This window comes from Thermobia domestica, chromosome 9, assembly GCF_964235325.1.
Source record: "Thermobia domestica chromosome 9, izTheDome1.hap1.1, whole genome shotgun sequence".
NCBI classification, from domain to species: Eukaryota; Metazoa; Arthropoda; class Insecta; order Zygentoma; family Lepismatidae; genus Thermobia; species Thermobia domestica.
In genome coordinates, this window is record NC_137462.1 from 65,979,891 (window position 1) to 66,268,248 (window position 288,358).

The following is a 288,358-nucleotide window of genomic DNA, read 5'->3' on the forward strand; positions in this document are numbered from 1 at the left end:
AAATTAGAATAAAATATTGTCTCTGTTTAAAGAAAATGTTTGTTACTGTTAAGTCATTTCAACTCTTTTTCTCTGTAATAAGAACATTATCTTTCGCAATATTTTTTTATCTTCGTGCTATTACGTTTGAATGAAGTAAAATTCTATACGAAGCACTATTATTTCAGACATGCATTAATAACTAATGTATTGTTCTGTATGTAAGACAATGTGTATACTGAACATGTCTAGCAAAGGTGTTGTTTTAATACAGAATCTGTAACTCAGCTTTTCAGTAGTCAACTTTATTGGGAATCCGAAGAAAGAAGTAAAAAAAAAAAAAAAAAAAGTTCGACTTACCAACGTATATGTGTTCGAATTCTGGACTAATCCAAATTATCCAGAGAAATCATATATTTTTTGTTGCAATTTCAGATGTATCCTTTATCCAAGTCGTATGAAACGGAGACTTCATACATCGCTATACTTTGTATGAACTATGTTCCGTATTTACTTAATCACTTTGTAACTTTCTCTAGTGTTGACAAGGCCGCAGGTGTCAATCGAATAGTTTAGTGTTTCACTCATGTCACCTTGTGACTAAGGTACGTCCTGTCGGTATATATATATGGTACTGGGTTCAAGTAGCGATAAAATACATTTTTAGCATTAAACAAATGCAAAAGTCTACACGAAATGAGATACCATGATCTCTGACTTACGGATAACAACATGAACTAATGGTACTGAGTGTGATTGAGTTTACTAGTTACTATCTGGCTAAAATCAGTGTTCCTTTAGCTATAGTTCTTTTCGTGCTCTGAATTGCAAAGTTTGAAATAACAGTTTTAAATTATTGTATATATATATATAATATCTTCCGAGTAATTCTGAGAATCATTGCTCTTTCTTTAAGCAATGTATGAGACTGTTAATCCGCTCGTTGCTTAAAATGTTGCACTAAGAAGGATGCACCCACGAAAATCCAAATTTGCAGAATGTCTAGAGCAGGGAAGGATAAATATGTTTAGTCGATGGCTGCACAACGCCTCCGCTGTCACCACGTTGTCGCACAGCGAATACGGCGGACGTTTAAGAGTATTCTGCACTTACTATTAGGTATCAGCCTGGGAACTTTGGCGCAGCTACCCAGCCTCCTTCTTGGTGTTGCATTTTTATGGCGAGTACTGAGTAGAAATCATCTTGTGAGCGAACACGTTTTCAGCTGACACCATACTTTTAATTGTTGCGACATTAAAAAAAAAAACATACCTGTTAATTAAAATGTACAGAGAAGTTGTTTGAGTTTGAATATAGGATTGTATATGGCTGTGCATTTTGCATTATTATTAAAGTGCTGGAACTAACTAACAACAAAGCATATGATATAATTCTTACAGTAATATATCACATATTGATTTACTCTGTATGAAAACGAAAATAGTTTAACATATGGTTAACCTCCTTTGTGCCCATAATTTTAAAATTAACGCTTGTGTCACTTTTCAACACTTGGCTTTGCAGTAGCTTCCCAACGAATTAGCAGGAAATCCAAACTTATAGGACACCCTGCAGGTAAATACATTTCTTTGGACACTTTCACTGCTCCAAACTAAGATTGTTAATTTTATTATTATTGGCACAAAGGAGATCAAACATATTTTAAGCTATTTAGTTTTCATACAGAGTAAAACAATATTTGACAACATTACAGTAAGAATGTATCATGCATTTTGCAGTATGTTGCAGCACTTTAATAATGGTGCACTATACGTACAATCTAGATCCTAAATATGTCCAATCCATATATTACAAGAAGGCAATACGTATGCGATACAGGTAAAATCCGTATATTTCATATGGACAACCTATTAGCTATATACATCCAATCCATACATTACATATGGCCAACCTGTACGCGACATACGTATAATCTATATGCTGCATGCATACAGTCTGTAAGCTACATATGTGCACTCTGTATTGTGCATATGGATATTCTGTATGCTGTATCTGGACAAGCTGTGTGCGACATAAGGAAAATCTGTATAATACATACGTACAATACGTATACTGTATCTAGTCGTACGTACGGGGCACAAGTACAATATAGATGCTGTCTTGGGGTTGAACGAAAGAAACATACGTAAAGAACGTATATTGCATACTTCTTGAAATTATGCTCCGTCCTGATAGTCAGTGTGTGTCGTCATTATTAACCCACATGCTACATACGATCCTGACGTCACAAAGCTAGATATCACCTCCGTATATATTTGTTACTGCAGATGACGTCACACGAATGACGTCATTGCACTTATGCAGACAGTGCGTATAATACATACTTTTTCAGCTATACGTTTGCTGCAGGATGTTATATACGGTTGTACGTTAAGTCCAGAAACTACAGGAATTACGAATGTAACCTACGTTTTTAAGTATGCCACCTACATTTTTTTTCTCAGTGCACGTAAAAAAGACGTATGACGTGTAAAAGACGTCATAAAAATCACGTCATATTCCCGGACATTTCCACGTGGGAAAAGACGTGTAAATCACGTCATGTTCGGTGTATTTTACGGTGTTTTACACCAAAAAAACCACGTCTTTTCGACGTCGGTGTGCCGCTTGGGTGGCTACAGCGAGATTAAAAGGAGATACTATATGCATGTTAAATAGTGCGTCTTTCTTCCTATGTAGAATCTCAAAAGTTTCTTGGAATTTGATGACTAGGATTTCGATAGTCTTCATACTTTCATGACTGATATTTGTAGAATTGGGAGTAGAAGTGGTGAGTACAACTGGACATGCTTCTAGATCCAATAATTAACTCCTTTGTGGCTATATGATTCGCGTAATCGGGCGGGAGACTCACGTTCGATTACCGGAGGGAGTCCATGTAGTTCGGATCTCTCGTTAGGCTGTAGGTCCACATCTCATAGAGCCTTGCTGTTGAAGGGGATAATAAACTTTAATCCATCCATCCAACCATAGATCTGCTAGTATTGCCACTAAGTCATCATATTAGTGCCTCTGAATCCTAACGCAGCTAAAAGAAAACATTAGAAGTGGGGATAGTAAGTTTTAGTTGTAATTTGCACTGGAAGAAGAAATTTAACGTCCTGCCCTTCTTCCTCCTGGTGCGTGTCTACGTTTACATAGTAGCTCGAAGATTCAGGAGAGCAGTGCGTACTCAAGGAGGTTCGGGTTTTTAACTATTCGTGAGTAAAGATATTATGCAGAAATAAACAATTGAGATATTGAGATACTTACACACTTGAAATTAAAAGAAATGCAAAGGTTAAACCCCTTTCTCTTCAGAACTTCTGCGTACGCCACTGCAAACAAGAGAAAATGGTTCCTGATTTCCCTATCATAAGCCTATGCCATTCATTTTTAATCTCATTGTTCCCCCTCTTCAGTTTGTTTATTCATTTCTTGGCACAAAATTACATATAACATTTTTTGTTTAATTAGTTGGCAACATTTCTGCACTGCAGTCTGCATTGTTTACAAAGGGTGCAAATCTTCGTGAAAATCAGAATAGTAACATGAAAAACGCAGTATATTATATCCTCTCTTGTATGGATACTCAGAACCGCTGACCCGTCTGCTCCGCAGGCACTTGCTTTTCTCTATCCTTACATGGATTAGATACAACTTGTGTTTTTAGTGGTTACCTGGCACAGATTGCTTTGTGTTTTTTTGTGCTACTGTGATATGGCAAAATCCGTATGCTGTATTTATACCTACTACGGTTAAACCCTCCTAAGGTGAATCTGCACCCATCAGTGCAACTCCTTCCACAATAATTAATTCATAAGGTATTAGGAGTGTATTTCCTGATGAAAAAAACTACACCAAGTATGAATTCATGTATTGTTGTCTAAACTGGGACAGCGCCCTGTGTCTAATGAACACTATTTTGTGCAAGTTAATATTTAATACAAAGTGTTATTTTTTGGCTTAAGGTTCTAACTCATTCTTATAATTCACTATGATAGTAGAGGAAGAAGAAGAAAAATACTTGCGTGAAGTTTTGAATATAGTATAGTTTACGATTTATTATTTCTGATAGTGGGTAGATAAGTTTATGAAGTAACACTTTTAAGATAATAATTTTAATTCTTAATTTTATTATTACTTGTCTTTTGATTTAATTTACATACTTACTATCGGTTTTACTTATAGATTAAGAAAATTCAGCTTATCATATAATGGCTACAAATATAATATATTGTTGCAAAATTAGGCTCTTATGCCCCAAAAGCTTTTATTTTATTAGAGGCTTTACACTATTTTCACTGTTAACCGTTAATAATAATAATAGACATACACGTAGATGCTATAGGTATGCGTACAATTGAAATCACGGCTAACATATATGTTTATAAAAAGTTTGTTCATGAAAGTGGCAACTAGTACATTCAAAACTTTAAGAAACAAAATGTGACTAAAGCAAATACTTATTCTTAATCATTTGTGGTTATATTTTACTTTCTAAACATTAAAAAATTGTTCCAAAGCAGTATGGTCCGAAAGTCTTGTCACTCCTCGTGTTCCAGATGTTCAGTGACCTAGAACATCAGTATGGGCATCATCATTGTCGCGGTACAATATGATACGTCGCCTAATCCTGTGGGAAATTTTCCGCACCATGGACTGAATAATTTCCTTGAATGCTGTCCTTACAGCTTGCTTTAAATCTTCAGTTATATAATATCGCTATTTCAAGACATACTGGGGCAAGTCTTTACTTTGGGCAAGGCAGTGACAATAAGCAATGAATCTGAACCGGTTCCCGCAATTATATTTACAGTTCCCAAGAAGGAAAGACATAAAACAACGTGCCCTGCGGGGCTGTAACCCGCCTTCACTCGCTAACGCTCGCTTGGCAATAATATTTACTGACAGTATATCACTGCCTTGCCCAAAGTAAAGAGTTACCCATACTGGTAAACTATTTCCCAGAAGGAATTGTCACTGATCTGGTTCCTCAGAAAATCCGCCACTGCTACACAGTGTGTAGTGTTGATGATCGACCTCCTCTTCTTATCCAAAATAGATCCAGTTCGGAAGACTCTTTCTTGTCATCCCAGTATCACTCGCTTCAGCATTTTCTTTATTGAATCGTGCTGCAAACTCCCGTCACACATCTTTCTTGATTTTCCCGGTATATGGACGTTCATGATCGCAGGTACTTACCAAAACGCTTTCTTCCAAACTGTAAGTAATTGTGTCAACTATTTGAAAAGTAAATAGAAAATAAATGCACAGGCATACAAAAAAGGGAGGTGTCAGCCATCTGATAAGGGAATGGAGTATAAATATATATCATACAACAAGAACAAGAATTTTAGGAATGATAAAAAATGGATCAAAAAGATTTCGATCTTGGCCAAGGATTAGTTTTTGGATCGAGATCCACAAAATTTTTGAACGTCCCCTGAATGGAGTTTTCATATTTTCTACGGTATAAGCACATCATACTGAGTTAAGTAATAATTAGGGTTTGGCTACACTATATGCATTCTCCAGAATGCATACAAGAAAATTTTTGATTAAAATATATTGGATCTTTTGATCGAAAAAGGATGGCAAGTATTTCGGACCGTACTGTACATATAAGCTAAGTTGCCGTACATACATATAGTTCCAAATACAATATTTCTTTTTTTAAAAGAATTAGATAAAATTTGAAGTGTCGTGTCTTTAGTCCTTATGTAACGCCAAGGTTATGAAAGTCGCGGCCTACTATTAACATGGGCCGGTACACTTACAATCAGGCAAGATCGACTCTTACAGTACATGGTGTTCCCCACCACAACTTCTCGCCTTTAAGAGAATTGGATTACAGGATCATTTTAGAATCCATCTTCTATTGACTTTAAAGCTTCTCTTTTATTAGAGAATATATACTTTTACTACAATAATTTTTTGTGTAAGCGGGATACTTTCTCAACTAACCGGGTAGTGTTGCAGCCAATTAGGGTGATAGCGAACGAAGGCAGGAGTATAATTAAAAGGAATTCAGCAGAGAAAGCACAGGGGAAGGCTCTTGATCGAATTTGGGTTCTCGGGTATTCGGGTGTAGTAGTAATGTAATGTTTCCTTAGTGCTATATTCGAGATATGATCATGTTTTCTTCTTTTCAAAATATCAAAAAACACTGAAATGAACATTTTTACTTTCCACGGTTATGACCTTTAGGCTAAAGCAGAGAGATGAGTAATGAAAGGGAACGTTCTGAAATTGATTTTTTTGAGTCACACCTGGAATCGAACCGGAGACCCATGCATCAAAAGCACACGTACTAGCAACAAGAAAAGTGGAGAGATCTGTAAAAATAATTTTCAGTACAGGCTATAGCCCTTTGAGTCCTTTTGAGTATAGCCTTAATATTAATGGCAGGCAGAATAATGAAATAAATAGCATGTGCGTTTTTCATTTATTTAAAGAAATGATTGAATAAGTATATAGATAACTCTAGTAGTAAAAGTTGGTTGGTTGTTTAGAATTTTAACGCCTCTTTTAGCATCAAGGCAATATTAGATGTGATTCTACAGCTTAACACGGAATAACAAACACATACAATCGACCGGAAATCAAATCCGGCTCTTCACGCTAAAGACAAAGTTCGAACGGTGTTATGGGGGGAAAGACATTCCACTGTCCCTCAAGAAACAAGACATATCATAAATATGACCATAACATCATTTGGAGATGAACTATGGCTAATAGCTAATAATAAAAATATTTCAACATTCCAATAAAATATAATTATCCGGAAAGTGGCCATTGTTTCTGGAGAATTGCAAATCTAGGGAAAAAAAATCTAAAAACTAGTACATAGTAGGAAGTTTTCTGCTTTTTGAAATTGGTCAATTTTCTTTTTCAAGTTAGTTGTTCTTTAGAAGTTAGTCACAAAACTAAATGAAGCTGCCTCTTTGCCCATTAACTTTTCAAGATGGTAACCTTAGCAAATGTCAGATCAGTATATACTTTTAATATGTTAATGAGAGAGACGAAAACAAAAATGACGTGAAGAAAAAATAATTACTAATTAAGTTCACGTTTGATACCTAATTCAATCGATCAATAACCTATTTTTAACATATTGTCTTCCATTTACTCTAAAATAGTGCCACATGAATCTATGAAAATGGAATTGACCTTGTTCGGAATCGAACACGGTAAAAGAGCTGAAGCATTTGGAAATAAAAAATGAAATGACATCTTTCAGTTTTTTCTCCCATGGTTATGCCCGCTAAACTAAAGCAGACAGTGATTATGAGAAATGAGTGAAATGGTGGAATGAAGACACGGGAGAATCCCGAGAAAACCCACGCACACGGCGTTTCTCCACCACAAAGTTCACTTGGTGCGAGCTGAGATCGATCCCGGAACCCCATGCACAAGAGGTGAATTCTCTACCACTGAGCTACCGCGGCCCCTTAATTTGGAATTAAGTTTGGAGTGTAGTTATCACTGGATTTTTATCACCTCTAACTGGATTTTTATCATATCACTGTAATCAAAATGCTTATTCTAAGGAGGTGTGTGTGTGTGTGTTCCAAAAAACGTAAGCGAAAAATTGAATATTTCACAAGCTGGACCAAGATTATTCACCAAGTTAAGAAATTGGTGATGAAACTTGATATACAATATAACTTGATATACATTAAAACTAATCAGAGTCAGAATTTGAGAAAATTTCCGTTTTTAATTAGAGGGGAAGGGAGCAATTTTTACATTTTTTCCCACCCCATTGAAAATGACGTATTGTTTTGTTTGAGATCGCATCAGGGAAATCGACTGAACAGTGTTAAGTTAATTTTGGAATAGATGATAGGTAGAAATACATGAAACTGGATTATTATAATGTCACCTTTAATTAAAGGCGAGTAGAGAATTCAAAATATATGCCAAAAATAAAATATTATATGGAAAAATGAAATGAAATCTTTGAGTTTTACGTCCCACGATTATACCGGTTAGGCTAAAGGAGACGGTGATGATGAGTAATGGATGAAATGGTGGAATGAAGAAAGTGGGAGGAAACGGGAGAATCCCGAGAAAACTCACGCACACGGTGTTTGTCCACCACAAAGTTCACTTGGCGGGGGCTGGGATCGAACCCGGGACCCCAAGCAACAGAGGTGAACGCTCTACCACTGAGCCACCGCGGCCCCAAAATATTATATGGGTTTTTATCGTTAGATTATCTTTTAAATGCATATGAAGAGGGAATAGGTTAAAATATTTTCTATAAAACAATTCAACCCGAGGGAAGATCGGGAATTAAACTACAGAAGCGCAAACGAAACTAACAAGAAAAGGACATAAATATGTCATCCGGACATTCGAATCAAACGTAGTCCATTCCATAAACATAACAAATATATTAGAAATAATATAAGTAAAAGCCTTATAGTCACCGCAAGAAACAAACCACTCACTAGGAAGTACTTTCCAAGAACATCGTTTTCATCTTCAGCATAGGCACAGCTCGAAAAAGATTTAAACCATAGGAAAGAAATTAGGGATAGGTAAAAGTACTTAAAAAGAATTTTAAAAATATGCGAAGTAAAAATCTTCTTGTCACTAGAAATAGGCATATGTTAATTAAGAAATAAAATAATTAACGTATGTCTATTTCTACACAGTAAAAAATGGTTGTGTTAATTCAACTCAATTTTAACACAAGGCAGTGGTTCCAGCGTGACTACCACTATGCGGTGTTAGTTCAACACAGGCCCCTCAAAATAATGAACCACAAAATTACTCCCTCAAAATATGTTAAATCGCCTATATGCGTAATGTGTTTACATTATTCTGAGTCTAAAAAAACACTTGAAACAAGTAAAAAAAACTCCAGTGGCGTGGGGGAGGACACGCGCACGAACCACCAATCTTTCGCTTACTAGCCGCGTGCTCTTCCGACTTGGCCACGGAGGCGAAGAAGAAAACGTCGCTTGTAGAGGGATAAATTGTTGACGTCTTTTGAATTTGGCTAATCAGAGTGCTCCTTTAAGCCGCGTATATTCGACGATAACCGTTCGGGATAAGATTAAATCTGCTCGCCATGTAGACCTAATTTTATAACAAAATGACGACTGTCTATTTACTTTATTTTATAGTTCTTCCATATTCACTTTCAAATGATTGGCGCCAGTTGCCATCTAATAAAGTTGATGCGTTTGTTGCTTCTAATACACAATCGCTTAGAAAAAGAAGCAATAAATGCATCAAATGTGGGAGATAAAATTTTGCGTATACCTGGATTTGTTTAAGTATTTCTTTCTACTGAGTTTTTCTGTAGCTTCAATTCATTAGCCTTTATAATTAGATGCCCAACATATTTGGCAATCACGCAGAAAACCACACCGAAGATTCTACACTTGTGTTAATTTAACACACAGGTTGTGTCATTTCAACTACCGATATTTGACACACAACTCCGAATGGAAAGTGAGTTGTTCTAACTACTTGTTTGTGTTATATTTTAACACAATCACGTTAACACATAGGCATGTCGTTAAAATAACACAACGATTTTTTTACAGTGTAGGGACAAGATTTTTACTTCGCATATTTTTAAAATTCTTTTTCAGCATTTTTACCTATCCATAATTTCTTTCGTATGGTTTAAATCCTTTTCGAAGTGTGCCTAGGCTGAAGATGAAGACGATATTCTTGGAAAGTACTTCCTAGTGAGTGGTTTCTTTCTTGCGGTGACTATTAGCCTTTGTTTTACTTACATTATTTCTAATTATTATCACCGCTCGCAATACAGTGATAATAACGAAGATATGTTCATGCACAAAAAGGTACGTGCCATGGACAACGGAGTAAGTCCCTGAACCCTGTTAGTATAAAGCAAATCGTAGACTCCCTGTGAAATAGCTATTGCTTCAACCTGTTCATCGGAAAGTCATGTAATTCATTCTCTTCAGCATAAAAGAGCTCCTTCGTGGCTAAGCGGTTAACGTACGCGCCTTTGGCGCGGGAGACCCTGTTTCAATTCCCGGCGGGAGCTCAACTGGTTCGGATTCCACGTTAATCAGTAGGTCTACGTCTCATATAGCCTCGCTGCTGAACGGGACGTTAAGCTCAAAATCAAGTCAACTCTTTAGCATAATCCTAGTGGCCTTTTGCTTTTTGCTGACGATTGCAAATTATATAGAGAAATATCATGTTTCCATGACACAATTGCCCTACAGGAAGACATAAATTACTTTGTAGACTGGTGTGAAATGTGGCAATTGAAACTTAGTAAGAAATGTGACAATTTTACAATTACTCTGAAAAAGTCTCTTGTTCCCTCGAAATATCATATTAACGATTCCCCTATAACACATTCTGCCAGTCATAATGATCTTGATGTCATCTTCGATTCGAAACTCTCGTTCTCTGACCACATCTCCTTAATACTTAAGAAATCAATGCGTATGCTGGGCTTCTTTATCGATTCACTGAACTACGTACTGTGGCATCATTAACAACATTCTATAAATCTCTAATAGCACCCAAGATCGAATACTGCTCTCCCATACGGGCCATGGATGCACCTACACATCTCTATAGACTTGAGTCTGTTCTCAATTTCTTCATTGCAATAGTACGTTTTCGTGTTCTCGCACTTCGAATATTACCTAAGGAGGAACTTTTGCGATATCTTAATATCCAGACGCCGGAAGTACGCAGAAATAACTCTGATTTGAGGTTTCTTCATAAGGTTGTTAATGGGAACCTAAGATCAGAAACCCTAATTCAACAACTATTCTTACATGTCCCTTCCCGCAAAACCTGGAATACCCACCTATTCCATCTTGCACGCCCTAGGTTGACAATTATACAGAGGTCTTTTTTCACCGAGTACCGACCTATTATAATAATCTAACTAGTGAGGTGGACATTTTTTCGAGCTACCCGGTGTTTGAAAGAGCAATAAAACGCGTGCTCGCCAAATAATATTACTTGTGGACTCTTTGTTAATACTATTGATGTTACTATTGTTATTTTTTTTATTATTTTTCTTTTTTCTTTTTTTTCCCGCTTGTTGACATTTCCCTGTGTAAAATGGCACAATTATGCTGTATCTGGGAATTTGTTCAATATATAAATAAATAAATAAATAAAACAAGCTTTCCAGAGATGCTATGTATAGAGGCCATAATGTACTTGAACAGGGAAAATTGGGAGAATGTCGGGAAAATTCCCTCCATAAATCCCTCCCATCAACTTTGGACCCATCTGGAGTGGCCCTGATTCGGATGTCCGGATGACGTGTTCATGTCCTTTCAAGTATTTGGTGTACAGACATTACAAACATAAATCTGTTAATGCAGTTCATCTGTTCATTTTTAAAGAGTATGGTTTTCCAATTCTCCATTATACGTGTACATTTACTATGTCTTTCAATGTGTCCGACCAGCAGACATAAAACTTCAAGAATTACTTGATGGATCCACTATCCATTTCGGCAAGGATGTAGAGAGCTTAGGGGAAGGTCGTCTGGTATCGGACACCTTAGCTTTATTTAGTCTGTCAGGCTGAAAAATAGCTATATCAAATTACTTAATGCACAAAATGATACCTTGGTATCTTAAACACGACATGTTAAAGGTGATTTGACAGGTAAAAGCTAATAACATATATTTTTGTAAAGAAATCAAGGGTAACACAAATTAGCGTTCCTATAAAGTGGAGGGTGGTATCGGACAAACATAAAACTGTAGGGAATTGCTCTTTTGAGATACTTTAATAACACAACACATTGCAAATATTAGCTGTTTACTTACAGGAGTTCTTACACACAAAATACAGTTTTATTACGTTTTGAAATACAGTCTAAAATAAAAGTAAAAAATAGATCTTAAAATTCTTAATCTCATCAAGAGTTGTTATTTTTTATTCTGACACAAATCACAATGATAAAACAGTCTGCCTTCAAAATTTGCATTGCTCATGGACCAAGTCTTTACACATATTGCGGTGTATCCAATCATCAAAAGACCCCTCGCAGATTAAAATGTTTAGTTTTTCAGCTAGTTTGTAATATAGTTGTAAAAATCCTGGTATTCTTAGTGGCATTAGACTAGTTAACTATACAAAACCTTTACATGATTGTATAATATTTCTTCTTGGTCACGTTCTACTAAATGTGCCTTTGTTATCCGTGCAGGGAGCCTTAGCTGTTGCCTTTTTCCTTTTCGACAGTTTTTCGACACGATCTCCTAATGTACTCTAAGGAACACCATATCTATCACTGGCCGCACGTGCTTCTTTGGAAATAACTTTGTCCATGGCCAACTTCATATTTTCTTCATCCTAATTGCCATGTATTTTTCCCATGGTTTCCTGAGAAAGCCAGAAACCATTAAAAACGCCAGGTTTACTTACCAGTGTTTTGTCCGATACCATCCGATTCCATTCTGTCCGATACCAGCCGAAAGACTTGCAACTTATGAATGTCTATCTACTGGCATGTAATAACACGAATGCAACTATATGCCCAAATTATAGTATATATACACTCTAATAAATGCTGTGATAGCAATAATATATCAATGCACTTACTTTGTAATAAGTTGGAGCCACACAAATCTATCTCCGTGCACCTGATCACTAGTAAAAATACAAAAACCTTGAAGCACGAGATACACCGTTCATCGGACACATCCACTATGGCGTGAGCTTGGCTAGTTCATTCCGATCAACTCACTGTATGCTTGACAGGCGCCGCCTTAAGCAGGAAATAACGAAAACTGCTTTTGTCCGATACCACCCGCTGTCCGATACCAGCCGACTTTCCCCTAAACTTAGGAAGCAGATCTTTGATAGAGATGATCCATGTGGCAGGAGTTGCGGAGAACAACAACCATTTCTGGTTTTAACGTTGATCCCTGTAGAGCACAAACGTTAAAAGATAGGAAATAAAAGGTACGGATCACCACACTAAACTTTCTCTCTACAATTCCATAAACTAAATTATGTAGTGCTGCAGTTATTAATGAAACATTTTCTTGTAAACTACAAACAAAATTCTAAAGCGTTTTTGGAACACTTCACCAAAAGAAAACTTATTCCCAAAAGTAAACTAACCGTTGTAAATTTTTCCAAAACAAGAAACGTATTCCATTTGTTAGGATTATTAATGAAAATGTTTGATTATTAAATAATATGACATGAGTTGTATTTTACAAAACTTTAAAAGAAAAACGCTCCAAGAGTAAATTGTTTCTTGTGGATAGTCTCATAGAAGTGATTTATGTAATCTTCTAAGAATAATAATGAAATATGACCAAAATCGCCTGTATGGCTGTCACGAGCTGTTTGACGCTAAGCCCGCCCCACGTTTTGAGCTTCCGTACGTCCCTGCAAGTTCCGTGGAGGCCCTGTAGTTCTTGCAGACCGTTACCTCACTTTCTTGCCACTCCTTGTTCACCTTCACTATACAGGAACGGGGGCATCCAACAAGTATTGCAGGTTATTGACGCACCTAATGATCGGGTAGGCCTACCCACAATCATGCCCTATCGGAATGCGGATAAATTCTGCCCGCCTTGCACTATAACAGTTAGCCTCGAATGTGTTCTTTCTCTGCAATATTACTAGTCGCGGTACTCAGGGACGTACGGAAGGGGGGGGACACGGGGGTCCGGACCCCCCCCCGAAATTTCGACTTTTTAAAAATTTTGCCTAATTTTAGGGGCAATTTTAGCAATTTTAATATAAAATAGCTTCATATTTAGTTTGAACCCCCCCCCGAAATAAATTCCTGGGTACGCTACTGGCGGTACTGATGTAATCAGCTCGACTGCTGGCCACACTTTCTTGTGTGGAGGGGTGGTTGCAATTCAGTGAGCACTTAGTGTATATTGTCAGATGAATACTGAAAATTTATTTACGAAATATGAATACGAGAAAACTGAGTCGTTTTCGAGAAAATCGTCCGAAAAAAAACACTCCCAAGAATAAACTATCGTAGTTTTTTTTAATGGCAACTAAATTATACCATATTATGAGATTACTTATTTATGAACTACAAACAAAATTGCCCAAGTTGTTTTTGAGAAAATTATCCGAAAGAAAACTCACCCCAAAAATAAATTTCCCATTCTCGATTGTTCCCAGAGAAATGACTTATAATACCATGATAGTGTTGTTTTCGGAAAATTGATTTATGAAATATAAACAAAATCATTAGAGCCGTTTTTGAGAAAGTCGTACTTTTTAAAATTTACCCTTAACCCCTTCCACTACGATTTATTTTCTGAATTTCCTGTCCCTCCTTCCGTTGCATCAAATTTCTTGAAGTATAAGGTATAAAAGTGTATTATAGTTGGTTTATCATTATATCACTTTCGAAACATCAATATAGTTACCCCATGTGATGCTACAATAGTTTAAATTTTATGACGAGTGTAGCTCGTCATTGTGCGATTTGGCACCGGGAGGCCATGACAAGTTAGACTCGTCATTTTAGTGTAAGGGGTTAAGTTAGCTACCCTTATTTTTAGGGGTAGGAAGAAAATTTGAAACAAAAATGACCCGGATAATCACATAAAAACCTTAAGTTTAAAATTTGGTTTCGATACTCTGAACGGTATCGCCTCTAGATGAGTACACATCAGGACGAACAGACGGAAAGATGTTGAAAAATTAGATTTATAGTTATGTATGGGACATAAAACGTATATATCCGTTGAAAACTCTAATTCGTTCTTTTTTCATGATCACTGACATGTCTTCTCTTCTTACGGCACCCGAAAGTAAAAAAATGTTAATTGCAATCGATTAAGTGCCCCAAGAATATATTTCACCTTCATTCTTAACAATTTACTGAAACCACAAAAGACAGAAATACTGCCAGATTAACGTATACGTTAACCAAGGGTCCTACTCTCTTCGTGGCCCCAAAAATGTACAGAAAAAGTGTATGTATATTTCCAAACTATGGGATAAAGAAATAGTTATAATACTAACATACATCAATATTATCTTGTGTTGTGTAAACTCCTATAATGAAAGTAATGATTCTCCTTCCTAATAGCCTGCTCCCAAAAATAATATCACTAGTTTACTCATTTCTGCACATAGTGTATCTATCCTTATTTATGGACTGGTTACATGACATGTAGCATCCAGCTGCAGACTGCAGTGTATTCATTGACAAAAGATTGCTGGAAGTATCATGGGCACCTTTACTTTCAATAGTTTAGGATTTCATCAAATCTAAATCCATTTCTGGATAGAAACTCACTACAACTTTTAGTTAAAATGGTGATCTACATCGAACAAAACTAATAAGAAATGCGAGAGTCTGAGACTCTTTCGAAAATAGATTTGGTATTCTAAGAGTAAGTGTCATCTTCTGTCTTAAAGCGTTATTGAAACTCGAAATGAAAGAAATAGATCATTTTCAGTTTTAATGTTGATTGCTATAGAGTAAAAACGGTAATAGATTGCGGTTTCCTGCAACTAGCTAAGTGTCCCAAGAATAAATTTGATCCTCATTCTAATCTCTCTACTAAAAACCGGAAGTAGTAGGAATCTACTACTTCAATTGTAATATTAATTCAGAAACTATCACACCCCAAGTAAATTTTAAATATAATAAACATTGCTCATGTAAATGAATGAAACCTGTAGTGTATATATGACCAGTTTCAAGAGCAGGTTCGTAAGAGTTGTTTTAGTACTGCCAAATTTTAAATATGTTATAGTTTTTGTGTTGGGAGTGAGAGGCAGAAAGTTGCAGGAAGATGGCTGCAGACACTCTAACACGACAGGAGAGACTATGCTTTGAGTTCTAATCTGCTTTAATTGTACTCTAATAAATACAGGTATGTTGTCTACTAGATGACTCAGCCTTGTGTATCTGATTGAAAGTGTGAAATCATGTATTTTCTTTGCTAAATGAAAGCAACGTTTGTTCACCGTTATACAATTGATAATAACTTGAACTTCAGTCGTTTCATAAATAATGTTAGCGTTAAACTTGTACTTTTTTCAGGCTTTATGTCTTTAATGTTATTGGAGAACATGCAATAATGCCAATGAAGCCCCGGCTTTATTTTCTGTTAATAATCATAGCACTAATTGGTACCTGCCATTCCACATGTTGTGGCTTCGATGTAAGTACATAATAACTCTTGATTAATTCATTAAAACAAATATCAAATAATTTATAAAAGACTACTGGAAAATTCTGAAACTATAAACAGTGGACATTTTAAATGTCGGTATTGTTTAATATTGTAATTTTATTATAATCGATAGGTATTTTATTACAGTCGTTAAGGTGGAAATTCCATACTTCTACACATCATCAATCCATTTTGTACAATTCATAGTTCATTATCTTAGCTTTTGGGGATAGCTTAAGCTTCTCAAGTAATTTTTAACGGTCTCCACCATTTCCTAGCTTCTCAAGGACGAATGTAAGTTGATTTTCTGCGCTTTCCAAATTACAGTCTAAGCCTTGTTAAACAGAAGCATGAAAACTGGACATCATATCTGCTTTTAGTACACTCACAAGCTTTGAGATATGTGGTGTACTCTTAGATATGCTGCAGTTTAAGTTAGTCAACTCTCCACTGAGTTGTTTGTTTAGTGCCTTTGACCATTGTAGTTCCATATTTCTCTTGGAATGTCTGGATTATCCATCTATTTTTCAATGATATAATCCTTGAACTCTGTGATTTTGTGGTCAGATTGACAGCCTCCATGACGATGAGCCAACCTTCATCGATCCTGCTTGATGGTATTATGCTAATGCACTACGCATACGAACATGGTAGAGTACATCTTCATTATGGAGGTATTTTTCGATGAGACCTATATTCTGAACGTTCCACCAGATGCTCTGGTTGAAATGATAATGGCAGCCGAAAACCTGTGAAATAGGAAGCACCGCACGCAAATAATTAATTGCAGCAAGTTCAGAATTCACTTTCAGCACTCGAGATTCATTCTGGCCCGACAACATTTTAAGGAAAGTAAACAGTTGGTTGTATGTTCGCTTTGTTTTATCTGGCATTGTATATAAGACTGGTAAAACCAACGTTTCATCATATATACTTAATATATATATCTGCATTTATGGTGTACAATTAGGAAAAATACTTAGAGTAACTCTTAGATTATCCGTCTAAAAATATTGCTCCCTGTCCCTTAGTACTGGGTTCAAACCGTTGTATCCAAGACACAGAATTCTTTCCAAGCACCTGCAGAATGAACTAAACAAGAACAGGAAAAGAACAATCACAAATTTAAAGTGTATTTAATTAATCTTCCTATTTTTTAAGCAATAGAAAATTTGATTAACAAAGTGCTTATTTTATTCTTTATTATTGAGAATGACTCAATTGTCGACATACATTAATTTACGAAAATGCAGTTTTTGGTCAAGTTAGAAGCAGAATGCCTTGAAGTCGACCTGTAGAAACGACAGTAATTCCCGAAAACACTGGGGTGGAAACGTAACTCTTCTCGTACGTACGTACACAAATGCATATAACAAAATACGGTTTGAGCTCAGGGGTATCTTTTATAGTCTAAACGGCAAATTTACTGATTGATTAAACTTTGACAATCCTCATAAGAGAAAGAGAGAATAATGTTGGTGAGAATTGTATTAGTAGCCTCACATATACTCCCAATGTGCTATAATGTCGTTCGTTTGCACCGAGTCATGGGTCTGACCGCCTCCGGGTCACGGGTCAAGATGTTATTTAGTAGTAAGAGAACATAGTAAATAAAGTTTAAACAAATTTCTGATGTAATGAATTTTCATTGAACTTAATTACATTACAATGTCGCGTAAAAGCACATTGAACTTATGTTCTTGAAAATTAAGGGAGAAAACAGGTATAAAAGAATCAAGAAACGGGACTGATATAGAAGGCATGTGAAACACCACAAATCTAAAGGTAAAAGAGAGAACTAAAGAATTTGAAGGGATGGCAATGAGGCAAGAATGAGTAATAATATAAGGACAAAAATGTTTATAACAACATCTTCTATAATGTTCTTGCAACTCTCAGAAGTAAGTGGTCATTTTTCTCCCCCCAAGCAAGATCCTAGATACCCCAATGCCAACAAGGTGTCAACGTTTAGGCCTATATTTATATCCCCACTTCGGTCTAGCATCATGCGCTATGGTTTTGCGTTACATGCTCACCCACGTCTAATACAAATTGATAGGTCTTGAAACAGCCAATAGTGCATAGATTGGTGTTCGATTCGGGTTTGTTCTCTTTACTACAAATTCATCACGGAGCCACTTTTCGTGCGATGGGAAGATGCCTTTTTCTTTCAACCGTTAGCTGTACAGTTATTAATTGCGTCATATGGAGGGAAGATCTCTGATATAGGGAATGCAAATACCTAATTCAGTTACATGATTTTGAAAATTCCGTCTTAGTTGGGAGAGGATTTTTTTAACTTGAGGTTTTAACCGTTGGATACAGAGAAAAAATATATGATATATAGGAACATCTATAACTTGTAATTGGTAAAATGTGTGACTTTGTAACACTGAAGATACTTTTACATGGATCTCCTTCTATTTTGAAAGACAAATGATTTCAATCCATTATGGTAGATTTGAAAATATTGACGATAAACCAGAAGTATCGTCAAATATAGTATACATATCGTGACGTACAATGATGAATTCGTAGTGTCCAATACGTCCTTCCTTTCGGAGAAGGTGTTGGCCACTACGAATTCATCATTCGGAGAAAGGTGTCCAGGAAATATCGACTCATCTTGAACATCTACCCCATTTACTATTTGACGTCTAACAAGAGGATTATCAAACGGTGTAGTTTAAACACAATGTGGGTTTCATGTTTTGAATAAAACGCTGTATTGCAGGGAGAGAATGGTAGAAATTTGCGTTGTCTTGATTTTGTTATTATTTCCAACAAACTTCACTAGTTACTCCACTAGTATATCCAGTGCCGTGCCATGGACAATCAGCGCCCGGGACGAGAATATACGACAGCGCTCCTACATAAGAGTGTGGTCGACTGACCAGGCACGAAGCGTCACCGTCGCAATATGATTTTCAAAAATAAACCCTGCTTTTCCTTGATTTTGATCACTTTTATTACGTTTTCCCTTCCATTTTATATATGTGCCCATATACTTTCCCTCCCTAGTGATTCAGGTGTAAATAGACGGGTGGAGCTGGTCAAATTAATTATTAGATTGAAAAATACTGTTGTTCATCTAAAATATTGCAAGTAATTTTTCCTCTCTTTTTTTCCTTCCTTCTTTTCGTTTTTCCTCCCGAATTTTGTGCCCTCTTACTACACCGTCGCTCCGTTCGCCCCTTTCACGACACGGCACTGAGCATATCATTAGTACATTAAGATAGTGGAATTTAATGTGCTTTTTTCTGCTGAAAAGATATCCTATGAGAATCTAGTATCTTGACGATTGTAGAAAAAGCCAGACGAGAGTATAATACATTGATACTTTTAAGAATACTAGTCGAGCAACTGTCGAAACTATCGTACAATGCTTCACAGAGTTTGTGTTGTAGAACATCGTAGTTGTGGATTTCCTCAAGGTTCTTCTATTTCATCCTATATTTAATCCCAATCAAGTATCTAATCATAATTCAGTTTCATTAATCATTCATTTTCGTTATCCTAAAGAGAGTACCTGTGGTACGCAAAACTTATCGTAAAACACCGATATGCTTAAATATGATGTAAATTCTTAGAACAAAGTTCTTGTGTTAAAAAATGAATTGACAGAACTAAGTCATCACGACATTGCGTCGATTCCTATTGATGATAGAAACTTTTATTCTTTTCAGGCATGTCCTAGATGGAAACCAAATGTGCTCAATGTCCATTTAATTGCTGGAACACATCTCGATGCCGGATGGCAAAACACTTTCCTTGGATATTACAATAATGGTAAGAAATATCTACAAATCTATGCCTGTTCCATTGAGATAATATATAGACCTAGAGGTGTCCTTTCCTATGTCGCAGTATTGATTCGAGTGTACTCTCGATTGTAGCGTTCGATTCGAGTTTTCCATACGTAAGATGGCGTATTCCGCAAGTTTCAGTCAGCTGATATATGTAAAGAAACAAAACGCACATACCAGAATTCCATTTGTATACGATGTACAAGCATCAGATAACCAAAATGGTGTTAGTGTATCCAATTCGATTATCGATTTTTTTATCCATTCGTGTGTGAATGGATACAAAAGTAGAATAAAATTAAACTATGTTTGTTATAAAATATGGACATGCACTTTAGCAGACGGTTTTTACCAAATTGAACATAATCATTTGCTACCGGAGCAATGGAAACTAGGTAGAATCACAAAGGTTCATATGGGTATTGATGGATTGGTACGTGTGGCAACTGTACGTAGAGCACAAGGAAAATGTAAGACACCCTATTGTAAAAGTCTTGGTCTTGCCTTTTGAATAAACAATTGAATGAATCGTGAATTGTAATTATAATATGTGAATGTATATATTGAAGTGAAGACTTAAAGGACGGGGGCATGTTGGGTTTTATGTAAATTTTAGCAATGTTTTGTTTAAGTTTGTTATATTAGAACATAATATTTGGTAACACTGAAAAGAAAGTAGTTAGTACCGTAAGACGGGGTTACTTTGCACATCGGGGTTTCTTTGCTCAAAAATATGAAAAGAGTTTCACAGTCCTCTGTCGGTAAAACCATGAACAACAAAGAGGAGGTTTCAGCTGCCACCGTAAGATTTGGCTATAATGTTGGCGGTTAACATCAGTTCTAATTACTGGGAGGGTTCGTTGTTATAGAGGTATGGAAAGCAGTCACTGTAAAAATTTGAAAGATATCACGTACAAGAATATCCGTCAAAGTTAAGTCAGTTTCGTAGAATATTACTGTGTATAATGGGACTTTGATATAATAGTTGAAATTGAAATGTGAAACGTTTTAAAGTCATAAAAAAAGTAAAACTGAGAGAAGGTTTCAGCTTCTACTCACGGTTATTTTGCACCAGTCCAAATACCGCTTAGATAGGAAATTATTATTACTGATACTTCCTTATTCTAAATTTAGGTAAATTTTCAATTTAGGTAGATGCCGGGATGAATTTCTTGTTGGAAAATAAATTATAAACAAAGGCGGATCCAGAAAAGTAGTTTGAGAGCAGCTTAACTCACAAAGGCTTCGTTTGTTTTTTTTTTTTTTTTTTTTTTTTTTTTTTTTTTTTTTTTTTTTTTTTTTTTTTTAGAAATCACTAGACTTTTGGAGGTTCTTGCACCTTATACGCATAGGAATGACGACTAACATTAGATATTTAAAAAAGAAATCATGCAATTTTTATGGGCTTCAGCCTGAAAGTCTCAAACCCCGTAAATCTTACACTGATTATGGCTGGGATGATATTCTTGGACATAAGGAATAACTAAGGCAAATCAGTTCACGGGGATTTTTTTCTGTTCCTGAGTTGGCATTTTTGTGCGACATATACTGAACTATTAGAATGTGGTTCCTGTGCCGGGGGTTACTATGGGGTTACTTTGCACCAAAGTTTATATTGCAATAAGTATGGTCATACTGAATGTTTACTAATGAACTTGCACGAATCTTTTCCACATATATCTAGCTATTATATATTTGAAATACAGTGCTCTAAACCATTACGTTTGTAAGTTAAATGCGATTTTCTTTAAAATTGCTTAAATCTTGTGCAAAGTAACCCCGTATTACGGCAAGTGTTACTGTGAGAGGGTTCGATGGCGGTGTGCAACGCGGACTTCTGGTTGGCACTGAATTGTTTTTGTGTAAAATTGAAGCTAAAGTGTAACATCATTTCAAATATTTACAGTCCACTTTTTATATAATGACCAAAAATCAAAACGAAACACATTCGGAGAAGTATTCAGTTGCACTGCAGAAACCATTTACCAACAACTCTACCAGCTTGAGAAATAATACAATTCGGACGCTTGGTTGCACATGAGTAAACTGTGGCTTAGGAAAGACACGAGAAAACGTTGCGTGCTTCTTGATATCCTATGAAGAAAGGAATCTGTTTCTGGCGCGGTAGAGTTCTGAGATGTTGTTTCTTTACGCTATTCCAAAGAATCATCCTCATAGTTGGTATTATCCACTCCCAAACAACCAAAACAACATGTCCCGATTAGAAAACTATGCTCTTTTTTTCGGTTGTCGGTATCGAGATAATTCGTGGCGAATATAATACAACAAAGTTCTTCGGCTTTGTGGTTACGATGGACTTCCGCAATGAAAAGGGTTCTTGATCTAATACACTGAAGTATGAGAGGAAAAGTTTTCAATCTGAATCTGGAAGTCCAGCTGTTAACACGCAATGCTTACAACTCTGCGTTTCTTTAGTGTGAACCCATGAAAGTAGGTATTCAGGAGGTATAATAGATAAATACTTTATCCTCTATCTACATCCCGCTCAAAATAAGATAATTAAAAATTCAATTAAGAGTGAGAAATTTGAAATACAGGCAATGTTTTAAACAATATATTTGTCCGATCTAAAACTCCTTCAAAATTTATTTTTCCATTAAATTTCCTTTTAATTTTATAGTATTGTCTATAAATTAACTTCTTTAGATGTTATTTATAATATTATAATTCATAAGTATGTACTATTGTTCTTTTAGATTTATATGGAGTTAAAGCAATTTTCTCTTCAGTGCTTCAGGAACTTCAAAAAAATTCATCTCGTAGGTAAGCTATTAAACTTGATATTTCAATTTCGTTAATTTCTAGTATATCAAGGGGGCACGGTGGCTCAGTGGTACCCTCTCCGCTGGTCTAGTGGCTAGCATCTGTGTCTTTGGTGTATGAGTCCCGGGTTCGATTCCCAGTGGAGAGCCATTGTGATTTTAACTGCCCTCGATGTTTCTGTGTTCGCGTCCCTGTCCCTATGGGTTATTGGAAAAAGCAAGTTAACAGAGTAAAGCAAGTAAAATTGGTAATAAGTAGTTCAAGTAAGTTACTGAGACACATTCGGTGAGTCAGTTAACTTGTTCTTTAAAAAAAAAAAGTGGTAGAACACCTACTACAGGTGTGGGGTTCCTTGGATCGATTCCCGACCAGATAAATTTTGTGGTGTACAACATCGTGTCCCTGCATTTTCTTGGGGTATTCCCGCTTCCTCCCTATTCTTTTTCCACATATTCTTTCATCATGATTCAGTTTCCTTAATCATTCGTTTCTTTTAGCATAAAGGACATAAGCGTGGAACGTTAAACTGAAAGATTTATGAATTTAAAAGTCAGTTGCATGATCAAATATTTACAAGATAATTGTGGGTATAAAAGGCGTCTATACGAGGTGCATTCAAATTAAAACACCTCATTTTTTTTTCTTAGGACTGGTAACAGATCAGAAACATGCAGCTTGTTTTAATACACAAGCATACGTTGTCAATGCGTGACAGAGATGGCAGCACCGTACGGCACACAGAACTGTATCGGCAACGGTGAGAGTGATGACTGTTTTTGATACTTACGATACTCGAAAATGGCGACGTTTTCATTACAAGAACAAGGTGTAATCGTTCTCCATTTGCGTGGTGTCACACTGCTTGAAATTAATCGCCAGTAAATTAAGACATGTGTTATGAATGTATGTAATGTGCGTTCGTGGGTGCGAAAGTTCAAAGAAGAGAGAAAGTCTTGTGACAGTAAACCAAAATTATATGGACCTCGCACAAGCCGGTCAACAAGCAGCTGTATAGCGACAAGCAGTTTTCTGCAATCGAGTAAGGGTCTCAACAGACCATATTACCTCAACCGTAACACTCTACAAAAAATTGTAACCGATTGAAATTTGCTGCTACTTTCGATTTCAATACTGATTTCTGGAAAGCGAAAACAGTGAGACATTCAGATTAAGTGTTTTGCAATCGATTCAACTTCTCAAGAGTAGGTTGTATTTCCTCCTTTAACCTTCCATTCTATCCTGAAGTGGTTCTAATTTACCATTTCTTCTTTTAACATTTATAACCGTAGAGCAAAACTTATAATATATAGCGACAAGCAGTCTTTCTGCTATCGATTTAGGATGTCAAAAAACGTACCATCACAACCCACAGCACTCTAACACAACCGGAAATGGATGACATTTGCTACTTCCTTTTTAAATACCGTATAAATTTTCGTAGACTAAAAATGATGAGATATAGAAATGCAGTGGTTTACAATCTGTTAAGCTTCCTAGAAGTGGGTTCTACCTCCTCCCTTAACTCTCTATTCAATTCGGAAGTGATTGAATTTAACGATTTTCTTTTTCAGCCTTTATCGCAATAAAACAAAAATAGTAAGTGATAGCGAGCAATGACTTTTGATATGGATTCAGCATCCGAGGAACAGGTTTTATCTTTGTTCTTATTTCCTCTATTGCAACCAGTAGCCTAGTTATAGATGTACTGCTTCGTTTGAGTATTGAATTCATGTAATGATGAAGCCTACCGTAGTTGCACACTGTGAAACAAACTCACTCGTTTAGTTTAAATTCCCATGAGTATTCTCAGTAGGTTGTTGTATAATTCTGCTCACTCATGAATATTCATGAGTGTATAACTTCTCCACAGTGATTAATAGCTTTGAATTACATATTCCGTGGAGATTTTCACATTTGACAGTTTTTTTTAAATGATATGTTGTAGCTACATTCACGGGCGGTCTTTTTATAGTATGACAGTTTGAATAATTGATACACCTTCCTCCGCATATTAATGATCTAGTAAATGACACAGAAGAAGTACGATAATATATGCAGCTGCGTACGGATGTTGTATATGGGAAGAAAATGTCACGTATAATAAATGCTTTCCGCCTGAAGAAATGTTGACAAGCAGAATATAAAAAGACTTTTAGAATTGAAATATACAGATCACACACGTATCCAAAGGTAATATATTGTTTGTTTCATTTATATCCATAACATGTAACAGCGCATGACATGTAACGGATGTTAGTCGTTGGAGAATATTCAGGAATTTTGGTCGTTGAAATGGGTGAAAGAATACTCTGGAAGATTCTGGTTTGTTCTCAAGGTTATTAGACTTATATAAATACCGATTCATTTGCATGATTCGTACAACGTATAAGTGATACGAAGCGCAAGTATAGTGTTGGAAGAAGAAAACTGACACGTAGAAGACACTGGAAGAGAAGATTATTGGTAGGTACTAACTTTGTAGTATTTCCATTTTTGTTTTATACTTGTTTATTTTTATATAGGAAGTGACATTGGAAATAAAATACATGTAAAACATATTGTAATTGTCGGGAGTATAAGGGAAAAGAAGTGTTTGTTTTAACCGAAAATTGATTGCAGTTTCCGGCATTGAATACCATATTACTCGGTATACTTTTATGGAACTATAACTTGACTAAGATATAGTATAATATAATATTTAGGGTAGAGGGAATCTAAATTATTCATTACACCGGGAATCGAACTAGGATGGTCCCACGTGGAGAACCGTACGCTAAATGTTTACTTGCAGTGCGAACTTGTGACTTATATATGGGTAAGTATTATTATTATTGTAAACTTTTGTGGTCCGTTTCATAACCGCTAGTGTAACAATGAGGTTATACGGGGACAGAACGTTTAACGTTACCGCAGATCAAAGTTAAGGGATTTTCATGCCGAAAGCTAATGCAATAAAAATAGACCCGAGATTCTTTGAACATATTACCAAGAATGAAATGTAGTAGTGATTAAAACAAAAAGTTGAAAGGGAAACTTTATTCTTATATTTTGTAATTGGAAATCGTAATACAGCAAATAACAAATTCTCAATTCGTTTTATTGTTCTTTCTAGGTGGTGAAGGAAATAAAAAATAGTAGAGACACTGGAGAATAAAGCTTATTTTCGTGAATTGTTTGCTGTTGAAATATAGCAGTGTTTTAGGGTAAAGGAGTTATAGATTGGTTTTAAAGCATGGATTCACTGAAACCTTTGGATTTTAGTTCAAGAGGTGAAAGTGATTTTACAGAGTCGATATTTATGCAGGGGACAGAGTTTTTAACATTGCTGGACGTGACTCCGCAATCACCCGCATTGGAAATAGAAGGTACCCCGGCCAACGCGGATGTAGTAACGTCTTTATCGGGAACATTGCAACCGATGGTGAGCCTGCAATCTCCGCCACTGGAAACAGAAGTTTTCCCGTCACTTGATGTTGATACGAAATAGAAGAATAACCCCCTACACCTTCACCAACAGTGAGTAATTCCTGGGAGTTGGAAGACTTTTTGAAGTTACCATGTGAGTGTACTGCAGAACGTACATCATTGGATTGTATAAAAGAGTGTATAATATATTGGAAACCAGACGATATTTGTATTTGTATTGCATGCGGTTTTTTGGAAGGTGGACAGTTAAAGCAAGATTGTTTGCTGTTGGATATGGAATCGCTTGAACGGAAAGATATATATATTGTAACAAAAATTGAGGTTCGTAAAGAATTATTACCCATTTATAGAAAAAACCATGGACATTTGTTTTTGATTAAATGAAACATTACTGAACGTTTCCGAGATCTTGTGTGTGACTGAATATAGGCCGACTTTAGTTAAAATTTTTCTAGAGAAAGATTTTAGGGAAATATACTGATATGGTGTAAAAATGTACAAGAAGAATATACGAAAGTACGTTAAAAGTAACCTTAGTGTGAGTAAAAGATTTTTTAGCTTGAATTAGAGTTTGCACATTATGTGTAGAAGATATTGCCAATAACAATAATAAGACAAATATATAATTTGATGATTTACTATTATACATTTATGTATTATATTAAAATGGAATATAAGTTCATCGAGTATATTTTTGGAAAATAAAAGAACATACGTGGTGATATCATATTAACGAATTTATTCTTGGATAAGATTTATTTTGTATAGCCTTGAAACATATTATTAAACAGGAAATTCGAATAAAATATTATTTGATTTGTAATATAAGGCGGAGAATGCATAGAATACTATTAAATGTAAGGAAAAATGTGTTTTACACATGCGCAAAAGCTTTTATAGTAGGTATATAAATAGATGTATCACATTTGAAAAATTAATGTATTTGATTTGTTTTTGTTGAAGAGCAGAAAAATGACTAGCTGGGAGATTGCTTATGTTTCACCTAGAGAAAAAGAAATTCAATGCGAGAACGTAAAACCTAATGTGTTAGTTCACCCGTCTGAGCCCGATTTACTAGATGAATTATGTGATAAAGTGAGAATCATATATCCATCACAAGAAATAGAAGAAGTGTATTGTTTCAGACGCTATAATAGATATAATGGTGAAATAATCCCGGAAAGTGATGATGACAGTGTTTCAAATATTAACTGTTTTGAAGTGGAAGCTAATGAGTACGAGTGTACTAGTGAAAGTATTAGTAATACATGTATTATACAATTATTTAATGAGTACATACCAAATTCAGTATTATTATGTGAAAGCATGTTCTGAACATAATGAAAATTAAAACAAAAGCACACGTATTTGCTGCAGTACGATTATGAATTATTACAGAAGGTGTGGATGATTGTAATTAAACGTGAAATGAGGAAGAAAATTTACAAATTTTATTTAAAGAAGCATTTTAAAGCTTGTAATATTAAAAACACTTATACTCTGGAGAAAAAAATTAATCTGGTATATGAGCATATTACAGAGTGTGATTGTTATATTAAAGAATTAGTTGAAATGTTTTTGAAGAAAGATAAACAATTATTTAATCCTGTAAATGAACAGTGAGGCACTGTAGCATATGCATTGAGTTGTGTATGAATAGAAGAACATATTTTGCCCTCATATATTAGGGCTAAATACTTTGATGTAAGTTGTGAAATTACAAAGGATTACAGGCAATTGAACTATCAACTGTAAATATTATTTTATAAACGGATTAATTCGTAGTATTGTAACATTGAGAATTTAATAGGTTACAAACATTGAACAAAGATATGTAAATAATAGTTAGAGCTAAAATACTGGATTACTGGCAAGTGAATTGTCAGTGAGAGTAATGTATTGTTTTCTTTAAAAGAAATAAACAAACTGATATTAGAAAAAATAATCTTAGTTCTTTGTATGCTATATGAAGGAACTAGTGTTTAAGAAGCAGTGCATTAGAAGAAAAATAATCGTTTTCGAAGAATATGGTAGGAAACTGAAAGTATTTAATACTTTATTTTAGATTTCTACAGACATTACCAACGTAAGGGAATGATGAACTGTTGTTCATTGAACGGGAATCACTGAGGTTGATACATTGTGTTTAGTTTATGATATAAAGACTTTAAAACTTTTCTTTAATCAATTACTTTAAATGAAAAACAACATATAACCTTGTATGGAAAATGCACTGATTCAAGGGCGCACCCATGCGAGGGATCCTTTGGACCCGGACCACATTTAAAACTTTATAACCTAACAAACATTACAACACGTTTTTAAGAATATTATGGTTGCAGTAGGAGAGAAATGCGTGATATACTGTAGAAAAGTTGATATTATACTACCCTTGTACTCTTTCTTTTCTTACAAAAAGAAGTTAGTGTAAAATTTTGCTGAGAATATAGGTGACAATATTCTAAAATTACGTATCATTTTACTGAAAGTAGAATAATGCTTAAACACAGTGACTGTTAGTGCTGGATCCACCCTTAAAAATTTCAGGGTAGAACACGCTTCACATAATAATACTAAATAACTGTATAATACACGTATTACTAATACTTTCACTAGTACACTCGTACTCATTAGCTTCCACTTCAAAACAGTTAATATTTGAAACACTGTCATCATCATTTTCCGGGATTATTTCACCATTATATCTATTATAGCGTCTGAAATAATACATTTCTTCTATTTCTTGTGATGGATATATGATTCTCATTTTATCACATAATTCATCTGGTAAATCGGGTTCAGACGGGTGAACTAACACTATAGGTTTTACGTTCTCGTATTGAATTTCTTTTTCGGTCATACACGTGCATGAAGTTACCTTTTTCTTCTTCTTTACCCCACCATCGAAACTATCCTTAACAGCACAAGATGTGTTAGGCATGTGCCATTTAGGTGCCTCAGCTACTTTTTAGGTACCCGACACTTGGCACATATGATGTTCATGTACTGAGTATGTACTTCAGCTACTTACAATTTTAGGAACTTGTTACACCTAATTGATATTTGCAACTATTTACCACAAATATAGCATTTATATACCTGGCTGAGTTTCACACTCTAACAGTTATTTATTTTCATGTCGTCATATGGGACATATATCTGTCATGTTCTAGATACGTCCTTTATATACATACTTGTTCAGATTCCCTAACAGCACAAGATGTGCTAGACATGCGCCATTTAGGTGTTCTAATTTTATCTTCCACATTTGATGCATTTTTTGCATCTTTCTCTAAGCCATTGTGTACTAGAAGCAACAAACGCATCAACTTTATTAGATGACAACTGTCACCGATCATTTGAAAATGAATATGGAAGAACCATGAAATAAAGTAAATAGACACTCGCCATTTTGTTATAAAATTACATGGCGAGCAGATTTTGTCTAATTACAAACTGTTATCGTCAAATATATGCGGTTAAAGGAACACTCTGATTAGCCAAATTCATAAGACATCAACAGTCTGTTCTCTACAAGCGACGTTATCTTCATCGCCTCCATGGCCAAGTGGAAGAGCACATGGATAGTAATCCAAACGTTGGTGGTGCGTCCACCCTAGGGTACATTTTTTACGTATTTAAGTGTTTTTCAGACTCACCTTAATGTAAACACATAACGCATATAGGTGATTTAACATATTTTGGGAGAGTAATTTTGTGGTTTACTGACGCTTACGGTATGGGGAACATACCAAGAACATACTAGGCACGTTCCCGAGGTACATGCCAGGCACGTGACTAGGAGCGGACATGGACTGTGACTATCGCTTACCATCCATGTGATTTCTCTCTCAGAGATACATAAGGCACATACTAGACACATTCTCATGTACCTGAGGGAACATGACAGGCATATACCTGCTATGTAGTTGTACTGTTAGGGACGTATAACGCTCTTTGCACTTCCTACTCAGCACTGAACTGTAGGAAGGAACGATGCTTCAAACGGGCTTCACAACAAGTCTACACATTACACATATGAAGAACAGTAAAACCGCAAACTTAAGATGTCCAGATTCAGCAACTATCCGGAATCACCCAAACTTACTCTATGGCCTATGGAATGCCGCGTTCACAAAAGCTCTCCCATTGACTTTTACACTGAGCCAACTGGATACAGTTTCCACTTTGGATTCCTACTTCTGCGAGATCCGTCTTAATATTTACCTCCCATGTACGCCTTGCTCTTTATAATGGTCGTTTTCCGATTGGTTTTCCAATTAAGACTTTAAAAGCGTTCCTACCTTCTTCCATCCTGGGTACATGGCCTGCCCACCTGAGCCTCCTAGACTTGATAACAATGTTTGGTAAATCGTATAAATTATGTAGTTCCTCGTTATGAAGTTTCCACCATACCTGATTCCCGTTCCTCTTGGATCCGAATATTCGTCTCAATATCTTATTGTCAAATACTTTCAGTCTATGTTCTTCCCTCAGAGTAAGCGACCATAGTTCGCAACCATACAGAACAACAGTTGTGATTATCGTTTTAACTATTTTAAGCTTGAAATTCCTGGCTGAATTCGCGAGGACAAGAGATTTTGTACCGAATAATAACACGACTTCCCTGTTTTAGTCGATATTTAATTTCATCGTGAATATGGTTTTCCCTGAATATTGTTAGCCTGGCTTACTAAAATTCTAACTCTATACAGGGATTGTAGCTATTGAGTAATAATCAGACTAAACAAGAGAAATATCTTAGATTTCTCGCTGAAATACGCACCTAAAATTTGAGCTTAATTGTATAAGATGTAAGCTGAATTCAATTAAAGTAACGATTATTAGAGTTGACATGGGAGATAGTAAAGTCTTTGTGTTCATGTTAATTTAATTTTATTAGGAACAGGTTTTCGTTCACAAGTAAGGTTCCAAGAACGTTAGATTGGTTATGTTTAGTTATCTGGAATCTGTGGGAAAGTAATAAAGAATTAGACCAATAAATAATAATAAGTAATAAATAATAAGTAATAAAGAATTAGAATAGATGTCATACCTGTTGTGTTGCTGTTTCCTTGCTGTCAAGAAGTTCTAAATCCACACCTCTGTCTTCGCTCATATAAAATGTCCTTCAGAAATTACAATGTTTGATGACTAATACACATAATGATAAAAGTCCTTCTTAAATCCTTTAAACACTGCTCGTTCTCGACGAATATCTCATGTTAATTCACAAGTCGTATATTGCGATTACGTAAAGCTTCTCATTTCTGACTGGTCGATCAGTCTATCTATACTCTGAAGTTATTCCGAGGTTTTTACTTCCGCGTCTCTCCTTCTTCTTCTTCTAGATTTTGAAGCAATCCTTTTATATGACCGAAAAAACGTGAGATTGCATATTTCAAAGAAGTTTCCAGACAACAATGGTGTCAGCAGACACATGGGACCTCAGTTGAGGAAAACATTCTGCTGACCGAAAAAGCTTAAAATTCTAGGGCACAAAATTCCAGATATTTTAAATTCTGCCAATCTATGAAATTACTAGAAAGAATGAGTACAAAGATTTTACAACATTTCAAACATTTGTTGCGATACACTTTTAAAATTAAAATGTTGATTAAGTGACAGTTATTTAACAGAGTCTTATTATGTAAGCTCTTCTGATGTAATGTATTAGCTTGCAGCAGTTTGTTTCATAACAAAAAACAGATATCATAATTAATGTGAATAAACTTTGACACAATTTCTTTTTAAACCTTTTGCAAGATAAAATTTAACAAACACAAAAGATGAGGTAAATAAAATTAAATTGAATTACTTTTATAATATTATATATCGTAGTATTTCTTCGTTTCGAACCTAAATACCTTAACCATGGGCGGCGATTAGGGGGGGCAAAGGGGGGCAGTTGACCCCCCACTTTTTTGAAGTAACAAATTAGTGTATATAGTTTCATTTGGAAATGTAAAGTTTTTGTATGTATTACTGGTTCATAGAAAAAATGGTGTCAGGAAACTAACTCAGAGAACTTTCGCAAAAAAAAAAAAAAGGTCTTTCACAAGTAATTCTTTAATTGCATAAAAATTGCAAGTTCAATCTGGTCAAACGCCCCTACAGAGGTTGGAAGATATACCAGGTCTTTGGTGAGGGTGTCTTGACTACGCGGACCTGCAGCGGTGATTTAACACGTTTAATGACGGACTCGAAACACTCGAAGATACACCATGTGCCAGAATACCAACACATGTACAAAATGAAGATCTTCAGGGAGCAATTGAGACGAACAGTGACCAGACATGTGATGAACTGGGACTAGAATACAGTGAGAGTAGAGAAACCGTTCGGTAGCTCCTCCATGAACTTGGGGAGCACTACAAGTTGGGTCGAGGGGTCCCACATGATTCCGGGCCAGAAGGCAACGCGAGCAGACACCTGTGTTTTTTCGCTGTCTCGTCTGAGGAAGGAGCCATTTCTGGACAGTGTTGACATATAATGAGAAGAGGGTCCTGAATGAATCTCCGCGGTACCGTCATCATTGGTAAGCATCGAATGGGCCAGTTCCAAAACAGGCGAAATAAGCATTGTACCTGAAGAAGGTCCTCCTGTATGTTTGGTGGTCTGCTCGCGGCATCGTACATCGGGAATTGCTACCAGCTGGTCAGAGCATCAATACAACAGTGTACTGTCAACAGTTGAGCCGTGTTCAAGAAAAACTCAAAACTCTGAAGCCAGCACTTCTTAATCGCAAAGTTGTCCTGTTACAGGTCAACGCTAAGCCCCGGATGAGCCAGGACACTATTCTACACCTTGGATGGGAATCACTATTGCTTTCACCATACTCTCCGGACATTGCACCGTCCGATTATCAGCTGTTCCATTCCTTGGACAATCACCGTAGAGGACGCCAGTTCAAATCCCTATTAGAGGTGTAAAATGCACCTTTTTCGCTTCACGGCCCACCAAATTCTACCGCGACGGAATGCATGGCCTTCCAGAACTTTGGCAGAATGTCGTCGATGCTGATGAGGACTATTTTTTATTTTCCAGGTACGTCTTAGGTTACATATCAATGTTTGAAGATGTGGGGTGAAAAAGTGACAGAACTTTCTTTGTTACTTTTATAACATTAAGGAATATCAATAAAAAGAGAGTAATAAGGAACAACTTTTGCTTTTCCATTGTGTTGCAATGTAATATACGAGTGATATGGTGTGTTTAATCGTGTACGAGTGTATATACAATTAAATTTAGCGAATCCAACATAATTGTAGGCTTTACGATTATTTTGTATAACTGGAGTGTCTAGTGAGTGTAGGTGTTGTGTTTTGATGTGTTCCAAGAAAGTGAAAACCACCTAATGGCAACGAACATGTTGCTGAAAGCTGCAAAAGCAAGTATTTCTTTAAATGTCGTAGCATATGTTTGTATTTACTGTCTTTTATTTTCTAAGAGAAATAATATATATTTAATAGTATGTGTAGGATTAAAAATTAAGTTCTTCATCAATACCCAGTTTCAATATAACTTCTATAACACAAACCTCATTATTCATTGCTATAATTAATATTACTCTTTCTATTTATTTGTTTTTCAAATTTGTTATTAAATAGTCTGATTACACAGTTTTCTGAGACAGGTTTTTAAAATGTTCATGTGCAATGAATCAAATCTCATCTTACAGCTTAGTTGTTTAAGAGTACAAAAGGCTATTGCATCTACATCTAATACAAAGGACTAGAGATTACTTCCTTTGTTCTTGTCCATTTACTTAGTAAAATATGAGGTACGATACGGTATTTTAACCGAAAAAGATAGTATCCTATTAGTTATACAACATTTTGTCAAACAAAGTGTTAGAAATAACCAGGGAAACTAAGATTGATATACAAATATTCAGGTCATGTCTTGCCCCCCCCCCCCCAGTTTCAACGTCCAATCGCCGCCACTGACCTTAACAATATATCTGGGACTGGGTTGCCAGAGTTTGAAAACTCTTTCAAAATCCTTGTCTTTTCATTGTAATATACACCTTTTTAAAGTCAAATTAATATATACCAATATCACTAATATATACCAATATCAATAGATAAATATCACTGAGCTGAACAAAATGATATAGCTGAGAATAAATGCTCATGCGTAGTTCACGAGAAAATCGAGGAAAACAATATATTCTGTAAACATTACTATTTCATCTCTACGATTATCACGCCACCTATTAATATCAAACTAATTCTTTTGTATACTCTCGTAAAGCTTTTCATTTTTAACGAACTTGGAACGTTCGTCAGTGAATTCTCTATGTCTTCCTGTGTGTGTATGTGTATTATTTGCGATCTTTTAATTTGAGCCCTCCCCCCCCCCCATTCGATAGAGTATCAAAACTATCTGAGAAAATGATGGAATTTTTCGCACCACTTCTACTGTTACCGAGATATTGGCCTAGAAATTTCCGCTTTCGGAAGATTTAAGAAGCCATATCTCGGGAACCGTAAGTCACAGAGAGATGATATTAGTGTCGATCAATACCTAAGAGGATGGTAAACATTTTGGTTTCAAATAGTAACCGGTGAAAACTGACCAACTGGCCACCGTTCCCTAGATATTGGCCAAAAATTTTCGGATTTCGGAAGAATTAAGGAACCATATCTCGGGAACCGTAAGTCATAGAGAGATGGTATTTTACGAATGTTTTAATTTTGAGCCCTCCATTTTGAGCATGAGTCTTCGGAAAGTAATGTATTGTAGAATGTTTTAAAAGAACTCTTAAACAAAACATGTTGAGAAATTTAGCACTCAAGGAAATTATAAATGGATAGATATATTAGAAGAGTTCTTTAATGAGTATAATAATAAAGTACCAGTACATACAGGGTTTTCATAAAGTATGAACGGATTTAATTCGCTTATAATTTACATAAAAATGCTCATATTGAAATCAAATAAAGTGCAAACGGTAGCGGAAGGATTAACTTTTTACCTGTAATCTGTACCAGCTCAGTTCATTCACCGCCACACCTCCAACTGGGCGCCATTTACGCCCACACATTCGCGTAGGCGGCGCTGGAATCCACCCACAGCGTTCCGTCGTGTTTGATCCGAAATGCCAGCCACAGACGCCCGGATTTTGTCCTTTAAGTTCTCCAAACCACTTGGCTTCTTTGCTATCGTTGATCGTCTTCTTGGCTATCTTAAACACGGTTGTCTGTGGAATTCTGAGTTCTATGGACCGTCTAGGAATCGACTTCTGTGGGCTGTTGATGATGCTTTCCCTTACCCTGCTCACTGTTGCAGGCGATGTTGGCGGCCTCCCACTTCGAGGACGGCCCAGGACGCTTCCTGTCTCCAAGAACTTAGCATGCCACTTTCGGATTGCACTCTCAGTCGGTGCCGGCTTTTTGAACTCTTTGGTGAACTTTCGACACACCAGAATTGGTGATTTTAGCTCTGCGTACCACAGAACACATTGCGCTTTCTCTTTCACCGACGCCATCTTTGATACGGTAAAAAAAATAGTCTTCTCAGAGGAGGTTTTCATTTATTTATTTCTTTAAAAGACACACACACCAATACAGCTTACAACTTACTTTTAACAGTCAACATTGAAACAACAATGAAAACAACAATGGATGGAATTTGGTAAGAAACTGACCCTTGCCCTCCCTCTCCCTCTCTCAACGTGTTCAGAGTTGTCGCTTATCTAACAGTGTTGCCAACTAAACATTTAATCCTTCCGCTACCGTTTGCACTTTATTTGATTTCATTATGAGCATTTTTATGAAAATTATAACCAAATTAAATCCGTCCAGACTTTATGAAAACCCTGTATAACAATTAGTATAAAGTTAGTAGAAGTTAATTTAAAAAATTAATTCTTTTTAACGTCGTTCTGTCAATGTTCTTGGAGAATTCTCAACTTGGTTTTATGATACTAGCGAGATAACAGTATACAGTATGACTAACGAAATATAGTCCAAGACCTTTCCAACATTAATTTGTTGGCAAAGATGTGATTGACAGTTCAGAAAGACACATTAAATGATTCACTATGTCTTTGGGACAGCATTCTTTTATATGGCCATTATGCGAAATTTCGCCGGCATTCTGCTGGTGGCTTGTGTGCTCTATATGTTTTCATCCAATTTGTTGAAGAACCGGATGCGGTGGACACAGAATCCCTACGCTTGCCGATTATTTTCTTGATTAATGTCAAACAAATATTACAACATTTGCTCTTATACAGCGTCCTGATCATTGAAACACTAAACTTTGCGTCGTAAAGTGCTTAAACATAAGCGACTCTTTTATGATGGCGTTTTAGTCGTAGCGAAAATTAAAACACTTCTAAAACTGATATAACCTACTTCTCTGAAAAGCAACTGATGTGATGATTTGTGTCAGATTGCCACAAAGGAAAATGAGATGAAATTTATATTTTTCCAGAACAAGCCTTAAATCTGCCCGCCTCCCAATGTTGAAGACAACTCTGTTCCCTTCATCCTCCACAGTACTGTTTTACAACTTCATAAACATTTTGAATATCGCTTTAAAAATATATGGAAACGCTCTTACCCGTCCTCCCCCCAATGTTGGAGGCAGATTTTCGCCGCTTATAAAAGGGGAATAAAGGGAAATCTCCTTTGGTTCTAGTAACATCCGGTATTACCAAAGGGGATTTCCTTCTCATCCTCCTTGTAATTCTCACACTGTCAACAGATGTAGACACGAAGCGTCAAGACCATTTTACACAACGACTGTGGTAACCATAATATAACTTGTGATATCAACATATTTACGAAATAGTTTACATTTCGTTGCTAGTTAACATGGAAGATTCAAAGATTTTACAACTGATTTGAATATTTCTATTGTTTTAATTCATTATAAACATATGATGAATTAACATTTACTGGTAGCTACAAGTGGCTAGTTTATTGGTTGAAATACAAAATGTTGGCTCTGACGGGACTTGAACCCGAGACCCTTCGCACATGAGTGACAGATGCTACTGATTCTGCCAAGCCCCATTTGTTAAATTTGCGCAACGTACGATATATGCGTTGAGTCGAAAACTTTAAGACGCTTTTTCTCTGCTATATTAGGACATTGCGCTCTCCCAGTTTGTGATATGAACACTTTAAATGTACACTATCACCTTGCAAAAATGGCGTCGAAGTTCATTTACCAAGCTCTGCTTTCTCCTTGTCAGCGAGGAAACACAAACAGTCTCTCACTGCTCACACGCTCCTGATCAGGATCAAGCGTGTTTTCTCTGTGCAGAAAAATTCGAGTTCGATCAATGATACGCCAAACAGCATTGAGCGAAAGGTATTGAAAGAGTGAGAAATTAAATAATATTTTGTTCATCTAAGTATTAGGACTGTAAAACTTTAACTATGAAAGATAGCTTTCAGTTACTATGTAAAAGGCAATTTAGCAAGATTTCAACTTTCGGAACAGGGACTTTGTGCCTGTCTTTCGTGGAGGAGTTTCACCAGCTTCAAGCCAGATGATTATATATGTTGCTAATAATTTCAATAATCTTATGTGTTATTTCTCTAGTAACTATTACAACGTGTTCTCAAAAAAGTGAACAAATAAATAATTTTTACATTTTTATAATCTTTCAGATTCAATATTGCCGAAATGTCATATTTTTCTATGTGGTTCGAATCTCAACCAGACCATGTAAAGAATTTGGTGAAACAATTAGTAGATGAGAAAAGACTGGAATTTATTGGAGGAGGTTGGGTTCAAAGTGATGAAGCTACTACACATTACTCAATGTTAATAGATCAAATGACTCTTGGATTAAAGTAAGTCTCAATCAATTGTCTCCAATGAGCATAATCTCTGCCATTAAATTTAAAACTACAAATAAAATTAAGTGGTGAGTATATAAAATGATTTTCTTAAAGAGACCAATGGACAGCCGATTATGTTTTATCGAAGATATACAGAAGCTTATCAAATTATAGAAAACAGCTTAAGAAAGTGCAACAGATTCATGTGGGGTTAGACCACCTTTGGCCCTCAGAACATCTTTGATACGAACTGAACTGAAATCATTCAGCTCGTGAATGGTAGCAAGTGAAATATTACTGCGATCTCCGTGTAATTTTATCATCTAGGTCCGTGAGAAGCAAAGGAGAATGTAGGCTGAAATCGGCGACGGGTTTATTCTTCAAATCTGACGACAAGTTCAACTAGGTTTAGATCCGTGGATTATTCCGGCCAGGGAAGGTGTTCTACTTACGCTGCAACACTTTCAGTTGTATTAGTGTGCGCATTATCGTCATCATGCATCATTGCTCCTAAACATCCGGAACATAGGATTATATGGTCTCTTAAAATAGAGGTATTACGACGGACAGTGACGCGACCGATAACGTAACTACAGAACGCTCTAAAAACAAAGATATTGCGTCCCATAGCATCACAAAGCTGTCGCCATGTTTGTCGATTGGGCCGAGACTCAGCCGATTATACGCTCCTTAGGTCTCAATATTCTGGTCCATGGTTTCAAATAAAGTTACAATAACACATAGGAACATATCTCCTGTTTCCAGTCACCAGCAGTGCATGTTATATGTTCGCAGCATCATTACCGTAGTTCTCAAATGTTATGCTCTCTTATCAGCATTTTCGCCCGTGCTACCCGATTTCGTATGTACATATCATGTAATTCACGGCAAAGTGTCATTGTCGACAAAGGCTCACAGAGATGATGCTTAAATTCCTCCGTCACTTGCACCGAAGTTGCACGACGCTTCTGAGTGATAATCCACATTGACGCTGGAGGAGCCACTGACTGAGAATTCTCCTTCAACCACTGTTACCTTTCACGATGTGGTTTTGCATTCAGTTTTGTAGTTCATTATTATCTTAAACACTGTCCATCAAAACGCTCCTAACACACTTATCACTTTCGTCACGCTCGCATCACCTCATCAACAATTTGTTTTCTGCGAATGAGAAAGATTACCCATTTTATATTATTATCGTCTTCTTCATTCGCTACACATTGCCACTCCCATAGCATGGAGTTAATCTTAACATAGTGCCAAGAAGAGCCCGACACTATGGTCGCCACCTGACCGTTGCTCACCTAGATATCTTATGTAATTCCAATTCCAGGTGTTGTACCAAAATATTGATAGGCCTCTGTAGTTTGCAAGTATTCATATATATATAATTCTTTAAATAGATTACTTTCACCTTTACCAGTTTTGGTGATAAATCCTTCTGACGTATCAGAATGTTATCTCGAAAAATGTGATTGCAGTGGAAGTATCTTCACCACAATATTGATAAAAACGGAAGTAAATAGCAGTGCGCTACCCTATTGACTCGATTGACTCATAGGAGTCCTTGCCCTGGACCATTGTTATCTAATTACCAAAATGAATTTTGGAAGGAGTACCTTGCTCCATCGCCTTGATAGACATTTTTTTATATTTATCAGCCGTAAGTTAAGTTGCTTCCCATGTAGCCTTTGCAGGTATGTAGTGCGTAGAGGGTTTTAAGCCAGCTTGTACCAACTAGCTCTTTAAGGAGATTAAGTCTGTTTGAGTCTAGGTAACAACCTTTTTAAAATGTGGGGTACAAGATATCTTACTGTAAAATACGAAGCGAAGCTAAGTAAGAGTCGAATAAACAATTGATATGTGTTCGACATGGAGGCGTAGTAAAGTCTGGTTTCGATACACTCTGCAGCGTTGTCGTGGTGGTGCCGTCTGTAAGGAAATTAAACGTACATGTTTTTTGAGTCTGGCATTCCTGCGCTCTAGCCGTGGAGAATATGAGAATTAAAACAATCAAAAGTGTAATGAAGGGTAAGGAGAAAAGAATAATCTGAATAAGAAACTGAAGAGGGGCACAAACTGTGAATACGAATAGTGCATGGTGTAAATAAAGGACGACACCGAAAGAGAAGGCCAGAAACAGATGGTAAACGGAAAAAATAGAGTAAAAATTTTCAAACTGGGAACGTAAAATACAAATGTGAACAAATATATCAATAAATAAGTACTTATCAAGGCACGATCTTGGTGTAGTGGTTAAGGCGCTAAATCCAAGGAATGTCAGTTTGAATCTTCTTCAAGGAATATGCTTCTCTTTTATTTTTTCTACATAATGAATACAGCACATGAGATTACCCGTTTAATATGTTAATTGAAACGAGTTAAAAATTCCAGTGAAATTTATTAGAGAAGTGAAACAATGTAAACGAGAAAGCAGGTATATTTAATCAGGGCATATATCAGAAGGGGGTGATCGGAAAAAACTGGAAATTTTCCCAAATTTCGCACATGTCTCTACGATTGGCAAGTTTCTTCAGAAATGTGCCTATTGCAGAGACCATCATGTCAGAAATGCCGTAAAATTTCTATGTACTTTTGTTATCATCACTCTCTGAACCACCTTCAGTTCGAAAGTTTCTCTCTCCTTCTTCTTTTATATATATGCATAGAGAGAGAGAGAGAGAGAGAGAGAGAGAGAGAGAGACGGAGAGAGATGCTTGCGGAACTGAGAGTGGGATGCTTCCCTTCAAATCAACGATGACAAAAAGACGCTTCCATAATAAGAATGCCCAATACAAACAGCTATAAAACATCAAAGTGATAACTGCAAATATTATCTCCTAAGGTTCCGAAATCATGACTGTCAATGAAAAGAAGATGATCCGACGTTGGACTCCCAGAAATAATATGGTAATGACATGAAAGCAGAACTTTATAAAAGAAATGATTATGATGCACTAGATCCAACATGATTGCCTGTTTCGTCTCGTCAGTGGATTTGTCTCATTTTAGAGAGACGAAACAAACTCCGCGTTTAGTCTCGTGACCATTCCTGTGTCATCTCGTGTTTCCGAAACGAGACAACTTGTTATCTCGTCTCCTTTCGTCTAATTTTCTTTCGTAAACCTCATAATAATAGAAGAAAAATTGGAAGCCATGCACCTTCGAAATGTAACGAAGTTTACAAGTTAAAATTGATAATCGGACAATAAAGGGCTATGGAATGCTTTCGAGATATTTAAAGTAGTCTAGGCGCCTAACTTTGATGGGGAAATGGACTTAGAATTACAGCATGAAGTGTATGAAAGAGGAATCTTTTCTTTTTTTTTATTTTGTAACGCAATGTTGTAATAACTTCGTTTTGTCGTTAACAAATATAGTGCTTTTGCTGTCTTGAATATGAATAAAACTGATTGTGGGAAAAATAACTGAATACAAATCTGCTAATAGTCTATTTATATAGACTATTTATTTGTGGTCTCAATATGGTCTCTCATCCCAAAACTTGTGATTGTTTTCACAGAACAGTTTTGGAGAGAGGGGGAGTTGTGTAAATTACAATGTTTTGGCATTGGGGATATTAGTCGAAATCGGAACCATAGGTGATAATCCTTTGATGTTTTATAGCTGTTTGTATTAGGCATTGTAATTATGCAATTGTATATTTGTCATTTTCGGGAGCATTTTCTCTTTCTTTCTTTCTTTCTCTCTCTCTCTGTCTCTCTCTCTCTATGCATATATATATATATATATATATATATATATATATATATATATATATATATATATATATATATATATATATATATATATATATATATATATATATATATACAATACACAGAGAGAAAAACTTTCGAACTGATGATGGTTCAGAGCGTGATGATCGATAAAAGTGCATAGAAATGTTACGGCATTTTTGACATGATGGTCTCTGCAATAGACACATTTCTGAAGAAATTTGCCTATCGTAGAGACATGTGCGAAATTTGGGAAAATTTCCAGTTTTTCCGATCATCGCCCTCTGATACATACCCCTGCTTAAATATGCCTGCTTCCTCGTTTACATTGTTTCACTTCTCTAATATAATTCACCGGATTTTAAACTCGTTTTCACTTAACATATTAAACGGGTAATACGCTCTTTTTTACCACCTATCATGTGTTGTATGCATTATTTTAAAAAATAAAAAATAGATTCGAACTGACGTTCCTTGAATTTGTACGAGGGTCACTACGAAAGTTTTGAGATACGCTTTGTTGTGGCACAGTATTTGAATTCCAAGAATTGCGTTCGGTAATGGTATCCAGAGCGAAGAAGCGAAGCAAGTTTCAACTCGCCTCCCTTATCGGCGTGGTCGTATCGCCTTCACTTGTTTGTTGATGTGAGCAGTATTCGGCTGTCTAGAATGGAGCTCGAAAGGGAACATTTTCGGGCAATGATCCTTTACGATTTCAAAAGTGGTTTGAACGAGACACAAAGCCTTGACCGTTTGCAGGGGGCATTTGGGGACCTTGCTCCTTCCCGTGCTACAATTTTTCGGTGGTTTGGTGAATTCAGAAGAGGTCGGACATCGCTTAAAGATGAAGAGGGAGCTGAGCGTCCGGCAACAGTTGTGCCAGATGAAAACATTGCCGCTGTGGAACAAATGATTCGAGAAAATCCTTGAACAACTTTCAAGGACATTGAATCTACAGTGAACATTGGATCGCCAGCAGTAACAAAAATTCTTCATGATCATCTTCGGCTCAGGAAGGTTTCATCTCGTTGGGTGCCACACACTTTAACTGAACGGCAGAAGCGCATGCGTGTGGAATGTTGTGAAGAAATGCTTGCAACATTTGATGGAGGCAATACTAAACGCGTCTCTGACATTGTTACTGGTGATGAGACTTGGATCGATCAATTTGACCCTGAAAATAAACGCCAGTCTACAGTTTGGATCTTTCCGGAGGAAAATCCACCCACGAAAGTGAATATAATTTTATGCGAGAATGATAATCAACTAATTGTATTGTTTATGGGATAACAGAAATTGATTTCATAAAAAAAACCTTTGATAATAAAAATATATGTACCGGGTCATGCGAAAACGAACTAAGCACCACTTCATACTTTTAAGAAAATTACGTATAAAGGTTGATGTCCAAAATAAATGTAGCCGTAATCAAAAGTGAAATTATGTTTCTTTTTTTTAGAAAGGTGTTGGTTTTCCTCTCTTTTCGATTGTGCAAAACGTTCTAATGCGTATCAGGAACCAATCGTCGCATTTTTCGTGAATTTTCAAAGTTTGGCGCTTAGTTCATTTTTGCATAACACGGTACATATATAACTTTAAGAATAAACAGAAATATGGTAATAAGAAATGGTTTTATATAAACGCATCATAATTTTATTTGTGATTTTATTTTAATAATAATAATAAATCACAAAATGTCAACATTTAGAAATGTGTTGAAAATAAATCCTGTATAAAGTCATAAACAGCTATAGAAACGATTTTATTGTAAGTGAGCGCCGCGCTCACCTGTCGACCACTCGCGTTACAAATCAACAGTCGACCGTTCCCGGGTTAATTATTCGAATGTTGAATTTGCGCTATTATTCAAAGACCTCATTCATTTTAGAAACAATAATAGCCGAACCGCAAATCCAAGATATTTATGATATAATCAGAAGCTTCCATAAGGAGAATCCAGAACTTCTCTGGAAAAATCTTTTGTTGCTTTTTCTGGACACATCTACCGGGACCTCAGTTCTTGGTACCTGCAAAACAGATACTTCAAAAACTACCTTTTCAAGTATGTATTATTGCGAAGCTTGATTGACGTAAGATTAGCAGTTATAAAATAGGAAAGGATCATGACATAAAGTATATTGTGATAGTTTGAAATTTCAAAAATATCACGTAAGTAAATCCTGCTCGTAACTTAATTATAAAAATCGTAGGTTCATGATTCATACGGCATTGTCTTCAGAATGTTAAGTGATATCACACGCGTCTATCATAATCCATAAATTCGGGAAAAAAATTGAGAAAGATTCCACAAAAGCTATTTTTTTTTATTTTAGATCCTCATATATGATCACGAAAGGAATAAGCACATCATACTGAGTTAACTGATAGTGTGTGTGGGTTTGGCTATACTATATGTAGTTCTCCAGATATATGGCCTACAGGAAAATTTTTCATTGAAATATATTTTATCTATTGATCCAAAAAGTAAAACAAAAATATTGAAAAATTCTTGTTCCTATTCTAATTAACTGAGGTCTATACGTGATTGCCTTTACAATGGAGCAGGATGTCGAACTATGACATACGAACATGTCACGATCTTTAAAATCGGGTAACGTCGACATTTTTCTGGTAATTTGGCTCCCTGTAATGGAGATCCAGGGTCAGGTACATCTACGAAAGGTACAGAATGTCATGGGATATAGATTTGTCAATTTTCATTAAATTAGTAACATGGTGAAGTTATTGGATTCAGATACATCATTTTTTGTAGCAAATATGATTTAAAAGAGATAGAAAGTTTGAAGGATAGAGAGAGAAAAGATCTCTTCATATATAAACGGTAGACCATAAAATAAACGGTAGAAGGTCGGAACATGAACCTAGGATAAAATTATGTACATATATTAGGTAAATACTAGTTAAATGGCAACATTTGACCTGTATTAAGTTCTACTTCATTATTATAGACAGATAAATTATAGAAAGTTAAGTACTAATGTAAGAAAATAATTCTCGAAGTCATTTCTCACAGAAGTTGAGAGTGTAATTACTCCTCTTATAGTTTTCTTAACAGCACTTTCGGGGAATGTGGTCGTCCAAGAGTTGCCTGGCAAATTGATCCCTTTGGACATTCGAGTGAAGTTGCTAGTGAATTTGCTCAAATGGGCTTCGATGGGCTTGTTATAACTCGTCTAAATTACACGGAGAAAAAACGAATGCGCCGAGAAAAACAGATGGAATTTGTCTGGAGAGGAAGTAAAAGTCAAGGTTAGTTCATAATATAAAGTGATACTGGATACCAACGATATACTGAAGGGAGACATTCGAAACCAAAACTTTCTTCCCAAAAATTATCCATTTTACACGGAATAACGTAACATTTCACGAATCTTCAGTGCAAGTATTTGTTTTATTTAAGACAAAAATATTTTTTCTGTTGTGACTTTATTATTACAGATGATCATTTCTCGCTATCAATTTAGTGTTGTAGCCAAGAATAGGTTCCTATTAACCGGATTCCCTCTAAATTTAATGTTCATAATAACTCGAGAAATATTCTAGTCCATCTGCATTTCGGCAACAATTCTACTTCGTAAAACTTTTTAATCTCATTTTAAGAACCAATCCTAGAATCATAATATGCAAGTAATAGTAGGACGAAAAGTACCTTCTTTCATCTAACATGTGTGGTAATGAAACTCCGTTTTAAATATAAATATGGTAATTTGATTTAGTGCAAGATTCACATTGTCAAGTTTGATTCAGATGGGTAGATTGTACTAATCACGAATAATATTACTCTCATGATATTTGTGAAAAACGTTAGAGCTTTTTTTTCCCGTTTCTACAGGGGGTTATGGATTCCGTAAGGACGAAATTCAAAAGGTAAGGTGCAGAGCAGGCACAGCGCAAAAATTTAAAATTTGCACTAATGAGTCAAAAATATTCTTCTGTCTGCTAGCAAAGTAGATGAGTTATGCAAATTTAATGACACCTAAAGGCAGTAAATCCTACGAATGCTGCCTTGTAGCACTTTTCGATGTACGACTCAGCTAATGCAGCATAGTCCAGAGTAACATGTAAGCACGTATTTGCTGTTTGACTGTTTACTGTGAATGACATAGTGCGATTATATGTAGCACTATCAACCCTGACTGTATCACCGATCTTAGTAAAGCTGATAACCACCGGCGGGGCTCTGTAGAAACCACTGACACACTGTTCTATGCCACTGGGGACAAACAAGCTACCCACCATACCATTATTTTTCTTTAGAGAGGAATATGCTCTTTATAGACAGTGTGAGACCTCTTCAACCCCTCGAGTATTCGCTCACTGTATAAGAGACTCTTTCGCATGTTATTGATCCGACTCAAGCCTTGCTATTCAATGCGAAACCAATAATGATGTTAAGAATATTATTAAACACACAAATATCTATCATAATCGACGCCGACAGGAGTGACATCTGGCTAATATAATGAGGTATTATAGTCCATCAAAATGTACACAGCTTCCCATTCAAAGGTAGTCACTGTTAACAAACGGATTCACTAAATCGAGTATCCATCCGCGTGCCATGACGTGTTATGACAGTTCTCTAGAAGAGGTAGAATAATCCACTGACGAGGAAGGTCCATAAACCGTGAGAGTTGAATTTTGATGAAAATTTGTGACAAGATTCAGTTCAAGTTGCTAAGTAACGTAGTAATAGTCACTCGATGCGCAAATGCTTCGTTGAGCTGCTACACCGACGCCATCTTAAAATCCAGTAGGCAATGTACAAGAATACTTTTTTGGCACAAAAATGAAAAAGCTTTTGATAGATCTGATTTCAGTATTGTAACCCAAGGTAGAACATCTATATGTGGGAGTACTTCTTCTGCATGTTTGCCATTTTGAAAGGCGCCATATTGAATCGCCTTCAAATATGATAAATGGGAAGGGGGACATGTGGGGTATCAGATAGTACTGGAATTTTCTCCTGAATCCATTTCCGCAACCAAAGTTTGCTTATCTGTTTTCACTACAGAGTTAAGTAGTGTTACACTGTTTTCTCTTACCCACAGGAATATATAAAAACTGTGCGAGTTGGACTTGTGTTATGAAACACTGTCGTGCGAACACTTGCAGGATTTTAACTAATGCAGTAGTTAATGCAGTACAATAGCCACTATACCAATCAGATCTTCAGACTAGTAAGAGAAATCGTTAACTAAACTGAAATATCTGTAGGAAAAAAAGGAATAGCAGCATGCTATTAGTTATACCTATTTTAAAGTGTGATGGAATAGACTGCTGGTCGATGAAACACATGCCTAATAGTGCTGACGAGCAGAGAATACCAAAAGGATTGTTCGGATATATATAAGAAAAATGATATAAACTAGTGCATATTAGTTGAAGGATCAAAATGGTTCGAATTCCACTGTAATCAGTAGGTCCACGTCTCCTTTAGCGTAGCAGGCATAAGTGTGGGACGTTGAACTGTATCAAACCAAAAATCTATTTTAGGCAATTTTACATGGTCCATTGTAGTGTATTAAGTATTCTTCTCCAATTTTGAAACTTTACGCAAAGACCATCATTGTTGCAGAATATTGAATTCTTTTCCAATACTCATACTTGATAACCTATAATTCACCGTGTATATTACGAAGTTAAAATACTTTAATGTATTTATTTCCAGTTTGTCTAAATACAATCGATTTATTGCTGCCACATTGAACAATGAAGTGGATTTAAATTATCAGTTCTCAGCTAATTCTTAGAAGAAGATACACCTGGAAACTTAGAATTCACTTTTCTTGTGTCTGTTCTGTTATTAGTGATAAGAGAATGCATACACACCTGCTAAGAATAGATGGCAATAAATATTATTACAAGATTCAATACCAAGTTGCAATCCATAAAAGAAGCCTCTTTTTTGCTTTGTCCTACAATGTTAAATAACTAAATATCTGCATCTTTCCATCTTTAACGATAAAACACTTGCTTATAATAAGGGCAAGACTAGTTTTCATATCAAAACTGTGATAAATAACTAATTGTAGCAGATGTTCACTTGTTTGGTGTACAAGTTATATGGCAGAATGTTCATACATAAAGAAAATGCATTCTATTGTGTATCATCAATTTTGTGCGCCAGTCATAAAGGACATACTTGCATATTCATGGCAGAAATGTGGGTACGTAACAGGAGTAATAGTTGGTTCATTTACAAACGTTCTGGAGACTTGTAGAAAATAGTGTCTGTGGTCATGAAGATTGTAACGAAAGTGAATTTGTTAAGTGTTTGCACTGCTCCATAATACTGTGTGCTAATCACTTCGTTTTGGATCTCCATCATCACAACTGAAGAGCAAAAGGTTAGTAGGTTAATATTTGCTTATATGCACCAGTTTATATTATTTTTCTAATAATTTTTCTATTATTATTCTAATAACTTCAAGGCATATTTTGTAAAGTCATATGTGCAGTTGCACCTAACTTATATTACAACATTTTAATGCTATGCATAATCGCAACACACACAGACTAATATATATAGCGCACTTTGAAATAGGTATAATTTGTTACAGTGCTGCTATTCCATTTTTCACTACAAGCATTTCAATTTAATTAACGATTTCTCTCACTAGTCTCAAGGTCTGATTGGTATAGTGGCTATTGTAGATCAAGTGACTACTACTGCATTAGTTAAAATCCTGCAGGTGCTTGCACGACTGTATTTCATAACACAAATTTTACTTGCTCAGTTTTTATATGTTCCTGTGAGCTAGAGAGCTCTTAACTCTGAAGTGAAAACAGATATGTAAACTTTGGTTACGAAAATGGATTCAGGAGTAAATTCCAGTTCTATTTGATACCCCACATGTCCCCCTTCCCATTTATCATATTTGACGGCGATTCAATATGGCGCCTTTCAAGATGACGATCATGCACTAGAAGTACTCCTGCATATAGATGCTCTACCTTGGGTTATAATACTGAAGTCAGATCTATCAAAAGCTTTTTTCATTTTTGTGCCGAAAGGGTATTCTTACACATTGCCTACTGGATTTCAAGATGGCATCGGTGTAGGAGCTCAACGAAGCGTTTGCGCATCGAGTGACTATAACTACGTTACTTAGCAACTCGAACTGAATCTTGTCACAAATTTTCATCAAAATTCAACTCTCACGGTTTATAGACCTTCCTCGTGAGTCGCATTTGACTGGTCTTCCGGATAGTGAGAACCCTCCATCTTTCTTCTCTTATAGTATAGTGCAGTATCTATATTTTTAGCCCCTACCTCTACTTCCGGGACATGAAATGTCGCTTAGTGCTCACCAGTGGTGTCTTCATCCCTTCCTCTTTCGGCGGTATCTCTTTCTTTGAAAATTGTGATGGCCGAAAGTCGTTCCCACAATCACACCAGACGCTGATTTTTTTTCTCCTGCTGCTCCAGACACAGCCATGCCAACCAATGATAGTAAGATCTGTGCGCCACTTTTTGTTTCTGTAAATGCTTCGCTGGTTCCACCATCTTTACGGCAGTCACATGCCTGGTTGGATTTCGTAACGTTGCCCACTACTCAAATGATTTGCCTCGTTCTACAGTTTCGTCCGTCTCTCCCTTCCCCTGTGTTCTGTGAAGCATTGTGTGTCGTATTGAACTTTCCACTCGCACTACTTCTGATGCCGATGAACGGACCGGTAATGAGCGTTCGAAGCGACAAGATTTAAATAACAAACTCTTCAAGAAAAATAAAGAAGCGATTGACAATGTTCCTCCTGGTCTTGATATTCAAACAGATGGCCTAAAATGAGTCAGCAGTAATATAAAAATACCTTTTGTACTAGCTCCTCAGTTCAAGAAATATCCATTAGGAGCAGAGAAATCTACATTTTTGGTTTTGACCTTCGGCTATGCCTTAGTGAATGCCTCTTCTAGATCTAAATGAAACTGCTAAGGTCGACGGAAGCAGATTAATGTTGTAGATCACAATGCGAAAACATGTTCAGATTTGTTCTTTTGAATACACTTATAGCGATACATTTCAGCCCGGAAAATGCCTATAGAAGTATAAAAGCAGCATTTCCACTAAAGCTGTACGAGTAAATAAAGCGCAAATGCAATTTTTACAAAAGATGAAAATAATGAAAATAACTTTGTATCCTTATTATGTCTGTTTGATCAAAATATTTGAATCTGTCTGTTGAATATGTGTTGTTCGCATTAATGAAGACAAGCATCTGCTCGTTGAACATCAAGCCCATATAATTAAGTCTGTGTAATATACTATTCGATTTGTTAGAATTTTCAAATTACTCTGTATTCACCCCCCCCCCCAAACGAAATATAAGTTCGTTATTTCGGTATTTATCTTTGCACACATTTTATCAATCTGTACACAACTGTTTGGACATAGTCCACAAAATGTGTTAGGAAAATATTCAAAGCAAGACAAGTTAAGTAAAATAATTGTTTTTCATTTGTTTACCTATTCTATACCTGCAGGGAAAATGAATTCTTTCTAGCAAAGTGACAACTGTTAATATTTTGTTATTGCTGTACCAAAAGTTGAAAATACACGCTTTCAACTACAGGGTGATTTAAAGAAAACACTGAAATCAGTTGGCTGTAGAATTTCTAACTGAATTCCAGTTTTCATGCGGTTTGTTACAAACGATCAAGGAAGGATGGGAGATTTATGGGACTACGTTTTACTGGTTTAAATTCATCCGTAGTAATATTGGCCACGCCTGAAGAAATACAACATATATTTGCCAGTGTACCTTACAATTGAATGAGGTTTTGGATTTTTGAAGCGAAATTGCAGTATTCAAATTAAGTGTTAGTGAGAATACAAAATATGTGTTAGTGGTAACATCCATAAATCACATGATGAATAGCTTTAGTCGGTTTTTTTTTTTTTTTTTTTTGCGACAAACGACGGAGAGATTTCTTGGGCGACTTAAGGAGTCGGTAACTGACATCTTCCACAACACCCATCTGTGGAGTCCGATGCTTCCCTGTCTCACTCAAAAACGATCCTGTTTCTTCCAATTTTTTTACTAGCGACCATATTATGTACCTGTCTTGGGCCGAAGGTGAGGCAAATTTGTTTCTAAATGCCCTTTGCGTAGCAACAACAAAATCTCTTAAACTCATGTTGCTCCAAAATGTACACTATTCTCACTGTATCCTGATTATACTCACACAGTTGAGCAGAACTGTACAGAACAATTCCCAATACAACGGTCCAGTTTCCTATTTCTTAATGATGTTGGCAAAGTTGCCATCCAACGAAACAAACTCAAATCTCCACACCACACCGCACAGTAGCGTAGCCAGGATGTGTGTTTGGGGGGGCCCAAGTGCTGTTATAGGTACATATAGAAAAATTACAAACAAAAAAATATATAAACATAAAAATATATAAAAAATTACAAACATCAAAGTACTAAAATACATTGTCGGACCTCTTTGGGGGGTTCCCGGCCCCGCCGGCCCCCCCCCCTTCCCTTTGCCACTGACACCGCATCTCATTCCATTGTAAAGTACACTGGCGAATATTTGCTGGTTTTCTTACCCGAATGAATTTAAACCAGTAAACATAGTTCTGTAAATCTCCCATCATTTCTTGATCATTTGTCACAAACAGCATGAAAATTGGAATTTAGTTAGAAATTCTCGGCCCAAAAAAATCAGTAAGTTTTAAAAAATCACCCTGTATAAGTATATACTTTAAATCTTTTAGAGATACACCTTGAAATAATTCATATACGCAAATTTTCTGATCCAGTGGAAACAACTGACTACGCAGTTGGTATTTGAGATCGCAATTGCATTCGATTTCATTTGATGTACTGCTGTGAAAATTCCGGCATGGATTAGCACACACATATCTGGACCAAACACTGCTCGACTCGGCACGATCGGTCACATTCAACACGGCTAAGGACGAGTGATTTTATACTGACTAATGCGTCCTGATTCGGGACAACTGGAACTGAAGTTCCAGTCTGGAAAGGCTACATATTATTTTCATGGTCGAGAACATCGAAATATGTTTCTGCTGCAGTTGCGACATTTCAGTTCGTTTTGACAATACCTGGATTAAGTCCGACACTTAAGTTTATTATTACCAACCTAAGTTATGTTTATTCCACTAATTAGGGCTACCAATTCACCCAGTTTGTGGCTAGACCTGGTCATTTTGAGAATCTGGCTAGCTACAAATTTTCGAAGAAACTACTAGTAGCTTTTCTAGTCATATGCTTTTTAGCCATTTCTAGTCATTTCCTGAGTTTATACACTTTTGGATGTATTCTGTGCGTCATTTGTTCTTTTCTGAAGTTTGATTCGTTCTCTAAGTGTCTAGCTTTCTAAAACCTACTGCTTTGAATTGATCTCCCCAAAAAGATAACATTGGTGGTCATATCGATCCCTCCCCATATCTTGGTTACACAATAGAGAATGAGTTCAAAACCTGTAAGTTACCAGTAGACGTTGAGAAAAATCTACGGAAATCAAGTGTAACTTTGAGTTAGAAAAAACTTGTTGAAGAAATTCAGATTCTTCCTGATAGACATCCTTCATAAAGTGTCAATTTTCTCTGTCAATAATGATTTGAAACCAGTCAAACTGTATTTTATTGACTTGGCCTTAGCTTTCACTTTGGAATTTAAAGATACTATCGACAAAATTGAAAACGAGTGGCGAACATAAATTTCAAAAAATAAGGAAATAAGTTTTTAACTGAAGAATTTTTGCAAGAAGTAAATCGCTATTCAGATGCTGGAGAGGAGAGTCCATTTTCAGAATTAGTTTCGTTGGCATTTTCCCAAACTAATGCTTCCACATTCGAAGGAAGAAATGAATCATTCATTCAACCAAGTGAATAAAGGAAAAAGAGACTCAGGTACAGGTTAAAAACGAAAACGCTTTCTTTAATTTTCATAGTGAGATTTGGGTTGCGCTGTATGTAAAAGCGGTATTCTCGATACGAAATTTCAGCCACAGTTTTGTAATTAGTTGAAACAAAAGCAACCTGGAACAAACAACCGTGGCAAAAAGAAGTTTCGCCTCAATCTGAAGAAGATGACGATATTTATTTCTGTGAGGGGAGTTTTTCGTTAATTGTATGTTATAGTGTTTGAATTTATTTATCTTTGTCTCACGTGTCGGAACGGAAGCTTGCTTTTTCTAGCAATTTCTGGTCATTTTTAACCATTGATTTCAGCCACTCTTTCAAGTTGAGTGTTAACAAAACTACCACAAGCTTACATCATACTCAATATTGAAACAAATTTTAGTAAAATTATTTATATTATTTCAATTAATATTAATTAAATTATTTTCTTTCAGGGCAGTCGTCTCAAATATTCACATCTGCTACTTTTGGCCACTACAGTAATGGAGACATCTTCTATGATACCCTAAAAGTAAGTAATATTTTTATGTGTATTTCATGTACCTATTTCCGCCAAAGATTTCTTCAGTGATCGACATGGATTATATTCATTGCTTGGATGGAATTAGGTTCCGTCAACAAATAGTGTGAACATTGTGCATTAGGATAACAATCCAGGTTGCAATCAATATTAATAACTCATCCCTAAGCATAAACATAACTAGGGCAATTTCCGTTGCATCACTTTTCTTTATTGCTATCATCAGGTATCATTAATGCTTTCAGGTGCCTCCCTATATCTATTAACATTTATGAATCTCTAGCCTATTTACTAGGTATCTACATCAACTCGATTATGATAATTAGCAATTGAAAGGGTGGATTCCAAAAGAGCCTAAGTCAATTTTTGTCAATTTTGAGATATTGGTTCTATTAAGTTCCATTTCAGCATCTTCGTATATTGAACAGGGTTTCATGCCAAAACTACATAAATCAAATTAGTTGTAGCCAAAGAAAACTGCTTTGTTTTCCAAAATGTCCTTAGTCAACTGTACTCTCTGAAGTTATTTTCTGACTCATGCTTGTAAACAGTTATAAAACTCTTGCTGTAGATAATTTCACCGTTATCTTACGAAAAGTAGCCAATTACAATTTTCTTTTATGTAGATTACTTTTCTTTTACGAAAATAGAAAGATGGAAACGCACACAAAATATCGTCTCCTGAAAAAAAACTTCCTTTTTGATTTAGGCTCTTTTCGAATTGAGCTCTTCAATTCATCATATAAACTATTTATCCCAATCGTTAGGGCATCAGTATTACCAACAAATTTCTATTCAATTTCTATTTATATCAACTAAACAAAATATTTAATTCTTTTTCTTCCACATATCCCTTTGGGAACAGTGGCGGATCTAGAAGGTAAAAACTGGTGGGGCTGGCAGAACCCAGACTATGATAGTACACCATAATTTTACTATAAACTTTCAAAAATATATAAATAATAGGCAAAATTATTTTCGCCACTTCAAAATCTGAGGGCGTAGGCCCTCCCGACGCTGGAGATTTATGGTACGAATCTGTACCATGGAGTAGTGTTGTGCTTAAACGCTTATTAAGCTCATATAACACGTATTCAATCCGTTTTTTATTGGTGAAGTGAAGCATGGGCCAAAGAATCCCCAGATGCGTTTTGGAATCGGATGTTTAACTTGGCGGCGCCAAGTGTGAGCGAAGGGGCGTGGTTTTTTTCTTAAGGCAAATTTCAAAAAATTTCCCGTCCTTAGTTTCCTTTGAGTATTTCTCAATTTTTTGAGATCCCTACTTGAACCCGGGCCCGAGGCCGTAAATGTTCCGACAGGATGATTTTTTTCTGAAAAAAATCCGTTTTTCCCGAATTTCCGAGTTCAAGTGAATGATACGGACACGTGAGTGGTACCGTTAGAAAGGGAGCGTAATACTTAAAAAAATGACGTTTGAACCATAATCCTAGGCCAAATAGTAATGTTGTAGGAATTTTTAGTATTATATATATATATATATTAAAGATGGCCAAAATTTTCCGGAATTCGGATAATTTGTTTTCCGGAATCGGAAATTTTACCTTCCGGATTTCGGAAAAAATCCAGAATTCGGAAAAATTTCGGATTTAGAAATAAATTCCGGAATTCGGAAATATTCCGGATTTCGGAAAAAATCCGGAATTTTTCCGAATTCCGGATTTTTCAATTCCAGAATTTTTCCAAAATCCGGAATTTTCCGATTTAACTTTCCGGATTCCGGAAAGTGAAAATTCTGGAAAAAGTAGCTGTTAAAGAAAAAAATAAATATATACTGTAACTTGTATTAGTTTATTGTAGTTAGATGTCTTATCACTTAGGCAGAGAACTGCTATTGCAGTTATTTACTTCTTTAAAGGGACTCATAGACGATCCACGCTTTGTGCAAACATTATGTTTGTGCAAACACTCGGCCATATACGTTCAACTGTTTGCACAAACTTCAGTTCCATTTTTAGTTTGATCGCGTAAACATATCCACTGAAGAAGCTTGTTTAGCGATAGTAATTGCTCGTACTTTGGAAGAGGAAAGACCCGTGAAACCAAAAAGGACAAAGAGAGTGTGGATGAAAGAGTGGTTCAAGAAACGGTCTAGTTTAGTCACCAAGAACCGAGCTTGAGATAAGTTCGACTGTGGACTTGTGGCCCCGCGTAGCTTAGTCGCTAACGCTCTCGCCTTCAGTGCGAGCTGTCCCGGGTTCGATTCTCGGTGGGGGCACACGTTCGAAAAAGTGTCAAACGCTTTCTCAGGCCAGCCACCCTGAATGAGGTTTTCTTGGGTTTTCCTCATTCACACCAGGCAAATGTCGGGTGGTACCTAACTTATAGGTCCCAAGCCGCTTCCTTCCTTCCCCAATCCTTTCTTCCTTCCCTTTCACCGGATTGTGTGCTAGCCGAGGGACGTCATCTCTCAAATCGTGAAGGGCTAAATGGCATTAGATGCCGAAAGCCCAGAAATCTAAATCTTAAATCCTAAATCGACTGTTGATTTAATTACGAATGGATTCAACTATATTTGATGAAATATTGGAAACGTTACACCTCTTATTGGAAAACAGGATACAAATATGAGAGATGCGATATCTCCCAAGCAGAGGCTGTTTGCCACTTTGCGTTATCTTTGTGCGGAAACACGTACGAGGACTTAAATTTGAAACAGCCGTTGCACCCTAGACGCTTGGACAAATTATTATAGAAACATATGAGGCCCCATTTTTCAGATTCCTGTTTTTATAATCTTCACTCTTTTCCTTTCACAGTTCAGGTAATTTTCGATTAAGTTCAGTAAATTCTCGCCAGAATTATGAAATCCTATTCATTGACGCCACAGCGCAAGAAATATGCGTTTGTACACTAGGCTCCTACTGGGAAATAAACCTCGTGTTTGCACAAACATGCCCTTATGATTGTGCAAACATCATGTTCGTGTAAACAATTTTCGAACGAGTTCGATGTGGAAAATATTTGCACAAACGTTTGCGCAAACAGTTCATACAGCACCATACACGATCAAACTGTTTGCACAAACAGCCTTGTTTGCACAAACCGTGGACCGTCTATGGGTCCTATAATAGGAAGATGTTATTTTCACACACAGAAAGGGCGCCAACATGGCTCAAACATTATCGCTTTCCCAGCTGCACCTGTTCCAAAGCACTGCAAACTACTTTCTAATCAGACAAAAAGAAAAAAAATCTTCAAGTAAACCTTCAACAACCATTCTTGTAACATTCGCATATTGTCAACATACCTACGTACAGTAAATACAAATTTATAATTTTTGACTTTACAAAATATACAATGTAATTGCTCAACAATTAACATAAGCAGGCATTCATTAATTTATATTAACATAATAATTAATAAAACTAATAAGCAGATGATTGATGACTCAGTGGTAGAGTTTTCATCTATGCTAACTAACCCAGGTCATGTGGGTTTTCGATGGCTAATATTGTGTTTGCAAATTTTCGCATGGTTCTCTTGGTTCCCTTTTCTTGTATTTCTTCCATCATCACTCATTGACGAATTTAGTTTACTAAAACTCTATAGCCCTATATTCATTCTCTCCGTCAGGAAAACAAACAGTCACAAGAAATATCTGATGGATTACCATCAATTTTGGTCACGATGTACGGAATCAATAGTTAAGAATCGAGTTCCCTGATGAATGTAATATTCAAACTGGAAGCAGTACAAATCAACCATTTCCGGTTTTAACGTTAATCATTTTACACTAAATATGGTAATATATAACGAGAAGCAATTTCCTGTAATCGACATATATAATATTCATGTAGATAGAATGGTACCCAATTTGTGCATATGCTGAAAATAGTGAGCTTAGGTATTTAGGGAGCATTTTGCGCTTTAGAAAATGTGTGCTTGGTAAAGAATGTAGAGAATTAACTGTGTCAAACGGGAAACAAATGAAAAAGTGTTAGAAATAGTAGGAAAGAAAACAATTTTAGTTGTAATAGAGACGAGGAAGAGAAACTGGTTGGAACATTACCTTAAAAGGAATTGCGTCATGAAGAACGTGCTAGTGCATATGGTGGCAGGAGAAACAGGGAGCGAAGGAAGAGGCTACAGTTGATGGATTGTATTAAAACACGAGTCAAGTAGTATACGTTTGATTACTTGACGTGTTATGAGTCAAGTAGTGTAGGTTTGATGCGTATGCATTATTTAAGCCTAGCTGTGACTTATTATATCTATTGATATATGCTGAATTTTAACAACACCGAGGTGAAGGTTGACTAGTCACATAACTTAAAACATGGATAGGAAATGAAATATCAATAATAATCAGAACATAACATAATAATTGATTTCTTATTAAGATCATAAATGTACGAATTGTTCCATTTGTTAATTCATTGAATCTTTATAGAATTCAAATGAAATACAAATAACAAACAAAATCATAACGATATTTAAAGCGGAATAAAGCAAAATCAATTGAATACGGTTTCCTCAGTTTCCGTAACTTTAGCTTAAGTTATATGACCAATGACTTCTTTTAGGTTACATTGAAAGTCGTAAATTAAAATATAACATTATGTGTTATATATCTCCACAACTCTTAGTTTTCTCCCTTTTGAAACTGATTGCCATCTATTATACATCATTTACATTAACTTTCTTTATAATCTCAGATGGTACGAAAGTTTTAACTAATTCCATCCATCGATTCCTAGTATACTTTGAAGGACGTCAAAGTTTAATTTCATCACCATTACGTAATCCTAATATTTTTCCTGTTTTTACATCCATTAGCTCGAAAACTTTAGGATTGACTTGTTTTATAGACAAGTAAGGTCCAGCAAATATATCACAAAACTTGTAAATCCTTTTTAATGATGCATTACTTTGTGAGTAAAGTATTACAAAAACTAAATCATTAGGTCTGATTTTAATTTTACCCACTTGCCGCTCTTCTATCTTTTGATTACGAGTATTAAATTTTTGTATCCTGCGAAGTTGCACCACACTCACTAGATGTGAATAATTGACTTCATCATTTTCACTAAGTTGGACGCCAAAATGTTGTTCAATCGGTTTTATAAAATCAGTTCCATTATGTATGTTGGCTGGTGCTACACCCAATGTATCAGATACTGAATAATTTGAAAAGTAGGTGATTCCAGTAACGTACTTGACCCAATCCAAATGCTTATTACGACAGCAATGTCTAAATAGCATACCAAGATTCCTATGTTTATTTTCCACAGCTGAACTACTGGGATGATAAGGAGTAACAAAATGAACCTTGATATTAGCGTTATTCATAGCACGAAAGAACAGATTACTTCGAAATTGTTCACCATTATCACAAAGTATGTGTTCAACGGGTCCACAATGGGGTATATACACATTTAAGATCCGATTAATAATTGCTAACGAAGTCGCTTTACGCAAAGGATATGTAACTAAGTATCTCGTAAAAATGTCCATAACTGTGGAAAGGAAAGTCTCACCTGTGGACGCTCTTAGAAGAGGTCCATTCAAGTCTATTGAAATGAAAGAATGTGGTCGTTCTGGCATTATTGACATCATGGGTTTATATAATGATTGATAATTATGTTTGATCTTCATGCATTTTTCGCAATCCCTGATATCATTTTTAATTTGCGATCTAAGTGATTTCCAATAAAAGGATTTGTTGATTAAAGAATACACCTTTAAATAACCGAAATGTATGAAATCATCGTGATATTCCTTCAATATGAGGGGCACCAACTTAGGCACAACACAAATTTTAGTTCTTTGTTCAAATTTGAAATCTTTAATTACCAATACGCCATTAGGAATTCGGTACATTGAGCTCCAGGTACGAGGACAGTCACAACTTCCTGAACAAGATGTCAAATGATATATAATTTTCGCATATTCTTCATGACCTCTTTGGGACTCTCGCAATTCCTCCAAGATAATATTGGATATCTCTTCTTGCAAAATTCTAAAACATTTATAGATAATGCGTAATGATTTTCATTAGGAAACAACCTGGACAAAGTATCTACTGGAATGTTATCACTTCCTTTTATATGCTGCACATCAAAATCAAAAGATTGTAATTCCAAGGACCATCTTAATAAACGACTATTATATCCCTGTACTTTCTTTAAATGACATAAGGAACTATGATCCGTGATAGCTGTAATATGGCATCCATTAAGATAAGAAGCGAATTTTCGCAATGAAAATAATACACGAAGTAGTTCAATTTCAGTAATTGTATACCCTTTTTCGACATTCTTTAACGTTCGGCTGACACAATGAATAACAGCCGGTTCATTGGTAGAATCACTCGGTTGCAATAGTATCCCAGAAATTCCCGATAACGCACCATCACATTGTACAAAAAATTGACGATCATAATTAGGATGATTCAGGCGAATATTTTTCATAATACACATCTTCAATTGTTGAAAATTTTGTTCCTGTGAGCTACCCCAATGCCATGGTACTCCCTTCTTAGTGATTGAAAATAAAGGTTCAGCAATTTCAACAAACCGAGGGACAGACCTTCTAAACCAATTAAATAACTCGAGTATTTGCCGTGTTTCTTTAATATTAGTGGGAGTAGGTAAGTCTCTAATAGCTTGAACTTTCGAATCGCGATAACATATCCCACTTGCGTCAACAGAATATCCTAGACATTCAAGACTTCCTGAAAAACTTTGTTTTTCAATATTTATGGTTAGACCAGAATTTTCTAAACGTTCAATTACAATATCCATTTTTAAAAAATAGTCTTTTGGTGTTTTCCCCATAATCAAAATATTATCTGCATAATAAACCACATTATTGCGTAAGTCTTGTCCTAGTACTTGATTTAGACAGGAGGCCAAAGCCGCACTACCATTTATTAATCCAAAGACTACACGGTTATATTCATATAACTGTCCTTCAAACAAAAAGGCAGTGAAAGGCTTCGAACTTACCTCCAACATGATTTGATTATAGGCCATGACGAGATCAGGATTTCCAAACACCGTATTACCCTGTAATGAACTAAGAATTTCGTCTACTGGGGGTATCTCAGTTGCTGTAATTTGATATGGGAATTCAGTTTTCGAAGGTCCATAACTATTCCCAGCTTACCGTCCTTTTTCGGTACTACATGTAAAGGATTTAAATGAATACTTTGAGATAGTTGTATTATGCCCTGCGCCAACATATCCAATATTTGCTTACGTACGTTCTCCCTGAAACGATACGGTATGATGTAGGGTTTTGTTACTATGGGATCTTTAGTATATACTTCAATATTATACATAAAATTCTTACAACATGCTGGTTTAAGTGAGAAGGCAGTTTTATGTTTATAAGGTATATCTTTAAATTGTGACACCAAATTCTTATCAACTAAATTTAAAGAGTTTATAATATTATCTATACATTTGTAAAACGAACGATCCTCGTCTTCATCCTGGTTCCTTTTCACTTTCAGTAAAATCGGCTTTCTTTAAATTATCTGATTTAATGTCAAAAATATTATTTACAAAAGGTTGACATTGACAAGCAATGTTATCTTTAGCAGGAATTAATTTTTGAACTATTAAGTCATCTAACGTAGGGATAGAAAATATTTTGTTTTCGAAATCTAAAACATCACGTAATTTTGTCAGAAAGTCCAATCCAATTAACACTCTTTCATTTAATTCGTTGATAACCAAAATAGGAATAGTAATATCATAATCCTGTATGGTAATTACAATTTGCGTTTTTCCATCACCCTTTTGTTATGTTTAACTGTATAATCTATTAGTATCAAATTATCCATCTTTTGCAGTCTAGGGTTGGAATAATTTTGTGTAAGTTCACGCCAAAATGAATAAGATAAAATGGAAACTGTAGTACCTGTATCAACCAAAGGTTGAAGAGGAACTCCATTAATTTTAATAAGTATTGTCGCAGTTGTAAAGGTTTTCAAGAAAACAAAATCTTTTTTAGAAGTATATACCTCCTCCATTTCATCATCAAACATCCAAAAGCAATTATCAATAGGGATATATTGATATATAGCATTTGTATCTATAATTTTAAGACTAGTTTCCCAGTCCGAAGATGATTCAGGTACATTTAGCGCTGACGTGGTTTTGACCTCCTCCACGTCAGCCAAATCTAGTTTAAATTACTATGGTCGGTGGATTCTATTATATTACACTGTATTCCACAGTCCGGGGTACTTTCTTGTCTACAATATGTTGTCACCCTACTTTGATTTCTATTGACGTAATTCCTGCTATCTATGAATGTACCTTGTGGGTAAGAGCCACGATTATTACTTCTATTGAAGTTTCTATTATATTATTTCTGAAATTTCTGTTACTATTTCTACCATTAGATTCAGTTCGATTACCGGTGACATTATGTCCATTAGTTCTATTGTTAAAATACCGGTTATTGTTATTTCGTAAACTGGAAATATTCTCTTGCTGTAAGTTTAGGTTACGAACTGAAGCATAATTGACATTGTTACGATTGAAATTGCTCTGCCCTCTATTATTACTGTGCATCAAAGATTGACTCTCAAAACTCTGTACGATCATGACAAGATGATTAAAATTAATACATTGGGCAGACATCAGCATTTGCTGCAATTTGAAAGGCTGTAGTATACGAATAGAAGCTATAATTCGGGACTCAGGATGAAATGGATTAATAGACTTTAGTTCGTTGTAAGTAGATACTACAAAATCAGTGATACTTTTGTGTCATTTAGGATTTAATACCTCGAACGGATTAAAGCGCCCCTATTAGCCAACATGAAGTCGTTTTCGTAATTAGACAACAACGCACTCTTGAACTCAGAGTATTTTCGTAGACAGGAAGGCAATAATACATGAGGAAGGATTTTTAGGAACTTCGATTCCTCTACACCCATTAACTCACACTCATCTTCATTTTTAAAAAAAAAATACTCTGGCAGGCATATCCTAGGGTACCCCGCTAAATTTGGTAAGAGATCGAATTTCACTAAAACGTAAATGTATACCTGTACTGGTATGCTTCCCATTCCTAGAATCCATACGCACAGCTTTACGGTGACGATGTGAACGATTTGTTCTTCTTTCCTTATCAGAACAAGCTTCTCTATACCCCGAAGAGTCACTGTTTTCCACTGTACCGGTACCGGTTCCGTTGATGGATACTCATACTGTACTGGTTCCGTTGCTAGATATTATACCGGTTCCGTGTTGGTAGAAGGGAAACGAACACCATCCCCATGATCAAGGTTGCGATTTTCAACCACAGGCAAACGCTTTTCCTTAAGGGACTTCATATCCTCTTGTAGCTCCCTAATTTGGTTCGAATGCTCATTGATAACAGTTTCAATGACGTCCACCGTATCCTGTACTTCCGTAAACCTACTCAATATTTGTTCTACCTTACGTTCACTCTGTTCGAATTTTGCGCTGATTTGCTGGTTCAAATGTTGTTGCAGCTGATCAAACTTGTTATCATTTCGCTGTTGGAGCTGATCGAAGTTATTATCCAATTTGTTGTCGATTTGTTGTTAGAACTGGTTGAATTGCTGTTTTATTTCTTCGTTTTGTTGTGGGAACTCTTTGAATTGCTGTTTTATTTCCTGGTTACTCATGTGCATTAGCTGATTGAACTTGTTTTGTTGTTTGAACTCTTTGAATTGCTGTTCGTTTTGTTGTTGGAACTCTTTGAATTGCTGTTTTATAAGTTCCACTATACTTCCAGATGCATTCATTCTAGCTTCCCTATCTCCATCATTTACATTAACTTCATTTCCTGGAACACTCATCTTAATGTTTCTATTTATTTTAGCCCCACTTCGCAATACGGTATAATTCACATTGGGCTCAATGGTGAAATCGTTATACTATACTTCTAATCGAAATCACAATTCCTGGCGTTTCGGCACCATTTTTTATATAACATAAGATACCACCTCCTGATCCTTAAGAATATTATTGAGCCAATATGAATAAACCAAAATAATTAACTCACTATCGCACAATATGTCGTTTATTAGAAAGTTCAGATCTTTAACGTGGGAGAATTTAAAACATTATAACTTACGTTTTCTATAATGAACAAGCAATCCGTCGTCAAGGTTAACAAAACATTCCATGATATACATTAAAAGATGTCTATGGCAACATTCAAAACACAAAATCATAATTTAATGTCTTCTTCTTCTTCTTCTATCGAAGCGAGACTTTTACAAAAAAAATGAGATAAGACAATATTTTTCTCGTCTCGTCTCGTTTCGTGGGTAACACAAATATGACATTTTAAGAACGTAATTGCCATCCCTCTTCTGCTACTGTCCCGTCGAATCTCCAAAAATCCTTTCCTAGTTTTATCTACTGTATGTCTTGTTTAAATTTCAAGTTTCTAGTTTAAGCTGTTTGGTCTGAACGTTGATCAGTCAATCAGACACTCACTCACTCAGGACTTTTTTCAGATATGGAGATACATGATTACAGGCCGCTACTAAGGGGGAAGGAACGTGCCCCGGGCGTGTGGTTGGAGGGGCGCCTAAAAGGACAATAAATAGATATATGTACACAGGAATAAAAGTGGATTTGAAAAGGTGGGGAAATGGTAGGTAGCGGTATGAAGACACGCCGTCACCCTGCCTATCTTTGTCCATTGTAATTTTTTTAGGAACTGGGGGGACGCTATACATATTTTCTGAAGGTGAGGGAATGGCGTGTCCCTGCGTTCCCACGCACTTTTACCGCTGGATGTACATATAAATTAGGGGGCGCCGACTTTCATGTTTGCCTCGGGTGACATAAACCCTGTATGAATAAGGAAAATATAATGTCCATGAAGTTGACAAGCCACTTACGTCAGACCCCAATTTCGGCTTTGCACGTCGCTAGTGCTACGTTAGTGTTCGATAGTGAAGCAAATCGTTAGTACTCCACAGATAACGTGTGCTTTTTAAATAATGAGTATGGGTCTTCTAACTGCATGCCAACAGGCCCACGCCTAAGAATCATCTCAAAAATGAGGTTAACCGTTAGAGGAATGTTAGTGCTCATTAGTGCCATTAATATTAACGTTAATGCCTCCATCGTACAGCTCTTGGAGTAATAATATGACTTTAACAACTTTATACATCAGGCTCACCTTATTGAAATTAGCCAACAAACATGGTAGCACCACGGTCTGTTTTAGTCTCAATGCGTCCCTATATTCTCGCGAACATAATACACAATGTGCATGTAGTGCCTGACGTGCCCAAGTTAGTTACTTTTTTTTGCAACTATTATTTATCTGTTATTTATTGCTAGTCTGCGGAGTATTCCTTACATTAATATACCTTTGTCTTTGAAAGTCATTGCGTATTTACAAGTAGCATGTGCATTACTTTTAGAAGATATCAAAAAACAAAATCTACTACTTAACGGTACATTTTTTTATTTTACAGTACATAAACTACTACTACTACTACTACTACTACTACTACTACTACTACTAATAATAATAATAATAATAATAATAATAATAATGATAACTTTATTTTAAGTGCTATGAACAGCTCATAAGCAAAAATACAGCACTATGTTAAAATCATTATATAATCATTTTAAACAAACCAGAAATTATATAACATAAAATTACTATTAGAGCAGGATAAAGCCTTTGTCAGAAGAGTAATATATTAAAATTATAAGGTTCAAACTGATATATAAAACAAAAAATAAAAGAAAGCTGTCAGTCTCAAAATATACGATTAAAAGAACTATGCAAATTATAGTCTCATTTAACTACCATTTAAAATAATGAAAAGACCTTACTTAAAATTTGACCTTGACATGCAGAAATCTCTTTCACTTATTGTCATATTTTAACGTAAAAGACTGGTTCTTTGAGTAAAAGATTATAACATAAAAATACACTGAATATACACAATAACAATAAAATAAAGATAAGCAGCTAGAACCCTTGTCATAAAGTTAAAACTGTTTAATTTTGTAAGAAATGCTCTGATATGTCTCCTAACATTTGTTCATTTTAAATTGTAGGACATTTACATCCTTCTTAGTATTTCACGTTTTAAGTTTAATGCAACCAATGTCGATTGATTCCTAACACTATAAGTCGGCACTCTTATTCCTATATTTTCTAAGCAATATTCGCTACTATATTTATTTTCCAACACCATTTGAATAAATAATTTATCAGTAACTTTCCTCCTTTCCGATAGTTCTTGAAGCCCCCAAAATGTTAACCAATATCCATATTCATGTGCATAGTAATTTTTTTTCATTTTATAACACAGTAGCCTTACGAAACATTTCTGTACAGCTTCGATTTTGTTAACAAGTGTGTTGGATAGACTATTCCAGACAACTGAACCAAATTCCAATTTAGATCTAACAAGTGTCTTATATAAGTATACATACGAACTACCATTTATAAAATCAGGCCATTGATAAAATATAAAACCTATTTTTTTCCTTGCTGATTGCACAACGTCATTTATGTGATTAGCAAATTTTAATTGTCTGTCATACAAAATACCGAGATCTTTAATTTGCTGAACTTTGTCTATTGTTACTCCATTGATTTTATACTTGCTAACAAAATATTGAGTTTTATTAGTGAATTCATATGTTTAGTTTTCTCAGAGTTGATCTTTAATAAATTATTTTCACACCAATGATTTACTGTATCTAAATCTTTCTGCAGCAGATAATTATCATACTCGTTATTAACTACTCTAAAAAGCTTTATGTCATCTGCGTATAAAAGTATTTTTGAGTATTCGACTTTTGCTGGTAAATCATTGATAAATAGAGAAAAAAGAAGTGGCCCCAGGGGAGATCCCTGAGGTATCCCCTTCCCTATTTGACCTTGACTAGATTTTATATTCCCTATCTTTACTTTAAAAGTTCTATTTGATAAGTAACTTTCAAACCAATTAATATATGACAATGATAGGCCAATGTTTGATAACTTACTTAGAAGTAATTTGTGATCAATGGAATCAAAAGCCTTTAACATATCGATATATATAACATCTACCTGTAGATTACTATTCAGTGCAAAGTATGTATTATCAGTAAAATGGATAAGATTTGTTGCAATTGATCTACCTTTATAGAAACCATGTTGCATATCACTTAATATATTCTTTACATTAAAATATAAATGTTTGTGCACAATTATTTCAAAAATCTTAGAGAAAACACTTACTAAACTTATAGGCCTATAATTTTTAACGTCATTTTGATCACCATGTTTGTATATTGGCACTACGTATGACTGCTTCCATTTTGAAGGAAATATTCCAGTCTTTAACGACGCGTTATATATGTTTACTAAATTTGACGCTACTTCATTGAGTTACAAATTATAATTTAAAATAAAGTTTTAAGCTTTGGTCAGTGTCTCTTTTGTTAAAACAATTAATCCAAAGCCATGAATAGTCTTACTATGACAATTGTATTGGACAAAATAAAAATAGGCATTTAGCATCCATGTTTCTGTTCGCTGTTGATACACTTGATATTCCTTCAACCACTCACAAATTCCTCACTACAGGCCACACAGAATGAAGGGGATAGCATGCATTCTAGTATAGAAAAACAGAAGAAGAGAGTTCTTAGAAGTGGTCCAATATACGTTCCTAGTCAATGGGTTTCTGTAATCAAGTTAAGTAAGAAGAGTGGAACCCCCTACTTGGTCAAAGAAATGGATATAGAAGACTTTTATGACCTTAAAGACCTATCGTCTCAAATTGGTAACAATTTCTCTGTGAATGAAGATGGTGAGAAAGTACATTGGCAAGACATTAAAATTCTGAGAGTCGAGAAGGCAGCAAAAAGTTGTATCATGTACAAAACTGAATATGATGATCAAAAATACAAACTCATTCGAGTTAGACGTGATCGGCGCCACACAACAAAGTTTCAAACTCAATTACGACTTGCTTACAAAGATGGAGATCTTGCTATATCCCACAGCAAGAAGACAGACTTGTTAACATTGTGTAAAAACAACCTAATACCTAAATAATACCACAGCTTCTATGAGGGGTTGAAATCTACAGAATGAAAACTAAATCAGTGAAATCCTACAACGATTAGTGAATCACTTTGAAGATTGTGTCATTTAATTAGAAAGAAAAATATGTTTCTCAGTACGAATAAAACTGTCGCAACTCACAAGGCAAGTAAATATCATCCTGAATATGTAATTTGTAATACACAAATACGCATTTATTTTCTCAAGCTATTTTCAACAAAGTATGTAGTAATACATGTGTTTAAATAAAGTTATGGTTTTAAATAGAAACAAAAATATTAAGGATTATTTCAATGTAAAAACTGTTTTTTTGCCTCTCCTGTAAAATCAACTTTTTTGAGTTACAACACTAATATTCTGGGGGTGCGATACATACATATATATATATATATATATATAGAGAGAGAGAGAGAGATAAATGCGTCACCTTTAGATTTTCAATCTTTTTCTGCCCTTGGTTTCCAAGATATCAGATTGAAATTCTGTACTCGCATGGCGTACATAACAGTGTATTTTTCTAGAGGTTTCAGATCTCTATATGAACCCAGGCCGGGCCAGAGGGTCGAATTGTTTCGAGGGGCTGATTTTTTAAAAAATCTGGTTTTCCTGAATTTCCCAGTTTAGGTTTGTAAGATACGGACATTTTTAATAGAAACACATATTATATATATATATATATATATATATATATATATATATATATATATATATATATAGATAGATAGATAGATAGATAGATATTAATAATGGATTACCTTTAGACTTTCAAAAAAATTTCCGCCCTTATGTTTTCAAGATGCAAGACTGAAGTTTTGCACACGCATTGTGCACAAAACTGTATATTTTTCAAGAGATTTTCAGATCCCTACGTGAACCCAGGCCCGGGCCACAGGGGCGCAAATATTTGAATATTTTTCGGAAAAACTCCCGGTTTTCCCCGATTTTCCCTTTTCTGTTGTATAATAGGACAAGCAGGTGATACCATTGGAAAGGATGCTTTATTCTAAAATAAACGAAGTATAAACCATGATTCTATGATATACAGGGTTATTATAAATGATGGACCCATTTTAAAGATGTGTATTTATTAAAGTATAAATCCAAAATGAACAATCTTTATACCAATGGAAAGTGGAAGTTTCAAAGTTTTTTTTTGCAATACATTATAAATGTTCAATGTGTCCACCGTCTGCTGCACGGCAAACATCTATGCGGTAGCTGAACTCGTTCCACACACGAGCAAGTGTATCTACTGTTACTGAGTGCACGGCAGCTGTGATACAGTGCCGCAGATCGTCCAGAGTTATTGGTAGAGGTGGGACGTAAACAGGTTCATTATCATAACCCCATAAGAAGTAGTCACATAGTGTGAGATCAGGAGATCTCGGTGGCCAGAAGTGTAGAGCCAGGTCTTCATTTCCCCTGCGACCTATCCAGCGCCGAGGAAGGAATACATTCAAAAAGAGGGAAACGAATGACGGCCTATTGCCGCGCGAACTCTACCGGCCGCTTCGGGAACCATCTTTGCCCACCGAAACTATCAACCTTCCTCTTTCCACTGGTATAAGATTGTTCATTTTGGATTTGTTCTTTAATTACTACGATTTTTTTTTAAAAAAATAGGTCCATCATTTATAATAACCCTGTATAATAAGGAAGGAATAGCTGTTTGAGTGAAAGTCTAAAATTTACATCAAAAAGTGGAAATCCCAAAAGGGTAGTGGAAATCCCTATCTATTCCAGATGGGGCCAAAGTTGGTGGAAGGGATTTATAGAAGGAATTTTCTCGTCATTCTCCCAATTTTCCCTGTTCAAGTACGTTGTAGGTACCAATCCATAGCACCTCTGGAAAGCTTGATTTTTGCTGAAGAGAATGAACTATAAACCATCACTTTCCAATGAATAGTATTGATGCAATAACTGTTTCACTGAGAGTCCGATTTTCTTTATACTAACAGGGTTAATGGGCCGGCTTCTAAATTTTGTGCATGAACATATTTTGGTTATGTTTATCGATGGGACTAAGTTTGATTCGGAAGTGCTGATGACATGTCCATGTCTGTTCCTAGTCAGAACTGTGTATTTTTTTTATTTCCTTATAAAGTTTTGGGAACGGTATAAAACTATTAGGAGCTTTATATATATGAAACGAAACACATATATATGATTTACGATGCACCTGTGAACCTGTAAAAAACGACGCAGCGTAAACAACAAAGCTATTCAGTCACCGCGGTGTCACAGACACCGGAACATTTATCTTCATTACTAATTTTAGTGTACGAGTATGTTTGTACACCTACGAGTGCAGGTACATCTACGGGTATAGTGTCAAAATTTCCGGTTGATGGAATGAACATGCTAAGATGAGATTTTGTAGTAGGTTTTAGCCTTATTGAGTCAGTTTTGAGCTTATTTTGAGATATTTGGCATCGTTCTTGAGATATAAGAAGCACATATTTGTAGTGAGAAGATCTCTTCCGGGTGATATCGTAAACCCAGCATTTCTGATATTAGTTTTGTTTAACCATTATAATTAAACTTGTGGATAAGACGACTTCAAAGGGGGACCAAGTAACCAGATTGTATCTACGTGAGTAAGTATGAATATGCGTGAGTAATCTAACATTCTAATAACCCAGTTTCATAAATAATGGAAAAACTAGTTGTGTTATTTTTATTATCACATTTATTAATTATCACAGAAATATTGCCAATATTTAATACACAGGTATACCTAAGATATATTTGAAAATATTGACCGTACATCTCTCTAAAGATCATATCCTCGTGACGTAAGATATGTTAGTACTTTGGCCTTAAATAATCTCAAGATCAAGAAGACATTATGTTGATTGGTTTAATTAATATTTGTAAATAAAAGAATTTGTGGTTATGTAGCTTGTAACCAAATCGAAAAAAATCAAGCACTTCTTAATCGGAGGAGAAACTGCTCTTTCGTACGACAGACCAACTCGAGACCAAGAAATTCCGAAAATACCTGTAAATTTCTTTAAGTCAATATCGGTGTTGTTTCAGACCTTACAGGATACGAAGATGCAGTTATCCTGATAAAATACACTTTAGAATGGAAAAGGATACCCATCCTCCAGAGCGATGGCGTAATAGACACTAAATTCTCCTTCGATGTCCTATAGGAAATCAGTGTGTATTTTAATGTTTTCGCAATAGTTCTTACATTCAATGACTTATCGTCAAGGTGTTGTTCTTGAATAAGTTTAATACACTTTTTATGCAAAAATTCATTTGCTATCTAATTTTTCAGCATTCCCCTACAATTTTATTAGCGTACTTTGAAATATCATTACTCTATAGTTGGAAATTTGAAACAGAGTATTTTATATCGTATTGCAAATACAGTAGAGCGTTGATTATCCGAAGTAATTGGGGGACATGGGTGTTCGGAAAACTGGTTTGTTCGGATAATCGAACTGCCATGCGCGGAGCGGCACGCCTCAACTCTAAGCTGGCGCAGCTGTTGCTGTGAACAGCTTTGATACTGCCGCTACTTCTACAGCCAGTGCCAAACCGACAGAAGTGTGCTGATTGTTGAAACACAGCGACTGGCGGCTTGGCGGTCAGCAGCGCCTTATGAAGGCCCCATTAGAAGCAATGTTCCGCCAGCGGTGGCTCAGTGCGGCGACTACTGTGGTAAACTTGATTTGGGAGTGAGGAGGATGATGGACGGTAGGGTGGGAGAGTAACAGGTGCGAGCGAGTACACAGTTCGGTCAAGCGGTCGTTCGGTTGACCGACGTTCGGATAATCGACGCTCTACTGTACTTGGTAAAATTACTACAAAGTAACATCTTCTAACTATCAAAACGCCCTTCTTAAACTCTAAAATTGTAGGCCTAAATTCGATATTCAATTCCAAAAATTCGTTGAAATCGAAGTGTGCAATATATGTAGGAAAAATTGTTAACTAGGAACCTATTCTTGTTCCATGGACCCATGGTTAAACAGCACGGTTTGTGTGTAAAATTTGTACGTATTTAAGTTGACAAAGAGACTAACAGTAAATGAAACTGTTGTTTTCGAGCTTGTAATTTTATATATCTATGTTTTATGATTGTTACTCACACTTTCAGAATGGTAATGTAAGCACATATGTGAGATATATGTCAAAAAGCTACAAGACCAGCCATATACTTTTGCTTAACAGTAATGACTTCTCTTTTTACAACGCTGGATATGATTTTGATCAGATGCAGAGAGTAATAAAGTAAGTATAGAAATTAATATTAATGTTTTCTTCGTATTTTAGTAAAAGATCCATTCATTCAGAACTTGAGAAAACGTTGATAAAAATCAGCCACTTTAATACTTGGCCGTGGTTACTTCATTAGAGTTTGGCTTTAGCGTCCTTCAGCGAAGCTACAACACAGCTGAACCAACACAGTGTAACTGAATTGCGTTAAAATTTAACACAGGCTATTTTAACTCCATCGGATAATGTGTTAAAAAAAGTAGTCGTTAAATCAACCACCTAATAGAATAAAGACAATGAAATGAAATTTAACCATTAAGTTTTACGTCCCGCGGTTATGCCGGTTAGGCTAAAGGAGACGGTGATGCTGACAAATGAATTAAATGGTGGAATGAAGAAAGTGGGAGGAAACGGCAGAGCCTCGAGAAAACCCACGAGCACAGTGTTTGTCCACCACAAAGTCCACACGGCTCGAGATGGGATCGAACCCGGGACCCCAAGCACCAGAGGTGAACGCTCTACCACTGAGTCACCGCGCCTCCCTAATAGAATAAAGAGTCATTTTAGTAGCACACCATTGACGTTTTATACAAAGTTGCCATACAGCTAGTATTACAAATATATCTTCTTTCTTATTTAAGGGAGTTGATTTTTATGAAAGCTTGTAAATTGTGTCACAAATTATTGATAAGTGTTTACGAGGAAGGAGTTCTAGCCGGCGACGAAGACGAATAGAGTGAATGTATGAACAACAGATGGCAGCACTTCTACCTATGTAAATGTTCGCAGAAAATTTATACACTCAAAAACAATTTTTACAAAAAATTACAGTGAATTTAATATGTTGTTTACAACTTGGTATAAATGTCAAATATATTGTATAAAGTTTTGATCATAACAAAAAGTGAAAATGAATACAAACTCTCAATGCCAGTTTCTTAGATATTTATGATATCTAGCCAAAACAGTGTGCATGCCAAACATTGCAGTATTGCTGTGTTTATTCGATACACAGCACTCGGAAGTAGCTATAATATATATGCTAACTCACTGTTCTTAGCAAATTAAAATTTTCACTGGCTGTAGTTACAGTTACTATTATTAATATCTCAATGGCTTACGTTCACCGTACTAGGTGGTGTGTTACTAAGAACATATGGTATATATAGAAAGATCACTATGGGGATCTTAATATTTACGCTTTCGTTTATTCAATTCCTTACTTCTGTAACACCGTCGCAGTGTAATTTTCACACAAATTTGCGCCATACCAAATAGGTAATACCACTCTGTGTTGACAGCAATACCGAATCCTGGTGTGGAAATAACCATTAAAGTGGTAGTCATGCTAAGACCCCTGGCGTGTGTTAAAATTGAGCTAATATCATCATTTTTTGCTGTGTAAAGTTTGACGTGGAATCTGAACCATATGAAATCCCATTGAAATTGAACGTGAGTTAGACGCGTCAAACGCGTATTCTAACTATATAGCTATACGGCAATTTCTATGTGTGGTCTTGTTACAATATACAGAATGCTCCATTCATATTATTTCTTTGTGAAATGTAGTCATTTAATGTCAATTCAATTTGGTAGATGATAAATATAACTGAACGATGATAAATTACTTGCAGGAATCAAGAGAAAATTAAGGAATTGCGATCCCGGAAAATCTCATGGAATCATTCGGAACAAAATAAGCTTCCATATAGGGTATTCTAAGAGACAGCTGATCAACGAGTTGTTTTTTAAGAACTGTAGATTCCTTTAAACTAGTAACGAACTAGCTCGTTCATATTGAACTGCTCGTTTAAAACGGGAGGTGTTTTTGAGTTTAAGGGTCATTTCTCATTTCAGAAATCTACTTACTTACTAGCCAGATTGAGGGATCAAAAGTCAATAACAATGATCAACACACAGCATGGCACAGACCACCAGGGTACTGGCATAGACAGAAACTAATCAGGGGAGTGGCTCACACAGATAAAAATGGATATACTCATTCGGCCAAAAATAGACTTACAGTTCTTTCAGTATTTTCACGTTTTCGATAGATTTTATCCAAATAATTGTTCCAAACGAGTATTCTAATCCTTTATCTACGTTTCAGAAATGTCATTAAATTATTAGACCCTACTTTCTCATGTACGTTTTGAGTCCTATTGTTCTTTTTACGTCTTTTATAAGGAAATATAAGCAATGGCCAATAACTTAATGCAGGTGCAAACAAAGTGGGCCCTGAAGCATTATTGCCAGTGTAAGAATGCGGACCACATCACAGACAATGGCAAGAAGCTTTTAACATTCTCCCGCTGTAACGCCAGGTTATATATCACAAAATAAATAAATTTAGAAGCACATGTTCAGTTCTTAATTGACCAAGGTTTGGTCATACTAACTCTTCTATCACTGGAGATAATCGTATAAGAGTAGCTTTAACATTTGTGAACAGTCCGAAGAAGCCTACATATACTGCTTCTATCAAACTATTCATATCAATTACGTCATTGCGACCCTAACGAAATTCAAACTACTGTAAACTGAGTTCAAAGCGTCGGTAATGTAAGGAATGGCATCAAGAACATGAAAGCCATTGCCAATTAATCAATAATATTCCCTCAAACCGATGGAATATGATGTATATGGTTGCATATCAGTAAGGATGCAACAACTGAGACCAAGTTGAAATTGTGCAAGGGGACTCACAAAGAAACTGGGTAAACTAAATCAGTGTCACTAGTGGGATCGCTTGATGAATATTGAAATGTAGTCAATGTATGTGTTGATATTGACATTTAGCTAATGGACAAATGTCAACATATCCCACTACTATATCACTGACCTTAAACCCATTTCTTCGAATTTAAAGGAGATTGGAAAATACATATTAATTCAGAACTTTATTAACCGAGCCTCGTATATGCAGGAACAATCTCGAGGCATCTTTCACTAGTTTGGTATGGTTTGCATTTGTGTTAGTAAGCCTCACTTCGATTTTACAGCCACATATGGTCAAGAAACAGGTACCTTGATCACGTGACAGCAATATGCTTGGCGACTGTTTCTTTGCGTCTGATTTTCGGGACTCTCACTCTTCACCCACGCACTGTTCTAGGACGATAAATCTGGCCCCGATGCTATGTGAAAATCGGGATTTTCCCGGCTGACCATATACAAGCTTTGGTTTACTGAAAGAACCCTCTGTGCTTTGCACGGACGCTTGGGCGCGATACCCGTTACGGTCGTCTCTCGGAAAAGCACCCACGAAGGCGAGTGGGATACATTGTTTTAAACTGAATATACGCTATTCTCTTATAAGTGCTCCCTTGTACGGGTTGAGCTTCGCAAGTTAAATTGCCGTTTGTATACGTGGGAGCCACTTCTTTTTAGTTTATCATCAGTGATTGTACGCTTTGTATACGCCTCATAAGTCAGTGTAATATAATTTTTCTAATATTGTGCAAAAATCAGCAGTGAAGTGACTAGTACATAACATTCGTTTGCGGTCTCGGTTTTGTGTAATAAACTCTGGCTCCAAATTGTTAAACAGAAAGGAATAATTGCGCCAGTTTGGACAATTACCTATTACTACCCGCAGAGGACCACAATGGACCCTTGGGATTATCCGATATGGAACCCCTGAGATACTTATAACTGCAACGCCCTTGAAGGAGTTGATCAGTCGAAGATTATTGTGAGTAAGTGAAAATTTATTAACAACGTTGCCACCTTGATTACGTAAAAGCCACTATAAATATATCAACTAAAAGTTTATTTGTCTACTTGTAATCTTTTGATGTTATTTTAATGTACAACATTTTTCAGATGGGAAGCGGCATGGCCTTGAGTTGGCTTTACGCGGCGTCCAATTGGCTTTGAGCGGTGTTGACAATTCGCGACAAGCAGTTCTGCACGCTGACTTCTCGCGCTACTGCGAATCTTGACAATAGCAGAGGCGCTTATTAGAAATATTGTATTAGCACATTAACTGCTCACTTTACGAAGTAGAGAAAAGAATTACGAACACATACGTGAAAACTACATCTTTTTATGACAACTGGTTGTCATGATACACGCTTTGAAAGGTTTCCATATAAAACAATTAGTAAAACGAGCGTTGAGTCCCGTCTAATTTCCAATGGATTTTTCTTCGATTTGGAAATGGAACTCAACTTTTATTAAAGGATAATCAGGGGTGTAACCAACAGGTTGTTCTAGGGGAACATTACTTTCAGGGGGAGGAAAGCTTTTCACGCATTAAAATCAGAACAAATGACCTCTTTCAGGATATGAAAGCATTTTAACTCACCATGTATACTATACACATATTATGTTTTCTCGATGCTACCTTAACAAAAGACGGATCTTGACAGTACTGAAGTTGAAAAGCGGATTGTAAGAGATAAATCAACAAGCTATTCATAAGAAAACAAATGCTGTTTCTAGCAGTCTGTTTATCCGACTTTGTGTTTATGTAGGTTAAAATACTAAAGGGAAAAAACTCGAAAAAATATCAACTCAGATATTATTATGCAATAATATAGTAGTGAAAGATCCTGGGGGGACTGAGGGAGCCAGGGCCCTCATTTTATTTGTAAATGTGCAATATTAGGCATAATTTGAATGCAATTTGTCACAAAATCATCATATATGCTTTCTGCATCTGAATGCACCCCCCCCCCCAATTTACAGAGAAATCAGCGTCCTTGTAATTAGGTACAGAAACTGTATTGATGATGTTTTCCTTTTTCTTTTTTTAAAAATCGTATTTTATTATAAACGTTCCTAATTTGCATTAACTATTAAATAAGTTTACTAAACATATACTAGATGAACCTCATTTCGGGGCTGGAAATAGTTTGGAAAGTCAAGGCCCTCTTTTCCCCCGTTTCTACACCCTTGAGAATAGTAAGCGATCGAATTAAATAACAAGCCTCTGCAATTTGATTCATTTATATATATTCGATTCCCGGCGGGAGCTCATGTGGAAGAACAGAAGGTATGGGACATTCGTAATATTGTTTTGAAATTGCCTTCATGCAAGATTCTTCCTTATTCAACAGAAGAAACGCAGTATGATTTTTTTTCTTCGTTTCAATACCTTACGTATGTGTGGCCAATTACGTAATCCTTCTTTACTCCTCTAGCAGGGATGCAAAAGCACCAGGCGTCTGAGTGGTGTCATAAATTATTGTAACCCAAAACAAACTCGACCATATCGCGTTGCTTACGAATCAGATGGATTGTTGTTGTGAGACCTACATCAAGTATAAGAGTATGTTATTATAGGAACAGACATGGAAGCAAAGGAGCTTATTGTGTGTGTAGGAACGCAACTTCTCTTCTAGCATAAACAGAATTCATCAGTGTCTAGATTGCTTTTTTTCGTGGTAGTTCATTTGTTCTCCAAAATTATAGTTGACAGTGTCTTTAAGGAAACCGAGTACAAGTGCGGAATTTTCTTCAAAAAAAAAAAAAAAAAAAAAAAAAAAAAAAAGTGCTACGAAGTGAAGCTCGAAGAATTATTTTTTTGTGTTTATAATTTTTGGAACTCATAATAAAAAATTTACAAGAGTCAGATTCAGACAATGGCGAAATATTAATTGACATAGACGATAGTGAAAGTAGTGTTGAAGACGAACGTTTAGCAGTTCCACTGGAATAAGTTAATAGGTAGGTTATTCAGTTGCTATATATACTTCTAGGATACACAGCCAAAATCTTTGAGTTTGCTGGAATAGTATATTTACATTGTGAATAATGTTGCCAATGTATGTGTAATAATCTCAACTAGAGGAAGAGCGAGAAGGGAAAGGGGAGTCCGAAATCCGGCAACACCGCGCGGAATATCCCACAGCATTGGCTACTGCCCGTGATGCTTTACATCTGAAAAACACAATAGTACATATTATAATAAGTTTCATTATATTCTTTACACATTTTAGTTAGGCTTTGTGATTTTATCCTCAAGTAACCTTCAATTTATCGTTATTTGTGCCTAGTTTAGTCATTTGCACGCATTTTTGGTTTTACGGTAGTTATGTTTTTGTCTGCCGTCTTCCCAGCTTCGGATTATGATAAAAATTAAGGTATGGGGAGAAATCGTTCTTCGCCGTGGCAGAGCTGGGATGGATACACGAGAGAAAGAGAGAGGCAAAAACCTTCTAGAGGGAGAGAGAGAAAACAAATTTAAATGTTACAGTTATATTTACATGATTCTAACCACAACGAAAAGCACGATTTCAACCACATGGGGGCCGTTTTCCGGACAAAATTATAGCAATCTTCGGACAATTGCTTATACAGTAACCTTAGCTATACATATAACGTGTTGAGTTTTGTGTTTATTAGCGTAGTGTTGACAGTCAATTTCCGTCAGCTGATGTGCGAACACAATTAATTAAAATAAAGAACAGGGATAGATAAATACAAAAATTAAGTAATGTAAAGTTTTTCATATATTTTAAATAAATTTATTTCGATATTAAGAAAGAAATAAGTAGAGCTCGCGAAAATTTTTTCTATTGATTTATGGTGCTATGTAGATGTGAGTGGATAGCAAACAGCTGATTGAGTAGACACACATACACACACACCACGCACCTTTATATGCATTTATGAATAAGAGAAAATGTTTTGTATATGGAACTAGTTTATATCTGTGTTAATTTTACATTGAAGCATTTCGTAAAGTGAAACTTGAGTTTTGAAAGAGAAAAAAATGGATACAAACGAGTGGTTGGCAACAGGCGAAATAATAACACTCTTAGTGTTTCATGTTTTGAATACTTATTTATCACATGTGCATTGGATTTGGTAGGCCTACTTACATTTTTTATTGTGAATTAGTTATTCATAATTTGTATCAATATGGAGCCCAGTATTTTAGAATAATTTCAAACATGGTTAAAGGACCAGTTATCACTGATTAGGCCAAAATTAGAAATCAATATTCAGAAAATGGAAATGAATTTCGAACGTTTAGAGTATTTCAGAGTTTAGTTTCGAGCTCCTATTTATGAAAAAAAATTAACATCATGAGGCCGTTTACAGTAACTATAGGAATAAGTTTCTTTGACATATATTTAAATAAGAGTGAAGAAATCAATTACGTTACTTGGCGTGGGATTCATCTATTAAAAGGTTTTGGTTCACCAGATAGAGATAAAAATTCGAACATTCCAAAGAAAAATCCTTTCACCGCGCGAAGTTGGCCATTTACATTTGATGTTACGGCAGAAATGCGCACAGATGACAGACGACTGATCATAGTCATAGGTAGACGCTACAATGCAAGAGTTGCAATCTATTTTAGAACAGTATCAGAAAATAGAAGACCCTAGGTATAATCAATTCTTGCATGAACAAATTGTAAGAGAACTCGAAAGTGAACCCAGCAAGAATAAAAATTCAACTGATACATCCGACGTAGATTCAGGCAAGCAGTTGTTGTGTAGGTCAGTACTATTGACTCAATACGCGGCTTTAACTAAATCGAAATCATCCAATAAACGCGTGATTCATAATTTTGAATAGATAGATTTTGAAAAATGCTTGGAATTAAAATCGTCGTCGAAAGTAAAACCGAAGTATACGCACATAGTTACAGTCAACAATTTATGTCAGGAAATATACGAAATTTTGCTTTCTGCTGAAATCCAGTTACCACCCTTGAGGGTCAACCAGCCGAACAGCTGTGAAATTAGGCCAATCGAATTTGAATGTTTAGAAAGTAAAAACAGTTTAATGGAAAATCATGCAGAGCAGGCGCGAGCTAATGATATCATTATAGAAGACGAATGTACAGAACGATATCAAGTCTCCGCACCCATAGTTATTGAATCACCACCATTAGTTTTACACCAGGCTAGCAACAGAAAAATAAAAGTAGACTTTAAGGAAGTAAACACAATTGGCATCAATCAGGATGCGTTTGAAGTAGTGTCACTATTGATTAGCTATGAAATGAAGGAAATTTGCGTGAATAACATCCGCTCTGAATGTGTTAGTTGCGAATTACCACCCTTAATAGTACATCAGGCTAATGTCAGCGTACTTCCAAGTGTATCATACGAAGCGCAAGACGCATTTAAGATCGGAAAAACCCTTGTGTATGCACAAGCTCAGATTGCGGAAGAAAATTTTGAGTCATTTGATAGTCATGTCGTATTTAAAGATATTTGTTCGTTTACAGCGGAAATAGTAGTTAGGAAAAATAACGTTAGTGAGACTATTGGTTATGACTTTGGTAAACAACTTTACGTAGTGGCGGATGAATCGCTTATAGGTTCGAACAGGAACTTAATGTGTCGTGTGAAACGTTTGAAGTAAAGTCGATAATAAACAAATGTAGAACAAAACAGGAGGATGTTAGTGTCCAGAGAAAAGAAATAGGCAATACAGAGACAGTAACTAAACACGGCTTGATGCGAGTACCCGTAGACAGACTTTTTTTAAATGTAGTTGTAACGCCGATGAGTCGTATGAAATGAATGGTAGCGTAGTGGTAGCGCGTACCCCTCCTCTCGGAGAAGCCAAGCAAGGCTTGAGAATTGAGTTATTATTTCTGTGCGATGTTGATAATTTAATGCTGTTACATTTGTATCGTGAGCAAATTGTTTTGCGCGATTTCACGATTACATATGCGTCTGTAGTGCCGTACGTGTCATTTAATATGAGTTACGTCTTTATATTACAATTCGATTCTGTACTATCGACTTTGAGCATAGTGGCGCATGTCAACGACTTCAAGTGAAAAGCTTGAAATGTAGGCCCGCAAATAGAATTGTGTTTTATGTAGCCAATAGTTCTTGCGTGATTAATTGGCCAGGACTATTACCCGTAACCAGGCAAGAAAATAACGCTATGAATATAGATTGAAAAGTAAGCATACGCTAGCGAAGAAATTAAAATGCAAGAATAAAGCCAAAAGGGAAAACAAAATAGTTCGAAAAGATCAACCGATTTTCCACAGCATAGTAGTTCGAAATAAAGGGATGTCACGACGCATAGCTAGCAAGATCAAGGTCCATAGACGTAAAAATAGCGATAAACAATTGGGCCACGAGCGTAGTAAATTTTATGTAAGTTTTAGAACTAGTGTCCCGCCATCGGGAATGTGCAAAAAGGGGAAAATTCGATTGTACTAGTAGTTGGAAGGCAAAACAGCTGATCGCTTGTGGTGTCAATAATATTCGTCGACCTAATCTTAGAGTGTACGCGCAATGCAAGCGAGTAAACATCAGACATATGTTAGAAAGTAAACCGAGAATAAAGGAAAAGTGCTCTGGTAAGCGTAATTTGGAACGAAGAACTAGATACAGATCAAAGTCAACCCGTAGGGGAGTTTACTTCGAATCGAATATGCGGAACAGAAGAACATCGACTCAGAGGAATTTTAAGAAACGCAAACGCGAAGAGCAATTTGTGCAAGGTATCGTGATGCATCGTACATCGAATTGTCGTAAACGAAGACGTGTCATAACGTGGAAATTTAGTAAATGCGCGGTAGAAAGGAGAAAAGTTCCGCAAATCAGAGAAACTAACTGGAAAAGTACACGCAAACGCGTGAAAGTGAATACGTACAAGTGTAACCAGCACAGATGGAAAATTAAAATCTAAGCGCAAACAAAGCGTAAACTTCACCCGAACTCGGACTAAATCCCGAAAGAGACGAGAAATCAGAAATACCGAATCTGGCTTTTAGAGAGAATGAAAAAAGGACTATTGCTTATTTATTTAATTATTCCCCTCGAATTTCGAAAGTTAGGAATTTGCTTTTCAGCTTAAAGTGTGTGCCCACCGCTGCCGATGAGCCAGCCCGAGTTACTATCGACATTCATTTGTAAATCAGGTACGTTTATTTAAATGTTATGTTTTGTGATTTCTTTACAGCTTTTGGAGACATTGGACTGGATTTTGAAAGCAGAGAAAGGACAGCATTTGAAATTTTAAGCAGGTAATTGATTTAGAGCGCGAAATTCGGACTTTGAAATTGTACTAATGCCCCAGCATTTTTGATATGGCTATCCCGTTTTGGATACGAAGTTTTCGTATAGAATTCTTGTTAGGATGTTCATGTTTTTGTATGCTTTATTTTTTTCAGGTGTTTCCAGTTTTTAACCAGACTTTATAATAAAATTTTATTATCCAATCTTGAGATTTTATTCGTTCTCCTTTATGTTTATATGAACATTTAGCTGTCCCCATACAAGCATGCATTTAGAGAAATATTAGGCAATTAGAGATAATTACAAATCTAATTATAGAAGTACTAGTAATTACTGCAATTAATTATGAAACTTGAATATTGGATAATTAGAAAAAAGAAAGAAAGTGCCCCTCAGTTAATGAATCTTCTCATCTGACGTTGTCATTGAATAATGGTAGATGTATACTAAATTTGTAATGCAAGATTAATTTAGTTTAGACCTCTAATGTTTGACATGTTTAAAGAAAAGTGTAGTAAAAAAATTAAAGTTTGGATTTTAGGTTTTAATGTAATATTGAGTTCTGATTTGAATTTAGTGAAAATTGATTAACTATTACTTCTTTTGGGTTTTGAAAATAACTCTTCTTTTTGTGTGCCGGCTATTATAAATTTGTTTAAAAAAAGACACCAATTTACAATTGCATGGTTCCCACTACTACGACGAACACCGGATACAATAATGTATCGATAGTATTGAGTGCCTATGTAAGTTAGGCAGTATATTGTAAAATTAAGGATTATGTCTTGGGAACATATTAAGATCGTTATGTACGAATAGACCATGAATAACATTAATGTTTAATAAACAAGATAATATTATTGTTAGTTTGTATTTCACGATTATGACAAGTATTCCAGAATGTGACTTTACACCGATTGTGATAAGTGCACTTGCTAGTAAGCCGCACATTTATGTTGGCTAGCGCTCTTTAAAAGGTTATGTGTGTAAACCTATTAATTTTGTAGGTGTGAGCAGGCTTTGAATAATATTAATGGCTAAATGATTGATGAAAAATTCAGATGCGTGGCTGTAGCATTGGAATTCCTCCCCAGGGTATATTTCTTATTGTCCTCTTCATTGTATTTTATTTTCTTAAAATGTCTCCTAAAGGCCTGAATGTTGACAGCCTGATTGCGGTTGGGAAATTAACCCGGATATGTCATAACTGTAGCATTCAGCTGGGAGGTATATAAGATTTTAGTGTAGAAGCGATTCATTGGAATCGTCAAGGAATTTAGCAACCTTGCACACTTCAGCTGTAGGAGATTGTAAGTCTGCGTTCTTTGGTCTTCGGGACCAATTTGTTAACCTACAATTTTTATGAATGACACAACAAATGTTGTCAACATGTGACGCACAGAATGGCGCTTCGTAATGCTTGACCGCAGTTTAACTTATTTATATGTACTAAAATGTTTAAAGGTTTATTAGTTATATAATGCAAGTGTTGATGCCTACATACCTGTTTTAGTTGATATCGGTGATTTGGCAAAAATAGAAGTTTGTTTTTTAAGTACTACTGATAATTAAAAAAAATAAAAGAAATAAATAAAGTAAGTTTTGATATATTGGTTTAAATAACGGCAAGATAAGGGAGATTATTTTGTGAGTTGACATGTGATTCTAAATTTATTTGAAACATTTTAATGAATCTTTCGTTTTGTCGTTTGAGCAATATGATTTTTAGGCTTAAGATTTTAGATGATTCTATATTCCTTTCGTACTTTCGATATTTACTAAGTTGCAATATAGTATTTTAAATAATCAGTATGTGAATAATGCTATAACTATATTGCGGAATGCTTGTTTCGAAATCATTTTCTTTTATTAATGTTTTTATGTGTATGCATACGAATATAATTATGATCATTTTCTTTGATACTATAGTATGTGTTTATATTTAGTAATTGAATATTACAAAATATTTTAAATAAGAAGGTTTGAGTATTGTGTAGGTTTGTTGTAAACAGGTGCATATACACACATTACACTACACCTGATACACTTATTAGGAATTTTGGCATTACCGTTTACACCGTTGTCAGGCAACAATTCAAAAATCAATATACACATTTTCTATGATTATTTAGTAATTAAGTACTTTTGTGTTAATGTCTATCTGTATATCCATTTAATTTCATGTGTTTACTATTATTTCAAATATGTTTCATGTTTAGTGACAAAGATTGGTGAACTAATGGAAACCAACATTCATGGTCAGAAACCCATAGTTTGAAAAAAAAATAAAATTAAATAAATAAATAAATAAGTGAATGAAAGAAAGTCATAAACTACAAATATAAATAAATGAAATAACAATGAACATTTTATTGATAATGGCATAAAGGAGGCTTATTCAGAACTAAAAGGTGGCTTTAACAAAAGGTGGCTTATTGAGAATCTAAAGGTGACTTTATAAATATAAAAGGTGGCTTATCGTCATACAGGTTGAACAACCTTATAGTTACCAAGTGAAATGTGTCCCACTATATACAGTGACGTCCCAATATGCCGATTCTCATAGTGAGTCCCCCGTGACTTGAACTCATATACACGGCTTTCCATATTATAGTGATTTCCTCAGTGACATTTCCATACAGCTTATTAACCCTCTGACGGCCAGGGTTTTCTTCGGAAATTGAGTCAATTTGCTCGGTCATTTGTTCGGGGCCAATAGGATATCACCGACCTTAAGACAATTTTTTCAAATTTAAAAGAAATTGGAAAAGACATTGTTAATTCTGAACTTTATTAACCGAGCCTCGTATATGCAGGATAAATCTCGAAGCATCTTTCACTAGTTTGTTATTGTATGCATTTGTGTTACTAAACCTCACTTCGATTTTACGGCCATATATGGTCAGGAAACAGAGACCCTGATCAGGTGACAGAAACATGCTTGGCGACTGTTTCTTTGTGTCTGATTCTCGGGACTCTCACTCTTCACCCACGCACTGCTCTAGCTAAGAGTTAATTGGACGATAATTCTGGCCCAGATGCTATGAGTGAAAATCGAGATTTTTACGAGTGACCATATACAAGCTTTGGTTTACTGAAAGAACCCTCTGTGCTTTGCACGGACGCTTGGGCGCGATACCCGTTACGTTCGTCGCTAGGAAAAGCACCCACGAAGGAGAGTGGGGTGCATTGTTTTAAACTGAACATACGCTATTCTCTTATAAGTTCTCCCTTGTACGGGTTGAGCTTCGCAAGTTAAATTGTCGTTTGTATACTTAAGAGCCAATGTTTTTTAGTTTATCATCAGTGATTGTACGCTTTGTATACGCCTCAGTGTAATATAATTTTGATAATATTTTGCAAAAATCAGCAGTAAAGTGACTAATACATATGTGTTAGCACCGTAACATTCGTTTGCGTTCTCAGTTTGGTGTAATAAACTCTGGCTCCAAATTGTTAAGAAGGAAGGAATAATTGCGCCAGTTTAGACAATTACCTATTACTACCCGCAGAGGACTACACTGGACTCTTGGGATTATCCGACGTGGAACGCCTGAGATCGTTATAACTGCAACACTCTTGAAGGAGTTGACCGGTCGAAGATTATTGTAAGTGAAAATTTATTAACCGCGTTTACACCTTGATTACGTAAAAGCTACCACAAACATATCAACTAAAAGTTTATTTGTCTGTTTGTAATATTTTGATGTTATTTTAATGTAGTACACATTATAATGAGTTTCATTATATTCTTTACACACTTTAGTTAGGCTTTGTGATTTTATCCTGAAGTAAATTTCAATTTATCGTTATTTGTCCCTAGTTTAGTCATTTGCACGCATTTTTCATTTTACGGTACTTATATTTTTGACTGCCGTCTTTGTAGCTTCGTATTAGGAAGCTATGGAGAAGGTAGGTATGGAGATAGGAATGAAGGTATGGAGAGAAATCGTTCTTCGCCGTGGCAGAGCTGGGATGGATACACGAGAGAAAGAGAGAGGCAAAAACCTTCGAGAGAGAGAGAGAGAAAACAAATTTAAATGTTACAGTTATATTTACATGATTCTAACCACAACGAAAAACACGATTTCAACTACTGGGACACAGTTCCACGTGTGAAAAATAGGACAATAACGTTGTACATTCTGCTCTTACACTTGGTTCATATTTTAGCGCAACGTAAAAGAAATACAATTGATTCCGTGACGCACTTTATCTGGAACAATGTCCCACACTCGAAACATGGGAAATAACTCTATAAATTCTTTTAGTAGACATGATTCAAATTCTAATCCAATTTGAAAGTAACAGCATGTTAGCACGTCCCACTTCTTCTGGGACAATATTGGAGATTAAAAATATAAGAAAATAAATCTGCAAATTCGTACAGTGCGCACTCCAATGAAGAATAAATAAAACAAATCGGCACAGGTCCCATTACTGCTAGAACAGCGCCCGGAAGAAAAGAAATGACCTGAAGAAAGGGGACACACAGAACAATTAACAATTAGAGAACAATTAAATATAAATTTCAGGATCTGCATTACTTGTAGCTTGTACTACTCATTTAAAGACACTATGCAATGCGGATAAAGCCTCACAAGCACTATAATATTCAGAGACGTTGTTTGAAGTGTTCACCATTGACGTCAATGCAAAGATAACATCGGCAAAACATAGATTGTCTGGTAGGCGCAAATCCATGTGGCATTTCACTAATGGTCCCAGTAGCAGTATGGCTTAAGGTCCTCAGAACTTTCCATGGAGGTGTCATACGCAAGCCGTTTCATTTCTCCCTACAAAAAGAAATCCACCGGTGTGAGGTCGGGTAACCGAGGTGGCCACGGACGAGGTCCACCCCTTCAAATCCAGTGATCCTCAAAAATGAGTGCGACCCTGGTTTTCCGGACAAAATGCACGGAGGCACCGTCGTTCTGAAACCAGATACGTTGTCTATCTCCAAACGACACGTTTTCTAAAAGTTCTGGCAATACGTTCTCAAGAAACACTGATAATTCCCAACATTCAAGGCAGTAGGCAAAATATACGGGCATGTCAAATGGTAACCTACAATGCCTCACCACAAATTCACTGCGAACTTGTGTTGATAATGGCGCACAAGTATTGCGTGGTGATTGTCCATATCTCAGACGTGACTGTTGTGGCTATTGATGATGCCATCTCTGGTAAACATGGACTCCGTCTACAACACTATTGTTGGAAAATGTGGAATGGCATGTGTTTGTTGTACATAGCATTGAGGAAATCCATCCACTGTGGAAAGTCCGTACGTAGCATGTGCTTTACGTTCCGCAACTTGTATGGATACAAACCCTCTTCCTGAAGAACGGGGAACACATTAGTGTGATGCGTTTGTTTCGGCTGAGCAATAGCACGTGTGCTAGTGTCAAAATCGTCTCATACCGTATCTAACACATCCTCTTCAAATTGCACAGTGCGCGCAGTGCAAAGTTTTCCACACTCCCACTTTCGAGGTAGTAGCGAGCCAATTTCACGCAATCTATCACCAAGTCGTGCAAAGAGTGTATGTGCTGGTAGCTGCCTATTTGGAAAGCATTCTTGATACATACACCGTGCTTGACGGCAGTTTTGGGGTGTCTCCCAGTAGATGATATGCATATCGGCAAGCTCGTGGGTAGAGTATTATGCCATTATCCTGTTCCAGAGCTGATGAACATGGGGTTGGAGGGAAGTTAAGTCCCAGTGACATATGACGACTATTTGGATTCGCACCCACGTAATGCCTCATACGTTCATTCATGCACAAACCCAAAAGGAACACTGGAATGCGCACTGAAGGTAGAATACTACTTGGCGCAATTCAATGACATACCCAAGCCAGACTAAACTCAGAACAGGAAAATGAAGGACGTGCAAGACGATCATCTGTCGACTAAAACAGTTGTAGGTGTATTCACCAACACTAATACGTCACAGCAGACAAGGTATACTTCCCACGCATCTGGTGGCGCTTTCTATATTACATAGCTGAAATCGTTATCAACCTACTCTGACTGCATAGTGTCATTTTCAGATGTAGTTCTTCAAACATTATATTATTATTATTATGAGTATGTTTAGTTTTGTTATTATTGTATCATTTTTTTGCCTTTGTAGTTGATCCTTTCATGGTAGCAACTTCATACCAAGCTGTCATTGAGTCGTAGGGCTCATCAGAAACGATGGCTTTCATTCCTTTACTTGTTTGTCGGTTGACTTCCCTCGGCAATCACAATAGATGGTGCTGAAGCTGATATGGAGTACTGGACGGAAGTAAGTTTTGGATTCGAAGATTCCTTTGCAAAGTGAAGCTGATGGTTTGCCATTGCCTTCTATGGGATGATCATGACGTTCTACAGTTTAACATAGGATCCGGACCACTTGTGTCCCCAAACCGGACCACTTGTTTACAAGCAAGAAATATATCTGGAAATGCCTGGAAGATCTTCTATGTCTGAAAACGTTACCTTCCATCCTGCGTGTTTACTCCACGTTCTTCGTTTGCTTTGGTTAGGGTGTTTAGCGTCTGTTTCAGCGACAGGGCTAGGCAGAGACGGAACCTCTACTCGGGTTTTGAATCTGAGACCGTGGGCTCCCAGGAGGATTTGAGACTGAGACCACGCACACAAAAGCGAGCGCTCTAGCCCTGAGGCTACTGGGGAGCCTCACTTTCTTTGTATTCATTCCTTTGAGGAGTGACAATTTCTTTGGCAAGCGCTCTTGTACAGCCTCCCGACATGCTTGTATGTTTCATTTTCTTATTACTACTGCACAGTTGTAAACAATCAGAGCTTTAAGACGTTTTTTCCTGTTTGTATGGTGTTGCAGCAGTAGTGTTACATGTACCAACTTGGTTCATTTTCCTCTTTGTCCTAGCATGTGCACTGAGTGCAAGATACAAATTTCTGGAAATATTTTTCTACATTTCGAGTACGTCATATGTCCCAGAAGACGTGGGACATGATACAAGTTTGTTACTTTCATGTTCTATCAGAATTTGAACCATGGATTAGGAGCTGTCTTTTCATATGTTTCGAGTGTGGGACAATGTCCCAGACAAAGAGGGACATTGATACAATCGTGTTCTAGTTACGTTCTACCAGAAAGTGCACCAAGGTGTAATAGCAGAATGTACGAAGTTATTTTCCTATTTTTCGCACTGGGGACGATACCCTAGTAGTAGAGGGACATGTTGTAATTTTTCCGTTAGCTAAATGTCGATATCAACACACACATTGGCCACATTTCAATATCGATCATGCAATGCCACTAGTAACATTCTTTTAGTTTCCCCAGTTTCTCTGTGTCTTCCCTTGCACAATTTCAACTTGGTCTCAGTTGTTGCATCCTTATTGGTATGCAACCGTTCTCATCATATTTCATCGGTTTGAGAGAATATTATTTTTGAATTGGCAATGGCTTTCATGTTCTTGATGCTATTCCTTACATTACCGACGCTTTGAACTCACGTTTACTGAGTATGAGTGCATTTCTGGGCATTTTTCGTTACGTTTTTTCACACATGTTGATCACCCTGCTTCATCTGTTGTGCTCTACCGACACTCCAGATGCCTTTCTAGAGCACTTGACTACAAATTCTCTACACTTAATACTCAGAACGTCACTGTTAGCCAGCATCAGTACCTGACGATTATGCAATCACACATAACGGGCATGAAGTCGTCCGCCATCTTGTATTTGTTCAAGATATCGACTTAATACAAACGAATTATTGTTACCTGGTGGAAACCCTATCAATTCATATTGATGTAGACCAATTTTCATTTGCTAGATTATCCAGGACTCGCTACATTCCTTTGGGGAATCCCTTGCGCGTGCATGGTAGGATCGTGAAATTTGCATAATTCAATGCAGCAGCATGACTTCTTCAATTAATTTTTATCTGATCTCTTTACGTTGGATAGTATTGGCGTCCGAAATTCATTTTTCCACGCTTTCGGCACCTTGTAGGTCCAAAACCATGTGCGTTAGCGAAAGTTGAAGAGGATTGTTTGCTTGTCTCAATAACAGGAGTCACTTACCAAGAGTTGTATCACTTATTTTGCAACAAGCTATATATATACCCCGAGAAGATTGCAAAAATATGGAAAGCTGATACCAGCGGCTCTGTCAACGTAAATTTGTCAGAAAATGCATACATTTTCAAATCTATTTGCATGAAAGATTACAGAAAATCTAATACGTTGTTTGTTGCTCATTATATTCCCATTCCACATTCCACGATATTTTCCTTTCTTGCCTACATTATTTCGTAAATCTTTGTTCTTAGCTCAAAATAATAACTAATATAAGTTTTGAATGCTAGTTGTTTATATACAAAATGTGGAATAAAGAACCGAATTAATTTTGCTATTGGAGAACACCAAGAGCCTAAAGATCAATCGATGTATGAGTGTCATGTAATGGGTCACGGAATTCATGATCCGTGACCCGGAAGACTCAGATACAGCCAGGTCCATGATTCAACAGATCTCGTGTCCCAGACATACCCATGATCCGGAGTGACACCTTGACTCGGTAGGATCCAGAGACGAAAATTCGTCGTACACATGCTTAGTATGTGTGAGGGTACCTATACAATTTTAAAAAACACGATTCTCCCCTCTCTTATTGTCTTATTGAACATCAATAATCAACTTTAAAATTCTGCAGTAATGCTCCAGAGCTGATATTTCGGCTGCTTGTGAGTCACTGGTTCTGTTTGGGTCACTGGGGCTATCTGAGTCATTGATGCTGAGAAGTCAAACCTAGATCCGGATGACCCGGACAGAAGTCGTGACACAAGTGATCCAATAACCCATTCTATACATCAAGTGTTTTCCATGATACCCTGTCTATCGGCTGAGTGTTTCCCTATGGTACAAGCTGCTCAGCTCTGCTGTGACCTTAGGACATAGCGGACAGTTCGTCCATCCTCTGTCGGAGATACGTTTAATGTTAAAATGTTTCAATATATGAATATTAAATTTCTTTTGAAACTGGGAAAATACTCGACAGAAACTTATGATTTACTAAAGGTAGTGTCCGGAAATGGCTATTTATCACGCGGTTTAAGTCTCTTAATAGAAGTTTTTGAATGGTTCAAACGGATTAAGGAGGGACGTGAAGGCATCACATACGCATCTGAGCGTGCTTATACGTCGAAATGTTGAGTATTCAAATTCATGCTGAAATCACAGGAATAGACAAAGGAACTCTCCGTCAAATTCTACTTGAGCATTTTAAAATGAAGAAAACATGTTTAAAATTAGTGGCGAGGGACCAAACCTGGATAAACATTTGTGCTGACTCTTTGAAAAAAGACTCAACACCTTTGATAACCTATGACGAATTGTGGTTTTTCATGTACAATCATGAAACAAACGCCAATCAGTACATTCGAAGAGCCCGAATTAGACACATCATAAAAATGTCGGACGAGAAAATAATTTAAACCTGCGACGGTTGTTTTGTTTTATCGACATCCTTTGTGTTGTATACGTTGGTGTTTACTCGAAGGCGAAACTGTAAACGACCTTTCTATTCTGCAAGATGAAGTCAATTGAAAGAAACCAGATCCGATACATAGAAGCTATGAAAAAAACAATGGATGTTATAAACACGATTTCCGAAAGCTACTGGCAACCTATCTTCAGCAAAGGGAAGATTCCTATGGTACAATCCAGAATTCCTGTAGAGGAGTACTTCGAAGGAGAATATGTTCTTACTGTAGAAAATGACCATTAAATTAATTTGTAGCATCAGTTAGGACATTTGCTAATATCCTTCTTGCTACTTCATTCTTCATTACTATTACGATACCGTTCTCGGTCTTAACGTCACACGAATAGAATATTGTATAATTTCCCAATACTATCACACCTTTTTCTAACCATCTCACTACATTCAAGCCATTTTATTCACTTTCATTTATCCATTTCCACTTTTAAATTTTAATGTTTATCCGCACGTCATAAAGGTCGACGTTCAAAGTTCCTATACTGAAATGAAAGTTACTGTTAATTTTTCCTCCGGTAATTCTTTCCGGATTACTACTCACCCAGAAACCAGGACGGAAGCTATTTACCTTCACAATGTTTTACTTAAAGAAGAACCATCATTATATTTAATCTTCCTCTTCGTCCCACCTGGAAAGAAGATACTGTGGTAGTATTCCCGTTTCTTTGTACATCTCTATGACGTTCACCACCTTGTGGTTCATCAGCCTCTTAGGACAGTTTCCACTCCTAAGGGCAAGAATTTGCCCTGACCTCCTCCTCCACCTGGCAGAGGTTGACTTCTTATCTCGGAAGTCAATCGGTCCCCACCTAAGTTATCCGGCTAAGCTGTTGCCTACTTTCTCCTTCGGGCAAGTGTAAGTTATAATTTTCCCTTCGTTTAGGATAATACCCGAAAGCATTTCCCAAACTTCTCCAGTTCCTTTAGAGATTCCTCTCATACGATGCAATTCCATTTATTAGGGATATCGGAGCATCAGATACGAAACTCATCCATCACATATTCCATTAGTATCATTTAAAAGCCTAATCTTTTCAAATTCAAAAACTTCTTATGTGAAGTTCACCTTCCGTACTTAAGCATCACTGTACGTAGTAAACTTTTTCAGTTTTCGTTAAAGAAACTTTCTATCACGGTATACGAGACTAACAAGTAAAATTTTTCAAGTATCATACTTGGATTTGCTTGAAGCTCCTGGAGTGAATAAAGGAATCAAATGTAGGACATTAGTAGAGAAAGAAACAATAAGTGGAAAACATTATAATAGTAGTCGATACGTCTGGCAAATGGCAGATCAATTACGAATATTGTGTCATCATCTGCATGCAATGTGAAAAGAGCTATGAAACTTTCCTGTTGCTATGGGTAGATTTAAGAAAAACAATAGATGGATCCCTTGTAAACATTGGCCAAGGTAAAAGATTGGAATTCGTTAGTACAGTTTGAATTGTCGTTTGTACCTCTTTTAGAAAGCAATATCATGTATGTTTAGAGCATGGTTACATCACATGATACCACAAATTAAATTATAATTACGAAAAAATCATAACACAATTGGACACTGAATTTAAATCGTTTCATCTTTAATGAGCGTGTTACAAGTATTAGGCTATATTATATTAACAAAAAGACAATTACACCAGAGTACAGTGTCTATCACAACAATATATTCCAGTATAAGTGTGTCGATAAATTATCAGTGAACAACGGTCAATGTGTTAATCGTATGCCTTGTGTCCTATATATCATTGATGACGTGCACTGAACGATATATATATATATATATATATATATATATATATATATATATATATATATATATATATAGATTGATAGATAGATAGATAGATAGATAGATAGATAGATAGATAGATAGATAGATAGATAGATCTACAATAAGGTATGCTTATCATTATGTTTATTCAGCCGAGTAAATCAAAGCTATAGGGCCCTTTCCAAAATGGGTGTAAACAATTACATTTCGTTCATCTACTTGCAGTCTATTTTGCTACTGTAGACATTCCAGAACCACCTGCAAACTGGGCAGAGATACACCTTGCAAACTACCTCCGGGAATTGTTCAATGACGCTGCAGATAGAGCCATATCAATATACAACGAAGACGTTACTGTACACTGATTTGGATGAGGAAGTCATGGAACCAAATGATATCACCGACTCTGGAGAAATGGATGAAACTTACGAGGAATATGTTCGAAGGAGAGCATCGGGCATCTGCCGTGTTATGCATGATGAGTCTGTGGATTTAGAATACATGAGGAACACAGTGGAAAACGATAGAGATTGTCGTAACATCCGTTATGGAACACAAGAAAGTAACGTCCCGAAAATAGTCGTATCGTTGGGTAAAGCAAGTCTCTTCAGGTGGAACACGCAAAGACAATTGCGTGAGGTATCGCTCGCCATACTTCAGAACTTTCGAATCGCTGTCGGTGCACATTTACCGTTGTGTGACGTAGATCTGCAGCGGCGGGCTCTCCAGGCAAGTCAGGAGCATAACCTCGCTTGATTTGCGGCCTGAAAACATGATTGTGACCATTTAAGCGGGCGCTCAATATTATTTCACGTAAACTGAACAAAATTCTACCTGTTTTCCGACACTAGTCAATGTGTATCTATAACGGCTTAACTAGTTATAATCTTCTTTACAGGTGTAGTGTTGTGTATGTTCGCAGTTTAGGGAGTGTTTACTCCCTTCATCCCCCACGTTGGCCGGTATAAAAAAGGTATGTCCTACTTTTAATTCCTTTATTCACTGCAGGAGTTTCAGGAAAATTCTCATTCTGTCTTGATAGTTATGGCCTTGCTAAAATATAACATATTGCTTTATGTTCGCATTTTAGGGTGTGTACCCCTTCATCCCCTACATTCGCCGATATAAAAAACACGTTTGTCCTACTTTTGATTTATTTATTCACTGCGGGAGTTTTAAACAAATTCTCATTGTGCGTTGCTAGTTATGGCCTTGTTAAAATGTGTGATATTGCCCTATGTTTGCACTTTAGGGGATGTTTACTCCCTTCATCCTGCACGTTAGCAAATATAAAAAAGTGTGTCCTACTTTTAATTTCTTTACTCACTGCAGGAGTTTCAAGCAAATTCCCATTGTGCGTTGCTAGTTATGGCCTTGTTAAAATGTGAGATATTGCCCTATGTTTGCATTATAGGATGTGTTTACAACCTTCATCCCCCACGTTGGCCGATATAGAAACACGTATGTCCTACTTTCGATTCCTTCGTTCACTCCAGAAGTTTCAAGCAAATCGGAGTGTGACAATTGAAAAGCCTTGCTTGTAAGCTACTCAGAGCCCTCCTTGCTGGCCTAGTGGCTACCGCGCGCACGTCTTGTGCATGAAGTTTCCATTGTCTTTCCTCGTAATAGATTATTCATAATAATAATGTTTATAGCAATACTATTAATTTTTATTTCAGTGATATAAACTCCCAGAGTGATGTGAACGCATTCTATTCAACACCTTCTTGCTACATCAAAGCTGTCCATGATTCAAATATAACCTGGACAACGAAGGAAGATGATTTCTTTCCACATATTTCTAGCTCCTCTACACGTTGGGTTGGATTCTATTCCTCTCGACCTACTCTTAAATACTTAGCGTACAAGGCGAATAATTTGTTACAGGTATGATTTAAGATGGTTACTTTGAAATTCGAATGCAATAATGATAAGTAAATTTTATCAGGAGTTGCCTATATTGAATTGGTTTGATTTTGTTTGTTTGGAATTTCACTCATGCAATGAACTGATTATATCAAAATCGTATAAATTGGTATAATGCTCCTAATCTATCAGTTTGTTGGCATCGACTCCAGGGGCTTTATGCAGAGTCGTTCTGACTCGTATTAGTGCCATACTAAAGAGCTCGACTAACATGTTTCCTGCAGTAGTCAGGTCTTTAATATGACGCTAATCATATGTCAAAACGAGTCTGCATAAAGCGTAGATCTTTAACACCAAAGCCGATATCGCTATCAATGCAACTAAACCACGCGACGAAATAGAGGGCAATTTGGCTATGTGAATGAAACGAAGGCTTTGACGGAACGTTGTCATATGGTAAAGGAGGTGTGGCTAAGTAGACACGTTAGAGAGCGAGTACATGAACAGATGACACACGCACATCTAATTCTCTAGCAACACCATAGCTCTCTCTCGTGTGCTAACAGTGTATAAAAGAAACAAAAAGCACCGCCTTGATACGCAACAAATACTGCCTTTTATCATGATACGAACATTCAATCATTCATTGCCAATGTTACAACATATGGATGTTATGTGAGAACCCATTTAATATACAGAGAGGTTATGAAATACAGGGTCACCTTTTGATCACGAAGTATATTATATAATGATGCAATATTTATAGTTTTGGCTTATCATTACTATCCGAACGCAGCAACTTAATCATCACAATGACAGTATGTGGTCAAATATGAAAATATGTAAATTTGAGCTCAGTATGACTTTCGGTAAGCTTCTTGATTCTATAAAACGGCTTCTCTCTATTTTTTTATCGCTTTTGCTGTATGTAGATCAGTAATAAAACTGGAAGCGTAGTGGATTTCCACCACTTCCCTGTTTCATTAGAGATTTAAGGATGTAAATTAAATGTATTTTTGCTTAGCTTAATGCACTGCGAGAAACAACTTCTTTTTTTCTATTACCGTTTTCAATATACAGCGATCACCATTAAACCAGGCATTGCTTGATATTCTGTCACTGTGGGTTATAATAGAAAGGTTAGAGTGAAGACGCAATATATATTCTTAAGACGTGTAATCTGTTGCAGAAAACTGCTTCTCACTACCACCTACTATTTTTACTCTTTTAATGGTCAAAGTTTCAAACTGAAAGTGGTTGATTTCTTCTGCTTCTAGTTTAAACGGTGATTGCTATGGTAATAGAGAGAGGTGATATAGAGAGATGAGAGTGCTACTTACTTTGGCACTCTCGTCTCTCTATATCTCTTCTCTAGGGAGCATAATTGATTGCAGAAACACCTTCTAATTATCCCTTACCTTTTCACTCTATAACAACCAGCGTTAAAACCGGATTTCTGTTGTTCCCAGTTCCAATAGATTAAAGTGTAGATGAAATATATTTTTGGGACGGCTAATTGATTACAGGAGACATTTTTTTATTGTTTACGATTTTTAATGTATGGTGATCAACATTAAAACCGGACGTTGTTTGTTTCTGCCGTTTTTGGTTTCAATACAGCGTTAAGAGAGATGATGGTGCCTATTCTTAGAACGCTTAATCTATTGCAGAAAACGACTTCTATCCATTTATTACTGTTTTGACACCAACGTCAAAATCGGACATAGTTATTTTCTACCACTTCTGGTTCGAATATCGAAAACGAACTCGATTCCTAACTTCGACCGTCTTCAATTTGAGTAAATTTGGTGACGATTTATCAGGTAGTTCAGATTTGTTTCTCCTGGACGAATGACAGACCGAATAGACAGGTAAATATATGAATTTTGGTAAACCAAGCGCCTTAAAATCACCGAAAACGCAAAACACTATAGTATATTACTCGTAAATTGTCATCAATTCAACTCATATATACGTAGATAGTTCGATTAAAATTGGTGTGTTTGAAGGATTTACTTTAATATTAAATATGCTTTAGTAATCTTTGTGAATTTCTCTATGAAAAATTGAAGCTATAAAATCAGAAATCTCAGTTACGTACAAAATAAATAAATAAAGAAGATATATTTAAACATATCCGACATTTTTAAAAAATATATATTCTTTGAGAGTCTGTTTTCCAAACTTTCCAAACTACTTTATTTGTCTGTAGCTCACGCCAAATCATTTAGTGTTATATAAATTGATCAAGGGTTTAATAATAGCGGCATAATTATTGCGAATAAATAATAACATTTCAAAAATCCTCAAATTTACCCAGAAAATCTATTATACGTTTCTCGTAAATTTTGAATAGCTTCCAGATTTTCAGCAGTATTTAAAAAAATAATTAACTTTTCATAAGCAAACATATATCTGAAGAAGGATAATAGTGCAACTAGCAAGTTCAAACAATATTTATTCTAACAAAGTTTTTTTATTAATATGGGAGTCTCTTATAATATAGTAGTGTATTTCACTATTCCTTATGTCTGTAGCACCAGGACAAACTCGCCCGCAGCATATTATTTAGAAGAGCAAGTAATCAAATTCTGAATTTATCCCACGATGCTTATAAAGGTTTATGTCCATTTTGGTGATTCTACGTCAGGTTAGTATGCGTCAGTATCTCTTCCCACATATGTTGTAATATGTCACCATTCCTGGTACTAACTGTAATCATGATTATTAAAACGTTGGTATATATCTTGGTAAGGTGACACGCAAATATTTTCTTTAACATAACTTCACAGAAGAAAGGCACATGGATCGAGATTTATTAAGCTGAGAACCCTTCGTTTGGCTTACGTCAAAGCTAGCGTTGAAATGATGTTTGACGTGCAAGGTAAGATGAAAATGAATGGAATTCCGTCCTGTTGCGACATAAAGTTGACACTATCTGTCCCAAAGTGAGATATTAGCCGTTCCTGCAACACCTATAAGTAAATAATACCAGTTTCAGTACCCTTGGCAACAAAGATTGTTCTGTATACTTTCCGAAATGGCATCTCAGAGAACACACTAACGTTTGGAGAAACTCGGATGTGTTTCAGTGTTGCATGAGGACATTTCGTTTCCTAAACTTCAACATTATGACGGTTGTCCTTGCGAAAAAGATATATGCTCGTCACTGACTTCAAGCTTAACCTTACTTTCTATCAAATGATGCTGCAATTACAAAAGATTTTGTGATTGAGTTGTGATCATCAGAAGTGGGATCGTGAATTTTCTACAACGTGTGTGGCTACAGGCATGCCTTCTAGGTATAAAAAGCGAAACAGACACGTGAAACATAATTAATTCCCGGTTTCGTACGTTCAGATTTGACTTTCAGGAAGGATGTATGAGGGTCACTACGAAAGTTTTGAGATGTGAAATAACTTACATACTTAAAATCAATTTAACTCTTACATTTTCTCAAAGTATACACCGTTACACTGTACATACTTTTGCATCCTCGAAAACCACTTTTGGAAGCAGTGTTGCCAGTCTTTTTCTTCAAGTGTTGAAAGTTCATTCTCGTAAGCCACTACAGCTTCTTCAGGGCTGCAAAATCTCTTCCCACGCATGAGATCTTTGATCCTGGGGGAAAGAAAAAATCACACAGGGCCAGGTCAAGGCTATACGGCGGATGAGTCATAAGTTTGACCTCCGTAGATTCTAAAAACTGAATTGTGATGTTGACCGTGTGTGCGGACGCGTTGTCATGATGAAGCAGGATCCCACGCAATCCAGTTCTTGGACGCCGTTCCCGAAGCTTCTGGAACACTTTTGTTAGGCAAACAGTGGTGTACCACTGAGCAGTAACAGTCCTTTGTTCTTCAAGTGGAACAGTTGCAACATGACCAGATTTGGAGAAGAAAGTTGCGGCCATCTTCTTACCTACACTTCGCAGTCGCTTCACTTTCGTGGGTGGATTTTCGTCTGGAAAGATCCAAACTGTAGACTGGCGTTTATTTCCAGGGTCAAATTGATAGACTCAAGTCTCATCACCAATAACAATGTCAGAGACGCGTCGAGAATTGCCTCCATCAAATCTTGTAAGCATTTCTTCACACCATTCCACACGCATGCGCTTCTGCTGTTCAGTCAAAGTGTGAGGCACCCAACGAGATGAAACCTTCCTGAGCCGAAGATGATCATGAAGAATTTTTGTTATTGCTAGCGATCCAATGTTCACTGTGGATTCAATGTCCTTGAAAGATGTCGAGGATTTTCTCGAATCATTTGTTCCACAGCGGCAATGTTTTCATCTGACACAGCTGTTGCCGGACGTCCAGCTCTCTCTTCATCTTTAAGCGATGTTCGGCCTCTTCTGAATTCACCAAACCACCGAAAAATTATAGCACGGGAAGGAGCAAGGTCCCCAAATGCCACCTGCAAACGGTCAAGGCTTTGTGTCTTGTTCAAACCACTTTCGAAATCGTAAAGGATCATTGCCCGAAAATGTTCCCTTTCGAGCTCCATTCTAGACAGCCGAATACTGCTCATATCAACAAACAAATGAAGGCGATAATGGCCATGCCGATAAGCGAGGCGAGTTGAAACTTGCTTCGCTCTGGATACCACTACCGAACGCAATTGTTGGAATTCAAATACTTTGCCACAACAATGCGCATCTCAAAACTTTTGTAGTGACCCTCGTATTACTCCTTTCTCTAATAACTCATTTAATATGCGTGACAAAACGACATTATCTTATTCGCTCTTTTTAATCATTTTTATTGAATATTATAATTCAAGTTAACATATTTTAGTAGTTGGTCATAATCAAATTTATCCTTATTAATGAAATTCGTATGTACTTCTTATTAATATATCTCTCTTCACTACTCATTAAACATTTGTTACAGGTTGAGCTGAATGCGAAAGTAACGATTTAGAGTCAGACATGAATTCACATTTTTTTAATCCGGTGGTCCGAAAGTACACTGTATGAAATCCTGTTTGTGAAACCAGAATCACGTAAAATGTTGGAAATGCGTCAAAACTCACAGAATTTCTTCGACAAAGTATTACGTACAAATGACCATACTTTGAAGAGAATGACGCATATTTGGGTTCAATGAAGATCACCTTTCGATGAACTGCGTAGTACCTCGAAAGAGCTGTTTACGCAGAACTCAGGTAGTGAATGGGAACAAGTAAGCATAGAACATATCGATAAGCCTGGTGTAAAAGAACGCAATATAAAAAAATTAATGCGTTTCAACGGGAATTATGTTATATCTACAGGGAGGTGGCTTCTAGTACAGTGAAATGGGTGCATGCAGCAACTCAGTGATCCATGTGGGGAAGCAACGGATGCAAGAAAACAGTGCTCATCGGTGACTGCTTAGTGGACTGCGCAATATGACCTCATTACGAAATGGCGTACATTTTGAATATACGGTTGTGATGAACCATACATTGTCCTCTACAGTATTAAAACAAGGACGCAGCACAGTAACGGGTACGGACTTCTCTGTGTCGATGGATTAACGGCGTTTCGTGAATGCTGGACTAGCGGCACGCATATCTTTGCATCAGCTTCCAATCCCTTAGGAGCAGAAACGCCTAAAACACAATGGACAAATAAGGACCGTAGCTGGCACGCTGAGTGTCAGACGGTCGTGCTTTGAACAAGCTCGGCTTCAATTTGTCCTACATTAATAGTCACTTACGCGTTAGCCACTATGATAGCAAAGTTTGTAAACTTGTATTATCGAATATCGTAGCAGCCGAATGACAGGTATGATTGTACGGTGTGTAATTGGGTACAGCACACATTCTCTGTTGCTACTCATTGAGAACAGCTCATCAATGACAGTGCTAGAGGGAAGTTGTAGCTTCTGATACCATATTTCAGCAAGACGAGATTCAGCCCAATAGATAAGTATTCTTTCAGAAATTATGAATATCTGCTTCCCTGGCCTGTACAGTCGCCATTAAACTTTGTGCGATAAAAATTCATTACCACAATTCATTACATCCTTCAACTGACAGTGTTTTTCTGTAAAAAAAAGAAAAAGCGTGATAGACGATTCCTTACATGTATGTTTCTATGTCACGAGATATAAAGGCTCTGATTGTGACACGTAGAATTTTCACACCATATCGGTTTGTCAAGATTAGAGATGTTACCCACTTCTAAATTATAATATTTGTATAGAGAACCTATGGTATAAATTTCATTTAATTCTAGGGGTTGCAATTTTAATTTTGCATATTTACATCTTTGAATAAAAGAAGAGTTGCTTTTTATCTCTCTAACATTTATTTTCAATCCTTTCGCATCTACTCCTCAAGTTTTCTAATACTACAATAAACTTTTGTCGGGATTCCGCTAGAAGATTCATATTATACGTAACTCAAGCTTCTGTGTGTAGATCTTCTACACAGTGTGTGAAAATTCTCGCCAAGGAAAAGATGGAAAAATATTTTTTCGTTGTTTGTGTCTGTATATGATCCTGTCACAAGACGAACAATGGAAATAACTCTGATATATGGACGTGAAGGTTACGCACACCGACATGTTGGCAGCCAATTCATCAAAACAATCTCGAACGACAACCAGTATTCCATACAACAATTGGATAATTGCTGGAGAGAGTCATAAGTGCATGTTGTGTTGCGGATAATGTCCGATTCCGCTTACAAACGTGTGGAACTCAAAGAAGAGCACATTAAACAAATATTGATAGTACCAATCCTGCTGAACTTTTCAGACATCTTGTAAATATATGTTAAATAAAATTGGTGACAAGATCCCCGTAGAAATTTTAGTGAGAGGCAACATCCCCGTAGAAATTTCTGTTCTTTCATTCCTCTGTAGGACGTAAAGCAACTTTTTCCTGTTCACTCGATTACAGGGTTAAAAACCTCAATTACGTACAACCACGAATACTTTTATCCGTGAATATTTTGAACGATCTGATTTTCAGCGGTGAGGGATAAGGAAGGAAAAGGTGAAAATATCTTAAAAGACGGCATTAGCCTGTTTTTCTGCCATTCTTCTTTGATGATCGTAATTTTGGAACAAAACAATATTATTAATTAGTGTATTCTTGCTCCTATCTTCCAATTAACAGATCTGCAAACAATTGCGAGTAGTGGCACTAGAAAAATTTGAAGAACAGGAAATGTTGTTAAAGAAGGCTATGGGTATTCTTCAGCATCATGATGCACTTACTGGGACATCGTTGCAATATGTGGCAGAGGACTATGCTAAGCTTTTGTCTGAAGGGATGGAGGCTTGTAGCCAAGTTGTTGCTGAAGCATACAGGTGAGAAAATTTTAACTAGAATTAAAAAAAAAACTTGTACTTCTTGTTTTTAGTTTCCACACGTCATACTTATACAAACAATGTAATTCCAAAGAAACAATTCCTTGTTCATATACGAACAATCAGAATTATGGATATTTCCACGAATGGATATCACTGTATGACAATGAGAAGTTAGGTTGGTATACAGATTCTTGGAATAGATTTGAACTGCGAATGCATAATACTAATGTAACACAATGAATCTAAAGCAGAGAAGTTTCGGGTTTTACTAAGTTAATAAAGTTGCAAAGGAAGTTCAAGAATGAGTTTGAAGTTTGTTGCTATTAATGTAAAGTTTCCGAAATACAAAGTGTAATTCAAAGACTTTACGAAAACAAATTACCAGGAATCATGAATGACCAACGAAAAGAGATTTTGAAGTCGGTCATTGAAAAAACTCCATACTTTTTTCATCTATAGCTATTAGTAAACAATCACAGTTTTTTTTTCTTTGTTGGATCTCTACCATGAAAAATTATTGTATATTGAAACAGTTATTTTCTCCGGGGCACTTGTTCATTTTTTTATGGAAATATAGCCAATGATCGGTACATGTGAATATAGGTAGATTCTTTGATTTGCTCAAGACATGGATTCTATCAAAATCATGTAATTGATAAAAAGTGGGACATATCATGAATTGGGCGTTTCTGCCATCATTGCTGAATAATTTGGCGAGTATGTTTCTGTCCTTCATCAAAAAGAGTTCACCAACGAATGGATTGTTCATTCTGCTCCAATGAGCTCAAACTATGACTTTATTCTTTGGAGTTTCCCCAAAGACAAAGTGCACATTAAGAACTCAAACAATGATCTCAAGATAGTAGTTAGATCTAAACTATTAACATGTTCGGCGATGCAGAATATATTCATAATAATTTCATAAACGCCATGATTCGTTACCCTAGCAGCACACTTAATATATCCTATATAGGTTATTGGTAGGGATGGTTGGGTGCGCTTAATTCCAAAACTAAAGTTAAAAAATACATGACTCAAAGTGTATTGGTGACAGTCAATTATCCAACAGATTCGATCTTCGATTCCCAGTAGCAGGTTAACTTCTCTCGTAGGGGTTATGTTAACAATTGAGTTGGTTGGCGAAAAAGGCCAGTTACAGCGTAGGGTCAAGGTTGATAGTTGGATAACCTACCGTTCCGTACTGTTGGACATGCTGTCTCTGTTGCTAGAGTACAAATGTCATTTTTGATCCACTTCCGTATACGATTTTATTGATAAATTACGATGATTCTGCTTCGTTAATTCTTTTCTTTTACACTGTATAGTATCACTTATGGTTTCTTACTCTATTAGTTCCGAAAATTCTTGAAATTCTTATTATTGTTTGAGAATACTCTTTGATATAACTAGAATTCTACCACTTATTAAAAATGACTTAAAAGCTGTGGAAAGATTTGTAAGAAAGAACAGCAAATCTACAGCTTTTACCTAGGTACATACCATACACTTTGTGGTCTGTACATAGTTTTGTTTAACATTGCCAAACTAGAATTGCTATAAAATTAATTTACTTCAGGATTTATAAAATCAATGAAAGAACGCTTTTCTAACAGAAACACATTTAGCTATAGATATAAGTTTGGGACATAAAATTGAGTCTATTCATGCTCATTACGTATCGCACAAATTGATATAAACCTACAATGTACGTAGAATGTACGAAGATATTCAGGTTGGGATATATTATAGATTTACGACGATCGTCTGGTGGGCACAAAATTAAACTTTACGTGTGTGTACTTCTAGTGCATTCAACTGCTAAACATGTGTGCAATTTGTGTTCTGTTAAGCTTGAAATTCATGTATAGGAAAATATAGACTGCAAAATGTGTAATTGGTTAAAAACATAATCGTCCACAATTACCTTTCACAGCTTCTAAAATTGCATTCTTATATTTAAAGTAGCCTGTTATACCTAGGTATATTAATTTTTCTCGAGCTTCTTCGTGAGTAAGCGGTTAGCGTACGCGTCTTTGGCGTGAAAGACCCGGGGTCGATTCCCAGCGGGAGCTCGTGTGGTTCGGATTGAACGTTAATCAGTAGGTCCACGTCTGATATAGCCTCGCCGCTGAGAGGGATGTTAAACCCAAAATCGACTTAACTGAATTTTTCCGATATTTCATATAAGGATTCCAATCTATTCTTAAACGTACTTAATTATACGATATTACATATCACAAATTGATTTGTATACAAAATGTTTATTTTAAAATTCAAAAGATCAAGTTTCATCTATGTTTTAAAGTATGAAAAGTATTTTATATAAATATGTTATTTCAGAAGATTACTACAAAAGTTAAATATCTTACCTACAATTACTTAAAAACTTCAAAAAATTGACGTAAATATTAAACAAGTAATATAGTAAAAAACCTTAACAACAGTTCAAACCTTGACATTATTTTTATTTAAGTAAATATGTCAATAGTTAAGTTTGTGCAGTTAGAATCGTAATCAACCAAAGTCAAATGTAACCAATTTAAAGTAATGCCTATACGTTTAAAAATTATGGAAAACAAATGCTTTATATCATAAATTCCTGTTAAAATTTTAATAGTGAATTTCGTGTTACCGTAATTAATTATGTTAGAAATTTAAGGTAAACTACACCTCTACAAAAAAAAAAAAACACTTATTTAGTTTTAATAAGCAAAGTATCTTAAATTATACTCAATTGAAATATTACTGAATGAAGTTTATAACACATATTGTATATCATCAGTCCATGATTCTTTTACCATTATGCATGAATATATTCTTGTAAATTCTACATGACAATGACATTTAATATTTTTCTTCTACATTTTAAAGCTATTTAAAAACAAAAGTAAATTAATATAAATTTTATTTCTGCAGACTTTAGTACACACAGATCTATATTTAACGTTATTCTTTGGTTTAAAAGCTAATTCTATTTAGAACATATTTCCGCTTAATTCACTTTACAGTTATTTTCATTCATTAATTAAATTGAATTTTTACGTTCTCTGTCATCATTAAGAATATATGAAAAGGAATCTAACAGTTAATACAGTACCCGGATCACTATTCCAGTTTTCATGTGACGTTTCATACCTCGACAGGAATCAAACTTTGAGCCACGAGCACACAACATATCAAGTACATATTTTATTATTCCTTTATGAAGGAGGAGGTTAGATTGATTTTAAATGTTATTGAACGAAACTTATTATATTCCATTAACTCTAGTAACGTAACGAGATTAGCAGTATAGTGATATTAGTGTTTAGTTTATATCACTTAAACAATTTCAATTATTTGATAACAAATGTTATTCTAATTTGATTATAAATTACTTTACTGTAGTGTTTAATATACAACAATGGGAGTCTAGAGCTTAAAAGTTACGTATATTATTTCTAATTAATACAGTCACACACAAAATGTAGTAGTAATTAAGATGTATATACGTTTTTATAGTCATAATCAAAGAAGGAAAGCATGATTTAAACGAATGCCTAGAGCTTTTGAAACAAATAATGAATGAAAGAGAGAAGCTGCCATCCTGTTCTAGAACCTCATTCTTAAAACCGAAGTAAAAATTATACTGTCTCAAAACACGGTATTCACACTCCTACTCTTATATTCTCTTAAATATTGACAATATATACTGTGCTTTTCATTCTTAAGTTAATCTACTTCATAACTGGTAATTATAATCTATAAAGTTCTAATGCATAAAAATAAGCAGGAAATTTGTGAAGGAAAATCCATTATTTTGAACTTACAAAAAACTTTTGGTTACTCATAGTCTAAAATATTTTTGTACCTCGTTCGTGTTTAGTACAAACTTAATTATAATTAAACTCCAAAAATAGATTAGTTGTTTTAATTAATTCAAGAGTTCTACTGAGAACATTCAACATTACGTACACATTTCACAGTATCATTGTAATTTTATAGCAATTACTTTTAGTTATAACGAATTCTCAAATAAATAAGTTCGAGACTTAATACATGACTTTTTAATAGTTGGTAGTGGAAAAATTTTAAGCACATGGGACAAAAATTTAGCCTCACTCTTGAGTAATGTACACAATCGTGGATAGCTTCCTTGATTGTGTTTGAATATGGCTCTATGAAACACTGCAGGTATGTCCCACCGATGTGAATGTATTCACTCACCAGAAAAACCGCAGTTCCAACAAAGTTTGCAGATTGCTTTTTCTGCGAGTCTCTACTGCTGCAAATAGTCTCACTTCTTCTCGATTGAATTTAAATATTGGGATTTTGAAAACAAACAAATTGCGACAAAGTATCTTAATATTCTTCAAACCATGCACAAGCACTTTGAGTCATGTGAACACTCTAGTTGTCATCTAAGTAGATCGGAGTATGCACGGGATATTCATCGTAAAAATTGAGAAATGGCAACTTCGATCACAGAGATTGTCCAACCAAACCTGTCACACTGAGCCAAGTCATGAAATGAAAAATACTCCCCCACTATTACATATTGTGGGTGAAATGCCTCATTGGGCTTCTGATTTATTGAACACCTTGTACCATTGTAATACAGACATGAATGTGACTCATCGTACCATATTACATTTCAAGTCCACTTCAGTCCAACGTCTATGTTCTTGAGTCCATAGAAGATGGACAGCTTTATGCCCCTAAGGGAATAATAGTTTCTTTCGTTGTATAGTTGACTCCAAACGTCCATTGTATGAAGTTGAAATTAGTTAGGATGAATTTGCATTCACAAACAGCAGCAATTCCTATCCGTTTTCAAAACTATTTGACTTAACCAGACGTGAAACTTGTTGTCAGTTTTCCTAGGTTATTATCTCTTTACAACAGTATTAATAGCCCATTCATCTAGACATGTTAAACAGTTTTCCTCGATACATCAACAAATCGGGCAACTTCACTCACTGCATGCCCATTGGTACGTCCAAACATAATGACTCCTTTCTGATAATCTGTTATATCATGGCTTCGATTATCTTGACGAATCGTTTTCACGAAACTGTTTCTAGTTTACTGCTGGGCTGATTCGTGGGGCCATCTATTTTGTCCTTAGCGAAAGGAGTCGTGATTAGGTGCCATTTATTGTGGTCATTGCCCATGCTTTCCATTACTTGTTAAGTTTTGTTCACTTTCCTACCGATAGCAGAAATCACGTTAGAGTTATCGTTGAACGCAGGTAACCTGTCAGATAAGGAATTTAACGATGCTCACCGAAAGAATATATTATTCTTGAAGAACTAATTACGTAAAAAACATAGTTGATGTTGCTATAAATTCCAAGGTTCAGACATGCTTCCAAAAGGATCCTGTCAGGTCGAAAGTATTGAATGATTATTTTGAGGCCTAAAATGCATCTTAACGGACAAACGACTTAATTTGTGCGTGAACAATCTCAAGAAAATGCTTATTATATCATACTATCAGAAATGAACCATGTGCTGTATGGCACAACTGCTTTACCACATGACAAGGTATAGTTAACCTAATTTGAATTGAGTATTTTTAACGTTGTTTATGATTACAGTATTTATTAGCATATTTTTTCTTATTTTACGTTTTATGATATTCACATTTCGATAATTTGCAATTTTGTTTCTCTTTCTTCGTTTTCACCTTGTGGTTATAAAAATTTTCAAAGCAGTACTTATTAATCAGTGCTATTTACAATTTGTAATGTAAATTGTCCATATAATATCAGATTTTCGAAAATAGTAACGTAAAATATAATAAATCTATTCACTTTTGCAATATTTTGCCTACCTTTTTCGGTGTTATATTTTTCACAGCTGACGAATTTTTGTTATCAATATGAGGTTGGAAACGGAACAATATTAGTTTTAGAGGTTGTGGCAATCTTGTCTGGTGTGTAGTCGCCAGCCAAAATAGGTATTTATACACACTATATATAATTTTGTCAGTCGTTTCAGAAATAATTAACCAGTTTGAGGTATAGTTTTTACCATTGTGTGAAAAAATATAATATACCTTGTTCAGAAAAAATAAATTAGAATTGGAATAATCATTCCGAAGATATTGACAAATAACTTTAAATTTTATTCGTGACTTAGAATGTCAGCTGTCAATACATTCTAGAAAATTGATTACAATAAAGTAAAAACTAGATTAAATTTCATTATAATAAACTAAATTTTATTTAAATATTTTCTTTTTCAAAGAATCATCTTGATCAAGAAATCCGAGTGGATGAAGCCAAAATATGAGAATATACCTCACTGGCAGAAGTCGTGTTTTCTCCTTAACATCAGTGAGTGCTATTACTCAGAGTACAGCGACAGATTTGTAGTGACTGTATATAATCCTTTAACACACAAAGTAACAGTACCAGTCAGATTTCCAGTTTCTTCAGGAGACTATGTGGTTCATAATGAAAATGGTAAGTATAGACATAAAACCGTCTTATTTTGACTGAGCTGGTACTAACAGAAGAAGGGTATAAAGAATATTGTTAATTACTTCGCTCCAAAAGAGACAAGATCTCCCGTTTAAGTTTATTCATTACATGTATTTTCCTGTAGTGGTAGTAACTTCTGATGATGGCAATTGCTTTTGTATTTATTATTTTAAAATTCATTATTCATTATGTGCATGAGCGATCATCATTATATTTATCCTGCCATTATTGACAGGCTACTTCCGGCAAACTGAGAAGTCTCTGCACCACGATCTTCGGTTAATCTCGTTGTCTTGACATTAGTTTCATTCTTTCGTATTGTCTATCAAATATATTCTTTTTCGTTTCTCACTCTTTTTCTGTACCATACCTTCTATTATATTTTGTGCGATAAATTCCTTCTTAGTCATTATCCTGCCTGTTTGACTTGTTTCTTTTAAATATATTTCAAATTCTTTTTTCTGCTACTATTTCTAACACTTCCCCATTTATTTTTCGTTTGCTTCAGCTAATTTCTTCATTCTTTTCTATAAGGTAAGTATGCCTAATTTCGCAGTATCACATAAATGAAAAATTACGAACTTGGGAAAGGTTAAGAAAGTAGTTCTCCGCATGAGTAATATATGGGAGGTACTCCTTTATGAGAAGAAATGTTGACCTGCTCTTCTACCTCAAAAACTAAATGAAATAGAAAAAGCAGTGAAGTTTTCGTGCTTGTTGGGACGTGAAATACAGCTGCTTATTTACCAGGTGTTTTAGCATAGATGTTAGAGCACAATATATGATGTGTATGTAAACGTGTAGAAGAAATTACAAGGAATGTAATGATATATGCAAAATATCCCTAACCATCGTATAAAACGCAGTACAGGCTTAAGTTCAGTAAGGCTGTTTGTAACCCCGATATACGAGAAAACAAAGGCAAGGAGACTTCGTTGTAAAAGTTCTCTAGGAGGAAACGTTGTTAAAGGATTTGTCAATGCTATGCGCCTGATTTCATAGATCTTGTTTGCAGGGTAGAAGATGATTAGCTTTCCTATGCTTTGAACATTTGATTCTCTTTCATTTGGTTTGTCATATTTACCTAAGCCTGGTTTGCTTATAGCCTTACTGGAGCACTCAATTCTTTTGGTGTTCCATTGTCTCATATTGCAGCTATTTCATCAAGTTTAATGTTTTTTTTTAAATTTGTTCCAGTAGTAGCTTTAGTTTACTTAATCTAATTCGATTTCTTGTGTTTCGATCATTTGATTTTCTAACACTTGCTCTGTCATGTGAGTTAGATAATATTTAGCTACATAAGCCTGTTTTGTTTCTAGCCTTGCTATAGCACTCGATTCTCTGCAGGTTCTACTGTTTACTATTGCAGCTAGGCTCTATTTCATCGTGTGTAATGGTTTTGAATTGGTTTCAGTAGTAACTTTTTTGTTTGTTTAGCGTAGCTAATTTCTATGAAATGATGAACGTTGTTTCACATAATAATAATGATCAATAAAATGTAGCTATGATGAAAAAAATATCGGTTGTTCACATTGGTAATTCAGATCCTATCAGATTGTAATACTCAAATCAAAAGGCCTATAGGATAGTGAAATTAGTAACAAACAGACAGTACTGGGAAATTAGGTATACCTATTGCGAAATTAGGACATATAACTGCGAAATTGATACCAATTGTATATTGTACTTCGACTGAACATTATTAAATTTCTAAACGCAGAAAGAAAGCAACAGCATATGTATCTAGTCAGGTTAATAGGTACCTCCAAAATAAACTCTGCTATTTAGTAATAGATAGACGTGTTCAAATTATTAGACTCAACATTCATTTTCTTAATATTTTACTACGTATTCTTACAATATTACGTTAGAAAATGTGTTTGAACTTAGTCCAAATTACTGTTCTGTAACTTTTTCTAATTCCTTGTGGTCATGGCACATGCTTTTCAATATCAATTAAACAAATGCGTACGTGACATTTAAATATAAATACTATATAGTGTATGTATCTAAATTGGAAACAAAAATGAAATGGAATACCTACAAGAAAATGATCTCTCACACAAAGATTACTATTTCGTATGAAATCTGTTATTCTTTATTATGTCTTTTATCCTTTATGTGGCATGCTATATACGAGTTTAGCACATTTTGACTTCAATTCAGCATCATGATACCACAAATTGTTGATCTCCTCGATCAATTAATGTGTAGTCGTAATATGCTTCTTCTTTAGATTTTCCTTCATGCCAGGGGTTTTCAATCGGGTTCATATCAGGACTATTGCCCGGCTACGGAAGAACACTAATTTCGTTGTTCACGAAGAATTTTGTCACATTTTCCCCGGTGGCATGGGGCTCCATCATGCATGAAGATGAAGTGTGCGTCATAAAACCGGATTGCAGTCTTGGGAAGCAGTTCTTCTTGAAGAATTTGTAGGTATTGGTCGTGCTTCATTGTTCCCTCTATTATATACAGTTTCTCAGGGCCGAAGACAAACATCACACCCCAGACCATGACTGAAGTAGGATGCTTCACTGTTTGTTGGAGGCATTCCAACTTGAATTCTCCCCAGGTCGACGTCGTACATATTGTGAACATTCATCAAACACGAAGACACATGATTCATCACTGAAACACCTATTCTTCAATCATCAGTAGCCCAATGTTCTAGGCCTCGTGCCCATTCGAGGCGCTTCTTTGCCATGATTGGAGTAATTTTTGCTTTCTTTCTTGGCCTGAGTGATTTTATTCCCTCATCACAAAGAACTCTTCGAACATTTTCAGGCGAAATGTCTACACTATACTCAGCCATTTTTATGCTTAAGTCTCTAGAAGTTGTGTTTCTGTTTCTCAGAGCCAATCTTTTTAGTTTTTTGATACCTCTTAGCGATAGCTTTGGATTTCACCCACACCTTCCAAGCTTCTTTCGCTGACACATTTGCTTCTTGCTCATCACAATGGAGATTTTACTCATAGATTTTTCCCCTACCCCAACTCTAATAACAATTTGTCGTTGTGTGTATCTTCCTTCCGCCAAAAGTGTTTTGACAACTTCCACTTTACGCGAAGAAAAGTCTCTGGCTTTTCAAATTATGCCGCAGTTACGGGACTTCATAGAATAAAAGATTAATACACAAAACACATCAAGATCACTTTAAACTGGCCCATTCGAACTGTTGAACACTTTGAATGTCGTAACTGCTTACGACTGCAACCACAATACTTCAGATTGTAACTTGTTGTTAGAAACCACAATAGCTGTCTACAACTGAAATACCACTTTCAGAACTCCCTCCTATCTACTAATGCCGTCTGCTGTTCAAGTGTGATATCACCACTTCAGGTGTACAGGAAGCAAATGAAACATCCTATATTGGTGGTTTAAACCATTAAATTACATGTTCTGGAACTCCGAAATTAGGACTGCAACATCAATTTCGCATTTTTCGAGGGTGAGTCTAGTAATTTGAGTACGTCTGTATATGCAAATATGCAATTTATTGCGAAATTGGGCACACTTCCCCTACCTAACTTTGCAAACGTGAAGTCTATGTATGGAGAGTAGAATAGGTTCCAACATTTAAATGTTTTGGGGATGATCATGTTGGAAGAAAAATATATATTTGGTGCGATAGAGCGCACACAAAGTAATATTTTTAGATAGCATTAATTATTTGAAGTATCAAACTAGAACATGCTCTGCCAAACCTATCAAAACACAAAGAAGAGGAGTTTACTGACTTACTGTTTGCAAACCTCACCTATGTAACGCAGACCATTTTCTTGTGCAGAGGTTCCGGATGAAGAAAGAATTAAGGACTGCAGCAATCTCTCGCCCGTACACACCAATTAAACGACTTTATGATGATATTAAAATGAGATAACATTTCGACAGTTGCCAAATTTTAACATTCTGTAAATTCCCTTCTCTTAAGTAAAGATAAGGATATTGGTAACACATGAGGCATCTTCGTTTTACCAAATTATTAATTACCCATACATGAACACAAAACCAATAGGTAACCTATGTTAATTTGTACAGCTTATATATTCATACTTCTAATACCGCTATATGCAATATGCAATTTAGGTTTCTCCATGTTATTTTATGTCAGATTGTATATCTACATAGACTTTTTTTTGTTACTTCTCTTCTATATTGTTTTCGGTTTTTGTTTTGAAATGTTTAACTATTGTTTTACATGTGATTCAATACTTTTCTTTTGTATTTGTTAATATTTTCTATGTACTGGTGCTTTAAAAAAATAAGTAAGGTATGCTCGTGGTTAAGTGTTCGGAGAAGGCTGCAGAGCCTTAACTTCGCCACGTAAAAGAAGTCATAAATAAATATATAAATAAATAAGATCATGTATCAACACTTAATTGCTTGTAATAGTAATGGGAATTGCTTGTAATAGTAATTAATAATAGTAATTTGAACAAATTTAACCAATAGGTTTAAGAGTCTTTCTGATAAGTTTGAAAATATTTATTTTTTTCTAAATTGTTATAGTTTTCTACTATACTGCAATGCAATCTCTGTTTTTGTTACATGATTATACTGTAAAATTAACGCGCGGAACCTTACAATACTGTGTTGGCTAAAGGGGGTGGTGATAAAGAATATTAATGAAAATGGTAGAGTGAAGAATGTGGGAGGAAACAGAATAAACCTGAGCAAATCTTGTTTAGGTTCTACGCCATTTCGATCGTATACCGTTTCGGTCCTATCCTGTTTCGGTCTTTTTCCATTTCGATCGTATAAAGGTCTTCCCTATATACATACTGTATCTTCTACAAAATAACACTAGGCAAGAAATTGAAACTTTTTTTTTTTTTTGTAACTGGAATGGAAATATCTGTTCTTTACTAATTTGGGATCGCTGAATTCAATGGTTACATTTCTGAGTTACAGAATATGGCCAGTTTCCATATCCAATATAGGGTCACTATATACAGCGCATCATGTATTGGGATAGTAAAGTAGTAAATCATTCTTTTCTGCACCGAAACTGCGAAGACACACTAGAGAAATTAATTTTACGAGGCACTTACTTGTTACTGCTGGAAATAAACCCCTGATGATCTTCTTTTGTATGATTAGTGTCGGACTCCCTGCACAAAAACCAACAGTAGTCGCCCATCATTGAAGCATCCCATCTGCCTTGGTACCGGCGTTCCATTTGGGAAATTTCGTGGTGGAATCGCTCTCCGTGTTCATCACTCAGGTCACACAAATTTGGAGGGAAAAAGTCCAAGTGAGAATCAAGGAAATGTAGCTTCAATGACATGCGACAGCCTAAAACTTGATAGGTTGCTATCAAATCATCGACCAACTGTACATAATGGGGACTCCTGTATTTTCTGAGGAAACCGTCACATAGTGCAGCAAATGCATTCCATGCAGCGACTTCAAAATGGTTCATTTTATTTTCAAAACCTGGGTCATGAAGTAATTTCCTTATCTGAGGGCCGGTAAAAAAAAATCCCTGCTGCAACCTTTGCTTCACTTAAGTTGGGAAATGTTCCCTTTAAGTACTTGAAAGTTACGCTTTCCTTGTCCAGAGCCTTCACAAATGTATTCATTAAACCAAGTTTAATGTACAGTGGGGGAAGTAAGATTTGGTTAGCATTAATCAGTGGAAGATATTGTATATTTTGCTCACCAACTGTGTATTGCTCACGCTTAGGCCAAACCCTTTGTACATAGTGGTTTGCAGTGTTTCTGCTGTTCCGCAAACACAAAACAACTATACTTTGTGTATCCTCCTTGCAAACCCTGGAGGATGACTACAACTTTAAAATCACAACACACTTTCCACTTAAAAGAGTTGTATTTTATGGCATACAGCACTTCATCCATAGTTTAATACAACTTTTTCATGCCTACTGGGTGGGCAATGGGTATGGACGGCCACTAATTGCCGTTATGCAGAATCACTACCTTTAAACTCAACTTAGAGGCATCAATAAACAGACGCCATTGCATTGGATTATGTTCAATTCCAAGTGTATGGAACAGTCCATTCACATCGGTACACACACACATTGAATTCTCCATCCGATGGAACTGTGCGAATTCCCTCTCTCGATCCCTGTACAGTGAAATATACATGCCTGGCGCTAAAAGATGCCACTGTTGTAGCCTAGACCCAAGTATCTGGGCCTCATTTTTTTTTGTCAAATTCAGGTCTTGCACTAAGTCATTAAGTTCAGGTTGCTGAATCAGGTGAGGCAACTGTCATTTTCAAATTCCTATTCTGATAAAGAATCACTTTCACTTTTGTTGCTACAATCCTCACTTTCAGTCACTGTGTTTGATGGTGCCGAGGGGATTAGCAAAAGTCGGCCCCTTTAGGTAACGGTTTAGTTGCTGACATCACGTCGGCATTCACACTAGAATGTTTATTTTTACTGGAATAACCTGAATCACTACTCAGACAAAAGTCCTTCGGTTCGTGCCAAATCGTGGGCACTCCCAACTTCATTGCTCGCTTCTTTCCTTTCATCCACTCAACGGTAACACATGATACACAACACACATGAGGTACTCATGATTTATCTTGATCGCCTAGGGGACAATCAAAGTATGCTTTGTATGCTGTCCATATCAATTGCGAAATTTGTTTCCTCTGTGATTTTGATGCAAACTTACCACACACGTAACAAGCAGTTTGGATTTGTAATTTACGGTTCCGTGCTGTAGCCATTGAGTTCCAACTTGACTATATTTTTATCCAAAACACAGAAATAAAATAGGCTATTCTATTCACAACACGCTGTCCAATACAACTACGTCAAGCGGATGAACTGCAGCAACTATACTTCCACCACGATAAGAGACAAATAACACAACAATCACGAGAAGCTCCCACCGGTTTATTTATCATGGGTAAAGATCTAGCCGACATGGGTAAAGATCTAGCCGATATATGCCACGTTTTTCTTTTTCTTTAGTTCAGCAGTGTTGCCAGCAATATAAATAAAAATTTCTTTCGGCCGTAACGTAGCACCGGAAGTGACGTCACGCGTAACTCGAAAATGGTACGTGCTGGAAAATTTTGCGTTACGAATTTGGACTCAGCGCATCGGAATTAGTATAGAACACATATTGGCACCGCAGTTACAAAATGGCTGTCACATAGTGTAATTGTTACTTAATATTACGTGATTATAAGATAATGCTTTATTATTAATATTATTATTGTGATCAGGGGTAAAAGTGGATCTAAAAAGGTAGGGGGACAGTAGGTAGCGGCATGACGTCAAGCCGTCCCCCTGCGTTTCCTCTCACTTTTACCAAGGGCGCCGATTTCTCTGTAAATTTGGGGGGGCATTCAGATGCAGAAGGTATAGATATGAGGATTTTAAAACAAATTGCATTCAAATTATGCCAAATATTGTATATTCATAAATTCAATAAGGGGGTCCACATGAGATTTAGGGAGCCTGTCCCCCCAGGATCGGCGCCCTGCAATTTTACCCCTGATTATGATCATATGTAGATAACTGCTTTCGATCCTGTGACGTTTTGGTCTTACGCCATTTCGGTCGTACACATATAAAGCACTTCTCAGGTGCGACAAATGAACTGCCAATAATGGCAGAATTCCTCTGTGTGTGTGTGTGTGTGTGTTTATTTCGAAATGCCATTAGTTGTTTGTTTATGCATTTATTTCAGTTATAGGTGTAGATCAAGAAGCAAAGTAGATCACAAAAATAAATATTGAATGTTAATTCTAATTTATTTCAGGCAGTAAAATCACCAATCAAATACTCAAAATTCCTAACATGGTTGCCACAATACCTGGTAGGACAAACTCATCGGAATACGAAATAACATTCTTTGCTTCAGAGCTTCCACCTCTTGGTGCGCACTCATATTACGTTCAGCGAATTTCAAGCAGAACCAAAACACTTAGTCAGGAAATTAGTGTTAGAATTGAAGTGGGAAATAATGTAAGTACATATAACCTTAAGTGAACCCCCTAACTAAACTCACTGGAGTTCCTATCATGATAGAATGTGACTGCCTAGACAACTTTTAGCTGAATGATTTGCGGTCATGCAAGCCACTTCCATCAAATTATTATTATTATTATTATTATTATTATTATTATTATTATTATTATTATTATTATTATTATTATTATTATTATTATTATTATTATTATTATTATTATTTGAATGTGTTCGCTTTAGATTAAATGCTTAAGCGCCTTATTTTATTAAATATATATTAATAAATGCATCAGTGTACTAACAGAAAACTGGTGTGCCTTCAAATTAAATCGACCATGATACCTCTAGCACGAAAGGCAAGAAAACTAACCATTGGTTACATAGGTGAACAAATAGAGAAGTTCAGCACAAATATGTTTTACTTTTTCCACGTAGTAAATAACCCTTTCAAATTTAATTATTTTACACAGAAGGTATTCAGAAAATATAACAGTAAACTTCCGGGCTGATATTTGGCTCGAAAATGGACGAAAATAGGTCAGGTCCCATTAACAAATATATCGGGGAATATTTCATTTATACGATCTACAGCATCTTGTTTTGCATGATAACTCTTCTGTTTTAGCGAGTAGTGTTCCTGCTCCAGTTAGCAACCTTGGTGTATTCTGTACACGTTAACAATGAGATTATCTGAAGTCCTGTCATGTGGAATGTCAAATAACCAGATATAAATAAATTAACTGCATGTGTTCATTTGTAAAAATATAAATTTCCGTGAGATTCCTATCTAAACTAACTTTATATTTAATTGGAAATTTATCTTTCGATAATTACCGATTCTGATTTCAGAGAGGCTGTGTTTCTCTATTCTCATATTTTTTTTTTAAAAAAAATTGTAAATTTTAAACCGTTTATGGTAAGCATGATCTTATTTCGAATGTAGTTTAGGCCTGCCTTTTTCTAAACCAAGAGCGATTACAGAGACATTCTTAATTCACAGCATATCCTTCTTAGATGATTGCCCCTTTTGACCGGATTTCTGCATATCCGGATTGCGTCCAGAGCTCATTAGTAAGGATAACTGGAGTTCCACTGTATCTCTGTCTGCTTTCGAAGCCCTGTTAGATTATTTTATAAGTCCATCTCCCTATCGAAAAGTATTATAGCAAAAGCAATAAGGCATAATCAGAAATGGTTTTCTAACATGGATTCATTATCAAAAGAATAAATTCTATCGTATGCACTACCTTCCCCCTCTACTGTGATAGATTTAACCAACAAAGCAGGAAGAGAGAAGGGAAGTGTTTATATATATATATATATATATATATATATATATATATATATATATATATATAAATTTAACATCTTAAGAACTTATTAATATCTGTTTTGAAAATAGAAGTAATAAAATAAACCACTTACAGGTCCATTGGACTTCTATGGTGTGGAATGTCACATCACTACTTCACACTGTGAAATGAAACTTATTTAATGTTAATCACTCTTGGGTTAGAATAAGCTGTAATGAAATAAAAACAATCAGTTCATTTCAATTGAGTCAGTTAGCTGGCACAGCCCAACGGAGAAAATTTACCTTTTAGGGGATTAAATTAATTTGTACACTCAAGATCATAAATGTATGAAACGTATTTAATTGTGAAAAGGTTTGTAGTTATTTCTCCTCAATGAAAGTACTGGTAAACATCAGTGTACTTGAATGAAATACATATTTTTCACTTGCCCAACCAAAGGTTGTATTGAGAGGTATGCTAGATATTGGGCATAGAGCTGTTACAATAGAAGTAGTAATGATTTTTTTTAAAATCTTTATTAATAAAAAATGCAATATTATTCTTCCGTGAACACACGCCTTATAAAAGTATAGATTACCAAGAACGATATTTTCTTTGGGAATAAAGGATGACACTTTCTCAATAAGTAAGTTGAGAGTTTCTTGGAATCATTAGTAAGACCCAATTAATGGAAAAACACTAAAAAAAATCAAATCTATTATACTCAACTCTGAAATAATTTACTTTTCGCGCGAAAGTTCTTAGGAACCCTATACAATAAGTATTTTAATATTTGTAAAGTTATTTTTAAGATTCTACGCTTAGCAGCAAGTATATTTTGTTTATTCCAGATTTGGCTTAATGTTTTACAACGCAACTGAAATTTCTCAATCAGTTAGGTTGTTCTACTTTTCTGAAACGGAAGCCAAATGAGGCAGAAACGTCAAATGAAACATGACCCTTATTTATTTACTGTGCTGAAGAGCTAACTAAGGGGTAATTGTACTTCCAAAGAAATTCAGTTTTCAACCGCTGTTTGCAAAAGCATATATATTTTCGTTTCTCCATGTATATTATTCAATCTATATTATACTAATATTGATGTTAGATAATCAATAAAATCTTCAAATGCATTTCAATTTTAATGCTAGATTAATAGATTTAAATGCTGATACAATTATTTTATTTATGCCATCTCTTTTTCTAGATTCTAATGGCAATCTTTGATACATGCAGTGGACTATTAGAAGGACTTAGAAGAAAGGGAGTTTACTGGTCTTTTAAGCAAAATTTCTTCGGTTACTTGGGAAATAACAGTGCCGGCGTGTATACTATGTCTACAGATAATTATGCAAAGAAATTGTCCGATTCTATAAACATAAGGGTTTTCAAAGGTTGGTGCACCATCTTGAAGTAATTGAGGTAGTAGTTCCTATGTTGTTCAAGTTACTTAAGCTTATGAAGTGCGAGATGTATCCGTTAAGTAAAAATCTACCACTGTAGATGGACAAGCATACGTTGGCTAAATTATCTTTCAGTTTCAGCCTTATACTCCCCTTTCGCAACTGTTCTTCATTGCTAAGTGGAGTGGAATGCTGCGCCAATTCAGACTATCGCCAATTGTGAAGTGCGCGCCGTCATACGTTTTCTCCAAGCAAAAGATAAGTCCCCTGCAGATATTCACAAAGCACTTGTTAATGTTTATAGAAACGTTATGCATGCTGAAAACACTTCCACATCAATCAAGAGGTCAAGAATGAAGTAGAAATCTGTGCCATAATTATATGATTTTGTGTAGAGAAGCAAGTACCCGAACTTAATAAGTGTTTGGATAATTGCGGTCATTACCTCGAGAAAATAATCCCTGTGTTACTACATACTATGAAAGGGCATATGTCATTTTCTTAAATACACATTTGTTGGATGAATATAAGCTGTTGTAATTTGCTTTCGGGACCTGCCTCGTAATTATTATGCATTCTCATTAGTTACAGCACTCAGGGGGAAAATTCAATTAGAACCAGATGAGACTGTTAAATGTTTCCAAAATAGATTTTATTAAAAGTATTTCATGTTTAAATTTTTGTGATAGTAATTTAGTTTCAAATATAGGAGATTCAGGTTTCAGGTTGACAATGCAAAACCAATATCGTTCAGAGTATTATCCTTTATTGTCTTATCACTATGATTGTAACAAGCCTTTAATCGTTTGTTAAAATATTTTGCGTAAAATGTTTTACATTTAAGTATTAAAGCGTGAAACACAATCAGTGGCATGTGGGCTATGTGAACGAAATAAGAGTTGCGACTCGATGTTGCCATGTAATAAATGTGTCTAAGCAGACGCATTACAGTGCCAGTAGGTGACCAAGTGACAGATAGATCCCTTGAATGTGTTCAAAGACGTTTCTAACTCAACAGCTTTCTCATTGGCTAAGAGCGTTGAAAGGGAATTCGGAGCTCCGCCTTCAAACGTCATAAACACTGTCCTTTAGCGCAGTTGAAAAAGTTGATAGCAACCAATACGATACCAAGATAAATTTGAAACTCTTCTTATTTCCTTTGTTAAGTTTTAGGCTTAGCAGCAATCTCTTCATCATTATATTGGTGTACCAGAGAAATACGTGTTCACTATGTTTGAATCAATCAACTGTGATGAACAAATATTTTTTTTAACAAATTTTAGTAGAGCGCAGAGTCTTCTAATATTTAATGTAAATTGTCTCTATAAAATATGATACGTAATGCAATCTGCAGTTTTATATGATATCCGATCAATCAACCTCGAATTTCGAGGCTGAAACTTTGTGAAATCCTTTGAAATTCTGAGGCATTCAATACAGAAGTCTGTGTGTGACAGAAATACAGAAGTATATCTTACAGAACAAAAATAATACAAATGTAACTAATCCTATTTATAAAAGGGCAAACATGTTAGTGCATATGCTAATTTCAATCGTTCATAGGTATCATTACCTGTATTGCCTATCTGACACCAATAGATGTTGGATGCGTTCAGACAATTTGAAGATTGAAAACTATTGTGACAATTTAATTGTAGTTTAAAACTGCATTCTTTCAGTTTAATTATTTGAAAATGGGGCGATGGCCTTAGCCATATTTAGGTTTGAACCTTAATATGTATGTAACCACAAGAGAGTTGGTGGACAAATATAAGGAACAAAAGCTCTTAATGAAGCACGACTCTAAGCATCTCTTTCTTGGTAATGGGGCGCCGTGCCACACTCTTTGACAGACATTATGCAACTACAAGTATGTGGCTTTGAATTTATTCAATATCCCCAATTCAAACCACATAGCATATTCAGATTATCATATGTTTCCTGCCATGAAAACATACTTGAGGCAAAACTTTTCTGCACATATGGCTGTTATGGATACTGTAAATGACTGGTTTTTAATACGCAGGAAGAAACTTTTTTTTTTTTACAATGGCTCAGAGAAATTGGAGTCTCGCTGGAAAAGTGCATTCAAGGACGAGGGGTCAATGTAAAACGCACATAACATTTTAGATCGCTAGCAAGTTGCCTTCCTTGTCTGACCAAAAACTTTCCAGCCGACCCGCATACAATTTTATTTAAATACAGTAATCTGTAAATATGTATAGACTTCTGTTAAACTAGTGTTATGTAAAGGGATGGTATCGAGACGAGACGAGACTCTGTAAGTCTCAGTCTCGTCTCGGTTGATAAATAGCGGTCTCTATCTCGATCTCGTCTCGAATCAAAAATCGCCGTCTCGGTCTCGGTCTCGTCTCGGTCAACAGATGCTTGTCTCGATCTCGATCTCGGTCTCGAGGACCAAGTCTTTATATCGTCTCAAAAGTCTGGAAATAAATAGTGTAAAATTAATATTGTGAAATTATTGCTTCTTATTTTCTGCCTCCATCCTTGACTTAGAATTATAGTATAGTGTACCTCTTCATAGCATAATTTGCTAGCATTAATGCTTTCCATGCGTGTGTTCCAGCTTCAATCATCAGCGGGTATAACATACCTGGGATAAAACCCTAATACCAACTTATATTTCACTTTCAGCAATAGACTTTGTCTCATATAACCTCAGTAGGGCATATACAATTAAACTGTTAACTCCAGTACTATGCAGTGGTTTATTTCCTTCCTTTGAATCAGAATTGTTCAATACCTCCTAACGGATAACGCAGCTCATAGAAGCACAAACGTATTTACTCGTACCGAAATTGAAATTTTACAATTTCTCATTTTTTATGCAATACATTCTGCCTTGGTTATCATTTTAAAAACAGAATATAACGTTCATTTCTTAACAAATAGTATAAATTATTACTACAATATATTTTGTTTCAAATTGATCAAATGCTTTATTACCATTTCACATCTCAGTGTTCAATTAACACTTTACGACACTTTACAACACCATTTCCTTAACCTTCTGGTGAGAGCTCCGGCACTCATCTTTGCTCTTTGTGGTCTTGGATTGGATCACCATACAAGTTAGATTTCAAAGTCCGATATTTCGCATAGTTCTCGTCTCACTTTAAATACATTCTGTTTCTTATACAAGTTCATAAGGTCGTAATGCATTACATAAGCATATATCTAACGGTGCATATGATTTTTATTCGAGAAAACTAATTGTGCGTTCATTACGTTGAAATTTTATATAGATTGAAAATTATTTGCGAAACATGGACATACATATTACATAAGTATATAGGTAATTCGAGCTGTCTGTATATATTTTCTCTCTCTCGCCAAAACAAGAGATTCTTAACTTTCTAGTTTTCTTTCGTATTAATTTTCGTGTAACTTGAAGGATTGAATAGCCAAAAATGTCTTTTTTTTCGCTGTACGACTTTCGTTAAACTTCGAATCCATTTTTACTCTACCTTACCTCGTGAAAGTTATATATAGGGTCTATATATACATGGAGTGTTCTAAAAATGTTGCCCACGGACCACAGAGCATTATTCTACAAAGTCATAATAAAGCAATATATATATTTGTAAACCTTTTGAATCCTCGTCTGCAGACGCAAATTGCACTATGTGGCAACGTCGCAAATAAAGACCTACCAATCTATCAAATAGTTATATCGATTCTTTCCAGATGGCAGCTAAAGTCGATATTGATTGACACTAGCATCACTTATTAGTGTAGCAATCGGTTCAACTGTTCTTTGTATTCGTAGAGTAATGCAAATGGCTCCAAATTAATCTGCGACGTTGCCACATTGATAAATTTTGATTCCAAAAAGCGGCTAAAGAAGGCAAACCATCATATAACATTTTTGCTTTATTTTGGCCTGTACAGTAGTGCTCTGTGGGCGCCATTTTTATAATACCCGATATATATATATATATATATATATATATATATATATATATATATATATATATATATATATACATATATATATATATTACCTGCATCCGCGGCTGGAGAGACAGAGAGAGAGAAAAAGGTATATACATCAGCAGTGGATTTTTGATTTGGGAGAAGCTTGAGGAAAGGGTAAGAAATGTTTGTGTTGTACGTGCAATGCAAAAAAAGGATCACAAATTTATTTCGGGAGGAGCTTGATCCCGATAGCCACCCCCTAAATACGCCACTGCACATCAGTCAACCGCTCCCATATTACCTAACATAGCAACTAAACAAATTTCGAGTAAAGGCAATTTTGATAGCTATCAACATCAATATTCGAGATGAGACCGAGACTTTCGAGACTGACCTGATTCTCGTCTCTAGTTATATAGGTCTGTCTCGGTCTCGTCTCGATTTATAGAGGTCTGTCTCGGTCTCGGTCTCGTCTCGATTTATAGAGGTCTGTCTCGGTCTCGGTTTCGTCTCAGAATATAAAAGTAGCCTACGTCTCGGTTTCGGTACCATCCTAAGTGAATACGGTGAACCCTCTTGATTGCGCTTTCAGGTGGAACACCTGAAGGCATCGAATGAAGAAATACTAACGCACATATTTATAGCGTAGCTGTTTAGCTTTATTTACTTTTCAAACACAAACAGGGCACTAAAGCATACAATGAGCATGAATAGATTTTTTTATAAAATTACCTAAAAATGAAAGTAAATGGTTTAAATTCAGAGAGCACTGCTTGGCATGTTATTAATTATAACGAAGATTTTAGGGTACTCTGGTGCGTCTTACATAACATAATTTTGATTTTACACAGATTAGCGTGTTAATTAAACAAGTGTGTTCTGTATGCACATTTCGTTTACATAATTTATCCTGATAAACACTACAATATGCTAACAAGAGAGAAGAACTTAAATGCCTCATATTTGTATTATTATTTAGTATCACAACTTTAATGTGTTTATAAATAGCAATTTTGTAAATGTTTGTCTGTTCTTTGGGTCGCATTAATTTTTTTGACGGACTTTTAAGTTTGGAAGGATATAATTAGCAATAGGATCATGACATGAATGAAAATAATAATAATAATAATAATAATAATAATAATAATAATAATAATAATAATAATAATAATAATAATAATAATAATAATAATAATACGATAAAAGAGAAACCTGTAAAATTGGAAGGTACTAATATAAATATCAAGTGTGTGTGCTTAAATGGAAAGATACAAGAAGTAAGAAAGAGATATAAAATAAAAAATTAAAGTATAAATAACAGTAACACGATGTAAGAAAATAGAAAAAATTATGAATAAGAAAGATGAAAATGAACATGAATTGCACTGGACATCACACCACAAGTTCTTGTTAATAGAGAAATAAGGTTATTTTCTGTTTCTGAGGCGATTCAGGAACTGATGGAGACAGAGGAGACTCATGTTGGTTGGTCTTACTGTCAGTGATTTATCTACATCCCCCTAACACCCCCCTAGCACCCCCTAAAATTTTCTGACACCCAGAAATAAATTCCTTACACCCCTAACTAGGAGGTGCAATATTAAAAAGATTCATTCTCGTTCTGCCTTAAGGTTTTGTAGGACTTTGTAGAAAATGTTTTCAGTGATCCTAACATTAGGCAGAACGGGAATTCCCGTTCTGCCTAATCTTTGGAGACAGGGAGTTCTATGCGAGGAGGAAATTTTTAGGGAAATGCAGCAGCGAAAAGCTTGACTCCTAACGTGTTTGTATGCAGATCGGAACTGATGTATAAAATGGCTGTAGTAACGGGGGCGAGAACTAAATCCAAGCGGTCTAAATGCAAGGAAAATTCTGACAAGGACAAAATCCAAGGAACAAAATCACAGGAGTATATATTGGATGTACCAGTGCTCACCGTATATGATTATTGTTTCCCTTGAATTGTCGTATATTCTAAAATATTACAGTGGAGTCCCGCTAACCCGAACTAATTGGGACCGAACCCTGTTCAGATTACGTGATCTTTCGGATCAGTCGGAATAACCGTAAAATCGCTGTTTGAAGGGGGTGAGTGGGTCTATTGTGTTGTAATACGCAGCGTATAGTATTTCAAAACACGTTATCTGACTATGTACTGTACTGGAAAAATCTTAAAATGTTGAATAAGCCTTTATTTTTCCACGTACAGTACGTATAATAGTTACAAATCTTTCCGTTATGGGTATTATTATCTTTGTGTAGTTCAATCTGCAGCAGTCAGCAGCAGTGTTCGTAGTTTGAGGGAATTTTCTCTAGGGAAATTTCATGGGTAAATTTAGCAAAAAGAGAAAAAGGGAATTTTTCGACAAAACGCGAGAAACCCAGGGAAATTCTCTAGCTGACTGATTGACTAATATCAATGCTTAGATTTTTCTTTGTTCTTCAGAAATAAATACAATAGCAATAGTTTGTGTGTGCTGCAAGTAGCATAATTTGCAACCATTGTTGGCTGGGTTGGGGTCACGGTGGCTGAGTGGTAGAGTGCTTAACTCTGGTGCGTGGGGTCCCTAGCTAGATCGTCAGAAAAGTAAGCTTGCGGTAAACAACATCGTGTCTGTGAATTTTCTCGAAGTACCCCCATTTCTTCCCACTTTCTCATTCTTCCATCATGATTCACTTGCTTTAATCATCGTCTCCCTCAGCTTAAGGCGTATACGTGGGACGTTAAACCGAAAGATTTCATCTCATTTCACTTTGTTAGCTGGATGTATTTGGGTGTATATATTGGGGGGGAGTGAATGAAATGTAAACGAAAAAATAGAGGCAAAAAACAAATGAATAAAACAAATGTGTTTGGCACTTCCTTTAATATAGCTAAATTAATCTTACATACTATAATTTCTGTCATAGGGATTTGATACTCAACAAACTAGGAAAAATTGGATAAGAGAAGGGAAAATTTTGTGTCACTCGAGGGAAATTTTCTTAAAGAAACCTACGAACACTGGTCGGCAGTTTGTCAGCTGTTGTCTCAGTGCAAACATTATTTCTTCTGTTGTGAGCATTTGTGCATATTGCACTACGAGAGCCGATTGTTATGGCGAGTAAGCGTAAACTTACAACCCTTAATCTTAAAGATAAGCTAAACGCTCTAAAGCGTTTAGATCACTTTTCCGTAAGTTACTTGTAAAAAGTAACGCGTTACAAGTTGCTTTACTTTCCTTTAAAATATAACGCGTTACTTGTCCCCCAAAACTAACTGTTACCCTACTTTGAAAGTAACGAGTTACTTTTAGGTCTGAAACTTTGAATGTGAAAAAATGTTATTACTTCAATTTTTCTTCTTCTTCCACTACTACTACTACTACTACTACTACTACTACTACTACTACTTCTACTGCTACTACTATAGATTGAAATAGTGATGTCGTCATTTCCTCTTCGTTACCATGGTGATCGCCATGTTTTTTTCTAAACAAATGCATGAAGCGATAGGAATACTATGAAGTATCCTGTTAATAAGAACACACAGTTAATAATAATTTTAGAATCGTTTGAGGAAAAAGTAAAGTTGACACTAAAAGATACAGATTAAGAATATAGGTCCACGATTTAGAAAGTTTACGAATGAAATCTAATTAACGAAGTAATATATAAAGAACTTTTTTCTACAGGGGCCACATCTCTAGGTAATCTGATAAGATAGAAATTGCATAAGTAATGCCAGCGCCATTACCCACGTAATAAACAATGAACAAAAGCAACTATACGCAATGTAAAAACTCTAAGATACAGACTGATGAGCTGTCAGCACAGTGAAAATGGAACAAATATACGACTTGTCTACAAGGAAAAATAATTGTCTACTTTGAAAATAATGTTAATTATATTGGTGCATTTAGGGATTTTACGCGTACCCTTGAAAATATGAGTGTATAGTTACTGTGGGTACAAAATAAAGAAATAAACCATCAATAAAGAGAAAAAAGACAAAGCTTGTAACCATATGCGTGCTGAGAATTTTCAATATGGACCAATTTCTAATCGGTTAACATGTGTCGAATCTTTCCTTATATTTCTTATTTAACTTAAAAATATATACTGACAGTATAAGAAAACATCCAATTAGAGGGATTCAGCATAAGTTTTAAACACTAATTCTGTATTTCTACACATTTGTAATACAGTGTGCGATATTGATGGTAGTAAATAAAAATTTTCCAGAACAACTTAAATTTTGCTCATTTTCATTTCTCATAATGCTCTATCAGATGTGCTATATGGCAATCGTAAAACTGCGTATTTTCCCCACAAAAATAAAATCAAATAAAATTTTCCTCCCGAACCTGTTCGAATTAAACATATTCGGATTACCGTGACTCCATTGTATCTAGATTTTTTCAACTGAAATAACTACTTCTTTCTTTTAAAATGCTGGAAACTCAATCAAACGTAAAAATGTTATAATAAACGGGCAGATTAGCTTTAATTCCTTTCGCACATACTCATAGGAAAAGTTCTGGATATTCTTATTTATTATACCTTTAATACATTTGAAATAGGTTTAGCATATTCCAGTAAGACCATTCATTTTAATTACGAAAAGTAACTGTGATAGTATTTGATTTTTAAAATGTCGTTCTTGTGTAGTAGCATATTTATTTTAATTCTGAAATACTGATCGAGATTTTTTTTTTTAAGCAAAGATCGAAATCTGAAATATATACTTACTATAACAGCCGTACGCCTTTTATTGAGTTTTCGGCATTTAAAAAAATGTTATTTCCATGAAGTGAAGAATTTCAGATAACATTTTAGATGCATAAGAGCTGAATAAAAAAATAATCATTCTTTTATTAATCTGCGCTTATGATTCTGCCGCTTGAATTTAGTCTGTTTTGTCTGAATTTTCCTTGAGGTTTGTCCTCTTGAATTCTGTTCTGCATTCGTAATAACCTGTTTGGTAATTCTAACAGAGGCTGTAAGAATAATAATTATTTCTTCCAGTTTCATCATAAATTTTAGGTGTTATTCTTCTTGATCTTCCCGGAAAACATACGAGGATACAGTTCTTTATCAGCAGTGTTATTCACATCTACTTTAGAGATGAATGTGAGTTTCTCAAAAATACCTGCGGGCAAATTGAAAATTGATTGACTCAGTTGCAACAAAGCCGTTCGACATTGTAACTGAAACGAACATAAAAGAAACTTAATTCGGTATAGTGTCAAATTATTTCCCATCAAGATTTTATTCACTTTTTCACTAGTTCATCTCTAACATGCTAAGATTCGCAGTACGTAAAAGGTACCACAGTTCACATCCTCAAGTCATGTTTGGTCATATATTAAATAAACAATGCAAGAAGATGCATAAGGCGACTCTTAAGAAAGAATGTTAGAGTTCTACATCACAACTCCTTTTTCGGCATCACCTTATCTGCTAATCTGTCTTATGTACATAATTCTATACTATATGCAATAGTATCAATATACTTCTATTTTCATATTTATAGTCAATGTAAATAGAAGCAATACAAAATATCAACGTCAATATTATATGTTTTTTGTAGTTTCAATCAAATCAAAAGGTCAGATAATCGGGAATAAGGGCCGTCTTTTTGCATTGTTTGCTTAATATATGACCAAATATGTCTTGACGATGTGAACTGTGGCACCTTTTACGTACTGCGAGTCTTAACATGTAGGAGGTGAACTACTGGAAAACTAAATAAAATTTTGTTGTGAAATGACTTGATATTAGATCATTTCTCTGCAAGTAGTTTATTTTTAAATCACATTCATTTTTACTGAAAAAGATGTGAATAACACTGTTAATAACAGAACTGTATCTAGTCATTTTTCCGAGAAGAACAAGTAGAATAATATCTAAAATTTATGATAAAACTTAAAGAAATAGTCATTCTTCTTTCAGAATCTGTTACAATTACTAAAGAAAAATTCCCCTGAAGAAATTCCTTTCTGGACAGAATTCCTCATCTCGAAAGATTAGGCAGAACGGGAATTCCCGTTCTGCCTAAAGATAAGATCATTTAAAATATTTTCTACAAAGTGCTGGAGGGACTTTACGCAGAGCGAGAAGAAACAATTAAAATCTTGGAATTTTGGTTTTTAAAAGATTTTAATTCTTGATTTTAAGTGCCAATGGAATAAAACAACTTACTTTCGACAAGATAAAGTTTCAAGCAAAGCACGCAACGCAAGATTGAATGGAGATCAACCTTTTGCACGGGTGTGATCGTCACAACATTGTTTGATCAATCAACTGCCAACGATTTCGACACGATGTCACACCAACCATGAGAAAGTTAACGCTAATTAGCTTTGTCTGAGGAAGGAAGTCCAATGCAATCGTTCGTTGCATCAACAAATTTTAAAGTTTGTAAAATAAATAAATAAACTATAATAGTATACGATCTTAATGCAACACTGCTTCCCTCAGATTTTTTGAACACCCCCTAAGTTCAAAATTCTGGATAAATCACTGCTTACTGTGCATGTGACGAATAAATAAAGAAGTGACATTCGGTGAATCATGAATGCAAGTACTTCCGGGTCTAGAGTTGCATGGACATGTCGGAGGTGATATTAGGTTATAAAATCTTGAAGCAAAGTTTTGATATAACGTGTCGGAGTGCAGTTGTTCTTGACAGCAGTGGAAAATCTATAAAAAAATATTCTGTAGCAATGCTTCATTCAATCTCCTCGATTTCGGATCGGCAGTGAATATAGAGCTCTAGTGTGGACACCACATTTATCATCTACATACTACACACACATCTTCAAAAGTTTTGGGGAAATTCTCGAACTTTGCGGGAAACTTCCCGCTAACACGTTTGGATAAAACTGTTCTGTAGCATGGGATAGTGTTAATCAAATCTGTTGGTAATGTATCGTAATCGAAGATGCTCCAGATGGACAACCAGTGGTGAAAATTCTGTAATATTGTAAAGTATCCTGATGGAACTTGGTAAACTGATTGGGTTCCATAATAGCTAGTTTTTCATAGAAGTTTAGTGAGGCTATCACCCCGTGCTATGTGGCCATACAGTCCACATGAAAGCATGAAGAAATGTAGAAAGTTTTAATTCTCAGATTGTGCCACCAAACGTTTGAGTAAGTTAGCCGGTAGTGAGAACTTCCGTGAGGTGTGAAATCCAAGAAAGCTTTATATCAAATACCACGCCAAGATAAGAAATAGTCTGTGGAACAGAAACTTGTGTATATTCAACCTGAAGATTTAGTGAAATTCGAGTGAGGAATAATCGGGAGTGTCTTCGTAAGGAGGAGTAAGAAGACAATAGACTGTGTCTTCGTAGAGTAAATGTTGAGACGGCAGATATGACATCAACGGACAATTACACGGTAGCAGGTTACATGAGACGGTTATGAGATTGAACAGCACGAGCAGTAGAGAGAAAACAGTGTCATCAGCAAAATGATAAATCTGTACCTTGTCTGACATGCGGAAATAGACGACATAGAGTAACTAGGATATGATACAGAGGAGAACTTTAAGGTACTCCAGAGTGCAAGAAGGTCTGGTGAGAAAAAAAACGTTGTTAATGAAAACATATGCCAGACTCCCTGTTAAAAACAAATTGATGAAGCGAATGTAAAAAATGAAGTTACGTTTTTTACATGTCAGACCAGAGTATCAAACCTTATCAAAATCTATATTCAAGATCAAGTAAGAAGAAGACCAAATAAAAAGGAGACCAAATGCGAATATCATTTAGGGTAGTTGCTGATTTAGTGTCTGATGAAGGAGAATGGCTCAGTAGATCATTTTGATTTTACTAATTCTGTAGTTTGCAGTCAACAAGTCTTAGCATTAACTTTAAGAAAGTGTAAACTAAAAGGTAAAATATTTGAATTTTGTTTATAATAGTGGTGCTAATAGTATTCAGTTCAAATATATGTCATATGGAACCAAAGAATTTTTTCCCCACAGCATCGGAATATGGAGAAATTGTACATTATACATTATTCGCAAGTGTAACACTGTAAAGCGTTGGAATTTAGCATCAAGGGTTATAAGTAAATTATTGGAAATACAAGAAATACCAAAAGTTTAAATCGTAGAATCAAAAATAATTCTTACAGTTGCAACTAAGAACGCTATAGTATCTCAAACTTTCAGATTTTGGAGACTTCTGTCAAAGTTAAACGCAAGTGATAAAGAGGGGCAAATTACTTTTAAATTATCTTACTTTGGAATACTCTTATAATGATATGATTATTTCGAATAAAGAGAAACAAAATTATAAGTGTTAATAATCACAAAAGAGATTTTATTTCGAAATTCTTAGATCAGTGTTGCACCTAAGCACGTAGATTCTTTTCGATAGACGTAAGGACGCTAATGCTGCTTATAGCAATTTGATACCTAAAACATTTTTGGAGATACAATTGGCGTTCATAATTGCCTTTCATTTGTTTATAATATGTATGTAACGTTCATAAATATTATAAACAAAGAAAAGACACAATTATGTTTAAAATTTGTTAATGTAAGCATTAGCAATATATCGGGCACGTAACCAAGGGGGGCACGTATCCGGACCTTCCATTCGAAATCAGAAATGAAAAAATTAAGAAAGGATGAAACAAAAAGAAACGAGGAAAAGAAGAATAAGCGTCAAAAATAAAAAGCTACAGCAAATTTTTGATTACTTTTTCTTATGAGGAGATTTCTATTACTTGCAATACATGGTGGCGAATGAGCGGGATATCCTGGAAAAGTCAGGGAATTTGAAATTTCTATAGAAGTTACGGAATTCTCACAATTTCTGTTTCTAGTTAGGGAAATTTCAAGCTTTCGAAAGCACAGTGCCGTTCTGCAATAGTGTGGATACTTTTTATTATAATTTTTAGTCATCGCTTCCCTGCAGCATCAAACATGCTATTTCAGAACAATTTTCTACTGCTCCTTTAGCCTGTCATTTGGAACAGACAGTAGTTGACGGAATCATGAAATAAAAAAAAAGAAAGAAAAAAGAAAGTTATGTAGAAAGTAATTTCTGTTAACATTTAATTCAACAGAGAAAAGGGGCCGTGATGGCTCAATGGTAGAGCGTTAACCTCTGGTGCTTGGGGTCCCGGGTTCGATTCCAGTCCACGCCAAGTAAACTTTGTGGCGGACAAACACCGTGTGCGTGGGTTTCCTCGGGTTTCTTCCGTTTCCTCCCACTTTCTTTATTCCACCATTTCATTCATTACTCATCATCACCGTCTCCTTCAGCCTAACCGGCATAAACGTCGGACGTAAAACTCAAAGATTTCAATTCAACAGAGAAAGGAACGAAGATATTGTAAAATATTTTACAAGACATTATTGGATATGTACTTTTTATAATAGTTGAGATCATAATGAAGCGAAAATTGTTATATTTGAATGAACAAAGAAAGGAACGTATATATTGTCAAATCTTTTTGAATACTTTCTTTCGTTCTTTTACTCGAGATTTCTTCATAGTTTGTTATTAAAATACTTACTAACGTATCCTCATTTTATTGTCCTAGTAAACCAATATAAGCTTCCAGTAAAATAATTTAGATTGGTCGAGATCCTGGTGTGATAACCACAGTACTTCACGTGACGCCTCTCCCACCGCTCTCATATGAAATCCTGGCTGAACGAACCAATATATGTTGCCAGTAAAATAGTTTAGAATGATCGATCCCCTGGTCTGATGACCACAGTAGTTCATGTCACAGACCCCCCCCCCCTTTACGAAATCCTGGCCATGTGCCTGAATATATAGTCATGTTTTTCATATTTTCGAAACGGTTTGAGACATCAAATTGGTATAAGCGGAATTGGGATTTTTACGTCTATTGGTAAATAGGAAAAGAGGACTGCTAACATCGAGAAATGTGTCACTGAACGTTCGAAAACGATTTATTAAGACCCTGGTATATAGCATGGCGCTTTACAAATCAGAGACGTGGACATTGAGAAAAGCTTAAATAAGTTGGAAATGTGGTGTTGGCGCAGAATGCTCCGCATACCATGGACCGAAAGGAAAAGGAATGAATACGTTCTAAAGGAACCTAATGAAGGACGACAGATCATGAAGATAATAGGAAAAAGAAGAAACAGTTTGCTTGGCCATCTTATTCGGCACTCCGATTGGATCACCGTGTTGATAGAGGGAAAGGCAGAAGGAAAACCAGGAAGAAGAAGAACAAGGATAGAATATCCAGATGCAGTTACGAAGGAGAGACCTTATCAAAGTATAAAAGAGCTCTCCCAAAGGAGAGAAAAGTTTTAAAATTTCCATGTTGCCCACCAACCTTTGATTGAGGAGAAACAGAAGATGTCTATTGGAAGCAATCTACATGATTAGATGTAAGATTCACCTAAGCACTTTTTCGAAAGAACATCTTTTTTGAAAAATCAGCAATTTTACCTTTTATATTAAAAATGACAAGAATGTTTCAGGTTATATAGATATCAACATAGCCTAAAACATGTATGTATCATCTACGTCGTCTGGTACTTGTCTAAGTTATCAGTTATTTCCGAATAAACTAATAAGCCTTTTTTTTCTCAATGTATCAATTTTCATTCATGAGATACATTTTCATGGTTTACTGGAATCGTTTCTTCATTCTTAGATAACGTTTGTGTGGAAAAGTAAATAATAAAAATAAGCGCAAATGGTCTATTTAAGAAACCGGCGATTAAACAATATATTTTTGTAGCTGTTTATAATTAATAGGTTTATGATTTGATTCAGTGATACTGAAAATTTTAAATTCTGCTTAAAAAAAAAACATAACAATAATTTTCCGCAGGGGTAAAAGTGAGGGAGTAGGCGGGCGTACGTCGTTCCCTCACTTCCAAAAATGTCTATGGTGTCCCCCACTTTCTAAAAACTTACAATGGGCAAAGATAGGCACAGGGTACGGCGTGACGTCAAGCGTCCACCTGCCTTTTCAGATCCCCTTTTACCCCTGATTTTCCGATAAACAGAAGTTGACTTTCCATCTTCAACAATTTCTTCGGCAGAAGTAAAATCTATCAAATTACAAAACTTGATTTAAGTATTATGAATCAATCTCTGTAAAACTTTGAACTCTTCCTGGGTTTTGATTCCGCCTGTAGGTCCATTTTGATTATTTATTTATTTATTTATTTATTTATTTATTTATTTTCAGCATCTATGCTCTCTTTGCACCTACAGGTTTATCAGGATTTCAGGTTCACCATAGGCATTAAGGAATCAATGTTATACTAGATAAATAATCTTTCAAAAAAAAAAAAAAAAAGAATAGAGTCTGAACATAAGTTCCTTGCATCAAAATAAAACTTGGAGCTTTGTATATGAACAATTTTAATGTAACTGTACTAAAAATAATTCTTAATTATGCACAGGTGCATCTACTTTATTTCAGGACCCAATGTTGTAGAAGTACACCAGGAAATCAAATCAACAGTTATCAGATTGAGTCAAGTTATTAGGATTTATGACGGAAGAGACGAAATTGAATTCGATTGGATCGTTGGAGAATGTGTTAACAGGTACGCCTACAACAAATACATTGTGTATACTAGTCTAGTATTGGCATAGAGTTGGCTAATTCTTAGGTTAGTATGGCATTTACAAATTGTTTTCTTGTTTATGTATGTATAATGCTTTTTAATTTTTAAGTTTCTGTTTATGATTTTTCATAAAAATGGATTATTGAGACTGCGATGGTTCAATGATAGAGCTTTCACTTCTTGTGTGTGAGTCCTTGATTTAATACCCGTTTGCCCCTGTAGGATTTGTGAGTAGTGTTGCCACGAGACGAGACGAGACTTCAGATTGTCTCGTTTCGTGCAAAGCATGTCTCGTCTCGAAAAGATGTGCTTGTCTCGTCTCGAATTATCCAGTCTCGTCTCGTGGTAACACTAGAGCGGATGAGAACCACAATAAAAGAGCTGTTCAGCCAAGTGCTTAAAATTACAACTTTTAACCAAGTTTGGTTTGGTTAACAGAGCACAACAGACAACACGACTACAACCTTCGTACAACGACTGCTTAGTTTCGACTGAACAAGTAATGAATTACTACGACAGGCATATTTGTCTATACCGTCGGTATAGTCGCAAGGCAAGACTTCCCCATTTATTCTGATTTTTTTTAGAACTTCTGGTTCCATTTCAACAAATAAGGAAGCCTATGTGACTTTTCGATTTCAAAAATGACTTAGGTTCGAATAACATCATAAAACAATCAAAAGCCTAAATTTTACTGTCAAACCACCATCTTTTAAAACTGAGTACCGAAAAAGGCTGACATGTTTCTGTCTTTGTTCTTAACGAGAATGGCCATGAAACAATAAAACTGCATTAGAAGAACTTGCACTTCTATAACAGAACTTTTATACATAGATATCCCCACCAGCCCCCAGAATGAAATATTCTGAAACACTGATCTCGATGAATGCTTTAATATTGTACTTGAATCTGGAATCTTAACTTTCACAAAATAATTAAACTTCAATCGATTGAAAAATGGAAATGAAAACTGTTTGTAAGAATCAGTTAAAAATATAACTTTAGGTATTCCATGTTCCTCGTAGGATAGTCCTTATTTGAAATAATAAACGCTGGTATACATTTCGAAGACAAATAATTTATTCTGAGTTAATACATTTTTAAACAAATTTGAAAACTGTGTTTGCATTTTCGTGACAAGGGACGAGACGAGATATTTCACGAGACACCTTATCTCGTCTCGTGTCTCGCCTCAAGTGGTTAGTTTCGTCTCGTGGCAACATTATTTGTGAAGGGCAAACACCATATTTCTATGTTTTCTAGGGGTCCTCTAGTTTCCTCCAGTTTTCTGTAATCCATCATTTTTATCCATTCTTACCATCACCATTTTCTTTTGCCTACATCAGCGTTTCCCAACCGGTGTGCCGCGGCATACTGGTGTGCCGCGAATGGGCCGCTGGTGTGCCGCGAGGAAGTAAAAACAAAATTATTAATTATATAGGAACCTAATTGCAAGACAGGAAATATGTGTATTTAAATTTCACATTACTGTGAACCTCTACAATGAAAAAATACTGTAATTGTAATATATTATTGTACATACATTACTACTACATAGATTGTATTTCGAAAACAGAATTTTATTAATATTTAAAATTGTGACTTATATTAACCGTTAATAAATTATAAGTTTCACACTGTGTTACTTATCTGTTCATTTTTAATGTTGAAAAAAAGTATTAATTATCATTGTTATGACCATTATTGTTTCTTTATTGTTACAGATTATTTCGTAATTTGAAATTTTAAAATCTCATTCTATCCTTTCGACAAAGCAAACACTCATACAAATTACCGCAATTCTGTTTTAAAAGTACAAGAGATTTGTTTGTTCGTTCGTAATTTAGTTATCTTCCTTCTGAAAAGTTGGATACATTCTTCGAAAAAGAAAGTGTATTTTTTAAAAGACTGAGTTCTATATTTCATTGAAATTGTTGGAATTGTTTTCTATTTTTTTAATTTGAATGAAAAGTAGGTATAATGATTTACGATGGAGGAAAACCAGTGATCGAGCTTTCTTCTTTGTGAGAAGGAGGTCAGTAATGAAAGAAAACAAATACGACGGTATTTTCTATTTACAAATAATAATAATAATAATAATAATAATAATAATAATAATAATAATACCTATGAGTGTGCCGCGAGAATTCAAGTTAGATCCGTAGTGTGCCGCAAGTTGAAAAAGGTTGGGAAACGCTGGCCTACATAGCTAACCGTAATATGTAAATCTGAAACATTTCAGTGCATTATTGTATTTGTAAACATCGCATATGCTATTTTATAATGAGTAGAAGGAATTAATAAGTTATGTCAATTCATATTTTTCAAGTGCTTAACTTCTATGACTTTTAGACACTTGGAAATAGATGTCGTTAGCCGCTACACGTCAACGCTCAAAACCGAAGGAATTTTCTATACAGATGCTAATGGTCGAGAATTCCATCAACGCAGAAGGACTCAAGACCTTACACCCTCAGATATTCCAATCAATTACTACCCTATCACAACAGCAGCCATTCTATTGGATAAAGATACAGGAAATCAAATTACTATTTTAGTTGACAGACCGGAGGGCGTTGCAAGTCTTTCTGATGGAGAGCTAGAATTTATGGTAAGTGAATCATAATTAATATTGAAAATTCAGATTCTGTATAGTCATTCAGGAGAAGACAGACATTGGGGATTACCGCCACTTCTAAACTTACAACACTATGAATGCTACCTGGAAGTGAAGATGTTTGCGTAATCAGTACTAAGTGAAGCTGTGGTGTGTATGAAATGTATATCTGTAAAAGTTTAAAAATAAGTAGAATAATTTGAAGAGAAATGTCTAAATTTATGAAACAAGGTGTGGGAGATATATGAGACCTCAAGGGTCATTGTAAAATTTGAGTGGTGAACATACAACATATGCTGAAGAAGACGAACACGCACTACAAGAAAAGTTAATTTTGTTAGATGGGTATGGGTACACCCAAGAAAATAAGATGTGGTACCGTAAAGCAAAGGACAATAGTGCCAAACTTTTAACATCTACACAGAGAAATAGTAAATTAGGAAAATCAAAAGGTAGTAACACAAAAGAATGTACAGATACATAAAAATGATGCAAAACACAGTAACAAAAATGAAAAGTCTCAAAAATAAAATGATTGTGCTATCTGCCGAGGTTGGTTTTACGGCAAAAACAATTACGCTGATTGGGTGTAATGTACAAAATATTTTCAGCGGTTTGACAAGAACTGTGTTCTTCATTCAGACTATCCCTTCTTTATTTGTTAACAATGTGAAATCTCAGACAAATATAAGTATATGTTTGCTCTTTATGAAATATATATGAAGTTAACACTAATATTTTAATCTATAACCATACTTTTGATAGCATATAATTAACATAAATCAACAAATTATTTTCCGTGAAGTACAGATTTTTTGTGCTCTTCGCACTAGCTCACATTTTAGTCTAGGAAAATTAGACAAAAAAAAATGACCGAACCCGGACATTTTGATAAACAAGCTGAGAATTGGTGGAGATGTTCAGAATGTTATCCCAATCGACTCACTGAACGTCCCAAAAAATCTAGCTTGGGGAAGCCGAGATACGACGTCATCAATATGGCCGCCGACCGAATTTACCGCTTAAATTTTAAAACGTTATATGTACTCTGCGTTTCAAGATAGGAACTTCGATTTTGTTTCATTTTTCAGAAAACACATTGTAAATCGTTATTTAGAATGGCTACTTGATAATTGATTTGAAATAGAGGACGTCATATTAAAAATAATGTACATTCATGTTCTCTTTTTGAGATTTAATTGTAAATAACTTCGAAAGTGCTACATATACTACGATAAAATGTCTTGAAGTAATCGTTATTCATCGTTTTAAGAGTTTTCTAACGAGCCAAGTTACGTTGCTGTATCTCTAAAATTAAGGGAGATATTCAATTTTATGTGCAGCATCCTGTATTCTCTTATTAAATTTATTGTGACGCTGTAGGGGTTAAAAACCAAAGATTAGTGGAACTTACACAAAATTAGTGAATTTTCGTAATTTGGCGGGCAAGATCCTAACCAAAATCCCCAAAACCCGTAAGTTCCCGCTGCTCCAAGGTTTGCGTTATCCAATATGGCGGTTATTGCCAATATTGCTGCCGCATCTAAGGGCTTATAAACTAGGCTTTGACACAGACATTTCGAAAAACACGCTGAAAATTGGTGGACATATCCTGAGAAGTGATCAAATTAACATACTAAAAGTCTCAAAGCATCCATTTTGGATAAAACCCGCCATATGGAGAAACCCCCGCCATCTTGGATTTTATGTTTTCGATAGGTATAGTTCTTATACAAAACATTCTTTAAAGATTACTTTAATTTTGATTTTTTCTTTCCATCTTGTTTTTTTTAATTTATAGGTATATAAAGTGAGTGTGAAAGTACAACCTCAAGAATAGTAGGTAACACGGTTTTTTTAAAAGATATATATTTACCACAGGAATACGAGAATTAGCTGTACTGTCCCTTTCATTTGTCAACCTTGCACCGTCAAATCATACCAGGATCTACACTTATCTTCTTTATGCCGTGGATCCGTGCAAGCGAAGAAATCAATAGTCGTGTGTAGTAGCGTTTGATCAACCACTTTACGCGAAGACATTTTATATAGGTTCACCTGCTGAAGAAGACAGTCCGCTTTCATGTGCAGTTTAGCGTTTAGGTTTCCACCTGCTCATATCTTTTATGGGATCTGTGGGAAACATTATGGCTGGAAGCGGTTTAAAAGAGCTTTGGGAATCTATTTGCGCCAAAAATATCGTGGTTCATATGATGACAGGTCCTGCTTACGCTCGAGCTCTTCGGGTGCATTTTTTGACGCAAATCCTTGACAATCCTCCTAAAAGATCTGAAGAAGGATTCCGACTTCATTCAACAACCCAAGACATTACTCAATGGAGGAAATGTTTCGCTGATTACGAGTTGCACATCTGAATGCTTGATTGAAGCTTTCAGGATGTTATACATCAAACTGGAAGTTTCCTTATCTAGTCGTTTTGCCAAATTGTGGGTGCAGTACTTCCAAATGGTCAACATTATGGGTCTTTTATTAGACTGAGAACTCTACCTCTACTCCGTAAAATGTATGATTCCATATTTGCACGCCACTGGGCACTAAATTACGCAAAGTTTGCTCAGATTTACCTTCAGCAACTTATGAAATTACAAGAAACCATGACAACCTCACATTTCGAACGATTCGCCACCCAAAGCTATTTCACTATTAGAAGATTGGATAAATTTTGGTCAGGGGTCTGAGCAGACATGGTTATCGAACAAGTACTTATGCGAACTATGAAAACTGTTGGAGAATTGATACACGGACGGGGGCTGTCTGAAGGAGTGATTGCTTGTTGGGTATCTGCAATGCCATCTTCATTGAATATTATTGCGTCGAATAGATTTTAGTGGCACCTATTCCGAAATATCCGAGCAACATGTAGAACTTCACGAACGGCCAGAGACGAAAAGGACGTCAAAAAACTAGTGAATTGGCTCGTAACTCATAGCCCATTCGAACTACATTCAGATCTCCTTGTTTCGTTATCTACTGGGTTGGTTGCTGATGAAACCGTCAACTGTGATAATACTCATGAGTGCGGTATACACGACATGAAGTCAATTGTGGGTCAGCGCTTTAGTGACATTCATCTTAAAGCAATAAGGTTCAGTCACTTGCAAGTGTAACCAGTATGAATAAGATAAAAAGATACATCCGTTGAAGTAAATCCAAACCAGCTTTTCCATTGCCTTCTGTGTATTGTACCCAGTGAAGAGGAGCTAGCAGTTTACTTAAAGTACGAGCTGGCTGCTAAATTACCTGCATTTTTCGATGGGTCAGTAATGCGGATAGGAACAAGTCAGCATTCATAAGCGTTCTGCAGGAGGTAGGATCCTATAACCTCTTACACCAAATTCGGTCTTAACAATGGATGGAGGATTCCTACTGCACCGAATGGTATGGGCGCATCCAGCAACCTTTGAACAGATATGCCTACAGTATGTGAAATACATAAGTAATCACTATGGTCGAAAGTGACGGTGGTGTTCGACGGCTACGTCTCTCCAAGCACAAAGGACGAAGAAGATGCCATCAGAAGTAGAAAACCAGCAGCGACAGAGACAGTTATCACAGATGCTACAGTACCAATTGTACCACAGGAAGTATTCCTGACAAACGCAAAGCATAAGACACGCTTCAATCTACTTTTGTCAGGGCATCTTGAAAAAGCTATCATCAAAGTATTTCAAGCTCCAGGTGAAATAGATACTATGGTAGTGGTAAATTCTGTGGAAGCGTCATAAAAAGGATTGAATTCCGTCATTGTAGAAGAAGGCACCGAACTCCTTGTTCTTATGATTTCACTTTCTGGTGACTAAACCGTCCAAATGTTAATACCTGCTGTTAATAATGTTAATGAAAACTGCAGACAAAATATTCTGCAGTGACAAACTAAAGGCTGGCCTTGGGAATATTTTTTCCATACTTTTCTTCCACGGTGCAACATGTTGTGACAACTTCCGCGCCTTTAGGAAAGGAAAAATCAGATCTTTCAAAAAGCTTAAAGAGAACGAAGTTTTGAGGGAGAAAGTGTAAAACTTTGACAAACCAAACGTCACTTATGAAGAAATCGCTGCGGCAGGAGATACTTTTCTGCTTCCTTTGTATGGATGTGACATTAATGGAACTTTGGACCAAGCAAGGTATCAACTGTATATGCGAAAAGTGGCAAAACTATTTCTGAAATCAACATTTGATTTGGCAAATCTTCCACCTACCTCCTCTGCAGCAAAGCATCATTTTTTTCGAGTTTACCAACAGGTGAGGCTCAAATTTAAATTAGTTTACTTTTCTTCTCTCCGTTTCTGGAAACAAACAAAACTTTTCACTAATTTTCTTTGTTTGGAACAGCATGTTTTCAGTTCGAATCAAACAAAAATTGTTTTATCCCATTTTTTGTGCCTTTTATATTTGTGGTCGGAGCAAGATGAGCCGTCTTGACTCTGCGAGTTCTCACAGAAAGAATTACAAGTAAGAATAGCACTCTAAAAATACATTCATGAAGATTATACTGAATGTATGAGTTCTCCCTTTTTTTACTCAAATTAAATTCATATCCACACAATATTCTGCATGTAGCTCCTTTATAGTTTTTCGTTTTTGTATCATACGTAAATATTTATAGTTGTATTTTTGTTTGTTTATTTATCTGCTGGATTCAAGAGTGGAAGGGTGTGCATTTACCTCCAACAGAATGGGGTTGGATGCTGAAGAACGGCTGATACAAACCCGTCCCCAGCAAGCTAGATGCAGCACCGGACAATGTCTTACATATCTCCTGCAATTGTAAATCTGGATGTGAATAAACCTTAAGAATAAAAAATCCAAAGGTAATTAGGTTGAGGCTGACGACAGTTTCTGATTCGTATGTATTGTTTGTTGCATTACAAGTCTACAATGATGGAATTTTGGCACGTAGGGGCTTGAAGTCTGGACAATGCAAAGAATGTACTAATAAGTTACTGATATTATAATGCTGTGACTTATAGACTTAATTGGTTAATATTATAACATATTGTAATATAAAATATTGTAAATGTGGCTTTCTGTTGCATTACATTTCAATTGCAATTTCAATGTAGATCATTATAAACTCTGTGGCTAGGTGCAAACTAGTTGTGCATAAGAAAAAGAAGTTACAAACGATAGAGGTCGGACCAGGTAGTACAGAGCCATCGACAACATTCTGTGCTCACAGAGAGAGAGACTTCGCGAGCGATATGAATAAGTGACGTGCGTTAGCAGCAAGTAGACGAAAATATAGAGACAAGAGAGTGAGTAGTGCGAAATTTAATGTGATCTAGGTCGTTCACTTCCTTGTAAATAAGTGTCATAAATTGACGTTTTGTGTTGTAGTGCTTGAAGTGTAGAAGGTATTTGGGTCCTGTTCGTGAACATGAATTCCCAAGTAGTGGTAGCGTTATTAGTTCGTGAGTTTGGGACGTCCGTTGATAATCCCCGTCGAGAAGATCGTAATGCTTTTGAACGCATCAGACGCTTATTAGTAAATAACGATACTGTGCTCGAAGAATATCAAACGTTAGTTATAGACGACTGTCTAGTAGATGAGAATGAGATTGACAGTGAGAGTAGTGACAGCAACCATCGCGAAGAATCTTGTGTAGCGAATGCGTCAACCCATTCTCCAAAAGATAGCAGTTGTGAGCAGAGTAGTAGTTCGTCATACGCCCCTTCTCCACCAAAACAACCTACGAAATGTACGAAGGAACAGTTAGAGAAAACCTATAATTACTGGATTGAGACAGAAAAAACATCCGGTAAAAGAAGGAAAGCATCGTCTGTATTTTCACGGTACAAATTTCTACAGGGCAGTCTGTAGCCCCTTCGTACTTTTGAACGCAACCTCAACAAAGCGTCCATCAGCAAAATAAACGACGAGGTGCTATTACGTTTTAAACGAATGCGTGCCATGAATGGAATAATTCACGATCGGACAATTCGAATGTGGGCGATGAATGTAAAGAAAGGCATTGATTCAACTGACACTCTTAACTTCAAGGCATCGTCTTCCTGGGTAGCAAAATTTAAAAAGCGTAACAATATTGTGTCACGCAAAATTACGCACTCCGTGTCCAAATCTGCCAAAAGTGAGCAAGAATTACAGAGAACTGCAGACGTCTTTGTCGAGGAAACAAAGGCTATAATCGTGGAAGAAAACCTAAATTTAGGCCAAGTGGTTAACACAGATCAAAGTCGATTTGATAAGGAATTGCATTCAGGCAGAACACTGGCAACCTAAGGCGTCAAACGGGTGTATTCTAGCATTGGATCACCGACAGCAGTTACGCACTCTTATATGATAATGCCGATTATAGCGATGGATGGTAAACTGTTATCACCATTATTTCTAATATCTGCTGAACCTACAGGTAAATTCCCCGCGAACATGCGAGACACTCCTTCGAATATCAAGGCATTTGCTCGAAAAACTGCAAATATGATCTGAAGTTATTTCTCCGAGACGTATTTTGGCCAACTGTGACGGAAAATCGCCTTTTGCTGCTTGTTGATTAGTGGTCTTGTAACAAAGATGCGCAATTGATACATTTTACTGTTCCAGATAATGTTGTCCTTCACAATCAACTCATAGCCCCCAAATGCACTGGACTTATTCAACCTCTAGATGTTGGATTCTTTCGCACTTACAAGCAGTATGTGCGATTTATCATTGACGCCGCATTGAACATTGATGGGTTTCATATGTGGCATCGAGACAACTTCATCCGTCTCCAAGCTTTCACTCATTTTCAGTTTCGTGCTTCCGGTTCATTAATTTCATTAAGCATGCCTTCTGGATATCTTGAAGAACATCCAGGAAAATTCCAAACTCCAATGATTTTTTGTTTTGATTCTGACATAGCAGCAGATTGTTAGGGAGATCAGTGTACTAATCCCAGCTTCGTCAGGTGTACACACTGCGAAAATGTATTTTGCTTCCAGCACATTCTTATCGATACCCTCCACATCAACTGTGTTTCATAGACTGGTACGGTATCTTTTTGCGCCTATATTTACTTATAAAACGACTCACGGTGTAATGAATCGTGTTTTAGGCAAGTACGTATGTTGTTCACACACAGACAGCAATCTTTATCCCCTGCAACATTCCCAGTGAATTGCATGTGAACACACTTTTTGTACTCTTCTTATAGAGGTGCATCCAGTGACTACATTCTGCGAATGGTTTAGATAATATGGTTTTCCACACGATCACTGTCATATGCGTACAGTATATCTTTTTGTCATGTATTCTTTGCTGGACAATTGACTTGTACCTTAACAGGACTCAAATGAAACATTGGTTATGTTGCCTATGTCCATATATCCCCTCCAGACGTTTTTGCATGTTCATATTTCTCAACTCACAATAAAGAAACTATAAAATTATTCACACCAATGCATTTCTGGTAAAAATTTCAGTCTTAATTGATATACCACATGCCCCACTTTTCATTTAGCATTTTGAATTCAAATTCAAGATGGCTACTTTCAAGATGGCGCCCATGATGTCCATATCCTCCACAAAATAGAACCTCTTCTCATGTTCCACTTCCTATACATTTGACATGCATTTCTTTCGCCATTCGGGAAGGAAACGTGTGTTTCTGCATATTTCTGTGTTATTAAGTCCCACTGTAGGCCCCACTTCTTCCACCTCTCACGCTCGTCCATGTTGCCCTCAGCCGCTACAATTTTGCATATGGACATCTTTTTACATCCTCTTTTACATGTAATGCACCTCGTCCGGCAACTCGAGTACCCCATTCGTACAGTTCCCTGGTAAGATATACTAGTATGTGTGGATACTGGGCCGGCCATGGATGCCAGAGCCGAGCACATTCTGAGGATGCTGAGGACAATGAAACAGTAGATGCTGAAATGCAACATGCAAAATATTTTCAACAATGTTATAGAATAACAATAATTATGAATGCTCTGATTTCTATAAAAAAATAACCTAGGTACAATCAGTGTTTTTTTCGGCTCTCATCGTGTGAGTCAGTTAGGACATTACTATTATATAGTTTCAGTAAACGCCGTTTCGGTCAGTATTTCCAAACAACATATTTACTTCTAATTATTCTACTGTAAAGATGTTTAATAAAACTTTTAATTTTTTTACCCCACTATCATAGCACATCATTAAATTAAAGTAGTCAAGAAGACTAAATTACGGTTTCTATTTGAAGTTAACCTTTTGGTTATGTGATCTGGCCTAAAAATATTAACTTAGCCCAAGAAATAGATTCATCGGATTGTTATTTTCAAAACTACATCCCAAAACGCTAATACCCAAGATGGGGCCAGTCTTCAAAATAGCGGCTTTTACCCAAAATGGATGTTTTGGAACTTTCAGTATGTTAATTAGAACACTTCCCAAGATATTTCCGCAATTTTCAGCGTGTTTTTCGAGATGTCCGGATCAAAGCCTAATTTATAAGCACTTACTGAAGTAGATGCGACATACATATTATAAATGGCCGCCATATCAGATGACGCAAACCTTGGAGCAGCGGGAACTTTTGGTTTTGGGGATGTTGGCAGGCCGGTAGCCAGCCCAAAAATGTAGGAGGGCCAGGCTGAAGTTAGGGGGGACCGATCCAACCATATTATAGTTCATCACCATATTATAGTTCATTTGCAAGTATACCGTGAAAGTTTTAGGGGGCCCGGCCCCCCTAGACTCCTGGATACGGGCCTGGATATTAGTTAGGGTCTTTCCCGCCAAGGTACGAAAATTCACTAATTTTGTATAGGTTTACTAATCTTTTACCCCTACGGACTGGTCTTTAACCCTTACAGCGTCACAATAAATTTAATAAGAGAATACGGCTTCCTGCACATAAAATTGAATATCTCCGTTAGTTTTAGAGATACAGCAACGTAACTTGGCTCGTTAGAAAGCTCTTAAAACCACAAATAATTCAGGACATTTTATCGTAGTATATGTAGCCCTTTCCAAGTTATTTACAGTTAAATTACAAAACACAGAACAAGAATGCATATTATTTTCAATTTGAGGTCTTCTATTTGAAACCAGCGCCAATGTAAGACAAGTACCCATTGTAAATAGCAATTTCCAATGTGTTTTCTGTAAAATGAAGCGAAAACGAAGTTCCTATCTTGAAACGTAGAGTAGATATAATGTTTTAAAATTTAAGGGATGAATTCGGTCGGAAGCCATATTGATGACGTCATATCTCGGTTTCCCCAAGCTGGACTTTTTGGGACTTTAAGTGAGTTGATTAGGATAACATTCTGAACATCTCCACCAATTTTCAACTTGTTTATCAAAATGTCCGGGTTAAAGCCTAATTTTCCTGGACTATTTAGCATATTATTTTTTAAAATAAATTCTTGTTTCATATATTTCTTATAACTAAACAAATTTTGTGATCATTCTTTCCCTCATTTGTAATTCAATGACATTTTTTAATATTTTCTGTAGCTGTAAATAAAGGTATCCTACATTCCTAAACTTATAGGTTCCTGTGTTTGTTTAAAGCACATGAACTATTTTATGAGCAGTAATGTGCGTTGTGGAATTATTAGTGACATTATCGTAGCACGTGAGGTTTTAATGTTGATGTCGGTATTACCCCGACAACCTGTCCCATAGAGTTAGGGAAGTCCGACACTTCATCGTTGATTTCAATTGTGGCTCCACAGCCACACATTGTTTTGTGTAACATGTACTATATTTGTCAACTGGTTGAAATAGTATACTTAATCATGGGCTATATATAATTCATTTATTTAATAATTCATTACAATCTTGTAGTAATGCTAATGTTCCTAGGGTGTCCGTATTGCCCCAAATGACCATATTAGGATTGCTGTATGTCTTTAGGGTGTTGTTACAAAGAATGAATCTCTATGGTATTATATCAAAAAAGAGAGGTTGTAATCAACATTCCTTTTTTGATATTTAGTGCTTTCATTTAATGGCCCATTAACAGTAAGCTAAAAGAGCCAGTGCCATATCTAATTCTTTTAATGTTCCGAACAAGCAACTGCATAAAAATTAGATGGTAATTGCCCTCATGAATTGTGATCAGAGCCTCCTCATGATTTTGTACTAAAACCAAAACGAAAGTGGTACGCATAAGTAATTTTCTGCTCTTCTCTTCCAGGATCACTGAGTTTTTATAAAATTTAGAAATATTCCAGAAGAACTACAGGGTGATGCAAAAGTCCAGCACCACCGTTGTATTTTTGAAATGGCTTAAGGAAAGATGACGAAACTTTGGATGTGGGTAATTGGGGTTGGGGTGCAGCAAATGATGTCATTTGCGATCATGGCGACCATCTTCAAATCCGCATTTTGAGTTCAGGTCCAATATTTCAAACGGGAAGGTGGGCATGTGACACAGGATTGTAGGATAAAATTGTATCAAAATTACGAATCTGAAGTTATTTTTCACCTAACTTTAATTAGTTATGAAATTTTGTGAAGGAAACATTGCATATTACATGATGTATTGGGTTTCGATTTGAATTTTCAGGTGATATAACATGGCTCTCACCCGTCATGAAAGAATTAAAATTGTTCTCATTAGTGAGGAGCGCAGTGCCAGAATCATTGCTGATGACTTCAATGCCCGGCATCCGCAGGACAAGATTGCACGCAACACAGTGTCGCGTATTTTGCAGAAATTTAATGTTTATGGATCTGTACACGACAAAGAACGCAGTGGATGCCTGAGGCCTGCAACGGATGAGGCAATAGCAACAGAAGTTGTAACATCCATGGTGAAAAGCCCAAAACGCAGTACCAGACGTTTAGCTGCAATTTCGGGTATAAGTCATAGGTCGATACTCTGTGTGTTGCACACAAACAAGTGGCATCCATACAAACACCAACTGCAGCAATACCTAACGGATGATGACCCAGATAGGAGAATGCAATTTGCAGAATGGCTGTGACGAAGTGTAAGGAAGATCCAATGTTTCCTCTTAGTGTGGTGTTTAGTGATGTGGCTCTGGTCGATGTGAACGGTGAGGTCAATAAACAGGATCGCCGTTATTGGTCAGACACAAACCCAGCATGGAGAGATGCCTCGTGAGTAATTAGTGCGGAAAACATGATGGTATGGTATGGGATATGGAAAATTCGTATCTTCGGACCGTTCTTCATCCATGGGAACCTAAATAGGAACAGATATCTTGATATACTGCAGGAACAAGTGTTTCGATCATTACTGAACCCAAAAGACTTCCTTGCCTTTTTTCAACAAGATAGTGCGCCTCCACACTGTGCATTATGTGTCAGAGAGGGTTGAGTGCACAATTCCCGGGCAACTGGATTCGTCGAGGGTCAATTGAGTGGCCACCCGTTTTCCCGCTCTGACACCCTTAGACTTTTATATGTAAGGCAATCTCAAAGCATTTGTTTATCAAGAAAAAAAAACTCTGATATTCGACACCTCAAACAACGAATAAGGCACGCTTGTAACTCTGTGACGCCGAAAGTGTTATTACTTGTCCATGAAGACTGGGAAAAACGTCTTGCATTATGTGTAGTACACAACGGGAAACGCAGCATATCTTGTAGGATTCCACGTGCAATATTTACTTCACAAAATTTCATTATTGATTAAAGTTAGGTTAAAAAAAAAACTTCAGATTCGTATTTCTGGTGAAATTCTAACCTAAAATAATGTGTCGCATGACACCCTTTCCTTTTAAAATATTGGACCTGAACTCAAAATGGCGGATTTTAAGATGGCTGCCATAATGCCAATTGGCACCATCCGGTGCGCCTACATCCGAATTACACACATCCGAAGTTTCGTCATCTTTCCTAGAACTGTTTCAAAAATAAAAAGGTGATGCTAGACTTTCGCCTCAATCTGTGTAACTGAAATATATTTGGATGTCACAATCTGTTCCCTTTTTTTAAAAAAATGTTTAGTCTTTAATATAAATACTATTCATCAATATAATATTCATGAGCTCCATTATAGAATAGTATATATCAAGTATTTAAGACAGTTGTAACTATCATGGATAATACGAAGAGTTCAGTCCGTTAATTTCATTGACATATATATACTCTAGTAAACATTTAATGGCTACTACAGCACACAGGCTAAGGATAGATAGGCAAATGAAATTAACAAAGGGACTTCTAACATTCAGGGTTATAAACTTCATCCGTAAAGTTTCTCTAATCTCAAGCCAAGTAATACCTCTATAAATTTGTTCACATAATTTAATTCAGGGGTCGTTCAGAGAACAACAGATTCAATTACTAAAGTTGTGAGAAAAGAGATATGAAGTTTGTACTCTCCATTTAATTATTCTGAAAAGTGAACATTGTTTTTTGTGTTATTTACAACATTTAGACATGAGTCTTTTAAGCACTGAAAGGAGCTCAGATAATATATTAAATACGAAATATGTCCAAATAACCAAAAGTAGATTGAACCCTTTGTGCACTGAGCGTCCCATAGCATTTGTGCACTCAGGTTGGTTTATACTTTTTGCCTTATCTTGGTGTCAGGAAACGCCTTCCAAACGTTGTCGGTGTTGTTTTGAAACACCATATATAGGGTGGTTCAGGGAAAGTAGAAAAATAATAATGCTTCCTTTTTTAAAAAAAAAAGTTAACAAAATGTGATTGAAGGGAAACTCTATCCTATTCCCCGGTAATTTGCAGATTCCCTGATAATAATTCAAATCCTTGATAATATTCCAATACGTTTTGACTTCGTACAGAATAAAATCGAATAGATCTTTTTTTCTACAGAGGCGAAGTTTTGAGTTCCTTAAATCGTAAAGCTAGTTACTTACGTGATAGTTAAAGTTAATGTCACTTAAAATGTGTGACTCCAAAAATCCGTATCGTGAAGATTGTGTTGCCCCACTGACGTGAATATTCGGTACATTTCCATAGAACGTCTGGAGAGCTCAGACCTCAGGGAACATTAAGAACTAACTAATAGTATCTATTTTGTTATTTGCACTTTTAGCTTTCTAGTGACCTCTGTTTTTTTTTTCTTGATAACTTTCCAAATTATATTGTTTTATTGAGATTTTATTCGCTTTTGACTATAGTCAGAGTTATACTTTTAATTATAATTTTTGTGTTAGCCAGATCTTTTTTTGAAGTATCAATGTCGGCTGTTGGTCTTTTTTTTAATGAGGCGGACAAATAACCTCGGAATTGACGTCCTCCATTAAGCAAACATCTAATACGTTTATTCATTCATTTAACTACAATCACGAAACTATAGATCTGTCTATCCATCTACTTATACTATTTCTCCTGCTAGTATAAAGTCATATATCTTGATCTGGCAATGAATTTATTGTAATGTTACTTAAAGTATAGTTCTTTCTATTTATAACTTATTTTGTTCCTTGCAATTTTACAGTTACATAGAAGAACAAGTAGAGATAGCAGTTTGGGAATAGACGAAAAGATACACGAGACTGCATTCGGAAAGGATCTTTACGTTCGAGGCAAGCATATCGTTCAGTTTGGAAATGTTAAAGAACGGCCCGTTCCTATGGTCAGATACAGAAAGGCTGCGTTACAAACAGCATACAAACCATGGTTAACAGTCACTCCAGCACCAGTCTCTTTCAAATTTTGGACAAAATTATACAGAGTGAAGGTAATCATGATGATACTATAGATTTTTAACTTTATTTATATTTTTAGCCCGCACATATGGCATTTCTGTTTTCACTTAGAAGCTTATATGTATTATCTGTCAGGAAAGTAAATGTACATCTATTTTCCGAGTCTGGCATTCCTGCGCTCCATCCGTGGAGAGTATGAGAATTAAATCAATCAAATGTTTACTGAGGGGCAAAAAGAAAAGTTTAATCTGAATAAGACATTGCAGAGGAGCTCAAGCTGTGAATACAAATAGTGCATAGTGTAAATAAAGGACGACACCGAAAGAGAAAGCCAGAAACAGCTGTTAAACTTAGAAAAAAGAGTAAAAATTGTCGAAGTGGGAACATAAAACACAATTACATCAAATACGCCGACAACTAAACGTTCACCACGCCATGATCTTGATGTAGTGGTTAAGGTGCTGGCTTACAAATGAAAAGGATGCGAGTTCGAATCCAGGTCAAGGACGTTTTTAAAAATTTTGTTAATAATACATACAGCTCATGAGAGACGGTAAAAGAGGTCTATTTAGTCTTTCGTAGCAATTATTATTGGTAATGTTTAGTACTGATAATACTTTTTGTCTTTGCGTATTGCTTTTATTCTCTTCTTAATTTTGAAAGAGAAGAATATCCGAACAAATGCCACCAAAATCTATATATATAAAAGAGAACGTACAAAATCCTTTGTCCGCTCATCACGCTAATACGGCTGAACCAATTTCTTTCATTTTTGGGGGGTTATTAGGATTTGGACCCTAGATGGTTTTTATCATATCACTTTAATTTTCAATTACCAGTGTCTTGAGATAATTGACCATTCAGGTGTCCACAAATCCTTTGTTATTAGTTCATCATAGGTAAAAATAAACGTATTTATATGCAACCCGCATGACCGTGTCACTCGGCGGGTTAACATAAATGACAGGCGATATACAGCGGAAAATAGCTTGAATCTTCTGTTTAAAATTTTTTAATTGATTTGCTTATTTTTACAGACACTTTTACAATATGCCAGCACCGGGATGACCGCAGCGAAGCGGGGCGGGTTAACATAAATGACAGGCGATATAATGTTAAGATTTACTGCAATCTTCTATGGTTTTTATCATATCACTTGAAAGCGAAAAAGTAAAAATTATCTAAGTAACAAAGTTTATTGCGTTCCGGGGTGACCGCAGCGAAGCGGGGTGAACGCTGCTAGTTCCTCATATTTTGAATGTAAACGCCATTTGTAATTAGTAAAGAATAAAAATTGAACGTTCCGATGTAGCTGCAAAAACTAAAAAGAAAAACATGGAAGTGGAGTGTTCGAATACATACTCATGGTTATTAAAAATTCAATTTCTACATGCTTTACACCTCCTGACCACGTTTCTACGTTAGCAATTAAGAGGTTTGTGTTTAGGTTAGGCTGGTCAATACGTTTTGCAAAGGGGCCCGGTTTAGCTCTGACGCACCACAGGTGCGAGCAGGGAGCAAAACACCTTTTCTCTCTCCCTCTGCCTATTGATCTATCTATCTGTATATATATATATATATATATATATATATATATATATATATATATATATATATATATATATATAACGCTTTTGTGAATGACATAAGCACCCTAATTTTCAGCGGATTGAGACGAAATTTGGCACAGACATTAATTGTTGAAATATCTTGATGAGTTCGTTAACAAGAATAAACAGATGAAAATGTTAAAAATGGCGGCCCTTCAAACTCTTAAAAGCTTCCAAGGGAACCAAATTTCGCCCATAAATGGTATTCAGAAAGTTTGAATAACTTTTCCTCTTTTACTGAGATATTTGTGTGCAGGGACTTATTGAAATATTGAACCCGATTAATCGCATTAAGAAGGTTCACGCCCTTTCGCTACGGTCAGGCTTTTTTTTTGCAGGAGGGAGTTATTTTCGTATCGGAACAAGATGATTGTTAGTGATGATATGAAATTACACATTGAAAGTGAAGTAACTTGTGAAACGTGTTATTTGAAAGAATAATATAATAAATGTGCTTTCCCCTAACAGAGAGAACTGTAAATCATGTATTTCAAGTTCGGGAGCGTGAATGGCGACGAGTGTTATTTGATTTGCTTTTTAGTAACACATTGCATTGCAAATAAAGGTAGGCAACATTAGTGGTAAGTAAAATATTATTATTATTATTATTATTAATAATAATAATAATAATAATAATAATAATAATAATAAAAATAATAATAATAATAATAATAATAATAATAGGTTTTGTTTGTGGCAAGGCAATATCTTCCTCAATTCTTCTTCAAACGTAATAATTGTAACGCCATATCTCCCTTACAAACAAAATATTAGCAATTTATATCGAGAGAACGGGAAATTGTAGAGTGATGGGAGCAACGTTGGACAGTATGTACTCTTAGTAATCAGAAAAATAAGCGATTTCAATGCAAAATGAACGAAGAGTCATTGTCATGGGTAGTCATGGAGCCACGGCAGAGCCCTCTTTAGGCAAAATGTCGATAACTTATATCGAGAGAACAGGAGGTGATAGTGAGATGAGACCAACTTTGGACACTGTGGACCCATAAGGCTCATCGAAAAAAATTAGTGGGGGGGGGGCGCAAGCCAGCCTTACTTATTTTCACATAATAATATAAAATACACACACGAGTTAGCTAGTAATATTTGATATTATTATTATTACTATTATTATTATTATTATCGACAGCGTCATTTCATTACGTGTGCATGTTTGACATGAAGCCAAAGAGAAGATCCAACATTCGTAGAAAGAATAAGAATAGTCAGTTACTTTAACTGTGAACGACAGCGAAAAATACGAAAAGAGTGATTAGCTGTAGCGAAAAGAAACAATACTTTCTCTCAAATGGATAAAAAAGTAAGCCGAGATAGATTCGAACTCGCATGGACGGCGTGAAAAGTCAGTGCTTTGTCCACTTTTCTTTTAACTGACTCACCGAACGTGTTTCAGTAACTTACTTATTGCTAATTTTACTTGCTTCACTCGTTCAACTTGCTTTTTCTAATAATTTATAACGACAGAGACACGAACACAGAAACATTAGGAACAGTTAAAAATCATAGATGCTCTCCCGCCGGGAATCGAATTTGGGACACCAGACACCAAAGTCGCACGTGCTAACCACTAGACCAGAGGGAAGGGCACTGCTCGCGCTCTGTGTCGTTAGGGATTTCGACCACTGTATTGCCAGCTATCACTTCTGTGAGTTGTATACTATGATCACATGTTTCTTCTCTGCTGGAAGAGTTAAACCTACATTCTATGTAATACATGAGGTATTTAGACCTACATGCTCTTCATATAATGTAATAAAAAGGTCATGCTGGGAATAAGAAAAAGATCATTCCTTGGACAAAACGGAAACTATTGGCATCAGAAATATTTATCTATGTTAGATATTTGAACAAGGCACAAAGTGCTTGTAAATGAGGCACATACTGATATGTTCATTTGAGAGAGTAGTTTATAGCATGTGGATATAAACAAGATATAGATTAAGACGAGATTATGAAGATTTAGGTTATGGAGATATAGAATTAAGATATGAATTGAGGAAATACGAAAGCATTAATATAGTTGTGAACAAATATTGTATAGAGTACAGAGTACTGAAAGGTACAGGTAAAGAATAAAAGTTCAAGGAAGAATTTAAGTGTATATTTTGTGTATACTTAACTTTGGGTTTTAATAATGGCGCAGTCGATTTCAAGCAAATCTACGCTCTCATCGTGGTGGGAACAATTGCAGCACTTGGTGAATGCAGATATTAAAAGATGGATTTATTTGGAATTAGAACAGCGCGATAAGCAAATTGTGTATCTAAAAGAAGAAATTTCTCTCCTAAAACACCGGAATCAGTTTAATGAGCCAATTATGACACTAGGACGAAATAATAACTTCAAAACTTCAAACGAATCGAGTATTGGTGAACTTCCCCGATCATGTCAAAGATGTCGTAGAGCACATATAGATATGGTTTGCCCTGCAAAAACTAGGAGGTGTTTCCGATGTCTGTTTATTGGACATTACGCAAGAGCTTGTTTTTCAAAGAAGTTAAACCCCTTGTTTCAATTAAAACAAACAAATAATAAGACTGATGTGTTTGTGACTGGGATATCCCAAGAAGGTAATACTCCTATGATGTTGGATGGAAAACTAGTTAAGAAGAAAACTTCACCTAACGTAACTAAGTTGCCATCAGATGTTGCGAAAGAATGTCAATCCTTCAACAAGAACATGCCCTATGAAGTCAAGAGCCAGTCTTCTCTTTCGCATAATACGAAAAAGCAAAGTTTATCTGCAACGGCTTTGAAGAAGATGAAGAAGCTGGAGAACAACGTGCAACAAGAGGAGAAGGATGTGAAGAAAGACGTGGAAGGAAAGAAGCACAATTCGGATGGTTTCGAAGCGTTTCAGCGAACGATCAGAAAATCGCAATCGTCAGTTGAACGCACGAAAAGTTTCATGGACAGCGGCAAAATGTTTCATGCAAATAGAGACAGTGATTTGGGAATGGCAAGGAGCACCACGGTTCAGGAGCAGTTAACTTCAGATAGCAATTACTTGCGGCCAAGAAATAGAATTGGGACTCTGCTCACATGGTTGAAAAAACACAATGATATTCAGCGTACTGTTGACATGAGTAGAAGAGAAAAGAAGAGAAAAAAGGTGATCGAATGAGCAGGTTCTGATTTTGTAAACGGGGGAGAATTGTTAGATATTTGAACAAGGCACAAAGTGCTTGTAAATGAGGCACATACTGATATGTTCATTTGAGAGAGTAGTTTATAGCATGTGGATATAAACAAGATATAGATTAAGACGAGATTATGAAGATTTAGGTTATGGAGATATAGAATTAAGATATGAATTGAGGAAATACGAAAGCATTAATATAGTTGTGAACAAATATTGTATAGAGTACAGAGTACTGAAAGGTACAGGTAAAGAATAAAAGTTCAAGGAAGAATTTAAGTGTATATTTTGTGTATACTTAACTTTGGGTTTTAATAATCTACGAGGCATGCGCAGTAGTATATTTCAGAATAGTTACTGTTTAGTTCAGTAAACGAAGAAAGGGGTGTAAAAAAGCAAATATGTCGCGTCAACGAGATCGACTAGAGTTGACAAAGGTGGAAGCAGATGTGTAGTAATACAACAACTTGGTTAAATTGATAATTGGTTCTTTATTCGGTAGTAGATCGTGTCACAACTTTACGGGAGAGCAGAGAAAGACTTACTAACGCTGTCATATAGTAAGCTTTAGTAACACGATCATATAGACACAAATGGATGTAACTGTGAGTACTAAAACTTGGATTCAACGAAAGCCGTTTAGATATTCAGTGGTTTGCAGGGTTGTATAAGACACAAAAAGATAAGACACAATACAATTCTTCATACCTCGGCTTCCAGTAACTAGATACATGCAATTTCTTCTTAGATACTGAAACTGCCATCGGATTTTATACATGACGTATTGCAGGATACAAAATGCTTTGCATTAATTGTTTGTTTGTAGACAGCTACTAGCTTAGTGTTCTGAAAGGTTGTGTATAAACTAGGGATAGCCAATTCCGGAATTATTACTTTCCGGACTCCCGAAGGTAAAACCGGACAAATTCCGGAATTCGTAAAATTCCCATTTTGGAATAATTCCGGAATTCGGAATTATCCGGAATTTAGAAATTTCTGATTTCGTTAACATTCCGGAATTCGGAACAATCCGGATTTTTTCGAAATCCGGAGTTTTTCTCAATTCCGGAATTTTCTAAATTCCGGATTCTTCCCGAGTTCCGGAATTTTTCTGAATTAGGGAGTTTAACTGAATTCCATAATTTTCCGAAATGCGGAAAGTGAATTCCAAAAAATGAATTTATTTTGGTTAATATGAATCGTGGCGGAAATAAGTCTTTGACCAGGTAATGGCGACTGCTTTGAAAGAAATGGGGTGTATGAGAATTCAATCTGTCATATTTGTAGTTTCGTGTGGAGAAAAGAAATACTTGTGAACCAGCGGTTTAAGAAAAACTCAAGTTATTAATGTAAACTTTGCCGACATCATAAAAGGAATATGAAAGACATTTTGAATCGAAGAAATATAACATACAAGTTTGCAAGCGGAGACAAAAAATCCTAACGTAACCAGACTAAAGACGAATCGTTTACCTCGTAGCGATCAAGGTCAAGCTATTTTCGAGGGCAAGTTTCGAGTTGAGTCGAGTTTGATAATGGCTCGCTCGCTCGTTCAGTTCGTTTTAACTCGTTTTGAAATAATGGCCTGATTAGACTGGAAAGCTTAAGCCATGAGAAATGTAAGCAGTAATATGGAATACTTTAGTGTTGCTCACGACAGGGGTGCGTCTCGTCTCGTAATTTTAGTGCATCTCGTGCTGCAATTTTAGTGTATCTTGTGGGGCAATTTTAGTGTATCTCGTCTTATCTAGATAACGAGAAGACAAGAGTTTTTTTTACGAGACAGCCTCGAATGTCGTAATCACCAATATAAGTATATACTGTAGTTCTTAAAATCAAGGCTGAGACCTGCACTGTCGAATTGTTGAGCCCAAGCAGAAGACCAACTCGGTTAGTGATATCAACCGGTTCGGCTCGTATCAACTGAGCTAACAGCTCGAGTCGGCTCGGTTGGGATGAGCCGATAACCCGAGCCGGCTCAGTTGGAACGAGCCATCGACTCAGCTCAATTGAGCGGATGGCTCGAGCTTTCTCGGTTGGAATGGGTCCCCTACTCGGCTCATGTGAACCGGTTCAAGCCAGCTAAGTTGAAACTAGTCCATCGGCACGTTTCGATTCAGCTGAACTAAGCCGATGGCTCAAATCGGCTCGGTTGGGTGAGCTGTTGGCTCGGCTCACTTCTCGGTTCGGTTCGATAGTGAATGAGCTATAAGCGGAGCCCCTCGAGCCGTTGAGAAGCCTAAACCCGGTCCCAGCTGTTTTGAACATGTTTGGCTGAACCCTATAACTTTTAACAATTTTTGGCTCGAGCCCGAATACTTGCCCCTTCGGAACTCAAACCCAGAACGTGACCGATGTCCTTGCCTCCTGAATACTTCTCGACGACCGAGATCGACAGTCAATTGGCTTTTACTATTCAGATACAAAACGTATATCTTTTAAAAATTATACACGGTGTTGATATAATAATAATAATAATAATAATAATAATAATAATAATAATAATAATAATAATAATAATAATAATAATAATAATAATAATAATAATAAAAGTTTTAAACTTGCCGTTGAAATTTGGCAAAATTTACTTAAAAGTAGAGATTTCCGAGAAAGGGTTCCGTACCTTCAAGACACACCTCTGCAACTACCAACATTTTAAACTACAACGTTCCGTTGAAGTTTCATGTAGAAAGTATTCTACTGTATGTTTTAAGGAAAATAACTGTAATAAATATAACTGAATATCACGCAACAGTAAGGCATATAATAAACTAATTTTTAGGATATGCAGAGGTAAATATAAAAGCTTTTCTACAAAATACCTACAAAGAGCATAATTCAATGAGCTCTGAAATATAATGTAACGAAATAGCCTATGAGATTCAGTCTACAGAGCAATTGTTACTTAAAGAATGGACATATACTATTTCGAGAATCGAGACAAGACGGGAAATGTTTACCATACTTTTCGTCTCGTCTCGATTCTCATCTCCAAAGAGAGACCGTCTCGAATGTGAAATGTTAATTCTCATGTTATTTTATTTGTTTTAGAAACGAGATGAGAAACTGCTCTTCTCGTGAGCAACATTAAACACAACCGAAATATTCTTTCCAAATGTCACGTTTCTGCTTGTAATGGTATGACCTGAGCGATAATTAGCTCCTAGCTTTTAATCTTCTACGAGATAATAATAATTATTATCAGTTTATTATTATTACTATTATTATTCCTGAAGACTTGATAGTTTAAGTATTGAAACATCCGAGTATTCAAATATTTGAATATAATAAAACGTATGTTATTGCCGATCAATCGCCATCAAAAATCCTAAAGTAAATAAAAATACAATGTGCATTCGCACAAGCACCTTGACCACTGAACCGCGATCGCTACGCGGTAAAAGATTCGTTTTTAGTCTGGTTACGTTAGGTTCCTTTGTCTCCGCTTGCAAACTTGTATGTTATATTTCTTCGATTCAAAATGTCTTTCGTATTTCTTTTATGATGTCGGAAAAGTTTACATTAATAACTTGAGTTGTTCTTAAACCGCTGGTTCACAAGTTTGTTTTTTCTCCACACGAAACTACAAATATGACAGATTGAATTCTCATACACCCCATTTCTTTCAAAGCAGTCGCCATTACCTGATCAAAGACTTATTTCCACCACGATTCATATTAAACAAAATAAATTCATTTTTTGGAAGCGGAACTTTCACTTTTCAAATTTCGGAAAATTATGGAATTCAGTTAAACTCCCTAATTCAGAAAAATTCCGGAACTCGGGAAGAATCCGGAATTTAGAAAAATCCGGGATTGAGAAAAATTCTGGATTTCGAAAAAATCCAGATTGCTACGAATTCCGGAATTATTCCAAAATGGGAATTTTCCGAATTCCGGAATTTGTCCGGTTTTACCTTCGGGAGCCCGGAAAGTAATAATTCCGGAATTGGCTATCCCTAGTTTATACACAACCTTTCAGAACACTAAGCTAGTAGCTGTCTACAAACAAACAAGTAATGCAAAGCATTTTGTATCCTGCAATACGTCATGTAGTAAAATCCGACAGTAGTTTCAGTATCTAACCAGAAATTGCATGTATCTAGTTACTGGAAGCTGAGGTATGAAGAATTGTATTGTGTCTTATCTTTTTGTGTCTTATACAACCCTGCAAACCACTGAATATCTAAACGGCTTTCGTTGAATCCAAGTTTTAGTACTCACAGTTACATCCATTTGTGTCTATATGATCGTGTTACTAAAGCTTACTATATGACAGCGTTAGTAAGTCTTTCTCTGCTCTCCTGTAAAGTTGTGATACGATCTACTACAGAATAAAGAACCAATTATCAATTTAACCAAGTTGTTGTATTACTACACATCTGCTTCCGCCTCTGTCAACTCTGATCGATCTCGTTGACGCGACATATTTGCTTTTTTACACCCCTTTCTTCGTTTACTGAATTAAACAGTAACTATTCTGAAATATACTATTGCGCATGCCTCGTAGATAAATATTTCTGATGCCAATAGTTTCCGTTTTGTCCAAGGAATGATCTTTTTCTTATTCCCAGCATGACCTTTTTATTACATTATATGAAGAGCATGTAGGTCTAAATACCTCATGTATTACATAGAATGTAGGTTTAACTCTTCCAGCAGAGAAGAAACATGTGATCATAGTATACAATCCACAGAAGTGATAGCTGGCAATACAGTGGTCGAAATCCCTAACGACACAGAGTGCGAGCAGTGCCCTTCCCTCTGGTCTAGTGGTTAGCACGTGCGACTTTGGTGTCTGGTGTTCCGGGTTCGATTCCCGGCGGGAGAGCATCTATGATTTTTAACTGTTCCTTATGTTTCTGTGTTCGTGTCTCTATCGTTATAAACTATTAGAAAAAGCAAGTTGAACGAGTGAAGCAAGTAAAATTAGCAATAAGTAAGTTACTGAAACACGTTCGGTGAGTCAGTCAAAAGAAAAGTGGACAAAGCACTGACTTTTCACGCCGTCCATGCGAGTTCGAATCTATCTCGGCTTGTTTTTTTTATCCATTTGAGAGAAAGTATTGTCTCTTTTCGCTGCAGCTAATCACTCTTTTCGTATTTTTCGCTGTCGTTCACAGTTAAAGTAACTGACTATTCTTATTCTTTCTATGAATGATGGATCTTCTCTTTGGCTTCATGTCAAACATGCACACGTAATGAAATGACGCTGTCGATAATAATAATAATAATAATAATAATAATAATAATAATAATATCGAATATTACTAGCTAACTCGTGTGTGTATTTCGACACTATATTTTTATATTATTATGTGGAAATAAGTAAGGCTGGCTGGCGCCCCCGCCACTATTTTTTTTCGATGAGCCTTATGGGTCCACAGTGTCCAACGTTGGTCCCATCTCACTATCACCTCTTGTTCTCTCGATATAAGTTATCGACATTTTGCCTAAAGAGGGCTCTGCCGTGGCTCCATGACTACCCATGACAATGACTCTTCGTTCATTTTGCATTGAAATCGCTTATTTTTCTGATTACTAAGAGTACATACTGTCCAACGTTGCTCCCATCACTCTACAATTTCCCGTTCTCTCGATATAAATTGCTAATATTTTGTTTGTAAGGGAGATATGGCGTTACAATTATTACGTTTGAAGAAGAATTGAGGAAGATATTGCCTTGCCACAAACAACACCTATTATTATTATTATTATTATTATTATTATTATTATTATTATTATTATTATTATTATTATTATTATTATTATTATTATTATTTTATTACTATTGTTATTATTAAAGTTTTACTTACCACTAATGTTGCCTACCTTTATTTGCAATGCAATGTGTTACTAAAAAGCAAATCAAATAACACTCGTCGCCATTCACGCTATCGAACTCGAAATACATGATTTACAGTTCTCTCTGTTAGGGGAAAGCACATTTATTATATTATTCTTTCAAATAAGACGTTTCACAAGTTACTTCACTTTCAATGTGTAATTTCATATCATCACTAACAATCATCTTGTTTCGATACGAAAATAACTCCCTCCTTTAAAAAAAAGCCTGACCGTAGCGAAAGGGCGTGAACCTTCTTTATGCGATTAATCGGGTCCAATATTTCAATAAGTCCCTGCACACAAATATCTCAGTAAAAAAGGAAATGTTATTCAAACTTTCTGAATACCTATTTATGGGCGAAATTTGGTTCCCTTGGAAGTTTTTAAGAGTTTGAAGGGCCGCCATTTTTAACATTTTCATCTGTTTATTCTTGTTAACGAACTCATCAAGATATTTCAACAATTAATGTCTGTGCCAAATTTCGTCTCAATCCGCTGAAAATTAGGGTGCTTATGTCATTCACAAAAGCGTTATATATATATATATATATATATATATATATATATATATATATATATATATACAGATAGATAGATCAATAGGCAGAGGGAGAGAGAAAAGGTGTTTTGCTCCCTGCTCGCACCTGTGGTGCGTCAGAGCTAAACCGGGCCCCTTTGCAAAACGTATTGACCAGCCTAACCTAAACACAAACCTCTTAATTGCTAACGTAGAAACGTGGTCGGGACGTGTAAAGCATGTACAAATTGTATTTTTAATAACCATGAGTATGTATTCGAACACTCCACTTCCATGTTTTTCTTTTTACTTTTTGCAGCTACATCGGAACGTTCAATTTTTATTCTTTACTAATTACAAATGGCGTTTACATTCAAAATATGAGGAATTTTGGTGGCATTTGTTCGGATATTCTTCTCTTTCAAAATTAAGAAGAGAATAAAAGCAATACGCAAAGACAAAAAGTATTATCAGTACTAAACATTACCAATAATAATTGCTACGAAAGACTAAATACGACCTCTTTTACCATCTCTCATGAGCTGTATGTATTATTAACAAAATTTTTAAAAACGTCCTTAACGTGGATTCGAACTCGCATCCTTTTCATTTGTAAGCCAGCACCTTAACCACTACACCAAGATCATGGCGTGGTGAACGTTTAGTTGTCGGCGTATTTGTTGTAATTGTGTTTTATGTTCTCACTTCGACAATTTTTACTCTTTTTTCTAAGTTTAACAGCTGTTTCTGGCTTTCTCTTTCGGTGTCGTCCTTTATTTACACTATGCACTATTTGTATTCACAGCTTGTGCTCCTCTGCAATGTCTTATTCAGATTAAACTTTTCTTTTTGCCCCTCAGTAAACATTTGATTGATTTAATTCTCATACTCTCCACGGATGGAGCGCAGGAATGCCAGACTCGAAAAATAGGTGTACATTTACTTTCCTGACAGATAATACTTCACAAACTACAAGCACGGCATTTTCTCTTATTCGATTTACTGGCTTTTATTCAACATATCTGTTGTTTAGGCATAACATTTTGTACATAAATGAATATCATGTGTACACTATGTTCAGAACATTCGTATTAAAATATACACAAACCGTTCGTAATTTAGAATCTTGTGGGGATGAAGGAAATATGAATATTCGCAATATTAAAAATAAGTTTACAGCATATTTTTCCTAAATAGCATATAGTTGAAGCGAGGGTAGGGAGTTTTTACCATTCGACTCGATCAACATTTGTGTGTCTTTTGTCTGTTGCACTATAACTTAAAACATATCCTATTTTAATGCAGCTTGATATGTACTTTCTCAAAACCTTATCAAATAAGCTCATTATTTCGGGTTGCAAACTATGAGTAAGGGCGTATATACTGAATGTCAAATCCACTCTATGTTTCAAATTTGAAATAATTTTGCAGTTTGAACTATAATGTAACAGCATGTGTATAATTTATTGAATGAATTTCAATTATGCCATAGCTTGAGTTAAAATATCCCATGAATGAAAGAATGAATTTACTAGCTCCAACATTTTTTTAAATAAGTTCCCTGATCATTTTCGTAGAAAAGAAATGTTCAATATTGATGTTTGAGGGTAGTCGCAAAGCACACTCTGTCTCTCAAATAGTATCGTTTTAGCTCTATACACTTTTTCGAGCAATGTTCAATAGCTTCGACGCCTTGTTTATAATGTGAACCATCGAGCTCCTGAAAATATTCATTAAATGCAGACTGTACTTCTTCATTGTTGGCAAATCTTTTACCACCGAGTCACTTTTACAAGTTTAGAAAGAGAAAATAATCCGAGATGGCTAAATCTGGCGGATAGGATGTGAAAAGAAACAATTCAAACTTCAAGTATTTGATTTTGACCATCATGATAACGAATGTGTATACTGGTGCATTGCCTTCATAAAACAACACTTTCTTTTTCGCCAAATGCGGCCGTTTTGTCTTGATTTCATCACTCAAACACTGCAATGATTGCTTTTACTTTTAGAATATAATCAAGGAGTTATCCCACGCGCATCCTCAAAATCTGAGGCCATTACTTTGCCAACAGAAAGAACTATCTTCGCCTTCTTTGGAGCTTATTCTCCTTTTTCAGCCCATTGTTTTGCTTCGTTTCAGGTATGAAGTGATGGACCCATGTTTTATCCATGGTTATGAATCGAGGCAAAAACTTAGCTTTATTGCTATTAAACCTGGCCAAACACTCGATTGTAACATCCTCATTACACTCTTTTTGTTGCATTGTGAGTACCCATCTCGCACACAACTTTCTCATGTCCAAATTTTCAGTAAATATGTTACGTACAACACTTTTTGAAATGCCTTCCATGTTTGCTCGCTCGCGCGCTGTTACACGACGGTCGTTCAATATTATTTTATAGATTTTCTTCACATATTTCGCATGGTTACCTCATTTGGTCTACCACTGTGATGTTGGGCCTTTGCAGCTCTACGGCCTCGTTTAAACTCTGCCACCCAATATATTACCGTTGTAAACGAAGGAGCAGACTCCCACAGAGTAGAATCTAGCTCAGCTTTGATATTAGTTAAACTGAGACTTTCGAATGGAAATATTGTGTTATGTAACGAAGACTTATTTTTTCCATGTTCACAAATTCACTGAGAGCATTCAATTTTGATGGTTGCCAAACAAATAATAAACATCATAGCGTCTTCAAGCCTCAAACTTAAGCTTTATAAGGTTAGTACTTTCGACCATAGTCATGTGTTTCAAACAACAACCGTCATCTATAGTGAGGTCGAGTAATTTTGGAACTACCCACGTAACATGTCGCATATTTGATTTGGAGTTCCCAACCATCCACTCTGTATGAAATTAACACAGAGTATAAGGGGATGGATTAACCTCCTTCCAAATTTTAAAATCTTGCAGTATAATTTTCTTAAAAGGAATGGATTTTGTTATAATATTATGCATATTTTCTTAAATAATTTCCAAAAATCTTCAGTTGTTTTGGATTAGTCAGCCAAGAAGAAGCGGGGAATTTTTCTATCCTAATCTGGGATAAACTCGGCCTTCTCCCCTTTCCAATGCATAAAAAATATTTTTCCCCATTAACTTTCATTAAAAAATCATTTTGATACAATATGAAACCTTTTATGAGCTTTTATAATCATCAATATTACTTGGACTTAAAATCAATCTAGAAGAAGAGAGTGAACTTATCTCTTTCCCCGTCCCAGAGTTTAAGTCAAAATATTCCACGATTGTAAAAACAATTCACTTTGACACAATATAGTGCATATGTTTACTGAGGTTTTCAGACAATTCCCAATGCTTAGAGTTCAAATCACTCTTAAAGGATGACTCACCTTTACCCCCCCTCTCAGCATTTGATTTTTAAAATGTGTTTTAAGATAATTCTGTAAAAGAAAACACCTGATTTTCGTGGAATATTACTTATTTTTTCCCTTAGGGGCCGATTCTCAGTTACCTACGTACATTGCTTGGAGTTCATATGCACCAATATTGTGGAAATGAATACTTGCCCCAGTTTGAATAAATGAAAATTTCATTTTAAAAAAGTACTGATTTTTATAATAGTGGCCTTCATTCAAAGTTATTGACTTACTCGTATAATTGGGATTAAAATTAGTGAGAAGACGATGAGGATCGATCGCTTCTCCAGTCGACACCCAGCATCTCAAATTTATACAAGACAATCACTTTTTAATACGAACGTATCGAGATGGGAATTCATATAGCCTTGATCGACAAATAGACGAGAGGTTAAACATTACAATTCCCGGCTCGTATTTCCATACGAGAAACGAAAGAAGTGGAGAAATTTCAAACGTCTTGTGGACAACACTAGAGTACGTTTGTTTTATCTTGGCACGCTTCCCGCCTAAAGGATGGATTCTGTCTGCAACGAGTTGTTGCCACACGTTCAGTGAGTACAATATCCTGAATTCTCAATTTCGATTTGTAGTATAGAAAAGAAATAGGAACAATTATTTTTTTTTTGGGGGGGGATGCCACCATTCCAATGTCACGATAGAGTCATAATTTATTGTACCAACAACCAAGTCTAAATGTTAAATGTAAGACTACTAAACCAATAAACAAATTAGGCAAATCTGTACTGCTGTTGATTTTTTTTAAATGAAACCTAACGCAAGATTTTCATTTTAGGGTATACAATGCACCCACATATAAAAACATGAGAAAAATGCCGGTACTGGAAATTTGTTCGGAAAGATAGTTATAGTTGCAGAGTTTATTTTCACTTCCCTGTAGGGAGGCAAACGTCGAATTCCAAGGCCATCCCCCGAAGAGATTGCTTCCCCTTCGCCGTCGTCTTGGCTACCTTCTGAATCTGATTACAAGTTAATCACTAAACGATCAGCGAGATCATCCAGTAGTTTGTCCTTTCCCCAATAAAATTCTTCTTCGCGTTTCACATGTTCTACTGCCTTGCTCCAGTCTGCAGGGATCACTGAACTTACAGCCTCGGACAGAAGCGTTTCAACAGCAGAAGTTTTAAATGTTGTATTCCGCTTTGACACATAACTCTTAACTTGAGCCTCTATTGGATTAAAATTATAACGGTAAGGAGGTAATCTAATAACAGTCTGTCCTTTAGATTTTGCTATAGTATCTATTTCGTATTCTCGTCTTTGCTCCCGGTTTTCAATAATCAACGTATAAAGTGTTTCTTTGAGCATCGTATTGTCGAAATGAATATTGTTTTCTTGTAGCCACTGCCAAGCACCACACCAACCATAAATCACTGCAACACACTTGTTCGTGTGTGACAACTAAGCACTTCAACTACGCGCCAAACAGCAATAACCTCATTTGATGGACTGGCTGACAACTAACGTCACCTATATGGCTAAACCAATGAGACGTCTATTGGATTAAAACGTTCACGTGAGTGCCAGCAGAAAATACTTTAAAGGCCAACCAAGTGTACTGGCGGGTAGTGTGCCAAAATAAAACAAACGTACTCTAGTTCAATAGACGTCTTAGATCTCATGATTCACAGTACACAACCATCAATTGATAAAGCGATTGTACGAACATAATGAAGAGCAATTATCAACATTTAACTCATTACACAATACACACCAATAGCAAATATGGTTTCAATATTGTTATACATTCCTTTCATGGGTCTCTCTTAGCACGAAAGTGTTATAACTTAATCATTTCTAGATGAACTTAGAGCATGACATTAGAGCATAAAAATGAAAATGGTATGAAATTTTTGAGTTTTACGTCCCCGATTATGCCGATTAGGCTAAAGGAAAATGAAATGAAATAATTTAAGTGTTACGTCCCACAGTTATGCCGGTTAGGCTAAAGGAGACGATGATTATGAGAAATGAATGAAATGGTGGAATGAAGAAAGTGGGAGGAAACGGGAGAACCACGAAAAAACCACGAGCACGGTGTTTGTCCACCACAAAGTCCACGCGGCGTGAGCTGCGATCGAACTAGGGACCCCAAGCACCGGAGGTGAATGCTCTACCACTGAGCCACCGCGGCCCATTAGAGCATAAATTTTGTATCCTCACGATCAAAAGGGTCTTTACGTCGCCTTTCAGAGTATGTGATCACGACTTACGTCTCGGCATACATTGAAATTTGTGAAAATAGCTTCTATTTTGACTAGAGAATTAAGGAGAAAATGTATGTAATTAGAGCTCAAATTCGCAACATCAGTGCAATACCATCTCTGACAAGTAAGGGGTCCAAATGGATGAATCTAGTTTAGGGATGAAACTTAGTGTACCTGATAGAAAATGTGAAAATGTGTGTATGTGCAAAGTTATAGCGGCTGAGCGCTATAAGAAACGGAGGGGAAGGGGTCAAAAATACTGGAAGAAGAACTATGCTATGTTATAGAAATACATCAAATAAACTATTGATTCGTAAAATTATTGAAAGATAGACAATGAAAACGGTTGTAGTTCCACATATTGGCTGAAGAAGAATGGTGGGAGTAGGTCACAAACCTCCGCCGCCATCTTGAAATCCATCATTTTGAAATCTGTGATATTTTTTGAAATGGAAAGATAGTCATGTAAATTAGGGCCAGCATATTCTCAAAATGTCAATTATGAAATTTAGTAATCGTTATCTGTACTTATTTGGAAGATTTAGGATGAACAAAAATTTAGGAGACTGATACTCGTATGTTGAAAGTTTGGATTATCACGAAAACAAATGTAAGATAAACATATCTACGAGCCAAAAAAACTAACAGTGAAATTTGGTATCAAGTTGTATATTAGTACATTATTACTGTATCTATGATTATTTCTAATTTGCTTCATACGGTGCCGAAGAGAAATGTTTCGGTCTGGAAGAACCGTTTCCGCTTGTGTGTGTGTGTGTGTGTGTGTGTGTGTGTGTGTGTGTGTGTGTGTGATTTTAGTAGAAAACAATGTAGAATTTAGATAGCTACCTTTTGTTAAGTGACATACTTATTAAATAGACCATAACACAATAAAATCTGATAGGTTAAAATGCAATTATTACGTACTGTATGTAAACCAGGGGCCGCTGTGGCTCAGTGGTAGAGCGTTCACCTCTGGTGCTCGGGGTCCAGGGTTCAAACCCTGCTCCTGCCAAGTGAACTTTGTGGTGGACAAGCACCGTGTGCATGGGTTTTCTCGAGGTTCTCCCGTTTCCTCCCACTTTCTTCATTCCACCATTTTCATTCATTTCTCATAATCACCGTCTCCTTTAGCCTAACCGGCATAACCGTGGGACGTAAAACTTAAAAAGATTTTTGTATGTAAATCACAATTTTCTTCACTACCTGCTATATTTTTCACTCAATTTCCTTTGTCCATCTTCGTAAGCAATAGCAACTTTGGAAGAGCATAGCGTGTGATATGTGGATGAAAAGTGGACTACTGCAGTCGAATGTGTTTTCTTAATAATCCAAACTTTCAACGTATGAGTATCAGTTTCCTAAATTTTCGTAAATAACTATAAAGTTTATCCTAAATCTTCTAAATAGGTACAGATAACGATCACTGAAGTTCATAATTGACTTTTTGAGAACATGCTGACTCTAATTGATATATCACATTACTACCTTTCCATTTCAAAAAATATCACAGACTTCAAAATGACGGATTTCAAGATGGTGGCGGAGATTCGTGATCTACTCTGCCCATTCTTCTTTTGCCAATATGTGAAACTACCACCGTTTGCATTGTCTATCTTTCATATTTTTACTACTCAACAGTTTATTTGATGTATTTCTATAAGATAGCATAGCTCTTCTCCCACCAACTTTGACCCCCTCCGTTTCTTATGGCGCTCAGTCGCTATAACTTTGCACATACACATATTTTCACATTCTCTATCAGGCGCACTGTATCTCATCCCTGAACTCGATTCATCCTTTTGGACCCTTTCTTTTTGAAAAGACTCATGTTTTAAGTTACTCGATTTCTTGTCTGATACGTTAAGACAAGCACTATGATATATATCAGTCAGTGCTTAGGTATTTTAGTTTTAGAACTACAAGGTGGCCCAAAAGTAGGTATACAGTCCCGTACTAATCAGCTCATTGCTTTTAATATCTTTTCTTATTGTTATCCATCAGATACAGTTAGTTTCTTTATTATTTGTTCTTAATGTCTTTTAACTTATATCTTAAGCTCGGAACGGCCGAAGCAAATAAACCTATAAGCTAAAATGTTATACTTGATTAATGCAGGGGTATATACCTACCTGTATACTCTGCAGTCTATTTGTCTCAACATTCCTCTCGAAAGACGGGGTAGAGAAAATAAAAGAAAGGAAGAGATATAACGCCTAGAACATCTATTTGGTTTACTGAACATTTATACTCGATTTACAAGGTAGGTAAGAGAGGGCCAGGGAGGTTAAAAATCTAAACTTTTAGAAACCTAGAGAGGAGCAAATATGATTAAAATTACCAATATAATTTCCCTCTTTTCTTCATTTAGTACTTACCTCTGTATCTCAATTATAGTATTATCGAGCATCTAACGTCTCCCTATAAACGACGAGAAAAGGAGAACATCAACCCTTCAAGATTGAAATAAAAAATATCTTTTTTGACTAGAGTTCAAATCTCTAGAGTACACTTTTTTTCTTTTTGTCTAAGAATTAGCTATAAAATGTAGTATTACAATTTTAGAACTGCTTTCATCCTATTAGAATTTTTCTTACTTGTTTGGCCAAGATAATAATATAAGGCAACATGTATGATTCTAGATCAAAGATAAGGATCTTCTAGATTTTTCCTCCATTAATATAGAAATAGCCTTAAACTGGAAACGAAATATACACGTTAAGCTCACACATGAAACTAAATACAAGTATACACGTAACTGAAACAAATACAGACAATTTCTACCTTTTGACTCAATCATCATTTCTCTCTCTCTGTCCGTGTATGTGTTGTATCATAAGTCTCGTGAAACTTATTACATTTTAACGAAACTTGGTATATGCCTTCCTCCAATCTTTCAAAATAACATTATTGTTTAATGTTGCAAAAACATTTCGGGAATAAAGGAGCGAAAGGGAATAAAATTCACATCATCTTGGGAATTTTCACATATAAAAAGTAATTTTCTGGTATAAGCTACGTAAAAAAAATAATTGAATTCCTTAAAACGTACTGCGTACTGCCAGTAAACTGAAAAGTAAAGTTCAACATTCCTATGCAATGCAATGTAATGATACGTACTCCACAAATTTGCCCTGCCTTGTGCAGGTGCAAATCTGAACTTAAACCATCAACATGCTATCCTGTGGTCTTATCCCAATCAATTCTGTTTAATAGCTCAATTTCACTGGAAGAATAGCTTATCATTAAATCTTATATATTAGGATGTTCCTTATTTTTCGAATTCCGAGTTTTGCTCTCACTCTCTAAAATGATTTCATATTAGACCAAAGTAATCCGTGAGGAAAATTAGCTCAATTGAGTACTATTAAATAGTGCCCTAAGCCACCTAAAATGTTGAACGCATTTACAATATGCAATGTGAGGCCTGGTAAATTTGAAAATACAACCGTAATTAAATAAACATGTATTATGTAGGCTATAACCATATATTTGCTTATAGACAAAATGGAAATATTGTCAGCTGTGTGTTTGCAGTATACAGTTACTCCAAAAAAATATTTTACATTATTCCCTTCTTAGTAAAAATTTAGACCTGTATCCAAGATGGCAGACTTCAAGATTGCCGCCATGATGCACTAATTGATGCGGTTCTACCTCTATTATCGATATGCAAGGTATGAACTCTGGAGACATTCCAAACTTACGCGGTACCTGAATACTATCTAAATGAGCCATTTTTTCCTGATATGGAACCATTTAGCAGTTGAGACAATGATAAGGCATATATATATATATATATATATATATATATATATATATATATATATATATATATATATATATATATAGAGAGAGAGAGAGAGAGAGAGAGAGAGAGAGAGAGAGAGGTTACCAAAGAGCACGCAGTGACAATTACGCTGAAGTGGTAACACACAGAATTATTATTGCTACGCTGTTTAATGCGTCTTTGTATGAGAGTTGATATGAAGAAAAGGGAGGTTAATGTATCGATGCAAACAGAAAATACAGATAAAAATAACTTATTTGAATTCTTGATGTAATATCTTAGTACTCTTAGTTAAGAAATTATTCTGATATAGCAGCTAACTACAGTACCCTTGTTGCATGGTAGAAAACATGAATGCAAATAGAATTGTTTACCATGGCTTTGTTTCGAGGGTCTTGCATGTGCAGCCACTTGGATGAATTTTACTCGAGTTGACTGCTGTTTCCCAAAGAGTGCGCGTTAGTGAGTTACCAAAGAACGCGCGCGTACTCTTTGGGATAATTTCTTTGAGAGAGTGTGTGTGGGTAGTGGCATTCATTTTACAGACTATGTGGTTATTCTTATCAGTTACTCTCGGAATATAATGGGATGTTTGAATGGATTGTAGAATTACTTGCAATTGTTTGTCTTCGATTCAAGCACCAATTGTAAATCATCTATAAGAAGTATTTTAAATTTACAGAATTTCTTAAATTACAATGATGATGATGATGGTGATGTGGTGTTCTGCCCGAAGGCAGGCGTTTGGTCCATGGTAGTTTGCCATTGTCTTTTATGTTATGATGACATCGACCTAAGAAGTGAGGAAATGATCATATGAAGATTCTGGAAGTGTTCTGGAAGAAGATGCTGAGCTAAACATGGCTTCGATTACGATTGTAATGAAACCACGAACTAAAAAAAAAAAAAAAAAAAAAAAGATATACACTAAAGATATTGTTGAGGATTTTTTTCTAGTTGGTAGGATAATGTAATGAAACCACGAACTATGAATTTTAAAAAAATCATTAATTTTACTCATAAAAATCATAATTTGTGAGTGAAACTGAACGAAGATTTTCTGTAATATTTTAAATTTCGTGTATGTTCATAACATAATTTTTAAACCCACATGGACGTGTAATCAAGAAATTGTTGGAAGCAAAAGCAAAATAGTTTAGAATCACCTGTAGTTAAATAATATAGTGTTTATTAGTAATAATTATCATTTTGGATAAAATTATGAACAATTGAAAGCAAACCTTAGGATAAATTAAAGTTTAAAATACTTTTTATTTTTTCATCGTTAGATAACAACAATATTTTTCAGAAAATGTTATTTTTTTTCAAACTCAAGTCTTTCATTACACCATGGAGAAAGGAAAACGTCTTAGACCTACAGAAACCGCAACTTCAAGCACGTCTGTTCATCCGAAATACATCATTAGTCTTCCGAAATAAAAAAAAATGCGACAAATTGCACGTATCAAACATCGATCTGAAATTTTTATTATTTCTCCATTTCACAAGTTTCTTCAGAGCAAACGAGTCAAAGGAAATGTTAAATCAAAGAGAAAACTTTTTGATCAGCCCGATGAATCATTCACTTCAACAGAGAATACTGCAGCTGAGATCAACCAAAACTTCATGCGCAGTGTGTCACGAATTGAATGAAGAACCAATTGACGAAGACTGGATTCAGTGCATTAATTGTAAACGATGGTGACATGAGCAGTGTTCGTCTTACGAAGTGGTTTGGGTTTTAAGTACGATAGGTGTTGAGTGCGCATTCTTAGGGACCGCAAAACGCACTCTTTGGGAGACTGGTCCTTAAGAGTACGCACTTGTTTTTGTTTTTTTAAACTTTTTAACGTATATCCCCATTTCTACATCTAGTAGTAAAGTTTTCTATTTCTTACAATGTAGCCTAAACTTTAATTTCTTTTTTTATTTTTTACAATTTATATAATTTTTGCTTCATTACTTTCGGAGCTATTTGAAAATGAATATTAAGTGCGTGATCCTTCCTTTCTCTCTCTCTCTCTCTCTCTCTCTATATATATATATATATATATATATATATATATAAAATTTTGTTTTATTTTTTCTTTATTTCAGTGTATTAACCACCCTTTAAACTATATTTTATAGCGTCCTTTCAGACCTGGCTCTTCTTAGTATCCTTGTCTGTACTAAACTTCAACTCGATCAGCTGAGTAATTTTTGTTGCAGTGAAGTGGAATTGTTACACTCATCATTTCCTGGGAAGAGTTTCCTTACAGTCGAATCAATTATTATTTCACACACATATATACAAATAAATAAATAAATAAAAACTTTTACATTCAATATAAAACGTTTCACATTTAAGAACATCAGCTTTGCTGCCTCCGATGTTGTATTTTCCTGTTATATTAATTATATTTCTATTATCAGTTTCAGCTCTTTTCTGGCAGTGAACTTCCACCGAATATTCACCTATTAACTTTGGAAAAGATATCAAACGCATCTCATTTGTACCTCGTAAGATTTGAACATATCTTTGCGAAAGATGAAGATTCAGAACTTTCTAAACCTGCATACGTTGATATGGAGGTAAGAAAGGGTTTCACCAATATTATTATTTCTTGTTTAATATCACATCTTAGTAATTTTTAATGTGACTTATACCGATGGGACAGGGATCGCCGAAGAGAATTCTCACCAGGGATGAGTCAAAAGTAACTGTGAAATTCAATCAGAACCTGGAGCAGGAACAGCCTATATTGTGAAGATCTAAGTCTGACACGAGCTACATAATCCGAATAACCACATTTGAGTTGCAATTTGCAAACACAGTGATATGTACAGTACATAGAAAGTGGATAGCCAATGATGAGAAATGCGTAATATGGTCCAATGAGACCTTTTTCACCGTCTTTCCAACAAGTATAATGGAAACTCAAATAAGCTTATATTGGGTACTACCACCTCTCTAACATGAAACATGTCGGTGGTTGTGTGGTGCTATGGGCTGCAATTTCTGTTGCTCCGTGGATCCTACTATGTTACTACTAATGATTATATAGTCATTACGTGTATTCTATGATCCAGGTGTTGTTCCCAACTAATGACGTAATTTCCCAAGATGACAGCGCGTCATTTCACACAACTTGAGGTAATTTGGCGTTATATCGCACAAGCGGTGGAAGACTGTTACAAGTCAAAAATACAAATTTGTGGGAACATGACTTTTAAAGTTTATTATTCTACCAAAATCGCTCCCTGAAATACTAGTATTTCTGTCATCTAAAGGTTAATTTGTTTAGTTACGTTTCTGCAAAAATACCACCAGGTATAGCTAGCTTCTCTCTACATATATTCTCTTTTGAGTGATGATAACTCAAAAATTCCATTTTTTAAGTTGTAACACTCTTCCACCGGATGTGAGATATTATGAACATCAAGATGAACTAAAGGAAATCCCCTGACCTGCCCAATCGCCAGAGCTCAACATTATTAAACATTTGAGTCAGTTCTAGAGCTCACACTTTATAAAACATATGCTTTTTTATCCTCACTGACAGAAATGTGCTACACTTCATGAAGAATTGTATACTATTCCACTGGAAACTATTCATTATTTGTATGTCTCCTTGTATTTTCTTCTGGCGTTTCCACTATTTTGATGATCATTTGTGTATTACCAATTGAATGTTTAAATATATTAAATTAATTAGAGAATGTTATATATTTAAATATTCCATTAAGGTAGTTACATAACGTTAATAAAAAAAATAAGATCTGTGTTCAAGAATTGACATGATTCTAATGTAAAATATAAGAAGAATATACAGTATAGCACCGATTATCTGAGCCCCGATTAACTGAGTTCCAAGTTGACCAAAATGGTCGTAAAAAAAGAAAAGAAAAGAAATCCCGGAGCGAACGGCTCATGTTTTAAATGGCGTGCATTAGCCAAGGCGACGCGACAATTGCTCTAAATTTACAAAGAGAAAGTCATAAATCTTCCAATCCACAATCCAAAGAGCAGGCGCATGTATATATCTGTGATGGGCTGTAAGTACAAGATCCAGCTGGCTTCAGAGGTAGTGTGGTAAGCAGATTATTTAATACAAAGGCCGCCACTCCGTCAGTATTTTCAATCTGTTTTAGTGGCAGTGACAGTGAGTGCCTAATAATGTCTATTACGTGAACTGTTATTGAATGCATTTGAACTCGGGTATAACGCAGTGGTAGCAACCCAAAACATTTGTTATGTACCACAGCACAGCATTTTCATGCAGGTTTGCAGAAATTTCGTGCAGGTTGTAATAATGTTGAAGATCAGCGAAGGTCCGGCCACGACATGATAACATACTCTGAGGTCATATACAGCACGTCATTGAGGAAAATCCATTCTTCACACAAGAAGATTACCAATATAGCTCGGCTTGTCCCAGTCCGCTGCGTCACCCTCATGAATTCTGGACAACCACAAGGGGGTGTCGCATTGCGCTACATGAGCTGACCCCAGCTCAAGCTCAAAGGAGAATGTATGTATGCCGACAACTGCTGAAAAATCCTCGTGATGTCTGTTTCCAGAAACGAATTGTCACATGCGACGAAAAATGAATATCTTCCCGAAATCTGAACTTATAAAAACAGTGGTTGAGCAAGGAATAACTTCCAGAAACGGTCGTCAAACAGGGATGTTTCAAACATAATGTCATGCACTGTGTTTGTTGGAAGTATGAGGAGATAATTCAGTTCCATGTCGTTCCTAACGGTTGTATCATCAATTCCGACCTTAATACCGAACACTTTGAAGGGAGGTATGTTTCACTACGTCAACAATAACTTGTATGGTAAACTGAAAACGCTTTCTGCTTCAACAGGCTAATACAAAATTACATTCGGGTAGGAAAATGCAACATAAATTGAGGAACTTTATGGCATCAAACTGATGCCACACCCGACATATGGTCCTGACCTTGGCCCTTCGGACAACTACTTGTTTCAGTCTATGGCGCACTTCCTAAAATCACAATACTTTACCAACCAGCAAGAGGTAGAAACTGCAGTGACTGCTCTCTTCGCCTCTAAGGACAAGTCATCATATCGACATAGAATCAAGGGACCGTCAGAAAGATTGCTTCAGACAATCTATCAGGAAGGGCTATACCGTGAATGTTAACCTGTTTCCATTGTACTTTAATAAATACAGGTAAATTGTGCATCAAAATATTGCAAAATTTATCACTTATTCTTGCAACAAATATTTAAAAAAAATAAATTTCAAAAGAAATCAAGACGGTTCGAACGCCCAATCCCGTGACCGCTGTAACTTCTAACATGGACGGCTGTCGAGCCGTTCTCTCTGTATTCTTCGGAAAATTTAGTCGTCTTTCTCTCTTCTATAGATTCACTCCCGTGCGCAGTAATGGAACAGGTTCGCAACTACATGTACTTCTATTTACCAGCATCTTCGAAATTCCAGGACTATTTTATGATTGATGAACTTTTTAAAATGCCGTACTGTGATTTTTTTTAAATTTTCTGTTTTATTTTTTATCTATTTATTTATTTTTTTACTTTTCAACTTGTGCTATACAGCAATTAATGTAGGTCTATTTAATTATTATGCTGTACCTCATGCCTTTACTACTATATACAGTACTGTCCTTCATTTTTCTGGAAGTCTGTATTATCCGAGTTCCGATTAACTGAGTTTAGTCCGGTTTACATTAGCTCGGATAATAACTGTGGCTCTACTCTTAACTACGGTGTATGAACAACAAATATAATATTTTGAATAACATATGAAGAGAATGAAATTATAGTAAAACCTGATAACTTGGCCTCCTCCCTGTTAGCCTTTTTTTTCTATAGAATCTGCATTTTCCCAGAAGATAAACATTTCTTTTTAATTATTGTGTAAGTTGACCACCTATCTGTCTTGGAATTTGGCCACTTGAAGCAACGTTGTTCCTATGCTGTTCATGTTAAATTCGGTTTGGGTACAAAACCTCGCGGCCAGAACCTCGCGGCCAGAACCTCGCGGACCAAAACCTCGCCTGGCCAAAACCTCGCGGCCCAAAATCTTGCCGGGCCGAAACCTCGCCTGGCCAAAACCTCGCGGGACAAAATCTCGCCTGGCCGAAACCCCGCCTGGCCAAAACCTCGCCGCCCAAAACATCGCGGGCCAAAATCTCGCGGGGCCAAAACCTCGCCGGCCAAAATCTCGCCGGGCCAAAACCTCGCCTTGCCAAAACCTCGTCTTCCAAAACCTCGCGTCCCAAAATATCGCCATACCCAAAATCTCGCCTGACCAAAATGTAAATGTTCCAACAGATGATAATGATGACGGTATAAAAGACGTTGTTTCAGAAGAAGTATCACGGATATTTGACCAAGTCCCGCGATACCATAGAAAATTCTATTTCTGTATTAGAGGATTTCAATATGAAGGTAGGGCGACAGGATGTTTTTAAACTGGTTATAGGGAAAGAAAGACTGCATAAGGAAAGTAATGACAACTAACGGGATTAGTTTCGAGAACTTTGGAAATCCAAAAACTTAAAATTTTAACAAAAATCTAATAATATTTATGAAAGTATGAAATAATATATGAGTTTTTACGACGTCCCTTGATTATGTCCTGTAGGTTAAAGGAGACGTAGATGACCAGGATGAAGGAAATGATCGAATAAAGAAAGTAGGAGGAAACGGAAATAACCCGAGAAAGCCCACGCACACGATGTTTTGTATCTTATTATTATTATTATTATTATTATTATTATTATTATTATTATTATTATTATTATTATTATTATTATTATTATTATTATTTGTAATGTGAAATTGCATATTAAGAAACTCATTGGGTAAATTTTAAAGAAAAGTTTCATTCGCGGCGAGGTTTTGGCCACGTGATGTTTTGGGTGGTGAGATTTTGGGCGGCGAGGTTTTGGCAACGCGAGGTTTCGACCCGGCGAGATTTTTTCCCGCGAGGTTTTGGGCGGCGAGGTTTTGCCACGCGAGGTTTTGGGCGGCGAGGTTTTGGCCACGCGAGGTTTTGGCCCGGCGAGATTTTGTACCGCGAGGTTTTGGGCGGCGAGGTTTTGGACACGCGAGGTTTTGGCCCGGCGAGATTTTGTCCCGCGAGGTTTTGGCCGGCGAGATTTTGGGCGGCGATGTTTCGGCCGCGAGATTTTGTCCGTATCCCGTTAAATTCATCTGTGCATGTTGGACACATATAACTTGTCCGTCAGTGGACACTGTATAGCCTATGTAACCCGGATGTTCAATGCCGCGTTCACAAAAGCTCTTCACTGACTTCTGTCTTTAGCCAACTGGATTCAGTTTCTATTTTGTATTCCTATTTCTGCGAGATCCATTTTAATATTATCCTCCCATCTGCGCCTAGGTCTTTTTAATGGTCGTTTTCCGATTGGAATTCCAGTTAAGACTTTGAAAACGGCCTATTTTCTTCCATTCTGCCTACATGACCTGTCCACCTAAACCTCCTAGACTTGATGACCCTAACAATGTTTGATAAACGGTATAAATTATGTAGTTCCTCATTATTAAGTTTCCGCCATTCCCCATTCCCGTTCCTCTTGGATTCCAATATTCTCACTATCTTGTTCTCAAATACTCTTAGTCAGCGACCAAGTTTCGCACCCATACAGAACAACAGGCATTATCGTTTTATATATTTTAAGCTTCAAATTCCTCGACAGAATTCGCGAGACAATTATTATTTTGAATTGAATAATAACATGAATTCCCTGCTTTTAGTCGACATTTTATTTTTTCGTGAATATGGTTTTCGTCTGTTAATATTGATCCTAGATATTTAAAAGTATCCACTTTATCAAAAGTATTATTTGATATTTTATCGAACCATAATCTACCGTACTACGATCCCGACGAACTTCCATGTATTTAGTTTTCTCTGCATTTACTTCTAAACCCATGTCCCTGCAAGCGTTTAATAAGACTTCTGTATTCTTTTTATTGTTCTCATATCATCCCCTATTAAATTTACATCATCAGCATACGCCATGACCCGGTGATTATCATTCAGCTCTAGACCCTGGTTACTATCTTTGATTTCTCTTATAGCGTACTCCAGGACAAAATTGAATAATAATGGCGACAACGTATCTCCTTGTTTCAGGTCATTCTCGACGTGGAAGCTCATGGACAAGAATTTTCCTTCTCGGACTTTGCTTTGGGATTCATTTAAACATATCTTAATTAATCTCATTAGCTTTTTCGGTATTCTAGATTCTGTAAGAATATTATACAATGTTCCTCTCCTAATCTAGTCGTAAGCCTTTCTAAAATCAATAAATAATTGATGTACCAGGGCACTGTATTCCCACTTCTTTTGGAATATTTGTCAAATGATAAATATTTGATCGATAGTTGATCGATTACGCCTAAATCCACACTGATAATCACCAATAATTTCATCAGCGTATGAGTCAATCTTGCTAATATATTATTTGAAAGGTGTTTATAAAATGCTAACAGAAGAGAAATGAGTCGATAATTGTTTCATTCAGTTTTATCGCCTTTCTTGTGAATCGAAACAATGATTGATTCCTTCCGCTCTTGTCGAAATTCCTCCTTGTTCCAAACAAGAAGCATGAGTTTGTGTATCTCGTTCAATTTTTCGCCTCCAGCTAAAGTTAACTCAGCCGGGATTTCGTCTACGCTCGGAGATTTGTGTTTCTTTAACTTCTCTACAACGATTTCTACTTCTATTCGGTTAGGTTCTGGAATATACAATTCTGCTGTATGCATTTCCCTTTCTCCACGCACATTAGTTTTTGTCTTCGTCTTAAGCAAATCGTCAAAGGAATCTTTCCATGTATTTAAAATGCTATCTGTATCAGTGAGAACTCTTTCCTGGGTTGGACACATAAGTAATCTTTATTTTTTTAGAAAGCCCTTGAGACCATATTTTACTGTTGTGTGTTGCAGGAAGTCACTAAACCGAAGGTAGAAGGAAGAAAAATTTGTTCATTGAAAGTAACTTCCAAACATAAAACAAACTATGTACTCTTTGTTATTGTTAGCGAAAATACCAAGAGATTGGTGTCGTTACAGCTTCTATATTACAAGACCATTTCATGGTGCAGTTTAAATGGATTTGCTTATCTTTTTGTTTTCGTCAAGTCTTCAAGTTTTTTTTTCTTCGTGAGGAGCTTGCAGCAGATTTAGAACAAATAAGTTGCAACATGATAGAAAGAAAGATAAATGCGATAATAGAATAAACTTTTTTTTTGTTTGTTTCATTACTTGTTGGCCAATAATTATTGTATTTTCCAGAAGCACCATAGATCGCTTCTGGTCTGGTGTTTCACTACTGAGATCAATGGGAAGGATAACATAGGTGTTTCGAGTATTTCCTAGAACTGACATTTTATCTTGTCCCCTCTATCTTTAGAGGAAAAAAAACGTTTTGTACCTAATTACCGTGTTCAAATTACAAAAGTGTCATAATGAAGTCGTACAGTCAGCGACAAAAGTTCTTTCCGTTTGGTAAAATTTAGTATTTTGGGAATAATAATAAAATGTACACAGTTTCACCAAGTTTCAAGGCTGGAACGTACAGAAAATAACACTCTTTTTAAAAGATTACTGAAAACTATACTCAAATAGTCATTCCATTCTGAAGTTATTTACGAAATTAGCTTCATCAAGCGAAAAGAACTTTCGTTGCTGACTGTACAAGTATGTGTCATACAAGTCAAAATGTGCAAATGACGAATTAAGCTATTTATTTCATAATATGTTGGACATCTAAGATGGCCATTTTCCAATGAAACCGATGGTAGCCCACTTAGACAGTTTTCACTGTGTTGAACATCCTGAAAGCTTTTCAGGTATTACTTTTCATTACTTCCGCACAGAATTCTTCCAGTTTTAAAACATAAATTTTGTACCTTCTGATTCCCTTACATGTTACTTAGCTCCAGTAAAATAAATATTTATTACCGGTAACTGCATTCCTGTGAAGGAAGTTACATTTGAGCCAAAAAATCAAGTTGGATCGCAACTCTACAGTACCTACACTGAGAAAAAAAGGACTAGGATTTCAGTGTGGATACATCGTATTTACGCAGGGGCGCTCCTTAAGTAATATAATTTCATGTTTAAAAGTACAGCAGGTGGGAGCATCATGCCAAGTCTGGAGTTCGGCGTCGAACTAGACTCTCTGTGATTGGATAATTTTATTCACATGATGGATTTCGTGTTAAAAACTATTACTCTCGTAAGATAGGGAGTCACAGATTTAGAAAGAACCAAGAGGGGACACTCGTAGGAAGGTAGTAACAACATTATATACCTAAGTTACCACCGTCGGAATGGGTATGGCGTTAATTCTAGATTTGAAATGGTAGTCCCACAATACAAAATTTTCGCTGGACGGTGGTGTAGATCGTATTACGGATGAAACAACATTACTTAATGTGGTGACGCGCGTAACCTGGTAAAAACAGCATTTACATGCCGACTGGATTATGCATTTTTCTCCGTGTAGGTACATTACAACTACTTTCTTACATGCTCATTATTACCCTAACCTTGTCATGTGATTTGTTTCAGGAATTTTTCAAACCTGCAAAAATAATGAAGGTGGAGGAACTCACTTTGGCAGCAAACCAAAAGAAGTCATCATCTAAACCCTTGCAGTGGTCAACAGTTACAGAAAGTAATGAAGAGAACACGTTACCGCTTCCGGATATTTCAAACACAAAATTTGCTCTTCATCCAATGCAAATCCGAACTTTCTTAGTGGAAATGGAATGGACAACCCAACCGTGGATTTAAAATATCAACGCTGGTTACAATAATTATCTTAATTCTGTATCTTTTTTGTGGATATGTGCGGGTGGTGGGGGTGGGAGTGTCTATGTGTGGGTGCGTGGTTATGTGTTTCTAAATAAAATTTCATGTGAGAGTAAAAACTGTGCAACAACAAATTATTCCGTTGGAAATGACAGTTAACCTTTTTGTTAATTTCGTTGAAATTTACTTAATTAGTACATTAATTTTCTTGTGCTTTATATTTATGATAATTACGATTTATGCTTTATGTTTAAACAAATTATGCTCCATACATAAATCTTTTAACAAACAATGAAATACAAATATTATTCTAAATATATTGTTTTCTGTCTACTCATTAATATTTCATAATCAATTTAAATAAAATCAAATGTTGTTTATCAATGTCACAAATTGGTTTCCTTTTACAGTAAAGTAAGTTTGTAGTATATTATACAAATAAATACTGCAATAACATGTAATCTATGCTTAAGAAAGACAGTTTAGTGATGTATGGCACTCCCAGTCCCTTCATCTTCAACACCCTACAGCAGGGTTTCTCAACCTGGGGTTACGACCCATAAGGGTGTCGTAAAAAGGTTTCATGAGGGTAGAGAAGATAAGCGAAAGAAATAAATATAATTAGAATCCAATATCAGAAAATATTTTAAAATATTATTTTGATCTTTGTTCTAACAGGCATATTGCAATTACTGTTAAGAGCAACATAAAATAGGTCTAGTAAGTATTTTCAACAGGTGCACAGTTGTTTAAAAATCTGTTTAAATGCAAGAGATACGATATGAAACTAACAAGAACTGCATATTGAAATACCAGAAAAATGCAAACGCAACGAGACCTGTGTATTGAAATACAATTAAAATTGAAAGCTAATTAGATACCTGAGCATAGTGTGATTTCACTGTTGCGGCAATGCCCGGTTCAATCTTCAAGACGCACATTCAAGTCATTTTCAACTGATAAGCATTTCTTGTGTTTGTTTTAATGCCTACCATGGAAGAAAAACCACTTTCGCACAGGTACGATGTAGCAAATGGAATTATTAATTTTAAAGCAGCATTTGTAAGGACTTGTCGGTTTTAATCCATTCGCTTTTAGGGAAGTTATTGTATCCACTGGATACAAAAAATGGATTCTACTATTACAGAAATAGATGGATGGGGGTCGTGAGATCTCCGCGACAGGCATATTAAAAATTCCACGCAAGCTTATTACAAACCATAAATTATAAGGGGGTCGCTGGCAAGAGGATGTGATAAAATGGAGATCGTGATAGGAATTATGTTGAGAACCATTGCCCTACAGAGATTGATTTGATTAATTGAAAATTTTAGGTTAGCCTAAAGGTTTTCTTGTCAGGCATGACCTTTTACAGTTCAAAATTGAACTGAGCGTAGAAAAGCTTCTTTCAATTGAAAAATGATTATTTACTCTAATTCTAGGTGGACACCAACTCTGACATCCTAATCTGATTTTAATTGTTTTCCTATTCCTGGCAGAACTGCAATTATATTTTTAAACTAGCAAAATGTCCGTACCTCGCATGGGAAGAATAAGGTATATGTATTTGAAGGATATATACATACTTTTTTCCTGGTTTCAAAATACTTGTCAATGAAAGTTCAATTACGCTGAAAAAATTATCACAAGCTCAATAATTTTTTTCTAAATAACTTTTCACTATGTTAAGACCGAGTCAAGTCATTTTCTTGAATCCGGATGGATTCACTCAAATCCATAGAAATCGTTAGTACTCCCGCAGCCAGCCCAAAACTGTAGGGGGCTGGCAGAAGTTAGGGAGCCCGATCCAACCATATTATAGTTCATTTGTAAGCCTATCGTGAAAACTTTGAAGGGAGTCAGTAAAAATTTAGGTGTGTCTAGTATCCCTAGCCCCCCCGTGAATACGTGCCTGATCCTTAGGCAATTTTTTAGACAATTTTCATCATCTTTGAATATATGTATTTTTAAATGCCTCTGTTTTGTCAAAGTTGTATTGCAAAATCGCTTTCTTTTTCCAGAATTCGGTAGGCTTTCTCCGTTTAGTGGAAATTGTTATTCAAACGTTGTGTCCTTCAAAATAAAATGTTCAAAAATTAACTTTAAGTAATTTCCCGGTGTCGATAATTAACCAAGCTGTCTTCACAATGTTGTTATATATATCTTTCCAAACGTTACGTTCAGCATACAGTCATGAAGTTTTTATATTATATATTTTGACATAACAACATAAACATTTTGAAGACAGCTTGGTTAATTGTCGACACTGGGAGAAGACTTAAAGTTAATTTTTGAACATTTCATTTTGAAGGACACAACGTTTGAATAACAATTTCCACGAAACGGAGAAAGCCTACCGAATTATATCAGTAAATCCACTGATTCACTCCTTAACAGATCTTTGAAACGATTAAGTGTACAACTTTGAAGATTGTATGTTTGTATAGACGTTTTTATTGCAGTTCAAACTGTAGATAAGATGTTTTTTTAATGTGTTTCCTGAGTAGACATAAGATAGATTGAGTGATTACCGTATTTACCAACATATAAGACGCACTTTCTTTTTAAAGAGCAACTTTCAGAAAAAATACTTCATGTTAAAATTACAGTAAATATTTTACTTGTATTTTAATGAAACAAAACCATACAGATAAACACAAAATAAAAAAAAACAATTACAATAAGAAAAACACCATCAGTTTTTGGTATATTCCATTTATAGTACTTCTGCCAGGGCAGAAAGGAACACAAGAATGTTTAGTCAAAATGGAAGATTGTCTCACTGTCACTGAAAATAATACCATATAAAATAAGAAATACTGTAAATTCCTTGCAATTCTTTTATAGTGCCTCTACCATAAATAGAAGATTTCAGTCATCACTGTCACTGCTATCACCAGAAGATGAAACTTCATCATTTGTCATATGAGAAGCAGAGCTACCACTTTCTTCAAACAATATTTCAACCTCAGAACTATCCGAAGCGTTACTAACTCCATATTCTTTGAATGCTTTAACCCTTTAATGGGTAAGCATTGATAGCATTACCATTAAAATAATTAGTTTGCTTTTATGGTTGAATCATGTCTTCCAGATCATAATTTCGTAATTTTTAAAGTATTTTTGTACTTTGGTTACAAAAAACAGGGTGTTTACTTCAAAGCACCATCGCCATAAAATTGGTCTTATGTGTAGCTACTGAGCAGCATCCCAGACAACACGTACGTATACGGTACGTGTGCACTATCCATGCATAAGCCGTACATGTGCACATGTGCATTTGTGTGGATGATGCACACACATAACCCGTGCTTAAGCCGTACATGTGAATTTCCATGGTTGAAGCACACATTTATATAACCTGTGCCTAAGCCGTTATGTGAACATGTGCATTTGCATGGATGAAGCACACAGTTATATAACCTGTGCCTAAGCCGTTATGTGCACATATGCATTTGCGTGGATAAAGCACACGTACATAATCCGTGATTAAGTCGTGCATGTGCATATGTGCATTTGCGTGGATGCAGCGCACGTACATAACACGTGCTTGAGCCGTGCATGCGCACTTGTGCATTTGTGTGGATAAAGCACATTTAAATAACCCGTGCTTAAGCCATTTTGTGCACATGTGCATTTGCACGGCTACTGCACATGTGTATGACACGTCCATAATACCTTGCAAGTGTATGCTTTTACTTTCAATCTCCTAGTATTTAAAACATGAAATATGGCTGTAGTATTTTTAATTGAAAGTTCAATATTTTAAAATTATATTACTCATTCTAAATAAACAATATAAAGTAACCTGCATTATTCGAAGGCCAAGTACATTCGAATAAATCACTCACTCACTCACTCTATGGCCTATGGAACCCGGAGGTTCAATGCCGCATTCACAAAAGCTCTCCACTGATTTCTATCCTTAGCTAATTGCATCCAGTTTCTACTTTGTATTCCAATCTCTGCGAGATCCATCTTAATATTGTCTTCCCATCTGCGCCTAGGTCTTAGTAATGGTCGTTTTCCGATTGGTCTTCCAGTCAAGACTTTGAAAGCGTTTCTATTTTCTTCCATTCTAGCTACATGACCCGCCCACCTAAGCCTCCTAGACTTGACGACCCTAACAATGTTGGGTAGACCATATAAATTATGTAGTTCCTCGTTATGAAGTTTCCGCCATTCCCCATTCCCGTTCCTCTTGGGTCCGAATATTCGTCTCAGGATCTTGTTCTCAAATACTTTCAGTCTATGTTCTTCCCTCAGAGTAAGCGACCATGTTTCGCAACCATACAGAACAACAGGCATGATTATCGTTTTGTATATTTTAAGCTTCAGATTCCTCGATAGAATTCGCGACGACAAGAGATTTTGAACTGAATAATAACACGAATTCCCTGCTTTTAGTCGACATTTAATTTCTTCGTGAATATGTTTTTTTTTTCTGTTAATGTTGATCCTAGATATTTGAAACTATCCACTTTATCAAAAGTATTATTTAGTATTTTAACGCATCCATAATTTGCCGTATTACGATCCCGAGCATTCGAATAAATATTCAATCAAATAAATCTAAACACTATAAATAGCTCTCTCAGCAGCATAAAATATGTGCAGTGTTTGCTTTGATGAAATAAATGACGTGACAACCGGAGGTCCGGTTCGCACTGACGGGAGGTCCGTCGGGTCCAAACCCACATAACTTTTACTTTGTACGAAAGTGAGTATAATTTCAAGGGCAGATTCGGAACTTATTTACATTGCGTACTCTAAACCATCCTCGGACGCCCCCAGAGAGAAATACAGAGTCCATTGTTGTATATACTTCTGCCTATCTTGCTGATGCTGATGGTGGTGATTTCTTGAGCTTAAATGGTTGTTTTTAGCTTTGTTTCTGGAGAAAGTGTCCCATGTGCAATGTGCCGCCAACTATCATCGGTCTGCTGTTGCCTTTTGGCGGATAGCCTCCGAAGTGAAGGAAAAATGACGGTTCGAAGCGGAAATCAACCGAAGCGGCTGCCATCGTCGTAATGTTAAATGGTAGTTGTCGTTTTTCCTCCAGGCTGTGTTATAGAGATTTTTCGACGAACGACAGCTGAATGACTGTAAAAACTCGTAACATCCGCTGAGCTAGGATATAAGATCAACAGGTGGCGGAACTGTACTGATGAAACTACTATCAGACAGTTCATAGGTTTGCAAACTTATTTTCGTGACCGATTAAGGAGAAAATGTTGCGTTATTTGTTACTGGGCAAACATGTCAAATATACTACCTAAAGCTTTGCTCCTTGCAAATAAACTCCAAAAGTAAAATTCTCACTGACAATTATTAGTTATTTCTGATATACTTGGAAGGTGATGTCTTTGGTGTTACAGAGTAAAGGAGAGGCTGAAGCGACTCAAAATCCAGAAATGGGACAAGGCTCTGCAAGAGCAGGACGCACCTTCACCGGACTTCTGGAGGTTCCTGCGATCCATGGCGGATCCCCAAGAACCGACTCGCATGCAGCCGATTCGAGGACCACAAGGAATGGTGTACTCCAGATCAAGCTGAATTCTTCGCGGCTCATTGGGAAGACACGTTCAAGGAGCATCATATCCACCCAGATCCGGCAACCGTGGAAGAAGTAGAGGAAAGCTTAAGGATCATCCAGCAACCAACCCAGTGTCCAGCAGACCAACTGACCACGCCAAGAGAGGTGCAGCAGTTCATCATAAGATTACACCCAAAGCAAGCACCCGGAGCAGACAAGATACCTCACCTAGCAATCAGGCATACTCCACGGAAAGTGATAGTCCTTCTGTGCAGAATCATCAACGGCATCCTGCAAAGAGACCATTACCCTTCCTGTTCGAAGGAGACCAGACTGATAATAATACCAAAAGCATGAGGATCGAGATCGGAAATCAAAAACCACAGGCCAATAAGCCTTCTCTCCACATCAGCAAGGTGGCAGAAAAGGTCATCCAGAGAAGACTCCTCCAGCAAACTGAAGAACACAACGTAGTGCTGCAGCATCAGTTCGGGTTTAGATCTGGCCACATCACGACCCTGCAACTGGTCAGAGTGGCGGAAAACATCACATGCCAATTCAACGCCGATGGACACACTCTTGGAATTTTCCTTGACATCGAGAAAGCCTTCGATAGAGTGTGGCACTCCGGACTCAACCACAAACTCAAGAAAGGAGGCATATCACAGTACCTGGTTAAAGTGATACACAGCTACCTCCAGCATCGTACATTCAAGGTACACCATGCTGGGGCAACTGCAGCAGCAAGACCGATTAGAGCGGGGGTTCCTCAAGGATCATGTATACCCCTTTGCTATACAGTATATATACAACCGACCTGCCGACGACTGCGCGCACGATGACGGCCACCTTCGCTGATGACACGGCGATCTTCGCCAGCAACAACAACCGGAGGTATTCGGAAGTGGCACTCCAAAGACACCTGAACTACATAGAAGACTGGACCAGGAAGTGGAAAATAAACCCAGTGAAGACGACGCTTGTCGACTTTGGGAAACACCATAAGAGGAGGCACTACAACCTGACGCTGCACGGCACTTATCTCGAACAGCAATCTCATGCCAAATACCTAGGCGTCAGCCTTGACAGGAAGCTGACGTTTGGACAGCACATCATCGAAACGACAACAGCAGCCAACAGAAGGTTCAAGGCACTCCTTCCGATCCTTCTCAGCCCCCAACTATCACATGAAGCACGCAGAAACGTGTATGTAATGTGCATTCGTTCACTACTGCTGTATGCTCACCCGGTGTGGGAGCATGCAGCGCACTACCACCAAGCGCCTCCAGATAGTGCAAAACAGAGTAGCAAGGGCGATCGCAGGCCACTCCCTGGACACCCCCATAGAGCAGATACACGAGGACTTGGAGCAGCCTCTCCTCAGCGAGGTTAGGCAATCTCTGTCAACCATATTCTGCACCAATGTCAGATCATAAACAAACTCAGCAGTAGCCCAGATTGGAACCAGACCACCGCCGCCAGGAACAACCTATCCAATGCCAGACCCGCAATGGGCTGGACAGAAGAGAGCACAAAGGACTTGCGACAGTTGCAGTCCTTCAGAAGAGATACGTCAATAATCAGCAGTCAAATCCACACAACATATGGAAGGCAGGAGCTTAGGCTCTTAACTTCTCGCAGAAAACCGTCAAGAATACTCAATGCTTAGTGCTCAATGGTGTTAGATACTTTTCCATAGGTTTTGCCTCTGAAGTGCCACCTACTTAGAACGGTGACGATTTTTGAAAAAACCTTCCTACTCCTGATCCTGGACTTCTCTCTGCGTTTTTACAGGACCTGTTCGTCAGACTTATCTCATCCAAGGGTGTACAGTGTCACTGCATTAATAGGAGAACTGTCTTACCTGGACTAATATCCAAACGGGTAGTCCAACCTTGAGATAACTCACACATCTCATCATATATACACCAGTCTCACTAGTTTTTTGCATTTGAGCAGTCGCCCAACGGACGATCTTTAAAGATGGAGGATTCACGCACCACCTCTGGCAAACGCACGAACAGTCGGCGTACTTCTCTTCTTTCTGTCGTTGACGAACCTGCTGTGTGTCCCACGAAGGTGAGACCACGGAAGGGCCCGTCAAAGGCGCAGACAACTGCTACAACTTCTCGCACACACAGAGATTCTCATACTTCCGTTGCATCTGTAGAATTCACGATTTCCGTTCAATGCAGATCACCTCAGTCTAAAGACGACTATGCTGCACGTGTGCAGGATTCACCTCCAAAGATAAAACATCATCACGAAGACTCTGGTACGGACACCATGGAAATAGGAGCTTCCGAATCGTCAACTTCACCTGTTCCAACTTTTTCTATATTAGTCCGTAATTACGACAGCAAGTTTTCAAATGAAAAGTTTGTCTCACTCCAATTTCGAAAATATTACCACATGCTGCTCTCAAAGAAGTAGTTCATATACGGAATGGATACCTTCTCAAAAACAGCCGACCCTGATCTTTATACCACAATTCGCAACAAGGTCCCAATAGATACTTTCGGGACAAACGCCGAAATCACTCGTCTGTCAGATACATCACGCAAACAACCATCTCCACTACGGCGGCCTTCACCACTCTCTGTGGTTATCCGGGAGGTAGATCCATCATACACAGATGATGAAATCCATGAGGAATTAAAACTCGATGGCTACTTTATTACTAAAGTACTTAGGATCCGTAACGACCGTGGGCCCACCTACGTGGTCCGTATTCTTACTCCCCATCAGGAGACGATCTACTCGCTCATGGGGCATATATTTATTATCGAAAACACAGAGTTGAACCATCGCGTCCATTAGCACCATTGCCTGTGAGCGCTGTCAGAAATATAATACTCATACCACATCTGAATGTAAAACAACTACAAGTGCGGCTACTGTGCCGGACCCCATTCAACACGGCTCTGTACCAATTTACATCAGCCAGGGAAAGTGCTCGACGTGTCCTGACAATCATCCCACTTATAGTTATAAGTGTAAAGCCAAACCGGAACTAACCTCAACCCATCCCGAAATTGTTGTATCACTATGTTCAACATCCGTAGCCCCTTCAACTCCACCTACCACTGACACCCCTGTAACATTAAATCAATTGCTAACCTTTTTCACTCTGGCATTCCAGAATATTCACCCCTTCATACGGCCACACATTCTGCAGCAAATTACTCTTGCAGCCAAAACCACATTTCATATCAATTTCACAGCTACGTGTTGTGGTAATACAGTGCATTTTCAAGCATCTCCAACCACTCACACCAGTTAATCACTCTTACTTTCTGACTTTGAACTTTCTGTATTTGAATATCAGATCATTCTCCACAAACAAACTCCTGTTTGAAACTCTCCTTCTGGAGGAACGGATCACAGTCTTCCTGCTAAATGAAACTTTCTTGACAAAAGCAACTCCATGTCGCATACCAGACTACACTATACTCATTACAGACAGTCAGATCCCAGCGCAACGAGCAAATGGGAGCGTAGCAATTGGTTTCTCTCCGCATCTTCCCATCGTCAGCATCATTGTGCCATTAATCTGTTACCTGAACAACTCATCACTGTATATTTCAAATCTCTCAGCATCACGTTTGCAACCATTTACGTACGGCCTGGCCACCCTCTTCCGACTCAGTTTGTTCAGTATATCTCAAACACATACCGTCACTCTATCATCATGGCCGATTTCAATCTCCATAGTCGCTCACATCTGGATCGTGTCACTTTAGAAGCTTTTATAACCACAAGTACAACTGGAATCATACATCCTCTCCCAAAGCCTACTCGGCCCATCTCCAACACAACGCCTGACATTGTCACCACTTCCGCAAATCTCTCCACTCATAGCATCCTTAATGTTTTTGATACAATAGGTAGTGATCACGCTCCTATCCATTTTACGCTTCAACTACAAGCTACTGCATCACCTCGATCGCAGATGTCTTACCGTACTTGTTATCACTTCGATAAAGCAAACTGAACCCATTATCACAGTTAATTGACGCAACATACAGCACATCTTATATCGCCCGCTACCAAAGAGGAACTATATACTACTATTGATTCTATTACCACTTCCATTCAGGAAGCCAGTAAACTTTCGATTCCAACTAGTAAATGCACTCCATATCAGCCACGCCTACCATCACAATATCTAGATATGATAACCCGTTCACGTCCACTTTTCAGAGACTGCATTTGCACCAGAAACCCCAAATCCTTACATCATCATAAACAATTGCAGCACACAGTGTACAATTACATTAAAGCATATAAATTACGATGCTGGGTCAAAACCTGCAATAACATAGCGAACACCAGTCATCTAGCAAGATACTAGAAAAGATGCAACGCTTTATGCGGCAAGTCCAGCAACACTTCACATATCATACTGATTGGAAACTCCTCTACTCCCACAAATACAGACACAGCAAATGATTTTGCCTATCACCTCCAGACAATCATCAAACCACCACCCTCTGAGGGCCGGCCACACATTGTTGATCAAATGAATCCATCTAGCCCCTTTTTACAACCTAGTCATCTACATGTACTCAAGCAAAATCAACCCATCACCGTACCCATAACAGTCACAAGGCTCAGCGATACCATACGGTACAAACGAAATACAGCACCAGGGTTAGATAACATCAAATATCGCCAAATCCCAGAGTGTCCTTCTGCCTTACTACTTCTTCTTCCAAATATTTTCACCTTCATCCTGCGTATTGGGTACTTTCCTATGTCTTGGAAGACTTCAAAAACTCTTATGTTCCCAAAGCCGCATAAAGCACCTCACGAAATCTCTTCCTACAGACCGATTCAACTAACATCAACTTCCAGCAAGATACTTGAACATATTCTTGTAAAACGTCTCCATAGTTATCTCACTTGCAGAAACATCCTACCTCTCACCCAAGCAGGATTCCGCCCTTCGTTTTCTATAAATGATCAAGTTTTACGCCTCACCAGCTAATCAGCACACACTATAATTCAGTGAATCCATTTTGTTTAGTTCTCTTCGATTTGAAAAAAAGCTTTTGACAAAGTGTAGCCTCTCGGACTAATTCACAAACTCATTAGACTTCAGCTACCTGCCGAATACATAGTCTCATTTTTAACTTTCTTTCAGGTCGTCTTACATATGTTGTCATTTGCAATAGCCTGTTTCAACCGATTTTCTTATTATCAGGAGTCCCACAAGATTCCGCCCTTTCACTCCTCCTATACATTTTATTTGTAGCTGACATGCCACCTATCCCAGATCACGTCCGTGCCTTTCAGTACGGAGACGACACTGCTTTTCTTCCTCTTGGCATATCTATTCAACACATCAACCGTATCTTGCAAATCGTCATAGATGACTTCTGCCGCTGCTGTAGACACTGGAAACTTACAATTAATGCTACCAAGACACAGGCCATCATATTTCTCCCGAAGAGAAAAACATCTAAAGTACATAGAAATAGACGTTGTCCTTCTCTCCACATAGATCAGGCAAACTACCAGGACAGTAACTTAGGCATCGCTTTTGATATTCATCTTACATGGATGCAACATCTTAAAGCAATTACGACAAAGGCTTATAATAGACTCAATTTACTTAAACGTCTCGCCGGTACAACTTCGGGCCTATCACAGCATATTTTATTTAAACACTTACAAGGTTTCTCTAAGCCCTACTTTAACGTATGGTTTTACAGCTTGGATAACCGCTTCTGACAAATTCTACCATAAGCTACTTGTCCTTGAACGCCACGCTTTCCGCATAGACTTTCGTATAACATTGATTAGCCCAACACGTGACCTCTTTACCCGTATCTCTTTTCCAACGTTGCAATATCACCTCGAAAACCTCCGACTCTCCTACATCCGTGGCCGTTTTCAAGCTCACCATCCCCTTCTGTTTGACACAATATTATTTAGCACTACATTCCACGCCTTCACGATATATACACACGCCATTATCCCTTCTATTCACGCTATATCATTACACACTTCTCCCCGATGATCCCACGCTTTTGCTTCTAAATGATTACACTATTCATACTCATCTTCCCCTCATTTTCCCATCATTTCACGTACAGTGGTTTCCTTTGTATACTAACTTGACTTCCCACCGTCTTACATCATAGCCTGAAGTCCCTCTAGGCAAGAAGATAATCACATGCGTCTCTTAACATTCAACCCGTTGTGCTGACTTGTGCATTGCACCTCACTCCATCCTTCATCTCCATCATCAAATAACTACGGAATCGTATCTTAAACTACATATCGTTACTATAATTGCTTATTTCACAATATACCTCTTTCCTTGTATGTTATCGTTCTTTCTATTATGTATGCTATTTTTCATCACTTTCTCAGTATTGAAAACCTCACTTTTCCGTTTCATTATTATTATTATTATTATTATTATTATTATTATTATTATTATTATTATTATTATTATTATTATTATTATTATTATTTATATTTCATAACAACTAAAGAATGTAAGTGTAACTATTCATCACTGTATAAATATATAACTGTGAACGTTCCTTCTAAACGCTAAATGTTAAGGAACGCAAAGTTTCTTAGGTCCTGCAACTCAACAAATAAAGATGTAATAAAGCACTTAGATCACCTCCTGCCCTGCAAACCTCAGTCTCCTCACAGCACTTCCCTAAAACAGAGCGTAACCCTGTAAAAGGTAGCTTTGGCTATCAAACCTTTGGCTAGCATCGTAAAAAAATTTTTTGATGTCACAGATGGTGTTACAGCGTAAGGCACTAAATATATAAACGCCTTTTTTTCGTTGCATCTCGAGTATGCTTTTACATCACCTCTGCACTACTAGGAAATCACCTGTGCGCTACGTGGAAATCAACTTTGTCCTACATGTGTGCTATGTGTAAATCAACTGTCCTACATGTAAATCGAATACGTGCTACGTGTAAATCACCTGTGCGGTAGGTGTAAATCACTTGTGCAGGACGTGTGCATTGCACATGTACTGCATACGTGAAGATGTTGAATAGCACCTGTGACGCATATGCAGTACAGGTGATGCACATGGTCCATCCGTGCAATTGTACATGTACTATACAGATACTGTACATGCATTGTGCTGTCTGGGATTGCCCTATTATGGTAAAATACGTATCATAAGAATACTCTCAGTAATTACCAACAGTTTCGTTGAAATATTTTTTTACAAAGCAAGAAACCACAAATAAAAAATAAAACACAACTTTCGCGGAACGTAGGATATAAAGCTTCTACAGTACTAAATTTGACTGTCACCTGTTGACGAAGATTAGAAGTATCTAAAGAAGCGACCCGCAAATCATGTATATGGATATTGTATGAAAGTAATAATGCCAATCAAATGATCACTGAAGTTATAATTCTTGCGGATAACGCAATAGAATACGATGTTGCTTGAGAGCAACACTGCCCAATAAAGGGTTAATGACAGTTTCCTTTTTCAACTCCTCCCATGATGCTTTAACCCATTTGCATATTTGTAAGATATTAGGTCTCCTTCTTTTTCCTATAGGAGTAACATCAAAATCGGTGGAGTTCATCCATGTATTCCATTTGGCTCTAATGAATCCCTCGAAAGGTTTGTTAATACAAACATACAAAGATTGAAGGTGGCTTTTCAACCCTCCCGGGATTACAGCAATGTGCGTTTTCATATCACGCAGTTGCTTCTTGACAGCGTCGGTTTAATGGGTCCGAAATTCATTCCAAACAAGTAAGAAAGGTTTCCTCAGTAGTCCACCAGGATGTCTAGACCAGGCCTCCTATCCAAATCTTTAATCCGTTGTCATTCATCCATCCTTTCTCATAAACATGAATCACTACTTCATTTGGTATTTGTTCCTTCGGTAAAATCTTTCTTTTAAAGATCACGAACGGCCTCAATTTCGTTCCATCTGCACGGCATGATAACACAACAATGTAACGCGATTTTTTGTGACCAACAGTTATTGTGCCCTTTAGCTCAACAATTCTATTTGAGGTACTGTACATCAAATGTTACGGGAACGTCATTCATATTTACTATTTGCGAAAGTTCAAAATGTTTACGTTTTCTGATATTCAAGACGTATCTGTGAACCTGAATGATTTTGCCCTCATGCTCATCTGGTATTTGTGCAACTTTTCCTGGCACACATGAAAAGATGATTTCTTTGCATGAATCGTAAACATCACGAAGTTGAACCTATAAAATCGGTGGTAGCTCTTTCGTCTGACACACGCTTTCATTTGTGGATGGTCATCTTTGTAGACACTGCAATCCCCTCCTTCCTTTGGTCTAGTACCCATTTTCTTATATCTTCGAGTTGTAGCCATTTCACGACTCCTATTCGAAGATTATGCTTAGAGCGCTTTGCTGCCTTCAGTTCATTTTCTTACTTTCGCCAGGTTCGAATCATCTTTTTAGAAGGTGGTGGGCCAAAATGACGTTCTGCGGCTCTATTCCCATTTTCTTTGGCATACTGAATAACATAAAGCTTAAAATCTATGTCGTAACTGTAGCTGTAGCTGTAGCGTATCTTCCGCAACATTGTAACATCTTGTCACAACAACAAAGACTGAAGAACAGCAGGAGAAAACTGCCTCCAGTGTTTCGTTTATTTCAAATATGATTACTGTATCATGCAGTTCAAACAGCTTCAACAATGCACTGAAATCTTATCAGCGTAAAAACACGACCCGCTCGGGAGAGTAATGCTCCCGGAAGTACGTTTATTCGCGCGCTACTTTAGCCAGCTGTTTTACGCACTATCCTAGCCAGTTGTTTTAAGTTGGTCACAAAATTTATATCATGGAGTACAAGGGGAACAAAACCAGCCCTGCGGGGCTTTTAACCCGTTCCTACTACCACTACTTATCTGCACAAAAGTAAGTAAATCACTACAGGGTTTTCATAAAGTATGGACAGATTTAATTCGCTTATAATTTACATAAAAATGCTCATATTGAAATCAAATAAAGTGCAAACGGTAGCGGAAGGATTAAATTTTTACCTTTAATCTGCACCAGCTCAGTTCATTCACCAACACCCCTCCAACTGGGCGCCATTTACGTCCACACATTCGCGTAGGACCGTCTAGGAATCGACTTATGTGGGCTGTTGATGATGCTTTCCCTTACCCTGCTCACTGTTGCAGGCGATGTTTACGGTCTCTCACTTCGAGGACGGTCCAGGACGCTTCCTGTCTCCAAGAACTTAGCATGCCACTTTCGGATTGCACTCTCAGTCGGTGCCGGCTTTTTGAACTCTTTGGTGAACTTTCGACACACCAGAATTGGCCTTGCCCTCCCTCTCCCTCTCTCAACGTGTTCAGAGTTGCCGCTTATCTAACAGTGTTGCCAACTAAAAATGTAATCCTTCCGCTACCGTTTGCACTTTATTTGATTTCATTATGAGCATTTTTATGAAAATTATAAGCAAATTAAATCCGTCCAGACTTTATGAAAACCCTGTAGTGATTTACTTACTTTTGTGCAAATAAGTAGTGGTAGTAGGAACGGGTTAAAAGCCCCGCAGGGCTGGTTTTGTTCCCCTTGTACTCCATGATATAAATTTTGTGACCAACTTAAAACAACTGGCTAGGATAGTGCGTAAAACAGCTGGCTAAAGTAGTATTATTTTCATATTATTTTAATTTAAAAAGTGTTATAAAAATTTTAAAAAATGTAAAAACAAAGCATCTTCCTCGGTCCGGGTTTGAACTCACGAAAATGGAGGTTTTTGTTACTAACTTATAGCGCTAGACCATGAACAACAATCGCTTGATTTCTGCTATTTGAATGCAACGTGGCAAGAAATGGATAATGCCAACCAATCAGAACTGTGTTTTTCGTTCCTACTTCCGGGAGCATTACTCTCCTGAGCTAGTCCTGTAAAAACTACATCGGTGTGATACGACCCGCTTGGGAGAGTAATACTCCCGGAAGTAGTTTTTTGCGCGCTACTCTAGCCAACTGTTATACGCACTATTCTAACCAGCTGTTTTAAGTTGGTCACTTAAATCTATATCATGGGGGTCAAAGGGAAAGAAGCCCTGTGGGGCTTCTAAATCGTTCCTACTCCTACTCCTACTTCTACTACATGTCTACACAAAAGTAAGTGGATTACATTTTTGGGTATTATTTGCATCTTATTTTGATGAAAAATGTGTTGTGATTTAAAAAAAAGAATAAAAACTTACCTTAGGCCGGGTTTGAACCCACACTGCAAGTGATTTCCGTTACTAGCCCGTAGCATTAGCACGCTCGGCCACGAGGACCGACAAGAGCAAGTGCTTGATTTCTGCTATATGTATGCTACGTGACAAAAAAACGGGTAACGCCAACCAATCAGAACCGTATATTTAGCATCTACTTCCGGGAATATTACTCTCTCGAGCTAGTCCTCGGTGTGATTCATTCTGAGCCATTGTTAACGCAGCTTGCGTGAAGAATACGAAACAAAAAACTGCTGTTAAATAAAGGTTTAAAAGAACTATGAAGACAATCCTTGCAGAAGAATAACAATATTATCAGCATCATTGAAACATAACGAGTGTTCACAAAGTATGTGACAGCCATGAATGAATTCAAAAGTGTTTTTTCTATATCATATTTACACATATTACCGGTAATTGTTCTATTTATTGATATAAAATACAGCGCCGTATAAGACGCATAGTCGTATAAGACGCATCCCTTTTTTAGGAACAATTCTCGGGGAAAAAAGTGCGTTCTATACGCCGTCAAATACGGTATCTTCTTGTTCCCTAGATCTTCGAATCTATTAGGCATAGAACCTTGAAATTTTGTACAAATGCTTCCCTTAGGTCCTAAACTGTAGGTAAAACGGGATTTTGTGAAATGCGGGATATAACAGAGCTATAATTATTTCTGTTTGCCAGCTCTATTGCCAACTCTACTTATTGAAAACAATAGAACGCAAAAAAAAAAAAAAATCGAACGGAACACTTTGCCGAGTATTCTCGACAAGCCCAAGATACGGACTTTGAAACATTGACTATAGTCGACATTTGTTGGTTAGGAAAATTTCCTTTCCGTTGGCATACGCAGTGAAAGGGTTATTGAAGGTAAGCATATTACTATCATTCTTTCGTATTTCGCTATTAAATGTGAAATGACCTAATGTTTACAATGAAGTTTATTCGTAGTAAAGAATTCTTACGTGTTTGCTTTGCTTCTTTTTCTGGTGTGGCGCATGTAATACATGGTTGACTGATTTCAAGTTAGTTTTCCCATTGTGTCCTTTCTTCCCTCATGGTTGCACATCTTCAAAGAATGATTTCAGATTTATCAACAGAGATGTCCTGTGTCGATGTTCTAAAAGTGTCCGGTATTCGAACCCGATGCAAATTGGGGTTAAGCTTACAGATTATTTTTGCTGGTCGGGAATATGACTTAATCCAAACTTTTGTTGTCCCTATTTTTTCTGAAGGGGAAGAAAACTAAGACTCGGATAAAATTCCGTTTGTTTATGGTGTTTATCAAAATATCGTTTTTGTTGCTCATGAGTATTTTGTAGATACACTCTCACGGTCTCCTTTATTTTGATTAGTGATTCCTTTCCGATTTGTGTCTGTGATTTTCTTAATTGACAATTAGCTTATGTTCTTCGTTCATAACCAAATAATAAAAAGAAGGCGGATTTCTTGGTTCTTGTTTGTATATGTTTATTCAAGGAGGATATTTTATGCGGTACCTATTGAGGCTATTTTGTTTCGTCTTCCTGAACGAAGAATTTAAAAGAATTTTGAAGTGTTCTCTTAATTACCTCTACTAGGCGTGTGTCGATATGGCTGAAAGCTGAACAATATTTAAGAGGTCCCATCACGGTGAAATTAAAATACCACTAATTTTACAGTAATTATGTGATATCTTCAATAGATAAAAGACAATCGAAACTGGACCAAGATCTCCCTAGACAATATTATTTTACACGAGACACTGTTATCAAGACTCACTTATCTACTTTCGATTTCCAGCCACTTAGAAAATCGGCATTTATTTTCGCGTTTCTAAATGGTTGCAAACGGAAAGCGACTAGGTGACTCGTGATAACGGTACCTCACGCAAAATAATATTGTTTAGGGCGCTCTTGTTCCACATTTCGATTATCTTTTATCTATTTGAAGGTATCATGTATTTACTGTAAAATCAGCGGTATTTTAATTTCGCAGTGATTAAACCTCTCAAGGCGCCGAAACCAAGGATAACATCTTCCACTAACAATTTTAATTTCATCAGTAACTTGTGTGTGGACGTTTGTAGTACTGGTAGCTAACTCCGTTGCCACTTCCGTTGGAAATGGCCCCAAAGCGTCAACTTGTCAGGTGATACCCATAAAAATGATAACTAACCCTATTTTTTATGAGTGCCTTTTTAATTTCTGTTATTGCATACACGTCTTGATTTTATGTGCGAGGAAGTATTTCATAGGTATTTTGCATATAATATTTACGAATATTTTGTAGGTCTTCATGAATCCGAAGTGCGGTGCTGGTGGTTGCTTGTGTATTAATTCAAAACATTGTTTAGCCAATGATTTAGGAATGTAGAGCAAATAGATTAAACCTAATCTGTATATTTCTGCGTTCTGTGTGATAAATTGTTCTTTAATCGAAAGTAACCAACAGGCGGAGTGTTGATATTTTTGCTGGTTTTCTTCCTGTAGAATGGAAATACACTGTAAAGAAAAAATAGCGACACCTCAATTCTCAAGGTAACTTACACAGAAAACCATAGTTCCAACCGACTAGAAGAGAAATAGAAGGAAATTATGAGTATGATAGTTCATTTGCATTATCTGTGACACCTATGATGTACTTCAACACTGACTAATTATTTTTGTATCAGTAATATTCTCACTAGATGGCACCTGAGAACGTTTCGTAAGTTATTGGAGTGAGAATTCTGCATTGCATTTGTGATGTGTAGACCAAGGCAATTAACATTTTGTGATTGTTCTCTGCTTCGTCATTGTTTGAACCGTGTCAAGTAGCAATATTTTTGTTGTGCAGCGCTGCTTTTGTATGAAATTGTCGATACATGTGGACTGTAAACAAGTATGATGGGTAAGAAATGTGACTTGTCGCCACGTGAACAAGACATAATTCTTGCTTTGCACAGCTAAGTTACATTTCTAAGGGAGATGGCTGAAATACTCAAAATCCACCATTCGACGGCAGAAAGAGTAATTCACAAGCAAAAATAGTATAAGAAATCATCCCTTCGTCAACAGTGTGATAGAAAAAAAGAAAGCATCACCCAGAGCAAATCGCCAAATAAAATCAAAAGCATTTCATAATTAAGGAATTACTTCCCCAAAAATCGTTTCTATAATTTGAGATGATCTTTGAACTGCAGTTACTCGTACGACTGTATTATCTTAACTGTATGAAGAAGATATTACGAAGACAAAGCTGTCCAGAAAGTCGAAACTGACAAAAACACAGAGGACTTCAACACGTAGGTTTGTGAGGCGATATGCTACTTGGACTTATGACAACTGGAAGCATGTTGTTTTCTCCGTTGAATGAAGTTTAGAATAGTGAGAAATGATAATGGTGTGAAGTTGTGGATACGAATGAATTAGTAACTTGATACGGATTTTGTTTAAGAGATGCAAATATTCAGTTAGTGAGTGATGGTATGGGCTTGCTTCACCGGCAAAGCTGTCAAAACAATGGATATATGTAAAGAGTCATTTGATGCACAAAATCATCTTCTAATTCTGGTACCTAAAATTCTTACAATAGATAAAGATAACATTCCTGAAGAAAATATGGACTACTTCGTTTTCCAGGACGTTAATGCTTAATGTCCCCGAGCGAAAATCGTTAATACGGGTGCAAGAATATGACTATTCAAAGACTCACGTGGTCTCCAAACTCCCCTCACATGAATCCAGTTGTAAAGTTTGGGTCAATATGAGCAGAATACGCAATAGACAACTATCTCGGATAGTATGGAACTCGCGGAACAGACAATTTGGGAGTGATTCCATGAAATCAAAGTTGCATTTTGCAATAGCCTTGTCACCAAAAGATGTCGACGATTCCCTGCACTTCCTAAAGCCCATGGTCCACATACGAAATCTAGTTTTATGTATTGTACCTCTCAATGTTCGTTCACAATATATCTTACTCACAAGAAATTACATTTTTTGTTTTGTGCTGTTATTGTTGATCTTTCATACGTTTATGTATAGCCTAGTTCTTCCCACAAGCGTTTTTGCTGAAAACACACATAGCTACGAATATATGCATACAAATCCATTATATGCATATAAAAAACCTGAAACTGCGGCGCAAGTATTAAGATTGAACTGGTCGTTAAGAATATGCATTGTAATACTATCAGCAATTCATGTAAAAACTCATATTGGTTAATGTATGTTGTAAAAACCATATCCGAGCAAGTGTCGCTATTTTTTCTTTACAGAGTGTAATGTCTACGTAAAGTTCATCCATGCGGTGTTCGTCTGTGAAATTTCTTAGTGAAGAGTGTATTTGAAGAATTGAGTTTTTCCTGGCTTTAGAATGGAAAGCATGAGAGTCTTCAGTTTCTAAACCTTCTTATTTTGATGTTTTCTCGCTGTTCTAAGCGACTGACGATAACGGCAGGGTGTTGGTCACCTCGAATATGACAAACTTTAAAATGATAGCTAAGTTAATTTTATTACAGCTTTGTTGGGCTATGTGTTTAGATATATCATACATTTTCATCTATAAATAATTTAAATTTTCGATTCAGTAGCGGAATTTTCGTAAGACGCATATTAATGCGTAAAGTTCTTTCTGCTATGTGGATGCTTGGCATTCAGATTTAGTTGATCTCCAACTACAATATGAGACTACTCTTTCGATACCAGACCTGAAGGACAAGGACTTATTACTACGCATTCGGCAAGGAGATCCCCGACCAGAACAAACCTTTGTACATATTTGGAACAAAAGCAGATCTTTTACAAAACTAAGTCCATCGCAAACATAAAAGACTTCTCACTGCTAGCAATATGCACGTGACCAGGCTTTTTCATACCAGTTTAAGGGGGATCTCAACCCAGGACCCAGGATTGGAGCCCAGGCTATACAGTACAACATATATCAATTTTGCAATGTGTTATTCTATGGTTGTTAATGAATGATGATGTGATATTCTGTCCGAAGGCAGGTATACCTAAAAGTCCCTTGGCAAGGTGAATCCATCGTGGTTTGCCATTGCTTTCCATGGGATGAATGTTCATAACATCCTAAGGAGATGGAACCTAGAGTTCAACATCGTATCCGAACTTCTGTCCCCTCCGCTCCAAATTAAAAGAAAAGTTGTGCTGGAATTTGATTGCTGGACCATTAATTCTCGTCAAATTAATAGCATAATTTACAGCAAAACAAGCATAAACTGTTGCTGGATCCAACATTGTTCTCCAGCAATATTTTCCAGTATGCCATGCGGGCACATTTTTGCCCCGAATAGACCAATAATTGGAGCGTTCGTTTTGAAGTCGGAAGTGGATGTGGTGAGGGTAGGATGTGGCCATTCAAACAGCCAATTGTAGGCATTTTAAAGCTGGAAGTAGGCGGATAGACACATCCTATCCTCACTCTAAATCACTAATTGTCTGACGGAGGAAATTAATATGTACAGTACATTACCCAGTGACTATACAGAAGAGTAATTGTACAGTGGGTAATTGGATTAAATATAGGTAAGTGCTGCAAATAATAAAATTTAAACTCCGCCCAACTTACCTTGTACTCCGCCTTCCCTCACCAAATTTTAGCTTCATCCGGCTTCATCCTGCCAAATGCTTTTGAGATAAGGGCTGGAGATCTATTCTTTAATTACATGTCTGTGGTCTCAAATCAGGGTACCGCAATTTGTTGCGGCACTCATCGCGGAATTCTCTCCGTATAAGTGAAGAACTTACCACAAAAAAACTCTTCCATTTTTAAAAAAGAAAAAGAAGTACCTTCATTTACACTTATACGCTTTACTATTACACGCCACAATTAACATATATTAATATACTAACCTAAATAACTGATATGATATAATTATGTTATATACTAATAACAATTATATCAATGGCTTGCAACCGGAGTGCCTCGGAGAATAGTGATAATTAATTTTCAACACTTTAGACACTGTCAAGTATGCTATGCACTTACCTTAGTTTCCTTCTTCTGAGGAAAATATATTGTTATATCCTCCTTCCTGCAGCTACTCTTCTGATCTTTGTCGCTGTCGGGGTAGAGAATCGCGTACTCTTTCTTGTGAATATTTTGCAAGTGTTTCTTCAGCCCCGTTGTATTACTAGAATTCATTTTCAATTTTATCTTCTTAGGCTTACATAATTTACAAATAGCCAACTCGACATTCGTCGCAATTTCAAAGTAATCCAGGAACTTTTACGCCGTGCTGTTTTGTGTGGATCAAGACTCGAACTTGCAGAAACAGTACCTGAATCCGTTTCACTTTCAACTGGGTCCCCATTTGGCTCTTCTAAAATATCGCCACCACTATCAACATTTACACGTTTTGCTCGTTTCCTTGAAGGGTGATTTTCCATTATAAAGATGTTTTTATACCACCAAAAGCGCTTGTAGACAACAAAAGAACTCCTCACAACACAATACGACCCAATTCTTTCGGTTCGTTCGCGCTTGTAGCAATGTTGCATTATCGCATTTTATCAACTCTCGCTTTCAACTTATATAGTGTTGCCAGATCTAAAAAATAAAATTACTGACAGATATAGGGCCATTCCTACCATCTCCCACCAAACCTATAGGGCCATTCTACCAAACCAGTGTTTGAATGGAGTTGCTTTTGAGTTTAACGTACCGTTCAGCAGCGAGGCTATATGAGACGTGGACCTACTGCTTAACGTGGAATCCGAACCACATGAGCTCCCGCCGGGAATCGAACTCGGGAGCCAAAGGCGCGTACGCTAACCGCTTAGCCACGGAGGAGCTCTAAACCAGTGTTTGAATTAAACTTCCGAACTAGAGGCGGATGTTTTTGATAAATATATAGAAAGAAAATACTTATTCCATGTAAAAGTATCATGTTATTTCTGCGAGCCGGGCCGGGGATAAACTTTGACGAGGGGATATCCCGCCATCCCCCAACATTAATCGCTAGTAGTAATGTGAAAAAGACAGAAACAACAGAAATATCACATTTCGCAGCAATAGGGAGTCTTATTCGCTTTTCAGACCAAAAACAGAAGTTCATGTATTCGTTCGTGTATGTGTTTGTGTCGGAAATAAAGTCCTAAATCGATGGTATAATAAATTTCCAATTTACAAAGCTTTTCTTTTTTAATGATGTTTAGAAACTAAAGAAGGCTTTAATTCTGAAAATCAACCTTGAATAATAATAAATTTCATAAAATGTCTATTGCCCCAATCACTTTTTTGTTCCTGGAGGCATTAATGCTCAACTTAGAAAACTCAATAAATGTAAAATCACTAAATATACAATTAAATGTAATTCATAAATGTTGCGAGACTACTCGTGCGAGACATAACCGAGTCTTGCCTAGCGGCTCGTATCGCACCTCGCGTCTCGCGTGTATCCCTAAACAGCGTGTACTACTTGCTACTTTCATTTCGTTCTTCATATGTGAATCTCATTTGTTCATACCTCAAAGGTCGAAGGGAGTTAGGATTGTTTCTACTGCAGATTGTACTTGTTGTTCCCAAACATGATCGCGTGCTCTTCCATGATACTGTAAGTGATAGTTTTGATCTTGTCTAATTCATTCAAGATCACACTGGCCATCGTCTCTGATCAGCAATACCAACTGTCATATTTCATATTACCATCTACAACGTGGCCTACATGACCCACGGGATCTTTCATGTTGGTTGTTACCGAAATGACCAGATCTAATTCCAAGTATAGACTGTCAGATGTGACTGAAGAAAATCAGAGAAATCCTCAGTTGAAAAATGAAATGAAATCTTTGAGTTTTACGTCCCACGGTTATGCCGGTTAGGCTAAAGGAGACGGTGAAGATGAGTAATGAATGAAATGGTGTAATGAATAAAGTGGGAGGAAACGGGAGAACCCCGAGAAAACCCACGCACACGGTGTTTGTCCACCACAAAGTTCACTTGGCGGGGGCTGGGATCGAACCCGGGACCCCTAGCACCAGAGGTGAACGCTCTACCACTGAGCCACCGCGGCCCAAAATCCTCAGTTGAATAAGTTAAACTGTCATCTCCGCGTATTGATATATAACCGTGCTCAGTTCTTACAAAATATATCCCGTCCCTACTTTGATTCACTTTTGGACAACTCTAGACCGTAAACTTGTATTTTTCGCCACAAGTCCATGTAGACTTGTTTTTCAATTTGTTTCGTTCTAGCTGACTAAGATCTTATATTTACATAGACTTGTGGACGAACTTTTTAACTGATCCTCATATTATATATATATATATATATATATATATATATATATATATATATATATATATATATATATAGGGTGTTTCAAAACAACACCGACAACGTTTGGCAGGTGATTCCTGGCACCAAGATAAGACAAAAAGTATAGACCAACTTGGGTGCACAAATGCTTCCTTTCGGAGTTATGGGCTGCCGAAATCATGAAAAAATGAGCTTTAAAAGTCCATAGGTCCAAAACTATGGCACCTACCATAGTCGGGTCAAGACTTCACTTAGGAACTAGTATGTGCCCTATCCAAAAATCCATGTTTCAAAATTTTGCGGTACTTCCACAACAGTTTTTGTAGATTGAGTTTGGTTAAAGATATAATTTGAAGTTCTCACCAACTACCTCTAAAAAAATTTTAAGTGAAGTCTTGACCCGACTACGGTAGGGTCCATAGTTTTGGAGCTATGAATATCTAAAATTCAAATGATGATTTCATGATTTTCATGATTTTTCATGATTTCGGTAGCCTATAACTACGAAAGGAAGCATTTGTGCACCCAAGTTGGTATATACTTTTCGTCTTATCTTGTTGTCAGGAATCACCTCCCAAACGTTGTCGGTGTTGTTTTGAAACACCCGGTATATATATATATATATATATATATATATATATATATATATATATATATATATATATGTATATATATAGTGTGTGTGTGTCTTTGGATCTGTATATCTGACTAAAATGAACACTTGTCTGTATTAATAACCTGTGTTATAATTTCGGCACTATAGCACTGCCTTCATCATGTGTCTAATGGAAACAATTATATATTGCCGAAACTGTAATACAGGTTAATGTTTGCTTTGGACTTATTTTATTTTTACTTAAGATATGTAAAACAAAATTATAACCAGCTTTTCTGCAAATTTTCTAGCGATAAATTATTTAATTCATCAAAGATATTAAAGATGCAGAAATCACTAATAATAGTATTTCCTTGCAACAGAACACGACAACTTCAGGAACTGTTGATCTTGAAAGAATACGATAGGTTTTACACAAATCATCTTTATTTGAATATACTACATACAATCTATATACAATCTAAATGTCTATACAAAAATATACACTGGTGATTGACGGTGTAGGACCGTGGTGACATGTCATTGTGTTTAAAACATATGAAAATAAAAGGAGAATACTTATTGTTAAAAGTTACACAAAATGTGTAGATATTTCAATTACAATCCTCCTAAAGAAAAAGAAAAAAAAAGTCCTCTTGAATATCTGAAAAAAATCTTTTTGTCCATTACTAGAATTTTCGTCAAGATGTTGTATAATACAGTTTTCCTTTTCTTGTTTCGTTAAATCACAGCTTAGATAAAAATGCTACTCAGAAAATATCACAGATAAAAATATTATAATGATTAATAAATTAATTAATAACTACTGTTTTTTTTTTAAGTTGCGTCTCTTCGAAAGCATTGTCATCTGACTTAATGTGAATACTTTCAGGCACTTAATTAATTTAAAGTAATTGTCTATACTTCACACACGTACCTTTAGTACTGAATTATAGAGTTAACACTGAATTTTCTTTACATGAAAAATAAATAATTTTCACAAAACTATTAGGAACCTATGTGTTTTCACCTTTTTCTTTCACTTTATATTCGACGGTGAAGTACGCAGATCCTTCCTTTAATTTTTGCAGTCTCCTCTAATTTTACAATTTGTTTTACAATTTCTTTCTTTTACATCTGGAAATCATAATCACGGTATACCACTTTTGGATTGAAACATGTATTTCTTTTTCTCTTTTTTTCAATTTTCTAAATCTGTTCTTACTCTTGTTTCACATCCTTCTATATCATGATTCAACTAGAAGCAATTCACATTTTAATAATATATTATTGAAGGAATGAGAGAAAAATTACTTAAAAGAAATTTCATTCTAAACTAAATACTTATCTATTAATCATTAGTTATTTATTGCATTTTACATTACATTTTCCTATTCCGGCACTTCGGTCAGAAATATGACAAGTTGATAAAGTGAAACAATTAGTTGATAAAGTGAACATGCTAACAATACTTATTGTGTAAGTATGAAAACAAAAGTATCAAATTCTATAAGAAAAATATTAATAATAATATTAAAAGTAACAATAATAATAAATATAAGTTTAATTTGTCATGTGATTGTTATTGTTATTATTATTATTGTCACTACTATTCTTAAATATCACCAATTGCCACTGAAAATACGTTTTGTACAGTCTTATTTTACAAAACTTTCGGCTATCCATCTCTCTTTGCAAAGCTGAAATCTTACCCATAAACGAAAGTCAATAAAATATATTTGGATCTTCTTTAGCTATTTAATTTGTGGATTTTAAGCAAAAATACAGAAATGTTATAGGTATGGTAGTGTATCCTTCCAAAGAGAGATGAGTTGCCACTTTTGAAACATGATTTGCATCACACATTTTACATCAAAACATTTATAAATTAAATGAGTACTAATCAAGGGCGCCCATCATGGGGCAAAGGTGGGGCGCTTGCCTCCCCTAAGAGGAAATCGTACTTGGGAATATCGAAAGCCCATTAGAACTTTTACATTAGTTATAGCAAAATTTGAAACTATATTTGAAACCTCGCTTATATTTACCTCCCCTTGGAAACCACAACATGGGCGCCCTTGGTACTAATCAATATTAGAACAACTAATAATGCTTGAGATGTGTGCGTTAGAATCTTTAAAAAAATAGTGAAAATAAAAACACTGAACACAAATGCATGTAAGGTCGTAAAGATATATATTTAAAACAAAACAGAACTAGATCGAACATTTTGTGCTTTATAAATATAATACGCTATTTTATTTTATCGCACACTGTTGATATAACATTTTCTTTGTGTACAATATGACTGTTTAATCAGATAAAACAGATTTTATATTTTTTTTTCTCATAGTGTATTTTATAATACATACATTTACGTTTATACATGAGATTTATTTCTTTTGTTGCTTTTTCTGCTTTCCTGCGAAAGACAAAAATACTTGTTCCAATGTGGTCTCACTAATAGAATAATCCTCCACGGATTTGAAAGTATCCTTAATTCTTTCCATCGAAGAAAATAACTTTGCCCATGGCACGGATGGATCCGTGACATGATAGTGTAACAACCCCTGCAAAATAAATAAATAAATAAATAAAGAAATAAAGATTCACGGAAACGTATTAAATACAGAATGATTTATACTCATTTTATATTTCGAATAATATAATCTATATCTTAATTGCACTATCTATATATTAAAATGCTAGGTTTATATGTTTGTGGTCAAGAAAAGTTTATATGTTTGTGGCCAAACCTTTCGACAGTGAGTTCTCGGGAACCATAGGCTCTAAAAAGATGCCGTTTTCACTGATCGATTGTAAATTTTGTGTAGCTTGTTCAGTTCTAATTGAATATTTAAAAAATGGCTGTCATTTATTTATTACATCTTTTAGAGGTACAATGGAAGCTTTGAAATTTTAAAAACGTAAAGCATGATATCCTACAAGTTATACATTTCAACACAACACATTTATATACGGAGTTAGTATATCTCTCCGGTGTTTATTTCATGGCCAAATGATAATGAAAAACGAAAGATAGCCATTTCTTCAGTCTAAGATGAATCTATTGTTTGGAGTGTTTTGCCCAATGAACACCATATATCACTGACATTATAATTAATTGTGTGTGTAATGTATTTGCTTATTGCATACTGCATGAAAGAAGAAAGAAAACACTGATCATACATGAATTAGAAACTTCAACCGAAAGTAGGCTCAAATCTTGCAAACGGTGCAAGATATTGAAAAAGTCTCTTTATGGTACCCCTTCCCGAATTTTAGCAAGACGTCCTTCACTTGTGTCTGTAAAAGGACATGTACATATGTTGTGAGGAATGACAAGGAGATTCATGCTCATATGTGAATGATGCGCTGTGTAGAAAGCGCAGGTTTAAAAAGTTATTATTAATATTCTTCCATTCCTAGCAGCCTGGCAGCCCACTTCTAAATATTTGAAAGTTTCAATTCTCTACGGTTCTGAATTAATCACTTCATATTGACATAATAATAAACTTCCTAAATATAGTCTATCACTTGCAGTCTTCTTTCCTTCCCTATTTTACTCTCTGTAACATCTTTAAATATTTCAATCGATGTTACATATCCTTTTTCTAACTATCTACGTTAATTATCTTCCATTCCTGATTCGACTCTAGGCCATCTACGTTTGTAGTGGACAAAATCGTGTTTTTAAACTTCTTCTGGATTCTATGCTTCTCAGTTGTTCGTTCGAGCTCCTTCGTGGCTAAGCGGTTAGCGTACGCGCCTTTGGCGTGGGAGACCCGGGTTCATTCCCGGCGGGAGCTCATGTGGTTCGGATTCCACGTTAATCAGTAGGTCCACGTCTCATATAGCCTCGCTGCTGAACGGGACGTAAAACTCAAAGTCAACTCAACTCAACTCAGTTCTTCGTTCTACTAATCATCCCACAATCTTTCACTTGCATTTATAATCACTCTACGTACTTTAGCTTTCAAGGCATAATCGTGGGGCGTTTAATTGAAGACTTCACTTTATTTAGTGTCATTCGCTTTTCAGTTTCACCAACCTAAATTTCTTTATTTTCCTCCCTGCCTACATATTGAACTTTAAAACTCATTAATCAACACAAAATTAAAATAAAATTACAGGGATCAAATTACGATACCAATCAGAGGGTCTCGTGTGAATGTTATTTTTATCTAAAAATTATACTGCTTAATGTAATTTTTATAGCTATATTTTACCTACAATATTCAGGATGCGTAAAACCTAGTCAAAACTGTCACATTTCATTTCATTTCATTTCATTTCATTTATTTGCCTGTTTCATTAGCTTACAAAGCATGAGAAATTCTCATGTAAGCATTACAGTTGTCAGAAAAAAAAAAAAAAAACATACAATATTGTCAAGTACCAGAAGTATACATCATGTAATCTTTCTAAAAATACAAAACCACATAATTAGGTAACTGTTTCTACCACACCAGGCATGTACTCACAGACTTTTATTCGATGAATATGTTACTTCTAGAAAAAAGATCTTGCGAATGAAACTAAAAAAAAAAAAAAAGAAAAGAAAATACGTAACCTTAAAAGATATAATCTTCCTATATTAAAATTTTATTACTTTTAAGTTAGCAGTCCAGTAGCTGGATATAAAACAAAAAAAGAGTTGAGTTGAGTTGATTTTGAGTTTAACGTCCTGTTCAGCAGCGAGGCTATATGAGACGTGGACCTACTTATTAACGTGGAATCCGAACCACATGAGCTCCCGCCGGGAATCGGACCCGGGTCTCCCACGCCAAAACAAAAAAGATATAACACGCAGATCATATACTTTCTTTCCTGGATGTAATGCCTATCAGAAGTAGATTTTGTGTCCCTTTGTAATTTATAAGCAGATTATATTTTTCAATTGTGATTTTCCTTAATATTATTTATGTGACAGATTACTGCATTACAATATGAATCAAAATTCATACACCTCGTACGTATTATATAGGTTGGATAATAAATATTGGAAACACTGTTCTCACATCAGAAGGCTGTGTCTTAGCGCTGCAAGATATCCGTAGCTGATAAGGGAATGTGCGACTACGCGTATGAAATGTGGTGAGTGCCAACGGCTCTATGTTATTCGGTCGAAAGCAGCACTGACGTAAAATAGAGCAAAAAGTGGAAGCGCCATAATATGTTTCGGAAACGAATAACGTGAATGGATTAAGATTCAGGGATTTCGTGACGACCTATTCGCAAAAATGAATAAAGAACTTCGCGGGAAGCACTATAAGGGTAAACATCAACCGTGTCATATGGTGGTCCCTGCAATACACCGACAAAGATTGACGCGCTGACGAAGTACATTTTCCACATGCGTGATAAAAGGTGATAGAAATGAAAGGCGATTACATTAAAAATATGTAACAGGCAGTGGTGTATTTAGGATTTTGTTTCGGGGGGCTATGCAAAACACGGGGAAGCAGGGGAACAACTGCCCACCTGAGTTTAAGAATTAAATATATTTTAATCGATTGTTTATTAATATACTAGGAAAAAACGTGACACTCGTATGTCGGTGAAGGATCTTCTCCCCCCCTCCCTTCCCAGGGCAAATCTGAAATTACGCTCCTGCAAAGACACGCTGAATATTTGTAATCTCATTTCAACTTAACTGATTTCATTTTAGAAAAATTGAAATATTCAGTTTTATCTGTGTACGTTTTTACCTGAAAGAAAATGTTGAGACAAGTTGAAACTGAAATATACTGACAGTTTTAATGGTAAGAATTGCAAACTGGTGAATCTACTTACTAACAGATGTTCTTCTGTGCATAAAGCCAGGTACGAACTTTAACAATGTTCCCATTACCTTTTCCCGAGCCCTTGTACTTATACATGTATATTTACGTTTACGCAAAATATTCTTCCTGTCATGTGTATTTATCTATAAACAGGTTTTTTTCATAATAAACATAATAAACTATATTGAGTTTTTCGTTCCCTGTCCAGTACCGAGGCTATATGAGACGTGGATCTAAAGTTTAAGATATAATCTGAACTACCATAATGCGTTCAAATTTCAGTGTTCTCTCACGGGAATCGAACCGAGGCTTCCGTCCACAAAGGAAGCGCGTGCTAATTACTAGACCAGCGGGAAGGGCTGTGTACATTACGAAAATCCATGTGGAATCTCATCTGTTAGTTAATACTTGGTATGAACTCAGAGCTCCCTTACTTATTTCACTAGAACATAAGCTTACTACTAATTAATTTTCTTTAACAGGAATACCTGATGCTCATCTTTCAGATCACAGGGCTGAAGTTCTACTTCTACCGCTCGCTTTACTATGGTTGCGTCCTCCCCACTAGAAGAGTTCAACTTAATAAGAACTGTAAATCCCTGTCCATACTTCATTTTCAGGTACTGTGTACTACCAAAACACATAAACTGTCCATTGACCATAATAGCAAGCCTGTTACATAATGCTTCACACTCTTCCATGCTGAAACAGAGAAAATATTATTAGTAGCATAGTTGATCAATATGAAACACAAATTACTTCATTTTTAGTGGAATTATTGTCACTAGTTAAACAAATCCACGTGGAAATAATAGGAGATTTAACTATCTTTAGCAGTAGTAAGCACATTGAACAGAAAATTACTCTTCCTCTCTTCTATAACTAACACTGATTCGTTTCCTTTGTTATAGATAGAATTTCTCTGATAGCACGTGACTAAATGACCCATCAGTGCTGACGCATAATCACTGAAGTTAACTGAAGTGAGTGTGATAATCGGTTGTATGAAAACACTGATAAAGATGTTTCGAAGCAAAAATGTGACAGATTGGCAAAAAGACAACACTGTTTAGATGTACCCAGAGGCACACAATAAATGAAGTTGCTCGACCTTTTGGTCTATCAAAACGACTGTCAAACATGTATGCAAGGAATGGTATAACACAAGTATGAACGCATCAAAACAGCATCAAAACTGTGGTCGCAAATAGATCCTAACCTAGACAGACCGGTTACACATGTTTAAGGATTTTAATTTTTGATTTTAATCTGAGGTTAGCGTCTCTTTCAGCAGCGAGGCTATATCAGTCGTGGACTTACATCTTAATGTAAGTTACGAACCACGTAAGCTCCCTCAGGGACTTGTTCAAGAAAAATCGTTTCTTAACTGGACACGACCACAACAATCAGTGAATATAGGTCAATCCCAATCAATTTCTGAAAGAACATTAAATAGGGGATTTCATGCAATGAATATTTGGAATACATGAAAAAGGTCAGTTATCCTTGTACGTCTTCAATTGGCTCACGAATACAGACGCTGGACTATAGCAGACTATAGCTGTGTGTGATTCGTGAGTCGCGTTTTCGTTTATGTTCCAATGACACACAACTTTGACTGCACCAAACGCCTAATGAAGCATGTGACTTGCAGTGTCAGGTTCAATCTGGAGAAAGTTCTGCGATGGTGGTTTCTGTACCATGAATTGGATATACTCATACAACTGAACATGAACATGAACCAGAATATTTATTTGGGCATTCTCAGTGACCAGTGCTGCCATTTCTCAAAGATATTAATGACTAACATCTAGTAGACTCTTCTGTAAAATGACAATTGCTGTGTTCACAGGACTCAAATCGTGTGAACATGGTCTGAGAACACATTCGGACAGTTTGTCGCACATAGTTTCTGACCTGCACCCAGATTTAATTGATACTCAATTAAATTGAACATCTTTCCGATTATTTGAAGTCATGGTTGAAACAATGAAGTAGGACTCTCCACACTCTAGTGAAGCTACGGAAACTACTCTGAGCGAGTAGATTTACATTGAGTGAACCCACCTCTCATTGTGTTACTTCCAAACAAAACTGGCCAGAGATGAGGTTACCCGATATTGGGTAAGTTCTACGTGAAGTAGCTAACTTTTTGGTTCAATGTACTTATTACAAGTGCAGATATTCATCTACCTGCAGTATCTCAAATCATTACATTTGTACTCATTTAATAGCAACAATAATTCCATTTGTACAGCTGCATTAAATCTATTGCTAAAGATAAATTAATTCTTGCAATTAATATTGTAAAATATAGGAATTAAGAGTGTATATGTTTGGGCGTCTATCTCTAAATTCATATATTTTAAACATTTATGCTAGAACCTGTGCATAAATTTCGAGAGAAATTCAGCCACTTCAGTGTATGTAAAAATAAATATTAGAACGACAAAAGCCACCGTGACTGGAACGAAGAGGTCGGTGTCAAATATAGAAGAGAAAGAGGAGAAAATAGAACAAGTGACTAGGTTTCGATACTTGGGTAGTATTATTAATGATGATATGAAGTGTGAACGTAAAATAAAAGCAAGGATAGGAATGGCATAAGAAATCGTTAGGAGGAAGAAAATACTATTTTGTGGGATCTTGACCAAAGAGTTGAGAAACAGACTCATAAAGTGTATCGTGTGGAGTACTGTACTGTATGGGTCAGAAACATGGACATTACGGAAAAATTATGAAAAACGACTGAAATCTTTCGAAATGTGGGTGTGGTGAAGAATGAAGAGAATTAGCTGGGTCGAGCGGAAAATGAATGAAAGGATGTTAGATATGGTGGGAGAGAAAAGAACAATTTTAGATATTATTAAGAGGAGGAAGAGAAACTGGTTGCGATATTGGCTAAGAAGGAACGGTATCATGAGGGACGTTTTAGAAGGTATGGTGGCAGGAAAGAGAAGGAGTGGCAAAGGAGACTACAATTAATGCACGATATCAAAGCAGAGAAATCGTACGTGAAGACGAAGAGATTAGCGGAAGACCACGGAGCATGGAAGCTTCTCAGTTGCAGCAAGTGATCTGCCAATAAAAGCAAAATTGATGATGATGATGGTGAGTGTATGTATGCTTAAAACACTCTTCCGTTTATTAGAACCTGCATTAATTTAAAAACCAATGAAATATCTCCTATATTTCCAAAAAATACTAAAAGTGCTCATATTTATCACGTCGCAGTACTTATAATTATATTTTCCAAATGTCAGGTTCACTAGAATTAACAAGCTTATTATGCATTCTTAATCAAGACGAATAATATATTACTTTAATGTGTTACACTAATGTTTGAAAATATGAAATTTAATTTTTCATTTACCTGTGAGAAGTGAGCACAATTGCTTGTCCTGCTTTTTGGCTCCTTTTAAGAATATCCCAAAGATGCCTTCTAGCAACTGGGTCAACTCCACTTGTTGGTTCATCTAAGAATATAACTGAGCTGTCTCCAATCATAGCCATTGCAGTACTGAGTTTTCTTTTATTACCACCACTGTAAGTGCCGCACTGTCTCTTCTTGTACTCTACCAGATCTGCAAGAAAGTCAGAAATATGTAATTACAATTGATTGAGAATTAAATACACGGTAAGGAACCACACTGCTCCTTTCATTCTTAGTAATGGCAGAAATCTCGAAAGAAAATCAAGTGTTCGAGAAGGGTATCTCGAATTACATAAAAAGTATCTTGTTTTGTGAGAATACTCCTTTTAAAAAAATAAACGTCCATACTCATAAATGCACTTTTGTAATTTTTTACAGATATTTTCTATCGTTCCGGTAAATTTCGACTTTAGAATTCCCCAGTTTCTTCTTTACAGACAAATCAGTTTAATTCGTATGCGTACGATACTTTCAGAAAAATTCAACTTAGAGAGAACTTAAACTGTGATGGACTCAGTGCCGGATTTGCGTATAAGCTGATTAAGCTATAAGGTAAAGAGAACTGGATGTACAATTCCAAAATACACTGTAAGATATAATAAATCACTAAAACCAACATAGAGCAATAAGAATTTGTGTTGTCTAGGCTCCTATGATATAAGTAATGGGGCCCCTTTCTAATATCGTGCTCCCTAAAATATCACTCATTTACTTTTTTCTCTACGTTCTGTATGGGCTGGTTGCACAGCTGGACATACAAAGGCCCCCATTACCCTCAATAGCTTAGGGCTGCATTAAACTTAAATCCGGCTCTGGATGGACTTAACAATTAACTTACGTTTCCGCTGTTTCAGGCATAGTTGCAACATAAATAAGTACCCAACATGAGAAGTTTTGTTAACCCAACATGGGAACGCATTAATATGTGATGTATTTAGCAGGAACGCAGTTGCTTGTATTGCATGTATGTTTTTCCTAATACACGGAAGTGATGTTATCAGTTTTATGTTTCTTTAATATTTCGAACCTATCTAAATACCTTCTATAAGGCTTATATCATTTTGTCCACTATGATTACTATAATCATATCAATGCGAATTACTATATCAACTTATCTATGAAATACACAGATAATAAATTTAAAAATATAAATACATAAGTAGAGACGAAAGTGTTTTTTAGAACAATCCAACGTGTTTCCATCCATGTTTAACTTAACCTATTTCCATTTTATTTATTTATTTATTTATTTTGGATAAAATACGGAATTTAGTTGCAAGATATACATTTTTCCTCGATTACCCATCATTACACAAACTATTCATTAAACTGGAATTAAAAATTAAACACATATGAAACAGAATTCAACAAAATATTACCTAATGCTGCAGTCTATTAAAAAAAATCAAAAGATAATCTTTTACCCTTGTTATACGGGTATATTATAGAACATCAATTCCGATTCCGGTTGTTCAATCTCGTTAATTTTGTTTATCTTATGGCAGAAACACGCGTCTTTCTATTCATACAAATCTTCCGTGATCAACAAGAATGCCAAATACCTCACTTAAGCAGACCCATGTTGTATAATTAGATCCTCTATGGTGAATATTTACAATATGATACTAGGTCAGAAAATATTACTAAAATTGATAAGCTCATTCAAATACTGCACAATAGAAACTGAACTTACCCATTTGAGAAATCCATTTGTTTACTTCACTTTTGACTTTTCCCCTTGGAATGCCTCGTAAATAGGCAAACAGTCGTAACATCTCATATCCTGTTAGGACATCAATAATAGCGTCAAACTGCGGACAATATCCTATTTCTGATAAATACTGAAAAAGTAATAATGCCATATGTCAATTACACTTGCAACACTTACTCGAAACTTTAAAACTTAGTCTAGTGAAAACTATATAGTAAATGAACTAAATCTTATTGCAATATGCTTATTAAATAAAATTCCAAAATGTGTCACTGAAATTCAGTTGTTAATATCAAAAAATGAAATGAAATCTTTGAGTTTTACGTCCAACGGTTATGCCGGTTAGGCTAAAGGAAACGGTGATTATGAAAAATGAACGAAATGGTAGAATGAAGAAAGTGTAAGGAAATGGGAGAACCCCGAGAAAACCCACGCACACGGTGTTTTGGTTAATATCAAGGATTTGTCTTTTTTAATATGCTTTGTCTTGATTAAGACATCTTTTGGTTGAAACCAATTTATTTCTTCGAAGCAGGATAATGAATTATCTTGTTAAATTTTATGTAACTATTTATTTATATCGCCTTGTAGATCTTTCTCCCTCTTTCTACTACATTTGCGATTAATGGTACTACCAGCAAATACAAATACAGTAGAACTACCTCATGATTATATGGTTAGCGTACGCGCCTTTGGCGCGGAAGATCCGAGTTCGATTCCCGGTGGGAGATCATAAGGTTTGAATCCCACATCTCATTTACCCTTGGTACTGAACGGAGCGCTAAACTTCAAATTAACCAATGAATACAATTAACAGAGATCCAAAATTATAATGCTCTTAGATATAATTTTTCGTTATTATATTTTGTAAGTGTCTTATTAATATGTGAACATCATATTGTTGTATACACAAATGGTTAGAGTTGTGCAGTTGGTTTGCGCGAACCGAGGCTTGATTCCATATGGGGAACAGGATTATAGGTGTTACCCCGCAGTGTAATGCAACTCAAAAATATCTATTTGCTTATTTATATTATTCTTCATTATGTTCATTTATACTATTAACATGTTTATTTATATTATTCTTCATTATGTTCATTTCTACTAATAACATGCTTATTTATATTATTCTTCATTATGCTTATTTATACTATTAACATCCTTATTTATATTATTCTTCATTATGCTCATTTATACTAATAACATCCTTATTTATATTATTCTTCATTATGCTCATTTCAACTAATAGCAGGCTTATTTATATTATTCTTCATTATAATACGAAGTTTCAAGGACTATTCCTTCCTTAATGCTAACCTCTTTTGTATTAGCAACTAGATTCAAATTCCTCAAATATGCATCTCCAGACGTTGGGGTTTCATCTCCTGTCAACATTCTGAAAGTTGTAGTTTTCCCAGCACCATTAACTCCCAACAAACCGAAGCACTCTCCCTCGGGAACTCCAAATTGTAGACCTTTGACAGCAGGAAATGATCTGAAGTTCTTTCTCAAATCGTAAACCAAGAGAACATCAGAACCAGATTGTGATCTCTGTTTACCCTCTGCAAAAAAGTAAAACAAAAATAACTCTTCTGCGTTATTTATTCATACTATCACAATCATTACATGAATAAATATAAATACAAGTGCTACGGCAACCATAAGTGAGTGAATCTTTCAATCCTTCCACTTACATGTGTAGTTATTTTTCAGTTTCAAAATGGAAGTAAATAAATAAATATTTTTTTAAAAAAAAGTTGAAATGGTAGTATAAGGGTAGTCTAATTTTGAAGCAGAGTAGCTACTTCAATAACCAGAGCTTTTGTGTTTGTACCACTAGATGGCACTGAATGCCAGAAAGTAGCTGATAGAAGTGAACTTTATTGGAGGTTTCATTATATAAATTAAGGTTGATTAGAAAATAATGAACCACACTTGTCTCATCTCAGAGCGACGGACACAATGTGCAAATGAATGAAGGGCTAGCAATACTGAAGTTTAATGACCATTTGTATATAAGTACATGGATGACCTACAGATAGCGCCACGGTAGTAGTATATGAGTGACACACACCAGCTATAGTTGAATTCCCAGTGGTGAAGAACGAAAGTGTGGGGAATATTCTTGTTGTGTACTGTGTATGGAAATTGTGAAATCGATATGAATACCGTTGAATGGTGGATCCGGAGAATGAAGGCTTCAGGAAGTGGAGAAATCAAGCTGTATAACTGATCACGTTCTGAGCTATCAGTCTAGATATGTTGCAGGACGTCAATGACATTATGCTTGAGGATTGATGTATCACAAGTCGGCAATGGACCGTACAGCTTTCCGGCAGCAATGGTAGTAGAATAGTAACAATGGTTATCGAATAATACCTTGTAATATTTGAAGGTATGCGAAAGACAAGTTCCTTTTTAAAGTCTTTCAAGAGAGACAAACAACAAAGGATAGCAATCTTCGCAATTATTGGAGCGTTTTGAGGCTGAGGGGGGAGGTTTTCTGTTCTGAATCGTTATAGGTGAGAAATCTGGGTTACTATTAATATCTGCAGGAGAGAAAAGGTAATGCATGAAATGGCATAATCCGCAATCAAGAAAAATGCTCAACACAACCTATTCCGTTGAAAAGATCACGATTACCATGTTTCGGGACACGGTTAAGCAAACTTTAAGGGAGAGATACATAAAAAGTAACTTAAAGTATTACATAGTCGGTAGAAATTAACGAAAGCCTGGCAGCATATTCCCAGAGGTCTCCTACACGTGTATAGGAAGCAAGAAGTTGCATGGCGTGATATTAACGTGACCGTAGAGCCGAATGGGTCTGCTCCTTCAAGACAAAGTAGTTAAGTGAGAGGGACGAGACTGTGTGTGTCAGTCAGAGAGATGTTAATGAGGGTTGTGGTCATGTTACTTACAACAACATGGTCCGGAGACAACATTTAGATGACTTCATATGGAGAAGAATCACCTTGAATCTGGAAGGTCGAATTGTGACATATGTGGTTCAGGAGTCTGGTATTACCCACAGCATTGTTTTGCATGCATTGGGGGGCGTTCGGAGTCACAGGCAATGCCGTTCAAGACAGAGATGGTGGTCGACCACGGTCAACTACAGCAGCGGGCGACCATTTCATTGTGCAATAGTCAAGAAGAAATGGATGTGAAATAGCGACTCAAATTGCAAACACGTTAACAGGACTGAAAAGCGCCTAATCTCATACTTTATATTGGCATTCGACTGCATATGGTTGTCTTTTTGCTCGAGGACCATTGCATTCTGTTTTATTGAAAATCGCATATCGGCGACACTGCTTTCAGTGGTGTCAAGAACATCATAATTGCAACAAGAAGGAGTAGGCCTCGTTCCCTTCTCAGATGAGAGCAGATTCAATCGAAGTAATGATTTTGAACGTACACTCATCGCTCGAGAGGTAGGAACACACAACAAACCCAGGAATGTTGTCAAACATGATCGTTTTGGTAGTCCAGATGTTCTTGGGTGGGGAGGTATAATGTTGAAGGGGCATACTTACCTTCAAAGTTTTAAAAACAGTACACTTGCCGATCAATGTTATTGTGAGACTGTACTCCTTCCCCAAGTGCGTCATTTTAGTGGTGGGGTCAGTTTCAATTTCATCTTTATAGATGATAATGCCCGATCGCATCGAGCAGCGCAGTTGGTGAGCTCTTAAAACGAGAGGACATTCAGCGAATAGACTAGGTGTCCGTTTTCCCGATTTCAATCCTATCGAGCATATTTGAGATACTATGAGACGACGTCCTTCAGTACATCCAGATGCACAAAGAACCATCCAGCAATTATCAACAGCTTTGGTAAAGGGAGAAAATCCCATACCACAACGACGCATTATCAACTCGTGACCAGCATGGAAGCACGTCGTGGAGTACGAATTTTTGGTGATTACACCCTTCTAAGGACCATTTTATTTCTTCTGTAATGTCAGGGGCGCATCATGAGTCGCAGAGCCTTCGGTCTGATATTGTTTTTGTATTACAAAATTGCATTTTTTGTTCTTCTAATGAATTTCTTTGTTGAGTTGAGTTGATTTTGAGTTTAACGTCCCGTTCAGCAGCGAGGCTATATGAGACATGGACCTACTGATTAACGTGGAATCCGAACCACATGAGCTCCCGCCGGGAATCGAACCCGGGCCTCCCACGCCAAAAGCGCGTACGCTAACCGCTTAGCCACGGAGGAGCTCAATTTCTTTGTTTTCCGGTACTTTCTATGTATGGCTCAGGTTTAATCGATCTGAGCATGCGAAACTTACTTTCATCCTTAGGTTTCTGCACATTAGTGTATATATACAATATCTTCCTTTCTTACTTTTCTTTCCCTAGACCGCTTAATCCACCGATTTGTCTTGCACCTCCTAAGAGAGAGAGAGAGAGAAAGAGAATAATTTTCTCTTTTGATTGTTCCTACACTCTGTCCAGACCTGTCGGTACCTTGGGAGTCTACGCGGGAAAGGAATGAGTAAGACGGAGAGAAAAGGTTCACCCTTTTTCCACTTAACGTATTTATTTATTTACTTATTTATTGTTTCATAATTTCACGTGTTATTATTATTATTATTATTATTATTATTATTATTATTATTATTATTATTATTATTATTATTATTATTATTATTATTATTAAGTATTCTGCCTTTTGGCAGGTCCTGGGACTAATGAGGATTTTTTTTTTAAATTTTAGATTTGGGCCTGGAAATGTCTCTCCACGCTTCTCGATCTTCAGCTTCCTCTTTCAACTCCCAATACTTTCTTCTATTTTTCAAATCATCGATCATTTGTGTTCTTCTTCCTATTCCTCGCTTTCCTTCCATCTTTCCTTCTTTGACGGTATAAAGAAGACAATTTCTTCGCAAGATGTGTCCAATCCAATTGGCCCTTCTACGAAGAATGGTGGCTAAAAGCGTACTCTTATCTCCTATCCGTTTTAAAACATTTTCGTTTGTTGCTGTCTATGTCCATTTTATCTCCTCCATCTTTCTCCAAAACCACATTTCGAAGCTCGCCAAATATTTCTTCTCTAACTTCCGTAATGTCCAATTCCCTGAACCATACAGTCCAATGCTCGATAAATAGCACTTGACCAACTTCTTCTTAAGTCCAATATTGAGCCTGCTAGTTAATAGTAATCTTTTCTTGTTAAATGCTTCTTTAGCAGTGGCAATTCTTGACCTGATCTCTTTGCTGCATTAAGCGTCTCTCGTCAAAATACTTCCCGGATACTTGAAATTATCGACCTCTTCAAATTCTCTTTGTTCTACTCTGTTCACGTAGCAAAGAATTTCCTTTTGATGTTCGCTTCAAAGATATTGCAGCTCTAGTGTCAACAAAAATACTCTTGCAGCTTTCTTACTGAAATGATTCATAGAAGATGACAAACGTCAGGACATTCTCTTTCACTTTGCACATACAAATAAAACAATAATTTATGACTAATACAAAATACACTTACGACTAATCTGCATTGCAACTCGGTCCATCTCTGCACGTACATCTTCGTCGATACCAGCATCACGTGACATGTCACAAGGCCATATGATATTGCACACAAGTTGATATAATTTGGTAAATAATCCGCACTCAATCGCAGCTAGTATGAGAGTGTAAATGAGAGCGTCGACTAGAAAATAAACAACGTCTCGTAGTAATCCTTTGTCTGCTTCATCACTCCAAACTAGATATGGCTCTGGTTTATGACAGTTGTTCAGCTGATGGCATAAGTTTTCTGAAATATGTAACAAACAGAAATATGCAATGTAGTAATAGATTATTTCAACTAACTAAATTATAAACCAAGCAGACTTTGAATTAAAACCTAATTAACTTCCTAAATAAAACTTGCGTGGTTGTGTTTCTTAACCTACATGAATGTAGATTGCGTAGATGTAGATGTAACTTTGTAGGACCTTCATTAACAAATGTTTGTTTGGTAAGAAAAGTCATTAATTTATACTGCTAATAAAATCTATTTTGTTTCCTAATTTCTATTCACTAATTACTTATTTGCTCGAGATTAATTGCTTAAATCAAACTAGTGCAAGCAAACTCAAATACAAAACACATCATCTTGTCTCCGGGAAACTAAAAGTCAGGTTTCATCAAATTTATGGAAACTGAAAAGGCAAATCCATGTCCGATTTACACTGTTCACAGACTTTATGAGTTTAAATTCATAATTTCATTTTCAACAGGCAAATAAATGAATTAAGATGTTATCAAGTAAATTGTACTTTTTTTCGATCAGAAAGAATTATAAAGCACTGGAAAGTCTTCCAACTTTGTAACATTATTTTCGAGAAGTGAGGATTTCGTTTACTGTTTCTCTCAGAAGTAGGGTTATTAGATTTTTCAGAGAAATAAGGAAGATTTTACGATTTTTAAGGAAGGGAGAAGAAAGATATATGATATTCAGAATTTGAATATAACAGCATATATATAAGGTTTTACATAGTCATCATCAGCAGATATTCTGCCATTAGTGGCAGGTCACTTGCTGCAGCTGAGAAACTTCCATGCTTCACGGACTTTCGCTAACCTTTTCGTCTTCACGGGTGATTTTTTCTGTTTTGATATAATCCATTAGTTCTAGTCTCCTTTGCCCTCTTCCTTTCTTTCCTGCTACCATACCCTCTAGCGCACGCTTCATGATACAGTTTCTTCTTAGCCAATGTCCCAACCAATTTCTCTTCCTCTTCTTAATAATATCTAAAATTGTTTTTTTCTTCCCTACCATTTCTAACACTCTCTCATTCATTTTCCGTCGACCCAGTTAACTCGCTCCATTCTTCTCCACACCCACATTTCGAAAGCTTCCAATCGCTTTTCATCATTTTTGCGTAATGTTCATGTTTCTGACTCATACAGTACAATACTCCACACAAAGTAAGGAGTCTTTTTCTTAACTCTTTATTCAAGATCCCACAAAATAGTATTTTCCTCCTCCTAAAGGCTTCTTTCTCCATTCCTATCTTTGCTTTTATTTCACGATCATATTTCATATCATCACTAATAATAATAACCAGGTATCGAAAACTAGCCGATCTCCTATGGTTCGGATTCCATGTTAAGCTGTAGATCATCGTTTCATATAGCCACTAAACTGAAATTCAAGCAACCAAGTACTTTACACAAATCTTTGTTGCCTTTTAATTGTGTTTTAATTGTGTTTTAATTATGTCTTTGCATCTCTTAGCAGTTCCATATCCTTTTTATGCTTTGAAAAAGTCCTTGGAAGACATACCGAAATTCACAACCACTTGTAGTTTCACTTTTATTAATTTATACTAGCTTCTGTTCCTGACATCACTATATCAGAATCAATCGAAATTGCAATACTATGGAGAGGTGTTGACAGACGAGGGCTAAGATGCTAAAACAAAATAATTCCGAAACACAAGGTTGAAGTGCCGGTTAAGTAGGAAGTAAAAATGCAACCTGTTATATTTTTCCTCTAATGCTAAGTTACATCTTTGGGTTGCATTGTTAACAGTGTATGAGAAATAACTTTGTCAAATTACAATTATTTTCCACACTATCTCATAAAAACGTTTCAAAAGTCTCCAGGACTATCGTTTCTTTTATTAACTTTAAACAAGTGGAAGTTTTATGAGGAAAGTAAAAATGTATAACGTAAAACGTGCCTGAAAAACGTAAAGCTTACGAGAAAAACGTAAGACATGGTTTCCTACTGAAAAGAGTTCCATAAGAAGCCAGGAACCAATCCATATGTTGCCAGTTTAGCAACAAATAGAAGTGCTATAGACATTGATAAAGACTAAAAATGATATTAGCGAGGATTGAAACAGTTTGATAGAACTTTAATTCCCTGTTTGTAAGATGGAATCTTTTATATTTGAGCTATTTCTTGGGTATCCTGTAGTAACTATTAGCAATCAGTGGAAGCAAAGTTTATCCGAATGTTCTATTTGCATTTATTTTAAGGAAATAAACTAAAAGTTCTGTATGTGATATTTGCTTGCATGCAATTGTATTTTGTATAGCTGTAAACGTATTTTGTGCATTATTTTAATTTTTATAATCCAATATATACTTTTATTTTGAAACTGTATTACGACTAGTATTCTTTTAAAAATAATTTTAAATGTTAAAACATTTGTATGACGTGTACTATTCCAGTGTACTTGCAAATTTTCAGCTCAAAAGTATGATTAATCAAAAAGAAAATAATTGAATTAAATAATAGCTACATTATGTAATTGTTTCTTTTATCTATATATATATTGCAAAACTTCGTCCCATATAGGTATAGGTAGGGCGTTAATAAAAAGAGTGTCCGGAATCGACTCCCACTACCGGCTTTTATTATAAAATTTCCACTATAAAAAATATTTTTACAAAATACTATACAAATAACCTCTCCAAGTTTGCAAGGTTAGTTACGGGTAGTCTTTGACCGTAAGGTCGTAGACAGGATCTCTAAAGAGCCCCATAGCAGGCGTAGCGTTAGGGACCCAATGCTCCGTGGCAAGCAAAGGGATGGGTAGTGGCCAACAGAGCCCCTAGCAGGCTAAGCCAGGAGATAGGATAGGTGTAGTCCCGTAGCCTTGGGTTAGGTTACTCCTAATGTTCCGAGGCAAACAGTAGGAGGGACACCAGAAGACTTGTACAGAATTGCCGTCGTCCAGCCAATTTATAGAGGTCCTTGGGCGGCGGTGGCGCTGCTGTTCCGTCGTTATCGTCTACTCCATTGGAGGGGCCAGAAGCCCGTCGTCTGCAGGTAATAGTAGATCCATCCGGTGTGTGGAATCCCCTTGCTAACCATGTGGTGGTGTTTGTAAACACTGGCGCGAAGAGTTGTTTACACACATCGCGTGGGACATTACCATACATATATATATATATATATATATATATATATATATATATATATATATATATATATATATATATATATATATATATATATATATATTCTAACCCTTTTCCATGAAAATTATGTTTAAGAAATTTTCCTTTCGTCATATATATAAAAATACCGGATTTATTATTATATTTTCTCAATAGATATAGAGTTATTCGCAAAAGATGTAATTTGAATTTGAATACAAACAGTTTTACACTTACGATGAAGAATTAGTTTATTAAAACAGATCTCTTTTTTTTCTTTTTGGGAATATTCATTTAACTACTTCACAATATAATTTTTATGTAAAGGTTAGGGAAAAAGAGTTTTGATCTATATATGTAAAAGAAAATGAAAGTTTGTGAACGATATTAACAGTTTCTCTTCTTTGAAAAATGTTTCAAGGCGAGCGTCTGTGAATGAATATTTTCAAATGTAATTTCGTGATTTCTATATACCAAATTCTGCTGAAACACCATAACTAAACAAATTCTTTCAAGTCGTCAACAACATTAAGTTATTTTCTTTAAGCTTGATATTTCATGAAAGTATTTAGAAATAACTTACCACAACAGGGAATAATGCTGTGGATCTCATCTCCTTCTCTTAGAACACATAGTTGATCTTTTGCTTCCTGTGGTATGATATTACATCTATTGTTCAATGTTGCCATTAGAGCGAAAGTCTTAAGACTGAAGGATAATGTGAACTGAGGTAAAAATCCGAAGATAAACTTAAGACTTTTGATGTCTTTACCCAGCTCTAAGAGATATGCCGTAACTGACATCACAATACCTATTTAAAAAATCAATAAACACTGATAAATATTTTTTCATTTATTTCTTTCTCAAGTTTACATAAGTAATTTTTAAAAGGATTCAAAATAAAAATATATAGAATATTATAAAACTATAAATAATCTAAATCATTCTTAATAATTTGTTGCGGAAATTCTACAATACTTTCGCACTAAATTCTTGGTATTTTCTTATGTTCGTTGTTACATTATACATTACCATTTGTGACCTTCAACTCTAAGAAGGAATAAGGGGAATGCATCCAAACTCACAGGATTTGTATGACAGGGCACTACATTGAAAATTGCAACGGGATGATGCATGTGCAGACCAAACGTTGTTCTAGGTTAGTGCACATAGTAGCATCGCAAAAGAGCACTTTATATAGCGCTCTGATAGAGAATGGGCAAGCGCAAAGGAAGCATATAACAAACGTTCTTTATCGACGTAGTAATATAAACAAGCGACTGAGTTCAAATGGGACCACATGGTCAGCTTATAGAAAGACGGATTCTCGTACTGAGAAATTTGTGTGTGTATAATGCAACCGCCCCACGGCAGTAACCGTGTGACCACACTAGGGATGATGACACATATCTTATCTCTTGACTATGGTGAACAGCAGGGGTGCCCATCCCCCCCAAAGCTGATGGCGCACTCCCCCCAAAACTAATAATCTCTTCCCTCTACAAAACTCAAGTCCTCTAAAAACGATTGCCCGGTGTAGCAGTAGTTTTTATAGTACTAGTAATTGTTATTTTTGTTGTTGTTTTTATTTCCTGTAGTAATATTATAGAATGCTTGTAGTAGTAGTAGGGCCAGTAGTAATTATAAAAATGGCATTTCTTTTATTAGTAGTCTTGGTAGTGTACAATACTAAATATGTTCTATAAGGATATTGAAGGGTATAAAAACTTCTACACACTTTGTATGGCACAGTTATTCTCTTTTTACAATTAGTAGTATTATTTTTTCTTTACAAAATATTGATATAATTCCCTTGTACATGAAAAGTAAGACGCAAGTTACAAGCTACTGAGTTTGATACCAAAAGAAAATGTTATCCTCGAATTTAGCCTACAAAAAGAAGTGATATCCAACAAAAAACATTCCTGTAAAAGAGCCAAGTACGAGTGGCCTTAAAAAGAATTGAAATCACAAAAATAGGCGCCAAGTTCTGGTGGACAACAGTTACAAACACTCACTGGCTCACTTCAAATTTAGATTTGAAACTTGGCTGTTGTCTGTATGGTTACCACTAGCTCACAATGACGTCAAACTACTTTATAATTTTCAACAGACAACATAGGCAAGTTTCAAATCTAAATTTGAAAGTGATTCCTTGAGTGTTTGTAAATGTTGTTCACCAGAACTTGGCGCCATCCTTTCATATAGCAACTTGTGCGGTACTTCATTCATAGAGTTTCTAAGTAGGGGGTAGGGGGATTCATTCTCGAGATTTAAAAAAAATATCGCATCGTGTTCCAATGTTATTCTGACGACAGCAAAATTACTTATTCGACATTAGAGTAAAATTCTTCCCCAATTTTTTTATTCCCCCCAATTTTTTTTCTCGGAGGCACAACTTGCGCCATTCATCCCTCCTGTGGGCAGCCCTTCTCTCTTAAAACGAACCAACCTTTCCTTTCATACGGTTACTTGCGCGGTACTTCATTCATCGAGTATAGAAGCAGGGAGTACGGGGGTTTACTCCGGAAAATTTTTGAAAATTAGCTTCTCAAAATCGTGTTTTAATGCTATTCCGACAGTAATATTGCTAGTTCGAAAGTAGAGTAAAATCCCCCCCAAAATTTTTCTCAATGGCGCAGCTTGCGCCATACATCCCCCCTGTGGGCGGCCCTGGTGAACAGTATAACTTGACGCTGGAGCATCATAATGGGTGTGAACTTGTCTGCTTTGATGGTTCGAGAGAATCTGTTGAGCGTTGGCAGAATCACGAACGCCTCAGGCTACAATGACCATGTGAATACTGTCGGTGATGTTTTTGGATGAATCCTGCTTCCACCTATCTTACAGTAATGACCGCATACGTATTAGACGTAATTGTGGTGATTGCAATCTGCCAAATGCATTGTCGAACGTCAAGCAGCAGAATGACACAGTATGCGAACTCGGCTGTTACGCATTAAGGGAAACCTGAAGAGTGGCCGCTCCATCAGGGAATTCTAGAAATCAAGATCATATCCTTCCTTCAGACAGCTCTGGACGCTGTATTTCAGAAAGAAAATGCCCGAGCACATCTATTCTGGAATGTGAAAATCTTCAAGGAAGGACAAATACCGTTATTTCCCTGCCTTGTACGTTCGCCAAACTGTAGTCTACCAAATAAATACAGAGTATGATTGGTTGGTATCTTATTCGTCACGGTTCTCTAGTGGACGGTGTCGGTAGCTCATAAAGCAGCGTAGGACTTCGTCAGGACTACATTCAATGTCTATTTGATTCAAGTTCACGAAGTATAGCCAAGTCCTAATTACAGCATATGAAAGCTTCATCCCGCCAAACCGATTAATCAAGGTTAGATGTGATGTACAACTCTGAAATTGCTATCATTTCTGTATAATCATGTTACGAACCTGCGAAATAAATTTTGGTGATGGTCATTCACAAGTATCATTTTCCAAAAACAGTTGTTTATTTAGCTGCAATTTATTTTAATGTGCAGTTATAATTCCAAATTCTAAGAGAGGGGGGATAAAGTTCTTTCTAACACTTTGACAGAACTCATTTTCCATAATACACTTTTTAGATCTCTCTTTCTTCATTCTAATTATTGTTATAACCTTGTTCTGAAAGGAGGATGAAGTAGAAACTGAGGGGAAATCGAGTATAAATAACAGAAGGAGTTTTCGATCGATGCCATGTTGGCAAAAGCTAGATGACCCAAAATAAGCGCGGAAAAGATTTTAAACAATTTCTTTTCAGTAAAAAAATACTTGATTTCCTAAATACAGAAATAATACTGTTTAGAGCGTTTGAATCCATACGTTAAATACAGCCCAAATTACAGTTCTTTTTTAAATTATCAATTCCTTTTATTATGAACATATATCAATAAGTTGAAATAATTTGTAATTTTAGATACAATGTACCGTGCAATAGCCTTTAATGTGACAAAGGTAAAGGAAAGCTTGTCATAATTACCGGCTATCATGTTCAATATGAGCATTAGTGCAAACGCTCCTGGTGGTGAGCCTCTGAAATAGCTGAAGATATATACGAATGGAATCATACTCAGTCCATATAGCATTAATATGAACAGTAATACGCCTGTAAAAAAGAACAAACATTACTAATTTGAAACACATAACTGAATAGAAATAAACACACGTTTGTCTATATTAATTTTCTTAATAAGTTATGTAAACATATTGTGAAAATAGATAAAATTATTGGAACTATAACAGAGATAAGACTTTCATATGTGCAGTGTTAATATAAAAACCTACAGTTTAAAATTACTTTCAGTTCAAGTACATGTATGAATTCTTAACAATCATTAAACTTAGAACTACTATACCTTTCCACTCAAGAAGCTCATTCATGGCTAAGCGGTTAGCGTACGCGCCTTTGGCGTGGGAGACCTGGATTCGATTCCCGGTGGAGCTTATGTGGTTCGAATTCCACGTTAATCAGTAGGTCCAGTCTCTTATAGCCTCGCTTCTGAAAGTGACCCTAAACTAAAAATCAACTCAACTCAACCTTTCCAATCAAAGCACAGAGTCAAAGTCAGCCTATGAATGTTCACATAGTGACAAAACTCATAGTAACAGCATATAAAGATTACAAGGTTCAGTTCAACACAAAAATGCACAGTTCCTTTGTTTCTATCCGGCCAATAAAGCATTCCTCTCCTCTAACTTATAACAAATGTTACTTCAAATGTTGTGATTGGAAAATATGGAAAAGAATTATTGTTCATTAACCACAATTATAAAAAATGCGTATATATCACATTTCTCAATCTTTCTTTCTTTCTTCTCATATTTCTAAGTCTCATGAAATAATTGGAAGACACCAGGAAATAAAGGAAAAGAGAGGAAATAAATAAGTGAATAACAGAAAAAATATAAGTAAAAAAGCTAGTATTCATCTCAAACCAAAATATTCCTTTAAGTAGTGCTTTCGGAAAACCTAGTTTCCATCTTCAGTTTAACCCAGTTAGTAGAGTACTAACGTGGGTGAAAATTCACCCGTGCTAGTATCTATAGAGTATTAAAACTTTTAAATTTATATAGTATCTTTATTATTTTTTCTATAGCGGTATGCTATGCAATTTTGTATAAAAGTATTTATTTAGAAGATTAAAAAAAATTCAAAAAATTGACATTCGACCGCATTAAAAAAATCTTATTTTGCCAAGAAAACATTTAATGTAAAATTTACTTTTTACGATCTCTTTCATCTCACATATAATTTTTATATATTATTGCACACTCATTATGTTAAAAACTTTTACATAGTATCTTTATTATGTTTTCAATAGTATTGTATGCAATTTTGGATTAAAGTATTTATTTAGAATTTTTAATTTTTTTTTCAAAAAATTGACATTGGAACGCATCAAAAGAAAAAATCTTATTTTGTGAAGAAAACATTTAATGCAAAATTTACTTTTTACGATAAAAATATATCATAAGAACTATATTATCTTATAGATTCATCACATATTGAAAATCTTAACTTTTTTCAAAATTATGCACCAAAAAATTATATGGGTGAAAATTCACCCGTGTTAGTATCTATAGATTATTAAAATATGTTAGTACACTACGGTTAAAACAGTTCGAAGTGAATTGAAAATACGGAAAATAGAAAGCAGGTTTTTCGAAGGCACTACTTAAATACTTTGGTTTGCGGTGCGTACTAACTTTTTTTACTCGCTCGCAATACACAGTGAATAACAGAAAGTTGAATCTTATTGCTGAAGTTGTCAGAATATTTGATATCTCTTATATACTTTCGTTTAACAATAAATTGGGAAAAGAATGGGGTAATAATCTTACAAATCACATTAAAGACGATATGGAGGATTTTATTTCAGAAAACTAGCGAAATGCTTTGTGGTTTGATATTGTAGTACAGTTAATACGCCTGTAAAATAGAACAAACATTATTTATTTGAAACACGTGGCAAAATAGAAATTTATATACGTTTGTCTATATTAGATTTTTTTAAAAAATATAGACAAACATATCTATTCCATAAACGGTACCCCACATGTATAACTTTTCCCTAAGAAAGCTGTTTGATTTTTCATTGACGTAGTAGATGGCCTACCTTCCCATTTAAAATTTTCGGATGACTACCCAGGGCCTCATAACAAAGATCTCTATCAGGCAAGCAGAACATTCTGGTTGACATCCCCTCTGCCATTTTCCTATCTCATATTTTCTTTTATCTTACATCCAAGAGTAACTAAAAATTCGTTGTGTCCTTGCTAGTTTCTTAATTACTGAATGAACCACTATTATTATTATACACCGTGTTTCAAATAGAATGACCTGATTTTGGACGGTAATAATTACGGAACATGGGACATGCTGGAAAGGAAATGAGTGTTGTTTGAATGGGCGCGGTATATAGTTTCAGAAAATCGCCGTTAGATGACAGCCAATGCGTCTTCTCAATGTGCAGTTAGTCAGAAGTAAGATTTCATCTGCTCAACAGAAGGCGTTTTGTGTGCTGCAGTTTGCAAAGACTGAGTCAGTGATTTCAGTTCAGCATGCTTTTCGTCGGCGTTTTAGCATTAATCCGCCTGCATCCAGAAACATTCCTGTTTGGTATTGCCAATTCGAAGAGACAGGATACTTATGCAAAGTTAAGAATCCAGGTCGGCCTCGCACGTCCGATAAAATGGTGGAATTTAGCTATCGTCAAGATGTTGTTCGTGCTGCTGCTGGTGTACACATAGAGCACAGCTAAAACTTGAAGATTTTGTGAGTATTTTGCAATTTATGCCATTTCTGTAGTGTGTTTTTATCAATACATATGGACTTTTAAAATCAGGTCATTATTTTTGAAACACTCTGTATTACCAGCTTTCTTTAATAGTTATATTTTAAGCAGATTTTAGAATACTTACACATCTCTTTAAACTGACTGTATGTTCCAACGCCATCAACAACTAACACAAACAGAACAATAAGGACACTGATCAGGAAGTAGAAAATATAATCGCATGTGAAGAAGGCAAACCAATATGAGAATGAACTTGTTCCCGACATCAGTTGTAGTTGTTTAACTTTCCACACTCTCTCCAACAAAGGCAAAATTATAAAATAACCAACCACAATGAGAATGCCAATTGGTGGCACGAACATCCATAGGAAAGCAACAGCAATACTAAAGACTTGGTCTCCTCCATTACCATATTTATACTGCAAATAAATTAATGCACATATTTCAGATTACTAAAATCAATACTCTTATTATCGTAATCATTATTTAGTGGTATGTCCTTCAATTTACTCATGTAGAATTAGTATTTGATTTCCGAATTTCTCGCTGGAAAGCAAGCAGGATTTCCAAGGACCAAAAAAGGGACAATCGAACAGGATTGAATAATGTGATATGAAATCGTCTGCAAAAGTAACTAAAATGTAAATCAAAATACCATCGAAAACTAAAATTCTCATTCTAGTAAAGTGTGGTAACTTGTAATAAACGAACTAAGTGTTAAGTTTGGTTACTTCACCAGTTCATTGCAAAATGTTACAGTAACCAGAACCAGGATATTGGGAGACAGTCTTTTAATAGTGCTTTTCTGTTTTAGTAATTTTGAGGGCGATTCCATAGCCCATGTACTAAGTCTGTTCAGCCTTTAACCATACCTTTTCATCCTTCATAATGCCAGGCACTTCCAAGTGAAATTTCGGAAACCAGCTACTATTTCTGAATGTGAAAATTAGATGGCATATCAGGGAGTACCAGTAGATGCCGACCCTATGTTTATTCTGCTGTGCAATTTCAATATGAAAATATAATGACAGTTAATAATAATTAAATAGGTTATAATTTTCAATGCTTTTTTCGAAAGTTTTAATTTTTCAAAAAGAATCTGAATGTTAATGAGAAAATCTAATAACAAAGCTGAAGTACTGGAGAAAGATATTGACTTTTCACAAAAGATTCAGGAAATAATATTAGAGACTATTTCTTAAAGTAGTTATACTTGTTTAACACAATTCAAACTGTAAAAAATAATTTGAGTATATTTTTGTCGGCTATTATTGGTTTACATTACAATATAGTTATTACAGTGTTTACCATTATCATTATATTTGTTTTCTAATCTTGTATCATTAATCAAATTTATTAGATTCTAAGCAAACAATGTTGCATTTTTCACTTTATCGCCGTTTTATTTAATGATTGTAGTGAAAGAATATGCTGCATTCTAAAATACTTTAGTATACGTATGTCCCACAATGTACCTATTATTTTAAACTAGTTTATTATCCCTATCCAGTTCTACCGTACATCCTCATGACCATAGTTAAAAAAAAAGAAAAGAACAAGAAAAGTAATTACTGCTTTGTAATAATACAGGGTGTGTTTCAAAACAACACCGACAACGTTTGGGAGGTGATTCCAGACACCGAGATAAAACAAAAAGTGTAGACCAACTTGGATGCATAAATGCTTCCTCTCGGAGTTATAGGCTGCCGAAAACATGAAAAATGAACTTTAAAGGTCCATAGCTCCAAAATTATGAGACCTACCGTAGTCAGGTCAAGACTTCACTTTGGAACTAACATGTGCGCTATCCAAAAATACATATTTCAGAATCCTATGGTACTCACGAAACATTTTTTTATAGAGGGAGTTTGGTTACAGGCATTTAATTGGAAGTACTTACCAACTTCCTCCCCTATAAAAATTGTTGCGGAAGTATTGCAGGATCTGAAACTTGAATATTTGGATAGGGTATATACTAGTTCTAAGTGAAGTCTTGACCCGACAACGGTAGGTACCATAGTTTTGGAGCTATGGGCCTTTAAAGTTCATTTTTCGGCAGCCTATAATTCCGAAAGGAAGCATTTGTGCACCTAGGTTGGTCTATACTTTTTGTCTTATCTTGGTGTCAGGAATAACTTATCTCAAACGTTGTGCTGTTTTTTGAAGCAGCTTGTATATTTCCTCAACAAATTATTTAAATACTAGTAGTTAGTTATTCAAGAAATTCAAATATATATTTACTTTTATGAATTAAATTCCTTGTAGACTCAAGGAAAGATTTAGGAGTTTGTAAGAGATCAACTTAACTTACAGACTAAATATATAGCTTCATTAAATAGATCTCCGTATCAAAACCCAATGGATCTCGGAATATTACTGGATGATGTATTTTCTACTTGTTCCTTTTATTCCAGGCAAGTAATAAATTCTCTCCTATATTATTTCAAACTATTATACATTGTAGAGGAATATTTTTTTGTTCTTTTATTCCGTTATTATTTATAATTATCTGCTCTTAATAACTGCCCCCAGTTCGATTTAGAAACTTCTTTTCTACCTAGTATTCTTATCTGGGAATTTAATGTTTTCGACTCTAGTGACGTCGTAGATAACAAACAATCTTTCCTACCTAGTATTCTTATCCGGGAATTTAATGTGTTTTCGACTCTAATGACGTCGTGGCTAACAAACTATTTTTTCTATCCAGTACTCTTATCCGGGAATTTACTGTGTTTTCGACTCTAATGACGTCGTGAGTAACATAACGTTATGCTGTGATCTTTACTATTTCAATAGTTAATTTGCAAAATTAACTCATTAAAATATACCTAGGTATACTTATTTATGACAAACACTAAATATTCAACTACCTGACACTCGTCAAAAAAATCAGTGACCTCAGATATCGGTATAATCTCACACATGGTCAACTCAGGTAGGGAACACTACTCTCAGAATTGTATTTCCGAATTCCCTTCAGACAAACACGTAACACACACCTTTTTCATATAGTATGACCTAGACTTTCAGTAATTCAACGTTCTCTGTTCTACAGGCTTCCTAAACTATACAACGAAATGACACGTACACCCATACATTTATTTAATTCTGAAGCTGCATATAACTCTGCACTACGACGTCATTTCAGAGGATAAACTTTAGTCAGTTATTCTCAACCTTTCCTGTTATCACTTACCTGTTGTTATTTTGTTATTATTATTATTATCGCATTATGTTTCATCTTTTAGATTTGTTAGATATTCCAGTGTAAACTAATGTTCAGCTGTATCTGAAATTATGTTCTTAAATAAATAAATAAATACTAGCGTTTACAATTAAGACATAGCGTATTACGGAAGTAATAGCATTTCATTAAGAAATAAGATTGCACTTACTCGCAGGTCTGCTGGCAAAGGGTGATTGGTAACAGTAATAGTAGCCGTTGAATCATTTGTGAGATATCTTAGCATTGAATTCATCACCAAGTTGACAGAAATAGCTGAACTGTGTAATGCAATTGTAGAGTATAACGCAACAACATTCTCCTCATTTATAAAATTTCCAGCAACAATGTAATACTGTCGATATTCAGCTAAATTATTAGTTCCTCTTTCTAAAAGATCATTAATTAAATCTTTGGAAGATTCAACTTTCGTATTATCTGGCAAAAGCTTTTTATAATATGAGCCAGGTCCTTCCTTAGGTGCTGATGTTGAATATAGAACATGCGTCGATCCATACTTCTTGAGAGATAACGTTAAAGGAGATGAGGTTTCAGATGGTTTGGTGATGGCAGTCGATAAATACACTGTTATAGCCACTAACATAATGGGTATGAACACCTAAAACAAAGAACAATTATTTCTTATGTGATTAAGAGCTTATCAAGTATATTCCACATACAAAATATTGATAAATATTACACAAAGAAATCAAAGTAAGACTTCACACAAACTAATGTGTTCAGTCTTATCAGTTATGTTTAAAAACACTTAATATTATACTATTAATGGATCTTCAGAGAAAGTGATTCTTTCATGTGATTTTTTTTTTTTTTTTTTTTTTTTTTTTACTTCAGTCTTATAATGCAATTTTCTATGATGCATTTTGTAACTATTTAGGGTAAATGAATAGACAAGTAAAGGAAAATGTTATTGGTCCCTATAATGAATACATACACATTAAGAGCCTGAAATACTAAAAATAAAACAAAATTTGCCATTTTTCTTTTACTTGTTATTAATAAGTAAAAGGAAATAATGAAATACAACTTACCATAATCATAGATAATGTTGTTCTACAACAGAAAATATGAACCTGAAAATTTTTCAGTGTTGCCATCCATAGAAATTATACTGTTGCCAGAATAACATTTACCCCAAAATCTAAGTTAAGGCAGTGACTAAAGGAACGAACTCAACTGCATTTTATTACGTATCATGTTGTTTTGGAATCCTGTGAACTACTTTTTAAATAACACTATTACTTATTATTACTTAATTTTAATAACTGTATGTTAAAACTATTTTGTTTATTACAGACTAAATACAACTATTATTTAAAAAAGTAAGTTCACAGGATTCCGAGACAACATCATACGTAATCAAATGCAGTTGAGTTCGTTTCTCTAGTCGCTGCCTTAATTTAGATTTTGGGAGAAATGTTATTCTGGCAACCCTGAAAATTTTTCAGGTTCATATTTTCTGTTGTAGAATACATTATCTATGATTGTGATACGTTGCATTTCAATATCTCCTTTCACTTATGAAAAACAAGCAAAAGAAAAATGGTAAATTTTGTATTTTTTCAGTGTCAAGCTCATAAGCGCTGTGCTATCTTTCATTAGTTGAAGGGAAACTGAATTTTTCACACGTTGTAATATAATTCACTTTTTTAAATATAATTTTATTCTATTTTCTTTAACGTATCAGGTGAGGATAACTACTGTGAAATTTAATTTCCTCTTTCTTTTTTATTTAACTAACTAACTAACTCTATGGCCTATGGAACCCGGAGGTTCAATGCCGCATTCACAAAAGTTCTCCACTGACTTCTATCCTTAGCTAATTGGATCCAGTTCCTACTTTGTATTCCTATCTCTGCGAGATCCATCTTAACATTGTCCTCCCATCTGCGCCTAGGTCTTCCTAATGGTCGTTTTCCGATTGGTCTTCCAGTCAAGACTTTGAAAACGTTTCTACTTTCTTCCATTCTAGCTACATGACCCGCCCACCTAAGCCTCCTAGACTTGACGACCCTAACAATATTGGGTAAATCATATAAATTATGTAGTTCCTCGTTATGAAGTTTCCGCCATTCCCCATTCCCGTTCCTCTTGGGTCCGAATATTCGTCTCAGGATCTTGTTCTCAAATACTTTCAGTCTATGTTCTTCCTTCAGAGTCTATGTTCTTTCTTTTTTATCATGGAATAAAATTGTAAAGAAAGAGAGGAATTTGTAAAGATAGGAAAATGCGAACCAATGTATGGGGAGTTAAAGGAATAGAGATATTTCAGAAGGAAGGAAGGACAAATATGCACTACAAAAATCAGAACAGAAAGGTTGATGATGAAGAAGTGAATGTGAATATATCGAAAAATTACCACAGTACTGCGAGGAATCCTGTGCATTATGTCCATGCAGTATTGCATTCATAATTTTTGTGTTATATCCATGTTTCTGACTCTTACAGCAAAATACTCTACACGAAACATTTTTCTCAACTCTTTATTCAAGGTCCCATAAAACAATATTTTCTTCCTCCTAAAGGCTTGCTTTGCCATTCTTATCCTTGCTTTCATTTCACATTTACACTTCATATCATCACTAATAATACTACCCAAGTATCGAAAACTAGTCACCTGTTTTATCCCCCCCCCCTCTTCCTACTTCTATATTTGACACCGACTCCTTCGTTTCAATAACCATGGCTTTTATCTTTCTAACATTTATTTTCATCCAAAATTTTTCACAGCCCTTCCTCAAGTTTTCTAACACCTGATTGGTTTTCTCTTCAGATTCTGCAACAAGCGCCATATCAGTTGGAAATCGTATACACCTAATTATTCTATCTCCTACTGAAATGTCGTCTTCATTTTGTAGACTCTTTTTCACTATTCCTTTAAATAAATATTAAATAATGTAGACGAGAGACAGTATCTCTGTCGAACTCCCCTTCCTATTGCACTCGCCTCTGTCATTTCCTCCCGTATTCTAACACTTACTTGTTGCTTCATATATAAGTTTCTTATAGTCTTCGATCTTCCCATTCCAACCCAACTTTTTTTAGAACTTCGAACAACATTCTCATTTCCCGTGGTCAAAAACCTTTCCTAGATCACTAAATAGTACATACAATTCTTTCCCTTTTCTATAAACCTTTCACCAATCACCCTTAATAATCCAATTGTATCTATTGTGCCCTTACCTCTCCTGAACCCGAACTGTTTCTCTTCAACTTCTTCATTTGTTCTTCCATACAACTTTCTGTTTAGAATTTGAAGCAAATTTTTTGCTGCATGCGATATGGGACTAATAGTTCTATAATTCTCTTTGGACTCAATTACTTAACCGCCGGTATCATGATCATCTTCAGGAAATCTTTTGGCTACTCTCCTGTTTTATATATTTCACTGTACAGTTTCACATATTTCTTACCCTTGTCTCCCATACTCTTTACGAATTCGATGGTACATTATCTATTCCGGTTGCCTTTCCATTCCTAATTTCGGATATAGCTTTTATAAACTCATCCCGAAGAATGTTAAACCCTTTATCATCCTCGTCTACTTCATTTTCTGCTTCAACATCTAGGTCACATGGTCTATTCCTACTCTCAGATAAGTCCTCAACATATTCTTTCCATCTTGCTAAGACTTCACTTCTCTCGCTGACTACCTTTCCATTCATATTCTCTCCTGCCACAGCATCGTAATACACTCTTGCTTCCTCCGAAGTTCCATACATTTTACCTTCTTGTACATTTCCTCATATTTCCCAACTCTTTCTCATCCTTCTATGTTCTCGCATTTTCTTTTGTAAAACTCTTCCCTTGCTCTGTCTGCTCCCCTTAGTAATTCCTTGTTTAACTCCCTGTACATTTTTCTGTCCAATTCTGAATCAATCTGCTTTAACGTCTTCCTTTCCGTCATCTTCTGCAACATCTATTTTATAGCTCATGGCTTCTTAGCAATTTTGTGTTCGCGGTAACCTACTATTTCTTCTGCAGCCTACCGTAAGTTTAATGTGTTCCCACCGTCTGTTGCTACCCGCGCCTATGCTTTCCTTGTTTTTCAATTTTTCAGTATTCAATATCTTTTTGCCTACTTTTATTATGTATTGCATAGGAATATATATTACAGCTGATTTGAATGTATGCTAGTGTAAGTAATGGTTTCTCCTACTAAGTGATGATTCACTTTCACTTTGAAATTAACACACATACGCATTTGTGTAAATCTTTATGTTTTAGGAAGGGATGGAGGGGGGGGGGGGGCTACTAGTTCGGAACTTTATAATTCTTTAAATTTTTACATTCCTTTGTTATATATATTGGATTTTTACTTTTGTCCAACCAATATATAGATCGGTTTAGTATTCTATAATATCAAGAAATTGAAGTAGAATTAATTTAATACTTTCTAATCATAACTGAATAGCATTAGAATAATCTTAACTGAAAGAGCTTTAAAATTACACAGTAAATTAGTTGCCAGAAGATAGCTACAAATCTTACTTTCTACAATTACCTACAATGACTTTAGGGAATACTAAATAAATACAATATTTATGTTAAATTCTATAGTACTTTCTTGTCTTTCCTTACTTGTGGTATACATATAACCCATCTCCTGCAAGTGTATATTATTTTCTTCACAAGCATTGCTTCGTATCTTTGACACGATAACTTCAAGCCTTTAACTCTATCTGATTTCTTATCTGAAAGAAAATAAAACACAAAATTAGTTGTTTATATTATTACTTCACAAACTTACATTTTAGACGGTTACTTTCTCAAGTTTCAACAATGATTGTAAGAATTATTACAAAATTTTTGTTCTGCAAAGATCGCATCTTTAAGTCATTTCGATTTTTTGAGTGATAAAACTATGCGACATTTTATTTAAGTTTATTCAACTGTAATTTTAACTGAATTTTGTAGCACATCATTTAACTTACTTGAGTGAGTTATACTGTAGAGGATTTTTTCACAATAAATGGATGAAACACTTACATGAAAGGATTGCACTTTCAGAATTCGTGTCTGAATGTTCCTGAGAAGAAAGACTTTTGTTGCTCTTAGTTTCTTCTTCTGTCTTCTCACTTCCAGCTCTAAAACAAAAGGAAAATTGTACCTTAAGTTTCGGTGCAAACTTTCCATAAAATAAGAGTGTACTATTTAGATATGAATTTAAATACGATCTTTCGTTAAATGTTATATGACTACATGATTCGGAGTGAACTATTATAAAAGACAAGGTAGGATAAGAAAGTGAGAGAAATAGGAAAAACATTTATGGACTCAATGTTGTTCAGCGCAAGAACTAGCTTTTTCTTTCTTTCTTTCTTTCTTTCCTTTTTTAAAGAAAAGTTTTATCTCTAGAAATACATATATTATTGACTAATATGTTTCCATCTCTTTGTTTAAACATTGTTTTTTCTATTCCATATTTTGAAAAACTATGCACATAATCTGTAGATCTACTTTATATTTGAAATATCTATTGAAACAGAAAGAATACTTTCATAAATATCCTGAAAGTGATATAAAACAATTAGCATAGCTTTCAATCGCTAAATGGTTGTCGACAGAGTATTGACAAGAAGGAAAAAGAGAAAAAGAGGAGGGGGAGAGAGAAACATGAAGAACGTCAAACAACTTGCTAATTTGCCATCTCTGATAACCTGTACAGTCGACAGCAAATGTCGATAGCCACTTATAACAATTTATTTTGTCAATAATTGTCAAGAATTCAAAATAAAGGCAACTACTTCAGTACACATTTCTGTAATTTAACGGCTACATTGTGTTCTCCAAGTTACAGCAACTACTCTTTTTGGACTTATTGAGAAAGTAAATTGTACAGGTGACTAGACATTTTTGTTGATGACTACATATACACAATTAATAAGAAATCGAATATATTTCTAATTGACTACAATTATGTAAATGAAGAACGTATCTTACTTTCTATAAGTAAACTGTGTTGGAAACTAAAATTTTGTTTTCATACTGGGGCATTTTACTGAACTAAATGATAGACTAACCTTACGGTGCCTGCATTTCATACAGGAACATAAACGAAACTCTAAAGGTTCAGGTCTTTCGAAACGTCTAAAGGTATCGAATAATATTATTAAGGATATGAAAATAAATAGAAATATCACTTTACATATTAAAAGAAGTGATCATGTTATATAAGAACGAAGAAACCCAAGTTAAGCTTATATGAAGGTAAAATTAACAAAAATTGGGATTGTATGGACATGTTAAGCATGACGAATTTCGGCTAGTATTTGTTGTTCATTTGTTTCCGCTAGATTCCAAAGTCGTGAGCTGCATATAAAACTTAAAATGTTTATGTTTTGCATTAGTTTATAAATAGTATAGTGAAAGAGAGATTGCAACTTTAGTTCAAGCTTCTGAAAGAGCGAACTTTAAGGAGCAAATAAATCAAAGGTAAGGGAGGAAACCAATTTATGCCAAAGTAAAGTGAAAGATACATCGATCTATGCTTTTTTTTTTTTTTTTTTACTTAGTAGATATATTGTTTGGAACAAAAAAATTAGAGTTTTAAATCCCTGCACTTAGGTTAAGAGCAGGAGTGACGAAGTCACTTGACTCATCCATTATCAATAGTTTCATTTAAAAATTTTAAATTTCATCAAGCTTGAACTTATTTATTAGTCCACATTAGGCATAAGTCGACGGACACGATAGTGGAGCAATTGGAGTAGGTCATAAAATGATAAAATTTACGTGAGTTATAGTCTGTCAAGTAATACTTTAACAGCTCGTAAACTTCAACTTTTACGTTAGGTATATTTAGCTTTTGTAATGTTTATTATATACTTTGGAGTGGTAGAAATATTTATTGGTCAATCTATCATGATTTTCATAATATTTAATATTAGTCATAAACCAACATATTATGTAGTTCCTTGCGTTCATTAATTTTTGTAACTTGTATTGATGATGAGAGGATGAGGGCAATGGATCTCGAAAGCATTTCGCTGTAATAAATACATTAGACTTATACAATTAGTTGTAACCAGTGGTGTTATTCTAATTTTTTAACAATTGATTCTGTACACACACACACACAAATATATATATATATATATATATATATATATATATATATAGAGAGAGAGAGAGAGAGAGAGAGAGAGAGAGACAGACAGACAGAGAGAGTATACGAATAGGGGAATAGATATAACTCTCTTAGGAAACAAACCATACAAGGTAGACAAAAGCAACTTTTTTTTACTGGATACCACAAGTGACAAGTAGCAACCTACACAGGATTCTAATACAAAGTAGTGTGACGAAATTAGATAGCACTGCAAATATCTTGGAAACGAATTATCCAAGATAGATGGTTGCCCAAAACTATTGGAAAGATTTAATCCAGCAATAGATCGACAATTGTTGATAATAGTATGTATGCATTCCAAATATAAATAATCTTTACTATTACATTCATGTGATCCCAGTTCTCATTCTTGATATCTGAGCATTTGAGATTAAGAAATAAACACTTACCCTTTGTTCTGAGAGATCATAGGTCGTATTCAAAGTCGGTCTGACACGTGACTAGCGTCATATTAAAAACTTCGACTAACATATGTTTCATGCAGTAGGCAGGCCCTTAGTATGACGCTAATCACACGAGAAAATGACTCTGAATACAGCCCCATATGTGTAACCCTGTAGCTGTAAGAATTTCTAAAAAACAAAGAGAGTTAAACTAAAATTTACTGTTCCTAGGTATAACTGGATAAAATTTACTGTTATGTCTGGGTTTAACAAACGGTTCTGCGAACTCTTCTGGTTCTGGGACTGGCAACTGATTTTGACAACTGGTTCTGGGAACCGGTGCGAACCGGCTGAATAGCACCCACTGATCGTAACATTTACTTAAAAAGATATTTTGGATGAAGAGAAGAGTACAAAGAAAAGTAGACAATAATTTTGAAGGCACCTATCATTATCAAAGTATTTTCATTTCTTTTCTTAAAAAGAAACTAGAAAGGAAAGCAAGAGGAAAATGAAGCCAAGAGCATAATACAACTCACGGTCATACAGTATCGATCTTCATTGTACGAAAATAGAAAATAAACAAAAGAAAAAAGAACCTAATTCTTAGAGTCAAGAAATCGACTTATTTCTTCAACTTATAGTGTCATTTTGCTTTTTTTTTTTTTTTTTTTTTTTTTAACGAAAATAGCTTCGTTTATATTCACATCTGATGACGACCTGAAGAATGTTTAATTAATACGCCAAGTTTAATTCACTAGTTAGCTTCGGAATAGTGCATTGGGGAATTGTTGAAAATAGTTTAAGCACTTTTCGATTGCAAAAGAAAGCGGTTAGAATAATTTTCAGATTACCCACAAAGTCGTTATGTAAAAACATTTTCATAGAAGCAAAAATTTTAACACTTCCCCGCTTATATATTTATAAATCTATTCTTTTTTTACTGTGAAATATAGGCATCATTTTATTTTTAATAAAAATGTTGATAGCCATAATACAAGACAAATATTTGTGATGCTTCAAACATATGCTAATATAAGCAAAACTGTGTATATGAGTTGTGTTAGGCTGTGTAATAAACTTCCTATGTACTTAAAAAAAATATAACTAATGTTACCGCTTTTTGTAAGAAGTTATTTAACCTATTTGCAGTAAAATGCTATTACACTATTAAGGAATATTTAAATGAATCATTAAATGAAGAATTGGGAACAGAAACTTCTCCTCAGTACATGCCAGGTGTGGTCTAAATGGTTTGCTAATTAACATGTAAATGGTTATATTTATATACTTAATAATATCATCTATTTTATGGTTATATATTTTAGTAAGATGCAATATTATGTATACCTTCTGCTATCCGATAATATTCTCTATGTATTTTATTAACAACTGTAATGCTTACATGAGAATTTCTTGCGTCTTGTAAACTAATGAAACAGGCAAATAAATGAACGAAATGTGATTATTACTTTTTTTCTTTTTTTTTTTTGTGCGCATTTAGATTATCAGAAAATGTTACCTAAGAAACACTTCTTCCATGGTTGTTACAGATACTCCAATTCCAGAGATACCAAACTCTGCCTTTGAAGATTCTAAACGGCTGAAAAGTTCTGGAAATTTTGCCACCTGATCCGATGGCAAAATGTATGACAATTCATTGCTATTGTCTAACTTTAGCACAGCTTCTGGTATTATAGAATTAATGGTATCGGTAAGTTTTCTTACATCACAGTTATATTCTTTTGCAATGTTTAGATGATAACCAGCTCCTGTAAAATAAATATGTTTAAATTAAAATTATATGAGCGCATGAGAGGATGATTCAAATTAACAAAAAAAAAAAAAAAAAATGCCTACTTACCAATGAATCCTCCCTTAGGAAGGCTAAATATTTTGAATCTGGCAATAATGATGTAATATAGACATCGCGCTTTCTTTGATTCAGGTCATTCTTTTGCGCTTTGCTCTGCACGTGATACTTCAGGATCCATTCTTTACGTTACATTTATTTAGTGGTATTTATCCCTTGTTTTACACCTTTTATCTCCTATCCGTTTTTATCCTTGTTACCTTGCCATTGAAGAAGGAACCAGCTTGTCGTTCCGAAACGTATGGAAAATATTTACGCTTCCCTAGAGGTGATTCATCGGTAAAGTAGCCAATTTTTTGTTAATGTTTAAATTAACATTTTAGAAAGAGAAACTATGTAATATTGTAACATACAAAGAGTGAAAAAGTGACTGACTGGACCGTGACTCGAACCCGGGACCTCTGGTATACCGTGCCGATGCGTTAACCACTCCACCACCCAGTCTGCTTCCCAGAACAGCCACTCACTCTCTCACTCTCGAGGTCGATGCTCACCACTCGGACCACGTGGGTTGTACCACAAACCCCTGCTGTGATTGGACAATCCCTGTGTCCATCTATTGAGCACCTATGACGGTTCTGATTTCATATAGACATTAATGAAAGAGAAAACAATATTAAAAATGTTTTCATAACAGTCCCACTATGAACAATAAAAAATATTATTCGATAGAATGTGTGAAAATTTTATCTTATTTTAGAGACAGTTACTGCTTCCATTGATTTTGAAATTAATAGTGATAGGAAAAAGGAACTAACCATAAACCTTCTTCAGGAACATTGCTGTTCCGTAACACTGTACTTTTCCATGTGACATAATAGCGATTCTATCTCCCAAAACATCAGCTTCTTCCATGAAATGTGTTGTTATCAGTATTGTCCTCTGTCCTCGTTGAGACTGAGAATAAAAAAAAAAAATTAAAAAATGATTGCGTTTAACAATTTTGAAATAAATTCAATTGAGTTATTAAAAATAAATTTTTACCGTATTTATAAAATCCTGTGATTATATTATATTTCCACTTTTCTGCATTTCGTGTTCTAATAAGACGCTTTAATACAAGGCGCAAAATTTCCGGTCGCCAGGTCACTATTGGCGATTAGAAATTTAGAGCTGGCGACCATGTTCAGTAGTTTTTTTTTTTTTTTCCTAAACTCACAGGGCTGAGCAGTTTCTGTTTCCCACGAAAATAATTGTCACTGAGTGAGAGAAAACACGGAATATGAAGTCTTCACAATGGATACGGAAAGTGAAGTCTTCACAATTCGCCCCTCTTTTTCCATCCTCTATCGAAATTATTTGCCTCCTGGATTCCTGCCTTACGAGATTAACAAATTTGCTTCCAAGTGTCACATTTTGTGCAGTTTTACCTGTGAGTACCGTTTCAAGTGGGAGAGGCTTCAGTAGTCTTAACAGAGTTAAGACTGCCTACAGGAATTCACTGAAGACTGACACATTGGATGATTTGCTCCCCGGAGGGGGGAGGGGGGAAGGACCTCTCATAATTTGTACGTGAAAAATACTGGCGATCATCATTTTTGAATTGGCGAGTGCGTATAACTTTGAAATTTAGCGCCCTGCTTTAATATGATTTTTTTTTTATTTTAATTTTGGTTTGCTTTGGATCATGTAATACATGATTCTTCCTTTGTTATGTTCTTGGGGAGCGCGGTGGCTCAGTGGTAGAGCGTTCACCTCCGGTGCCTGGGGTCCCTGGTTCGATCCCAGCTCGCGCCGTGTGGACTTTGTGGTAGACAAACACCGTGCTTGTGGGTTTTCTCGGGGTTCTCCCGTTTCCTCCCACTTTTTTCATTCCACCATTTCACTCATTTCTCAACATCACCGTTTCCTTTAGCCTAACCGGCATAACCGTAGGACGTAAAACTTAAAAGAAAAAGATTTTATGTTCTTAACAAGATTATATAATACAAGTATGTATACTTGTTTTGTCACACAAAAATCTAATTTTCTATTTGCAGAAAACAAAAACTTATCTGATTGTGAATCAATTTCCTGTTTCTCTCCTTCTTGTGGCGACTCCTACACTAGTATGGTACGAAAATAAAACAAGCCACTTTTCTCAACTTCTATTTGACATTGATCCAGTATGTTATTGGCAAATAAATACATGCTTTTATTGTTTATACTGTATTTTTATTGGACCACTAATACACAAAATTCCTTTCTTATATCCTTAGCATGAAATGTATAATACGAGTAAACGATAGCTTTTTTTTTTTTTTTTTTTTTTTAACAAACAAATCTAGTTTTCTATTTGTAGAAGAAAAGTATGACTTATCTGGTTGGAATCAAGTCTGTTTCTCAGGCGGATGCTATACACCACTTTTGAGGAAAGTCACATCAGTTAAAAAGTAAATAAATATATTTTATCACTAAAGCGATAGAAAGGAAGCTTATTTAATATATTTATTCTTGTATCTAGCTTTCTAAAGCTATATGAGACTTTCTCTCCCTAGTTTGTAGCGATAAAATTTAAGTTTTTAGTGATGTGACTTCCCTCAAAAGCCGTCACTGCTTTACACTGGTCTGGTATGAAAACGAAATGAGATGCTTTTCTCTGTTTCTTTTAGACATTTGATTTGATATGTTATTAAGAAACAGATTTCATGTCTTCCATTTTCTTAAGTCTATGTGTAATAATTAATAGAGAGAAGAAGAATAGTAAACCATCCACTCAACCTGGAATTAAATTATAGTTAACACTTAATATACACATACATGTCTTACTGAAATGCGGTCAACATCTAAAAATTTCAAACAGGAAGTAACAAAATGTGCTGACTCCCATAGCAAAATGGTTGAATCAACATAAAGTAACCATGAGTAATTGTTGGATCCGATAACTGAGCATTTACCTACATAGACTCTTCATCTTAAGAAAAATTGCACAGTATGCTTTCGATTTTGTATAGAAGGACCAATGTTGAGTAGTTGTTTGCTGGCTTAAGAGCCTGACATACTAAAAATAATACAAAATTTACCATTTTTCTTTTGCTTGTTTTGCATAAGTGAAAGGAGATAATGAAATGCAACTTAACACAATCATAAATGTTATTCTACAACAGAAAATATGAACCTAAAGAATTTTCAGTGTTGCCATCCATAGAAATTACAGTGTTGTCAGAATAACATTTCCCCCAGAACCTAAGTTAAGGCAGCGACTAGAAGAATGAACTTAATCAAGTGTACTTGATTACGTATGATGTTGTCTTGGTATCCTGTGAACTACTTTTTAAATAATAGTTGTATTTCTTTTGTAATAAACAAAACAGTTTTAACATATAGTTATTAAAATTAAATAATAATGTTATTTAAAACGTAGTTCACAGGATACCAAAACAAAATAGTACGCAATCAAATGCAGTTGCGTTCGTTCCTGTAGTCGCTTCCTTAACTTAGATTTTTGGGGAAATGTTATTCTGACAACACTGTAATTTCTATGGATGGCAACACTGAAAATTCCGTTAAGTTCATATTTTCTGTTGTAGAATAACATTATCTATGAGTGTGGTAAGTTGCATTTCATTATCTCCTTTCACTTATGAAAAACAAGCAGAAGAAAAATTGTAAATTTTGTATTACTTTTAGTACGTCAGACTCTTAATATCGAGTATTTCAAATATTACTGTTAGCAAATTGCTTCTAAGTCACCGTTGGCGCAACGTTTTACCGAGTACCATCTCCTACTATTGGCTAACAATTTGGCAACACTGATTCAACTATTTTTGGTATTGGGGATACAAATTGAGTAAACTTAAATACACAAACATTATAACTTTATCTAATTTCATTTCAAGGATCGAAATCAATTCTTTCATTACCCCCTAAAACCAAAACTTTATGATCTTAAAATTGGCGATCGTGTATTGTATTGATATGCAGGGTCTTTTTTTCTAATACGAAATAATGAATTGTAAGAATTATAACCAACAATAACCATCAGAAGCGTTCAATTATTGTAAAGAAATATCTACTCTAATAATCCATATTCACATCATGTACATTTATGATTAGATTAGTAACTTACTAGCAACATATCCCAAATCTTTCGTCTAGCTTCTGGATCCAATCCAGATGTTGGTTCATCAAGAATTACAACCTAAAGTGAATAAATAAAAATTAGAAAGATAAATAAAGATTTTAAATTAAACAGCAAATACATACTCCATACATATCAGAGTAAGATATTTTTATCTCTAAACTCTTAAATTGAATCATAAATTATAATTTGGAATAACTAATCTTTGACTACAAAAGATTTTCGATTACCATTTAAAAGTATAAGCTTTAAATCTTTCTAATAATAGCAATTATTATATTAACTAAGTAACCTATGGCCTATGGAACCTGGAGGTTCAATGACACGTTCACAAAAACTCTCCACTGACTTTTATCCTTTACCAATTGGATCCAGTTTCTACTTTGTATTCCTATTGCTGCGAGATCCATCTTAATATTGTCCTCCCATCTGCTCCTAGGTCTTCCTAATGGTCGTTTTCCGGTTGGATTTCCAGTTAAAACTTCGAAAACGTTCACACTTTTTTGCATTCTGGCTACATGTCCTGCCCACCTGAGCCTCCTATATTTGATGACCCTAACAATGTTTGGTAAACGGTATAAATTATGTAGTTCCTCGTTATGAAGTTTTCGCCATTCCCCATTCCCGTCCGAATATTCGTCTCAGGATCTTGTTCTCAATTACTTTCAGTCTATGTTCTTCCGTCAGAGTAAGCGACCATGTTTCGCAACCATAAGAACAACAGGCATGATTATCATTTTATATATTTTAAGCTTCAAATTCCTCGATAAAATTCGCTACGACAAAAGATTTTAAACTGAATAATAACACAAATTCCTTGCTTTTAGTCAACACTTAATTTCTTCGTGAATTTGGTTTTCGTCTGTTAATACTGATCCTAGATATTTGAAAGTCTTCACTTTATCAAAAGCATTATTTAATATTTTAACGCATCCATAATTTGCCTATTATGGTCCTGACGCACTTCTATGTATTTAGTTTTCTCTTCATTTACTTCTAAACCCATGTCCCTGCAAATGTTTAATACGACCTCTCCTTGTAAATTATTCATTGTAGTTTTGAAAAATTCAAGATTACTAATAAAACTCCAACTGACCAAAGCAGTATATATATTTTAAGATTATATATTTGTGTTACAGTTTCGGCTACGTAACATAGCCTTCCTCAGACACATTATGAGAGAAATATCTAATTTTGATCAGCTTATATACAATCTAGATGCAAGACACGCCCACTTTCTCTTTACAAAACGTAAACTTTTAATTGGTTCAAAAAGTATTTTTTTTTTAAATTTAATTACTGTAGTCACTTTCTCTTTTTGCGCACCTGTTGTGAAACTCTCAATTCGGTGTTTGTCACTTACACTTTCTATTCGCTATTGCCCATCTGCTGTTCTCCGTAGTGTAATGTAATCTAAATTTTTTAATGTATATTAAAAACTTTTAAGATTAAAAATAAAAGAAACAAACAGGCTGAGGTTTTGTAAATGCACTTTTAAGGAAATAAAATTTAAAATTAAAAGTGAAATTGTTAAAAATACAAAAACAAAATAAGGAACTGCATACAGGTGAGAAGCCAAAAACAGGATATATAAACTGAAAAAATGGTAAACAAGGGGAGTTATTTAGTTAGTTATTAAATTAGTCAGAAGGAGCGTTGTAAGTTAACCTTTAAATTTTTGTTAATAATGGACCTCAGGCTATACAATTTAACTTTTTTGTAAGTACTTGCTAATTATGCTAAAAAGCAATACATAAGAAGTTTGTACATGGAGGTCTTTCTCCATAACAAGCATAATATTGTAAAATTTTATATTTTTTATAAATATTATTTAAACATTTTATATAACTTGTTAATTAAAATTTAAAATGCATTTATAATATTTTTTCTACCGAAAAGAACAATAACAATATCCTATAATTATTATTCAATTAGTAACTAAAATCTTTCTATTTAAAAATTACGAAACATGGCTCCCCGGCGGGGAATTGAACCCCGGTCTCTCGCATGACAGATGCATCTAAAATAATATTTTGCTTCTACCAAAAATAACAATAACAATATCCTATAATCAATTAGTAACTAAAATCTTCCTATCTAAAAATTACGAAACAGTAGTACACCTGCTCCAACAGCTTGTGTTGATCCTTTTAATTCTTTCTTTCTATTTAGTCTTTCATCTTTTCCCATAATTCATGTATTACAAGTTCATTAGACCAATTCATCTACTTCTCCTTCCCGTATTTCTTAATCCACTGGGCTTCTTTCCACTTTCTTATCACACTCCTTTTCTCCCTTTCTAACCCTTTTATTCCTTATTTTACGTTTAATTAAGCCAATTAAAAGTTTATGTTTTGTAAAGAGAAAGTGGGCGTGTCTTGCATCCAGATTGTATATAAGCTGTCAAAATTGAATATTTCTCTCATAATGTGTCTGAGGAAGGCTATGTTACATAGCCAAAACTGTAGCACAAATATATAATCTTAAAATATATATACTGCTTTGGTCAGTTGGAATTTTATTAGTAAGACCTCTCCATTTCTTTCTATTGTTCTCCTATTATATTAATAAGAGTTAACTCTATAAACGAAATTGGAAGTGATCTTAATAAAAGTAAAAATGTTGTACTCTCTTCCTCGACAGAAGCTCTCTTCAAATTGTAATATGGTGTACAGATGCTAAGTTTCAACGACTTCTTGTCATCTTTATCATGCTTTTCTTTCTTAAGAAAGAAATTATACTAACAGAACGACATATTTTTATCAGTATCCTCCAATTGTAGAGATAATGTTTTAACAGGAGAGAAGGAGAGACATTGTTTAAAATGTGTTAATATGACATAGGTATTTATCGGTATTTCCAAAGTGAATGTAAGAACTAGAACTATTGATTTTAACAAAAATTATACATAACATTCACTCCAAGAGGTGCAATTAAAGAATACTGATAAAACTATGTAAATTTGCTTGCAGCACAATTTCTTCCTTTAGAAAATTACACATGATGAAAACAACACAGATCATTGAAACGTTACATCAGTACACTGTTTTAACATTTGGATATAGAACTCCCTCGTGTCTTAGCGGTTAGCGCCTTTGACGTGGGAGACCCGAGTTCGATTCCTGGCGAGAGTTCATGTGAATCGGATTCCACGTCTCATATAGCCTCGCTGCTGAAAGGAACGCTAAACTCGAAATCAAATCAAATTAACATTTGGATGCTTCAGTAAATACAAAATTGGCGCTTTAATTATAAACTTCAAGAAAACTATCTTGTTTGTGAATGTATCAAGAAAACGGTTGAATCGTTTAAAACTAATTTTGGAACATGGTTAATACCTACTTTGAGCTGAGTATTTACCACGTCACCTCGATAAAAACGTATATCCTAAGGGAGAAGGAGGGAATTTAAAGTTAAATCCAAAAATAAGTTACATAACGGGCCCCTCAAGTTAAGAAGCTAGAGATGGGCATATAAAATTCTCATTATGAACAAACAGATACATGATCCTCCGTTTTCGAATATTCCACTTTTATTGGGAAAAAGTAAGGGGAGGGGCAATTTCTATGTTTTTTGTCGACACATTTGAAACGACATTATCTATATCATAATGGTAGAAAGAAAGCTGAATCGTTTGAAATTAATTTTCGACCATAGTTTCCACTGTACTTGAACTGGGTTTTAATTATGTAACTTTCACGACGGGAGTTTAAAGTGCATGCTAAAACTTCAGTATCTGATAAGCTCCCACACCAAATAGTTTATAAAACTTAGTACATAAATTCCTTATTAAAAACAAACGGACACGTGTCCCAGCGTTATTTAACAATTCCAGTTTTAAGAAGACGAGGGAAGTGGGCAATTTCTACATATATTTTTTTCAATATATAAACACAACTTTGTCGCTTTAATTAAAATGTGTCTGAAATGCGTTTTTGAATGTAATTAACAACTGGTTTGAGCTGGGTGTTTAATTTCACTTCGATTCAAATACGCATCGTTAAGGGAGGAGGAAAAGATGTTTAATGCATACTTTTCAAATATTTTCCAAAAACCTATTCTTCCCGCGCGAAGAACGGTCATTTCAGCTAGTCAGTTTCTAATGATAAGTCAATATTTCTTTTACATGTGTGTTTTTTCAATTCCTAGGAAACGATACGAAAATTCAAGAACAGTGGCCAAGGAAATTTAAGTAAAGGAACACATAATAGAAATATGTATATTAGAAGTAACTAAGATTAATATTTTAATCTTTTATTATTTAAAAACACAATTTTCTGATAACAAAATTTTGAAAACTACATCGTGTACTACAAAAACTACTTCATAAACGGAGGTCACATTCGGTAGGATGATAATCATCTATTACAGGATTTATGATCTTGAATTTCTAAAGATTCTATTTTCGAGGAAGGAAGGGGAAAATTTTACTATTATTACGTATATTTGTTTAAAAATACAAAACGTAAAGATTTGGTTCTAGTAGGTGTGTCTTTAGCACACTCCGTCCCGAGTTCGACTTTCTGTGAGAAAAGAGCTTTGAATGGTGATTCAAATCTCATTGTAAGCTGTGAGACTTTTCATTTCATTTCATTTTTTTTTTTTTATTCTATGTAGCTTCCCTACTGACAAAGTGCGTAAATATTTTTTTTTTAAATCAGTAAATGTAAAAGTACCAAATTTGTTGCATGGTTTTTGATACCAATATATGCAATACTAGTACGTAATTCACTATACAAATTCAATATAACCAACGCAGAGAAAGGGTGATGGATTTTCAACACCTTCTTAAATCGAACTTTCACACAAATATAATTTGTGGATTGTGATTATTTTTTGTATCGTGATAGACCATTAATTGTGCGGTTAATATCATATACAATTTTAGAGGAAGGAGAAAGGTAAAAAGCCTTCTTAACACTTTGGTAAAACATTAACTAGTACAAAACTAAATATATGAATTGTAACAAATACAACAATCGATTAAGAGCAGAAATCAAAATAAAAATTTGAATAGATAGCGCCCATCATGATCTCCCTGAAACCAAGACTCTGCTGAAGAATATTTGATTATGATATCATCAAACATGTTGTGCTATTAAGATATCATCAAATAAAGATGTTAAGATAAAAACAAACGTAGCAATACCTAATATCAAAGCATATTTACCTTGGAGCCTCCAATGAGAGCAATTCCAAGCGATAATTTTCGCTTCATGCCTCCAGACAAAGTAGATGCCATGCTATTAGCTTTCTCTGAAAGATCTAAGTCAGATAAAATTTGTTTGGTTTCAAGTTTGGCATCTTCCAAAGATAATCCTTTAAACTGAAATGGAAAAATAATTCTTAGTATCTCTCAGTGCCAATGTACGATTTTACAACATAATGTGCTTCATAGAAACAATGCAGCACTCTACCTTTTTAAGTTAGTTTTAATTTTCTACCTATTTTGTATGTTTGATATGATTTCTTTTCTCGTACAACGAAATTTTTACTGAAGATTTTCTGTATAACTTATATAGTATGAATTATTTTGAAAAGTAAACTGATACCAATGTATTACATAATGGCACAAGCAGCAAAATTGGCCAAATAATTCCATTAATTTATTTGTTTCTTGTTTCATTTTACAGCTGCCTACGTAATATGATAGAGTGCTACTACGTCTTTAAGAATAATTAATAACTTTTTCCATCTAATATAAAAGAGTTTTAGAGATATGCTTTACACTACATTTTGTTTCTCCAGCTTTGAAATATATCAACGAAATAGTATACGAAATCCACTGATCAAAGACGTACCATACCAAACATAAGCAAATGTTCCTTCACCGTGAGTTCATTGAAAAGCATATTGTGTTGAGGACATAATCCTAGGCTTTCTCGAACAGTGTCCATGTCGGTTGCTATGTCATATCCGTTGACGGTAACAGATCCGCTTGTTGGCGAAAATAAGCCTAAAAGAAAACAAAAATAACTTGCAAGAATAAACTATATTTTAATCCTAGATCTTAAAATTGTTTCTGGGTTATTATTACAGTTCTTCATGTTTCAAGTTATTTTTAGAAAATAAGCAAAATATTACAATATTCTGCAAGAATGTTTAATAAAACTTTTTAGTAAATGTCTATGAATTCTTGTAGGTTTCTCATTATTGAATAGTTTGGCTGCCTAAATTTGTGGCTTACAAACATAATTAAGAAGAATTAGAAATATTTTGAAAACCAAGTTACATTACTTAAAAAAAAGTAACTGTCAACATTATTAGCAAACTGTTGCGAAACCATGATATTTAATTTTAATATCTGATATAGTATGAAAACGAAAAACAAAAGTAAGTATAAAAAATACTCTTTATGTTGTTACTAATACTAAATGTCATTATTCTAGAACTTTAAGAAACTTTATCTCTAACATGCTTTATCAGAAAGTGTTAACGTTTAAACATTTAAAAATTACAAATAGTTAAATATAAAAGCTTATATGAACTTAGATGAATTGTAATAATTTCTTTCATTTCCTGCTTTGTTTCTTTTAAACAAGGAAACATAATAAGCTTTCAAGCTACAAATAAACAGATTACTGTATATCAGTATTATTCTCTGTAAAAGAACATGCATATTTGAAAAAACAACAGTAATATGTACATTTTTATGCAAAATCTCCATTCTTAGGCTGAAAAATAGTATCATTTAATAAAGTACGAATGTTCCTGATAGTGCTAAAGAAATGGATTTATCATAAAATTCTAAATTTAAGTGGAAGTACAAAGCTATTGGGTGATTAACCAATTATATACACCAAACATCAGTAGTGTGATACAATGTTAGAAAACCGACAAATTTATACCTTTAAGTAACCAGTGACAATGTTTTCTTTGTACGTTACTTGTTCCTAAAACTTCAACTTAGGAATAAGAAGCTGTTATAATTATTTGTTCGTTTGTTTCACTGTTTAACGTCCCTTTTCAGCAGCGAGACATGTGCGTAGAGTTCAGCATGAAGTCCTAACTACATGAACTTCAACCGAAAGTTGAACCTAGCCCTCCTTGTGCTAAAGGAAGAAATATTATCCAACTAGCCACGACAATTGTTATAAGAGACAATCAACGATTCAATTCCCCATAATCCAATAATTGATCACGGTAATCTTCTTTTCTTTGTTGTAATCAAATCCGTACCAATCGGTACATGTGAAAAGTTTATTTTTCTTCAATTTTAATACTCTACCTCAGGGTTTCTCAACTTGGGGGTCGCGAACATAAGCAGGAGAGATAAATATAATTAGAATCTAATACCGGAAAGTATTTTTAAATATCATTTTAAATTTTGTTCTGATAGGCATTTTTTATTTTTATACAAACTGTTAAGAACAAAAAATGGGTCTACTAAACATCTTCAACAAGTGCAGAATTGTTTAGAAATCAATTTAGATGAAAGATGTACGTTATGAAATTAACGAGAACTGCATGTTGAAATACCAGGAAAATACAAATGCAACAAAACCTGTATATTGAAATACAATTAAAATTGAAAGCTAATGAGATACCTGAGCATGGTGTGATTTCACTAGTACGGCAAGTCGTCCAGTTATCTTCGTGACACACATTAAGTCATTTAAAATACTCAGCAACTTTTTTAACAGCTGTTCAAGGTTTTTAAACCAAAATTAAAAATAACTTTATTTTTTTTTATCATATGACCCAAAATTAAGAGAGTTATGAAGTTTTAAAACTTTCAAACGACCTCCATTTTGAAACAGTGTTGACAGATCGGATTCGATATTTGGAATATTAATGAACTGATTAAATTTGGTTTTAATCCATTTGCTTTTAGGGAAGCTACTGTATCCACTATATACAAGAAATAGACTCTACTATTATAGAAAGAGATGGATATCGTGAGATCTCCGCAATAGGTATATTAAATATCCCACACCATCTTATTACAAAGCACAAATTATAAGAGGGTCGCTGGCAAGAGGATCTGATAAAACGGGGGTCGTGATAGGAAATAGGTTGAGAAATACTACTCTACAACAAAGCCTAAAAAATATGAAGGTCAGAGTCAGTTCCCAGTTTACGTTGGATAAAATTGAATGTTAGTCTTTTAAGTCTCCCTAACAATCTTCTGGAACACTAAACCTCCTAATTTTTCATTTTGAGTACAGTTTTATTAATATCGTTAGTATAATAAGATAAATTATCCTGAAACGTACCAGTCAAAATAGACATAGTAGTAGTTTTTCCAGCTCCATTGTGACCTAGTAAGACAGTAATTTCTGCTTCATTAATATCTAAGGAAACACCATCCACAGCAACTACACTTTTACCCCCTAACTTGGTGAATACTTTAGTCAAATCTCGTACTTTGATTCCCACTTTGTAACCATTATTAGCTCTCTCAAAGTATCTTGAATTAGTGATGTTTGTTATGTGAATGTCTGAATCATCAACCTTTCTCCGCATCAGCGACGGAATCTTTAATAAAAGAAAAAAAAACATTGTCAATTCTTTCGTTTTACAAAACTATAATTAGTAAACAATTTTTGATATTGTTTCTTCTATGCTTTTTTAATAGTATTTCTCAAATTACATACTCAAATTTTGTAAATACTTAAGTTTGTTCACACTACATTAGACAACTCTTTACAGATTACAATTAAATTTTGTAAATACTTAAAGCTTAATGCAAGTACTGCATAACACTAATGCCCAAATAGTTTAATTATGAGTTCTTAACAAGATCTGTATGTATAATACACTTTTACAAATACCAGATATCATTCAATTTTGTAATACACTCACTTTTTTTTTTTTTTTTTTTTTTAATGGAAGATCTAATTTAAGCTAATTTCTATGTTACACAACAAATGGTCTTGTAACAATAATTTGACCTGTTTCTTTTTTAAGTGCAAATTTGACATCAGTTTCATACAATTGATAAGTGTATTGCGCAGTTTTGTTTCTATTTGCAGTTTTCAGCTTTCGTTAACCTGAAGTAAATGTGAATGATTATTACATTAATACTGTATTAGTTTAAGTTTTGCAAAGCCTTATTGACTATTTGTGAGTTTTCTTTTACTTCCTCCCCATCTCTCTTTAAAGAATACTAGTCTTTTATATATAACCGTTTGGGATAAATAGATATAACAGAAATATACTAGTCTATGGGATATATAACTGTTTGGGATAAATAGATATAACATATATACTAGTACATTATACATAACCGTTTGAGATTAAAAAAATATAACAGAGATATACTAGTCTATTATACATAGACGTTTGGGATAAATAGATATAACATATATACTAGTACATTATACATAACCGTTTGAGATAAAAAAGATATAACAGATATACTAGTCTATTATACATAGACGTTTGGGATAAATATATATAACAGAGATACAGATGTAATTTTCCACTTCAGTTGTTGAAATTTGTGTGTGTTTGCTTTTAGTTGTATGCATGAGTAAGTGTGTTAGTTTTGTTAGTTTAAGATTATATGAAAATTTTCCTAATAAATCCATATGAAAACTTACCTGACAAACAAAGTAATATGGTTTAGCTATGCCATATTTTCCAGGTTTAACTGCATCCATATACCATGTAATAATACTGTAGAGAAAGATATCTATTATAAGCATCACAAAAATGTGTGCCATGCTCATGTTATCTGTTTTAGAAGCTTCTGTGAATAAATTGCTCCATTGAAGACCTTCGCCTAAAGATAAAGGAACAAAATAAATAATTAATTTATAATCCGACTTGTAGAAAAGTAAAAGATAACAGGGATTTAGCAATTTCCAAATAATACTAAAAATACATGTAGAGAAATTGGTGTGATATAAAATCGGTTCTATCCTCCACAATACAATAATCACAATGTAACTCTAGTCTAGATTTTTTTATCTTTGTAGTAAATGAAAAGTCTAGATTCTTTTTTTCTTTCTTTGATTATTACTTAATGCAAAACCAAATTCACTTAACAAGAGTTGGTTATATTACGATCACAATTCAGTTATATTTTAAATTTAACCGATTTTAGAGAAAAACCGATGCCTTTTTTATACAAAGCAGATCATAATTTGTTGGAACGATGCTGTTCCCTCCTCATTCGAATGAGTTAATAAGACAATAAGTTAAAACTCACTCTTGTAATCTCAAAGGAGACTCTTACTGTCCTACGTAATTCTATTTTGAAAAGTCAATAATAAATTATTATAAACTTCACCATAATTTAATAACTCACTATATATGTTTTTTAATGATGATTCCTTGTTTAATTAAGAAATTCCACAACAAACGTTGACATATATAATTAGACTTATTAAACTACTATTAAAAGTTTGAAGTAAAATAAGGGTTACCTGAAATGTAGTTTTTTTTTTAAAAAAAAAAAGAACTATTAAAATACAGCAGCAACATTAGAATCACGCTTCATAAGTACTTTTTTTTATTTTATTTAAAAAAATACCTGCACTCTCCCATGTCGCAATAATCTCGAATCCCCATTGCACGGCCATATTAGGAAATAGTGCTAATGCCATTTTCGCTGCAAATGTTACTGACTCTGCTTTGTTCATCAATGAGTATGTTGGAGAAGCATATGAAATATTCCATATAAGAACTCCAATCGACATCGCCAAGGTAGCTAAAAGAAGTTGGAAACTTATGTACTATAGGAGAACTGATTTAATAAATATTTCAGGTAAAAAATGTATTTTCGTGTTGCATCTTTTTATCTTTATTTTACTTATAAAATAATTACAGTACTAAATATGTTAATGATACTCTCTAATGTATTCATGTTTATTGTTTAGAAATATATATATTCTTTGCCTCAATGCTTTACATCAATTCAGTACATTATCTTTTTGAACTTTAATTGGCTGTACATATAGAGACTCTTATTGGAGAGACTGTATTAGGATTGCCAACTGCCCGTTATTTCACCGGCCTGGTTGGAAATATTGCTGTAATTTTGATTATGGCCAGTGACCGGTGCAAATTTCTTACTAGCCCCTTTATGACCCGTATTTTAAAATCTATAATCCAGAATAAAATATCGAACATTGAAATTTTTCAATAGCGCCTTTACAAATACAAATTTCCGTTCTATTATACATTAAGCGACGTTTTCTTAATCTAAGGCACTTTTTTTCATTTAGTTAAAATAAGAAATTTGATAACAATTACAATTAATTGTGAAACATTGTTTTCAATAATAGAGACAGAAGTGTATAATTTGTCATTATTGTGCGGCATAAATATAGCGATAAATTTAAGATGTCCATTAATCGTTGGATAATAACTCTTAGGCATTTCGTTAGTGCAATGTTTGTTGTATTGTTTAGTTTCACGTAACTAGCTCTTGCATACGAAAACTTTCCTTAAACTTCAAACTTTCTTTTTAGGACTTCTTAAAGCAATTTCCTATAGTTGAAGTATAAGTTTAAAGAATAAATTTTATTTTGTAAATCCAAAATTGTCACGTAAGGATTAATATACTTTTGTTCATCTGTTTCGATAATTTTAAAGAAGTGTCAGTTACTCATAAATACAACAAAATTATCAATGCCAACTTCAGTTTCACATTTTTAGCACAATGTATCCATTAAGTTTATTAGTGAATGTACAGAATATAGGTGCTACTACACTTTTGTTCACGATACTACATTTACTGTCCATAGATGGGTCCAAACAGAGATACTTCACACTAGTGTCCGGTTGCTAGTAATTTTATTCACCAGAGTTGGCAACCCTAGACTGTATTCACTAAGCCTCATCTTCGATATGACAGTCTCTAAGCTCCATTCAATCTACGTTGTATTCGTGTTTTCTCTTGGTGTTGTTCCATTTTCTTCGTTCCACCAATTCTTTAGTAATCATTTAATGGATCTATTATCTGTGTTCTTTAGCCTACGAAACATAACTATCTTCCCCACTGGTTTAGTGCCTAGCATGTTTTTCTTCAGTGCACAAGGTCTCATGTTCGATTACCGATGAGAAGGAATTGAACACATACCGGTGGTTTGGATTCTACCTTAAATTGTAGGTCCACGTCTTACATAGCCTGAGTGGCGAAGAGGAAAATTAAAACAAACAAACAACAAAACGTAATTGTGAGACTTAAAGAGCCTGACTTCCTCAGAATAATACAAAATTTACCATTTTTCATTTGCTTGTTCTTCATAAGTGAAAGGAGATAATAAAATGTAACTTATCACAATCATAGATAATGTTATTCTACAACAGAAAATATGAACCCGAAGAACTTTCAGTGTTACCATCCATAGATATTACAGTGTTGCCAGAATAATATTTCCCCCAAAATCTAAGTTAAGGCAGCGACTGGAGGAACAAACTCAACTGCATTTAATTACGTACCATGTTCTTTTGGTATCCGGTGAACTACTTTTTAAATAATGATTTATTTAGTTTGTAATAAACAAAATAGTTTTAACATACAGTCGTTAAAATTAAATAATAATATTATTTAATATTGTAATTTCTATTGATGAGAATGTTGAAAATTCTTCAGGTTCATATTTGCTGTTGTAGAATAACATTATCTATGATTATGATAAGTTGCATTTCATTATCTCGTTTCACTTACGAAAAACAAAGAAAAGAAAAATGGTATTATTTTTAGTAAGTCAGGCTCAAACTAACAATTTTATTTCATCTTTCAACTTATTAATGAGCATTCTGCTTTATTTCGTATATATTCTGCTTTTTTGTTACAAATAATATCGGAACATCTACAGCTGTTTATATTGTTTCATCTAGTCAAAAGTATTTCGTATAATAATAATGTTAACTCTAGTTTATATACTTTTAGCTTAAAAATTTCTACTGAGAGAAAAAAAAGAAGAGGAAAACGGAATATTTACTTACGATGGTTAAAAAATGTGCTTATGCAGAAACAAAATACTGCTCCAGTAATAGCGTAAAATAGTAAGAAAAACCATAACAAGAATCCATCACTAAGACGAAGCACAGGTCCAGCCTCTTCCTTGAAGCTTACTTTCAACAGAATAACAATGACTGAAACAGATACTATGCTCACCATCAGAGCATTCAACATCCATCCCAACCACAATTCCCATGATTTAAGACCCATCATTTTCATCAGTTCCTAAAAATTCATATATACAAAAAAGGAGCAGAAATGTATAAGAAAATTGCGTAACACCTATTTGATAAAACTATCTACTGATTCCAGCAGTTTTGTTAGAAATTTAAGTTAGGGTTTAAAGGTTGACTATTGTTCCATATAGTTGTATTAAATTCTAGTTATATTTCACACTACTATTTTGTAGAAACATTCTACGCATATGAATTACTTCTACTACACCTGCATCACGTATTAATCGCGTATTATAGGTACTTATGAATAAATTAGACTTATTTCTTCACAACAATAAAAAAAGGAATATTTAACATCAGTTAGTAACATTTTAAAACATAATGAAAGTAAACAGAGTCAATAGACCTAACATATTTAGTGTTATTTAGTTAGAAGCAATGAATTCAATACCTTTTTCGTCCTCAGATATCTTCATCTTGGCATCATAGCCTTAGAGTACTAATTTGCGTTGATAAATTAGTCCATAGACATTTTTATCCAAATGTTGAACTGAATAATTAGTACTTTAAAACACAGCCAAAATTCCCTGGAACTAAACTATCACTGGATAATACAGCAATAAAAACTAACCAGGAACTATATATAGGTGCTACTTGCAACTCTGAATAACAACAGTGACTTGAGCTTTCTTTATTTTTTACCTGTAGTAGTTGGGTTTCTGGAAATTTTGGCTGTTTTTTCAAGAAACTATTGTTTAACACTTGCATGAAGATATCTATAGACTAATACATCAACGCGATTTATTACTGTATAAGGATACGGGGCAAAGACGAAGATACCTATGAATGAGAAAACAACCAAAATCATCATTTCTACATAAATGATACTAAACACTCAAAGTACGTATACGTGTGTGTTAGTTACATATTTTCAAGATTTTTCTTTACTCGGTAGGAGTTTGCAGGGCAGAGAGTGAATCGTAGATTTTGGGTATTATAAATATCAGAGAGAGCTGTGTAAATACAGTTAGGATTGGATGTTCAATTGAAGGCTTAGCTTGTTGAAGAAATTTAGGTTATTTGTATAACAAGTGGATGCATTTAGTCAATCCTTGATGGACAAAAGATATAGGCGATTATTAGAGCTTGGAGCTTAATATGGACTCATAGGTAGAGTAAGACAATACTAAAGGAGGTTTATATGATACAGCTTTCATCGTAGTATTGGATATTAGTGTGCTCAATTGCTCAATTATTACTGAGCCCTATTTTATAATACTCGGTTATATCTTATGCATTTGCACTATATGGACCGTGTTTCACACTAGCGTTCCATACCTTTGGTTGCGGAATAGTAGAACACACCGGAATTTCATAAAAGGATATCTGCTCAGAAATGTTGCGCTTTACCAGAAAATTCAATTGAAAAAAGTCACAAGTGGTGGTCTTATTGATTTAGAATCACAGTGAAAATTTTAAACTTTCCTCGATGGAGTGAGTGTTTCACAAAAAAAAAAAAAAAAATAAATAAATAAATAAATAAAAAAAAATAAAAAAAAATAGAAGTTTCGAACGAATACTCGATTCGTGTCAACTTTATTTTACTGATGCATAACACTGATTTAATTTCAATTTTCTTGGCTCGTCGTGATAACATCTGCATCTGAACACTTTTTTTTTTTTGCGTGTGAATTTTTTTATTAAAAAACGCAGTTCTCCCCGCTAGTATAATGGTTAGTGTGTGTTCCTTTGGTTCACGTGGTCCCGGGTTCAATTCTCAGTGTAAGAGCGCAAAAGTTTAATTTCACAATGATTCACCTTTATTAATAATATATTTTCTTTTGCCCAAAGGGCATAATCATGGGATCGTTAAACTTTAAAAAAAAGTAATTTATTAAGACACAGGAATGATACTTCGCTGTGCTGTTAAAATATGAACAGCGTAGTCTGAATAGTTTCACTCTTTAGCTTTAGTTTTATAGTGATAGGTAAGACTCAACAGAAAGTATTTTGTCTGAACGTGGAATTATACATCGTCCTTACGAAAGAGAAACTGGTATTTAATCTTATATTCAACACGTAACGATGATGTTTATATTCGTATTATTACTATTATTATTTACCGATTTGCGTTTAATTATTTTTATTATAATATTTTGTGTTAAAATTGGCAAGAGTTCTTCAATTTCCAAATCTTTCATAGTGTTTAATGTTTCCTTGTAAGCATTCCGTAGTTTGTTCACATTTAAAAAATAAAAAAATATAATAATAATAATAATAATAATAATAATAATAATAATAATAATAATAATAATAATAATAATAATAATAATAATAATAATAATAATAACTAACTAAACCGAAATTTCTAAGAACTAAAGTTAATTTGTAAACATGGTTGTAGTAATAGTTTTAATAAAAGCTGTTTAGAGTAAGCTTTTTTAAAACCATGTACTTTCCAAAACGTGTGTACTGTAAAACATGGAAGTTGCACGGAACTTTAAGTACAGAAATTCATTATTGTACCTCCTTTCACCCACGTTATAACTAGATTCAAGGTTCAACAATTTATAGTTCCATCCATTTACATATAAACTCCTAAGTCTGTATAAATGAAAAACATAAATTTCAGTGTTGTTTCAAAAATCTATGGATTAAAGACAGAAAAAAAAGAGCATAATAAGAAATTAATATTAAAATATATTTATTAATTTGAATCTCTTTGTTGTATGCTGGGCTCAATTCTCATGTGATAAATTGATTTCGAACAGAATCTGAAAGGTAAAATCAATGTTATTATTATTATTATTATTATTATTATTATTATTATTATTAATAATAATAATAATAATAATATTATTATTATTACTAATAATAATAACAATAACACCCGGCGGGAGCTCATATGGTTCGGATTCCACGTTAATCAGTAGGTCCCGTCTCATATAGCCTCGCTGCTGAAAGGGACGTTAAACTCCAAATCAACTCAACTCAACAATTATAGCAATAATCTTTATTTTAGTACCATAAACAGCATCGAGTAAGGGTATAGCACTTTGCGTGGTATCTGAATATAAACATATGTAGTAACATTATAGGGAAAAGAACAGGAGAGATCTAATATTACACATAATATAGAATAAAAGTAAAATAAGCAGAATAAGTTCTTTGTCCATTTGTTACAACTATCAAACTTTTTAGATTCAATGTAACAGAAAACAATACATAAAGTAATGGTAGGAGGCCTTTTAAAAATAAATTACCTTCACTAGAATCTTGTTAGAAGAATCAGCCACAACTCATAAAATTATACATACTTGTTTAAAATAGTTGGTCTACATTTATATGTTAAAAGAATACGTCAACCTTCTTAAAATTTTACATTTCCAGTATAGATGAACTAAAAGTGTACGACTTCCTATACTGTGATTTGGCACTTTGAAACTACATTATCCAGTACTTTCTCTATGAAAACTCTTCTTCTCTCAGTAAGACTCCCTAAATATTAATAGTTATTGCAATGCTCGTAAGTATTACAGATTACTAATTCGTTTTCATTTGAAAATTTAATGATCTATTAAAGTTCTTTTGCACAGATTGAATAATAATAATAATAATAATAATAATAATAATAATAATAATAATAATAATAATGTATTAATAATAAAGATCACAGCCTAAGCCAAAATGGTCATAATGTACAATAATATACAATGAAAAATTACAAAAGAAATACAAATAAAACAAAATAAATAAATTAAAATACATCAAATCATCTAGACCAAATACAGAATAAAAGATTAGCACATGAGCTTGGTACAAGCTAAATTGTAAAGTAAAGTTACAACATAATCTCAATTAAATAGCTATTGAATCGACCATAATGTATTATTAAGAAGTAAAATATAATGAACATAATAAAAATGAACAAATTACAAATATATATATATATATATATATATATATATATATATATATATATATATATATATATATATATAAGAATACACATAAATAGATATAACAAGGTACATAAAACAAAGACAATAAGAATTCAATAGCCAATATACCAAACTATGGTGAATTTTATATATTTACTAAGTAAAAGATTCCAAATATTGTTTTTTAAGTAAAGAAAAATTCGGATCGAAAAGATCAATTTTGGGAAAGTTTTTATTTATATTGTCAATACTAAAAAAAAGTGGAGAACCAACCAATTTATTGTTACATAGTATAGATCGGCATACCCTAGAATTATACAAATATTCAATTAAATTCATTGATTGATTGATTTTGAGTTTTACGTCCCGTTCAGCAGCGAGGCTATATGAGACGTGGACCTACTGATTAACGTGGAATTCGAACCACATGAGCTCCCGCCGGGAATCGTACCCGGGTCTCCCACGCCAAAGGCGCGTACGCTAACCGCTTAGCCACGGAGGAGCTCATCAATTAAATTCACTCTAGCATTTATTATATCATGAATAAATCTTATTTGTTTTAAATTTCTCCTAACTTCAAGAATAAGTAAATCAAGCTTAGCAAGAATCTCCCTATTAGTCATCTCATGTAATTTGAATTTGTATTTTAGCCAAGCCAAGAAAGAAACCTGGACTGACTCGAGAATTTGAGTGATACTAGTAAGATTAAGATTCCAAATTAAACTAGCAAATTCCAAATGGGATCGAACATAAGCACAATATAGGATTTTACATGTTGCAATGTCTTTAAAATCTTTGGCAATCTATTTGATAAGTCCCAGATTCCTTCTAGCTTTAGATACGATGGTAGAAACATGATAATCAAATGATAACTTGTAATCCATCATAACACCTAGGTCTTTGTTGATTGAAACAGCTTGAATTGTATGCTGATTTATTGAATATGAAAAATAGGATATATTCGTTTCTCTAGAGAACGATATTATTTTTATTTTATTCATGTTCAAGGGAATTAAATTTTGCATGGACCATTGATAAACTGAATTAATATCGGCTTGTAATCTAAGGTGATCCTGATTACTTACTATTTCGGAAAAGATCTTCAAATCATCAGCGTAGAGTAAAAAGGGACACTTCAAATATTTACCAATGTCATTGACATATATTATAAACAATAGTGGACCCAAATTGGATCCTTGAAGAACACCAGGATTGTACATTATTATTATTATTATTATTATTATTATTATTATTATTATTATTATTATTATTATTATTATTATTATTATTATTATTATTATTATAACTTTATTTTCAGATGCTGTGAACAGTTCATTGGCAAAAATATAACACTATGTTTAAACCATTATACAATCATTTAAAACAGACCAGAAAATTTGTAGTATAGAATAAATACTAGAGCAGGTTAAGGCCCTTGTCAGAAAATTAATATATTCAAATTACAAGATTTAAGCTGATTATTAAAACAAGATTAAAATAGAAACAGTCAATATCATAAAATATTATTTATAGAACTATGAAAATTAAAGCTTCATTTAACTATCATTTAAAAGAATGAATCGACTTTGCTTAAAATTACATATCCGGTATGCAAAAAATTCTGGTTACTTATTGTATTTTCACATAAAAGATTGGTTCTTTAAATAAAATATTATAACTAAAGATATTCTGAAGATATATAATAACAATAAAATCAAGGCCATTGTCATAAAGTTAAAATAGTTTAATTTTGTAAAAATTGCTCTATTCTTTCTTTCAACATATGTTCATTTTAAATTGATATTAGACACTGTCACTCTTCTCAATATTTCACGTTTTGAATTTAGTGCTACCAATATCAACTGACTTCTTACACCATAACTTGGCACTCTTCTTCCTATATTTTCCAAGCAATAATCGCTACTATATTTATCATCCAATACCATTTGAATGAAGCATTTATCCACAAATTTCCTTCTTTTTGATAGAGATTGAATTCCCCAAAAAGTTAACCAATATTCATACTCGTGTGATTAGTAGTCTAATAATAATAATAATAATAATAATAATAATAATAATAATAATAATAATAATAATAATAATAATAATAATAATAATAATAATAATAATAATAATAATAATAATAATAATTAGTAGTAGTAGTAGTAGTAGTAGTAGTAGTAGTAGTAGTAACAACTTACCTTCACCCCACTGTCCTTTTCTTCTACTATTTTCTTTAGTATGGAAGGACACAAGAGAAGAAAACTGTATACAGTAAACAAAGGTAGAATCATCTTCATTAAAATACTAAAGCCATTGTCCTGGTAGTATGGTGGATAAGGGAATTTTTGTATCTATAAGGAAAGAAAAAGAGAGAGAGATTAATACTAATAGTTGACAGCGAACGTTATAAATATTACATCTTGTTGTGTTACTTCACATTATAGTATTCAGGAGGTGCATTACATCCACAGATTTACTTACTTGGAATGTAAAACTCTTATCACCATTGTTTTCTTGCATGGAAATAAACGTCTTGTCAATTAGTGCTTGGAATCCCAAAAACCCAGAACGTAAATATTGATCTACATAAATTAAAAAAAGAAAGGAGAGAGAACATTAGAAAATATAACACAGCAGCAATAAATAGCAATGCAATAATTTGAAATCCACCACACGAAATACGAGGAGAAGTCAAAAAATAGAGGGACTTCAGAGAAAAGGTAAATTTATTCTAATGATAGGAAACTGAAGCATACATTGTTTTTCTACATAATCTCCCTGCACTTTAACGCACTTTTCCCACCGTTTCAAAAGTTTTTTTGATTTCGTCGAAAGAAAAAGTTTTTTGGTTGCACCTGTAACCAATTTTGTACCGCATACATGACTAGCTGATAGTTTACATTTAAATTTCTCAACTTCTGGTGATGACGGGTGTTTCCAAACCATGCTTGCAGCCTTACTTTCCTTAGTCGTTGACGTCGATGGTCTCCCGATCTTTCCTCGTCACATAAAGAAGTTCTTCCCTGTTTGAAACGCTCTATCCATTCATAGATCTTGCTTCGCGATTAACAGCTATTACTATACTGCGCTTGCATTCGACGAATAATTTCCGAAGGCTTATAACCTTCCGCAAACAAAAAGTGAAGCACTGCCCTCATTTCTTCATTGGTGCAGATCGACAATGGAGCTGCCATGTTTAACCATCTGCTACACTCCAACAACTAACGCGAGAATAAGTGTGACATGTTGCATGGAAGTGTTGTAGACGACACTAATTCAGCGCTGGATACTAGCAGCTCTTTACTTTTTGACTTCTCCTCGTATATTATAGTACGAATACTGCAATAATTATTGTATTCATAAAATTAATTTTTAAAATTTTTCTAAAGTTATATATATATATATATATATATATATATATATATATATATATATATATATATATATATATATATATATTGTTATATGTGCAGATGATATAAAGACAGTGAAGTAAATGGTCCCCAGCAATATCATACGCAGAATTTCTTGAAGGAAAGTTCAAGCTCCAAGTTTGTATCGTTTCAGGTGTTTGCATACATATTTTAATTTTTAATATGGTGTTTATTTTTACGTTATATCTTGTTGAAGGGGGTATTAAAATCCGGATCCCTTTCCTTGCGTATGCAATCGACTCTCACTTATTTCTGCTCAAATACTTCGACTAAAGCCCAAATACAAAATTACTTAAGAAACTGTTGGCACGAATTTTAGTTTAGAACTTATCATAGCTCAAAAAAAATGTTTTAAATAATTGCCTCAACACTGACGTTAAATTTACGTAAGTATGGCATATATTCTTCATTGAAAGACAATTTTTATTGGTGAATTCGTAAACATTCCCTTGCGTAAGGTGAACTTTTCAAGGGATAAATACAATAAGAGAAGGGTTTCTACGTTAAATTGAAGAAAACCTTCTTGTGATCGTCTTGGAATAGACTATCGCTTTTTCCCTTTCTTTACCAATAAATAGTCCTTCGCGTTTATAGATACCGTTGTTTAATTAGCTGTTATCGTCTTTATAGAACAGGAAGAAGTATTTATGTTTATTGAAGACATTTATTTAAGGAAAATTACAATTAAACCTGTATTTCTATCAATCTAATCTAAAAAAAAAGTTTCCTTATTCTATCTATTCCTTTAAAAAATGGAAAATTAGCGAACATACAGATAACCAAATTCTCTTTCAACGGGCGGAGAATGCTATTTAGACTACTTAGAATGCTTTTCTGTATGATAACATTGTGAACATAATTTAATACTGCCATTTAAATATTACTGGGATCCTTAAGGCTCTTCGTTTTGTTAATCCTAACTTTTAGTGTATTACTTAAAAGACAATAACATAACATTAAAAATTTAGAAAGTAAGCTGGACAAAAGATTTCCAGATTTCTGGGTTCAGAAATATGAACACTTTCGATTTTACTGAAAATTGCTGAAATCGTTTAATTAAAGGAGAACTACGGTACATATGGACTATATATATACATAACAGGATTAACATTGAAATTAGGCATAAAATTATTTATAGTAACCTGAAAGTTAAAGCAGCTATTTGAATTAGTCTGTTTATGTTATTTTAACACTCAAATGTTTTTCCTTGTTTTGGAAACTTAAATGAATTTTGGCTCATTGCATGTTATGTTTGCAAATGTGTTAAGCACTGAAATATTTCACGGAAGCTAAGGAGGATCAAGTCTATATTTGTAATTGGCTCCTTGCCCAGGAATCGAAATAATATATTTCCATTTTCACTTACTAGGGAAGTACATGAAGTGGTACGCGGGGATCTGCATGTGTTATATATCGTTGGAAAGGTCACACCGAGTATACTTCACATGTGAAATATCTCGCTTGAATGGGGCCTGTAGGGGGCGTGGCGGCCATAAGAACAAGGCTCGCTCCGAAACACCCAAAAACGTGGATAAAATAAGAAGCTATAACGTAATTGTTTTGAAGCTATAACGTAATTGTATATATAGGTTTGAAAGGTAGCTGAATACGAATATGACACCAAATGTTTACAAATCAAAATGGCGGATCCAACATGGCGGACACAAATTACAAAGAAACATGCTATGAATCTGAAATCAGGTATATGGAGATATTCGATGTCGCTGTGTATGAATCAGATGCCAAAAGTGTAAAATTCAAAATGGCGGACCCAAGATGACGGACAAAATGTAAAATACTGCTATGGAACTGAAAGCACATAGATAGAGGTTTACGTGGTCGGGGAATACGAATTCAATGTTAAACGTACAAAATGCAATATGACGGATCGAATGTGGCGGACGCAAAATGCAAAAAAGATATGTACAGAACGGGCATATGTTATTCTTACACATGTAGTAGAAAAATACTTATAGTGCATAAGGGGGAAAGTAGATGATGAGGGAATGTGTTTTGCTATGCCAACATTGAGGCACAGAATGCAAGGCAGATTTTGTAGTGCACATGAAAGTTTTAAGATATGAACAGATTGCAATCATAGGCAATAATTATTTTACTACCAACTCCCTCTCCCGCCGCCGGAGAGATACGCAGGGATCGGCATGTGTTATATATCGTTGAAAAGCTGCATCGACTACTCTTCACATCTGTAATATCTCGCTTGAATGGCCTCTGTAGGGTATGTTGCAATTATTTTCATATACCATCTGAAGATTCGAACAATGACAGTGAAAAGTAAGCGTTTAAAATATTGTTATGCTTCCATAACTGTCTTTCCGGTTTCACATTATGTCGTGTACACTTGTGAGCAATATGTATGATAAATGTCCATTCTCCGTAGTAGGGATGGTACTGATACCGAGAGTAATTTTGATCTTGTGTGCTTTTCCAAATCGAAAGAAGATCGAGACGGAGCCCAGGCTCGTCTCGATACTCATACGTCCATTCTATACTTTTGCGCCTTTTGTCCACCATATTAGATGCGTCATATTGCATTTTGAACTTTTAACATTGAATTCGTATACCGCGACCACGAAAACCTCTACCTACCTGCTTTCAGTTCCAGCAGTCTTTTACATTTTGTCCACCATATTGAATTTTACACTTTTGGCATCTGATTCATACACAGCGACGTCGAATATCTCTATATACCTTATTTCAGATTTATAGCATGTTTATTTGTAATTTGTGCCCTCCATATTGGATCCGCCATTTTGATTTGTACACATTTGATGTCAGATTCGTATTCAGCTACCTTTCAAACCTATATATACCACGTCTCAAAACAATTACGTTATAGCTTATTGTTTTATCCACGTTTTTGGGTGTTTCGTAGCGAGCCTTGTTCTGATCTTTAAATGGCCGCCACGCCCCCTACAGACCCCATTAAAGCGAGATATTTCACATGTGAAGTATACTCGGTGTGACCTTTTCAACGATATATAACACATGCAGATTCCCGCGTAACACTTCATGTACTTCCCTAGTAAGAGACTTTTCTCCTCACTCAATTCCATACACCATTTGTAAACCCACCCCATAGACCGCTGGGATTCTGACACAAGGCCCACAGTCTCTTTCGTGATCATTCACGAATCTTTAAAATGAAACCGTAAAAAAATCATGCTATTTTTCTTGATGAGCGCGTAATCGGTGAAGTGGTAAGGACATATTAACTAATTAATCTATTATCTGCGTCCAAAATAAAAATGCGGACATTTTGTCATTTCTATAGAAGTGCGATACGGACACGGACACAACTCCTAAAATACAAATTGTCCGTACAGGACACAGGCATGTGACAACTCTAGCCAGATAGTATTTCCAAAATGCTGTTACAAGTGCTAATAATTTTTCACAGAACAATAATCTAGGTGCGCAGTTTGTAAGTCATAATTGTTGTGCACTCAAATTATTGCACTATGTGAAAAATCCTGAAACCAATTATTTCTTTGTTTACTAGAATTTTGCAGATTTTTAACTCACATTTTATCCTTGTCTTTAAGTAATCCATTAAACTTTAAAACAAATGGGGATGAACGTAGCGAATTAAAAATAAATCAAATTTGATCAGCACTAGAAAAATGTAAGTATTACATGTTCAAAATTCGTTCGTTCTTTCTTTCAAAGACTATTAAAGCATGATATTCAATCGTGTAGTATCATTAAACACATAATTATTTTAAGTTTTTTTTTTCTTCTAACTAAAATATTACTCTGGTTCAGAGGCAGTCAAGCGGAGAACGTCATCTGATAATGACGGTACATGTTCATTCTACAGGAACACGCATTATAGAATACATCATAAGAAAGGAGTCTGGAACCCATCTGTGCCGATGTTTCTGTTTTTTGATACTTGGCTACACGACAATGTGATACAGCATACTTTCTACTACTGAAAAATTTCTTCTATATTACTAAGCACTTTTATTGGTTAATCTTATTTTTATACACTATGTTTAAATTCTATATACTGCAAAAGCTATGTAGCTGTTTAAATACTGGTATTGCTTTCTGCATTACTATCGTACTAAGTATCACACATTGTAACACAAGCTGAAAAGTTATACTTTTAGCTCATGCTAACGTTAACAAGCTGTAAATAACCACAAAATTTGAATTAGAATAAAATTTTAAGAGCCAATTAAATTAGCCAATTGGTTTTAAAAATATTATGAGTAATTTTGAATATAATTTAGCTCTTGCGTCAACTCTAATAATTAGAAAGAACTGTGGAATATTCTCTTTTAGGGTAAAATAATACGTTAGTGCCAAAAGAAAGTTCTGATTAGAGCGAGAATCAATGGATATATTACTTTGTAAAAAGACAGTTGTATAACATTGGGAATTTGACTGTGTCAAATTCAATTTCTGTTGTCAGGCTTTGCGACAAGTATGCTGATCACTCAATGAAATTCATTCACAAAATGCGAGTTATTCGTTTCGAAAAATTGTGTATCTTTTCTAACCATTCATCTAATGAATAACATACTATTGTCATGATTAAATACATGTAATAAACTAAGAAATACAGTACTTATATTCCCACACATACGCTGAAATAATAAATAAATAAATAAATAAATAATGTTGTGAATTCCAACTTACTTACCACCATATCCTGGCCCAGGTGTCTGAAAAGCAGGAAACAAGGCATCCGTGTCCCAGCTTGAATCCGGCATACGAATTTTATATGACAAACTTTTGGGCACACTATTTTCTGTGAAATCTCCTTCGAAAACGATTCCAACAAAATTGTCGCTGGTTGTACTTCTATTAGTTAGGATATCCGAATACTTCTTCTCTAACTCGACTTCATTTTGGCAAGCAGTTAATGCTAAAAAATAAACGTATATATAGATTTGCACAGAAAATATAAATGCATGAAATGTAAACAAATGAAGTGCCGCGAAAGGAAACATATAGGTGCACTAGCTCCATTTAATTTTTTGAATTGGTACAAATATAAGTATTTACATATTCTACTAAAAAAAGCAATTTCATTAAATGAAAACATAAACACTCAGTAATAAAATATGCCCGTTACTTGTTGTAGCTACTGTCTTTCAGAGTTGTCAAATCTTATTGATTAGAAATAGACGGCACACATGTACAGTTTCGTCGTTGAAAAACTGGTGCTAAAAGCGAAGATTTGTCTTACTATTGTTCTAAATAAAATTATGGATTTTTATTGATCAAGTTATATATTATAGTATCCCAATCGTTATCCAACTTTACCCTATCTGTGCTCAGTCCAGAACATTTTTTATGCGGATATAATATGATTCAAATTTATTTATTTCTATTTGCGATGTAGGTAATATCTATACATCTTTTATGCTGTGATTATTAATAAATAAAAGTTTTCAGAAAGCTATAACAGATCCTTTATCCTCTTTTGAACCTCTAATGTATTCGTTGATTCTGGTTTTTATATTATGTTTTGGCGTTCTGATGTATGTACTATGGCATTGGCATTTAATTTCATAGACTCCTGGGCAGAAATTTTGATCAATACAGTATTGCTTAAATACAGTTTTTCGTCTTAACAGGCAGTTTTAAACTTAGTTTAAAGTTGTACTTTTGTGCTATTTCCTTAAGTTTATATGATAAATATATATAACGAAAAAGTAATCCCTGTATATTTATCCTATGTTATTATGCCTCTATGTTTATCCTGTGAAATTTTGAATACTACTGGTGTTCCCTTCATCAGAGAACCTCTGCATGTGATTTTTATACGCATAAGAAATAGGCACACTCATTTAAAATTGAGGCTAACCTATGAATTAATTTCTTTCTTACAATTGTAGATTGATTTTAACTAAATATGAAATTTAAAGAAAAAAGAAGAAGAAGAAGAAGAAGAAACAAGAAAAAGTCAGGCAAGATTAATCTTATTCTTGGTACATCGTGGATAAATTTATAAAACCAGCTTATGATATAAATACTACTTCGACGAATTAAGGGGGCGCGGTGGCTCAGTAGTAGAGCGCTCACCTCCGGTGCTTGGAGTCCCTGGTTCGATCCCAGCTCGCGCCGTGTGGATTTTGTGGTGGACAAACACAGTGCTCGTGGGTTTTCTCGGGGTTTTCCCATTTCCTCCCATCTTCTTCATTCCACCATTTCAGTCATTTCTCATTATCACCGTCTCCTTTAGCCTAACCGGCATAACTGTGGGACGTTAAACTTAACGATTTCATTTCATTTTTTGACGAATTAAAGGTGCATATACAGGGTTCCTACTGATCTGGAGAAATCTATTTCCCTGACTTCTCCTTGACCTTCCCTGACCTTTGGCAGGAAATTCCATGAGTTTCATGACAGGTGTCGGATGACGTTGACATAAATAAGGAATAAATAACGGTGAATATTTAAATATGAGAATATTTATTCTATAGGGACAAATAGTAATCAATTGCTCATACGTACATCCCACTTACCACCCATAAAAATTTGAGCAACGTTCCACACTGTGATCATTAATGGTTGGCTAAGCTGAAATTGGTGTACAATTAATGTTAGAAAAAATATATTTTATAAAATTTTCCTGATTTCCAATCTTTTTCCCTGAGTTTCCCTGACTTCTCTCACTTTCCTGACCAGTAGGAACCCTGATATAAGAGATTCTAAGGATCAAGATTCGGCTATTTCTGAGTTGTTAAAACATTTAGAAATGCCCAACCACAGTTATCCATCTCTTCAATCTTTTTGTCCTGAGAAATCAAATACTTAAAAGTGAGCTCTCTCAAAGGAGCAACTGAGCATTGGGAAGTTTAAAGTAGAATTTTTACCGCATTTATATTCTGTAAGTGCTTACTGGTCAGTAAATGTTCACCGTTGTCCTGTTTTTCAGTTACATTTTATAATTTTGTTGTGTTCCAGTTTTTGATACATTAATTGAGAGGGTGCTTTCTAGACAGAGATTATAATGTTGTTCTTGTATAACGAAGTTATAAAATCTGTACATTTAGTTTTGATTATTAGGAATGTGAGTTTTGTTTTGGCGGTAAGAAACAGAAGGGTTCGTGAAATTTTTCACAGAATAAATATACAAGTATAATGAAGTTAGTTTTATTATTAAGTTAACAATACTGTACCATATATTTTCTTCATTGTCAAAGAACAAGCAACAAATATGTTTATCCTAACACTCGATTATTATTATTATTATTAACTTTGAATGAGCTGATTTTTGAATCAAAAATCCTATATATATCAATCAAAAATTTTCTTGTACGCTTTATATCTGGAGAACTACATATAGTGTAGCCAAACCCAAACTAACTTAGTATAATGTGCTTATTCCGTAGAAAATACGAAAACTCGATTTAGGGGTCGTTCAAAAATTTTGAGCCCCTGATCCCAAAACTAATTATTGGCCAAGATCGCAATCTTTTGTTTCATTTTTCTTGGATCATTCCTAATATTCTTGTTTATGTATACAAAAACTGCACGAAGTAGGTTTCTTGCAAAAGATTGATTTGGCATTTCTCTACGAAAAGTAATATACAAATTAGTTAACGAATTATGACTCTTTATCTCAAGACTGCGGTTAATATTTAATAATTGATTTAATTGTGATGGAAGAAACTGTAATTGTTTCCTACTTCTAAATAACTAACGTAGCATCTGCATAACGAAAATATTTTATGAAGTTTTATTTTTGTTTTAGTAGAATTTTTGTGCCAAGTGGTCCGTAAAAATCAATGTTTGTTAACAAGGTGCGAAGGGATTGTCCATGGTTAGCTCTTGTTGTTGTCTAGAAATTTTCTCTTCAAACTGAAAATAGTTTTCTGTAAACAAACCTCGAGGATTTGGGTAATTACATCAATTTTTCAAATTGGATAGTTTATTAATTTGTAGCCACCGAATAATAAAGACAAGTGACTTCAAAATTAGCAATACTGTAAAAATTGCTTCAATATTATAGTTAAAATGTGTACAATATCTAATTAAAGCATTTCTACAGTTTTCTGCCATTCCAGCTTTCTTCTATCTTTCCATGATATTGATTCCTATCTAAAAGGCTCGAAAAAACGTAGCAATTCTGATCACGAAAATTCACCAATAACATAAAAAAAATATTAAACTGCAAACAGAATTAATACAGTATCAACATGTTCCTCAATTGGTTATTAGCTACCATACAGTGTAAAATATAATTTTTAATAATTTACTTTAGTTATGTAGGTGTTCATTATACATTGCTAGTGTTTGTGTCATAAAGAATATTAAAAGGTACAAAATTAGCATCAATGTTTCCACATTTCTATAATTGTACGGCTAGCACGATATATTATCAACTATAAAAAATAATTACACATGGATTGTTTTTTCAACCTTATAAAACTTCATACCGGTATATCATCTAAGTGTGGTCAAGAGTTTCTGTCTTTCATCCTTTCTTTCTGTGTTTTAAGTTACCAAAATAGTTCTTATGTAATCATATTGCTTGAAATGAAAGACATTAATAATAATAATAATAATAATAATAATAATAATAATAATAATAATAATAATAATAATAATAATAATAATAATAATAATAATAATAATAAACATGTTTCTCAATAGAGTAAGTTAGTTAAATTTACCTGACGTAATTTAAATAACAAACACTAATTAACAATAGAAACAAAAAGTAAAACGCAGAAAGATATTGATGTTACTTTGTTATGGTGACCATTATAAACAAACAAACGGAAACAATCAATAAATAGACTCAGCCTGTCTCGCATCGATCCAGCTTCAGCCTATTCATGTACGTGAATATCAATACAGAACTAAACTAAAATCGGGGATTAACTAAAATAACTAAAATATGGGATTACGGTCGAATTCAGAGAGATGTATGCTAAAATTTGCCTGTTTGTATACACATTCGGATATTAAAATACGATGATAAAAATATTTTTGTTTCCTAGTTGAATAATCAGAAAAATGTAAAGAATCACAGTGAATAATAATAATACTTTTATAAAATGTATTAAAAAGGAGATTTCATTGTGGGGTTAGATGAAAAATTGGACTAACATGGAACATCCGCAAAGTGTTGCAAGAAGACTTCAACGAAATGTTGCAGGTAGATACTAGACATAAAATAAAGTGACTCGTATTTTTTCGTTTCTGCGGAAAAACGGTTTTAAGGGGCCTAAGCCCCTTCCGAAAAATTTTCAAAAGAGCTCAAAATCTCCAAAAGGACACAAACAATTTGCAGAAAAAGATGTATACACATAGTAGATAGAAAATAAGGAATACGGGTTTTCTTTCGTGTGAGAAAGTCGTTGCAGGGGGAGCAACAGCCCCCATTCAAATCTCCAAATAATATGCCAAAGACCAAAATCAACAAAAGGACAATAACCAATTTCGAGAAAACTACGCATGCAGATACTAGACATAAAAGTAAGAAAAACGTATTTTTCGTTTCTGCGGATAAACGTTTTGAAGGGGCCTAAACCCCTGCCGAAGTATTAAAAAGAAAAAAGCTACGTGATATTCCATGTAAGACGAAAAGTACTGAGCACGAGCGAATCAATTCCCTAACATCAATAAAAACTTTTGCCTTTTACCTTAGAAAGAGCGCTCGATGCTTTCAGTATAAGCCACATTTTTTCATTGTATCCCTAGCCAATATATCCCTAGCTGGGGATAGTGCAAATTTTAGTGCACAGCTTGTAAAAGCATGATTCTAAAAATCTTTTCTTCTTACAGTTGTTATTTAGCTTTCAGTACTCATCCAATATGCTGCAATCAATTCTTTACTCCAAACTTCCTTAGCTTTATAATATTAAATGATCTCAATATGTGAGTTAACATATTTTCTTATCTAACCATAGCATTTTACAACGCTTACAGCGAAAAAAAATATGTATATAACTTACGGAAGCCAATAGTTTCTAACTTATCCGTTAAAAGTGCAACATAAAGGTCTCAAACTACACTGAACCACTCTACCACCTTTGAAGTAACACTTAATTAATTGATGTTGCCTATGTATACAGGACGTTACAAATATTTGTCAATATTTTGAGAATAGATTCCTTACATCTAAACAAGAAAAAAAAAAGTTCATATGGACCTGTGGTCGGAAGTGCATAGTTTTGTAGTTATTTATAGGGTACCGAAAACGTGAGAAAAGGAACTTTAAAATATCCATAGTTCCACTATTATAGGACTTATCGTAGTCGGGTCAAGACATCACTGAGGAACTGGTACGTGAATTATCCAAATATCCATTTTTTTCAGAATCTCCGGTACTTAACACCATCATTTGTAGAGAGGCTGTTTGGCAATACTTGATCACTCTTCCACTTACCTCTCTAAAAAATTGGTGTGCAAGTACTGAAGCATTCTTAAACACGGATATTTGGATAGTTCACATACAGTTCCTCAGTGATGTCTTGACCCATAGTAGTGGAGCTATGAACTTTGAAGGTCCACTTGTTTCACGTTTTCGGCACCCTATAAGTTCGAAACTAACAACCTTTGAGAACAGGTCCATTTGAACTTTTTTCTTATTTCAATGTGAGAAATGTGTTCCCAAAATCTTGTGACAGATTTTTGCAACACCCTGTATATGCAATTTAAATATGTATACGTACATTTCTAATAATAATTAGTTTTATAGTAAAACGATAAACTCGTGCGACAATTATGAGAAACATTGTATTGTCAATAGATTTACGTATCTTCAAAAAAAAATCGCAACACTATTTAGTTTGAAAGTGTGTGAAAATTAACCCCTTTTGGGATTTCCACTTTTTGAGCTAAATTTTTTATACTTTTACTCAAACAGCTACTGCTTTCTTACTATTTATCGTAGGATCATGGTTCATATTTCGTTGTTTTCAGGATAAAGCACACTTTCCAACGGTACCACTCACATGTCCGTATCATACACCTCAACCGGAAAAATCGGGGAAAACTGTAAATTTCTCTAAAAAAAAAATCACCCCCTAGGAACACTTACGCCCCTCGCGACCGGCCCCGGTTTTACGTAGGGATCTCAAAAAATTAGAGAAATACCCAAAGGTACACACAATCCGTATGCAATGTTTCAATCTGATGTCTTGAAAACTAAAGGCTTGAAAAATTTTAGAAATTTGTCTTAAGAAAAAACAAAAACGTCACGCCCTTCTGCCCCCACTTCATGCCGTCAAGTTGACCATCCGGTTCCAAAATGCATCTGGGGGTTTTTGGTCCATCGTTGACTTGACCAATAACAGAAACGGTTTAAATACCTGTTATACAATCTAAATCAGCGGTCAAAGACGATACTACGTCATGGTAAAAAAAAGTTACCAAAAATCCTAAAAGGGTTAAATTGCAAGATTTTACTCTAACACACAAACAGAGAAGTAACTTAACAAAATCGTTACAAAAAGGGAAAGGAAAAAAAAAACATGAATATTACATACCTTCGGAACTGGGTAGCTTTGACATAACTTGTTTCATGAGCTCTTTAGTAAAGTTGTTTTCTGGAGCATAAGCTACTACTTTTCTTCCATATAGGTTTATTGAATTTATTATATCTTTCATAGACTGCTGTGGAAAGATTCTAGGATCTGGTATGTACACTGTGCCTAGACTTCCACCTGTTTGACTTCGTATAACTGCAAGAACAACGAACAGCAATATCGGTAGGAGAAACTCCAATGAAGTCAATAGCCAATGCCTTCGTCGAACTAGTAGGTTCTTCCATACCATTAGACGAAGTTTTCTGAATATTCTTGACATTTTGGTTGCGTTAATCTTTTTTCACACTTTTATTTCAATGATTGAATATTTCTCTATACACGTCTACTGTAGATATTGTCCATGTAGGCAAATCTGAAAAAAAAAATGGCAATTATTATTTAAACAATATAAAAAGCGAAAAAGACTTGTACATTGATAGTCACTTTTGTATCTCTACTACTATTCAATAATTATATAAGAAGTCGAATTTTCGCTGACAACTGTCAGCATTTTCAAGACTTAGGTAAGGAACAATATTCTGGAAGAGACAGGGAGTATGGAAGTTAAATATTTAAATTTATAAGTGTTTAGATTTGGAAATGTCGTACTTCGTTCTTTTATTTCCAAATTTAATTGTCATATCTCTATAGGTATAGCAGGCAAGCAGTACTAAAGTTCAGTTATTTTAGAAAATGTTATATACAGTAGAACCACTTTCGTCTGCCCTCGGCTGGTCCGCCACTCCGGCTGATCCGACCGTGCTCGAGCCGAACTTGTCCCGACTCGTCGGTGACTCACGAGGCTCAGTGTCGTTTACTGCCGTCGCAGTATTGTTGTTTACTTGCTGCTACCGCATATGCGCTTTAGTGCTCCGTCATCTTTTGTATCGTTTCTTTCGTTGTGCATGTTTTCTGTACTGTACTGTGCAGTTTTTAGAGCTTACTGTTCGTTTGTCTTTACTGTAAATCCATATTTTTCTGTATTTTCTGATAATTCGACCTTCCTTTGCGTTCAGACCATATCCCCAAACCAAAGACGACGGATAAGATGGGTTCTACTGTAATTAGTTCCCATGTTTTGAAGGTGTGACTTATCGATATTTCTGTAAGCAGAGCCATCGTTAGTGTTGTAGTTACTCTACACTGGCGTGAGAAATTTTAACGTGGTAAAACATAATTATCACTCTCCAGCAGTGGCGTATTTACAAATTTGTTTCAGGGGTGAGCTTTGCTAACTTTAGTCCTGGAAATGTGAACATTCTGCAAGATATTTCATTTACTTTAATATAGGAAATAAAATTTCGAGAGGGGCCTTAAGCGAAAACACTTCGATCATTTGGAAACAATTTGCAAAAAAAAATCACGAAAACACTTCGATCACGAACCTCTCAAGCTGAAGGAGCGTATATAAACCATATAATAACGATGGAGCTGTAATTTATTTGCTGAAGAAAGGTCTACATTCGCACGTTCCTCATTTGGTTTCTCTAAAATTGTTCATTGCCGAGAACATCTTCGGTACCCTCTTATAGACTGCAGTGTTGAAGCGAGTGGGGAACGGTAGTATTTAACGTTGAGTGTCGTTTGTGTCTCTGACAGAGCGACGGCTGTTTGCTTGTTCGTTGACATGCAAGTGAGCGTGGAAACCCACCGTATATCTGCACTTGCCATGATATAGAAAGCACACGTTCCATTCAGGTACGAAGCAATATGCTACCCACCCCACTGAGTACTGGTCTACATTCAAGGCAGTAACTAGTATGAGCAGTGACGTATTTAAGGGGGGTTTCCGGGGTTAAGCCCCCCGAAATGTTACTTACTATAGTAAAGTAAATGAAATATCTTGCAGAATTTTCACATTTCCAGGCGACACCCTTTCCCCCCGAAAGTTAGCAAAGCCCTCCCCGAAACAAAATCGTAAATACGCCACTGAGTGTGTGATACATTCGTAACGACGTCAATTCTGTCCTTCTACTTGATCTGGACATTTTTCAAAACCGTATCTTCCAGCAGACTAACGGGTATCTCCATACCGCCACGGCAACCTAGCGCGCTCTCTCGGCATACGCCTTCTACTTTGGCCTGCTAGATCTCCGGATCTAACTATTATCGATTGGTTGATTTGTTGGAGTTATTGTCTCTTTTCAGTGTCGAGGTTATATGAGACATGGGCCTTCCGAGGTATTGTCACCAAGTAAAATCTGAACTTCCGTAATATGTTCAAATTTGAAGATTCTCTCACCGGAAGGAACTCAGGACCTCATACACAAAAGGTGTGCGCGTTAGTCGCTAGACCAGCGGATAATATAACGTAGATGTGAGATATGGAACGGCGTTTGACTACTGGTCGGTATCCAGTAAACAATCATCCCCTGCCTACGCGAAGATATAACGTACCAGACTAATTCTATCGGGGTTTGCTATTCTCTGTATACAGAGTGAAATTAAGCATTCTAAATTAGTTGCATCTTACAGTTTAACTCTCCGCAATCTTCACTTCAAAGTTAACTTACACTTTACAATTGTTATTTTAAAAAATGGTGAGAGGAAGAAATAAGATTTTTTTCTATATACATTCTTGTAGACTTGACGAGAGGAACATGATGACGATATGATTAACATCTGAAGAAGCAACGTAAGCTTTTGTAATTCAAAATCATTGATTAGTTGAAGTTCAACATTCCGCTTGACTCATACGTATTGATTTTACCTTGCCAAACGTTAACTAAGTTTTAATATGCATTAATGTACATTTACGAATTTGATTTTAGTATGATATCTTAAGGAATATTCCATAATACCAGGGGCAAAAGTGGGTCTGAAAAGGTAGGTAGCCGCATGACTTCACACCGTCCCCCTGCCTATCTTTGCCCATTGTAATTTATTAGGAACTGGGGGACGCCTTACATATTTTTTGGAAGTGGAGGACGGGGACTGCATAATACTGTCCCAATTTTTAAGGTGGCTGGCTGTACTTCCGTCCGTACAAGTGAGCAACGTCACGAGCAGTATCGTGAAGCGTTAATCATTACTGGATGAGCTGAAGAAGTGTAAAAGTGCCAGTTGTAAGTGTTCAATATGGAATGGAGCGAGTATGAAAATCGTGTGGCCGTAATAGCGTTGTACAAGGTAGGCAAATCACCAGGGAAGAATTTAAAACCCTCCAGAAGCTACCCAGCACTTTATTGAGACTGAAACTGTGAAAGATCGCCCTCGGCAAGGAAGACCACGCACAGTACGAACACCTCAACTGTCAAAGCAGCGGCGGCTCGCGTCCGACAAATTTCAGTTCGGGAACAGTCAGTTATGGCTCGTGAGCTAAAAATATCGAAAATGTCTGTCTCGCATCTGAGACTCCATGTTTACAAACATCGCAAAGAACATCTCATAAAAGAAATGAAGCGCCAGAGACTCCTAAAAGTAATGTGCTTACTTAATCGTTACACAGCAAATGAGAACTGTCAAATCCTTTTAACTGATTAAAAGATTTTCAGTATTGGGAGGAGACTTTCAATGCCGAAAATGACAGGATATATGCCACATCCTCTAGAGAAGTTGGTGGAAAGTCTCCAAGGACCCAAATGGTTCAGCATCCTCTCTGTCATGGTGTGTGGGTTGTGAGCTACGAGAGCACAACGGAGCTCCATTTCTGTGAAAAGGGGGGTCAAAACGTCAGCCAAACTGTAGACTCTACCAGGAGACAGTGCTTGAGAAACTAGTCAAGAATTTCACCAACACCCCCTTCCATGAACAGAACTGGAGCTTCCAGCAGGACTCAGTCCCAGCACACCGGCACGAGCAACCCAGCAGTGACTGGAGCCAAATGTTCCGGACATCATTTCCACTTCAGATTTGCCTTCTGCAAATCCGGACCTAAACCCTTTGGACTGCAAATTGTGGTCCAAACTTAAGGAGATGGCTTGCAGGAAGAGACATCCCAATATTGAAAGTTTAAAGCAGTCTCTTCGGAAGGTAGCTGTAAATTTTCTAGTTGATGTGTTGCATAATGCAATTGATAAGCGGCCACAAAGACTGTGTGATGCTAATAGTGGCCATTTTGAACAATTATTTGCGATTTTGGTTCATAATGCATCCATGTAACTCATGTAATTAGGATATTAAAATACCTCTAAGGGCTGCTTTCTCTTTAATGTGGAACATTGTCAATTCTGCAAGGTTAAGTTCTGATAAGCTCCGCACCGCCAAACCTATGTACTAAGTAAGTAACGAAGCCAACTAGTAAATCTAATATAAACTAATCTAATATAACCTAATCTAACCTAGCCTATTCAGAAGTCATTATTGTCATGCTGATGGAATAGATGCCATTTCATACAACGATATCTGAAATTGGTAAATGAATGAAATGAAATCTCTGGCTTACGTCCTGTTATGGTAATTCTTCGAATCCAAGGTGCGGCTTCTGTCAGATTTTGGACAACCAAAATTTACGTGCGTCTTAGATTCGATGTTGTCTTGAATTCGGTGGATATAAGATACTACAATATAGCTACGTATTTCATGCACGTATAACATTGACTCTGCTACAGTCTCTAAGACCGGTAGTTATAGATCGCACTCCCTAAAGGGAAAGAAAGGGAAGGCACCATCTTGTGCGATCTGTTTCCTAAGGAATCGGTAGTAACCACGAACTTCTGATTTTGGAGAAAATAATGCTGAAGGTGACTGGAAAGAATTGTAAAAAGAGAAGTTACCAATGTAGCAAGGTAAAGTACCATACATTTGTAAACAAATACTAAATATGTACCCTATAAACGTTAAAATAAACATGGAGAAAATTAAAATATAAACATCCCGAAACACATTCCTACGCCGTAAATTTGATTTTTTTTTCTGAAAAATGAGGCGAAAATTTAGGTGCGACAGGTTGGAAGAATTATGGTATTATACCTAATAGACTGAGAGAGACGGATGACTAATAAGAGAAAATGCTTAAGGAAAAATTGTGGTATGTGGAAGGATACGGCAAATTCCGAGAAAACCCACGGACAGGATGTTGTTTACCATAAATGCACAAGACCCAGGATCAAAGTAGATACTCGTCGCACGAGAGATGGGCTTCTACCATTGAGCTACCATAAGGAGCATCCGGATTAGGGAAATTGGCTATGCGCATAAAGGAAGATTTTTTGCTTTCAACATTTGGTAATACAGATATAATTGTTTGTTCTCGTTGTTGAAACTAGTGTTATTGCTCGCGTCTTTGTAAAGTACTGTGGTAAGAGTGCACTTGCAAGTGATTTTGTCACATTGTGCAGAACAAGTGATTTTGTCACATTGTAGACATGACATGACAGTAGGAATAAGTAGCCTAGGGTAGGGCCGGGTTAGCTTGGGGAAGTTTGAACTCATTTTGTTAAAATTAAGAGTATAATTGCTCGTATTGCTATTTATTGTATCGGTTCCTATGAATGTTCTGTACAAAGTGTACTCTTATTAAGATACAAACCGGAGCGGGCTTTGCGAAGATAACCCACACTACAAATATTATCGCGTATTACAAGCTAAAAAAATCCCCTGGAGCGACGAAATTTTCCCTCAGCTCTAATATCTTTCTCAAGCAATGTGAGTTTCCAGTGTTGTCGCAGAACTACTTTTCTCGGGGTTAAGTGTTGTATCGCCGAACCAATTTTAGGCATTTTACCGGGTCAATTGGAGAATTTAAGTTTTTGAGGAAGAATGAGTGAAAGGTAAGTGGAATAGTAAAAGTTAAGAAAGTGCTTGTTTGTGTTGGTTGTTTTTGATGTAAGCGGCACTGCATGTGGAGGTGGATGGACTATTTCGCGGAGAGATACACTTGTTTTACTATACGGATCGATAGATTGTAAAATGTACAGAAAAATTTGGTAGTCTTTAATTTGCCCATTTCATGTCGAAAACAGAACCCAACCACCCCTGTGGGGTTTCTAACCCGTTCCTACTCCTACTACAACACCTCCTCCTCCTACTACTACTTATATTATAGATTCGTATAGTAATACTGCATACCTAAAGTAACGTAATCTAACGTAACTTAATGTAATCCAACCAAATATAACCGAATGCAGCACATTTTCTTACATTTTTTTTTCAAATTGGTCCGGCGATACAGCACTAATGCCCTTTTCTCCCTCATATATTGAGTCTTCCCCGCCCGAGTAAATCTGCTAAAAATTACCACTAATACCAAGTGTCAATATAGAGGCAACCCTTGCGGCTTCGCTGTTCTAACCGTCTGTGCTACTGGCCTGCTTCCTCTTTCTTCGATTCCCGGTGGGCTATAATCGAATCATTTAATGAAAAAGTTTTTTTTTTCTTAATTAAGAAACGATTTGGTCACAGAAACAGTGTAGTAA

General features: G+C 35.4%; 2 protein-coding genes across 3 annotated transcripts in view; one reads left to right on the forward strand and one right to left on the reverse strand.

The window, feature by feature from the left end:
- Positions 1 to 16,005: 16,005 nt before the first annotated feature.
- On the forward strand, positions 16,006 to 182,441 carry LOC145660855 (lysosomal alpha-mannosidase-like). Its single transcript, XM_081726279.1, has 17 exons — positions 16,006 to 16,121; positions 19,820 to 19,922; positions 22,657 to 22,723; positions 37,780 to 37,965; positions 44,758 to 44,963; positions 53,053 to 53,129; positions 71,299 to 71,432; positions 94,361 to 94,568; positions 101,657 to 101,850; positions 108,084 to 108,301; positions 116,076 to 116,281; positions 118,787 to 118,973; positions 134,345 to 134,471; positions 136,845 to 137,103; positions 150,513 to 150,755; positions 173,675 to 173,833; positions 181,844 to 182,441. The coding sequence occupies exons 1-17, from the start codon at positions 16,038 to 16,040 to the stop codon at positions 182,066 to 182,068; spliced, it is 2,883 nt and encodes a 960-aa protein (XP_081582405.1). The 5' UTR covers positions 16,006 to 16,037; the 3' UTR covers positions 182,069 to 182,441.
- Positions 182,442 to 207,132: 24,691 nt separating this feature from the next.
- Positions 207,133 to 288,358, reverse strand: part of LOC145694710 (phospholipid-transporting ATPase ABCA3-like) — a 104,325-nt gene continuing 23,099 nt past the window's right edge. For both annotated transcript variants that reach the window (XM_081771238.1, XM_081771239.1), the window contains exons 2-26: positions 281,964 to 282,375; positions 275,156 to 275,380; positions 269,531 to 269,631; positions 269,248 to 269,400; positions 262,914 to 263,154; positions 260,491 to 260,667; positions 259,556 to 259,737; positions 258,227 to 258,488; positions 255,812 to 255,966; positions 255,181 to 255,336; positions 249,999 to 250,070; positions 246,709 to 246,847; positions 245,600 to 245,849; positions 241,552 to 241,649; positions 241,144 to 241,256; positions 236,714 to 237,160; positions 233,443 to 233,737; positions 230,501 to 230,626; positions 227,106 to 227,333; positions 223,128 to 223,400; positions 218,951 to 219,195; positions 217,616 to 217,763; positions 215,863 to 216,073; positions 212,978 to 213,191; positions 207,133 to 209,273 (exon numbers count right to left, since the gene is read on the reverse strand). In XM_081771238.1, the coding sequence (XP_081627364.1) occupies positions 209,097 to 209,273; positions 212,978 to 213,191; positions 215,863 to 216,073; positions 217,616 to 217,763; positions 218,951 to 219,195; positions 223,128 to 223,400; positions 227,106 to 227,333; positions 230,501 to 230,626; positions 233,443 to 233,737; positions 236,714 to 237,160; positions 241,144 to 241,256; positions 241,552 to 241,649; positions 245,600 to 245,849; positions 246,709 to 246,847; positions 249,999 to 250,070; positions 255,181 to 255,336; positions 255,812 to 255,966; positions 258,227 to 258,488; positions 259,556 to 259,737; positions 260,491 to 260,667; positions 262,914 to 263,154; positions 269,248 to 269,400; positions 269,531 to 269,631; positions 275,156 to 275,380; positions 281,964 to 282,282 (5,007 nt within the window). In that variant the 5' untranslated portion in view covers positions 282,283 to 282,375 and the 3' untranslated portion in view covers positions 207,133 to 209,096. The remainder of the gene's footprint in view (positions 209,274 to 212,977; positions 213,192 to 215,862; positions 216,074 to 217,615; positions 217,764 to 218,950; positions 219,196 to 223,127; positions 223,401 to 227,105; positions 227,334 to 230,500; positions 230,627 to 233,442; positions 233,738 to 236,713; positions 237,161 to 241,143; positions 241,257 to 241,551; positions 241,650 to 245,599; positions 245,850 to 246,708; positions 246,848 to 249,998; positions 250,071 to 255,180; positions 255,337 to 255,811; positions 255,967 to 258,226; positions 258,489 to 259,555; positions 259,738 to 260,490; positions 260,668 to 262,913; positions 263,155 to 269,247; positions 269,401 to 269,530; positions 269,632 to 275,155; positions 275,381 to 281,963; positions 282,376 to 288,358) is intronic.

Bases quoted from the DNA above. Each gene is read 5' to 3' on its own strand.
- LOC145660855 (XM_081726279.1), top strand. From the start codon at position 16,038: ATGCCAATGAAGCCCCGGCTTTATTTTCTGTTAATAATCATAGCACTA. The intron at 22,724-37,779 runs GTAAGCTATTAA...ATAATCTTTCAG, and splicing joins CAAAAAAATTCATCTCGTAG to ATTCAATATTGCCGAAATGT. The intron at 116,282-118,786 runs GTAAGTACATAT...CTCTTTTTCTAG, and splicing joins GAATTGAAGTGGGAAATAAT to ATTCTAATGGCAATCTTTGA.